Source organism: Phyllobates terribilis, unplaced genomic scaffold, assembly GCF_046119375.1.
Source record: "Phyllobates terribilis strain yellow unplaced genomic scaffold, ASM4611937v1 Scaffold_7__3_contigs__length_470593459, whole genome shotgun sequence".
NCBI lineage: Eukaryota > Metazoa > Chordata > Amphibia > Anura > Dendrobatidae > Phyllobates > Phyllobates terribilis.
This window is the reverse complement of record NW_027362767.1, coordinates 361,703,502-361,991,859: the sequence shown is the minus strand read 5'-3', so window position 1 is coordinate 361,991,859 and position 288,358 is coordinate 361,703,502. Positions and strand designations below refer to the sequence as shown.

Below are 288,358 nucleotides of genomic sequence, written 5' to 3'. Positions count from 1 at the left end.
TTTAATCTGACTATCCCTGAAAGAAAGGCCTTGGAGGAGTATGTGTCACCCTGGCCTGGATGCCACAAATATAATAAAGCTGTGTCTGAGAGCAAGGGGGAGGTTCTCTAGTCAGGGGAACATTAGCATGCAATACCTCCTGTCTCGGGCCAGTAGGGGGAGCAGGCTGCCCCTATAAAAGCTGGAACTGGGGGCAGGGTTAGGGAGAACTGGACGACCTGTCTCTGGACTGAGACGTGTCCCAGAGCAGAGAGGGACAGTTGTATTGCACCCTAAGAGGAAGTGTGGCAGTAGAAGAGCCACAAGCCAGAGACAAGAGGCGAAGTGAGCCTGTCTTGGCAGACAAAGAACTCCATTTACCAGACTTTGGTGTCAGAGGCTGTGAGGATTCCACGTCCTGCAGCAGATAACCAGTTCGCAGGGGACTGTATGTTCCTTGGCCTAAGAAGCCCGGAGGCTCTGCCACACAGAAGGGACCAGCAAAGCCGTACCAGGCCGGGAGCAGAAAGGAACCCACGTTGCAGGCCATACAGGCGAGAATACACGGAGAGCTCGGGACCGTGAGCTGTTACCCTACCAGGAGGAGATAGCCAGAAGGAGCGCAGAGAGCACAGTAGGCCTACACCCTCACCCTGACCAGGGCCAATTTCCCAATTGCTCTCAGACATCCAGGTCCCCTCCTAGCCGGGACTGTTTGTGGGTCAGTTCACCTGTTCTAGTAAAGACCCTGGACTGCAATCTGTTGTCTGTGTGCTCCATGCTCCTCCAGCACTAACGGTACTGGGACGCCCTACACCATCACCCCCATCTTCCATTATACTGCCCTGGGGCCGCACTCTTCCCGTGGGGAGTCACACTATCCCAGCTACATACATTATCAGCCCCTGCGGTCTACCTGGCAGCGGCGGTCCGCGCTGACCACAATCCACGGGTGGCGTAGTCGGACATCACTTAAAACTTATAAAGGGACTACCACTGGCCTGACCACCCTGAGCCACGGAACCGGGTTGCCACTACTACCCCCATCGTTACCCTATTGCCCGGATCCGAGTGCCCCACGGCCCAGGGGGCGAGTCAAGTACATACAGACGAGCTTGGCTGCTGGTCACATTCGACCTTCTAAGTCGCCTGTGGCAGTTGGATTTTTCTTTGTTAAAAAAAAGACGGGGGTTTACGTCCATGTCTGGATTTTCGTGAAATTAATAAGATTACCGTACGCAATTCCTACCCATTGCCGTTAATTCCTGACTTGTTTAACCAGTTAGTAGGAGCCAAGTGGTTCTCCAAAACTGATCTCCGGGGGCATACAATTTGTTACGAGTGAAGGAGGGTGATGAATGAAAAACTGCTTTTAACACTCCGGTAGGTCATTTTGAGAATCTGGTCTTACCAATGCACCTGCATTTTTTCAGAACCTTATTAATGACATCTTGAGACCTTTGATTTGTAAGAATGTGGTTGTGTATTTGGATGACATTTTGATTTATTCACCAGATCTGGAGTCCCATTGGCAGAGTGTACGTGAAGTTTTGCAGTTATTGAGTGATAATTCCCTTTTTGCTAAGCTGGAGAAATGTGAGTTCGCTGTGCAGAAAATTAGTTTTTTGGGCTACATTGTCTCCAGCGAGGGCTTTGAGATGGACCCTGTGAAGGTTCAGACTGTGCAGGAATGGCCTAGGCCTATTGGTTTGAAATCTATACAGAGATTTTTGGGTTTTGCCAATTATTACAGGAAATTCATTAAGAATTTTTCTGTAATTGTTAAACCTCTAACCGATCTCACCAAGAAAGGTGCGAATACGGCCCAGTGGACTACTGAGGCCATTGAAGCGTTTGAGTATCTCAAAGAGAGGTTCAGTTCTGCCGCTATCCTTATGCGGCCTGATGAGACCACGCCTTTTTTGGTCAAGGTCGATGCTTCATCGGTGGGGGTCGGAGTAGTTTTGTCTCAGATGAACAAGGGTGGAGTACATCCTTGTGCCTTCTTTTCGAAAAAAATGTCGGAAACCGAACTGAATTATGATGTTGGAAATCGGGAGTTGCTGGCTATTAAACTCGTGTTTGGGGGGGGGTACTGTAACATCCCTGGCGGCGTGCTGGCATGGCTTACCATCTCCCACCATGCAAGACCGCCAACTTACCTATCATTCCAGGCTCCACACTTTGCTCCATTACTTGCTGTGTGCATGTCTCTTGTCTGATTGCTTAGGGCAGCGGCGCTGTTACTTCCTGATTCTTAAAGTTAGTGTGCGTGTGGCACCCCAGGAGTCCGGTTGCCACAGTGGCATTGCCTCCCTCACAAGGGGGTGATGCCATGCCTGGAAGCAAGGAGGGGTCCCCTAATCAGGTTTTGCTAGCATGCAACACTTTCCTGGCTCCAGACCAGCAAGGGGAGCTCCTCCCCTTAGCAACTGGATCTGGAGGTGGGGTTAGTTAGTGTGAGGAGAACAGACAGGAGTTGAAGTCAGGACATTGACGAGGAAAGACCCAAGGAGTGGAGCTGCACGGCAGTTCACCCCAGAGGAAAGCGCAGAAGAACCGGACACCGGAGTCCGAGGTTGTGGGGCACCGAAAGCCCAACAGCAGAAACCGGAGGGCAGGAGACTGCAGGTCTCCTGGCCCCATCAGACGCCCGAGGGCTCAGCAGCACGATAGGGCCCAGCACCGCCACGTGGGAGCGACACTCCAGGAAGGCCCGAGCTGCCTGCCTGAGCACAAAGACGTTTTACTCAGGGACGAGGGCCGCAGCATAGCTATACGCAGCAGGACCAAAGAGGTAGCGCAAAGGGAAGGCCTACAACTCCACCTGGCTAGGTGGATCCTCCAACTTGCTTCCAGGCCACCCGGACCTCTACTACCAGCTAAGAGGAAACCGCCATTAAGTTGTGGACTAATTATTAACTGCGCCATCCTCTGCACTACACTGCACCACGAGTGCTACTTCCATAACAGCATCATCTACACTGCCCTGGAGCTTAGCTCTACCTGTGGAGAGCTAAACCAACTCTGCTGCGTTAACAACAGCTCCAGAGGATCTGCTCCGCAGCGGCGGCTCCTTTTGACCACATACCACAGGTGGCGTCACGAACTGTACATAAGAACTTTAATTCCCCTGTAAATATCCCCTTTTTACTGACCGCCCTGGGTCACGGACCGGGTCACCGCCACTGTGACATCTCCTCTAGCAACGACCGGCCCGGCACCGAGTACCCCAAGGCCCAGGGGGCGCATCAACTTGGCGTCACGAACAGGATTCACGAAGCCTGATATAACCGGGTCCTGTGTGCCATAGACTGTACTGAACTGTGTTATCACGTCATTTGCCATCAGCCGAGGGGACGCAGGAGGCCCAGATCCGGAACCGCCGGATAAGAGATTATTCCGCCTGCAGATGCCCAGGACCTGGCTGAGGTTCACTAGGGGGGAGGAGGATGCCCAACCGAGGAGAGGAATCAGCCGCGGCCGCCGCCACTGTAATGCCGTTATCGATGCTGTATATACCAGGGGCGGCGTGGTTGCCCCAGTACTCAGGGGAGTCGCACACCCTGAACGACTTTGAGGAGAGACTGCGCAGTTTGTTTAAAGTGTACCCCCTGTCTGAGGAGCAAAAAGTCAGCATCCTCATAGGCCAGCTAATCGGTGCAGCCCCGAGAGAGGTAAAGTCCTGGCCGGGCAGGGACAAAGGGACTGTCAAGAAAATACTGGCCGGGTTGAAGGATACCTTTGACACCCGCACCGCAACAGAAATTAAAATGAAGTTCTACGGCTGCAAACAAAGGGCGCAGGACAGTGTATGGGACTATGCTCTAAACCTGCAGGAGGCGCTGCGGGCCATTAAACAGGTGGACCCCGACAGTGTGCGAGACAAGGACAGATTGCTAACTGAGCAGTTTATTGAGGGGCTCCTGTCTAACGCTCACCGGACACAGCTGCGCATTATGGCTCTGCAAAACCCTGATCTGGACTTTGCGCAATTTAAAGACCGAGCCATCCGGGTGCTGTGAGAACCAACCCCAGGCGGCACTGCATCCCTCCGGCGTCCAGCTATCACATACCACCAGGAGGTGGCGTCCTTTCCCCCAGCACCTGTGGAGGTTGACGCGCAGACTCTAGACAATGACCCATCTGCAGACCTACGCCTTCAGGTCCAGGAACTGACCAAAAGTGTGGCTACACTAACTAAAACCGTGCAGGCCATGCAAGTGTCTCCAAAGGAAAAGATCCAGCTGGCTTCCAGTCCAGATGATGTCCCGTGGCGATGAGAAGAATTCCACCGACCAGAGGTAGGAACAGCGATCGCTACGACCAGGACGGACAACCCATCTGCCGCCGCTGTCAAAAGGCGGGGCACTACGCAAGATTCTGTAATTTAAACGAGCAACCCCTGGGGCAGAGGGCCAACCCCCAGGAGTAAGACCATCAGGCCCACAAAGCTGGGGAGACAAGTACGTGGGAGGACGGCCGGTCCTACCTGTCGTGCTTGATGGAATCCCGATGAACGCACTGTTGGACACTGGGTCCCAGGTGACAACGATGCCATATATCCTTTATAAACAATACTGGACTGATTCAGACATTACCCGCCGTCCAGATGAGCATCTTAGTATCTATGCCAACAATGGTCAACCCTTGCCTCAGGTGGGGTATAAAGAGGTGACCATAAAAGTTGGCCGAGTAGAACTGCCATCACAAGGAATGATTATTGTTGATATTGATCACCGAGAAAGCCATCCTATGATAACTATAGGCACCAATGTGATAGAGAATTGTCTTGGGGAAATTATTCTTTTGTTGCAGCAGGTCGCAGAGACTGCCAGTTCCAGTCAGCAGCGAGTTCTGCAGAAGGAGATCAGAGACCTGATGAAAAGACAACAGGTAGAGCTGTCTGGTGGAGAAGTCGACAGCGTCAGGATGAGTGATCCATTCCCCATTGCAATGCCCCCTAGGAGTGAAATATTAATATGGTGTCGGGCAGCAATAGGTCTCAGGGGTCAAGATTATCAGGCCCTGGTAGAACCTGTGTACTCTGATAGTAGGCCCACCATCTTGACAGCCAGGGGAGTAGTCGATGTCCGCAGGGGGAGAGTACCGATAGGCATCCTGAATTGTGGGGAGAAAGAGGTCCATTTACCCGGTATGCTACCCTTGCTAAGCTGTTCACTGTCAGTAACAATGCAATAAAGGCAGTGGAACCCTTGCCTCCATCCAAACCGGCGTAGGATAACGGCTCCAAGGGGCAGATGGAAGATTGGTGTCAAAAGCTACAAGTAGGCACTGACTCCACCCCTTTGCACCAAAAGCATGGAGTATACCGGGTGGTTCGGGAATATGAGCAAGTCTTCAGCAAACACCGACTAGACTTTGGGCAGGTGAAAGGGGTCCAACATCATATCCCCACAGGAGATCATCCGCCCATTAAAGAGAGGTACCGGCCTGTACCCCCAGCTCACTATCAATGTGCCAAAGGAATGTTACGGAAGATGAAGGAGGCTGGGGTGATCAGAGATAGTTGTAGCCCCTGGGCAGCTCCATTAGTTCTCATTAGAAAGAAAGATGGTACAATGAGGATGTGTGTTGATTACAGGCAGATTAACAGCATTACACATAAGGACGCCTACCCATTACCCAGAATTGAGGAATCATTAGCATCATTGAAATCAGCTAACTATTTCTCCACTTTGGATCTCACCAGTGGGTACTGGCAGGTTCCTGTGGCAGAGGCGGACAGAGAAAAGACTGCGTTTACAACACCAAAGGGCCTCAGCGAGTTCAACTTCATGCCATTTGGGCTCTGCAACGCCCCAGGAACCTTCCAGCGGTTAATGGAGTGTTGCCTAGAACACAAAAACTTCAAAACCGTTCTGCTGTACCTAGATGACGTAATCGTTTACTCCAAGACGTACGAAGACCACCTGGAGCACCTGGCCGAGGTGTTCGAAGCCCTATCTGGTTTTGGCCTGAAGGTAAAGCCGTCCAAGTGCCACCTGTTGAAGCCCAAGGTGCAGTACCTAGGTCATGTGGTAAGCGCCGAAGGTGTAGCACCAGACCCTGAAAAAGTCACCGTGATCAAGGACTGGCCAAGACCCTCCACTATCAAGGAAGTGCGGCAGTTCCTCGGGCTGGTAGGCTACTACAGGAGATTCATCAAGGGTTTCACCAAGATAGTGGTACCCATGCAGGACCTCTTAGTGGGCCAGTCCAAGAAGGCCAAGAACCCGAAACCTCCGTTCAAATGGGGTAAACCAGAAGACGAATCTTTCACTCGACTGAAAATGGCTCTTACTGGAGACGAAGTCCTGGCCTACCCCGACTATGGCCAACCCTTTATACTTCATACGGATGCCTGCAATGTGGGATTTGGAGCGGTGCTGTCCCAGGTACAGCAGGGCAGAGAGAGAGTGATTGCCTACGCCAGCAGGAGGCTCCGTCCTACGGAAAAGAACCTTGACAACTATAGTTCCTTCAAGTTGGAGTTTTTAGCCATAGTCTGGGCTGTAACAGAGCGCTTCAAACACTACCTCACCTCCTCCAGATTTACAGTCTTCACGGACAACAACCCACTGACACACCTGGAGACTGCGAAGCTTGGTGCCCTAGAGCAACGATGGATGGCCCGACTGTCTAACTATTTACCAACAAGTATCGGGCGGGGCATAAAAACACAAATGCTGATGCGCTGTCCAGAATGCCCAACTTGCCAGATGGGGGAGAAGACCCGGAAGAGCTCGAGGAGATAGAGCTACCCGCTTTCCATCGTCATGGGGTGACCCAGTGCTCCCATTGTGTGAGGGACAAGCGCTGCACCAACAGAGAGGCCACGTTCAACCCATTGCCCCACCACGGATGGGCAGAAACACAGGATAGCGACCCAGCTGTCTGCCTTGTAAAGGAGTTGCTGACACAAGCTGATTCGCACCCTGATCCAGATGCTCCACAGGAGGACCAACAGTTGTGGAAAGAGAAGGGCAAACTGTTCATCTACGAGGGAAAGCTGTGTTGAAGAAGTATAAACTCCCGAACACACGAACTGATCTGGCGGGTGGTAGTCCCGAGGCGGAATGCGCCAATGGTCTTAGAAGCATACCACGATGGAGCGGGACACTTCGGGTGGAAGAAGTTGGAAGTCCTGATACGTGAACGATTCTACTGGGTTGGCATGAGGAAAGCAATGGAGAGATGGTGTCGAGAATGTGGTCCATGCAACCTGAGACGAAAAAAACGTGATAGCCAAAGGGCTCCCCTGCTGCCCATAATCACCAAACAACCACTTGAACTGGTAGCCTTGGATCACGTGAAGCTAGCCCCAAGCCGGTCAGGCTATGTCTATGCTCTAACCATAGTAGACCACTACTCCCGGTTCTTGGTAGTAGTGCCAGTGAAAGACCAGACGGCTCAGACGGCAGCCAAAGCGTTCCAACAACACTTTTGTCACCCGCACGGTTACCCTGAATGAGTGCTTACCGACCAAGGTCCAGCCTTTGAAGCCGAGGTGTTCCAGGAATTCTGTAACTTGTATGGCTGCAAGAAAATCAGGACGACGCCGTATCATCCCCAGACCAACGGGTTGTGTGAGAAGATGAACCAGGTGGTAATAGACCTGTTGAAGACGTTGCCCCTTGAAGAACTTAGCCTGTGGCCAGAGAAGTTTACCAGATTTGGTGGACCTATATAACCACATCCCGGTGAACTCCACCAACTGTACACCCGCTTACCTGATGAGAGCAAGACCTAGTAAGCTACCCATCGACTTAGACATGGGAGTCTTAACACCAGAGACAACATCACCAGATGCAGATTGGGATACAAAGCGGCAGCAACAATACTGCAAGGTGCAAGAATGTGTGGAGAGAAGTTTGTCCCAGGCGAGACAGAAGCAAGAGAAAACTTATAATCAGCATGCACCTGCCGTTCCCTTATCACCTGGAGAACAGGTACTTAAGAGGAAAAGACGAGTCCACAAGTTAGATGACCAGTGGGAGGTTGAGCCATACACCGTTCTACACTCAAGTTACGATAACACCAAGGTGTGCTCATCAGCAAGATGGAGTGGAAACTTCAGCGGCAGTCTCAAGAGACCAATTGAAGATATGTCCTGAACAGTTGAAACACAAAGAAGAAGACCAAGACAGCCCTCAGCCCACAGAAGAGGTGGAAGAAACGGTCCAGACAGTCCTTGGAGCATTTCCCCTGTCTTGGACGCAGGTGAACAGAGCAATTGTGGTACCGGTCCTGACCTTTCTCCAAGCGGCCTCACCGGAAGCTGCAGTGGCTCCAGAACATCTGTAAGACCAGTCGGCCCCAGAGACAGATGCTTCAGCAGCAGCTGATCAGGAGAATCTACCCTCTGCTAGCAGTGAACCTGTCGTACTCAGGGTGAGTCAAAGAATTCTTAGGAGATTACTGTTATGATCTGCTACAGGGACTAAGGAAAGACAGGAGAACTGTCCCTACAATAGAACTAAACTAGATCCCTACGATGTAACGGGGAACCTGATCCTGCGATCAGACCCGCTAAAGTCCTCGGCTAGTCTGAACGAAGACCTATAGATGTGAGGGAGGGATCCCTACAAGAACTAGGGACTGGGATAAGTTTGGACACCTCCTAGCAGAAATAGTAGCAGTCAAAGACAAACACACAACAAAAAGCATAGAGGTCAGAAGACCTAGCAAAACTAACAGAGAACGGCAACAGAGCACCAAGCTAGCTCAAGAGTAGTAAATACAATGAAGTCCAGCAAGACCAGGAGGGCGGAGCCGGATTAAATAGGCAAAAATGGTCATGTGACCAGCAAACTAAAAAAAAACTAACAGGAGAGTTCTAACAGTACCCCCTCTTCTAAGAGGATCCTCCGGATCCCCTAGGCCCAGGCTTACCAGGAAACCTCCTGTGAAACGCTCTGACAAGTCTGGAAGCAGAAACATCATCCGCCCTCACCCATGAGTTATCCTCAGGTCCGAAACCCTTCCAAGCGACGAGATACTGCAAACTCCCTCTATACCGTCTAGAATTTAGGATGCGGGAAATTTCATATTCCCTGTCCTCCACCACCGGAGGAACAGTGGCAGAGGCGTCACCATCAGACACATCAGCTTTTTTCAACAGAGAAACATGAAACACTGGGTTAATCTTCCAGGACGTAGGAACCTCCAACCTAACAGCAGATTGGTTAGCTATCTGAAGCACCTTAAAGGGCCCTACGAACTTGGGACCCAATTTTTTAGAAGGAATCCTCAATCGCAGATTCTTAGAGGACAACCAAACCATGTCACCAACAGCAAACAAAACCTCTTGCTGTTTCCTATCAAAGTACCTCTTAGATTTTTTGTTAGCCTCCTGAAGATTACCACGCACATCCGTCCAAACTCTCTCCAAATCACCGGAAAAACTCTCCTCCTCAGGCACAGCCGAAACCAATTTGGAGAATGACCCAAAACACGGATGTCTCCCAGAACAACAAAAAAAAGGCGAACACCCAGCAGAAGAGGATGTATGGTTGTTAAGAGCAAATTCAGCAAGTGGCAGAAACTCAGACCACCCCTCTTGATTGTCTGCCACAAAACAACGCAAGAACTGCTCAACATCCTGGTTCTTCCTTTCTGTCTGGCCATTAGACTCAGGATGATATCCAGATGAAAACGACAAATGAACTCCCAACCTGTCACAAAAGGCACGCCAAAAATGAGCCACGAACTGAGGTCCCCTATCCGAAACAATGTCAGTAGGAACACCATGTAGTCTGACAATTTCCTTGACAAAGGCCTTAGCGAGTGTCTTAGCGCAAGGCAGTTTGATGAAGGGAACCAAGTGACACATCTTGCTAAAACGGTCCACGACCACCCAGATGACCGTGAAACCTTCAGAGGGGGGAAGGTCAGTAATAAAGTCCATAGCCAGATGTGTCCAAGGTGCACTAGGAACCTCCAGAGGGCAAAGCAACCCCGCAGCAGGAGCATGCGAAGACTTGGATCTAGCACACACAGTACATTGGCGCACCCACTTAATGACTTCCTTCTGCCATCCAGGCCACCAAAAACTGCGACCCACAAGTCTCTTGGTCTCAGAAATTCCTGGATGACCTGCCAACCGAGACTCATGACACTCAACAAACAAATCTCTCCTAAAGGTCCTAGGCACAAACAACCTCCCATGGGGAGTGTTAGATGGGGCATTCTCCTGAGCTTTAAGAATCTCATCCTCCAAAACGGAGTCCAAAGCAGCAATCACAACACCTTCTTGTAAAATGCTCTCCTCTTCCTCCTCAACACCGACCATGGGAGAAAAGCTGCGAGACAAAGCATCCGCTTTAACATTCTTGGTACCCGGGATGTAAGTAACGGAAAAATTAAACCGCGAGAAAAAAAGTGCCCACCTAGCCTGACGGGCATTCAAGCGCTTGGCAGCATCAAGATAGATCAGATTTTTATGATCAGTGAAAACCTGAATGGGAAATTCAGCACCTTCCAAGAGGTGACGCCAGTGTTCAAATGCGAGTTTAATCGCCAGCAATTCCCGATTACCAATATCGTAATTAAGTTCAGTCTCAGAAAATTTTTTTGAAAAAAAGGCACAGGGATGTACTCCATCCTTGTTTTCCTGAGACAACACCGCACCGACCCCCACCGAAGAAGCATCAACCTCAACCAAAAACGGCTTAGTCACATCAGGCTGCATAAGGATGGGAGCAGAGGTGAACCTCTCCTTTAGAAACACAAAAGCTTCAATGGCCTCAGAAGTCCACTGAACAGCATTAGCACCTTTCCTGGTGAGATCGGTCAGCGGTTTGACAATAATAGAACATTTTTTTATGAATTTTCTGTAATAATTGGCGAAACCCAAAAACCTCTGTATCGATTTCAAACCAATAGGCCTAGGCCATTCCTGCACAGCTTGAACTTTAACCGGGTCCATCTCAAAACCTTCACTGGAGATAATGTAGCCCAAAAAACTAATTCTCTGTACAGCGAACTCACATTTCTCCAGCTTAGCAAAAAGCGAATTGTCCATTAATAACTGTAATACCTCACGTACGCTCCGCCAATGAGACTCCAGATCAGGCGAATAAATCAGAATGTCATCCAAATACACAACCACATTTTTGCCGATTAAAGGTCTAAGGATGTCATTAATAAGATTCTGAAAAAATGCTGGAGCATTGGTAAAACCAAAAGGCATAACCAGATTCTCAAAATGACCAACAGGAGTGTTAAAAGCAGTCTTCCATTCATCACCCTCCTTCATGCGCAAGAAATTGTATGCCCCCCGGAGATCAATTTTAGAGAACCACTTGGCCCCCACTAACTGGTTAAATAAATCAGGAATCAATGGCAGTGGGTAAGGATTGCGTACTGTAATTTTATTAATCTCACGAAAGTCCAGACAAGGACGTAAACCGCCATCTTTTTTTTTTACAAAAAAAAATCCAACAGCCACAGGAGACTTGGAAGGCCTAATGTGACCGGCGGCCAAGCTTGTCTGTATGTATTCCTCCAAAGCCTTTCTCTCAGGAATAGTAAGATTAAATAAACGACTTTTAGGAAGAGTCGCTCCAGGGACAAATTCAATGGTACAATCATAGTCTCTATGGGGAGGCAAAATTTGTGACTCCTCCTCAGAAAAAACTCTCCAAAAATCCTGAATAGGTACAGGCAATTCCCCTTTATCCACAACAGCAATACGTCCGTTACAACACTTGTCATAACACTTAGGGCTCCAGGACTTAATTTCATTGGTAGACCAATCCAGTACAGGATTGTGCAATTTTAACCAGGGTAACCCCAGTATTACTGGAGAAGGCAAATTATCCAATACCACCAAATCCAAATTTTCTTGGTGAATACCATTAATAGTGAGGGGAAATTCACAGACCTTATGAGTAACACTCTTCAAGGGAGAGCCATCAACAGAAACCACAGCAATAGGGGATGACAAAGTTTTAGGTTCTAATCTAAGTTTTTCCAAGAATCCCCCATCAATCACATTCAGAGTAGAACCACAATCCACAAATACCCGAAATTCAATTAATTCATCCTGAGCAGCAGTAGTGGCAGATAGGAATACTCCCTTAGAATTTAAACAGGCAATACGGGCATAACTGACCATTTTTTTTTCTTTCTTCAAACGAAGCACACAGTTCTTAATAAAATGACCAGAATTTCCGCAATAGAAGCACAAGCCTTCAGAAAGCCTGCGATCTTTTTCCTGAGAGCGGGGTGCCATCGCCCCAATCTCCATCGGCTCTCCATTGTCAGCACAGACCCTCTCAAGACTCGGAGCTGACATAGCAGAGGATTTGCTCTCATTAACCCTTGCACGCAGTCTCCTGTCCACCCGTATAGCTAATTGCATTGCCTCCTGCAAGTTTCCAGGTGTGGGATAAGCAATCAGTAAATCCTTAACCCTTTCACCTAGCCCTGCAAGAAACAAGCTTTTCAAAGCTGAATCGTTCCACCCCACCTGGGCAGACCACCGACGGAAGTGAGAACAATATTTTTCCACATTACCTGATCCCTGCCTCAAACGTCTCAATTCAGACTCAGCAGATGAGACACGATCAGGATCATCGTACAACAAACCCAAAGCAGAAAAAAAACTATCCACTGATCTAAAGCACGGATCACTAGGTTGGAGAGAGAAGGCCCATCCCTGAGGATCTTTGCGCAAAAGTGACATTATGAACCCTATGCGCTGTGATTCATCACCAGAGGATCCGGGTCTCAAACGAAAATACAATAAGCAAGCATTTTTAAAAGAAAAAAAATCTTGTTGTCCGCCAAAAAATAAATCAGGCAGACGTACCTTTGGTTCCACAAAATGTGCTCCAGAACAGCTACTCACGTGTTTTTGGAGCTTGGCCACCTCCAGAGAGAGTCCCTGCAAGCGTTGAGCCAAATCTTGAACCGAGACCATGATGGAAAACTGGAGGTCTTTCCTTAGAGAAAATTTTTTTTTTTTTCTTTTAGTGCTGGACTTACTGTTATGATCTGCTACAGGGACTAAGGAAAGACAGGAGAACTGTACCTACAATAGAACTAAACTAGATCCCTACGATGTAACGGGGAACCTGATCCTGCGATCAGACCCGCTAAAGTCCTCGGCTAGTCTGAACGAAGACCTATAGATGTGAGGGAGGGATCCCTACAAGAACTAGGGACTGGGATAAGTTTGGACACCTCCTAGCAGAAATAGTAGCAGTCAAAGACAAGCACACAACAAAAAGCATAGAGGTCAGAAGACCTAGCAAAACTAACAGAGAACGGCAACAGAGCACCAAGCTAGCTCAAGAGTAGTAAATACAATGAAGTCCAGCAAGACCAGGAGGGCGGAGCCGGATTAAATAGGCAAAAATGGTCATGTGACCAGCAAACTAAAAAAAACCTAACAGGAGAGTTCTAACAATTACCCAGCCTACCGGTGTTACCTCAGACTACCCGTAGTGTAGTTCACACTGAACTCACCACACCAGGGGTAGACACTAGGGACCCGAGTAGGTCAGTGACAACAAAGGTACTACGTAGATCGACCCGGAGTACTAAAGGTCAGCTCCCTGCCCGCTGGAGGAACTAAAGTGTAAGAGAACTAAAGAGTATGTTATAAAAAGTTGTAACCGTTAAATAATCTTGGATATACAGTATAGACCAAAAGTTTGGACACACCTTCTCATTTAAAGATTTTTCTGTATTTTCATGACTATGAAAATTGTACATTCACACTGAAGGCATCAAAATTATGAATTAACACATGTGGAATTATATACTTAACAAAAAAGTGTGAAACAACTGAAAATATGTCTTATATTCTAGGTTCTTCAAAGTAGCCACCTTTTGCTTTGATGACTGCTTTGCACACTCTTGGCATTCTCTTGATGAGCTTCAAGAGGTAGTCACCGGAAATGGTCTTCCAACAATCTTGAAGGAGTTCCCAGAGATACTTAGCACTTGTTGGCCCTTTTGCCTTCACTCTGCAGTCCAGCTCACCCCAAACCATTTCGATTGGGTTCAGGTCTGGTGACTGTGGAGGCCAGGTCATCTGGCGTAGCACCCCATTACTCTCCTTCTTGGTCAAATAGCACTTACACAGCCTGGAGGTGTGTTTGGGGTCATGGTCCTGTTGAAAAATAAATGATGGTCCAACTAAACGCAAACCGGATGGAATAGCATGCCGCTGCAAGATGCTGTGGTAGCCACGCTGGTTCAGTATGCCTTCAATTTTGAATAAATTCCCAACAGTGTCACCAGCAAAGTACCCCCACACCATCACACCTCCTCCTCCATGCTTCACGGTGGGAACCAGGCATGTAGAGTCCATCCGTTCACCTTTTCTGCATCGCACAAAGACACGGTGGTTGGAACCAAAGATCTCAAATTTGGACTCATCAGACCAAAGCACAGATTTCCACTGGTCTAATGTCCATTCCTTGTGTTCTTTAGCGCAAACAAGTCTCTTCTGCTTGTTGCATGTCCTTAGCAGTGGTTTCCTAGCAGCTATTTTAGCAAGAAGGCCTGCTTCACAAAGTCTCCTCTTAACAGTTGTTGTAGAGATGTGTCTGCTGCTAGAACTCTGTGTGGCATTGACCTGGTCTCTAATCTGAGATGCTGCTAACCTGCGATTTCTGAGACGGGTGACTCGGATAAACTTATCCTCAGAAGTAGAGGTGACTCTTGGTCTTCCTTTCCTGGGGTGGTCCTCATGTGAGCCAGTTTCTGTGTAGCGCTTGATGGTTTTTGCAACTGCACTTGGGGGCACTTTCAAAGTTTGCCCAATTTTTCGGACTAACTGACCTTCATTTCTTAAAGTAATGATGGCCACTCTTTTTTCTTTACTTAGCTGCTTTTTTCTTGCCATAATACAAATTCTAACAGTCTATTCAGTAGGACTATCAGCTGTGTATCCACCTAACTTCTGCACAACACAACTGATGGTCCCAACCCCATTTATAAGGCAAGAAATCCCACTTATTAAACCTCAAAGGGGACACCTGTAAAGTGAAAATCATTTCCGGTGACTACCTCTTGAAGCTCATCAAGAGAATGCCAAGAGTGTGCAAAGCAGTCATCAAAGAAAAAGGTGGCTACTTTGAAGAACCTAAAATATAAGACATATTTTCAGTTGTTTCACACTTTTTTGTTAAGTATATAATTCCACATGTGTTAATTCATAGTTTTGATGCCTTCAGTGTGAATGTACAATTTTCATAGTCATGAAAATACAGAAAAATCTTTAAATGAAAAGGTGTGTCCAAACTTTTGGTCTGTACTGTATATAGTTGTTAAATTTATGGACAATTGGACCATAGGACTAGGTGTGGTCAGGACAATGTTGGATATAGTTACTAATTGGCCTAGAAAATAAACCGCAGGTGTGGCTGAAGACAAGGCCCACCGAAAGAGTGCCCTGAAGCCACGCCCAGGGACGATACACAAAGTGGGTTGATGCGGTTCTCACCAGCCAAATTTAAGTTACCCGGATTGTGGCGTAAAGACTAAGCGCCGCAGTGACTGCTGTACGTTTTTGCTTGGGTTTTTGTAGTTTTTTCTTTTTGAGATTTTGTAAACAGTTTGTAATGTGAATTGTTATTTTTAATTGTTAATTTTAAAAGGTATCCTCAGTCCAGGAGTACTGAAGTTAACTAGGGGGGATGTGGCACCCCAGGAGTCCGGTTGCCACAGTGGCATTGCCTCCCTCACAAGGGGGTGATGCCATGCCTGGAAGCAAGGAGGGGTCCCCTAATCAGGTTTTGCTAGCATGCAACACTTCCTGGCTCCTGACCAGCAAGGGGAGCTCCTCCCCTTAGCAACTGGATCTGGAGGCGGGGTTAGTTAGTGTGAGGAGAACAGACAGGAGTTGAAGTCAGGACGTCAACGAGGAAAGACCTAGGGAGTGGAGCTGCACGGCAGTTCACCCTAGAGGAAAGCGCAGAAGAACCGGACACCGGAGTCCGAGGTTGTGGGGCATCGAAAGCCTAGCAGCAGAAACCGGAGGGCAGGAGACTGCAGGTCTCCTGGCCCCATCAGACGCCCGGGGGCTCAGCAGCACGATAGGGCCCAGCACCGCCACGTGGGAGCGACACTCCAGGAAGGCCCGAGCTGCCTGCCATACGGGTGAGCACAAAGACGTTTTACTCAGGGACGAGGGCCGCAGCATAGCTATACACAGCAGGGCCAAAGAGGTAGCGCAAAGGGAAGGCTTACAACTCCTCCTGGCTAGGTGGATCCTCCAACTTGCTTCCAGGCTGCCCGGACCTCTACTACCAGCTAGTACTCTTGCTCCGGTCTGCCTAACCACCGCAAGTAAAGATAAGAGGAAACCGCCATTAAGTTGTGGACTAATTATTAACTGCGCCATCCTCTGCACTACACTGCACCACGAGTGGTACTTCCATAACAGCAACATCTACACTGCCCTGGAGCTTAGCTCTACCTGTGGAGAAGTAAACCAACTCTGCTGCGTTAACAACAGCTCCAGAGGATCTTCTCCGCAGCGGCGGCTCCCTTTAACCACATACCACAGGTGGCATCACGAACTGTATATAAAAACTTTAATTCCCCTGTAAATATCCCCTTTTTACTGACTGCCCTGGGTCACGGACCGGGTCACCGCCACTGTGACATCTCCCCTAGCAACGACCGGCTCGGCACCGAATACCCCGAGGCGCTGGGGGCGCATCATGCGCAGTCCTAATGCGTCCCCAGCCTATTGCTGTGAGTCACTGGATACTTAAACCCCCTCCACCCAGTAGAAGGTGCCTGTGCAACACTTTCTTTCAGTGTGTTCTTTGCAACTGAGTTGCCAGGTCCTGTCCTGTATCTTGTCTGTTTCCGCCACCCTGGGGGCTGAGTACCCATGCCTGTTACCCAGTCTCTGTGACTTCTAGCCTGTTTCCGCCACCCTGGGGGCTGAGTACCCAGGTCCGTTACCTGTGTCTGTGACTTTTAGTCTGTTTCTGCTACCCTGGGGGCTGAGTACCCAGGCTCGTTCCTGTAGCTTGTCCCAGGTTCAGTTCCTGTCTGAACTGTGTCCTTGCACATTACCTGTCAGTCTCTGTGTTCGATTCTTCCCCTTTCCTGCAGTGTCTGAACCTGCACCTAACTCCAACTCGTTGTCTCTGTACTTCTGTTTGTGAGTTTTGTGTCCACTCGCTACTTCATTGTAAGCACCTTGTGTGTATCTGGTTCTGCTTGTCCCATTTCCTTGCCTCCGTATCTAGCTCCTGTGTTCTAGCTATCTTCCTGTGTTTCCCAGTCTGTTCCATGTGAACAGAGCCCTGCCTTGTCTACCTGCACCTGCGGCTCTGCTCCGCTCTGCTCCTTTTTCCCTCTGCATCTGCAGCTTAACTCTGCTCTGCTCCGCTTGTCCTCCGTGCCTACGGTTCTGCTCTGCTCCGCTTGTCCTCCGCGTATGTGGTTCCGCTCTGCTCTGCTCCGCTTGGACTCCGCATCTGCAGTTCTGCTCTGCTCCGCTTGTCCTCCACGTCTGCCATTCCGCTCTGCTCTGCTCCGCTTGTCCTCCGCATCTGCGGTTCTGCTCTGCTCCACTTGTCCTCCGCGTCTGCGGTTCTGCTCTGCTCCGCTTGTCTTCCGCGTCTGTAGTTCTGCTCTGCTCTGCTCCGCTTGTCCTCCGCGTCTACAGTACTGCTCTGCTTTGCTCTGCTTGTCCACCGCTCCTGCGGCTCTGTTTCAGTATCCCAATCTGTACTGGTCAATATCCAGCCTGTTTCCCTACCTGCCAGTACCCGCCTGTCTGCATTATCAGCCTGCCTGCATACCAGCCGTGCCTGCCAGTACCCGCTTGCCTGCATACCAGCCGTGCCTGCCGGTACCCACCTGCCTGCATACCAGCCGTGCCTGCCAGTACCCACCTGTCTGCATACCAGTCGTGTCTGCCAGCACCCGTCTGTCTGCATACCAGCCAAACCTGCCCGTTACTGCATTCCCCGGTGTGGGTCAACAGCTGTGACCGGGGTCTGACCTGGAGTAGCACCTGGGCCACCTCCTATGTCCCTCCTTGGACCACGGAGTCGATTAAGCCGCCGTGTGTTCGTGATCGGATCTGGCGAGGCCCCTAGTCACGCCCCTCCAGGCACTCATCGGTTCGTGGCCCAGTGGGACCACTATCCATGCTCACGCCAGTCAGTCGGGGCGTGAGCGTAACACCATATAAATGTAGGCTTCAGCCTAGGAGAGGATTCACATTAGAATAGGTTCCCAGCAATAGGTGATCGCATTGTTGTGGCTGCTGGGCATGCATGAATTGGCCAAATTATGTGCTAAGTGTCTCCATTTTTTCCTATTATCTAGAGCAGTAATGCAATTCATATATCATATACTGTATATACTCGAGCATAAGCCGACTTTTTAAGCACATTTTTTATGCTGAAAAAGCCGTTCTCGGCTTATACTCGGGTACATACTTATAAATACTTCGATATATAGTATATACCTATGAGGTGGTGGCAGGTTGCGGCGGTGGAGGAACGGGCACAGGCACTAGCCGCTGCTGCAGCTACCACGTGTGCCCGCTGCTAAAGAAAATTAATATTCACCCCTCTCCACGCCCATGGCAGTGGAGAAGGGGGAATATTCATTCTCCTTAATAGCGCAGTGTAAGTCGCGGCTGCCGCTTCCTGCTGCGGCTCAGCGATCCTCTGTGCCCGCTATTAGAGAGAATGAATATTCATTCTTCTCCATTCCCATGGGCGTGGAGAGGGGTGAATATTAATACTCTTTAGTAGCAGGCACATGTGATTGCAGAGCCACCGCAGGAAGCAGCAGCTGCGACTTACACTGCACCATTAAGGAGAATGAATGACTATTTTCTCCTCTCCACGCGCATAGTCCCGGCGTGGAGAGGAGTGAATATTCCCGCAGCTCACCTCGGCATCTGAGGGATCATGGCAGTGATGTCAAGCTCTGCTCAGATGCTGAGGTGAGATGCTGCCAGAACAGGACGCAGAGCTGGAGCAGAGGAGAGGAAGGTGAGTAGGGGGTGTTTATTATTTTCATGTGTACAGTGATGGGGGGCCATGTATACCAGGATAGTGGGGCCATGCTTACCAGGATTGGGGGATGAGGAGTGCCATACATACAAGGATTGGGGATGAGGGGGCCATGCATATCAGGATTGGGGATGAGGGGGCCATACATACCTCGATTGGGGATGAGGGGTGCCATGCATACCAGGATTGGGGATGAGGGGGCCATGCATACCAGGATTGGGGATGAGGGGCCATGCATACCAGGATTGGCGATGAGAAGTGCCATGCATACCAGGATTGGGGATGAGGGGGCCATGCATACCAGGATTGGGGAAGAGGGGGCCATACACGCCAGGATTGGGTATGAGGGGTACCATGCATACCAGGATTGGGGATGAGAGGGCCATGCATACCAGGATTGGGGATGAGGGGGGCCATGCATACCAGGATTGGGGATGAAGGGGGCCAGACATACCAGAATTGGGGAACGAGGAAGCCATGCATACCAGGATTGGGGATGAGGGGGCCATACATACCAGGATTATGGATGAGGGGGCCATACATACCAGGATTGGAGATGAGGGGGCCTTGCATATCAGGATTAAAGATGAGGGGGCCATACATACCAGGATTGGGGATGAGGGGGCCATGCATACCAGGATTGGGATAAGGGGGCCAGGCATACCAGGATTGGGGATGAAGGGGGCATGCATACCAGGATTGGGTATGAGGGGGCCAGACATACCAGAATTGGGGAATGAGGAAGCCATGCATACCAGGATTGGGGATGAGGGGGCCATACATACCATGATTGGGGATGAGGGGTGCCATGCATACCAGGATTGGGGATGAGAGGGCCATGTATACCAGGATTGGGGATGAGGGGGCCATACATACCAGGATTGGCGATGAGGGGTGCCATGCATACCAGGATTGGGATGAGGGGGCCATGCATACCAGGATTGGGATGAGGGGGGCCATGCATACCAGGATTGGGGATGAAGGGGGCATGCATACCAGGATTGGGTATGAGGGGGCCAGACATACCAGAATTGGGGAATGAGGAAGCCATGCATACCAGGATTGGGGATGAGGGGGCCATACATACCACGATTGGGGATGAGGGGGCCATGCATACCAGGATTGAGGATGAGGGAGCAATGCGTACCAGGATTGGGGATGGAGGGGCCATACATACCAGGATTGGGGATGAGGGGTGCCATGCATACCAGGATTGAGGATGAGGGGGCCATGCATACCAGGATTGGGGATGAGGGTGCCATGCATACCAGGATTGGGATGAGGGGGGCCATGCATGCCGGGATTGGGGATGAAGGGGACATGCATACCAGGATTGGGTATGAGGGGGCCAGACATACCAGAATTGGGGAATTAGGAAGCCATGCATATCAGGATTGGGGATGAGGGGGCCATACATACCACGATTGGGGATGAGGGGTGCCATGCATATCAGGATTGTGGATGAGGGGGCCATACATACCAGGATTATGGATGAGGGGGCCATACATACCAGGATTGGGGATGAGGGGGCCTTGCAGGTCAGGATTAAGGATGAGGGGGCCATACATACCAGGATTGGGGATGAGGGGGCCATGCATACCAGGATTGGGATAAGAGGGCCATGCATACCAGGAATGGGGAAGAAGGGGGCATGCATACCAGGATTGGGTATGAGGGGGCCATACATACCATGATTGGGGATGAGGGGGCCATGCATACCAGGATTGAGGATGAGGGAGCAATGCGTACCAGGATGGGGAAATTTACCAGTAGCTGCTGCATTTCCCACCTTAGGCTTATTCTCAAGTCAATAAGTTTTCCCATTTTTTTGTGGTAAAATTAGGGGCCTCGGCTTATACTTGGGTCAGCGTATACTCGAGTATATACGGTATTTCATGTTTACAGTGTGCTACTTTACTTGTTAGTTATTGAGGATGATGGTCTTAGGTCATTAGCAGAACGGAGGGCATGGGTAGAGTGGTAGACTGAGACGAGGGAGGAAATGTAGGGTGATGCTGAAGCATGGAGCGCTTTGTGGGTGAGGGTGATAAGTTTATATTGAACTCTGTAGTGGATGGGCAACCAGTGCAACAACTGGCACAGGGTAGAGGCATCAGTGTAGTGGTTGGAAAATAATATGATCCTGTCTGCTGCATTCAGGACAGATTAGAGAGGGGAGAGTTTAGTAAGAGTCAGACTGATTAGTAGAGAGTTGCAATAGTCCAGAGAAGAATGAATAAGAGCGACAGTAAGAGTTTTTGCCGAGTCAAACATAAGAAAAGGTCTAATTCTAGAGATGTTTTTGAGGTGTAGGTGAAATGAGCGAGCGAGTGATCAGATGTAGGGAGTATGGGAAAGATCTACATAAAATATGACCTCATACAGCTGCCATGTTGCAAGGAGGAATGGTGGAGCCACACACGGAAATGGTAATATCGGCATAGGTAGGTTTGTGGAGGGAGGAAACACGAGGAGTTCAGTTTTTGACAGATTTAGTTTTAGATAGAGGGAGGACATGATGTTAGAGGCAATGGAAAAAAATCCCTGGTATTTTGTAGTAATGCAGAGGTGATGTCAGGATACGATGTGTATAATTGGGTGTCATCAGCATATAGATGGTACTGAAAACCGGATCTACGGATGGTTTATCCAATAGGGGCAGTATACAAAGAGAAGAGGAGGGGACCTAGAACTGAACCCTGAGGAACCCCGACAGTAAGGGGAAGAGGAGAGGAAGAGGATCCAGCAAAAGATACAGTGAAGGAGCGGTCAGAGAGTTAGGAGGAGAACCAGTAAAGACCAGTGTCCTTGAGGCCAATAGAGGGGAGCATAGTGAGATATTAGATGAGAGAGCGATTAAATATTTTAGTTAGGTGAGTGGTGACAGCCGGGGATAAGTGCTGAAGGAGATATGAGGGAATAGGGTCACTGGTGCAGGTAGTAAGGCGAGAAGACGCGAGGAGCCTTGTAACTTCTTCTTCCATGACCAATTCAAAGACAGAGAGTGAGCTAGATGAAGTTCAGGAGGGAAGAGAATGCAGGAAATCAGGGGATTGGGAGAAATTTTTCTGTCAGATATGTTCAATTTTTTCTTTGAAATAATTTACCAGATTGTCAGTGCTGAGGTCAGTGGTGGGGGCCTGCACTCTTGGATTGAGGAGGGAATGAAAAGTGTCAAACAGTCATTTAGGATTGTTGGATAGTGAGGTAATGAGTGCGGTGAAGTAGGCTTATTTGGAGACGGGAAGGGCAGAGCTCTATGTTTTAAGCATAATCTTATAATGGATTAAATCTTTGGCCAGATTGGATCTTCTCCTGGACGTTCAGCACACCTTGAGCTCCACTGTAGAAGACATGTTTGCAGAGTGTCCCAGGGTTGTCGCCGTCTGTGCCGAGTTGTTCTATGTGTAGGAGGTGCAGCTTCATCCAGGGCACTTTGCAGTGATCTAAAAACAATAAAAAATAGAAACATTTGGTATTGCAGCATCGATAAAAGTCTGATCTATCAAAATATAAAAATGAAACTGTACGTTTAATCGCCGTAAAGAGAAAAAAACCCTCAGAAATGTGGATTTTCGGTCACCGCTCAGGCTCACTAATTTTTAGTGTTTTCTGGCCAATGCAAATCAAACTGCAGTGAGCTGGGCTGTGAGCACAGGTCCCGATAAAAGATGTTGGGCCCTGGAGCCTGTGTATGACACATCAGGAGCCCAGGGGAGGTCACTTTGTAGGGCTCTGGCTCCTCCTGTTCCTCCTGTCACAGATCCCTTCCTGCTGTTGGGTTGATGCGCTTCTAGGGCCCTGTCCAGCTCTTCTTGTGTAATGGTTCATGTCCTGGTATCTGCTCCATGTTCTTGAGACTGTGGCAGGAGATACAGATTTACCTTGTAATGAGCCATCCTGAAGGAGCGGGACAACCTGTACAATCTTAATGGCTGCTGGTATCGCCACATGCTACCAGTAGCGACAAGTTCGTGAGCAAAACGCAAAACTAGAGAAGAACTGGAAGAATAAGGAGAGTGAGTGATTGTCTGATTGTCTGCATCTTTGGGAATTGTCTTGCAGTTGACACTTTCATTTGCACCAAATAAATTGATTCACAATCACTTCTGCTTCCTGAATGGATAGACTGAGATACCTGATGTTTCATTGACGTGCGGATCACACTGTGATGATAACGCGTTCAATACATTTTTTTGGGCAGTGAAGAATGGAAATACCGGTTGTGACTGACAGAGGCAACAAAGTGCAGCGCCTGACTGTTTCCATCACATTCATAGCTATGGAATGGAGTGGCTGATCGTAGGTTCTACCACCAGTAAGCTCAGACTTGGAATCCCTATCCTAATGATTGTGGGGGTCCCTTCAATCAGTCATTTGTCATATTATACATAGAGCATATATTAATCCTCACTTAAAGTAACATCCCCTCTGAGCTATAGACATACAGTGCCTACAAGTAGTATTCAACCCCCTGCAGATTTAGCTGGTTGACACATGCGGAATTAACTTGGCATTGTGACATTTGTACTGTAGATCAGCCTGGAAGTGGGAAATGCACTGCAGCAAATTTTTTTTTTTTTTTGTAAAACGTTTAAAGTTAATTCAGAGTGTCATTTATTATTCAACCCCTCAAACCACAAGAATTCTGTTTGGTCCCCCTAAAGTATTAAGAAGTAGTTCAGGCACCAAGAATAATGAGCTTCACATGTGTGGATTAAAGATCTCTTTTGGCAGCCTTTTCTGACTATTTAAGACCCTCCCCAAACTTGTGAACAGCACTCAGACATGGTCAACATGGGAAAGACAAAGGAGCATTCCAAGGCCATCAGAGACAAGATCGTGGAGGGTCACAAGGCTGGCAAGGGGTACAAAACCCTTTCTAAGGAGTTGGGCCTACCTGTCTCCACTGTTGGGAGCATCATCCGTAAATGGAAGGCTTATGGAACTACTGTTAGCCTTCCACAGCCTGGACAGCCTTTGAAAGTGTCCTCCCGTGCCGAGGCCAGGCTTGTCCGAAGAGTCAAGGCTAACCCAAGGACAACAAGGAAGGAGCTCCGGGAAGATCTCATGGCAGTGGGGACATTGGTTTCAGTCAATACCATAAGTAACGTACTCCACCGCAATGGTTTCCGTTCCAGACGAGCCCATAAGGTACCTTTACTATCAAAGCGTCATGTCAAGGCTCGTCTACAGTTTGCTCATGATCACTTGGAGGACTCTGAGACAGACTGGTTCAAGGTTCTATGGTCTGATGAGACCAAGATCGAGATCTTTGGTGCCAACCACACACGTGACGTTTGGAGACTGGATGGCACTGCATACGACCCCAAGACTACCAACCCTACAGTCAAGCATGGTGGTGGCAGCATCATGCTGTGGGGCTGTTTCTCAGCCAAGGGGCCTGGCCATCTCGTCCGCATCCATGGGAAGATGGATAGCACGGCCTAACTGGAGATTTTGGCCAAGAACCTCCACTCCTCCATCAAGGATCTTAAGATGGGTCGTAATTTCATCTTCCAACAAGACAACGACCCAAAGCACACAGCCAAGAAAACCAAGGCCTGGTTCAAGAGGGAAAAAGTCAAGGTGTTGGAGTGGCCTAGTCAGTCTCCTGACCTTAACCCAATTGAAAACTTGTGGAAGGAGCTCAAGAATAAAGTCCACATGAGACACCCAAAGAACCTAGATAACTTGGAGAAGATCTGCATGGAGGAGTGGGCCAAGATAACTCCACAGACCTGTGCCGGCCTGATCAGGTCTTATAAAAGACGATTATTAGCTGTAATTGCAAACAAGGGTTATTCCACAAAATATTAAACATAGGGGTTGTATAATAATTGACCCACACTTTTATGTTTAAAATTTATTAAAATTCAACTGAGCAACATAACTTTTTGGTTTATAAGATTTATGCTTCTGTTCATAAAACCTACTCTCGTTTGCAGTTTGAAGGCTCTAACTTATTTGCATCTTATCAAACCAGCTAAATCTGCAGGGGGTTGAATACTACTTGTAGGCACTGTAAAACCCACTGTGTACATATTCACAAATCATCTCCTGATAGGGAGAGATACCCATATGTAGCACCAATAAGTTGACATCATGACGAAGCCGCACTGGTGGGCGGTGAAACGCGCGTCAAGGCACTCTTTTTTGCGTGGCCCTGCTCTCCTGGACCTCTAACCCGTGACCCTGCAAGGAAGACAACAGGTATCATAACCATGTCACTATACACTCCCCTTGAGAAAGCACTGGGTGTGCAAAACGCCCGTCGGGGCGTTATTTGTGGTGCGAGACCGGACCTAGTGATATCCCTAATGGGTAAGTCGAATGGTTTAACCTGGTGCTCCCATTTGGGAAAGCATCAGCTTACCTTTTTCTCTATATAGGCTTATTTTGAGAGCTATACTGTGATATTTAATATTAAGGCTCTTATTGAAGCTGTGACTGACTTATGAGTCTCTCTGTATAGTCACATCTTATGCATTGGGTGGTACGGAAGGTTTTACCATTATTATTATATTTAATTTCCCTTCTATAAAATACTAACCCATAGGAATGAGAATTTAAGTTTGGGAATTATCCTGGTCCATGTGTGCCCATTTTCTCTTGACACATCCTTTTCCTCTTGAATCTTTGAATTTGGCGATTATAAAATGAATTTTTAACTAATATTTTTCAATAAAGAATGTTATTATAAATATTTGCATGTGGTATTTGGATTTATTCCAAGTTTAGTTTGCATCATAACCATGTCTGTCTGTCACCATTGGTGACCCTTGTGTTTCTCGATATCATATTGAGGGACAGCTGTATCAAACTATATGTATAATATTTATTAGGCACTTAGGACTCAGGTCTAATGTAGAAATTTATAAACATTTGGATATCAGTGCCTGGTGCAGTGTATGTCAACTCATTGGTGCTACATACGGGTATCTCTCCCTATTTGTAAATATGTACACAGTGGTCCATAATTTTTTCCTGGTAGCCCTGTAGCTGTGGGAGCCACATAGTGTTATTCTGTTTCTGTATATTTATATAATTTTATACTATTCTGGCTATATTATGGTCTGTGATAGACGTTTTACTAATTATATGGTCAATAAAATCGTGCAGTTTTTATCCTAAAACACTCTGAATTTGTTCTTTATGGGTCATATTATACACTCTGCAACATTGAGCTGAGTTCCTGGGCACAATTGTTAACCAATTAAATGAAGCTACAGTTGGTGAATGCATGTCCGGTTCCCCCCACCTTCTCACCCCTGTAATGCAATGACAGCTGGGGGTCTGCTGAAGGCACATGTTGCAGTGATAGTTGATTTTGTGGAACTTTCTCTTATCTCCCTACTGCATCTCTGGAGCTCAGCCACAGTGATCTTGGGGTTCTTCTTTACCTCTCTCACCAAGACTCTTCTCCCACGATTGCTCAGTTTGGCTGGACGGCCAGGTCTAGGAAGACTTTTGGTGATCTCAAACTTCTTCCATTTAAGGATTATGGAGGCCACTGTGCTCTTAGGAACCTTGAGTAATGCAGAAATTATTTTGTAACCTTGGCCAGATCTGTGCCTTGCCACAATTCTGTCTCTGAGCTCCTTGGGCAGTTCTTTTGAGCTCATGATTCTCATTTGGTCTGACATGCACTGTGAGCTGTGAGGTCTTATATAGACAGGTGTGTGCCTTTCCAAATCAAGTCCTATCAGTTTACTTAAACACAGCTGGACTCCAATGAAGGAGTAGAACCATCTCAAGGAGGATCACAAGGAAATGGACAGCATGTGACTTAAATATGAGTGTATGAGCAAAGGGTCTGAATACTTATGACCATGTGATATTTCAGTTTTTCTTTTTTAATAAATTTGCAAAAAATTCTACATTTCTGTTTTTTTTCAGTCAAGATGGGGTGCAGAGTGTACTTTAATGAGAAAAAAAAGATGAGCTTTTTAGAATTTACCAAATGGCTGCAATGAAACAAAGAGTGAAAAATTTAAAGGGGTCTGAATACTTTCCGTACCCACTGTATATAAAAATTTGAATCACCCCCTTTCCTCCTTCCATTAAAAATAAAAAAAATAAACGCTGCTGTGCTTATCAGCTGAAGAAGGCAGCACTCCAAAGCATCATCAGGATCCATGCAGAAGAGGAGACCTGTTCAGAATTGCTGCCTACCTGAGCATTCCAAGGACTCTGAAAGGTGAAGGGTGCAAGGTGGCCTTTAAAAATCAAATGGTTGTGGATCATACCCTGTTGACTAACTGTGGACCCACCCAATTAATAAGAGTAACGCCCTGGCCAAAAGATAGACCTTGAGTTAATAGACCGTAAAATGACCTGAAGCGATTGACTGCACTAGCCTGCCTGCCCTTAGATCGGCTGTGATGAGGGCAGAAAGAAAATCTGTGTTCTGAATGCCGAGTAGTGCTGTGTCTGCTGGAGACGAGTTTTATCTTGTCTGAGAGCATGAGGTACATTGGGAAACTTGAGGAAGCAATCGAGTGTCTCCAGAACAAGTAGTGCTTTGGAGACGGAGGTAATGGCCGGTATCACAGAGTAACCGATCTGAATATCTGATCAGTGAGGAGCACTTGCTGTTATGAGACTGCCCCTGTTAACATGCAACCACCAAGTTCTGAGCCTCTCAGTATTATAACTGCCAAGCTCTAAGCAACCAAATAGTCTAAGTGGCAAGCTCTGAATAACCAAGTAGTGTAACTGCCAAGCTCTGAACAACTAAGTAGTGTAACTGCCAAGACCTAAAGAACCAAGTTGTGTAACTGCCAAGTTCTAAGCATCCAAGTAGTGTGACTGCCAAGACCTGAAGAACCAAGTAGTGTAACTGCCAAGCTCTAAGCAACCAAGTAGTATAACTGCCAAGCTCTGAACAACCAAGTAGTGTAACTGCCAAGCTCTAAGCAGCCAAGTAGTGTAACTGCCAAGACCTGAAGAACCAAATTGTGTAACTGCCAAGCTCTAAGCAACCAAGTAGTGTAACTGCCAAGCTCTAAGCAACCAAGTAGTGTAACTTTTAAACTATGAACAACCAAGTGGTGTAACTGCCAAGCTCTGAACAACCAAGTAGTGTAACTGCCAAGCTCTAAGCAACAAAGTTGTGTAACTGCCAAGACCTGAAGAACCAAGTAGTGTAACTGCCAAGATCTAAAGAACCAAGTTGCGTAACTGCCAAGCTCTAAGCAACCAAGTTGTGTAACTGCCAAGCTCCAAGCAACCAAGTAGTGTAACTGCCAAACTTATAAACTCTTCCTTTTATTGTGCATTTGCCAAGCTCAGTGCCAGCTGTACAATGTAACCAATGAGAATTTTGCCTTTGTATTGCTGTGTAATCAATATGCTTTGTCCTCATTAAAAGACTGCTCTGATTTTTTTTTAAGTTAACCTTTACGTGTCTGCATTATCGAGCTGGTAGCAATGTTCAGAGTCGTAAGGCCACACTCAAGTTCTGACCTGTTTACCCATTGTCGTCACATGCATGATTGACGGAGACCAGCATGCATGTTTATTTCAATAAATATCTGCAGTCAGGATGTCCCCATATACATTACATTGTTGGCCAATCCCACAACAAAAATATCTGGCCCGTCTGATGACCAGAGAATACAGATGTTTTGCAAAAAGAAAAAACAAAAACAAATGTGCATTCAGCAGTAAGAATACAGAAGAAGTGTTTGCATGAAATCAGGAGAGACAAGACACTGGCAGGAATAATCATGCAGCGCTCTGCTAGTACATGAATGTGGCACGATTTATGATCCCTAATGCACCGTCACTTGGCTAATGGTAATGAATATTTAATTTGCTAATTGACTGCTTAGAATCAATCGCAGTTAATTCTCTTTTTTTTTGCTAAGGATTTCTGTAACAATGTGCAGCAAATAACATATTGATCTCCGTCACTGGGCGGCTTCTCCTCCATCATTCAGTAAGGATAGAGCAATCTACACCGGCCTGAGAGGGCTTGTCCACAGAGCTGGGGTATTTAATTAAGACTGTAGTAAAACTGAGAAATTGTTAGAAGTGCAAAGTGGGAGCGCTAGACGGTATCACATCTTGTCAGCAGATGTCAGTGTAGGATGTGTAATAGACACAACTCCTCGAAATCCTCCACATGGGGTCAGATCGCAGCCATGATTTATGTTTGTTTCACAGCAGCAAATATTCTCTCAAAATCTTTCTCACATTGCTGGTTAACCGTTTCTAAACCACGAGTTGTCATTGTTGCATATGAAATTAGTGATTCCTATTTTTCACCTTTTTTTTTGTGCAAAACTGAAATCAGCCCGTGACTAGAGATGCGTGTAAAATAATTGGTTTTAAAGGGATTGAGCTATTTGAATAGCCTCTTTTCATTGGCCCTATTAGGTCATATGATTGTTATAGAGGGGAACATCACAACAAATAAAAACTCCCAATCTGCCGCACTCAACATGACCAATTATTTCATGATCATCCATTGTAAGTCAATGGGGTTCATCGAGCTGTCATACAATCGACCTGACACAACACCATGGTCGTTATAGAGGGGAACATTGCCAGACACCCGTCCATGAACCACAGCAAATAAAAACTCCCACTCTTCTACTCTCAACATGCATATTTATTCCATGGTCATCCATCATAAGTCTATGGGGTCCATCGAACTGTCATACAATCGACCTGACACATCACCATGGTTTCCCTTGTGAACAGCAACCTCAATGAGAATGTGAGTATAGCCTTAAAAACTGAGACGCAACCAATGGTAAGGAAGAATTGGTCACACTAGTCTTGTATCTAATAGCTGATACGTTTAAAGTAGTTGTCCCACGAACAAAAGACTTTTTAATTAATAGATCTTAGAATAAAAATTATTTCCACAATTGAATGTACATTTACGTCATATGTCGTGTCCCTGACTTTGATGTCTCTTTCCCGGCAGATGATGGCTGTGTTATTCAGCCATCATCTACCTCTAACAGACGAGAGTGGAGCGAAGCTCCGCCAGTGGCTGATAATCTGTTAAATGCTGCTGTCAATCTCTGACAGCAGCATTTAACACGAGCTGACAGGGAATCGTGTCATTCTATGCACCCATCAGCACGCCCATTAAGTGATTGTGACACCGGGAGTCAGCAATTGCAAAAGGAGCTGCCAGCAGTCGATCACTATGATTTGTATACCCAATTCAATGTCACAGAATAGCCCTCCGATAGTAGCATCAGTAAATAATATTTCTGCGTGTGGTACTCATATTCAATAATGGAAAAATAAATGCTTGAAAATTTTCCTTCCATTTTTCTATCACTTGCATTTCATTAACATGCCTATTCATCTTGTGATCTCTATAATTCCACGACTTTTCCTTTTTGCTGTTGCAATTTCATTGTTAATAAGATTAGCCCGTGGCTATTGGCATCATGCATTTTTCTAAATTCAGTTTTCAAAATGCATGATGCCTACAGTGAAACATGGTGGTGGTAGAGTCCTTATGTGGGGCTGCATGAGCACTGCTGGTGTCGGAGAGCTACATGTCATTGATGGTATCATAAATTCACAGATGTGCTGCTCTATCTTGAAAGAGATGATTCTACCATTACTTTGACCCCTTGATAGACATACATTTTTTCTAAATGCATGGTGCCTACAGTGAAACACGGTGGTGGCAGTGTCATTATGTCAGGCTTCATAAGTGCAGCTGGCCTAGAAGACTTGGTGCTGTCCTTAAAAATTGTGGAAGTCATACAAAATACTAGATAAGTTAGTTTTCGATGTGGGGTAATGCTGCTTCCAAATATATCTTTTCAATAAATGTTTTAAAGAGTAACATAGGCATAACCAACATGTCTCATCAAAGAAAAATACTGCCAGCAAATCAAGCAGGAATTTGAGTACAAGGTTGGCAGAGAACTTTTCCAAAGCATTTTCTGACTTTACTATACTGACTCACAAGTAAGGGAAAGTTTATGGCTGTGGAAAGTACTTATTGCATTTAAATAAAAACTTGAGTCAAAAAGCTAAATTCAGAAAGTAGTTCTTGATGGAGCACACTGGAAATTGTATAATATATATGGCATGTCATATTATACATTGTATGTCTGTCCTTCAATTATACCCATGTAAGCAGCATAGGACTGTCACGGATGTATCAAGTGTGACAGATCATTGCAGATGCCTTCTTGATCTTTTCATCTCTGTAGTGTAATGATATCCTTCTTCCTTTGGACACAGCAGCGACCTCCACCTTCTGCTGCTAATTGACACACCCTTGCTTGGTTGTTAAAAACTCTCAGTGTCTCCAAAAAGTTGCCGGTGATAGTTCTATGTTCCTCTGTCAATGCCTGGAGTACTAGTAGTCGGCTAGATTCTTCTTGGACTTCCCTTGGAGGACAGTTGGCGTTATCTCTCTGGTGTCTTCTCAAGCTAAGTGTATCCCCTTTGTTTGTTTACCTTGTTGTCTTTAGTTACTGACTAGTGTTCACCCCGTCCCCTCCCTACATATGGCCAAGCTCTAAGGATTCAGGGATTAGGTTTCCTGCTCGGCGATAGGTGCGGAACCTATATAGGGACGATAGGGTAGTCAGGGTGATATTAGATCTGCCTAGGGGTCTCCACTCCCCCTTTCCCTAGTTGTTGGGCTCCCTTCCCCCTCTTACTGTCGTTGTACACTTGTTCCTTCCCTCACCTTGTGTGACATTATCACCAGCCGTTCATAAAAAAAACCTGACACTTTTTTTTTGTGTGTTTTTTTTTTGGTGTATTTTTTTCCCTCTCCCTTGGTTCATGGATCCTGCTGCAATACTGGCAGAGTAGCTGCACAGGCTGTCACTGGAGGTGACTGACCTTCGCTCCTAGGTACAGCAGCAACGTCACCGGCTGCAGACTCCTAATGTTGGGGACTCTGCAGGTAGGCCGGTCCAGCCTGAACCCAAAATTGCCCTTCCGGAAAGGTTTTCAGGAGGTAAGGACAAGTCTTTTTGTATTCAAAGAAGCTTGCAAATTATATTTTAAGAATCGTCCTTACTACTCTGGAGATGAGGAGCGGTGAGTGGGGATTGTGATCTCACTGTTGCAACGAGATCCTCAATCCTGGGCTCTTTGCCACAGGGTTCTGTTTTTCTCCAGTCAGTAGAGGTTTTTTTTGAGGGTCTAGCCCTCATCTATGATGATCCGGACCAATTCTCCTTGGCTGAGTCCAGGCTGCGTCGCCTTCAGCAGGGGAATCGGTCAGTGGAGACTCCTTCAGGATAGGTGGGTGAGACCACCTTCTCCGGAGCCCTCTTTTCGGGTTAATGCCCCTTTGCCTGAGGGACGGTCGGAGGGCGAAACAGTAGTTGTGGAGTTGGATGAACCCATGCAGTTAGGGGGTGCCTCTGTGTCGTATGTTTCCCCTGAGATCAGCAAGAAAAAGGGCGTGTGTTTTTTTGTGGAAAAAAGGGACATTTTATTGGAGCCTGACTCTCGATTCCTAAGCAAAAAGAAACTCGATTAACTCTTGGTAGTCTGGAGTTGGATAATCAGGGGGTGTGTTTGTCGTCAACATGCAGTTCTCGCTTTGTCCTGACAGCAGAGGTGGCGCTAGAGAGCAAGACTGAGAAAATTTCTGTGTTTGTAGACAGCGGAGCTGGAATAATCATGGTTGATGAGTTTTTGAGAACTCATGAGCTTGCTTGCTGTACTTTAGCTAAGCCCATTCCTATTTATGCCATCGACTCAGCACCACTTGCACAGAAAGCTCTGACTCAGATTGTACATGATGTGAGACTGAGGGTGGGGTCTTTTCATTATGAGATAATTCCTTGTTATGTCCTGAAGGGTCTTCCCACTCCAATTGTACTGGGTCTACCCTGGTTGGTGAAACAAAATCCGATAGTGGATTGGCAATCCAGAGAGATTGTTGAATGGGGAGATTACTGCCATGAGAACTGCTTAAACATTTCCCTTTCTGCGGTCTCTACGGAGACCTTACCTACATTTTTGTCTGGTTTTGATGACGTATTTTCTGAGAAGGGGTGTCAGGATTTGCCTCCTCATCGTGCATATGACTGTCCTATTAACCTGACACCCATAGCTAAACTACCAAACTCCAGACTGTATAATCTTTCTGGCCCTGAGAGACAAGCCGTGAAGGATTTAATTGTGGAGAGTCTGGAGAAGGGACATATTAGACCCTCATCTTCGACTGTGGCGGCAGGGTTCTTCTTTGTGAAGAAGAAAGATGGCGGTCTCCGTCCCTGTTTAGATTTCCAGGAATTTAATCAAATTACCATCCAAGATCCATACCTTCTTCCTATGATTCCAGATTTGTTCAGCCAGGTTGTGGGAGCTAAGGTTTTCTCCAAGTTGGATTTAAGGGGAGCCTACAATCTGATTAGAGTCAGAGAAGGGGATGAATGGAAAACAGCGTTCAATACCCCTGAGGGGCATTTCGAGAGTGTGGTTATGCCTTTCGGTCTGACCAATGCACCCCAGCATTTCATAAATTATATTTTCCATCATTTGGTGGGCAGGTTTGCGGTGGTCTATCTGGATGATATTTTGGTTTACTCACCTGATTTTGAGACACATCGGGGGCATGTTAAACAGGTACTTCAGATATTAAGGGATAACAAACTATATGCCAAACTAAAGAAATGTGTTTTCGCCTTTCGGGAGGTGCAGTTTATGGGGTACCTGTTGCCATCTTCGGGTTTTCGGATGGATCCGGAGAAGATCCGTACTGTCCTTCATTGGGACCATCCCGAGAACCCGAAGGTTTTACTAATTTTTACCGGAAATTCATCCAAAAGTATTCGGTAATTGTGAAACCCCTCATTGACCTGACAAGGAAGGGGTCTGATTTTTCTAGATGGTCGAATGCCACTCAACAGGCTTTTTCCTCCCTAAAGAGTTTTTTTGCGACAGCACTTATACTCAGTCAACCAGATGTTTCTCAATCTTTTATTTGTTGAGGTTATCTTCGGCTGAGAGAAATTATGACATGGGTAATATGGAGCTTTTGGCGATTAAATTGGCATTCGCAGAATGGCGACATTGGTTGCAGGGGGCTGTCCATCCTATTACTGTTATCACAGACCATAAGAACCTGTCATATCTTCAATCTGCTAAACATTTCAACCCTAGGCAATCTAGCTTGTCCCTGTTTTTTACTAGGTTCAATTTTGTTGTCACTTTCCGTCCAGGGGTCAAAAGCATCAAGGCTGATGCTTTGTCCTGGAGCTTCCCTGGTGGTGGTGACCATGAGAACCCTGCCCCTACTTTGCAAAACGGGGTAGTCATTTTGGCATTGTGCCCTGACCTAGAGGGTGAGGTGTTGGAGGCTCAGGGAGACTCTCCTGCCTCCTGCCCTTCGGGGAGGTTATTTGTACCATCTAATCTGCGCCGTAAAGTAATTAGGGAACATCATAACTCGGTGCTTGCTGGTCATCCAGGTGGTAAGGCAACTGCGGACCTCCTTTCTTGTCATTTTTGGTGGCCGAGGTTACATCAGGATGTGGCTGAACATGTGTCTGCTTGTAGTATGTGCGCACATTCTAAAGTATCGCATACCCGTCCGTCTGGTCCTCTTCTTCCACTACCTATTCCTAGCAGGCCATGGACACACTTGTCTATGGATTTTATTACTGACCTACCGGTATCTGCAGGCAAGACTGTGGTCCTGGTGGTTGTAGATAGGTTCAGTAAAATGGTTCAGTAAAATGGTTCACTTTGTTGCATTACCGGCACTACCGAACTCTGCCTCTGGTATTTAAATGAGATTGTGAAGCTTCACGGGGTTCCATCCGACGTGCTGTCAGATTGGGGAACCCAGTTTGTTTTTAAGTTCTGGAAAGCTTTCTGTACTTGACTGGGGGTGCAGCTGTCCTTTTCCACTGCCTTCCATCCTCAGTCGAATGGACAGACCGAGCGCATTAATCAGAATTTAGAGATTTACCTCAGGTGTTTTGTCTCTGAGAACCAGGAGGATTGGGCAACTTACCTACCGTTGGCCGAGTTTGCTATGAATAATCATTGCCAGGAGTCTACCGGCAGGTCACCGTTCTTTGGTGCGTAATATTTCCATCCACAGTTTGGTACTTTAAGTGAGGGAGGGGCTTCTGGAGGTCCTGAGGAGGAACGTTTTGCTTCGTTGCGCTCTTCTGTGTGGCGGGGGGTTCAGAGTAATTTTAAGATCATGGGAGACAGGTACAAACGTATGGCTGACAGGAAACGCTTGTCAAGTTTGGACCTAAGTGTGAATGACTTTTTGTGGTTGTCTACTAGGAATATCAAGTTGAAGGTTCCTTCCTGGAAGCTGGGACCTACATTTATTGGTCCCTATAAAATAACCGCCGTTATTAATTCATGAGCGTTTCGTCTTCAGCTACCTCAGGCCCTTAAGATCCACAATGTGTTTCACAGGTCTCTGCTCAAGAAGTATGTGGAACATCTTGAGTCCTCATCCCTGCAGCCACACCCAATCATGGTTGATGGTAATTTGGAGTTTCAAATTTTGAGAATTGTGGATTCTCATCTCCAGCGTCATTCCCTACAGTACTTGGTGCACTGGAGGGGTTATGGTCCAGAGGAAAGGATGTGGGTTTCGGCATCAGAGGTGAATGCCCCTAGGCTGGTTAGTTCATTCCACACCTCTCATCCTGAGAAACCTGGTCCTGAGTGTCTGGAGGCGACTCATAGAAGGGTGGGGGGTACTGTCAAGGGTGTATCAAGTGTGACACACAGTCGCTCTCGATCCGACTGTATAAGGCCACTGCACTTGGCATTGCAGACACCTTCTTGATCCTCTCATCTCTGTAGTGTAGTGATATCCTTCTTCCTTTAGGACCCAGCAGTGACCTCCACCTTCTGCTGCTAATTGGCACACCCTTGCTTGGTTGTTAAAAACGCTCAGTGTCTTCAGAGAGTTGCCGGTGATAGTTCTATGTTCCTCTTTCCATGCCTGTAGTACTAGTAGTCGAGTAGATTCTTCATGGACTTCTCTTGGAGGACAGTCACCATTATCTCTCTGGTGTCTTCTCAAGCTAAGTGTATCCCCTTTGTTTGTTTACCTTGTTGTCTTTAGTTACAGTGGGGCCTGACTAGTGTTCACCCCATCCCCTCCCTACGTAGGGCCAAGCTCTAGGGACATTCAGATATTAGGTTTCCTGCTCGGCGATAGGTGCGGAACCTATATAGGGACGATAGGGTAGTCAGGGTGATATTAGATCTGCCTAGGGGTCTCCACTCTCCCTTTGCCTAGTTGTTGGGCTCCCTTCCCCCTCTTACCGTCGTTGTACACTTGTTCCTTCCCTCACCTTGTGTGACAAGGACTGAGATTGTTTTATTATTTCCTGCAAATATTGTAGTTTCTACATGTTCTACATATGAAGCTTCCTTTCCATTGATACAATGGTTTGAGATGGGGACCTTTTCCAAAATAGGCGAGGTGGGTTGTTGGGCTATCATCTATCAGACATTAATAAAACACATCCTGTGAATATGTCATAAATGTCTCAGATCGGAATACCCCTTTCTTTTTCATCAATCCATCACATACTCCTCTTTTACTTCCAACCCTCTGCAAATGTGCAGGTCTCACTGCTGGGCTGGCTGATCTTTTTACCACTCAGGGGATGATAATAATGAGGGCGATCTGGGCTACCATATGGGGTCCAATGCCAGGTTGCCCTCATTTTAATTTAATTCTTCTTCACTAGCGCAGCACCAGGCAGGAGTGTAAAGGGGATCTTGCCACTGGTGATGAGCGAGCACTAAAATGCTCGGGTACTCGTTGCTCGGGTCGAGCAAATTGGAATACTCGGGTGCTCTACCCGAGCAACAAGCCCAATGTAAGTCTATGGGAAACACGAGCATTTTTGAGGCGGCTCCCCCCGGCGGTCTGCAGAGGGCCTAAAAATTGCCCAAATCGATGGGAACAGTGCTCAAATGACATGGGAACAGCATGGGGAAGACCCCTGGAAGCATCTCTGACTCCCAGATCACTGCTGTCAACAACGTTGTCAGAGTATTATGTCACTTTTACAGACTCACATTAAAACATACAGAAACAAAATGGATTTTCCTGGGAAATATGTTAAGGAACATCCTTTCCAGGGTAATGACTTGTATATAAGTCAAAATAAATAACCAAAAACAAAAATACTCCTCCACACCTTGGGCTATGTTCACATGTAGCGTTTTTGATGCGTTTTTGCACTTTTGCATTGCTTTCAACCAAGACAAATGCATTCACCAGGAAATGTCATTTTAACATTTTACAACCTTATCTGGCCATGTGGTGTGTGACACATCATCAGACACATGCATACAGTGATGAAAAGACATGGGAACAGCATGGGGAAGACCTCTGGAAGCATCTCTGACTCCCAGGTCACTGCCTAAAAGTGTGCCCATAATAAGTGATCCTTGGCGCATGCGAAGATGCCTCCCGCCATGCACCTGTCATTGCAGACTTGCAACAATCACCGTCCACGTCCTTGTCCCAGTGCAGAGTTCAGTTGTCCCTACCCCATTCCTTGGAATGCAAGCGCAAGTATGCAGGCAGCCACCCACCCACCCACAGGCTGCAATACTATACTGCCAAATTTTTGACAGCTGCTTGCACTTGAAATGTGGCCTTTTAGGCTCGTGGAGGCGGAAGCTTTTCATAACCTCATGCCGGTGGCGGCCGGGTGTCCATACTTGGTCCCCAGCCGCCACTATATTTCCCGGTATCGCCTCCACCTTCCACAAGCACGGGTCCCACAACATTACCCGTGCCCTCCCCAGTTCACTTACTGGGAAGGACCGCCTAACCACAAACACGTGGACAGGTGAATGTGGCCAGGGACGGTACGGAGGCAGTCCACAACTTTTTTTTGCTAAGAGTTGTATTTAGCTCGGTGAAAGGATTGGCATAGAGGGAAACCGTATGTACCCTGCGTGTCATTTCTCCCAGGAAGTCCTCTAAAGCAGCTTGCACTTGAAATGTGGCCTGAACATTACTGCTGGTACTTTTCTGTGGGAATTTGCTTGCCTCCTACCAGCCTGGAATATTTCCAGCAAACTATGGTACGAATCCATGGTACTAGCACTGCCACCAGTACCAATAGTGAAGCCATCCCCAATTTCCTTCTCAGGAGACTGAGTGGCTGCCCAAATACATTTTCTCACAAAGGAGCTGAAGATAGAGTGGCAGTAGGTGCAAGTTTCTCCAGCCTGTTAGATATTAGAGGGTGAATGGACATTGATCTAACCACATTGGATCAGTGGTTAGCACTGAAGCCTTGCAGCGCTGGAATCCTGGGTTCAAATCCCAGCAAGGAAAACATCTGCAAGGACTTTGTATGTTCTCCCCGTGTTTGCGTGTGCTTCCTCCTCAGTTAAAAAGCAGCCATAGAGTGTCCGGGAACCTTCCCACACATTTTTCTTAGCCAGGACTGCTTCTCAGCAGGGTTGGACGGTCCCAACAGAGAATCCTCTGGTGTGCCTTGGCTTCTACCTCAGGAGAGTTCATGATAGCGCTAACTTTGCAGCAGCTATGGAGCTCTTGAGCGGGTGAGAAAGGTTAGCCCTCAGAATCAAATCCTCTGGTGGGCACAATGTTTTTCAATCTGAAACTGCTTCTCAGTGGGAGTTGTATTTCACCACAGCCATATTCTTTAGCTCGGTGAAAGGAATGGCATAGAGGGAAACCATATCTACCCCGGCTGTCATTTCTCCATCACCAGGTTCCGCCCATTGTCACACACGACCATGCCTGGCTGTATGTTCAGCTTTGAGAGCCACAGATCAGGCTGCTGTGTTACAGCTTTCAACAACTCTGCAGCGCTGGGCGGTTTGTCAATTAAGCAGTAAGCATGTTATCTTCAGCACAGCCTGTTGCCGCTTGGCCAAGGCAGTGCTGCAGTGCTGTCAGCTTGTGACTGATGTTGTCATTTCGGAGATGGAGGAGGAGGTGCATGAGCTGAACAATGTGATTACATTGAGGTTAAATTGGTGACGGTGTTTTTTATACTAAAGAAAGATCCTATTGTCTTGTTTTTTTTACTTTATTTTTTAAGACAAATGCATTCACCAGGAAATGCCATTTTAACATTTTACAACCTTATCTGACAATGTGGTGTGTGACACATCATCAGACACATCCTTTTTATTTATGATGGAGGGACTATGAAAGTCATAAAGCCTATTTTTATAGGGACATCAGACGGCCCTTACTATTCTTAAAAGGCCAAAACCTGAAGGTGTGAACTGGAACATAAATTGATGTGCATGCAAAATGTAAATGCATGTTCACACAAGGCCATTAGACAAAGAGAAACCAAAGACAAGAAAAATACCCAAATGATTAAAAGTAAATGTATAAATCGCACAGTGCAAAAATAATAATAAATAATAAAGGGTATTTACTTAACATAATTTTGATCAAAATAATGTAAAAGCTGTCCCGCCACGTCACGGCATCCCTTGTGGGACAGTCCTAACTCTAATATTAACAAACTTACCATTTGTCAAGTGACATACATATGGACAAGGACAGAGAGACTAGATATTCTTAAAAGGCCAGCAGTCGGCCCTAGCTATTGTTAGAGAGCCATCAGCTGGCTATGCTTTGTTGTTCCCATTATTAACAAGTGGGTCTTCTATACTGTTATTGCGTATCCAGTGACTGCAAGGGCTGCCAAAAATTTGGACGCAACCCAATACCCCTTTGAAGAGACATAGAGGAGAGTCTCAGTTAAAAAAATGTTCCCATTATAAAGGAGCAGGTCTCCTATAGTGGTAATGCCCATGCTGTGACTGCAAGGGCTGCCAAAATTTGGGAAAAACCCCACTAAGAATTTAAAGACACATGGAGCAGGGCCACAGTAACAAGGTACGACATGTTCTCATTATAATGGAGAGGGTCTGCTATACAGTTATAGGGTATGCAGTGAGTCCAACGGCTGACAATTTTAGTAAAAACACCACTAAGAATTTAAAGACACATGAAGCAGGGCCACAGTAACAAGGTACGACATGTTCCCATTAGAAAGGAGAGAGTCTGCTATACAGTTATAGGGTATGCAGTGAGTCCAACAGCTGACCAATTTTAGGAAAAACCCCACTAAGAATTTAAAGACACATGGAGCAGGGCCACAGTAACAAGGTACGACATGTTCCCATTAGAAAGGAGAGAGTCTGCTATACAGTTATAGAATATGCAGTGAGTCCAACGGCTGACCAATTTTAGTAAAAACACCACTAAGAATTTAAAGACACATAGAGCAAGGCCACAGTAACAAGATACGACATGTTCCCATTAGAAAGGAGAGGGTCTGCTATACAGTTATAGGGTATGCAGTGAGTCCAACGGCTGACAATTTTAGGAAAAATCCCACTAAGAATTTAAAGGCACATGGAGCAGGGCCACAGTAACAAGGTACGACATGTTCCCATTAGAAAGGAGAGGGTCTGCTATACAGTAATAGGGTATGCAGTGAGTCCAACGGCTGACCAATTTTAGGAAAAAACCCACTAAGAATTTAAAGACACACGGACCAGGGCCACAGTAACAAGGTACGACAAGTTCCCATTAGAAAGCAGAGGGTCTGCTATACAGTTATAGGATATGCAGTGAGTCCAACGGCTGACCAATTTTAGGAAAAACCCCACTAAGAATTTAAAGACACATAGAGCAGTAACGACAAATTCCCATTAGAAAGGAGAGTCTCCCTTAGTGTTGGCGTATGTAGTGAATGTAAAGGCTGCCAAAAATTTGGAGGCACTTCAATGCCCCTTGGAAGAGACGTGGAGGTAGGGCTCATAAAAAAATGTTCCCATTAGAAAGGAGCGGGCCTCCTATACTTGTAATGCCCATGCATTAAGTGTATGGGCTGACAAACATTTACCCCTGGGGGGTATACATAAACATACTGTATAAAAAATTTTTTTTACGGGCATCATAAACACCCTTTAAAAAAGTTATGTGGGTGTTGCATCACGGATCACGGTCACCCTGGTGATATGGTGGTGGAGGATGAGGAGAAGGAGAAGGACAAGAGCAAATAGACAAAATCAGGAAGCGTATACCCATGTGTGGGTGTGAAAAGGTGCATGGGAATACACCTCCCAAGAAAAGACACTGGATTTGAGTTTATGTTACGCTGCTATCATTCGGTGGTGTTGAGAAGTCTGGCCCAATCCAGCCCTTGTTCATTTTTATAAGAGTCAGCCTGTCAGCATTTTCAGCTGACAGGCGGATGCGCTTATCAGTTATAATTCCACCAGCGGCACTAAAAACCCGCTCTGATAAAACGCTGGCGGCAGGGCAGGCCAGGACCTCCAAGGCATAGAGAGCCAGTTCATTCCACGTATCCTGCTTGGATACCCAATAATTATAAGGCACAGAGGAATCACGGAGGACGTTGGTATGGTCGGCAAGGTACTCCCTCAGCATCTTCCCAAACTTTGCACTCCTTGTGAGAGTACCCCACGCCTCAGGGCCTGTGCGATGGGAGAGTCTGAGAAAACTCTCCCAGAACTTTGACAGTGTTCCCCTGCCTCGGCTGGATTGAAGTTGTGTCTCTCTCGCCTGTACTCCTTGGTTGTCCAACGAAGTGTGCCCTCTGCCGCCAGTGTTTTCAGATGGGAATTTTTTTAATAGTTCTGCAACAAGGGCCTTCTGGTACTGCCCCATTTTTGTACACCTGTCCGCCTCAGGAATAAGAGATATAAAGTTCTCCTTGTAGCGTGGGTCTAGAAGTGTCACCAACCAGTAATGACTGTCACCCAAAATTTTGAGAACGCGAGGGTCATGGGAAAGGCAGCGTAACATAAATTCAGCCATGCGTGCCAGACTACTAACAGGCAAGACTTCCGTGTCCTCACCAAGAGGATGACTGACCATGCTCTCCTCCTCCTCCTCTCTGTCCTCTGGCCATCCACGCTGAACAGACGGTATGACAGCTGTGCAGGTAGTACCGTCTATAGTGCATGAAACTAGCTCCTGTCCTCCCTCCTCCTCCTCCTCTTCCTCATTGTCACCCAATCCACATTGGGATGAGATGAGGCTTGGCTGTGTGTAATCACCCTGTATGGTTCCTTGCTCCATCTCATCGTGCTCCGCCTGCAATGCATCCTCTTTGATTGTGAGCAGAGAGCGTTTCAGAAGACAGAGAAGCGGGATGGTGACGCTAATTATGGCGTCATCGCCGTTCACCATCTTGGTGGAGTCCTCAAAGTTTTGGAGGATGGTACATATGTCTGACATCCATGTCCACTCCTGAGGTCTTATGTGTGGAGTCTGAACTGAATACCAACAGCCTTGTTGATGCTGGTACTCAACAACTGCCCTCTTCTGCTCACAAATCCTTCCCAACATCTGCAGTGTAGAGTTCCAACGCGTGGGGACATCACACACCAGTCTGTGAGCCGGAAGCTGCAAACGCTGTTGAAACACTGAAAGGGCAGGCGGAAGTTGTAGCTGACTTCCTAAAATGGGCACACAGGCGGCGTAATTTAACAAGCAGATCCGGCAGCTCCGGATAGGATTTGAAAAACCGCTGAACCACGAGGTTAAGCACATGGGCCAGGCATGGTACGTGTGTGAGCTCGCTTCGCCTTAGAGCCGCCACCAGGTTCCGACCATTGTCACACACGACCATGCCTGGCTGTAGGTTCAGCGGTGTGAGCCACAGATCTGCCTGCTCTTTCAGAGCTGTCCACAACGCTTCAGCATTGTTCGGTTTTTCACCTAAGCATATTAGCTTCAGCACAGCCTGTTGCCGCTTGGCCGAGGCAGTGCTGCAGTGCTTCCAGCTTTTGACTGATGTGGTCATTTCGGAGATGGAGGCTGAAGAGGAGGAGGAGGCTGGGGTGGATGAGGTGCAGGAGCTGTAGACCGTGGGGGCAACCCTAATTGACCTAGGGCCCGCAATCCTTGGCGTCGACTGGGTCCCGGCTTCCACTATGTTAATCCAGTGTGCCGTCAGCGAGATGTACCGTCCCTGCCCACAAGCACGTGTGCATGTGTCCGTGGTTAGGTGGACTTTACCGGTAACTGCGTTGTTGAGAGCACGGCTAATGTTTTGGGACACGTGCTTGTGTAATGCGGGGACGGCACACCAGGAGAAATAGTGACGGCTGGGACCGAGCACCGATGGACATCTGCCGCCATCAGCTTGTGGAATGCTTCCGTCTCCACGAGCCTAAAAGGCAACATTTGGAGCACAAGCAGTCGTGAAATGTGAGAATTTAGTAGTGTGGCCTGTGGGGCGTTGGCTGCATATTTGCGCTTGCGTTCCAAGGACTGGGGTATGGACAACTGAATGCTGCGCTGGGACACGAACATGGACGTGCTTCCTGATGATGCTACTTGAGAATGTGCAACGACAGGTGCAGGGCAGGAGGCGTCTTCGCATGCACCATGGACAGGGGATTGGCTTGCATGCACAACAGTGGAAGAAGCAATGGTGCCACCCGCAGACACTGTTCCTGGACCCTGGGGTTCAGCCCACAAAGTCGGGTGCTTTGTTGCCATGTGCCTGATCATGCTGGAGGTGGTCAGGCTGGTCGTTTTGCCACCCCTGCTGATGCTGGCCTGGCAGGTGGTGCAAATGGCCTTTTTGGTGTTATCGGCAGAGTCTTTAAAAAACAACCAGACTCGGGAAGACCTAACAGTTGTACTGGCAACTTCCTTCGTGTTGGTGTTACGGGGAACGGTTGCCTGCCTTCTGTCTGCGGCCACCACACTGCTTCTTCCTGCCTGTTGGGGTGCTCTGCCTCCCTCCCCCTGTGTGCTGCTGTCCACGCTCTGCATGCCCTCCTGCCAGGTTGGGTCAGTTACTATATCATCCACCACCTCGTCTTCCTCCTGAGTTTCTGGCAATTGTGTATCATCATTTTCCACCTCTTGTGACACTTTCCCACCGTCGCCTTCGTGTGATCGTGGCTGATCAAATATTTGGGCATCGCTACACGCGATCTCCTTTTGCCCCACTTCAAGTGGACCGGGCGAGAGGCCCGAATCTATAAATGGAAAAGTGAACAGCTCTTCAGAGTGTCCAAGTGTGGTATCAGTTGTCTCTGGTACTCGGCATGGTGGGAGGAAGGAGGATCAGGGTGAGGAATATGCGGTCCCGACTCACGGCTACTGAGACTTGACCGTGTGGAAGACAGGGTGGTGGTGGTGGTGGCTAAGTGACTGGAAGCATTATCCGCTATCCAACCAACAACCTTTTGACACTGCTCTGGGTTCAATAGTGGTGTGCTGCGTTCCCCTAGAAATTGGGACAGGAAGGTCGAGCGAGAAGATGTGGGTGTTTGTTGTGGCACAATTTCGGCTTTCCCACAGCCTTGTCCTCGGCCTCTGCATGCACCATTAGCATCACGTCCAGTTCCCCGTCCCTTGCCACGTGCCTTGCCCATTTTAAATGGATGACAGTATCTTCCACGCTCACTACAACTGACTGAGTTTGGAGCGAACTTATATGAGATCCGTGTGATGGAGAAAACACAGTTTTAAATACCTGGCCTGTAGGTAAGTAGTTTGAACTGCAAACTGCTGTGAATTGATTCACTGACACACTAAAGGGAATTTTTAATGGAGGCCAGAAATGGCAGTATTTTCAGACAACGTATACAGTGCATTGTGAAAGTATTTGTCCCCCTTGAACTATTCTACCTTTTGCCACATTTCTGGCTTCAAACATAAAGATTTAAAATTCTAATTTTTTGTGGAAGAATCAACAAGTGGGACACAATCATGAACTGGAACGAAATTTATTGGATATTTTAAACTTTTATAACAAATTAAAAACTGAAAAGTGGGGCGTGTAATATTATTCTACACCCTTGAGTTAATACTTTGTAGCGCCACCTTTTGCTGCGATAACAGCTGCAAGTCTCTTGGGGTATGTCTCTATCTGTTTTGCACATCGAGAGGCTGAAATTCTTGCCCATTCTTCCTTGCAAAGCAGCTCGAGCTCATTGAGGTTGGATGGAGGGCGTTTGTGAACAGCAGTTTTCAGCTCTTTCCACAGATTCTCGATTGGATTCAGGTCTGGACTTTGACTTGGCCATTCTAACACCTGGATACGTTTATTTTTGAACCATTTCATTGTAGATTTTGCTTTATGTTTGGAATCATTGTCTTGTTGGAAGATAAATCTCCGTCCCAGTCTCAGTTCGTTTGCAGACTCCAACAGGTTTTCTTCCAGAATGGTCCTGTATTTGGCTCCGTCCATCTTCCCATCAATTTTAACCATCTTCCCTGTCCCTGCTGAAGAAAAGCAGGCCCAAACCATGATGCTGCCATCACCATGTTTGACAGTGGGGATGGTGTTTTGAGGGTGATGAGCTGTGTTGCTTTTCCGCCAAACATATCGTTTTGCATTGTGGCCAAAATGTTCGATTTTGGTTTCATCTGACCAGAGCACCTTATTCCACATGTTTGGTGGGTCTCCCAGGTGGCTTGTGGCAAACTTCAAACGAGACTTTTTATGGATATCTTTGAGAAATAGCTTTCTTCTTGCCACTCTTCCATAAAGGCCAGATTTGTGCAGTGTACGACTGATTGTTGTCCTATGGACAGACTCTCCCACTTTCAGCTGTAGATCTCTGCAGTTCATCCAGAGTGATCATGGGCCTTTTGGCTGCATCTCTGATCAGTCTTCTCCTTGTTCGAGATGAAAGTTTAGAGGGATGGCCGGGTCTTGGTAGATTTGCAGTGGTCTGATACTCCTTCCATTTCAATATGATCGCTTGCACAGTGCTCCTTGAGATGTTTAAAACTTGGGAAATCTTTTTGTATCCAAATCCAGCTTTAAACTTCGCCACAACAGTATCTCGGACCTGCCTGGTGTGTTCCTTGGTCTTCATGATGCTCTCTCAACTTGAAACAGAACCCTGAGACTATCACAGAGCAGGTGCATTTATACGGAGACTTGATTACTGTAATGGGTCTGGGAGGTGGAACCTCTGAGCAACTATACAACGGGGCAGTCCTTGTAAGAAAGCGGGTGGCTCTCAGGGAAGGCGGGCAGGTAGTCACGGCAAGTGACAGGGACAGTCTCTGAGTAGAAGGGCAGGAAGTCACGGCAAGTGACGGGGACAGTCTCTTGACAGGCGGGTGGTTACGGCAAGTGACAGCAGGGTAAGAGTCTCTAGACGGGCAGGTAGTCACGGCAAGACAGCAGGTTAAGAGTCTCTAGACGGGGCTAGCAGGCAGGTAGCAGGTGAGCGCTCCCAGGTGAGCGGGCAAGAGTCTCTGGACAGGCAGGTGGTCACGGCAAGTGACGGCAGAGCCTCCAGGTAGGCTAGCAGGCAGGTAGCAGGTGAGCGCTCCCAGGTGAGCGAGCAAGAGTCTCTGAACAAGCAGGTGGTCACAGCAAGTGACGGCAGAGCCTCCAGGTAGGCTAGCAGGCAGGTAGCAGGTGAGCGCTCCCAGGTGAGCGGGCAAGAGTCTCTGGACAAGCAGGTGGTCACAGCAAGTGACGGCAGAGCCTCCAGGTAGGCTAGCAGGCAGGTAGCAGGTGAGCGCTCCCAGGTGAGCAGGCAAGAGTCTATGGACAAGCAGGTGGTCACAGCAAGTGACGGCAGAGCCTCCAGGTAGGCTAGCGGGCAGGTATCAGGCAGGTACTTCCTGGTCCGCAGGCGGACTGATCCATAGACAGACTGGCAGGAGCTGGTAGGCAGACTGTCGGACCACAGGATAGCAAGCAGGTAAGCAGATATCAGGCAGGTATCAGGCAGGTATCAAGCAGGAATCTGGCAGGTTACTGGCAGGTAACTGGTAACGGGACCTGAGGGCTGAAGCAGAGTTGAAAGGCTTTGTAACAACATTGCTCGGGCACCTCCATTTTGGAGGAGGTGCCTTATATATGGTGAGGTCCTCCGGCCATTGGCCGGGGACTCCTTAGGACGGCGCGCGGCCCCTTTGAGAGAGGGGGAGCGCGCGCGCGCCCTAAGCACAGAGGCCGGGAAGCAGCACGCGCTGCCAGCAGAGCGGGAGGAAGACGCTGGGCACGGAGCGGAGAGGTGAGGGGAACGGCGTCCCTGCCTAGCAGGAGGCAGGGACGCCGATGCTACAATTACACACAGGTGGATTCTATTCACCATTACCAGTCATTTAGGACAACATTGGATCATTCAGAGATCCTCACTGAACTTTTGGAGTGAGTTTGCGGCACTGAAAGTAAAGAGGCCGAATAATATTGCACGCCCCACTTTTCAGTTTTTAATTTGTTAAAAAAATTTTAAATATCCAATAAATTTTGTTCCACTTCACGATTGTGTCCCACTTGTTGTTGATTCTTCTCAAAAAAATTAGAATTTTATATCTTTATGTTTGAAGCCAGAAATGTGGCAAAAGGTAGAAAAGTTCAAAGGGGCCAAATTTCACAATGCACTGTATGTGATCCGTTTGACGGAGAAAACACAGTTTTAAATAGCTGGATTTCTAGCGCTCTAATATGGAAAGGACCTGGCTGTATTCTGCAGTGCCAACAAGCGAATGGCAAAGAAAAACGGTGTTCTCTGGATTGCTTTTTAAGCAAATAATGAGGATTAAGATCCAAAGAAAAGTATTCCTGGCCCCTGAGACCTGGGCCTTTGTATAGAAATTTCTAACAGCAGCAGAAGGCAGAATTGGAATGTATGCAGTCTGCTATATACACTGCCTGCCTGATATCTCTGCAGATGGATTAGTCCTCAGAAGGACTGTTTGTTAAGATGGATATGTGTAATGTATGGTTTTTCTCCCTACACTACCTAATACACGATCAAATCTCACCCTGACACAGCAGCAGCTCTCCCTACAGTGTCTGATCCGGAGTGACTGTGACGAGCATGGCGGCGCCAGGTCTGATATAGACCTGATGACGCTGTGCGGCCAGCCAATCACTGTAATGCCCACAACCAACATGGCTGCGGCATTACAGTGCATGGCAGGCAATCCCTGCATGTTCATTGGTTCTCTAAAGAGCGCCAAACATGCAGGGAGGGGACCTGAGTTCCCGCCCAAGCAACCCCGGAAATACTCGGCGAGCACCGAGCATCTCGAGCAGTGAGGTGCTCGGGCGAGCACCGAGCAGTAGCAATGAGGGGATAGCTCAGTAGAAGGAGACTACAATGAGGGGAGAGTACACAGAAAGGCATAACTCAATAAGAAGGAGAGCACAAAAAGGTGCATATCACAATGGGGTGAGAGCACAGTAAGAGTGGAAGGGGGTACAATTAGGGGTAAAAATCACTTTAGCATGGAGCACAACTGAAGGGACAAAGAGGGGAACACAAGAGTAAAGCACAGTGGAGGGGGAGAACAATGAGGGGCAGAGTACATTGGGGAGAGCACAATGGGAGAAAAGGGCACAGTGGAAAGGAGCTCAGTTGGAGGAAAGCACAGTGAAGAAAAGCACAATTGGGGGACATCACAGTGAAGGGATAGGCACAATAAGGGAGAGAGCACAGTGAAGGGATAGGCACAATAAGAGAGAGAGAGCACAAAGAGGGACATAACACTATGGGAGGAGAGCACAGTGTGAGGAGAGAGCACATTGGAGGGGAGCACAGTTAAGGAAGCAGCTAGGATGAGTGGGTTGGAGACTCCCACTTTAGTCATCTTTAGGGGTCCTAGCAATGGGGCCACCAGGAATCAGATATTCATCATCTACACTAAGGCTCATTGGTAAAGGAGATAGCACAGTGGAGAGTAGCACAGTTGGGGAGAGCATAATGGGGGTGAGCACAATGGAGGAGAAAGAAGAATGGACAGAGGCACCGTTGGGAGAGAGCAAATTAAAGGTGAAGAAGGTGAAGAGCACAATAAAGGGGTGCACATTTAGGCAGAGAGCACAATGAAGGATAGAGAGCACGTAGAGGCCCATAGTGCAATGAGGGATGAGAACAGTCGGAGAAAAGAGCACAATGAGGGAAGAGCACAGTGGAGGGGAGCATAATTGAGGGCAAGCACAGTGGAGAGGATCACAATTGGGGGAGAAACACAAGATACATGATAAGGGGCAGAGCACGATGAGTGAGAAAGCACAGTATAGGGATGCATAGTTGGGGGGTTGAAATTGGGAGATTTAACAGTTGAGGCAAGCACAATTATGGGATAGCACAGTGGAGGGAAAAAACATAGCGAAGAAGAGCACAGTTGGGGAAGAGCACATTGAAGGAATGCATAATTGGGCCTAGAGCACAAAGCTGGGCTAAGTTCAAAGGGTGAGAGAGCACAAAGAGGACCGTAGCACAAAGAGAGCACATTTGGGGGAGAGCACTGTGGATGGAGCCTAGGATGCAGAATTGGGGGGACAGCACAGTGGTGGGAGTGTACAGTGGAGGAAAGCTAATTTGGGGGAGAACACAGTGTAGGTAAAGAGCATAATGGAGAGCAGCACAATGGAGGGAGATCACAGTGAAGAGAAGCACATTTGGGGGAGAGCACAATTTAGGGGAGACACTTGTTAGAAAGCAAATTGGAGGGGAACAAAATTGAGGAGAGAGCACAGTTGGGGGGAGCACAACTGGGGAAAGCAATGTGCAAAAAATCTAAGTAGATGGAGAGAACAGTGAAGGTATAACAAAGTGGAGGTCAGAATAATTAGGAGAGAACAGTGGGGGGAGGGGAACACAGTAAAAGGGAGAACTCAAGGAGGGAGAGCACAGTAGAGGAGAGCACAATTGAAGAGGTGTGTGGAAAAATAGAAAGGGCAGTGACTTAGTGAATTGGTGGGGAATAGTAGCACAGATGGGGGGGGACACAGAAGACTGAGGCTGGCATTGAGTTAAGGGGGATAGAGGACACAGAATAGAAGGTAATGAATTAAAGTGAAGAGAGGCAAAGTTGCTAATTTATATTTTTATTTGGTGGGTTTATTAATTTATATTTTCAATGGGAGGTTATTAGTGGCTAATTATATATTATTGCCATATGCATTGCATATTTATATATAGGGATGCAGCATAGCACATTTTGTATTCCGGAGGCAAATATGTATGACCTACACAGAAAACACTGCAGTGACCTGTCATGACTGGAAGATGTTGACATGAAGGTTTGACCAGAAATTGAAGAGGTGAAGGAAAACAACAGATGAGACATCAATGGTAAGTCACTGGATGTGATATGGCGTGCACGGACATGGTGGGAGTAACAGTCTCGTTTGTAAAACAACCTCTTTTATTATGTACGGTCAGGGCCAAAAGTTTTGAGCCGACACAAATTTTGGTTTCCACTTCAGTGTTTTTAGATCTTTTATTAAGATGTTTCTATGGTTACTGAAGTACAATTCTAAACATTTCATAAACTTTTATTGACAAGTCAAGTTTATGCAAAAAACTCAATACTTACAGGGTTGACCTTTATTTTTCTAGACTTCTGCAATTCGCCCTGGCAGCTGGATATCAGCTTCTGGGCCAAATCCTGACTGATGACCCATTCTTTTGTAATCAGTTCTTGAGTTTGTCACAATTTCTGTGTTTTTGTTTGTTCACCCGTTTTTTTGAGGATTGACCACAGGTTCTCAATGGGGTTGAGATCTGGGGAATTTTCTTGACTATGGACTTAAAATGTCAACGTTTTGTTCACCGAGCCCCTTATTGATCACTTTTGCCTTGTGATATCGTCTTCATCATGCTGGAAGAAGCATTGTTCATTACCAAATTGCTCCTGGATCGTTGGGAGAAGTTGCTCTTGGAGGAGGTTTAGATCCCATTCTATATTCATGGCAGTGTTTTTAGGCAAAATTGTGAATGAACCTACACCATTTGATGAAAAAAATCAACTCATGAATGGTCTCATAATCCTTTACTGTTGGTATGACACAGGACTCATGGTACCTCTCACCTTATCTTCTTTGGCCAATGATTCTTCTAAATGTCCTAAACAGTCTGAAGGGGGCTTCATCAGAGAAAATAACTTTGCAGAAAGTACAGGAAATTAACTGCAGAGGACTGGGGTAAAGTTATTGTCTCTATAGCACCATCCCTTGTTACAGTGTCTTTTCTTAATATGTAAAGAGCGTCTCTTATTACACCGCGTCCTCATGTATAACCTAAAAATGCCATGCATACATGATAAATGGGACCCATGTGAGCTGACACTGCATGTCTATGGGATTGATGTAAATAGCCGAATACAGCACTCACATGTTTCCACCAGTTCCATAGACAATGAATGGAGCAGAAGTGTGCATATATTCTGCCTGCAGCCAGGAGGAGTGGGTTGGAGACTCCCACTTTAGTCATCTTTGGGGGTCCCAGCAATGGAGCCACCAGGAATCAGATATTCATCGCCTACCCTAAGGCTGAGTGATAAAGTAATTTGTGGACAAAACCCTTAAAAGGTGGTCAGGATGGTATAATACTAAGCAGCCACCTCTTTATGAATGTTAGGTATTGTGCACCCTCCCACATACTTTATAGCAGTATGGCTTCTGCATGCTGCTGGGAATTGGTGTGCAATTCTGCCCGTGTGTTAGTAAGCCAATATGAAGTCTTTCTGTCAATTTATATTAATTTGTACAATTTGTTGTGATTTGAAGTGAGATCTTTACACCAGGCACAGTAATCTGATGTAGGAAAACTTAGTGTCCTTCTCCTTAAAGAGGTTATCCACTACTTTTACATTGATGCCCTATCTTTAGGATAGGTCATCAATGTCTGATCGGCCGGGGTCCGACACCCCCGCCGATCAGCTGTTATCGGTGTCGGCGGCTGCCGGCCGGAGGTACTTGCGGAACTGGCATTCTACTTTGTATTCAAATGAATAGGAAGCGGATATGTAGTTCCCTGCGGCAGCCACTACAAGTAGATGGCCAGCTCCGCAAGTGATTACTTTCGGCCGGCGGTCGCCACCACCGATGGCAGCTGATCGGCAGGGCTGCAGGGTGCAGGGCCCTGGCTAGTCAGATATTGATGACTTATCCAAAAGATAGGTCATCAATGAAAAAGTAGTGGACAACCTCTTAAAATGAGATATATGGACTTTGCTAACTTTTTTTTGTATTGAGAAAAGAACTTACTGGCAGGTGGTTGCTAACCCACCTGCCTGTTTTTCCCAGCGACAATGTCTCTTGCCTCAGGCGGCTATTCTCTGGTTTCATTTGACCTCACGTCAACAGAGCAGCTCTTCCTTTTTCTGCTCCGCTCCATCGATGGCGCTTCATGACTGACATTATGCTTATTGACAGCTGGCTCCTGGCAGTTAGGCAGCTGAGAGCCGGCTGTCAATTATCATGATGTTAGCAGTGACGCCCCATCCACAGAGCAGAGCGGAAGAGCAGAAGCTGCTTTGTTGACGTGACGTCAGCAGAAGTATGAGAATTGCTGGCAGGAACGATCCGTGACCGCTCTGAGCTTGAACAGATCATTGCAGGGCAGAACATGCAGGTAGTTACTAACATCCTGCCAGTAAGTACTTAGCCCCATACAAAAAAAACTAAGTTCTAGATAACCCCTTTAACAGTAGCTTAGCAAAACGAAGCCAAGGCATATGTCCGTAAACAGTAGAATTATGAATGCAGCTCTAGGCTTTATCCCTGATTTTTTTATTTTATTTTGTAGATTAGAAAATGTTGCTGAAAGGTGATCATGTGCTTTAATTAAGTTACATCTTAAAGGGGTTGTCCACTTCCTGGACAACCCCTTCACAATCCCAATGTTTGGCCGGCGCCGTTCCAGTGGTGTTGGCATTGGTTCTCCCAGAGATCACGTAACATTGTTATGTCACGCAATCCCTGCGGGCAATCAACTTGAATCACATACATCAGAAGGAAGCGAGAGCAGCAGCTCAGACTTCCTCCGGATGTATGTGACTTGTCCGAAGGTGAGGAGAGTGAAGCCAGCGCTGATTGCCCACAGGGATAGCGTGACATAACAATGTCACATGATCTCCGGGAGATCCAGTGCCATCAAGTCTGGAATAGTACTGGTACTAGAGATGAGTATAGGTGTTTTACAAGAAGAAACATAGTAATGGAGAAGGTGTTGTCCCGAATAGTGTACAACCCCATTAAGGTACTGGGGTGACATTTGCTGAAATGCAAGAATCCTCAGCATGAAACCTTGTAACAAGCCACCCCTAATAGTACTATAGTCAAGTTGCAAGCAGAGAACTTTTTTTTGCAAGTAAATTAAAAGATTAAAAACACAACATCAGAAATGTAACCAAGAATTTTATATACTTTATTAAAAGATCAAAAAATAAACAACAATATAGAAGTAACATACTAAAATGAGTAGCATTATGCACGGTTCTAAAGCACATACAAAGCACTACAGCGATATAATCTTGCTAAAAAATAAAAGAAAAAGAAAAAAAAAGTACATCCTGTTGGTAACAGTTGAGGGAATGATCTTTATTACATTCTAGAGCTGAGAAACAGATCTGAGCTGTCTGAATCCAAGGCTGAGTGTCAGTAGTAAGGTAGTAGTAGCCGGTTCTGCTATACACAGTGGACGCCAAAGCAGGTACAGTACACAGTATTACACCGTCCGCTATTACAACATCTAGACCCAACCGTATAGAATAGCAGGCTGTGTACCTGTGGTCTACGATTGGTACCCACAGTCTGGGCAGCTTCTCAAAGGCTTTTTAAAGGGTCCAAGAGTTTTTATATTTGTATATTACTTAAAAGATATCTGCCTGTGTTACATTTGCCCATCTTTGATGTGGAATTATGTCCATATATATCCATGTTGGTATTTTGTCTAAAATTGGATAATGAAAACAATTTGATCTAACGTTGGCCACAAATATGAAATATGATGCTCCTAAAAATGCTCATTTGCAACCATCTGCCTTTGGAATAAAGGATCAGGCATATTGAAATCCAACATGCCTGTTTTTTAATTTTTATTTTAACGCAACATTTACCATCCGGTGACAGATGGGATATCAAATTGATGGTTAATTTTGCTGCAAGTTCAGCCAATTATTTTGCCATTGTAAAGGGAACCTGTCACGTTTTTCACGCAGTCCTGTCTGTGGACAGCATGGTATAGAGAAGCTGAGCAGAATGAAATATAGGTTTACTGGAAAAGTGTCTAGTGATTGACAGCTCTCTCTGCATGCAGTTATACAAAGAAGACTGTCACTCACTGATAGGACTCCTATGCATACACCAGGGATTCTAATGAATGTAATGCAAGTTTTACTGAAACCTATCCCATAAGAACTGTGTATCAATCTGATCAGCTCCTCCTGCTCTATAACGTCCTGCCTACAGGTCAGAGACCATTTTCAACACGACAGGTTCCCTTTAAAGGGGTTATCTAGGACTATATTATTTTTTTTTACTATGGGCCAAAGAACTAATAGGCAGGTAGATGCTAACTACTGGCCAGCGCAGATTTCTGCCGGCACAGAGCGATCACTGACTGCTCCTGCTAGCAATTCTGCGTCTTCCGCTGATGTCACATCGACAGAGCAGCGCCTTCTCTTCTGCTCTGTTGACGGGGCGTGACTGCTGATGTCATGCTGATTGACAGCCAGCTCCCTGCTGCATAACTGCAGTAAGCTGGCTGTCATTCACCATGATTTTGGCAGTCATGCCCTGTCGACAGAGCAGCCCGGAAGAAGAAGATCTGCTCTGTTGACTTGAATCGCCGATAGGAGCAGTCAGTGACCGTTCAGAGCCGACACTGAGCAGAACAGGCAGGTAATTGCTAACTAGTTAGTAACTATCTGCCTGTTAGTTTTTTGGCTCATAGTGAAAAAAACAATTTAACCCTAGATAACCCCTTTAAAGATCAGAAATTAAAGGGCAAATTCCAACACCAGGTAATGCAACACAATATGTACGTACTTAAAACTTTGGGACCCCCATCTCCATAGACATTGATCGCTCAGACAAAATGTTATTTTCCTCTATGAATTCGGATGCAAGCCAAACATAGTGATGGCCACTATCACACGTCCAGACCTTACCACCTGTCTAACGTAATAGAGCGTAGCTATCATGATGTTCTGCAATAAGCTTCCACTGGACAAAAAAGCGGGTGTCGGTGGTTTGTATGTAAGTACTGTACTTTATAGCATCTCCGGCAGGTTTGGAACTAGAGTATTAGACTACTTACAATATGGTTTCAACAGTTGCTCATTTTACAGATGCAATTATACAATTTAGTAGAGTCTCATCACTACATGTCGTCTCATGCGATTAATTGTTGCGGAACGCTCCCGATAACAATAGGTTTAGTCATCCCCTCATCTGCTAAAATACAAAGAGCCGTGGCAACAAATGGCTCCGATCTCTACATTAGAGCCGTTTCCCAGGTACAGTAGAACTTGTGTCAGGTTATTTCATTCTGTTGTGTGTTGACAGTAAGAAATTAAAAAAATTAAAAAAAAATAATAATTGAAGCTGAATTTTCACGTACATGAGGTTTTCCGCAACTTCCGAAGCAGAAATAGACATCATTTCAAGATTTGGAGAGAAGCACAGTGAAGACCGCTAGGAAAGGAGAAAGGGGGCTGCTTTTCAATGCATACAATACTAATAGTGCAAAACGATTGTCATATGGTTGGGGTGGGGGTGGGAAGGGGGCAATGCAATTCATCCCAACTGCAATATATCTATCAGGCTAATAAGGAAAATACTTGCCTGGATGTAAATCTAGATCTTGGTATTAAGTGCCAGATCATATCCAAATGTAGAGTCAAAAATATTTGGAAAATGAAAACTTGTTTTTTTTGCATAGATTTCAGTTGCACATGACAAATACTGACAGCCATGTTTGGGTGATCTGAGAAATGTCTTACTGGGCTATTTACCCACGTATGCTGCGGGGGCTGCCATTTTTTAGGGTGAAGTAATATTGATAAGAAAGCCGCTTACACGTGATTTTTGAGGTCTGAAGCAATAGTCACCAAGAGTTTCAAGAAATGCATGAAAAATATGTACTGCCGAGTCTTACAAGGTTAAAGGCTCCATCTCTGGGAATGCCAGAATGAGCCATTTTCAAGCATATATATTAGCTGCTTCACTACTTTTATATTAATGACCTATCCTAAGGATCAGATCAGTGAGAGTCCAACAACCAGCACCCCTGTTGATCAGCTGTTGGCAGTGCCGGCAGCGGCCGGATGCTAGAAGTTACGGAGCTGAATAACACAGATCCATCAACTGTAGTGGTCACTGCCAGGTACTGAAGATTCAGCCCTATCATTAGGATATTAGCTTATCCACTACTTTTATATTGATGATCTATTCTAAACATCAGACTGGTGGAGGTCCGACAACCAGCACCCCCCACTGATTAGTTGTTCGCAGTGCCGCCAGCTAACAGATTCTACCAATTGCGGAGCTGAATAGCACAGCTTCATCAACTGTAGTGGTCACTGCCAGGTACTGAAGATTCGCCCCTATCATTAGGATATTAGCTTATCCACTACTTTTATATTGATGATCTACTCTAAGGATAAGGTCGGTGGGGCTCAGACAACCAGTGCCTCCACTGATTAGCTGTTCACATTGCCATCAGCTGCTGAATGCTAGCAGTTACGGAGCTGAATAACACAGCTACATCAACTGTAGTTGTCACTGCCAGGTACTGAAGATTCAGCCCTATCATTAGGATATTAGCTTATCCACTACTTTTATATTAATGATCTACTCTAAGCATCAGACTGGTGGAGGTCCGACAAACAGCACCTCCACTGATTAGCTGTTTGCAATGCCAGAAGGCACCAGATTTTAGCAGCTGCAGAGCTGAATAGCACAGGTCTATCAACTGTAGTGGCCAGTGTCGAGTACTGCAGAACAGTCTTTTCTTTATGATATTAGCTACTCCACTACTTTTATGATAATGGTTTATTCAAAGGATCAGATTGGTGGGGGTCCAACAACCAGCGCCTCCACTGATTAGCTGTTCACAGTGCCAGAAGAAGCCAGATTTTAGCAGTTGCACAGCTCTATCAACTGCAGTGGCCACTGTTGAGTACTGAAGAGTACTGAAGAACAGTCCTATCTTTAGGATATTAGCTACTCCATTATTTTTATATCGATAATCTATTCTAAGGATCAGATTGGTGGGGATCCGACAACCAGCATCTCTGCTGTTTAGCAATTTGCAGTACCGGCAGCTGCCGGATGTTAGCAGTTGCGGAAATGAATAGCGCAGTTCGGTTAACTGTAGTGGAAACTGCCGAGGACTGCAGGTCCAGCCCTATCTTTAGGATAGGTAATAAAAGTAGTGAAGCGACGCTTTAATATATTAGGTAATTATTCATAATGGAGTTCCCTTATATAGTTAAAATCTGCTGTGTGATTGCCCGGTCACACCGTGCTGATTTTCAAGGCTCTTACAATTGTCCAGCTAGAAAGGGGGTGGGGAGGGCGATACCGGCAGCCTAGATAAAAGCACAAAAAGGAAAATAAATTTTGAATGAAAAATAATATCTGGTAGATTTACAATGTACAGGCAAATTCTATTTTCCTTGATAGGACAGCAGCATTGATTAAAAGGCTGGTAACGGTCTTCACGTGTCTGCTCTGCCATCTTCTACATCAAGGCATCTGTAGAACAAGGACCTTATTTTGGAGAAGAGTTCTAAGTGCTTCCATTTATTACATGCCAAAAAGGAGCCATGTTACTCAATGTGTGCAGTCGGACATGGATAGATAAAGTTGTCTGGAAGTCATTTACACATTTTACTTTTTTTTTCACCCATGGAAATATCCATTGGCCAACTGCTGCCACCATCTTTCTATGGGTGCATTTCTTTATAGTTATTGGGTCTCAATGTTTGCTCTAGATCTTCAGTATGGCCATGAAGCCAAATCATAAAATTCTTTGCTTGAAGGTACCAATAAGGGGAGCAGGAGCTTATGACGTGCTGTTTATACACTGTTCTCAATAAATCAGTATGTAGTAAGCTCTCCTAGTGGTACCTGCAGGTGGTCATATATTTTAGCTGTAGGATATAAAGGCTAAGTTTTAGTAGTGTTACCATACTATTGGTTTAGCAAATTGCACAACTGATTTCATAACATTTAAGCTTCTGGACCGCACTGCAACATCTATAAAAGGAGCCCCCCTCAACTGTGTGACTTTGTGTGTTTGCCTCTGTGGCAAATGGGACGTTGGCGAAAATATGTTCAAATTAATATGAAAAAGGCAACATTGATGCTTGAAACAGGTGACCATTTTCGCTCTGGTGTTTTCTCCTGATGAAGCACATACTAGCGCGAAACGGCTGTTGCCTGCGTCATGTACGTAGTATGTATGTATGTATGTATGTATGTAGTGTTGCCTCCCATAAGCTTTGTTTTTGCATATTAAATAAAGCATTTCTGGTGAGTGTCACCTTTTTTCTAAAGCTTTTGTGTTGGCTGGACATTACTATAAAGGAGTTATATGCACAGAGGTTGCGTTGCACAAACTGTGCACAAACTGTGTTCTGTTGCATGAACTTTGCATAGTGCCTTTGAAAAAAGAAGAAGCTTACTTATGTAAGCCCATAGAAGCCCATATGTTGTATTTGTTTAATATGGAACTTTGGACCCCCTTAGGCAGCAGTGTAGAAACCAAAACACCAACGAAAAGGCAAATGTGAACTGAGCCTTATAGAGGAGTACTATGGATCAATAAATCACAAGTCATAAAAAGTACAAAAATCAACCCTCGGGAAGTGCATATTTCATGTGTAACCCTAATGATGGCTCTACCTTGAGGTCTTCTCCAGAATGAGGATACTCATTTCACAGAATGCTCTATGCTGCAAATTGGAGTTTACCAGTGCTGAATATTAGGCTATGGCAACCTACAAAGCTTTTGCAACAGCAAAGCAACATCATGCTTTTTGGATTTTTTTTTAAATTTTTATAGCAAAATGCCGTCTCTTCAAAGCCTTATTTATACCTATCTCTTTTACAAACTTTTCCTGTGTTTTTTTATGGACTTTTTATATTCAAAATATGTTCCAAGTATTTTTTTGTGTTTTTTTTTTTTTACATTTTATCTTATTTTTTCCATTCTTGGACTATGTACATAAGTGCAAAAAAGGTCTGTCTCACACATTCGTACACTAACTGAATCAGTTTAACTGCAGCATATTTGTATCTTCAACACTGTTGAAGCAGCATATCATGCTTAGAGAGGAGAAAGAAGAAACATAAGAAAGACCATCACTTCCCCCATAGCCTGTGAGCATGGACATAATGAACGCATTACACTTCTACCATATCATCTTCAAACCAACTATAGACAGAAAATGATCTTTGACCCCAGAAAAAAACAGAGATACTGGAACTAGGATTGAGATGTTAACATCTCCCTGTCTTGACTACATCTTCAATATACCAACCATAGGTATTATTGGAAGTGCAGTTCATCGACAATAAGAGATTCAGAGCTTGGTAGGAGGGGTAAGGTATCATCCCTGTTCTCCAGCTGTTCTTAAGTCCCTGGTAAAACAATGGTTTGAATCACCAAATTCCTCACTCACAACTTTTCAAAGATACTTGACATTAGTTTCTGAAAAGCCAACTTGGTTCCTCAATGTTTTCGTTCTTCTGGACCTCCTGAACATATTCTATGAAATCTAACATCAATATATCAGCTTATCAAGCTTCCTTTTGGCATTTCATACCATCATGCCACTGGTCAAATATCAGTTCACTAAATTTGACAACCAAGATGACATACAGTATCTTCCATCTTCAAAACCTTACATTTCATAAACACTAGATGAGTAGAAGCCAACAAATGGTCCTCTAACAGGTTTGATGCTTCAAGTACATGCATGATGGGACCTGTAATTCTGTAGAAGTTGGGAAGCCACAAGTTGCCTTATCCTACTTTAGACCATGAAATGAACCATAGAAAGTCATATTGGGATTACTTAGGAATACATCATACTGCAGCATATGTTGTGTAGGGCTGGGGAAAGAGATTTGTAACATGAAATGCAGCTTGGAGGTCATTCCACACTATTTTTTTTACAGACTTTGCTTATATAAATTAGTATTAAAATATCCCAGCAGTTTATATTTCCTTTTATTTTTTTATTTTTATTTTTTAAACATTTTGTAGGCAGAACTCTTTTTTTGAAAGTGAGTGTGCGTGCTGTAGACATGAAATGGATTTAAGGCCTGTTAAAAATATGCCTCACTCTCTTCTCTCGAAATACTGTGGAGGGGGAAACCAGAAGCACCCAACAGTTCCTCACTTGGTTCTTATACAGTACAGTATGAAATAGCTTCACTGGGAAAGAACATAAAACCGAGACCTCTACATATATTATGAAGGTACAGCTTATGACAAAGATAGTGTTCAACAGTGAACAATTGAGGTCTAATTGAAATCTAGAACACTTGATGAAAAATCTTCATCAATATTGGTCAACTCTCCTACTGGTCAAAATAAATTAAAGGAATCATCCACCGTGAGACCGTATAGTTGTATATCCAGTGTTCTATAAGAGAACTTCCAACTTCAGCCCAAATGTTTTACTACATCCTGCAAGTCAATGGTAGGGGCAAACACTGCCAAGACTTGCTATTAACCATGTTACTTTACATGACCAAGTTGACCTCAGATGTTCCATGATATATAATGTCTTGGCCTCTGCTAGTCGAAAAGTACCATATGCTGGAATTCTATATTTAGGGTCAATTTGTTTCTAGAGCATGCTTGGAAATAATGGTCGACTAGTTGAATATAGATGTTCTTGAAAATTTTGTCCACAGTCTTTATTGGCTTAAAAACAAAAAAATGTATTTACTTACCCTTCCTAGGTCCAGGTTTGTGTCTCCGACACACTGCCCCATCCTGATTGACTGCATTGGTGACATCCTGTTGACAATGCTGTAGCCAGTCACTGAGCTCAGCGGCTCAGGCCGTCTACATCAGCAGAGCTGCTGAGCTCAGTGATTGGCTGCAGCACTGTCTAAATGATGTCACAGCTGCAGCCAAGACAGAGATGGTACAGTGATGGTGACACAGAGCTGGACTTGAGTATGGTAAGATAAAGCACTTTTTTTTTCTAAAGGCTAATTAGGCCTGTGGGCAAAAGTTTTCTAAAAAGGGACAACCCCTTTAATTCAGCAACACGGTATATCAAATATTCAGCATTAGCTGATAATTTAGATTCCTAAACCTACAGTGGTTTGGATGGACCCAAAATGTAGAAACTTGAAATAGTTATTGGAATCTTAAAGAAGTGTTCTCCAGTTTACAAGTTCTACGCTATCCACTGAGATAGAGGGATAACTTTCCGATCGCTGGGGGGTCTGACCACTATGGCCCCCACCAATCCCAACAATAGGGAATAGAGGTTGATCAAGCGCACTGCCTCTCTATTCATTCATAGGGTTTGTGCATATGACCGTATTTTTGGTCTGAATGCGATCTGACAAAACATTAGATCTCACTCGGACCAATGTTATACTATTGGGCCATGCAGATGCTCAATTTTTTCCTAGGACCGAGCTGGTCCAAGGAAAAAAAAAATATTAAAGGATGCCCGAGTTGGATCCAATTATTGGATCACACTTGGCCATGTAAGTCAATGAGTCCATGGAAAACATCAGACTGCACTCGTATGATATTTTCACGGATTAACAGAATGGAGAAGATGGATAATTTTTTTTTTCATCTTCTCCTCACCTGAGAAAATCAGATCACACTATGGTGACACCCTGATCAGAGTTTGATCAGAATGTGATTTGCATAATAGACCCAATTCTCTCGGATGAGAGAAATTCACTAGTGTGACCCCAGCCTTAAAGGGCATGCTGGAGAGTGCAGCGCTTGGTGGATCTTCGACGCTCCTACTAGAATGAATGGAGAGGTACTGCGCCTGATCGACCTCCGCGGTTCTTGGGATCGCTAGGGTCCACGGAGGTCGGACCCCCATCCTTTGGTTAGGGTATAACTTTCAAACATCCCAATAAAGTAACTTCTAACTTCGATGATTAGAAACTGTATGGTTATCCACCTCATACTGATTCTCTGTCCGTATTATACATGTGAAAATTTAGCAATGTGTTCAAAAGGTAGGCATGTTGTAGTCTCTTGTTGCCATTGCAACTTAATATTATAACGCAACAATGAATCTATCATTGTAGGCATTTACATCCAAATATTCTTGTATTCTGTATATGATGCTGTAAAGCAATTATAATCTTCATCATGCTTCATTGTGGAGACCGTTAGTACTAAACTAAGTAAATTATGGCATGTATGTCTGAAAATGTCCGACAAATTCATTAGTTACTAAAATATCTGAAACTGATGATGAAATAGATTTTTTTTCACAATGTATGTGCTATGATTTATCATGTTAATGACCAACAGTAATGTAGCTGTATACTTAATATAGTTTGTATATTTACACTGAAATCATAAAAGGTTTACGGATGACGCGGCCGCCACATTCTGCGCTGACGCAGAGGTACAGCTTATTTGTGGATTAGCGCAGATTGTAGCAACGAGGTCTTCAAATCTGATAAACCGACTATATAAATAGATTTCTCTCCCATACGTCATGCTGGATGTCACGGGCTTCTGTTTTTAGTGTTTTTAAAATATTTCTTTTGGTTTTCTTTAGGATCTGTGTATTATTCTTGAGGAATACTGACTTGTCCAGCTTTTTTGGCGGGGGTTTGAGGTGTATGTATCTTTATCTGCTTGTAAGGCTTCCTAGTGACTGGCACATCAGTTCATTGTTCAGCTCTTGAGTACTAATCAAAAGACCAAAAATATTCCACAAAATTCAGTTTAGTATTGCACAATTGAAAGGACCATTGAAAGCAGATTAGATTCATATGGGGAAGATCCAAAAGTCATTTGGGTATAAAATTATTAATGGGCGATAGAGTTGGTGGAAATCAATTCGCATGTCCCATTCTTATCGGCCACAGACCACTGTAGTCGGAGAGGGAATACCGCCTCTTACCTGATGGAGTCCACGGCTCTTCTTTTAATTAGCCGGCTGGGCGCGACGTCACCACTCAATAATGACATCCCGCTTATTCGGCTTATCAAAACAAGAGCCGCGGATGTCAGCAGGTTAAAAGTCGGTGCTCCTATTCCAGCAGCCACAGACCACTATTGTGGCCAACGAATCGGGACATGTGAAATAAATTTACACTTACTGTGATGGGCATCAATAAAAACACTAAATTTGTGCATTTAAAGTGAACCTGACAGCCATTACATGCTGCCCATCCACGAGCAGAAGGCATCATGCACTAGTTGTGTTAACTCAGTCAGGTACGTTTGACTCTAAAGCACTGAGGAGTTTCAGAGAAAAACATACTTTAAAAGCCGCCCGGGACCAAGCCACGCTGGAGACTCTTTGGACAGACCTGTGAATCCCTGCCTATTGCCCTGGATTTACAGGTGTCTGCCAATGAGCACGTATAAGTAGAGACCTGTCAATCCAGGACAGAAGGTGGGGAGAAGTCTCCGTGACCCGCCTGTCCGACTAGTCTACATTGTGGCTCAATTCTTGGTGGCTTCTCCCAACCTTCTGCCCTGGATTGACAGGTCTCTGCCTATACGCTCACGTTGACATACACCTGTCAATCCAGCGCAGAAGGTTGGGAGAAGCCTCCAAGAACTGAGCCACAATGTAGACACCTGTCAATCCAGGGCATTGGGCAGGGAAGCTGCCAGGAACCCACCTGTCTGACTAGTCTCCAGCATGACTTGGCCCTCGGCGGCTTTTAAAGTATGTTTTTCTCTGAAATGCCGCAGTGTTTCAGAGTCGAACATTCCTGGCTGAGATCATACAGTCAGTGTCCGATACATATTGCCCGATCCAGCTGTCAGGTTCTCTTTAAATAATTTTCATCTCTCCTACTTTCTCTTGAACTATGGCACTCCGGTTACTTTTATGTTCTTGTTTTGTCCCATTTTAAGTGGTCCATACATTGGCCAATTTGTATTTGACCATTGGCTATGTCTCCCAACATCACCATAAACATGCATGATCAGCTTGGCCAAACATGCATGCTTTTGTTTTTTTACGGCGCAGAAGAGAATAAGCTGCCGACATATTCTTTGGAAAAAAAGGATCAAGCATATTGAAATTCGATATGCCCGATCCTTCACTTGACATTTGTGATTGGAGGTCAGTGCAAAGTCCTGTACAAATTAGGTCATTGACTGATCTTGCTAACAATTAATCACGGGGAGTTGGACTGGACTTAGTTGTTAGACTAAACCCATCTCGAACATCCGGATAAGCAGTGCTAAGAATTCCACTTCCATAGAATTTAGGGGGTTGTGTATCAGGGGGATTAAATGTCAATCAAAAGTTCTGGTGAAAGTGTTTGGCCATATAGATTAAAATATTGATCTATTGGCATCCAATGGGCAGGAGGTAATGCTGGAAATTTGACATTAGAATTATTATTTCGGAGGCGAATTGTTGCTCAAATGCAACGTTGGGGTTATATCTGAGCACCACTTATAAAGGTGAATGAAACAAATACCTTTAAAAAATGAGTAGGATACATCTATAGATACAAGTCATTCCTGTGATCCGTTAAGACATCACATGATTAAGACAGAAAAGTCAGTCATTTATATTTGTAACAAAATGCAGAAAACCAAAATATATCTCGTAGAACACTTCAAAAACAAAAAGCGCAGAACACGCTTAAAACCCCTTCAGAAAGAAGAAAACTGAAATTATCCCACAAGTTTACTATTAACATTTTATAAATTCTAGAAAAAAGAAATTAGTAAGGATTTTTTTTTAAAGACTCCAGTTTTTTTAATTTGTCTTTACACTAGTATGTTTTATTTATTTTTTTTCTTAAAGTCTATACTAAAATATTGGTGCAAGTAAAAATCAATTTACAAAAACAAAAAAAACAAAAACAAAGTATAACATGGCTGATTATGAAATCATATTTCACAAGTGAAAAAAAAACACTGTACTTATTTTTTTTTTTATTTTCTATTTTTTTTTTTCATTCACTCCCTTACACCTACCTACATTATCATTCGAAAGAAAATAATCTAAGCGTCTTGGATCCTAACACGTTAAGCGTATAAAACTTTCCCTCCTATAGACCCGTTACATCCAAGTTTCAGCGTCGTTGCATATTATTTGCATAAGGCTGATTGAAATGGACTAACAGAAATAGCTTTGGATAAATAAAAGGAAAAATTGCGGAAAAAAAAAAAGTTTTTTCTTCTTTTATAGAGAACCCAGTCATCCGCAGAGGAGGCCATTTTGAAGCCAACATTCACTAAAAAAGCACATCACGTCACTAGGAACGGGTGACAACACTGAGAAATAAGGCACTCCAGTGATGTTACTTGTTCTTAATGAACTCATACACTTAACTCTTCAAAATTATATTTTTTTAGATGCACAGAATGGCTTCCTCTGGTTTTTGGAGATGATGGGACACTTTGAGATTTTTTGTTTTTCGTCTTTGAGTATTAAAACCTATGAGTTTGTTTAGAGTCACTAATAGTGTGACTGTAAAAAAAGAGGAAATAAAATATTTTTCTTTCTAAGAACACAAAAAAGTTTGAGCCATTGCACAACACAAAATATAGTGCTACCGCATTTAGACTTTTTTTTTCTTTAATTTGGAGAGATATATAGAACTATTTATATTTTGGAGGAATTGTCTGGTTTCAAAATTCCATTTTCTTAATCCCAACTAATAGATTGAGTTTATGGATTGAAAATTACCCAACAAGGAAAGACACTATACACTATACCCAACAAGGAAAGACACTACACCTCTCACCCGCAAAAAACGTGTGCTACACAGACAGCACACTGATATAATTGGGAAGTGTGTAATGCCTCATTTCCCCAGTAGAGGTGCTGCTGGAGAATCAAAAAGTTGTCCCCAGAGGACATCTGATCACTAATGATCTGCATGAAGTCAAGGACTGATTTAGCAAAAAAAAAAAAGAAAAGAATATTCCAAATCAGACAATCCCTTTAAGGATTAATCAAGTAAAATATTTTAGCTTTGCATGAAATGAGAAAAATTGCATTTTTTCTTTTTTTTTAACATCTGAGGGTTTAAAAAAAAATTACAATTTTCTTCATATTCTTCTAAGTTCTAAAATTGATATAACGTTGCATAAAAGAAGCTGCCGTTTATATATTTTGAAATCGTAGAAATAGATACATTTTTAGGATTAAAACACAAGAAGGTGGCCATAGATGTAAAGATATTTTGACTAATCTGACCAGGATTAGGCTTCTGGAGCAACAATCTTCATGTCTTTGGTGATAATGTGATTGTGTTGGGCAATGGAATTCTGTAAAATTGTAAATTTAATAATAAAAAAAAGAAAAAAAGTCTCCAAATTTCTCATGTAGATTACTGCTAAAAAAATACGACTGAGTGCAAGCGTAGCAGAAAGTTTTGGTATGTTGGGTGGAAGGATGAGAACTTCTAAGGTCAATGACTAATCTTTACATCTATGCCTACCATTACCCATCAGTTGTGTTCTAGTACAATAATGTGACCCTACAATAAAACATCAATTTAATCAAATTGTTATCTATAGATTGCTAGATTTGGGATAGACCATGTGTTCCATGATCATATTCCGGTCACTTGACCAATGCTGGCAAACCGGTCTACCTTGGATGTATTCTCCACAGGCAAGTTTGGATCTTCGCAAGTTATATAAAAATCCCTATGGAAATCCAGAGATCCCTGTACAGGACAGATCCAAGGAAGTTCCATGCATAGAACAGAAGACCCAATTAAGGTGCTGGGTTTTTGCCAATCAGGTCTATGGTTTGTTTCTCCCTCTATTCCTTTTCAATGAATCTTTGGCCAATTTCCCACCCCTTTAGGGAGGAGAGTCCACAGGTTACTTTGTCCCAATGGGGAAGAAAAACGAATACTGAACCTCCTCCGTGAGAGGCTTGATTGCAGTGACATGGTCTATTTCTATGGTATGTTGGCCTTTGTTCCATAGAAGACCTGGTCAAAAGTACGTAAGCTCCTTTTAGTTAGAAGGAGTGTCAAAATAGTCATGATTGTGCATCAGGGAGCCGAAAAAAAAGGGACACTAAGTATTTGGAAACATGGTGCTATCTGCAATAAGGTTTTATTATTAAGGCAGACCCATGATATATGTTGGCGGCTATGCAATAATGGGGGTCCATATATCAATAGTGTCAGTAGATGAGTTAAAATAAAAGTGTTGTACAATGAATGGGCTACTGAATTGATACATTTGCTCGATAAATTGATATTTGGGTTAATGGAGCAATATGTTGGTAATTATGGCATATACTCTAAGAAATGTTACAAATATATTCATCAACATGGTTAGAGTAGATAAAGTGATATATAATCTAAAAAATGATTTTTAACTGGACATGATCACTTAAAGGGAATCTATCACCAGGTTTTTGCTCATCACATCTAAGAGAACCATAATATAGGGGCAGAGTCCCCGATTCCAGTGATATGTCACTTACTGAGCTGCTTCCTGTCATTTTGATAAAATCACTGTTTTCTCTGCTAAAGATCTAGCAGTTCTCTTAATGCTGAGCTGTGTATAACCCCGCCCACATCCCTCATTGGCAGCTTTCTGTGTACACTGCCAATCAGCGGTGGGGGCGTGGTTTACAGAGCTCATGAATATGGAGGACTACATGGCAGCAGGTGTACTAGTCCTCTAGTGATAATCTCCTGCTGATAAAACTGTGATTTTATCAAAACTGCAGTAAATACCCTAGTGAGTGACAAATCATTGGCATCAGGGATCTCTGTCTCTACATTATACTACTGTCAGATTAGGTGGCAAAAACCTAGTGACGGATTCCCTTTAAATCAATGGCAATTGGCCGAGATACAAGGCTAAATATTTTTCAATTGGCCATAGCTGGAAAAATTAGAAACCGAATGTTGATGTCAGTTTTGGGAAGGTACATTTACTACTAAAAAAGGGGGGAATGCTGATTAATAATATTAGCAGTCAAAGTTGTTTTTTTCACTAAGCAGAAAGATCAATGTATTTTTTTTTTAACAATCAAAATCTACCATTCACTGCAGGTGGTTAAAAGGACCCTCGAAAGGATTTTAAGAATAAACCCCCTATATGTTTACATTCTATATACATCTCTCAGATGTTTAAAAATATATGTATATATTTATACATAAAAAAAGGATTACAATAAGGTGTCAGAATATACAAAATCAAAAAAAAAAAAGAAACTATTTAGCACTGAAAGTTCCATCATTACTTCTATATCCATAAAGCCATAGACCATGTGAATGTATCAGATCTGCTTCAGTCACATATCTCAACCAATGAGGCACTGGCACGCTCTGTGCAAAATTCATTCAGGTAACGCAAATAGTTTTTAACAAAAAAGATAAAATAAAATTTAAAAAAATTAAAAGCACTCTTGTTAGTCCACATATTACATTAAGTGTGGCAGTATTCTGGAAAACAGGAACCAAAGTGGTTAGAGATCCACTGCTCAAAATCAAGTGCAACTTGTTTGTGTCTATGTAACGACCATTTCTTAAAGCTATATCATCTACCATTGTTCTTTTAATCCTTCATAGACGAAGGTTATTTTGTCAGCTGGACCTCTGGCTTGCAGGTATGGTTGGACCAAGACGCTGCCTATATGTACCAGAGCCAAAATGCCTCCATTAATCTATAAGTCATTGATAAAAATTCACTTTGATAGGACCACCCCGTACAAGGGGTGTGTATAAATAATAAGTGCTAAACAGACCATGCCGGTGGGCTATGACACAGTCATCAAAACATTACAAAATTGACATAATTTAGGTATGGAATCAATGTGTACAGAGGGGTAACATCTCCACAATTAGCCGCCATTATTAACCTTGTTCCAAAAGTTCTATTTCTTTAAATTTATTGATCTAACCCTACTGCTATTGTTCCTTAACACGTCATTTTCCATTTTTTTGGCTTCATTTTAATCTCAGTTCTTAATTTGTTTTGTCAGATTTTTGTCTTAAATGTATTATTTTTAAACATTGGTCATTTTTTTTTCCATATGATCTGTATGACAAAAAAATGTGAAAATGTTCACGTTGGCCACTGGAGCAATTCTAAACTCATACTTTCTCTTCTTTCAAGAAATTCACATGTACATTAGCAGCAACAGAATAACAAACCTATCTTTTGTATTGAAGCGCCTAATGAGCGTGTGCAAAGGTCTTTGTGAACGTAAAGAGCAGGATCAGCTGTAACATCACTTTTTATGAATGGTGGATCCTGTCTTATAAGCTGTGTATAGGGGTGTTACCCGTGATTGTAATCCTGCCTCTGATGACAATGAGACTTTTGAAAAGTTTTTCCTAAAGAACAGGAAATATGAGTCTTAAATGGCTCCAGGGGCCATGTAAAAATCACAAGATTTAATTTTTTTTTAAATTACAGAAATTAAAAAAAAAACATTTAGAAACACAAAAACCTGATTTAGACATTTAGACAATAGGTCAATTTCTGATTGAAAATTACCTTTAAGGCATTTTCTACAGTTAAAATCCTTATTTTAAATACAGTAATTTTAAATAAGTGGAAATATTTACTTTCAGATGTTGCTGTACATGTATATATTTTCATATATATATATATATACATATATATATACATATATATATATATATACGCACACCATATATATATGAAAATATATATATACGCACCGTATATATATTTAGATTTTTTTTTTTTAAGTGAATCATTTTTGTGTTATTTTTGGATATAATGATGAGAAACAAAAATTTTATAAAATTATTGTTTTACAATTTTGGAAACAAAATATATATTTTGAGCCCATTTCATAAGGACCTTGTTTAAGAACCACTTTGTCCCTGTTTGGCATAATACTAAGAATATGACAAAACAACAACAATGCATGTAATAATTAATCACAATGCAAAAAAAAAAAAGATGGTCTTGAGTATACTTCTCATAATGATACACGCATAAAAATGAAAAATCGACTACAATGTAAACAAAACAGTTAAGATAACACTTTAAAAATGTGAATCCACCAATAATATGCAGCAAAACAAGCTTCCGCAGGGTGCACTCATCTAACATGGTGCACGCAGAATGATTACATGTGTTAAAAGTAAATGTGTTACGAAAGTCTAGTATAGTATCCTACGTGTATAACCGCTTTCAGAGAGCAATGTTGACTTTAATGAATTTATTTTGTTTTCATAGTGCCGTTTTCAGACATTCCCATTATTTTTTTATTCTCTTTTTGGTTAACATGTAGACTGCAGCAGGCTTACGGTCGAGGTGGTAGAGGACGCCAGTAATGGATATTTACAGAAAGGCCATGTGTAACTTCCCACCGATAAATTCTGGTACTCCACAATTCTGCTGTTCAGAATTTCAACATGGCCTACTAGAGACGGAAGAAAAAACAAAGACAGGGAGTTATAACAGTGAGGAACCCACGGCTCGGACTTATCAAACGCTAATACAACATCTAGGCAAATGTAAAAGAATAATTAAAAATTAAGAACCTACATTTAAAAAAATCCCAGCTAACTAGTATATATTGCCAATAAGGACGATAGCCTTGGGGGAAATTAAATTCCACAAAGCCATCCTCCTTTTACTATTAGCAGATTATAAACTACCATTTACGGCAGCATGAATAGAGCGAGGTGAGTGAAGGGTGTCACCATGGCCGTGATCACATCAAGACAGGCCTTCTATTCAAAAGGAATTGTGTTGGCACTGGGAGGGCAGCCCTACTTGGAATATTACCAATAATGTAGTATCTAATACCAGGATTGCATGTCCACAATACAAGTAATAAAGTTGAGGTTCTCCTTAGAGAGAGAGGCCAGTAATAGGTTCTTTTAGTAACCTAGTGTAAATGCCACTGTTCTCCTGAATCCGGTGTTATTTTTTGTTCTTGCACCTCTTTGTTCCCGAGATATCCCTCCCTCTTCACTTTACATAAATGTAGTCTTGTTAGCCAAGAGGGTGTGGTCCTCACGGAGATGCCTACAGAAAAGTTGATGAACATGCCCACCTGGCTAACAAGTAAAAAATTAGCATCCTTGTTTATCACCATCGAGTGCCAAATTCTTACGTATCACCTGGATAACAAGTCTACATATTTTACACAGGGAAGAGGGGGGCACATCTCAGGACTAAAGAGACGCAGGAACAAAAGACAAGTAATGTCAGATTCAGGAGAACAGAGGCTATTAGATTAGGAAAAAATGCCATGTTACGGGTCCTCTTTTAAAAAAAGTCAATGTTATTGTATGTGAACAGTGGAATTAGGTTTGGAAGCAACGGATTCTCTCAACAACAATTTAAAGTCTATTTTAAAGTTTTACTTTTTTGTACTTTGATTGGTTTTAAGACTGCTGTTCTGAATATGTTTTTAACATTTAAAAGTAGGGATTACTGTATTAAAATAGAAACTTATCACTGTATACTCAATAAAGGTTATATTTTTATGAAAAAAAAATCACAACTAATATCATTACTATTGTTGCCATCTTCCCCTTTCCCTTTTGTCACTATTCAATCCTTTACCCTTCCTATTATCTTTATTGCTGTTTTCTTATCTCCTATGTAAATAGCTATATCTTGCCATTAATAGAGCTAATCATGGCTGATCAGTATGGTGTCAGGTGTATCGGACCCCCACGATAAGATTGTGATGACCTAACCTAAGCAAAACCCCTTTAAGTGATTAAGTTCATCCACATTATTTTTATTGTTATATAGGGGACCAATATCGCCTGATATCTGTAGATACAAAGTATTTGCCCAGTTCTTAAAAATGAAGTTAAATGTGTTTAAATTAGCAACTTACTAATATAGTTCAAGTCTGAAAGTTGCATTTATTTTCAGCTACAACTTGTGATTTTAGGTCCAGGTAGGTCTTCTTCCAGGTCTGTATTTGCCACTGAGCAACTGAGGACCAGTGCCTGGGGCGGCGGATTGTGAGGGGTGGGGAGAGCAAAAGAAGGGCATTACTCTGATTGGTGGAACAGTAACCCACTGACTGCTAGTTCACCAATCACATAACAGAATGCAGGCAGCACTGCTGAGGTGTAGGGAAGAACGCTACAACTTCTTGGTACTTTGCGTGTTCACCATCCATTTATGATTAAATCTCTTTCCACTGTCTGTTTACCAGGGTCAGGAGAGTGAGCACTCTGCACTGGTTGGTGCTCCACAATCACAGTGGCTCAGTGGTTAGCACTCAAGCCTTGCAGCGCTGGGATCCTGGGTTGAAATCAGCAGGTCTGTGGAGTCGGTAAGCCAAACCTCCAACTCCGACTCCCTCATACATGGCTCATGTTTAAGTGATAAATTTACTGTAGCGCAGATTCATCTCAGCTAAAAGTCTAGACCCTTAGATCAGGAATAGGACAGACATTTATAGGACATTTCATAACTTTACCAAATTCTTATGAAAAAAATATTCCCCACAAACTGCATTGAACTACTGTACCCAATTTATTATATATTTTAGGAGTTGGAGTCAGTCCATTTTATACCAACTCCGACTCCACCAAAATGGACACCGACTCCGACTCCACGACTCTGACTCTACAGCCCTGGTTGTGGGTGTGTATGATGATAGGGGCAGGGGTATTTCCCACCATTAAAAAGGCAATTGTGTGATTTTTGGTTCAGTTTCTCTAGTGAAATGTGGAAAAAAAAAACATAAAACCATCACACGACTTACAGGGAGGTACCAATACGACAATACTAAATAAGCTAAGAGGTTGTCTGGGCAAAATAAAACCTTGCCCGGGAACTAAATATTTAAATAAAAATGGCAAATTTATCATCCACCGACACTCACCTACAATATATCCAGCCTTGGCCGCTCGAGGATTTGCGATGGCACAGGAAGTGGAGACATCACCGTACAACCACTGTGGTCTGGTGGTGCGGTGAGGTCTTCACCCTCTTTGCCAGTAGGTGTGTTTAATGAGTTTGGTATATTTTACAAATCCAATTCCCGGGCAAGGTTTTATTTTTCCTGAAAACCGCTTAGTGCTTTTTTTCAATTGCATGATGAAGTGTAAAAAAATTACAGGTCTTTTGCATCCTTGGGGATCGGGGTACCTTTCAGACTTGAAGTATTGTAATAAGTTGCATAACTTATGAAGTGAAACACACATCTCACCTTTTTTTTAGCTGTGGGTTAATGTATTGAATTTTTAATTTTATTTTGGTCATCTATTTTCCTGGCTGGGCTGGGCTGTCCTGTCTTTAGAGAGGCTACATAAAGTGAAGGGGAAGCTTCAATGGTGAAATGAAGTCACTTTTGGAAGTGGCTATTCTCCAGGTGGAGAAAGGATCCGGCATGTTGCAATCCATGGTCACTTTCCCCAATGTCTGCCATTTGGTGACTGTATGGCTGTCTTACACAGATTAGCTCATCCATTGTTGTCAAAATCAATACATTCACCCAACATTTGTTTAATGTGTATGGCCAGGGAACCTATCAGATCCGATAACGCTATTGACAAGTAGGTAAAGAGTTAATCTTCTAATTAATGTAGATGCCCGGGCACAGTGCTGAAAGTGCGGCACATCAACTTTATTTTTCCTCGGAGCCGGCGGCTTTCAGTCATGCAGGTGTACCGGTGGGACTGCAGTCATCAGTCACCAAGCAGCTGCTGTAAGCACGCCCCAGCACTGACTGACAGCCGGCTCTGCACTGATGTACTGTAGAGCCGGCTGTGTGGCCAGTGATTACGGTAATCGCGCTGGTAGGCTTGCATGACTGAAAGCCGGCGGCTCCCAAGAGGAATAAAGCACATTTTCTCCTGGGTGCCGCACTTTCAATGCTGTGGAGAGGCACCTACCTAACACTAATAACCTGCAGATTAACCCTACATCTGCAGGTTAATAGCATTATCGAACCTGACAGGTTCCCTTTAAGACAATCAGTACTCTGTGTACTAAAAGTCACATATGATATTGGCCCAGATGTAGAGTTTCCCTTTAACAAAGTTACTGAGAAATGTTCCAAAGTGTAATAACATATCTCAGTTTTGTAACATTTCAATTTTTTGAAGAGCCTAGTGCGCATCTATCTACATGTTACCGTCCCTTTAACTCCATTAGAAATGGAACCTTACGTCTATAACACATTATATCTATGCTCGAGTTCTAGGAGATGCATGAAATTCCTTTACTAATATAAATCTCTCTAGCTCCTAATCTTGTAATAATACACTTTCTTAGTAGAATATACAAAAAAAGACCGTTCAGACCAAACATGGGCTAAAAATCTCTTGATAAACACATCTACACGGTCGCATAGTTTGCATTCCGGAATATCGAACTCTAGAAATAAAACCTTGGATTTCACATATAACAAATTAGGTTTTAAAAAAGAAAAAAAAAAAAAAAATGAAACAAAAAAATTCTGGAATCTAGAAAACAGGTCCATCTTTAACATGGAAAGCAACACAAAGCAACATATTATGGAAGCAACGTTCTGACATATATTAAAAAAAAAGCATAAAAACCTGTTGCAACCTTCAAGCCAATCATTGCAATGGTAAGAGCAGTGCAGAATAAACCCCTAGAAGCTGCATTATCTGATCTTTACTAAGAAATCAAAGCCTGACCTCAAATGATCCATAAAATCAGATATAATTAGAATAAAAGCTCCATACCGGAGCGCTATGTCATTAATTGTATGAGTAGTCCCATAAAATGCTTTCATATATAAGAAATCAGTTAATACGTTAATGTTAAGATGAAAACAAACTTACTGTTCTATTGGTAAGATCTGTGATACATACATGCTGTTATTCAGTTCATCTAGTGAAAATTGGGACATCTACAGTGGAAAAGATTTCAAATTAAAAGTTTTTTCCTGGAGAGAATGCTATTTATGATTGCCGTAAATGGTGGTGAATGGAAAACTGGGTCTGTGATCAACAAGTCACAGCCGCATGTTTCCTGCGGGACGGGATCTAGGTAATGGAACCAGGCAAGCATTTATTTGACTTGTGCATGAGTTATAGTCAACCCTGCGTAGATCTGTAGGTTAAGTCGGGTCTATTTGCTAAGGCAGTACTTGGTATGTACAATGCATGTCCCATCTGCTGGTACTTTGCTCCATACCTGGTCCATTATCTGACATCTGACAGTATTCTATAAAAAACAAGGGCCATATCATTTTGCTTTATATACATGAGGAGGAATACCATAAGTTATATGTATACAATTTTCAGAGCAATAAAAGACATTTAGACCAGGGTTGCAGAATAGATAGATTTACTACATCAGCATGATGGGCAATTTATAAAATTCCTATATACATATTAGCTATAGACCTTGTTCAAACAGTGCAGGTTTCAGTGCATTTTCAGCCTGTACAGGGTGGGCCATGTACACCTAAATTAAATGGGAATGGTTGGTGATATCAACTTCCTGTTTGTGGCACATTAGTATATGGGAGGGGGAAAACTTTTCCAGATGGGTGGTGACCATGGTGGCCATTTTGAAGTTGGCCATTTTGGATCCAACTTTATTTTTTTCAATGGGAAGAGGGTCATTTGACACATCAAACTTATTGAGAATTTCATAAGAAAAACAATGGTGTGCTTGGTATTAACGTAACTTTATTCTTTCATGAGGTTTTTACAAGTTTATGACCACTTATAAAATGTGTTCCAAGTGCTGCCCATTGTGTTGGATTGTCAATGCAACCCTCTTCTCCCACTCTTGACACACTGATAGCAACACCGCAGAAGAAATGCTAGCACAGGCTTCCAGTATTCATTGTTTCAGATGCTGCACATCTCGTATCTTGATGGTATGGTGTAACATAGTAACATAGTTTGTAAAGCCGAATAAAGACTTGCGTCCATCAAGTTCGACCTGTTAGTTCTGTAATTGCTAAAGTTGATCCAGAGGAGGGCAAAAACCCTAAATGATTTAGCCAATCTTCACCTGAGGAAAAATTCCCTCCCGACTCTGAAACCAGCAGTCAGAATAAATCCCTGTATCAACCTACTATTTTATTTTTAAGTATATGCTGAAATCTGCCTGGTATCTAGAAATGCATCCAGTCCCCGCTTGAACTGGTTTAGTGAATCCGACATTACCGTCTCCTCACTCAGTGAATTCCATATTCTCACTGCTCTTACCGTAAAGAACCCCTTCCTATGCTGGTGCTGAAACCTTTTCTCTTCCAGTCTTAGTGAATGCCCTCTTGTTACCGTAATATCCCTCCTTTTGAACAAATCCCGGGCAAGATCTCTATACTGTCCCCTAACATATTTGTACACATTTATTATGTCCCCCCTCAACCTTCTCTTTTCCAGGCTGAATAGTCCTAGTTTTGCCAACCTCTCTGAGTATTGCAGTCCCTCCATTCCCTTTATTAATTTTGTTGCCCTCCTTTGTACCTTTTCAAGCTCATTTATATCCTTTCTATATATTGGGGCCCATAACTGAGCACAGTATTCCAAGTGTGGTCTGACCAGTGCTTTGTACAGTGGGAGAACAATGTTCTCCTCCTTTGCAGCTATACCTCTTCTGATACATCCCATTACCCTGTTTGCCCTTACAGCAGCGGCCTGACTTTGGGCACTCCAATTTAGTTTGCTATCAATCAAGATGCCCAAGTCCTTCTCCATCTCTGAATTCCCCAATGATTTCCCATTCAGTGAGTACTGGTGACTTCCATTTTTCCTTCCCATATGTATGACCTTACATTTCTCCTCGTTAAACCTCATTTGCCATTTAATGCTCCACCTACCCAGCTTATCCAAATCCCTCTGTAGGTCTGCACTGTCCTCTTTTGTATTAATTATTTTACATAACTTTGTGTCATCTGCAAATATTGATATTTTACTATTTATCCCGTTGACTATGTCAACGGTATAAGTGTGGTATATGTGGTACAAAGATAGTGGGGCCATTCTTCATCAATGGAAACCTCAATGCCTCTGGATATATGATGATGTATTGCCCTCTTTATGCACTGAAGATGGCACGTTCCCTGAGTTTTTCCAACAAGATGGTGCACCACCACATTATGGGTGTCAGGTCCGAGCATTCCTACATGAACAGTTTCCTCAAAAGTGGATTGGTCATCGTGGGCCAGTTGAATGGCCACCAAGGTCTCCCGATCTGACCCCCTTAGACTTTTATCTTTGGGGTCATCTGAAGGCAATTGTCTATGCTGTGAAGATACGAGATGTGCAGCATCTGAAACAACGGATACTGGAAGCCTGTGCTAGCATTTCTTCTGCGGTGTTGCTATCAGTGTGTCAAGAGTGGGAGAAGAGGGTTGCATTGACAATCCAACACAATGGGCAGCACTTTGAACACATTTTATAAGTGGTCATAAACTTGTAAAAAACTCATGAAAGAATAAAGTTACGCTAAAACCAAGCCACCATTGTTTTCCTTATGAAATTCTCATTGTGTCACATGACCCTCTTCCCATTGAAAAACATAAAGTTGGATCCAAAATGGCCAACTTCAAAATGGCCACCTTCAAAATGGCCGCCATGGTCGCCACCAATCTGGAAAAGTTTTCCTCCTCCCATATACTAATGTGCAGCAAACAGGAAGTTGATATCACCAACCATTCCCATTTAATTTAGGCGTATTCATATAAATGGCCACCCTGTATATTGTTTTTGGCTTTCTAAAGAAAATGTCTGCAATAATTAGCAAAATAACATAGAATATGGCATAAATGGAGGAGTTGTGTTGCATAGAATATGGCATAAATGGAGGAGTTGCGTTATATAGAATATGACATAAGTAGGAGGGGTTGTGTTATATAGAATATGGCATAAATGGAGGAGTTGCGATATATAGAATATGGTATAAATGGAGGAGTTGCATTATATAGAATGTGGCATTAATGGAGGAGTTGTGTTATATAGAATGTGGCATAAATGGAGGAGTTGCGTTGCATAGAATATGGCATAAATGGAGGGGTTGTGTTATATAGAATATGGCATAAATGGAGGAATTGCGATATATAGAATATGGCATAAATGGAGGAGTTGCATTATATAGAATGTGGCATAAATGGAGGAGTTGTGTTATATAGAATGTGGCATAAATGGAGGAGTTGCATTACATAGAATATGGCATAAATGGAGGAGTTGCGTTGCCTAACACTTGCCCAGCAATTTCATAGATATGAATGGAGAGAGCTGACCATGAATAGTAGCTTCACCTTTGACAGTGGTGCCCTACAAAACCCCATAATTAGCAAAATAACACAGAATATGGCATAAATGGAGGAGTTGCGTTACATAGAATATGGCATAAATGGAGGAGTTGCGTTACATAGAATATGGCATAAATGGAGGAGTTGCGTTACATAGAATATGGCATAAATGGAGGAGTTGCGTTGCCTAACACTTGCCCAGCAATCTCATAGATATGAATGGAGAGAGCTGCCCATGAATAGTAGCTTCACCTTTGACAGTGGTGCCCTACGAAACCCCATACTCTAGGTCAGACCTGGGCAAAGTGCGGCCGAAGGGCTGAAATAGTGGCCCACGGACTGCACATTGCCCACCTGCCAGTTGTCACCGCTGCTCTTCATCCGCGCTGAGCCAATGATTGCATTGGTAGAGGAGGGGTCTCCAGACCTTTCCTCCACCAAACAGCGTGTGAAGCAGCTGACGCAATGACGTTGTTTCATCGCATCAGCGCATCAGAGACAGCCAGGATCAGAGGCACAGCGCCGGGGGAACAGGAGCGAAGTGAATATGTGTTTTTTTTTTTTCCATGTGTATTGGATGTTTGGCTGGACATGGGGAGGCTGTGGGGGTCTGTTACAGGATATTGGGAGGCTGTGTGGGGCTCTCATGCTGGACATGGGGAGGCTGTGTGCGGCTCTCATGCTGGACATGGGGAGGCTGTGTGGGGCTCTCATGCTGGACATGGGGAGGCTGTGTGGGGCTCTCATGCTGGACATGGGGAGGCTGTGTGGGGCTCTCATGCTGGACATGGGGAGGCTGTGTGGGGCTCTCATGCTGGACATGGGGAGGCTGTGTGGGGCTCTCATGCTGGACATGGGGAGGCTGTGTGGGGCTCTCATGCTGGACATGGGGAGGCTGTGTGGGGCTCTCATGCTGGACACGGGGAGGCTGTGTGGGGCTCTCATGCTGGACACGGGGAGGCTGTGTGGGGCTCTCATGCTGGACATGGGGAGGCTGTGTGGGGCTCTCATGCTGGACATGGGGAGGCTGTGTGGGGCTCTCATGCTGGACATGGGGAGGCTGTGTGGGGCTCTCTTGCTGGACATGGGGAGGCTGTGTGGGGCTCTCATGCTGGACATGGGGAGGCTGTGTGGGGCTCTCATGCTGGACATGGGGAGGCTGTGTGGGGCTCTCATGCTGGACATGGGGAGGCTGTGTGGGGCTCTCATGCTGGACATGGGGAGGCTGTGGGGTTCTCTTGCTGGACATGGGGAGGCTGTGTGGTGCTCTCCTGCTGGAAATGGGGAGGCTGTGTGGGGCTCTCATGCTGGACATGAGGAGGCGGTGGGGCTCTCTTGCTGGACATGGGGAGGCTGTGTGGGGCTCTCCTGCTGGAAATGGGGAGGCTGTGTGGGGCTCTCCTGCTGGACATGGGGAGGCTGTGTGGGTCTCTCTTGCTGGACATGGGGAGGCTGTGGGGCTCTCTTGCTGAACATGGGGAGGCTGTGTGGGCTCTCCTGCTGGACATGGGGAGGCTGTGTGGGGCTCTCCTGCTGGACATGGGGAGGCTGTGTGGGGGTCTATTACAGGATATTGGGAGGCTGTGTGGTGCTCTCATGCTGGACATGGGGAGGCTGTGTGGGGCTCTCATGCTGGACATGGGGAGGCTGTGTGGGGCTCTCATGCTGGACATGGGGAGGCTGTGTGGGGCTCTCATGCTGGACATGGGGAGGCTGTGTGGGGCTCTCATGCTGGACATGGGGAGGCTGTGTGGGGCTCTCATGCTGGACATGGGGAGGCTGTGTGGGGCTCTCATGCTGGACATGGGGAGGCTGTGTGGGGCTCTCATGCTGGACATGGGGAGGCTGTGTTGGGGCTCTCATGCTGGACATGGGGAGGCTGTGTGGGGCTCTCATGGTGGACATGGGGAGGCTGTGGGGCTCTCTTGCCGGACATGGGGAGGCTGTGTGGTGCTCTCCTGCTGGAAATGGGGAGGCTGTGTGGGGCTCTCATGCTGGACATGAGGAGGCTGTGGGGCTCTCTTGCTGGACATGGGGAGGCTGTGTGGGGCTCTCCTGCTGGAAATGGGGAGGCTGTGTGGGGCTCTCATGCTGGACATGGGGAGGCTGTGTGGGGCTCTCTTGCTGGACATGGGGAAGCTGTGTGGGGCTCTCCTGCTGGACATGGGGAGGCTGTGTGGGGCTCATACGGTATATAAAAGGGGATGTATTTGGGTTCAAATGCTATATAGGGGGATGTGAGCATACTTAATTCTGCTCAACATTAAGTCATATAATTAATATTAATATAATAATAATTAATATGTTGATATTAATATTGAGCAGAATTAATTGGTTTGGCTCTCCACAACTGTCACTGTCTCTCATGTGGCCACTCTGGAAAATGAATTGCTCACCCCTGCTCTAGGTAGATGAAGGTTCAGATATTGAAATCAGCATCTATCATATATATCATACATGAGATATAAAGATGGAAATAGCCCTTTAGTCCATGTCCATAATAAGGCCCCCGAGTCATCAAGACATTTGGTAAGCCAGTCTTGATGAAGAGTGCACTGGACAAACCCTCCTTATACATGTGAGATAGCTGTCAACTGAACGATGGTTTGGCTGACCGATCGGTCGGCAGCTATTGCCCCCTAGTGTCCCATACACAGGAGTGCTCGGCTGACTACTCTCCTTAAGTGAGAGCTGCTGCCAGACATTTCTGGCCAAGAACAAAAAAATTAGAAGTCCTAAACTGTAGGGCTGTGGAGTTGGAGTCGGAGCCCATTTTGGTGGAGTTGGAGTCGGTATAAAATGGACCGACTTCGACTCCTAAAATATATAATAAATTGGGTATAGTAGTTCAATGCAGTTTGTGGGGAATAATTTTCATAAGAATTTGGGAAAGTTATGAAATGTCCTATAAATGTCTGTCCTATTCCTGATCTAAGGGTCTAGACTTGTAGCTAGAAAAATGTGTCCTACAGTAAGTTTATCACTTAAACATGAGCCATTTATGAGGGAGTCCATGTCGGAATCGTGGAGTCGGAGTTGGTGTCATGGAAATTGAGGAGTCGGAGTCAGAGGTTTGGCTTGCCGACTCCACAGCCCTGCTAAATTGGACATGCAGGGTCCTTCTGTCAGTCGGCCTCAACTGCAGTGGGAACAGTATGAAGGCCCCCATACATATCAGACGTTCAGCCGAACGAGTCGATATTGGCCAATGTTAGCCTACTGTGTTTAGGAATCTGAGGGCAGGTGCAGATGACCGCTTGATCTCCATCCGAGACAGACAGTCCGATTATGCTAACCACACTCTGACTAGACTCTGATCAGATGCTGATCAGAGTGGGATCTATTTTTCTCAGGTATGGAGAACTAAAGGGGTTATCCGATCCAAAATGATAAGTCTGCAGCCACTCTGTGTGACTGCAGACTTATGAATCCCCTCAGTGCACACACTGTGTGCTGCGAGGATTCACTGGATTCTGAGATGGGAACTGCAGGTACTTATGCGTTATACATACCCCCAGTGGGAGCGGCCTCGCTCAATACACTTGTATAGAGCGAGGCCGCGCCTCACCTAGTGATGCGGCCGTCTAGTGGGTGTTGCCAACTAGTGGGTGCGGCTTCACTCAATACAAGTATATTGAGCGAGGTCACGCCCACTAATCAGATTTTGGCCAGGAGTATGCATACCGCATGCATCTCCACCGTTCCTGGCTCAGAAACCGGTGAATCCTTGAAGCACACAGTGCCTGCGCTGGGGGGTTTCATAAGTCTGCAGTCACACAGAGTGACTGCAGACTTATCATTTTGGACCAGACAACCCCTTTAAAGGAAAAAAAGTTTTCCCATCTCCTCCAGTCTGTCAGTCCGTGAAAATCGGACCATACTCGGATGTCATCCTAGTGCGGCCCGATGTTTTCCACGGATCCATAGACAATGAATGGGTAAGTGCCATCCAATTATTGGAGACACATTGTGCATGCTGTGATTTTTTTTCCTCAGACCACTGGGTCCGAGGAAAAAATTCGGACATGTGCACGGCCCCATAGAATAATATGGGTATGGACAGTACTCACCCGATTAAATCGGCCGTCTGTCCTTAAGATGCCGTGCACCACCACATGAAGTGTACTCCAGTAACGGACTGTCATACATTTCGGTCATAATTTCCATCACTTTGTGACGTAAATTATGATGAACTTGTCTGCTGCACATGGCCATGCCCCGGGCAAAGCCTTGCCCAGTTTTCAAAAAGTTGCCAGGACTGGCATTTGTCTTTTACAGACTTCCAAGAAAATTTATTTTTTACTTGTTTCTGTGGATTGGAATAATTTAGTTTTTATACTATTACACAACTTTTTTTTGGTCTATTGAAATATACCGGACCAACATTGGCCTATATCTGGCAATAGCACCCAACGATTACTGGGAATGTCAGGAACCATGTGACCATTTGAACTGGGCTAAATTAGGGAGCATTGTACAGACTGGATACCCTTCTTAGCTGAGACCAGGACTGCGTATGGAGGGGTGTGCAGCCTCTAAATGTGTCATCATTCACTGACAGCAAAAATAGTGAGAATTTGAACCGAAATATAGTAGAATTTTTCCTTTATAGAAATATTTATCTTGCAGGACTAGAAAAATCCACTACAATTCTTTTCATACTTTCCTTCTGTTTAAAATAAAAAAAAAACTGCACCAAAACTGCGCTGTGTGAACAAGGTCTATCAGGAGTTTTAGATTTTTTTGTTTTCTTTTCAGATCATAGCACATACAAATTCTAGAAGCATTTATAATAACTTGTCATGCGATCCTCTCCTACATTTTTGGGTGTGATTCTCAATTCCAAACTATAGCTTACTTGCAAACATTCGAGTTCTTATAGGATTACATATCTCAGCAAATAGACGCCTACCGAAAAACATGCAAGCCTCACATGAATTACATCAAGATGTTCTGCAGCAGCAGGGCACGTTATCCTATGTTAGTTATTGTTTTGTTGGGTTTTTTTTGCTAAAACCATGGAACTTTTGAACTAATTAGTGATATTAATGAACTTAAATGATGACTATCTTACAAGATTTATAGAGGGTTTGATTAGTTCGTCATAAGGAGGACTCGGCAAATAACAGATCAGATCCTGAGCCTGTGATGGAAGACTAATGTTATAGTATATGAGAGCTGCTTCTCTTACTTTAGCTATTGTACTCGGCAGGAAGAACTGTCATAGTCATCAGATATATATATACACCTCAGGACAAGCTCCAGAAGCATTAACCATTAGAAAGTGGTATTTTCAAGTACAGATATATAGAAATCCATCAACCATAGATCAGTAAATATCTACAAAATGACGAAAATCATGCATTTCTGCAGCTGCCTATCCGCAAGGTGCATATATCACGCTATTTGCACATTATGCCAGGCTTCTACATGTGAAATAAAGCTATTTAAAGGGCCAAACCTGATTGGCTGTAGCTGTTGCAGCGAAGGGCACGCTGGTGGCAGGTGTTGTTGCTGCAGACACAGTGGTGGGCGTAGCACTGTGCATCATGGATACTTTTCAGGAGGGAACCATGGAAGCGACATACAGGAGGAGGGTGGAGGGTTAATGGTAACCATAGCAGCACATGGTGGATTTTGGAGGAGTGTGGTAGGGTATCACAGCAGCAAGCCATGTGACATCACCATGAAGGTTACACCGGGAGCGGCATGCAATCACAGTGCAAAGCAAGACAGCGTTATAAAAGAAAAAAAAAAAAGAGAAAAAAGGGAAAAGCCAATTATAATTAAGGAAACTAAACACATTTCAAAACACAATACAAGTATAAGCACATATATGATATGTGTCAATGCTAACTGAAAGGGGACCTGTCACCAGGTCAGAAGAGGCCAGTTTTTGCTTTAATCGTCTTCCCGCTGCTCCCCCGAGTATTCCCTCTTTTTTTTTTTTCTTAAATCCGCCATACGGTTCCAGAGATACGGGCCTTGTTATTTAGTGTTACTTTAAAAAAAACAAAAAAACACAAAGGGCGTGGCTCACAAGATCCCCGGGGGCATGGCTCACAAGATCCTCAGGGGCGTGGCTCACAAGATCCTCAGGGGCGGGCCCCAAGATCCTCAGGGGCGTGGCTCACAAGATCCTCAGGGGCGTGGCCCACAAGATCCGTGGGGGAGTGTCTTTAGACTACGCCGCATTATTACCCTGTAAGCAACGACCACTTGGTAAAGACCTTAAAAATTTGCACTAGAAAAAAAGGTCTCTGGGAGTCGTAAAAAAAGGAATACTCAGGGGAGCAGCGGGAATACACTAAAAGCAAAAACTGACCCCTTTTGACCTGGTGACACGACCTCTAAGGCAAGATACACATGACTATCCTGATCACACAGCATTGTAATAACATGGATGAGTAGTATCTGCAACCTGAGATGTAGAGTCCTTAGTGTCAGGACTGGAAATCATGGGCATTGCAGTTATTATTAAAGAAAAATATTGCCAATTGCTTATTAAAAAAGTTATTGCCAGACTACAATTCCCAGAATAACCTGCAAACTGGTCTGTGCAATGAAGGTGAAAAGCAGAAAAATGGCTGTACTGAAGCCACCACTACCAAATATAAATTTCCTCACACTGGCACTTACATCTGGTCTGGGACACCTAGAGGTGAATCTGCAGCTTTACCCTGTGAATAACCATATACTGACCGATGTTTAACAAGCTTGTTGCTTCCCCTTAGCTGGCCAATATGGAAACCACTGGGTTGGGTCTCATTCAGACATTGGTGTTTCACATACAAGTTTTATCCGTATTTTTCACAGACTTAACGCATACCCATTGTAGACATTGGGACTGTTCACGTATCATGTTTTTGCAGACAAAAAAATTGATAAAAAAAGGGAGACATACAATCATGATCGGAGTCACTGATCAAAAATCACACTTTATGGATCCATGAAAAAAACAAAGAAAACACAACACACACCTCGGAGAGCACACTGATTGCACCCTAGTTGCATCCTAATGCTGTCCATTGCCGTTAGAAGGAGGAAAGGCCAAAATTGAGGTTTCAGCTTCCAACTGGACGGTGATTTTTTTTTAATTAATAAAAATGTATCTTCTAGGGTCAACTGTGATATTAGAGCTTTTATTTCTTTCACTCTGGTCCTCAAAATGTACATTTTCAGGAGCTCAGTAGACTATAGCTCCATAAAGGGAATCAGTCATCAAGTTTTTGACACCTGAGAGTGGTATGATGTAGAGACATAGACCAAGATTCCTGTGATAGCCACTTACTGGGCTGCTTGCTGTAGTTTTGATAAAAACACAATTTTATCAGAAGGAGATTATCACTAGAAAGCTAGTAAATCTGCTGTTGTGTAGTCTTCCATATTCATGAGCCCTGTATAACCCCACCCCCACCACTGATTGGCAACTTTCTGCCTATGCACAGTGTACACAGAAAGCAGCCAATCAGTGGTTTAGGAGGGGATATACAGAGCTCAGCATTCAGAGCACAGGGAGTTCTGCAGCAAATAAAAATTACTGCAAGACGCCCAGTAAGTCACACATCACTGGTATCAAGATCTCTGCCCTTACATCATGCTGCTGTCACATGACAACAGAACTATACAGCAGAAGCTGCTAAAATACTGCCCTCTTCTCTGACATCACTTCATGATCTGCAACTATTGGCTAAAGCAGTACCTGCATTTAGGTGTTAGGCAGAGTTGGGACTCATTAGCTGCTGGGTGCTGATTGAGATCAAACAGAGGTAGTACAGTGTAGCAAAGCCAGATAGGATTGGGTTAAATCATAGCACTGCAGGTCTTAATTAGAAGCCCCTGGCTAGCTTTGAATAAGAACCAGAGAATGGTTTCACCTTGGGTCAGTTTGCTGGATGTTGAACAGAGTGGATGGAGTATGTTGAAGCTGGTGAGTGAGCAGCCAAAATGTGAGCTGTAGCTGGGAGAGAGACAAGCCAGGGTTTCTCTCTGAATGGAGACTGCACGGGTCAGCTAGGAAAGCTGAGCAGTCTGTGTGTTGGAGCTGCAGAGTAACGTGTGGAAGCCGCAGCCTGTTCAGTGTGAACTGTGCACGGAGTTGAACACTTCTGTTTGGTGCTGGAACTCAGGATGAAGGGAATACCGAGGCTAATAGGACGGCACCTCTTCTGTGTATACAGTTTGCACAGGGAGAAAGGATTGTAATCTGTTGGGGTGAGCCTGAACTGACATATATCCCTACAACAGCCATTTTATTATTTCCTGTGTTAATAAAAGGGTTGTCTAGGATTTGAAAAATGTGTCAGCTTTCACTCAAAAACAGCTCATCCATAATCAGGGTTGGCAAAGTTTCTGAAAGAAATCAGCCATGATTTTTCCAATCCTGGATATCCCATTTAAAATGGCCTACAGTGTACAGAGAAACTTCAAAACTTTTATTAGAAGGACCAGAACTAATGGATCCTCTGAGTTGCCGGACTTTAGGAAAATACAAATAATTAATATAGTGAAGAACCAGCGTTATACTTTAATAATTTTTATATAGAGCATTTATTCCATCTTGTATAAAAGAAAAAAAAGGATTAGGGAATGTAAGGTGATTCTGAGCGTAACTGCAAAGAATCCCTTCTTTAATGCAGCTAAGCTTTTCTCAGGTGGATACTTCTAGGAACAAAGTGTGTATGGAGGTTTGCCACATTAATGCATTGCAGTTCTCTACATTATCTGCAGATCATCATATCACTTTTTACACTTCACAGCTGAATGCATTCAACTTGGGATAGTGGAAGATACCATGGTCTCTAGAGTCTTTTGTTGGGAAATGATAACTATTGTAATACTACGCAAAAAAAACTACAGGAGTTAGAGGGGTTATCAGGATTAATAAAAAAGCTTTACTTTTTTTTCTCAAAAACAGCATCATGCCAATCTATGGAGCGCATCTGGTATTGCACCTCATTTTTGAATGTGCTAAGGCTTTCCTTATTGTCCAGTTTTCATCCGTTTGTAATGAATTAACTATTTAAAAAAGAAAAAAAAAAACAGATATGTAAAAAAAGTAATCAGCTAAAATAAGCACTCCCATCAACATTTTTATCCTCTTAATATATTGCAGTCATCATATTATACAGAACTGTGTACTTACAATTGCTCATTTTGCCTTTCTACACAGTTAATTCTTCTCCTTTCCATTAGGTCTATGACATCACTTGATAAAACTGACTAGCTGAATCCTTCTAAGCTCTATGTAGAAACAGGAGGTCTCTTTTATAGTGATGACTCATACAAGGAAAAGTCTCTGGCAGGGGGAGGAGAAGAGCAGCTGGGTCAGGAGTTGAAGAGGGGAATTATAAATGCAGGGAAAATTGACCTCCTGTTTCTACCAAGAGATTAGAAAGATTCAGCTAGTCGTCTTTTAATCACGTGATGTCATAGATCTAATGGAAAAGAGAAGAATTAACTGGGTAGAAAGGTAAAATGAGCAATTGTAAGTGCACAGTGCTGTATAATATGATGACTGCAATATATTAAGAGGATAAAAACTTTGATGGGAGGAGGAGGAGGAGTGCTTAATTTAGCTGATTAACTTTGGTTTTCCTTTTTGTATCTGTTAAACAGTTGACAACGAATGATCATTTCCCATAACAACATTTTTTTGGGTGGGGAAAAAAAAAAGTTGCGCAGACGGATAAATGGAAAGAATGCAAATGGAGGACACTTCAGGATCCATTCATTAGACTGGCACATTTTATGATTCTCAAACATCTAAAAATGGAAATAAAAGCGGACATGTGAACAGAGCCTAAGCAGTAGTAGCAGGCAAAGTACATAGACAAGCATGGTGCAGTTTCAGGTATATGGCAGATCCTTTCTTAAGTCTGGACAATCCCATTGAAGGAACTAAATGCAACTTTTATTCAATTCAACCATCCTCGGGTATCATGGAATTAGACATTTCTAAGACGTTATAGCTAAACATTATATAAGTAGTTATCGACTATTAATCTTCACATTTCTTTGCCCGAATAGTTCCATTTTGCTCGTTTGGATGAGAGAATGCATTGTATCTAGATGTGCTACATGTGCTAGAAGTGCGTCCCCTCTAGTTCGAACATGTATGATAATTTACAGCAAGAACCCTAAGGAAGATTACTTAAAGAAAAAGTGTCATCAGACAGTGACCTCAGGTTTTTGTGTTACATATATTTTTTAAATTGTTTTTTATATTCTGATTTTCATAACAAAATAAAAATCTTACAATTTTCACACTGACCACTAAGGATATTTTAATCTTGCATACGCAGCTGATAACACAGGATTCACAATAAGTGAGGTCACGTATCCGCATGATCCTCCTCCCTTCAAAATCAACTTTGCACACGCTCATTAGATGCTTAAATACAAAAGTAAGAGTCTGAGTGAGGCTAATGTACATGTGCATTTCCTAAAAGAACAGGATAAAGAGCCTAGAACAGCCCCAGTAATCAGTATGAAAATTTCAATATTTTTGTTTAATACAGATGGCGGTGAAAAAAAAATGTAACCAAAATTCTAAAAAAATATTTAACATAAAAAATCTGATTTTAACAATAGGATATTTTCTGATAAAACTATCATTTTAACAAAGCCTGAGGTATATAGTATGTATGTAATACAAATGGATACACTACCAATTAAACACATAATGAAAATCAGCAGGTGATCAACACTAGCTTGATGTCATCTTCTGTTTTTTATATACATAAAAGCTACATATAATTAGATTTATCCCACTAAATATTGACATGACTTCGGATATATTCAGTCGGGAATAAAACATATACCTATGTGTGGATAAGGAGATATTGGATGGAATCCATCAGCATGTTTTTTCTGTGTAATCTGAGAGCAGCATGATGTAGGGACAGAGAGCTTGATTCCAGCAATGTATAACTTACTGGGCTGCTTGGTGCAGTTTTAATATAATCCCTGTTTTCTCTGTTATAGATCTGAATGATGAGCTGTGCATAACCCCGCCCACACCACTGATTGGCCGCTCACTGTGTACACTTGAATAGGTAGCAAGCTGCCAATCAGTGGTGGGGGCGGGTTTACACAGATTAGCTGGACTGCTTTGCACGTGACACCTAGTCCTCTAGTGATAATCTCTTGCTAATAAAACACTGATTGTATTGAAACTACACAGCTTAGTAAGTGACACATCCCTGGAATCATGCTCACTTGTCCTACATTTTGCTGCTCTCAGATTAACTAGCAAAACCCTGCTGACAGATTCCCTTTAAACCCCATTAATTATCACATTGGTGAATTTAGATTTGATACAGAAATTCCTGTAAGTAATATTCCCTCTGATACATCTGAATGGGGTTGTGTATGTAGCACATGCATGGATTTATGCAAGACTCATTCAGGTCAATAGGACAGTGTGTGACCATGCCCTTTACACTTCTCCTCATTAATGACGCAGATTCTTAAAGGGGTATTCCCACCATAGATATTTATTGCATATCTGCAAGGGGTCAGCAGAACCTTGTTCTGCCAAGTGCGGGGCGGGACCTGACTGATTGAATAGAGAAATGGCCATGGATGTGCTCATTTCTCCATTCAATTTGAATGGATCCAGTTCGTACAGTCATATTGTTCACAGCTGAGAGCTTGCTACAATTTTATGCTGTTGAGGTAATCTCTGTGTGATCCCTAAACTGGGTTTTCTCAGGATTTTAAATAAAAACCTATCCTTAGCATATACCTTCAATATATGATTGGTGGGTTTTTACCATCTAGATTCCCACTGATCAGCTGGATAAAGGGGTCACAGCGATTGTTGGACCCTTCATTACTGATTAGGTTAAATGGCGTGCATGACTATGGCTGCGATCATGGAGGTCTGACACACACACGCTATATTTTATTGGTCCATCCTAAGAGCTCAGGCAGATGGCCATATAAATCGGACGGAGATCGGAACGCAATGCTCGGACTGGCCGGCGACTCTCCCAAACCAAGAGAGACAGCATGTACTTCTATGCAGATGTCACACTTTGGTAGGGAAAGCTGCCAGCCAGTCCATGCAATGTGTTCCGAACTCAGTCCTATTTGTACAGTTGTCTGATTGTGCCCTAAGCTAAAGCCATCTATTAAAAATCTTAGAAAGTCCCTTTATTATGTATCCCTTTATTAAAAGTTAGAAACACTAATGTTTTTCCAATGAAAAAAATCCAGATTCTTGGTATCAAAAAATAGTCTCCTACTTACGACAGCATTTAAAATACTCTTACCTATACACTAACGTAGACAAGTCAAACAATTGGTTGGCCAAACTGGAGAAGATTTAGTCATATTATGATAGGCCAGAATATGGTTAATGAATAAAAGCCATTTTGGGGTGAAACATATTGAAATTAGTGGTAATTCTCTTGGAATACCAACAACCACCCCAAAGTGACCGTGTTTTGCCCTGAAAGATGTACAACTACTTGCATATCCACAGGTCAACCAAGACTTGCACATAGCTGTAGTTCTGGAAATGAATCTTACCTGTCGGGATGAATGCAGGCTGCTGTAACTGCATATTTGCTAGAGCCTGTTGGTAGTGGAAAACACTGGGGTTAAACAGCGTGGTAGCCCCATTGCTTTTTTCAAGTGCTGGCCTCTTTGGTAAAGGTTGAAGTGCTCCAGGCTGCAGTGCCTATAAATTAGGAAGGATTTATTTGCAAAAGAAATCCAAAGACCAGAATAAATAAGACATATTCTGCATGCTTGAAATACAATCCAGTATACATAATCACCTGCAAATGTATCAATTCTCAAAGACAGAAAATATAATTATTTAAAGGGCATCACCAAAGAATTAAAACAAAAATCACAAAATGTTGGAAGGAAAACCAGGGACCTTAGTCAGGAAACATATAGGGGATTTTACAAAGCTGACTACAGATCAGAAGGGGTTATCTTGTGTGACATGCATTTGTGGACAACAGGATATCGGATTGTCCCTTTTATACACCCTCCCCCAAAAAACCCTATAGATTGCAGGCTCGGGTGCAACATTGCTTACTAATAATAAAACAGACAGGTTATTCTGACCAGAGTCTGATCAGAGTGGTATCAGTTTTTCTCGGACGTGGAGGAAAAAAAAAAAGATTCTCCATTCTGACAGTCCATGAAAATCAGACCGGTCCGATATTTTTCACAAACTCATAGACTTGTATTGCCGATTTCAATCCAACACCTGACTCAAAATTCGGACATGCCTACAATTTTTTCCGCTCAGTCTAAGGAAAAAATTGGACATGTGCAAAGCCCCGTACAATATCATAGGTGAAAACCATGGATAGCACTCGTCCGAGAAAATTAGTTGTGTGCTCGAGCCCTAAAACAAAGACTTGTACAGCTACGTCAATGGAAAAAAAAAAAAGAGTATGGCTGCTGCAAAGAGGGGAGTCTATAAGGGGTTAATCGTCAGGAAGTCTATGCCATACCTACATATTTGGGAATAGAAGAAATTATTCCCCATGGAAAGATGTTCTGCATTCACTGAGATAACATTTTAAATTCTCTCTAAAATGCTAATTTTGCATTTCAATCTTTACGATAAGACACTGTAAGCCGGGGTAAATGGCGGCCGTGTAGGTGATGAGGCCATTCAGTACTTGCCCTTCAGATTTGAGGTTGTATGGGCATCTCGCGTCACCTGGCTTTTGCCAATCTATTCCCTGGCTCTTCTGTTCTTTCCTATGTAAACAAGTTTAATGGAAACACGAATAATGGGCGTAGGCGGAATACAGTGTTTTCACTAAACATTAGTCTGACCTTGAGGAAAGCTGGAAGCGAATGGGAAATATTGAATAGAAGTTTTATTTAAAAAATGAAGTTTATTTCTGTGCTTTTAGATTACACTACATTTTTTCAGCCTGTCTTTATGTAAAACAAATGATCCTTTTTAGTATATTATAATTTCCTGAGCCACCCACTGGGTTCACTATGTAAGGACTTTTTGGGTGTACGTGGTCCCTAAGGTTTGAGATCACCCCTTTGTTCATTTTTCAGTAATTCATAAAACCATAAAACCCATTTGCCTATTACTTGATTTTAAGAACCCAAATAAGGAACTAAAATAGATAGGATAGGGGATAACTTTCTTATTACTGGTGGTCCGACCACTGGGACCCCCAGCGATTCAAAGTAAAGGGTCTTGAATGGAGAGTACGTGTGCATGCTCAATCTCTGCTCCATTCATTGTGTTATGGACTGACGGAAATAGCAGTGCACTGAGCGGCACTTTCTCTGAATGGTGCAGAAATCGAGCATGCCCTCCTCCGCGTCATATATATACACTGTGTTCCAAATTATTATGCAAATAATATTTTCTCAGATTTTCCCAAATTACCTATATGAATTGCAGTCATTGTAATTTTCCAGTCAAATAACTATTAGAGTACAATTGAAAGGTTTTTGTACAAACTGCCTATGATAACAGTATATTTTTTAAAAAATAAAAAACTCAAACTGCACTCAAAATGCATGTTCCGAATTATTATGCACAGCAGAGTTTTCAACCTTTTCATTTTAATAAAGAACAAAAAAATGGTCATTTTTGAAATTATAAGCATTAGCAGGTTATTACAAACTGAAATCAAACAGTTTTCAACTCAAAACTTTATTCTAGGTGATGTTACATTTGCACATATGACCCCTTGTTCCAAAGGAGCTTCTGAACTCTCTCGTCCATTGAATTTGTCAGGTTTTGGATGGTTTCTGCTTTAATTGTTTTGCATGAGGACAGAATACCCTCCCAGAGCTGATGCTTAGATGTGAACTGCCTCCCGCCTTCATAGACACTCCTTTTGATGATGCTCCAGAGGTTCTCAATGGGGTTGAGGTCAGGGGAGCATGGGGGTCACACCATAAGTTTGTCCCCTTTTATGCCCATAGCAGCCAGAGATGCAGATGTGTTATGTGCAGCATGAGACGGGACATTATCATGCATGAAATGATCTCGATGGTCCAGATGGATGGAGTGGAGGATGGCTGGTTGATGGACACCCCATGCAAACACGGCTACGGCACTAACAAGCATGAGGTGGAGTAATGTTTTGGGCTGGAATCATGGGGAGAGAGATTGTCGGCCCTTTTAGGATCCCTGAAGGGGTAAAGATGAACTCCTTAATGTATGTTGAGTTTCTCAAACAGCACTTCCTTCCATGGTCCAAGAAGAAGAACCGTGCATTCCGCAGCAAGATCATTTTCTTGCATGATAATGCACCGTCTCATGCTGCACATAACACATCTGCATCTCTGGCTGTTATGGGCATAAAAGGGGACAAACTTATTGTGTGACCCCCATGCTCCCCTGACCTCAAGCCCATTGAGAACCTCTGGAGCATCATCAAAAGGAGTGTCTATGATGGCGGGAGGCAGTTCACATCTAAGCAACAGCTCTGGGAGGGTATTCTGTCCTCATGCAAAACAATTAAAGCAGAAACCATCCAAAACCTGACAAAGTCGATGGATGAGAGAGTTCAAAAGCTCCTTTGGAACAAGGGGTCCTATGTGCAAATGTAACATCACCTAGAATAAAGTTTTGATTTGAAAACTGTTTGATTTCAGTTTGTAATAACCTGCTAATGCTTATAATTTCAAAAATGACCATTTTTTTGTTCTTTATTAAAATGAAAAGGTTGAAAACTCTGCTGTGCATAATAATTTGGAACATGCATTTTGAGTGCAGTTTGAGTTTTTTATTTTTTTTTAAATATACTGTTATCATAGGCAGTTTGTACAAAAACCTTTCAGTTGTACTCTAATAGTTATTTGACTGGAAAATTACAATGACTGCAATTCATATAGGTAATTTGGGAAAATCTGAGAAAATATTATTTGCATAATAATTTGGAACACAGTGTACTGAGTAGAGCTCCGTCCCTATATTACAGAGCCCCTTCTTGGGATCACTAAGGGTCCAAGTGGTTGGATCCCCAACTGAAAGTAAGTTAGCTTACCAATTTGGGAATAACCCTTTATAAAGTCCTTTTCTGATGTTCCTCTGATTTTCCTACTTCCTTAGTGTCTAGGTGGATTGGCGATTAGAGATGACCGAACCCGAACTCAAAAGGTTGGGTTCGTACCGGAGAGTCGGGGTTCATACCGGACAGTCAGTGTCCTGTGCTAATCGCTGAACACAGACTTCTCCCAAAAGCCCGCTACAATGTTCGGAGTACCAAGTGAAGAAGAGAGAGAGAGAATTTTAAAGCTCAAAAGTTCGGATCCCCATTGTTTTCAATGGAGTTCAGGTTCTGGTTCAAGTTTGGGGACAATTCTGGTACCCGAATAGAACTTTGGAATGAAGTTTGTCTCTGGTACCAGAACCCAAACTTACACAGGTCCGCCTATCCCTAGTGGTGATAACAATTCCTACTCCTTAAAAAAAAATTGTATTTATTTTATTTATATATTTCGAGGACATTATCCATGTTTGGAAAAAAATCAAAATATCCAAGGAGAGTTAAAATTAGAGGGCTGCATTCCCTTTATCTAGGAGGGCGGCTCAATGGTAACATAATCACAGTTTAGATTAACTGTAATCTGTTAGGAAACCAAGCAAAAAGCTTTAATCTCCCTGCAGCGCCTCCGCAGGAGAAATCAAGCATTGTGTCGTTTTCAAAATCAAATCAATTTGTAATTTTTGCAATAGATGCTATGTGTAGCTGTATAACATGGTAGTTTCATGGAAAATAATCAAACCTTGCCCTGTGAAAAGCCTTTTATTACGTAGATATCCTGTGGCCCACAAACATATGTTTATTAGATTAACAACTCTATTGGTCATGCACTAAGTTTGACATCGCTGCATTTTACAAAGGTGGGGTGGGGGGGTGTTATTAATATAAAACACAGATCAATGAGCTGGTGGGGTTGGGCAGCACATTTTAGCAGCATTATGTTTACGCAGATATCAGATCATTAGATCATGGGCAAAGATAATCTCTAGTAAAAAAAAAATGATTGGTGCAAAAAGACACACAACCAAGCAGCAAAATGAAGCCCATCACTTGGTGCAGGACCAATAGATAGAAAGTAAGTGAGTCTAATACACAAAGAGACAATATGAAATGAAGAAAGGAATGGGCAATGTAAACCTCTGGGCACTGCTTGTGAATGGTGAAACGCCTGGTTTGCAGTCAAATGTATGGCAGATACAGAGCTAGCTACAGAAGATTTAGCTAAGGTAGACAGATGAGACAGATACTGTAGATGGATATGAGATACAGTAGATAGATATAAGAGAAACAGATACATTACATTTCTAATTCTTTGGTTATTATTTAAAACAAGATGTAAAGAAAGATAGGAGATACAGTAGATAGCTAGAATATGAAATCGGTAGGTATTAGATGTCAGATACTTAGCTAAATCGATAGTCATCAGATAGTAAGCTATATAAGTATAGAAAGGTCAAGATTATATATATATATATATATTTATATTCTATATAAGTACATAGTTATAGTGGATAAAAAAATCTACACACCCCTAAAATGCCAGATTTTCTCGCATAAAAAAAAAATACCAAAAAGAATCATTTCAGAAATTTTTATACCTCTAATGTCATGATCTATACAAGTCCATTGAGAAACAAACTGAAGTCATGTTGAGGAGGAAAATAAAAATAGCAAAACTAAAATATTTTGGTTGCATAAGTGGTAACACCCTCTTATAATTAGAGATGTGCATTAGTTCAGAATTAGCCACATTTATACTCATGGTAAATAGTAGTCAGTACACAGGTGCCATCAATTACAGTGATTCAGATTAACTCCATATTAAGGTTCGCTGTTCTAGTAGGATTTTCCTGACACTTTCTTAGTTGCATCTTACAGCATAAGCCATGGTCTGTAAACAGCTGACAACACAGCAAAAGGATCTCATTCTTGAAAGTTATCAGTCAGGGGAAGGGTACAATTTTTTTTCCAAGGCATTAGATATACCATGGAACATTGTGAAAACAGTGATCAAGAAGTGGCTTAAATTTGGCATAACAGTGACATTATCCAAAAACAGGATGTCCCTCAAAAATTGATGAAAAGAGAAGAAAATTGTTCCAGTAGGTTACCAAGAGGCATACAATAACATTAAATGAACTATAGGTATACCTGTCAAGTACTGGTTGTGTACTGCATGTGACAATCAATCATATTCTTCATATATCTGGCCTGTGGGGTAGGGTGGCAAGATGGAAGCCTTTTCTTACAAAGAAAAATATCGAAGCCTGGCTATGTTTTGCCAAAACCTACATCAAGTCTGACATAAGCATGGGAAAAATGTGTTATGGTCTGATGAGACCAAGGCTGAACTTTTTGCCCATAATTCCAGAAGGTATGTTTGGCGCAAAGCCAATACTGCACATCATCAAAATAACACCATACCAAAAGTGAAGCATGATTAAGGCAGCATTATGCTTTGGGGCTGATAAAAATCTGAAGATGAGGAGGAATTTAATCTTTTAGCACAACAACAAACCTAAGCATACCTTCAAGTCAACAAAAAGATGGCTTCACTAAAGCAAGGAAGAATGGGCAAAGATTGGTGGTAGACCCAAAAGGCTTGAATGCTGTCATAAATTCAAAGGGTGCTTCAACAAAGTATTAGTGCAAGGGTGTACATATTTAGACAACCATGTTATTTTAGTTCTTTATTTCTCTTTTTCCAGCTGGAAAAATTTCAGTTTGTTTTTCAATTGAGTTTAAAAAATTACAAGTAACGTTAAAAGGTGCAAAAAGTTTTGAAAGTATTCTTCTTGGTTGGATTTTTTTTTTCACATGACAAAAACCTAGTATTAAATAAGGGTGTGTAGACTTTTTATATTCACTATAAATAGATAGGTAAATAGTTAACGGATATGTGAAAATTACAAGATAAGTCAGAGAGAGATAAATATATATATGTGTGTGCGGATAAAATAATGATGGGACATTACAATCATATACCATTATGGACTATGAAATGAAAACAAACAAGCTGCAAACCAGGAGACATTATCAAATGTATATAATCATGTAGATAAGGCAAACATGTAAGTTAAGGGATTTCCATGCACTTAAAGATGGTCACATGCAAAGCAAGAAGGTCATAGGTCCAAGTACCAGGTCAAGGGTGGCCTTGAGGGGTCGCTTCAGTGATGTAACAGCTGGCTGAGTCTTAATTAGCAGGCAGGGAGCACATGATGGCAATGGCCAAAAGGGGTCAAGCACAACAACATAAACAGCAAGCAGAGGTGCGTCATAAGAAGAGCGACATGGTGGACAGGTGAAAAGAAAAAAAAAAAAGAATGCATTATATATTGTATCATAACTACACATGCACGTGATGACGACTATTGTTAATGCATTAGAATAAAATACAACAGGCTTTATTATAGTTTTATGAAAAGCAGCAACCCAAGATATAAAGTATATGCCATAGTATAGATTTCAAAAAGGACAAAACTACGCTGAAGAATATGTCCATTTTAAGAAAAATAAAAAACCTTTCCAGTTTGTCTATGAATATAATCTACAAAAAATTTGAGCAGCTTTGTAACTACACCGTCAACTTATTTTGATCTGATTTAGAGTTACAGCTTTTATTATAGTTCAGAGCTGTATTCATAGTTCTGCTGGATGCTATTGAACAAGCTTGTTATCACATACATCCCTTAGCTGAGCTCTTAGGCCTGGTTCCCACTTGTAAGAATGCTGTTTTTTTCTTGCAGGTGTCCGCACCTAAATACACAATAGCAATCGGTAACAATTATTGAATTTTTGTTTCTTTCTTAACGAGTTTCTTTTTTTTGATGCATGTTGTAGATTTAAGGCTACGATCAGACGGCCATAGATTCTCTCATCCAAGAGAATCGGGCTGAGTATGCAAATGACACTGTGATCCGAGTGTCAGCATAGTGTGATACGATTCTCTTGTATGAGAGAATCCGAGCACACCGAGGAGAAGATGGAGAACAAAATTTCTCCATCTTCTTCATTGTGAGTCTGAGAAAATCAGACTGGACTCAGAGGTCATCCAAGTGTTTTCCTCGCACACATATACTTGAATGGGTGAGTGTCTTCTGATTTCAAAGTGAAAGATTCTGTCAGTGGAAAAATTGTGCATCAGCACTACCCCACTGAATAACATTGGTCCGAGTACTATCCGATAAATCATCAGATAGCACTCGTCTGATATATGCGTTCATGTTTCATGTGAGCAAGCCCTAAAGCAGATGTAATTCATTGATTTAGTAATGTTGCAGAAATGTTGTGATTCTGCATTTAAAACACAATTGTGATTTTATATGCAATTTTTTCCAGGCTCCCCATAGAAGTTTATGGGAAAAAAAAGCAAAAAAAACCCGCAAAGTTCTACAATTCATGAGTTTTCATGAAACAATTTTGCTTGAAATATTAAATGCAGCGGATTTTCAGCACAGAAAAAATATGCAGCGTTCTCTGCTGTGGGAACATGGCTTTATAATGCAGTGGAATTTTTTTTTTTTTTGCTTCTTACATCAAATACCGTGCCTGGTGTGTAAAATCTATACTCTACAGGAAGCCGTGTGCTTTTTGGAAGAGTTCAGCCCTGAAGCCTGTGGAATTGTTAATGCAGCTCTGGACTAGAATACAAACTGTAACAAGATAAATAATGTATTTTTTTTTAAACAAAGTTACTCAAGTTTTTATTTAGATTAATTCTATAAATCGCCTGAAAAAAAAAAATGATGTTCAAAAGATGGAAATACCCTTTAGTAGTGTTGTCCAACATGGATTCCAAAAGCACAACATTTTAACTCTCTGTAAATTCAGTCCCCCATTACTGATCTAAAAGAGCACAGCAAAGAATGAGGAGTTCAACTCCCATAGCCACTATATTGACCTCTATATTATACTGAGCACCACTGTCCATGCTTGTGATGAGGATATGGAGCATGAAGATCCAAGATCTCCCCAGTGCAAAACACACAAAGACGTACAGTGTCATATTGAGTCTGAGAGGCCGGTAGGAGCCGAGTGTGGTCATCAGATGCTCTGTGAATAGTGTAATATCTACTAGAAGTCACAGCTCTACAGAAGAACATTTCTGTAGAAGTAGATTATTCAATGGAGCAAGTCACACACAATTTTTTTTTTGTCGATTCTCACGAGATCCATAAAAAAAGTTGAGGTATGGTAAAATCTTCTATGGGCATCATATCACAAATCTGTACCCCACTGATTAGTAGTATGTCTATGTGACTGAGCAGGTAAGTACATTTTTGGTTATAAAATCCTCAGTCAAATTACAGCAGCAACAATTTAAAGAATATCCGCAACATGTCAGTTGTTCTAGAAGAGGTTACAGCAGATTTAAAGAAGCACCCCTCCTCCCATCAAAGTTTTTATCCTCTTAATACATTGCAGTCACCAACTGTGTGCTTGCAATTGCTCATTTTACCTTTCTACCCAGCTAATTCTTCTGTTTTCCATTAGGTCTATGACATCACGTGATTAAAAACTGACTAGCTGAACCCTTCTAAGCTCTATGGAGGAACAGGAGGTCAATTTTCTCTGTATGAGCCATTGCAAATATCTATGGCAGGGGGAGGAGGGAGCAGCTGGGTCAGGAGTTGAAGAAAGGAATGATTCTGCAGGGACAAGAGATTTCCTGTTTCTACACAGAGCAGAGAAAAGAGAAGAATTATCTGGTAGAAAGGCAAAATAAGCAATTGTAAGTACACAGTGCTGTATAATATGACGACTGCAATATATTAAGAGGATAAAAACTTTGATGGGAGGAGTGCTTCTTTAATCTCACCCTTTACAATGGAAGGGGTAAATTGTGTGGCTTAACCACACCCAATTTTTCAAAAATATCAGCAGCAATATTTACCGTGAGTTCTGGAACAAAAATGCCTTGTGGTAACATACCCTTAAAAGATACACAAAACTTTTGAAAAGTCAGAGACATATCACAGAAGTTCTGATCATTGCTGCCTTATGGCGAGACCCCCACCATTCGCTAAATCAAAGAGACAAAAGTTCTTAATCTAAATCCATTTTTCCCAGATTGAACACTTGAGAATTATAGTCTATGGGGCTGATCACATATCTGTTTATTGGGCAGAGTGTCTGGAAAAAAAAAAACGTCACCGATCAAACTCGCCCAATTCAATTCAAGTCCATGAAAAAAAAATCAACTGGATTCCATCCATGTGTCATCTGAGTGTTGTCCATTTTTTACTTTTTAATGGAGCAGTTTGGAATTTCTTTTTTTCATAAGAGAAAAACGGATGCCACACTAATGGTAAAAATGGACACTCGAACCAAGAATGGGAAAAAAATTGTATCCAGCATACTGATGAAAAACAGTTTTCTTCCTCATACAAAACAAAAATAATAATGATGTCTTAATAAGGCCTAAGGGCTCATTCAGAAGTCCGTTTTTTGTCGATAGAAGACATACATAGTATTGTGAAGTCTATGGGGGCATTTACATGTCCAATTTTTTTGTGGACCGTGAAAAATCATGGAGACGACCCATATGGAGCCAAAAGACAGATCAAAATCAACAATGCAAGTCTGTGAGTCCGTGGAGAAAAAAAAATCAGAAAATTAGACAGCACTCAGAGGCCAAGGACGAGGTAGAGAATTTTTTTTCTTTGTTTTTCATCCGGGGAAAAATTCTGAACAAAGTAATTGATGAAACAATGAAGACAGTTTTTTCTCGAATGTGAAAAAAAATGGACGTCTTAATGAGCCCTTATTCAGAAACTAAAGACTCAGCCGAACTCTACAAACCCAAAATCGGAGATCTTTTGCCCCATCATATTAGTGATCGGTGGAGGTCAAATACAAAACCTAGCCATATGCCCCATTAGGGAATATGAAGGCCATACACAGTGTCCTCTGCTAAGAACCCCACTCCATGAGCCAAAACAGGGGACTAGTATGTCACAGTATCTTCTGGTCTGATAGACATGTCTTATTAATGTATGAGATAGTAATTATTCAGCTCCCTTCAAGGAAAATGAAGCATCGCCTAACAAGTGAAATCTAACATTATTAGTACCCCCGCACCCGCGGCAATCGTCCCATAACCGGGATGGCTACACTCATTGATTGTCGCTTCTTATTACGGCTCCTCAAATTCAGTGATCGGGGACTGAATATTACCATAATGTATAACTCCAGCTACGGATAACATTAGGGGCTGCTGCTGTATGTTGCATGAAAAGCAATTTATGCTGATAAATAGCTACAAAAAAAGTGCAGACGACATTCCATGTGAATGATGTTGAACACAGAATAAATGTCACTTCACATGATCTCTACATTTTATAAACCAAAGTAATGTATGGAGAAATAATATAAAACCTTCTTAATAAGGGTATTCTAAACATTTCTAGGAAATACATTGAGCCTAAGAGACAATTTTTCCCTAGCAGTTAAGTACTCTGGTAGATTAAATAAAGCACCATAATGGAGATAGCACACCCTTTAGCATATGAGAAATCTAAAATTCCTCCCAAATTAGAGGGGTCTCAACTTTTTTTTTTATTAAACTGTTAAGATTTTGGGTACAATGTTACTTCTTTAATATTTCTAATGTAACCATCATTTTCCACTGGGTTTCCAGGGTTATGTGTGAAAAACTGTATATATAGTCTTCATTTGTGATGTATACTATTATTTTACATCTGTGAAGTTTAGTATAATAGACATGTTCCTAGAAGTAGACATGGAATATCCACTGCCTGCATTGCCAGCTGCATGGAAAGATGGTGCAGAGTAGAAACAATGGATTATATTGCATCTGTTTTTGGTACTATATTTATAAAAATTCACATTCACTCTGATGAGACTTTAATCTTAAATGTACAGTCATTTAGTAAGGAGACCAAAGCTCCATTGATATTATTTAATCAATAAAGTACAGCTGTGAAGGGGTTGGTCAAGCACTACTGTGAGCAAAGGGAAGAGACAATGGTTTGACTACTAGGAGCCCTGCTATGATTGTGTGGAGTGGGTCTATAACTTGCTATGACTGCTAACAGGACCCTGTCATAATTGCTGGGGAATTGCTGGGGGTCCTAATAAGACCATTAGGGGAAAATAAAGGACTTGTGATTATATGATATTCACATTTCCATAAATTCTCCTCTGAAAGGACACCTATGGGAATTTTTAGCTTTTAGTACTTTTTTTAGCTAATAAAGATGCTATAAGCGTAGACCATAAACAGATAAGAGCAAATCTCAACATGTTTCACCACTGTATTTTTAGATCTTTGTCACCTAGCATCTTGTGGTGTATAGCTGAGTTGTCCTCTTTTATGTAATATTTTTAAGGTTCTGTTAGGGTGTTTTACGGGTGATCGATCCATTGTTGCATTTTTTTTGGACAACAAAAAATGCAACAATTTATAAAAAAAAAAAACACGTTCCCTAGACCCAAGACTTGACTAGTTATCAGCAATATACAGGCAGGTGATGCATCACTACATAACTAGGCACGCTTGGTCCTCAGACACCTGGGCGAAAACCCCAGGGGAAGCCTTATGGGCAGCCACTATTAAAAAATAAGGAAGATCTTAAAATGCACTGTATTAATAATGACATGATGGATATATAAGTGAGACATGTTTTAGGAAGACAAATACATACATGAACATACTGCAAGAGTTACGTATGTTTTAATTAGCCCCATGGCACCCAGACTCCGGAGAGACAGGGAGACAGGGTAAGCCCTTACCATCGCAGCTGCGGCTGTTTGGTTCACCTGGTGCTGAGCTGCCTTTATTTTGGCTTGCAGGTGTGCAGGGGGGTGAAAGTACTTGCATTTCTCCCTAGAGCATCGGCCTTTGATGTAATCCATGCAAACAGTTACAGTGTTCTCATTGGTGTCAATCATGGCAATATCTATCGGATGCGCATAGCGGCAGTCATTCTCACCACGGGTGCAGTTCCCACGCTGGAATTCTCTACAAACCTGGAGGACACATGATTTACAATTAGAGAACTACTTACACTTGGGTTGCAGGATAGATCACAGCATGCAGTGTGCTGCCAATTTGTTCCCATTTATCGAACAACAGAGCAGATTTTTTATGTGGATCGTTAAATGGATCCATGCAACATCCTTGTCACAAAACTCTACGTAAATGTCGCCTGGAAATTTAATTTTTGTTATATGTGATCACCCACATGTCAATGTTTATTGGTGGTACATTATAGTTCCAATTTGAAATAAGTGTAGGACAAAAGCAGTAAACCACAGGTGAAGCATACATGTGAAACGCGTCTTGTAATGGGTGGCAGCCTGATTTTATGAGCTCTCATGGTAATATATGCTTGATTATTTTTGTCTAAAGAAGGTTATTGACTATTTACTTATTTATACTCAGTTGCTATATTGGTTGATATAGTCTCAAGCCTACTATGGATAATCTGAATATTTGTGTCATGTATTCTATGCTCTGATCAGGCTGTCTCCCATTTTTCCATTACCCTTTCCCCCATTTTTCATTAATTTTGTTAGTATTAAGATATCAGAATATTCTATATTAGATTTTTTTCCCAGATTTATTTCATATTGGTACTTTTAAGTCTAAATTATAGTGGACATTATTATTTGTAGAGAGATGGAGGTACAGTATGTACAAGATTAAAGGGGTGCTACACATTTTTTTTTAATTAAAGAGATTTTCCTATAAATGATATCTATCATCTAACCATAGGATTACTGTAGTCAAACTGAATGGGGGTCCCGATCCCCCATTTCTTTCCATGAAGGTCAGAAGTGAATGAAACAGCATGGTTACAAATGATCACTGCTGCTCCATTCATTGTCTATGATGGAGATAACTGAGCAGTGACGAGTAGGAGAGATCAGGACCCTTGTTCTATTGATCAGTAAGGGTTCCAGTAATCAGACATTTATCTCATGGATGGGGAGATACATTTTTTTTTATTTGAAATCCCCTCTAAATGGAACCTGTTAAGTGATTCATGCTGCCCAAACAATAGGCAGCACGAATCAGAACCTGGCTGCACAGTTAGAAAATCCAGCCAGGAACCATAGCTGGAGACAATACTCCGGCGCTACCCAGCGCTGCTATGATAGGAACGGTACTAACAAAAGATCTTCTAACTATATTTTCTATATATCTGGCGGCAATGCTGCCCATGGTTTGGGCAGCATGAATCAGCTGACAGGTTCCCTTTAACTGTTTCTCTGTAATTCAGCACCCATAGTCTTCCATGGGCCCATATCATATTACCGTATACAGGTTTTATTTCTCATAGACTCAAATAGGATATGTGGCCGGCCCCATGGCGAGCCGAATAATACAAATATTCTCTGAGGAGTGCGGATTCTGTGACGGAATGGGATTTGGTGCCTAATGGTGGCACCGTACAGAGGCACATGCCCTGCCTATGGGTCTGCACTCTTAAAAGTCTTTTTTGCTTAGTTATTCTTAAATCCATCATCTCATAATCTTTTTTATCATCTGATGATACAGAATGTTTGATAACATGACGCGTTATTTTACAAGTTGCTCTAGTTGTCAAATAGAAAAGGATTCAGATCAGCTCATCAGAAGAAAGGGTTTTTTTCCCATAGGACAGTTTTCCCGTTGCTTCTTGCAGTTCACTCCAAAAAAAAAAAAATGTGCTGCTGAATATCATGATAAAACCATGTTCTCTTCTTTATTTTAGCATTTTAAAATCCACAAACGGTGAGAAAAAATTATAATAATAGTAATAATAATAATAACAATATACACGTATATATATACTCATACATACACAGAAAGCACAGGATAATTATGCATTTTGAACAAGCATAACATTCTGAGTCCTTGTACCAGGATGAGGAACGTTATGTTTGCTCAAAATGCATAATTATCCTGTGCCTCCTGTGTATATAATAATAGTTATATATATATATATATATATTTTTTTTTATTATTATTATTATTATTTATTTATAAAAATAATGTGTACACATATATTTATCATTATACACATGGGAGGTACTCATACACACACACATATACAGTGGGGAAAAAAGTATTTAGTCAGCCACCAATTGTGCAAGTTCTCCCACTTAAAAAGATGAGCGAGGCCTGTAATTGACATCATAGTTAGACCTCAACTATGAGAGACAAAATGAGAAAACAAATCCTGAAAATCACATTGTCTGATTTGGAAAGAAATTTTTTTCAAATGTTGGTGGAAAATAAGTATTTGGTCAATTACAAAAGTTCATCTCAATACTTTGTTATATATCCTTTGTTGGCAATGGCAGAGGTCAAACGTTTTCTGTAAGTCTTCACAAGGTTGGCACACACTATTGCTGGTATGTTGGCCCATTCCTCCATGCAGATCTCCTCTAGAGCAGTGATGTTTTGGGGCTGTCGCCGGGCAACACAGACTTTCAACTCCCTCCAAAGGTTTTCTATAGGGTTTAGATCTGGAGACTGGCTAGGCCACTCCAGGATCTTGAAATGCTTCTTACGAAGCCACTCCTTCGTTGCCCTGGCGGTGTGCTTGGGATCATTGTCATGCTGAAAGACCCAGCCACGTTTCATCTTCAATGCCCTTGCTGATGTAAGGATGTTTGCACTCAAAATCTCACGATACATAGCCCCATTCATTCTTTCATGTACACGGATCAGTTGTCCTGGTCCCTTGGTAGAGAAACAGCCCCAAAGCATGATGTTGCCACCCCCATGCTTCACAGTAGGTATAGTGTTCTTTGGATGCAACTCAGCATTCTTTCTCCTCCAAACACAACAAGTTGTGTTTCTACCAAACAGTTCTACTTTGGTTTCATCTGACCATATGACATTCTCCCAATACTCTTCTGGATCATCCAGATGCTCTCTAGTAAACTTCAGATGGGCCTGGATATGTAATGGCTGAAGCAGCGGGACACGTCTGGCACTGCAGGACCTGAGTCCCTGGCGGAGTAGTGTGTTACTGATGGTAGCCTGTGTAACGTTGGTCCCAGCTCTCTGCAGGTGATTCACTAGGCCCCCCCGTGTGGTTCTGGGATTTTTGCTCACCATTCTTGAGATCATTTTGACCCCATGGGGTGAGATCTTGTGTAGAGCCCCAGATCAAGGGAGATTATCAGTGGTCTTGTATGTCTTCCATTTTCTAGTTATTACTCCCACAGTTGATTTCTTCACACCAAGATGCTTGCCTATTGCAGATTCAGTCTTCCCAGCCTGGTGCAGGGCTACAATTTTGTTTCTGGTGTCCTTCGACAGCTCTTTGGTCTTCACCATAGTGGAGTTTGGAGTGTGACTGTTTGAGGTTGTGGACAGGTGTCTTTTATACTGATAACAAGTTCAAACAGGAGCCAGTACTACAGGTAATGAGTGGAGGACAGAGGAGCCTCTTAAAGAAGAAGTTACAGGTCTGTGAGAGCCAGAAATCTTGCTTGTTTGTAATTGACCAAATACTTATTTTCCACCAAAATTTGAAAAAAATTTCTGTTCAAATCAGACAATGTGATTTTCAGGATTTGTTTTCTCATTTTGTCTCTCATAGTTGAGGTCTACCTATGATGTCAATTACAGGCCTCGCTCATCTTTTTAAGTGGGAGAACTTGCACAATTGGTGGCTGACTAAAGACTTTTTTTTTTAGTTTTTTTTTGGGGCTGGAGATTCTTTTCTCTTTGGACTAGCTGGTAAATGCCTTCGTACAGATGGTTTCAAATAGTAGCTGCAACTAGAATATCTGATAATTTGACAGCGGTCACTTCCTGTTTGTGTCTGATTAAAGAAATGTTTCCTATACTTTCATATACTGTATATACCCAAAAAGTTAATAAAACAACACGATTCATATGTTTTTATATTGGGAAGCAAAGTTCACATGTATGAATGACCATTGGTGCATATCAGAACATAGAGGCTGTGACAGACAGGACACAAAACGTACATTTATGTCCATAACTATATTATCTGTCTTTATACCCCATCATTTCCTACAAGCCAGCTATTATCTATTATTATAATTACATTAAGCCTCCACTAATAATGTATGCCTAACATTAATGCTGTGATTACAGGAAAATAACAGATTTACAGTAAATATTAACAGTACTGCTCATTGTTGTTTATGATTAATAAGAAAAAGAGGATTAGAGTGTTTTCCCTGTGTTGTATGCAGAAAGAAAAATTATTTGTTCACCTTAGGGGATAATTTTTTTCCTTAAATGCATGCATGGAAACTGTTTACAAACTTTTTCTGAGATCCTCTTAGCTCAGAGCTGGGCAAAATGCGGGCCTGTGGGCCACATCCAGCACATTGGCTGTTCCTGTCTGGCCCGCAGACCGAGACAGCCAATGGGATGAAAACAGTGGCCCACGGGCTGTACCATGCCCTTGCACGCTGCCAGTCTGCTGCCGCTGCCACTTCCCGATGTCACCACTATCTGTATCCTCAGGATGCAGAGAGCAGTGAATACGTGATTGGTGGAGGACAGAGCCTGCTAGACAGAGAGTCAGTGCATCGGAGACAGGAGTAGAGCACTGGGAGAACCAAGTGAGGGGAGTATGTTTTTTTTCTGTATGGGGTGTTTGCATGTATAGGAGGCTATGTGAGGGCTCATACTGTATATAGGAGGCTATGTGGGAGCCCATGCTGTTTATGGGAGTCTATTTGAGGGCTCATACTGTATATAAGGCTATGTGGGGGCTCATGCTGTATATAGGAGGCTGTGTGGGGCTCATGCTGTATATAGGAGGCTATGTGGGGGCTCATAGTGTATTTAGGAGGCTATGTGGGGGCTCATGCTATATATGGGAGGCTATGTGGGGGATCATGCTGTGTATGGGAGGCTATGTGGGGCTAATATTGTATAAAGAAGGCTATGTGGGGGCTCATACTGTATATAGGAGGATATGTGTGGGCTCATATTGTATAATATAGGGGCTATGTGGGGGCTAATACTGTATATAGGAGGCTATGTGGGGGTCATACTGTATAATATAGGGAGCTAATTCTTTATATACGAGGCTATGTGGGGGCTCATACTGTATATAGGGGGCTATGTGGGGGCTTATACTGTATAATGGGGATTATGTGGGGGCTCATACTGTATTTTGGGGGCTCTGTGGGCTTATACGACATACAGAAGAATTTTCATTCTGCCTCAGGTCTATGCTTCTACTAGGGGGTCAGTCTCTCTGCCCTTATCCATACGTATGTCACTTGACAAATGGTAAGGTTTTAATATTAGAGTTAGGACTGTCCCATAAGGGTTGCCGTGATGTGGCGGGATAGCTTTTACATTATTTTGATCAAAATTATGTTAACTAAATACCCTTCATTATTTATTATTATTTTTGCACTGTGCGATTTACCCATTTACTTCCAGTTACTTGGGTATTTTGCTTGTCTTTGGTTTTTCTTTGTCTAGTGGCCTTGTGTGAACATGCATTTACATTTTGCATGCACATCAATTTATGTTTCAGTTCAGACTTCTAGGTTTTTTTTAGGTTTTTTTTTTACATACAGAAGAATGTCAGCATACTTAATCCTGAATAATATTAAGTGATAATATGGATATAAAATAATTATAAGTGTAATTAATATGTTAATATTAATATTGAGCAGTATTAATTTCAGCCTATTCGTTTGGCCCTCCACAGCACTCACGGTCTCTCATGTGGCCCCTCGGGAAAATTAATTGTCCACCCCTGACTAAGCTGATTTGTGACTACGGACCACATCAAAGTTAAATGGTTCAATATTTTTAATAAGACCTAAATGCAAAAAAAGATTTTTTTTATCCCCAAATACAAGTATTTAGATGAAAAATGCCCTATATGCTAAACATTCACATCAATTATTGTATAATGAAATGTTCTGCAACTATATTTCAATTACTTGGTTTTTCCAAATGAGTGAATATTAAAAAGAGTAGGTCCCAGCTGAGACATTTATGATGTATCCATAGGATATGTCTAATTTCTGATGTTTTTTTTTGCAAATTGCAAAAATGTATATATGCCTTAAAAGCCTCTGGGAACACTCCTGCATGTCAGTATGCATCAGCATTGTATGGTAGTATAATTCACCGTATGGCCATATTTTAGCTTGGCATGAACAAATATTTATGCACTATATAGTAGTACTATTTAGACACTTTACATATTTATAGCATGCAACAGTTCCCTTATTTTTTTTACCTGGTGTAAATGCTGCCTTTCCCCAGAATTGACATGGTTTTCCTTTTGTTCCTGCTCCTTTCCATTCTTGAGATATGGCCCCCTCTTCCCTGCATATAAATCTACTCTTGTTACCAAATGGGTGTGATCAACTCTTCTCCATTGGAGTCTTCTTGAGAACCACTCCCAGTTGGCTGACCATACTAGATTTATATCCAGGGAAGAGGGGGCCATTTCTCAGGAAGAACAAAAGAAAAACAGCGCCGGATTCAGGAGAACACCAGGTCTAAAATGACATACTCCTGGCGAGTGACAGGTCCTCATTAAAGTGTATTCCCATCTTAAAGGGGTCGTCCAGCCTTAGGCTACAAGTCTGAAGTGACTTTATGTGAAAAATCCTCATTCATCACACGTGGACTGTGCGCTGTGAGGATTCTCTGGCTCCTGGAGCGGACGGTCATTCAGGCCACATTCCAACTAGACTGTGTTCGACACACACTAGCACTGAGTGAGGCCAGATACGTCTAGTCTGCACGTGACCACATGTATACAAATTACATTCTTGTGGTCACGCGCTTGCCACTCCCAGTGTGCATGCGATGCAAGGATTCACAAGTCTGCAGTCACAGAGAGACTTGTAGCCTAAGGCCGGATGACCCCTTTAAGCATTGGCATGATTCTCATCCATTAGGCATTGTGCTTTCAATTACTTTTATTTGTCCCTCAAATTGTCTTCTCACATAAATATCTGATCGTACAAGTAATAATTCTATATATTACATACTCACTATGAAACCACTTATGTGCTACAGTTTTTCAAAGGCTGAGTATAGAGTGTGGGACCCGTCATGTAATAATATAATGCATTCACGGCACATTGGATGCTCATGCCTTCCGTTGACTAATAGTTACATTAAGCCAGTAATCTATTCAGCCTCCGCAAAGAATTCTGTAACCTGATGCATAGGATTCTGCTTTGCCATAGTCAGCGACTTACCTCCAGTTTGTCTGTGCGCACCAGTTTCTGACCAGCAGAGCCACCAGGTACTGTAACTGCTGGATTTCCAGAAACCAGGACAGGTGTATTTGGTAGAAGCTCTGCGGGAACAAGACCCATGCCTGGAGAGACATGACTCAAGTAGGGACTAAAAGCCATGGATGGGCTTGTTGCAAGTGATGGAGTCACAGGGAATGTGGTCTGCAAAGAAGGAACAAAAGGAGATTAGGGCCCTTTCATGATCCTAGTGAAGACCCAACATTACTTTCACAATTATGCCTTTTTGTGTGTGGGTTGAGTGGAGGTAGAAGGAACTGTGTCATCCTTGTCCATTGGTTGTGTGAGCTATATACAGATAACGAAATTCTAGAAATTCACAGCATCCCAAAATAATATTGTGTAGCAAGAGAGCTTATCTGAAGTACTACATTACTAGACTGACAAATTGGGACAATAGTTTAGTTGACTTTTGTTATCCAATATGATGGGAAATGGGAAAACTGATTTAATTTGGTTGCATGTAGAATGATTTAATATTAGCATATACGGTAGTCTACAATATAAAGGGTTTTTAAAGGGTGCACTCATGTCTGCTGTTCAGGAGCTCGATGCTCCAGTGCTTTCTGCTTGCTGAGACGTGGTGCGCTCTTGGATGATTGACTGTAGTAGCAGCATTGTCGTGCTACTGTCCCAAACTGTGCGCTCTCCCATGCTGCAAGGAGAAGCAAATCTGCCTCTGCGGCAGGAGAGGAGCTCAGCGGCACTTATGCTGGTCAAATCCAGCAGAACGGCCAGCGTCAGAACAGTGCTTACATTTTGCCTAAGAGACTGGCCACTTCTGATATCTGCAGAAGTGGCCGGTAACCTAGGAAATAAGTAGTACACAAAAGAATTAAAAATCCCTTCGCTCTTGAGAACAGAGAGAATATTTAGCAATAGGTAAATTACAAAAGTTGGTTGTTTTAACAAGCACTTTGAAATTTTACTAGAGAAGGTATGAATGTAATCGCAGGACCCCGTCCAGCCACCAGGTCAGCGGACTTGAGCCCTTTGGACTGCCTCTTACCTGACAGCTTCTTTTGATTGGCCAGCCTAGCACGACATCATCATTGTGGCATGACGCCCATTAGGCTGGCTAACCAAGAAAAGCGTTGCGGATGCCGGGAGGTGCAATGCGGGTCTCAGGGCACCCATCTGAATACTGACCTAGCGGCTGGACTGGGTCCTGCGAATCAATCTCTAAGCTTCATTAAGTTATGAGAATGTGAATAACCCTTCAAACATTGTGATGTTATACAGTGATCAATTAACCAGCACTACTATTATAAATGTATACACTAGATCTGAAAAATCCCAGAGAAATCCTTCCAGATCACATGAGGATGTCTAAAGAACCTGGCGGCATTTCTGCATAGGAGAAAAACAGCATCAGCTGATGGTGGAAACCGGGATCGGGATTGTGAGAGCACTCCGCATGTTTTTCAAAAGTTTTGTTTACAAATGAGAAAGGTCAATAAAAAGTATCACAAGCATCACATGTGGTGGACTATCCTGCTCCAGTATAAAGTACTCAGTAAGAGTAATATTAAAGGGAACTTAACAGCTGAGGCATGCTGCCCGACCCACCAGCAACATGTACCAGATACTGGCTGTAAGATGTCGGCCAGGTATGTTTTACTATAAAATGCCAAAACTCTGGAAAACATAATTTAAAAGTTGCTTGGAACTGCGCCACACTGGAGACTAATCGGACAAGCAAGTCCCCAGCAGCTTCTCCCCGGTCACTGCCCTGGAGTGATAGCTCTGTCCCTATACACATAGGTAGGGAGAGACCTGTCAATCCAGGGCAGTGACCGGGGAGAAGTCATTGGGGACCCGCCTGTCCGACTAGTCTCCCGGCTCATTCCCCGGCGCCTTTTAAACTATGTTTTTCAGAGTTTTGGCATAGTGCCAGTAATATACATGATGTTTTCTATTTATTTTCCTATATTAGTCAACTTTGAGTACCACTGACAATGTTGGGGGGACACTGAGACACCCCCTTTCTCGGTAGGGAAGATAAGTGCACCCCCACTTTTTGTCTTGGCCCTGACTATTTATACATTTCTATCCTATAGCCAACATAATAACAAAATCTAAATGTAATACTCTTTCTGCTATGCAGCAATCATCATTTACAGCAGGTGGAAAGCGGAGCTGGGAATACTTCTTGTAGTTTGACTGCAAGTTGTGTTTTTTTTCTGTCCGTCAGCAATTACGCTCCTGACCCCCTTCCCTCTACTACCTGGCTCTAGAAGGTATTCGCAGCAGCCAATTGTAGCAGCTATAGAACAGGGTCACAGGTTCACATACAGTTCATTACAGTCTATGCTTCCACTGTGTGAGGTTTTATTACAAATCATTAAAATGCCTGATCCATGGCAGCCTTAGGGTAAAAAAAAAGAAAGATCAAGTCAAAATGTTCTGTTTTATTATATCCAAGGGGAGATCTAGAATGATGTGAGTTTTTATGATAGTGGTTACGTTAATAATAATCTTCATTCTGAAACCTAATAGCACTAAAATCCCATTAGTCCAGCCTCTGAGGAGCCAGTGTGATGTGAAATAAATGCCTGATCCTTCATAGGTCATGCCATGCTCATCCTATCTACTGTCAGCACTTTTACATCCACTTTGAACCTGAAAAGCCTTTGTGCAGTTGGTTTTTTACACTAATCAGCAAGATTCCTGAGCCTCTGAAATACTACCGCATTTACAGGGGATCTACCACCAGAGTTCACAAAACGGATGGCACATCCATTCTGACATGGATTTTTAAAGTAACCAGCTGTATGAGGTTCATACTTTTTTCCCTCATCTACACCCATCATTTTTGGTTAATAAAACTGCAGTTTCTTTGGCGAGTGGAGTCCTACAAATTGTATCATTGTCAACATGATGCCGAAACATTAGGATTCTGTGATACAGTAGGGGGGGGCAATAGGATTCTTGCCCCACCATTCTCCACCCTGTAGGCAGCAAGCCTACAAGACGTTAGCAATCCTGCAAAAGTATCGCAATGACACTGCATTGTGCTGCCTGTACTGGCCCGCTCTGGGTGCAGGGGAGAGATGGACTCAGCAAGTATAAACTATTTTTTTACGAGTGGTGGAATCAATACTTCTTAAACCAGGGGAGGAGTCCTGAGGAGATAATTTGCATATTCCCACTGCATTTTGGGGTAAGTGAAGAGTCTCCGCGAGCTCAAAGAACACTGGATTTTGGCTGTTGGAGCTGAAAAGAGGACATCGGCAAACCAGGGGAGGAGTCCTGAGGAGATAATTTGCATATTCCCACTGCATTTTGGGGTAAGTGAAGAGTCTCCGCTAGCTCAAAGAACACTGGATTTTGGCTGTTGGAGCTGAAAAGAGGACATCGGCAAACCAGGGGAGGAGTCCTGAGGAGATAATTTGCATATTCCCACTGCATTTTGGGGTAAGTGAAGAGTCTCCGCGAGCTCAAAGAACACTGGATTTTGGCTGTTGGAGCTGAAAAGAGGACATCGGCAAACCAGGGGAGGAGTCCTGAGGAGATAATTTGCATATTCCCACTGCATTTTGGGGTAAGTGAAGAGTCTCCGCGAGCTCAAAGAACACTGGATTTTGGCTGTTGGAGCTGAAAAGAGGACATCGGCAAACCAGGGGAGGAGTCCTGAGGAGATAATTTGCATATTCCCACTGCATTTTGGGGTAAGTGAAGAGTCTCCGCGAGCTCAAAGAACACTGGATTTTGGCTGTTGGAGCTGAAAAGAGGACATCGGCAAACCAGGGGAGGAGTCCTGAGGAGATAATTTGCATATTCCCACTGCATTTTGGGGTAAGTGAAGAGTCTCCGCGAGCTCAAAGAACACTGGATTTTGGCTGTTGGAGCTGAAAAGAGGACATCGGCAAACCAGGGGAGGAGTCCTGAGGAGATAATTTGCATATTCCCACTGCATTTTGGGGTAAGTGAAGAGTCTCCGCGAGCTCAAAGAACACTGGATTTTGGCTGTTGGGCATGAAAAGAGGACATCGGTAAACCGCGCGCCGGTAGGCATTTTGAAGCTTTTTTTTTAAGCTTTTTTCACTGTTTTCAGAACATTAACAATAAGAACATGGAAGAGTCCAGGAGCCATTTGGTGAGCTGCATATCCTGCTACATGTTCACAGACTTGCCAGTGGAAAAGCCAAACTTCACATGCCAGAAATGCAAGCTTGTGTCCCTGTTGGAGGAAAAGTTGCGAAATCTAGAAGAGAGGTTAACTACCTTGAAAATCATTAAAGAAGGTGAAGAGTTCTTAGACAGAGCAGAATTATCTCTTCATGATTCAGAAAGAGAAGAAATTCGAACTGCACCTGACGAAACAGAGGAATGGAAGCATGTGACCCACAGAAGCAGGAGGATCGAGAGGCAGTCAGCACCCATACTGCTCAGGAACCAGTACCAGGCTCTCACGCAGGAGAACCATGAAGAAATACAGCAAAATAAGACTTTGCCAGCAATGAATAACCTTGTAAGCCCTCAGAATCCTCCTGGATGGAGAAAGAAGAATGTTGTGAAGAAAAAACGGAGAGTGGTGGTCATGGGGGATTCCCTGTTAAGAGGAACAGAGGCCGCTATCTGCAGACCAGACATAACCACAAGAGAAATGTGCTGTCTTCCAGGAGCAAAAATTAAAGATGTGTCTGACAGGATATCAAGACTCTTCAGACCTACAGATCACTACCCATTCCTGCTAATACATGTGGGGACAAATGACACCGCAAGAAAGGACCTGGAAACCATCTGCAGTGACTTTGAAGACTTAGGCAAGAAAGTGAAAGAATTGGGAGCGCAGGTGGTCTTCTCATCCATCCTCCCAGTGGATGGCCATGGAACAATGAGGTGGAATAAGATTCTACAGGTGAACAACTGGCTACGTCGATGGTGCCGTCACCAAGGATTTGGATTTCTGGATCACGGAATGAATTACCTATACGATGGACTACTTGCTAGAGATGGGGTGCACCTTACGAAGACTGGAAAACATGTATTTGGAAGTCGCCTTGCTACACTCATCAGAAAAGCTTTAAACTAGAACAATGTGGGAAGGGAAGCAAAAGGCCAGAAAAAGCCATACAGCTGACAAATACTATTGAGATCTCTGCTACTGGAAGTGGAAAGGAAGAACAAAGACAAAACAATTTAAATAATAAAAATATGGGAGGAAGAGAAACCAATCACAAACTAAAATGTTTTTATACAAATGCACAAAGCATGGGCAACAAACAAGGAGAATTGGAACTACTAATGCAGGAAAAGGAATATGATGTCATTGGAATCACTGAAACTTGGTGGGACGATACACATGATTGGAATAAAAGGCTAAAAGGATACAACTTATTTGCAAGAAACAGACTTGATAAACGAGGAGGAGGTGTTGCATTGTATGTTAGAAAAGTGTATATCTGCACAGAGATTGAAGCTTCAGAGACTGGGAGTTCTGTGGAAACTGTTTGGGTAAGAATACAAGGAGAGAACAACGGAAAGGACACCATTGTAGGCATTTACTACAGGCCACCTGGGCAAGCTGAAGATATGGATGAACTCTTTATGTATCAAATGACCAAGTTCTCCAAAAAATATGACGTAGTGGTCATGGGAGATTTCAACTATCCAGACATTTGTTGGGAATCTCTCTCAAGTAAAACTAACAGGTCAAGCAAATTCTTATCCTCTCTTGCTGACAACTTTATCTTCCAAAAGGTAGGGGAGAAAACAAGGGGATCTGCTACTTTGGATCTAATCCTTATAAACAGGGAGGAAATGGTTGAGGAGGTAAAGGTGGCTGGGACCCTAGGAGGCAGCGATCATGCTATTATAGAATTTTGGATAACTAGAGGAGGAAGACATGTGAAGACTCAAACTTCAAGGTTAGATTTTAGAAAGGCAGATTTTAAGAGACTCAGAAAGAGAATAGGAGGGATCCAATGGCTGGATGTCCTTAAGGACAAAAATGTCCAGGAAGGATGGGAAATTTTTAAAAATGAGATTCTCAAAGCACAATCGTTAACAATCCCGAAAAGTAGGAAGAATGGGAAGCATTTAAGGAAACCAGGATGGATGAACACAGAACTTAAACACATGCTAAAAAGAAAGAAAGAAATGTTTATTAAATGGAAAGAGGGAGGCATATCTAAGGAAGATTATAATGCAGTCTGCAGATCCTGCAGGGCACGTATCAGGTTAGCTAAAGCTGACAATGAATTAAGGCTTGCAAGAGATGTCAAAAGCAATAAAAAAGGATTTTGGGGGTATGTCAAAAGTAAAAGAAAAGTCAATGATGCTATAGGATTTTTACAGGATGAAAATGGAGAAATGGTAAGAGAGGATGTTGAGAAGGCCGAACTTTTTAATTCCTATTTTGCATCTGTTTTCTCTCAGAAAGAAAATGTAACATCAACTGATCTTCACTGTCCTTTTAAAGGAATAGAGGAATCCAAGTTATCTGTAAACAGAAAGATTGTGAGGGAATATTTAGCTAACATAAATGAGTTCAAGTCTCCAGGTCCAGATGAATTACACCCCAGAGTACTGAAGGAGATCGTAGAAGAAATTTTAGAACCACTCTCCATAATCTTTGAAAATTCTTGAAGAACAGGAGAAGTCCCAGAAGACTGGAGAAGAGCAAATGTTGTTCCTATCTTCAAAAAGGGGAAGAAGGTGGACCCAGGGAACTATAGGCCGGTGAGTCTGACTTCTATACCAGGAAAGATCTTTGAACAAATTATTAAACAACATGTATGTAAGTACATGGATAAGAATGAAGTGATTAACCAGAGTCAGCATGGGTTTGTAACTAACAAGTCATGTCAGACTAACTTAATTTCCTTCTATGACAGAATCACTGACTGGGTGGATCAGGGAAATGCTGTAGATATAGTATATCTTGACTTCAGCAAAGCATTTGACAAAGTATCTCACACCATCCTTATTGAAAAAATGACCAAGTATGCAATGGACCAGGCAACTGTTAGGTGGATTCATAACTGGCTTAGTGATCGGACTCAAAGGGTGGTTGTAAATGGCTTCACATCCAGCTGGATGAATGTCTCAAGTGGGGTACCACAGGGCTCCGTCCTGGGACCTGTATTGTTCAACATCTTTATCAATGATTTAGATGAAGGAATTGAGGGTAAACTGATTAAATTTGCTGATGACACAAAGCTAGGAGGGATAGCTAATACTAGAGAAGAGAGAGAGAGGATTCAAAAAGACCTAAATAAACTGGAGCAGTGGGCAGCAACCAACAGAATGGTTTTTAACAGGGAAAAATGCAAAGTACTACATCTGGGCAATAAAAATGAAAAAAGCATATACAGAATGGGAGGAATAGAGCTAAGCAACAGTACATGTGAAAAAGACTTAGGTATACTAATAGATCATAGACTGAACATGAGTCAACAGTGTGATGCAGCAGCAAAAAAGGCAAATACAATTCTGGGATGTATTAACAGAAGCATACAGTCTAGATCACGTGAAGTCATTATCGGTCTTTACTCCTCTTTGGTCAGACCTCATCTGGAATACTGTGTACAGTTTTGGGCACCACATTTTAAAAAAGACATAGACAAACTGGAGCAAGTTCAGAGAAGAGCGACCAGAATGGTGACTGGTCTGCAAACCATGTCCTATGAGAAACGGTTGCAGGATTTGGGAATGTTTAGCTTGCAAAAAAGAAGACTGAGAGGAGACTTAATAGCTGTCTACAAATATGTCAAGGGCTGTCACATTGTAGAAGGATCATCTTTATTCTCATTTGCACAAGGAAAGACTAGAAGCAATGGGATGAAACTAAATGGGAGGAGACACAGATTAGATATTAGAAAAAACTTTTTGACAGTTAGGGTGATTAATGAGTGGAACAGGCTGCCACGAGAGGTGGTGAGTTCCCCTTCAATGGACGTCTTCAAACAGAGGCTGGACAGACATCTGTCTGAGATGATCTAGTGAATCCTGCTTTGAGCAGGGGGTTGGACCAGATGACCCAGGAGGTCCCTTCCAACTCTACCATTCTATGATTCTATTCTATGATTCTATGATTCTAAGGTGGCACTAATGGGACATTAAAAGTAATCTGTCAGCAGGTTTTTGCTATGTAAGCTGAGTACAGAATGCTGTAGGGGTTAAAACAAAGATTTCAGCGATGCCTCTCTTATCAAGCTCCTGTGGTTTTGTTTGCTTGCAATGATTGCAACTCCACCCCCTTCTGAGATAAGCACCTCACTGCCTATGGACATTGTATATACAGACCCTGATGGGGCGGGGTTAGCTGTGGTGTGGGCGGGGTTAGCTTTCTCAGCTCTGCTTCATTGCTAAATCTAAAAGCTCTGATTGTGTCAGAACTGCTGTACCTGGTAATCTAAGTGATATGTGTCACGCTGTCTCAGCGTACAGGGGGGTCAGGGGCCTGAGCTGACCCTAGACGGGGGCCCTGACTAATCCTTCAACCTGGAGGTACTGTTAATGGTACAGAGGTCCAGGCCACCAGCGTAACCCTAAACTCCTGAATATCCCTGAACCTAAGTAATCTAGTCCCGAGAAGGACCCCGATCACAACAATGGGGAACAGGATAGAAAATGCCCAAAACACAGTACTAGATAAACGAGACAGTACAAGGGGAAAACCAAAAACCACCTTGCATACAAAAACTAACACCACAATTACAGAGGGAACAACAACAGGTTAGGAGATAAATGATAAAGGGAGGAAGGGAACAAACCACACCGCATACTCCTCGCTCCGAACTCCACCAAACAACGATCCACTCTGAAGGTCTGCAAGAAATGCTTTCACCAACAACTTCCCTATCAGACCAGCAGGTATTTGAAGGAATCCCAATACTGCAGCATTAACTGCAGCTGGGCGAGCCTGAGCCTCGTCAAGCACAGAGAGAGAGAGAATTAACTCCCTCACAACCAAAAAACACAAAGCACCAAAAACTCAGCTGTGAGAAGTCAGGCTGTGTAGTCGCGACGATCTTCGTGGCGACACACCCATGACAGTACCCCCCCTTCTACGAGGGGCCTCCGGACCCTCAGGGCCAGGTTTATCCAGGTGAGTCGTGTGGAAGGCCCGAATTAACTGGTCTGCATTAATATCTGACGCAGGAACCCATATTCTCTCCTCAGGACCATACCCTTTCCAATGAACCAGGTACTGAAGGGACCGGCGACTAAAACGTGAATCGATGACTTTAGATACCTGAAACTCCAAATTTCCATTGACCACCACTGGAGGAGGAGGAGGTAAAGGTGACGGTATCACCGGCGCCACATACCTCTTAAGCAAAGATCTGTGGAACACGTTATGAATTTTAAACGTAGGGGGGGAGGTCAAGACGGAATGCCACCGGATTAATTATAGAACTGATCCTGTACGGCCCGATGAACCTGGGACCCAGTTTCCAGGAGGGAACCTTGAGTTTAATATTCTTGGTAGACAACCATAATCGATCGTTCACACTTAGGTCCGAACCAGACACTCTCCTCCTATCAGCCATACGTTTGTATCGGTTCCCCATAGTACTCAGATTATTCAGTACCCCTCTCCATACTGAAGCGAGTGATGACGAAAATCGTTCCTCCTCAGGAACCCCCGAAGAGCCCCCTCTACTGAAAGTACAAAACTGGGGGTGAAAACCATATGCCCCAAAAAACGGGGACTTACCAGTGGATTCGCTCCGCCTATTATTAAGAGCAAACTCCGCCAGAGGTAAGAAAGAAGCCCAGTCCTCCTGGTTCTCTGACACAAAACACCGGAGATATGTCTCCAAACTCTGGTTCAGACGTTCCGTCTGACCATTGGTCTGAGGATGAAAAGCCGATGAGAACGATAAATGCATCCCCCGCCGAGTACAAAAAGCCTTCCAGAATTTGGACACAAACTGAGACCCCCGATCCGACACCACATCGGAGGGTACCCCGTGAAGCCTCACAATCTCTCCAATGAACACCTGCGCAAGAGTTTTAGCATTAGGAAGAGCAGGAAGAGCGATAAAATGTGCCATCTTGCTGAACCTGTCTACTACAACGAGTATGACCGTTTTACCCGAGGACGGCGGGAGGTCCGTAATAAAGTCCATAGACAGATGAGTCCAAGGACGCTCCGGGATCTTCAAAGGTAAGAGAGCCCCAGACGGACGGGTATGTGGGTTCTTAGAGCGCGCACAAACCCCACAGGACGCAACAAAAGTTACCACCTCCTTATGTAAGTTAGGCCACCAAAATCGACGCGAGAGGAGATCCACAGTTGCTTTACTCCCTGGGTGTCCTGCCAAAGCTGAGTTATGGTGTGCCTCGATCACCTTTTGTCGTAGCTGATCTGGAACAAACAGTCTCCCTGGAGGTCCAACAGGGGCGTCCCCCTGAGCCTCCAATACCTCCTCCTCAAGCTCAGAGCATACTGCCGACACCACCACCCCCTCTTGAAGGATAGGAACCGAATCATCCGTATTCCCGGCCCAGGGAAACTACGAGATAAGGCATCCGCCTTCACATTTTTTGACCCAGGACGATATGTAACGACAAAATTAAACCTGGTAAAAAACAACGACCACCTGGCTTGTCTGGGATTCAGACGTTTTGCGGACTCCAGATAAAGCAGGTTCTTGTGATCAGTGATGACGGTGACCGGATGGACTGCCCCCTCCAAAAAATGGCGCCACTCCTCAAAAGCTAACTTAATAGCCAAGAGTTCCCTATTGCCGACATCGTAATTCCTCTCAGCGGACGACAATTTTTTGGAGAAAAAAGCGCACGGACGCCACTTACCAGGGGACGAACCTTGTGACAAAACTGCTCCCACCCCTACCTCAGAAGCGTCTACCTCTACAATGAACGGCTGTGACGCATCAGGTTGAATGAGTATGGGTGCTGAGGCAAAACATTTTTTCAAGGAGGAGAATGCTTGACAAGCCTTGTCAGACCACCTAGAAAAATCCGTCCCCTTTTTTGTCATGTCTGTGTGAGGTTTAACCATGGATGAGAAATTACGAATGAATTTCCGGTAATAATTAGCAAACCCCAGGAAACGTTGTAGTGCCTTAAGATTCTCTGGCCGATCCCACTCAAGAACTGCCCGCACTTTCCCTGGGTCCATACGAAAACCGGACGCTGACACCAGGAAACCTAAAAACTGGAGTTCCTGTACGGCGAACACACACTTCTCCCATTTGGCGTACAGTTTATTATCCCGCAAGATCTGTAACACCTGCCTAACATGCTCCTGATGAGACACAAGATCAGGCGAGTAAATTAAGATGTCATCCAGATATATGACCACAAACTGACCCACCAGGCGGCGAAAAATGTCATTAACAAAGTGTTGGAACACCGCCGGGGCATTAGTCAGACCGAATGGTATGACAAGGTTCTCATAATGCCCCTCCGGAGTGTTAAACGCCGTCTTCCACTCATCCCCCTCCTTTATCCTAATCAGATTGTACGCCCCCCTGAGATCCAACTTAAAGAACCATTTGGCGCCCACGATCTGATTAAAGAGATCGGGGATAAGTGGGAGTGGATACGGATCTCGGACCGTAATCCGATTAAGTTCACGGAAATCCAGGCAAGGGCGTAGGCCTCCATCTTTCTTCTTCACAAAGAAGAACCCCGCGGCCACCGGGGAAGATGAAGGTCTAATATGCCCCTTAGCCAGACTCTCAGAAATATAATCCTTCATGGCCTGCCTCTCCGGACCAGATAGGTTATACAACCTAGATTTAGGTAACTTGGCCCCAGGGAGCAATTTTACAGAACAGTCATACACGCAATGAGGAGGTAGTTCCTGACACCCTTTCTCCGAGAATACATCCTCAAAGTCCGCCAGAAATGGAGGCAAGACCCTAGGAGTGACAGCACCGATGACCGCATTCATGCAGTTTTTATTACAGAATTCACTCCATTGGCTTATCTCCCTGGATTGCCAATTAATAACCGGATTATGCTTAGTTAACCAAGGAAGGTCCAACACAATAGGAGTGGGAAGACCCTCCAACACGTAACAAGACAACAGTTCTTTATGTATCGCCCCCACTTGAAGATTTACGTTATGCACCACTTGCAAAAAACTTCCCTGACCGAGAGGCCTGGCGTCGATCGAAAATATGGGGATGGGTTTAGCCAACATATTCAATAGCATACCTTGAACCCGGGCAAACCGAAAGTCCACCAGATTAGCCCCGGCCCCACTATCTAGAAGAACAGCTATCCTCTCAGTTCTCGTACCCACCACCACCTCCGCCGGTACGAGAAACTGAGACGAACTTAGGGACGAAATACCTACTCCCAGATTGCCGTCCACCACACAACCTGGGATCAATAGTTTTCCGACGACTCTTTATTCTGCAAAGGACGGGATGGACACCCCCTAATAAAATGTCCCTTTCTCCCGCAGAAGAAGCACCTTCCAGTCTTGTGGTGCACCGCCGGTCCCCTCCCCCGGAAAGATGTCCCTCCTAACTGCATAGGCTCCTCTGGACTGACCAGGGGAACCTCCATATGAGGAGACCTTGTAGGAGGTGGAGTCATCCCAGGGGGCGGAGTTATCCCGCACCTCTCCCGAAGCCGTCTGTCAGTGCGAATAGCAAGGGCCATAGCGGCTTCCAGTGAGGCGGGAGGGTCATACTGTGCCAACACATCCTTTAATTTGTCAGATAACCCTTGACAAAACTGGCTCCTAAGAGCCGGGTCATTCCACTGGGTGTCCGTGGCCCACCTACGGAACTCCGAACAGAATTCCTCCGCCGGACGATCTCCCTGGTGGATCCTATGTAACTTAGATTCAGCAAGGGAGATCCGATCTGGGTCATCATATACGAGTCCCAGAGCAGCGAAAAACCTATCCACTGACTGGAGAGCCGGGGAGCCCGGGGAAAGAGAGAACGCCCAAGATTGTGGGTCCCCTTGTAGGAGCGAGATGACAATTCCCACCCTTTGCTCCTCACTCCCCGATGACCGAGGCCGCAGCTGAAAGTAAAACTTGCATGCCTCCCGGAAAACAAAAAACTTGTCCCGCCCCCCAGTGAACCTGTCAGGGAGAGCTAGTTTAGGTTCTGGTCCGGCTTGCTCCAGAGGACACAAAACCTTGGAACCTTGGACTTAACATCCGCCAACTCCATGGACAAACTCTGCAACTGCCGAGCTAGACTGGCTACTGGATCCATGGTGGTTGGAAAAAAAAATTATTATTATTTTTTTTTTTTGTCGGTCGGTGAAAATGTCACGCTGTCTCAGCGTACAGGGGGGTCAGGGGCCTGAGCTCACCCTAGACGGGGGCCCTGACTAATCCCTCAACCTGGAGGTACTGTTAATGGTACAGAAGTCCAGGCCGCCAGCGTAACCCTAAACTACTGAATATCCCTGAACCTAAGTAATCTAGTCCTGAGAAGGACCCCGATCACAATAATGGGGAACAGGATAGAAAATGCCCAAAACACAGTACTAGACAAACGAGACAGTACAAGGGGAAAACCAAAAACCACCTTGCATACAAAAACTAACACCACAATTACAGAGGGAACAACAACAGGTTAGGAGATAAATGATAAAGGGAGGAAGGGAACAAACCACACCGCATACTCCTCGCTCCGAACTCCACCAAACAACGATCCACTCTGAAGGTCTGCAAGAAATGCTTTCACCGACAACTTCCCTATCAGACCAGCAGGTATTTGAAGGAATCCCAATACTGCAGCATTAACTGCAGCTGGGCGAGGCTGAGCCTCGTCAAGCACAGAGAGAGAGAGAATTAACTCCCTCACAACCAAAAAACACAAAGCACCAAAAACTCAGCTGTGAGAAGTCAGGCTGTGTAGTCGCGACGATCTTCGTGGCTACATACCCATGACAATATGTTGTTGGATTCAGCTTCTCTTTGCCTACATCAGGCTGCTCTCAGATGAGGTAGTAACAACCCGCTGACAGATTCCCTTTAAGAGGGTGGTCACTACTACTTTTTTTTTACTGATGGCTTATCCCCAGGATAGGACAACTACATTTGATCGGTGAGGATGCTACACCCATCACTCTTGCCGATCAACTGTTACTGCTAGGATGCCACCGGACCACAGCAGCTCCATCAAGAATATAGTGGGTACTGGGTACTGCAGGTCCACCACCTACTCATTTGAATAAGGGGTGGATCTGCAGTACTCGGCCACTGCCTCTATGGAAATGACAGCTGCCGTCTTGCAGCAGCATCAGAAAACTTCAGACCATCGCCAGTAACAGCTGATTGGCAGGCGTGCCCCCACCAGCCAGATAATGATGGCCAATTCTAAGGGCTCATGCGCATGATCTTATTTCCGGCCTGAGTGTGATCTGACAAAACATCGGATCACAATCGGACTAATGTTATTCTAGCGGGCGGTGCACATGTCGGATTTTTTTCTCCGACCGGTTCTGCCCGCATAAAAAAATCGCAGCATGTTTGATTCAATATTCGGATCGTGCTCACCACTCGGCCATGCAAGCCAATGAGTCCGTGGGAAACATCAGGCTGCACTCAGATGACATCTGAGTGCAGTCCGATTTCCACGGACTGACAGAATGGAGAAGATGGAGACATCAGATTAAACTATGATTAGTGATGAGCGAGCATGCTTGTTACTCGAGATTTACGAGCAGGCTCGGGTGTTTTCCGAGTATCTTCAGCATGCTCGGGTGTTATGTTTCAGTCACTCCGTGCTCATGATTTGCGACTGTTTGACAGCTTTAATAAATCTGAGGAATGCCTGTTTCTTAGGCATTTCTCACAGAGTGACTGAAACATAACACCCGAGCATACTGAAGATACTCAGCGAGCACCCGAGCATGATCAGTTTGATCAGAGTATAATTTGCATAATTGACCCGATTCTCTTGGATGAGAGAATATACGCTGCTGTGACCCTAGCATAAGGATGAGCCATCAATAAAAAAAAGTTGTGGCCAACCCCTTTAACACATTAAGGGGGCACTAACACCTTCTAAAGAGGGCACTGCGGGCATCAGTGAGTATACTGTAATCACAGCTTCCAGTAATGCACACTTCACCATTTATTGTCCGATCATGCAGGAAACGTGCTCCCATTTCATTAGATACTAAATGCACATCCAGCAAAATATTTAAAGGGGTAAAGCTGAGTCAAGTATATAGAGTTAAATGGTCTTCATAGACGCACATTACTTAAGCGATGTGAATCTCATAGATGCAAAGTGGAGCTTTGCTGGTTCATGTTAAATTAATCCAGCATCTGTTAATTACGGCGGCTCCGTACATGTAACTTATCACTTAGTGACATTATTTGCAATTGCTGATGCTTTTCACGAGGCCTCGCCCGATGCTTGAGTGCAAGTCTTTAAAAGTAATAGACAGCTTGCAGATGAGTTGCGAGGTTAAGTGGGATCCATGCGCATGATTATTCATGGTAAGTACGGCGGTGGCAGACAAAACATTTCCCATTAACTTTCATTTATAAAGCTGTGCTTTATGGCCGTGCTTCACCTCCCCGCTCTACAGATTAGTTGGAGCCACTGTATACAGCCCAGTGTCCTACATTTAGGTTTCCTTCTTGGCAAGTTAAATTAATTCCACAATGTTGGATTCTCCTGTAATTGTGAATTCCCACATGTAGCGCAGGTTGGCTCTTGTTAGCCCATATTTAACCACTGTCTTTAAGTGCCCAACGCTGCCCTATTTAAAGGAACGCTATGTCCCTTGACATACCAAGATATGGCACAACATCCCCATGTCTTTTTCTAGACCAACTAGTGCTGTGTGATTCATATTTTACTTATTTTACAGACATTATCACCTCAGTCCCCATTGGGGCTCACAATCTAGATTCCCTATCAGCATGTCTTTGGAGTGTGGGAGGAAACCGTAGAACCCGGAGGAAACCCATACAAACACCGGAAGAACATACAAACTCCTGGCAGATGTTGTCCTTAGTGGGATTTGAACCCAGGACCCCAGTGCTGCAAAGCTCAGAATAGCAATAGCATTGTGACGTTCAAGTCTTCCAAGAGCCACAATCCTCAGCAAAGGTCTAGAAGACCCTCAACATTTTTTGTTTTTCTTGGTCTCGTTTAGCATACATGGAAAAGGCCTCCAAGATATATGTTAAACACAAGCTGTGATGGATACCTAATAGTCACCCATAAATTATATTGGTCCACTTAACTGATGCGTCATGAGCTTTTCAATAGTTCTTCATGACGTAGCCATTGAATGGATGATATAGTGCTTTGTAGGTGATGGATGCTACTATATGGCATCTATCACCAGTGGCGTAATGTGGATGGGAAGCACATGGGTGATAGACCTGGGCGCAAAATATCAAAAAGCAAAAGGTGACAAAGATCCAGGGTTGTACACATTCTCTGGACTTCTGGCTGGGTTCCTCTGATTTCCATCCGAGCACCCTTTTGAACTATGTCAACATCAATATGATGACAATGCAATTGGATCCTGTGGTAGAGCACAGATCGACTCCCTGCCCTACCATTATCCATCATATAGACCGCAGATAACAGTAGGCCTACACGATAACAGCACAGACACGCACAGTGGCGTAACTATTACACCTCCTGTGCCGACCTTCTCTGAACATGCAAGAAGTTGTCTCTGTCTCTCTGATTAGACGAGTATCCATTTTCTTGTGCGGGAAGGTGGCATCAAGGTGCCGTTATTACTTCGGGAAAGGGCACTCAGTGCTCCTTTAAAAAATAAAAATGCTCCCACTACTTGCCTTGCCACAGGCGCTGGCAACCCACACTACACCACTGTCTTCATCCATAGGCTGTTACAGCATATGTGTAATGGATGCATGCAATGAAAAATCCATTTGATGAACAGTATACCAACGTATCCATCATCCAAATGCTAACATGTTAAAAAAAAAAACTATATTGTACAGTACCATTTCTTTTATCGGACTCGGTAGGATGATATGGAGTAACCTATTATGGTACTCCGCCATGGTCATACTTAACACATATGGAAGTTACGGTCAGTCTTTTGATATTTGTATATATAAGCTCTCTGATGGAGCCCTCCACCACTCAGTCTCAGGCAGTGTTAATTACAGCAGGTTTCTACCTTTCCAAATACATGTAGACTTTAGTCTCTAAGACAGGATACACATTAGGTAGGTTCCTGGCAACGAGAGTCGCCTTACCACGGCTGCTAGGTACACATGAATTGGCCAATTTTTGCGCTAAGATTTATCAGTTATTTCTATTTTCTAGAGCTGTAATGCAATTCAAATTTCATATATTTCATGTTTGCATAATATAGAGCTTCAGAGTGCTACTTTATTAGGTATCTATACGCATATGTCAGGAGCTTTCGTGGCATGTACGCTAAATGAAGACCTCAAACGTGAGCCGGATGGGCCTAATTAAGTCTGTCTTAAGGATTAAAGTGGGTTTAGACTAAGATGGGGCATTAATGTTTGATCGGTGGAGGGCTCGTAAGGAAGTGACCAAGGTGCCGGCATTATCAATTAAGGCCAAGCTGTAGTACCAGTCATCACCATCTCAACAGACAAGCTATTTGGCCTGGATAGAAATTAAGGAGCTTCACCCATTTGTTCTAAAGATCAGCAAGTGGACCAGGGGGTAAGACCCCTAACTATCAAACACTTATACACTCAATCTGTTTGTATGTATGAAGCCACCATTGCACCCTTCTTTGGGAGCTCCTTCCTTCTTCGGTAGAACAGAGAAGTATGAAGGACGACAATTTTTGCTCTTGTTTAGGGATCTTCAAGGTTCTCAGTTTTATGTTGTTTCTACAACGACTCGTTAACATGTTGTAGATTTTGGGAAATTCTGCTTCTGATAACTACAATAATATGCTGAAGCTACATCTCTGTGTACTTCTAATTTCTGTAATCAGGAATACAAAGGGTGCATAGAATATATCTGCACAGAAGTTAGATCGAATCCACAAAACCCAGTAGATCTGCCCTATTTCCATATTAAACAGGAGGGGGAATACTTGTGAAACGCGTGGTCTTTTGTCATTGTCTAAGATAAAAGTTGATCTAAAAAACAGCTCGACACATTGTAGAAGCCTTAAAATGTAGCACAAATATTGGGTTATACAAATTCACAAACATAAGTCAGAATATTAGAAAAGTTCAAGACATACAAGAAGGAATTGGATCTAGCTCACTGATTAAAATCTATTTTTCTTTTTGAATAGGATAAAAAAAAAGACGTGTAATCAGTCTAACTTTAAAGGATATGGACACCTGGGACATGTGTACATGTAAGGATTTGGGGTTAAAAAAATAATTTTTGCCATTGGGTTTATATAAAAATTCTGCAGTTTGCCTTTTTGTAGCCTCTGTAGCTGGATGCAGAATAAGTTATCTAAGAATCTATCAGCGAGCTCCTTCTGATGGGAACGTTTATAACGATTGTCTTTTTCTCCTCTTCTTCTCCTCCAGCAATCTCCTCTTTGCTGATTTATGACCACAGATCACTTTCAAAGATGAGCAGAACTTTGTGGTCATAAATCAGCTGAGAAGAACTCAGAAAAAGTCAGCTAAAATAGTTACAAACTCACTGAACTAACTGCATGGCGGATTCTCAGTTAAAGGGGTTGCCCACCTTTCAGGACATTTGTTTTATTACTTAAATGCATTAAAAAGTTTGCACCGTTTGCTTTCTATAGCCTCTGTGTTGCACTGTCTATTGCTGGCTGCAGAATGAGTTAACTGAGAATTTGTCAGCCAGCTATGACGTTCTGATGGACAGATTGTAACCCTTATCTATCTTTTTGTGACTTCTACTTGGCTTATTTATGTCCGCACAAAGTTGAATGTGCAGGGAAACAAACAGCCTGTAAAAGCGAACCTCAAAATACATGCATTTAAGTTATTAAACTATATGGACACCTCAGACAACTTTGAGAACTTTTTTATTAATTTATGTATTATTTTAAGTTCTTTGGAAAAAGAAAAAAAAAAACAGGGAGTATTGCACAAACCACAAGATTAGCACAGACTATATACTTACGATTGGCTGTAGCTGGGTGCCGGGGAGCATGAACTGCATCTGCTGTGCGAGCATTGCGGCTGCTGTCTTCTGCTGTATAAGGTTATTCCGTCCATTAATTTCTAGCTGGGTTTTTAAGTGCGGAGGAGGATGCAGATATTTACAATTTTCTCTCGTGCACCGGCCCTACGGAACGACAGACAGTAAGAATAAGAATAAAAATATAGGAAATCTAAAGACGATACAAACTTACTTATTATATCACAGAGAAAGATAGAGCAAGTTCAAGCATTCTCTATAGAGCCATATTCACATAGCGTTTTTTTCCAACGCACTTTCCTATACAGTGGGACTCTGTATACTGCATGGTATATTATTTTTTTAACAGTGAGATATATTGGCATTATTATACATTAGCATAGAAGGAGTCTGTTCTTTGAATATACACTGCTCAAAAAAATAAAGGGAACACTTAAACAACAGAATATAACTCCAAGTAAATCAAACTTCTGTGAAATCAAACTGTCCACTTAGGAAGCAACACTGATTGACAATCAATTTCACATGCTGTTGTGCAAATGGAATAGACAATAGATGGAAATTATTGGCAATTATCAAGACACCCTCAATAAAGGAGCAGTTCTGCAGGTGGGGACCACAGACCACATCTCAGTACCAATGCTTTCTGGCTGATGTTTTGGTCACTATTGAATGTTGGTTGTTCTTTCACACTAGTGGTAGCATGAGACGGACTCTACAACCCACAGAAGTTGCTCAGGTAGTGCAGCTCATCCAGAATGGCACATCAATGCGAGCTGTGGCAAGAAGGTTTGCTGTGTCTGTCAGCATAGTGTCAAGAGGCTGGAGGCGCTACCAGGAGACAGGCCAGTACACGAGAAGACATGGAGGGGGCCATAGAAAGGCAAAAACCCAGCAGCAGGACCGCTACCTCCTCCTTTGTGCAAGGAGGAACAGGAGGAGCACTGCCAGAGCCCTGCAAAATGACCTCCAGCAGGCCACAAATGTGCATGTGTCTGCCCAAACGGTTAGAAACCGACTCCGTGAGGGTGGTATGAGGGCCCGACGTCCACAGATGGGGGTTACGCTCACAGCCCAACACCGTGCAGGACGCTTGGCATTTGCCACAGAACACCAGGATTGGCAAAGTTGCCACTGGCGCCCTGTGCTCTTCACAGATGAAAGCAGGTTCACACTGAGCACATGTGACAGACGTGACAGAGTCTGGAGACGCCGTGGAGAGTGATCTGCTGCCTGCAACATCCTTCAGCATGACCGGTTTGGCAGTGGGTCAGTAATGGTGTGGGATGGCATTTCTTTGGAGGGCCGCACAGCCCTCCATGTGCTCGCCAGAGGTAGCCTGACTGCCATTAGGTACCGAGATGAGATCCTCAGACCCCTTGTGAGACCATATGCTGGTGCGGTTGGCCCTGGGTTCCTCCTAATGCAGGACAATGCCAGACCTCATGTGGCTGGAGTGTGTCAGCAGTTCCTGCAAGATGAAGGCATTGAAGCTATGGACTGGCGCGCCCGTTCCCCAGACCTGAATCCGATTGAGCACATTTTGGACATCATGTCTCGCTCCATCCTCCATCCGCCAACTCCTGGACCACAGACTGTCCAGGAGTTGGCGGATGCTTTAGTCCAGGTCTGGGAGGAGATCCCACAGGAGACCATCCACAACCTCATCAGGAGCATGCCCAGGCGTTGTAGGGAGGTCATACAGGCATGTGGAGGCCGCACACAATACTGAGCCTCATTTTGACTTGTTTTAAGGACATTACATCAAAGTTGGATCAGCCTGTAGTGTGTTTTTCCACTTCAATTTTGGGGGCGACTCCAAATCCAGGCCTCCATTAGTTAATAAATTTGATTTCCATTGATGATTTTTGTGTGATTTTGTTGTCAGCACATTCAACTTTGTACACAACAAAGTATTCAATGAGAATATTTCATTCATTCAGATCTAGGATGTGCTATTTGAGTGTTCCCTTTATTTTTTTGAGCAGTGTATTACCAATCAGTAACCCAGAATGTACAACCTCAGATACATGGATTAATATATCCTCGCAATCAAAGATTCACAATGGCCAAACTTAGGGTAGGTCACCCACTAGGAGCCACACAGCAATATAATTGCACCCTCCATTACGATGCAAAAGTTTGGTCACCCAGAATAGAAGGACTTGGTGATGGTTTCCTCCTCTGTGCTTTGTACCTGACTTTTTGAAACTTTTTGAAAACTTTTTGAAAACCTCCCCACTTTTTTGCTTGCCACTTAATAGCAAAGCAGCTAGGATCAAATCAGGACTGTGCCACCTCTCCCTGATGGCATCATAGCGGCGGACTGAGCTGCCTCTACGATACGTATGCCCTCGCCAGCTGGAATCCAATTATCCACATGTCACCATCACAGGCCATGAGTGCTGATGTCTATTGTAAAGTGATTTCTTCATACTGTGTAGGACCAACCTGATCATGTTACTTACTGTGTTTCCAGATGAACAACATTTACTCAGACAGGTGTGTTCATGATCAAACTGCTTAAAAAGGACACATTTAAGGGGTTAAAGGACACATTTGGGGGTCACACCCCCATCTATGTGCTGGAAAGGTAGAGACCATCAGCAAGCAGCTGCTGGCATTTTGCAGATGGATTTGAATCAACAAGTACATAAATTATTATCCTTGCTGGGCCGACGGGAGAACTAAGAGACCCAACTGTTTTTCTCCCCTCCACATAACTAAAAGGTTTGAAAGAGTAAAAACATATCTGGAAACTGCTTTTCATATTAGATGAATGTCGGCCTAACGAAGCCAGATCACACAACCATCTATTGTATAGGGTTGTCCTGATTCTCCCAAAATCAGATGTTGGGTGAAAGAATGATTGGGCATGTTGGATTTCAACATGCCCAATTCTTTGTCGTCATGGGAAATCTAGTAGCGAATTATTTCACTCCACATGCACACTCGGTAGAGCTGAGTATACATGTGTATTGGGGAGGGGGGAGGCAGATCGAATAATGGTCATCTAAACTTGCATTCTGCTGACAACTATCTAAGGTATAAAGCCACCTTTAGACATTGAGGACATGATAGACCAGATCTGTTGAAAATAATCTTTTAATTGAACAATTTTTGTGAATGACTTGTCATTTACAACTGGTCTGTAAGAGGTAAAAAAAAATAAAGTCACAGTTTAAAGACAAAAATGTGATTTATTTCCAGCTGGATTTGTGATCTAGGCTGTTCTATTAAAGAAGTCACGATTGATGGCTCCAAAAGTAAGAAAATATACGGTTAATAATGTGCTAAAACTGGAGGAATTCCAAATCTTGATCCTAAAAGATCCAGAAGGAGGAGCGGAATCAGATGACTAAGGAATACTAATAGAATAATTCATCAGAATATTGGACTTATTATCACTCACAACCTAAAGGGGTTATGCTCTTGAGTGCATTCACACTAAAAATAAAAAACAGATATGCAGGAATCCAGTAGGAGGCGCCACTGAATAATAGATCAGAAAAACCAACGAAATAGAATGTACAAGGTACAATGTTCTAATCTTATTGCATTGTACATGCTGGACAAAAATAACAAAATTATTTAAAAAAACCCAAATATATTTATATACAGGTATGTATTATAAAGCCCCCAAATATTATATTATATATATATATATTAGCTAAAAAATGGCAGCTCCCCTCCAATAAGTGAAAAAAAAAATAGCCATTATTAGTTCTGTTGGATATGCACTAACAAAGACATTTTTTTTTTTCACTTATGGGAGGAGCGCAGCTGTTTTTTGGATATTATTTCTTATATACCTGACTGAGGTCACATTTGGATGGTGGTGCTATATAGGATGCAAAAACCCCACACTTTTGTATACGTGTTCTCTGTATAACAGATCCCCTGAATACAATTCAGCTAAATGATAAAGTGCAGATTAGGGAGAAGGTCTGGCTTCATTACAACTGTTTGACAAAAGCTCCTTCCTACGGCTTTGTCTCCACATCTATAACTGCATTAAGTCGCAGGATCCTGGCTGGCATTAATTCAATAATACCTAAATGGATGTGATTATCATTATTTCACGCTCAGACACTGACACGGGGAGACATGAAATGACAGGCTTCCTACAGGCAATATACCTGGCTTGATTATAGCCTGTGCCAGGTATATGTTCCAGAAATAAAAGGTTACTCGATGAATGGCACGAAATCCAGCCTTCACGTCGCCTCCCCCTCCCCAACACCAGGACTTGGCTATGCATTTTCGTGTAGTCTGAGATGTCGCGTACAATGCGATAATTGGTTTGCATCAGAAGTTGGCCTGGAAGAAGAATCCAGCACTTGGCCACACAATGACACTTCTGTTTTCTATGTCCATGTCCTGGAAAAGATGGAAAGAGGAGCAACTGTGTCACCCCTCAGATATCTGATCCTTTATAGCCAGTCATTGCAAAATGGTCACTAGTAATTTATAAGGAAACAGGAGCAAGAGATAATGGGTGACTTATGGTTCTTGTGAATCAAACGAAAGGCCCTATACAGTTATATGTAAATTTATAGGGAACCTGTCAGATAAAAAAAAGCTATTAACCTGCCTATATGGGGTTAATCTGCAGGTTAATAGCGTTCTGAACCTGCCCGGCGCCTGCACTTAGACCCCGCTGCCAGGAGGAAATTAACTTCATTCCCCCAGGCAGTGTTCTGGTTTCAGTCTCAGGGGTGGTGCCGGCGCTGGTCCAGTCACTGCTCTATGTATAGAGAGTAGCGGCTGCAACTGTGCCTCCAACACTGACTGACAGCTGCCACAAATGCGTATCCTGCTGTCAGTCAGTGCCAGGGGCTCGGTTACAGCCTCTGTTCTCTATACATAGAGCAGTGACTGGACCCGCGCCAGTGCCTCCCCCGTGACTGAAACCCATATGCTATCAGAAGGAATAAAGTTAATTTCCTCCCAGCAGCGGAGGTCTAAGTGCAGGCGCCGGGCAGGTTCAAAACGCTATTATTCTGTAGCAGTGTGTGGTAGGTTTTTGAAACATAACTTTTAATCTAACATAAGTTAAAATATACACATTGATAAAAATGAGTCCAGACAGACATAAAGTGCAAATATCAAAATCACCCACACATCATAGTCCAAATACCAGTGCCAAGTCCCTTCAACTGACCAACATATAGGAAGGAGTATTAATATGGTGACGATGAACAAACACTTTCCTACCATGAACAAAAATGATTTCTGTAGATCGATGGTACAATATCAATTATTAGAGTACTACTGTCATAGGTGGAGAATTCACCAAAGCTGTGGCACAGTGGTCTAGAGGGAGCGACCAGCGGTGGTATGGTGTGGGACGGTGGGACGAATTCCCACTTACCAAATAAGACTCCCCTGAAGAATCTTTTCCAGAGGAAACACGTTGGGAGCAGTGCACCTCTCAATTGATGATACCTTGGGCATGACATGGTGGGAATAGGGCCATGACAGACCTGGGTATCGGACACCTGAGTTTCACTTTGGGTGAGACTGTTCCAATGTTCTATATAATTGTAAGCTATGATGAATTCTCGCCCTACGACAGGAGTACTGTAATAATTGATATTGTACCAGTGACCTACAGTAATCCCTTTTTTCATGATAGGAAAGTGGGTTTGTTCATCACCATATTAAAACTGCCAGGAAGGACTCCTTGTATATGTCGGTCACCATTTATTGGTACTACTATAGTGTTTACAGATTGAGATCTAGGATTAGATTAGAGTCAAGAAAATAGATTTGTGCGTCCCTGGTCCAGTGGCCATGTTAGTAGTCCGTGGCCAATCAAACAGAGCCCTGTGAAGCTCCTTTGACCTGCGGCATCCCCGACACCTCTTCTGATTAGTAGTTCCATGCGATGTTATGGTGCATCAGGCTGTCACGTAATATAATTACAGGGTCTACTAATCAGAAGAGGTGCTGAGAACGACAGGGGTCGTAGGGTGTTTGCAACACTTTGGATCAGAGGCAACAGACTAGACACGATCATTGGACCAGGGCCCTCCAACTCTTTTTGCTCAACTCTCAATTAGATAGATAGAATAAATTGGGTAGCCAAGCCCCTCTGGGCGTTTCTCCTGTTGCCTCAGGGTGCAGTGGACTAGTGGTAATCCTGAACAGCTTTGAGAACTCTTTCCCGAACAGCTGCCGCCTGTCTGATTCACCCTGAACTTATTACAGAGACAACTTTCACCATCCACCCTTGGGAACTACAGCAGGACATGGAGTACGTCTAGGTCACAGAACAGAAAGTCACACCGCATCGCCTCTAGACTTAACACCAGGGTTACATCAGTCTAATGAGTGACATTTTACAATGTGTCTGCCATCTCTCTATGTCCCGGCCGCTCTTGCACCACAACAACATGACAAGACCAAACACAGTCATCCTGTCCCATAAATTGAATTTAATGAGTGTTCGTAAAAGAAGAAAATAAAAATTATTAATGAAGACGCAAAGCATATATAATGATTCTTTAGGGTGTGAATCCATCTATGTGCGATGAAAAAGACAGTCCAGACTGCAAATAAAATAATTTCGTTGTCCATTACTTAGAAGGTACAAGTCATCTCTATGAGAACTCTAATATTAACTATATAGGAAAGTGCAGCGGACTGTGATTTTACACACAAAAAATGTGTGCACGGAGGTATATCACAGATATTCAAGTACGCATCCAGACTGTGGATACCCTCAGATGTATACACTCAGTGGTGGCAACAAGCACAGTCAGCACCCAGCCTAACTGGCACACCATACAGAGCTCCGGTCTGCTAAAGGGGGGTTTTCTGTCATAGAAACCAATATGTTTTCACTATCTGATTGGTGACGGTCTGACAGCCTCGACACCCACCCCCCATGATTTTGAAGATGACGGGACCAGATTAATGATTTAGGGATTTCCAATAACACTAGATGTACAAGCAACTGCAGCATGGCACCATTGGGTCCACTGACACGCGGTGGTTTGACATGAATTTCAGTATGAATTCCAAGGCAAAAATATGTACCGTATTTTTCGGACTATAAGACGCACATTTTTCCCCCAAATTTGGGAGGAAAATGGGGGCTGAGATCTCAATCTGTGCATGCACCGCCTACGGCAGCCATTTTCCTGAAGCCCACCTCCAGGAAATCAATGGGAAGAGTGGGGTCTCCACTCCTGCACCTCTAGCCTTAATGCTCAGCCAAGTGTTCAAAGGGTGTCATTTTCAAGCCATTTTTTATGGGGTGGTGGCCAAAATGTGCTTGAAAATAATCTAGCGCTACTGTCATTTATGAATTGGCCAAGAAGGTAATTCCCTTAGGGCCGGCCTTGTTGTAGTGGATAATATCCATCTCCATCATTTCAAGAGCTTCAGCAACTGGTAAAGATGATTGACCAGGCAAGTGGCCAGAAACCACTGTATGATAAATGCCCGTAATATCAATGTCAATGTTCCTTACCATGAGTGAGTATATACAGTACACACCAATCAACAAGGTGACTTCATAAAGGAAATGTGTACATAATATATCTTCTTATTTAAGCATTTGCCAAGTAATGCACAGAGTACGAGCTCTTCATACATGACATGATCAAGTGAATATTACATGGTGGATTGGATTTACATCTCCAGAGCCTCAAGACGCAATTCCATGCAATGCAGATACAGTACTTCTATGTACTCCTGATTTTCGATATCCAAGCACTATTTTTTTTACCCTTTGGATTTACATGTAAGAAAAATGATTTATGCTTTATTACCCTGTAGACTGTAAGCCTGCAAGAGCAGGGCCCTCTCCTTTCTGGACAAGTCTGTCATTGTTAGTTTGTTCATCGTGTTTTATATTTGAATTTTGTATGTAACCCCTTCTCATGTACAGCACCATGGAATTAATGGTGCTCTAGAAATTAATAATAATAATAATATTACATTGCACATTATACACATATTTGCAGTGAACATCATATGGCGGAGCACAATGTCTATGGGTCTATAATACAGACAAATATGTACTCATGCATAATCCGAGGATATATCTTTCAAGTTTCATAAAGCTAAGTCTCATAATACAATATTAAACAAATGATATTATATATATATATATATATATACACACACACACACATATATATATAAATAAATATGTATATATATACAGTACAGACCAAAAGTTTAGACACACCTCATTTAAAGATTTTTCTGTATTTTCATGACTATGAAAATTGTACATTCACACTGAAGGCATCAAAACTATGAATTAACACATGTGGAATTATATACTTAACAAAAAAGTGTGAAACAACCGAAAATATGTCTTATATTCTAGGTTCTTCAAAGTAGCCACCTTTTGCTTTGATGACTGCTTTGCACACTCTTGGCATTCTCTTGATGAGCTTCAAGAGGTAGTCACCGGAAATGGTCTTCTAACAATCTTGAAGGAGTTCCCAGAGATTCTTAGCACTTGTTGGCCCTTTTGCCTTCACTCTGCGGTCCAGCTCACCCCAAACCATCTCGATTGGGTTCAGGTCTGGTGACTGCGGACGCCAGGTCATCTGGTATAGCTCCCCATCACTCTCCTTCTTGGTCAAATAGCCCTTACACAGCCTGGAAGTGTGTTTGGGGTCATTGTCCTGTTGAAAAATAAATGATGGTCCAACTAAAAGCAAACCGGATGGAATAGCATGCCGCTGCAAGATGCTGTGGTAGCCATGCTGGTTCAGTATGCCTTCAATTTTGAATAAATCCCCAACAGTGTCAACAGCAAAGCACCCCCACACCATCACACCTCCTCCTCCATGCTTCACGGTGGGAACCAGGCATGTAGAGTCCATCCGTTCACCTTTTCTGCGTCGCACAAAGGCATGGTGGTTGGAACCAAAGATCTCAAATTTGGACTCATCAGACCAAAGCACAGATTTCCACTGGTCTAATGACCATTCCTTGTGTTCTTTAGCCCAAACAAGTCTCTTCGGCTTGTTGCCTGTCCTTAGCAGTGGTTTCCTAGCAGCTATTTTACTATGAAAGCCTGCTGCACAAAGTCTCCTCTTAACAGTTGTTGTAGAGATGTGTCTGCTACTAGAACTCTGTGTGGCATTGACCAGGTCTCTAATCTGAGCTGCTGTTAACCTGCGATTTCTGAGGCTGGTGACTCAGATAAACTTATCCTCAGAAGCAGAGGTGACTCTTGGTCTTCCTTTCTTGGGGCGGTCCTCATGTGAGACAGTTTCTTTGTAGCGCTTGATGGTTTTTGCAACTGCACTTGGGGACACTTTCAAAGTTTTCCCAATTTTTTGGACTGACTGACCTTCATTTCTTAAAGTAATGATGGCCACTCGTTTTTCTTTACTTAGCTGCTTTTTTCTTGCCATAATACAAATTCTAACATTCAATTCAGTGGGACTATCAGCTGTGTATCCACCAGACTTCTTCACAACACAACTGATGGTCCCAACCCGATTTATAAGGCAAGAAATCCCACTTATTAAACCTGACACGGCACACCTGTGAAGTGAAAACCATTTCCGGTGACTACCCCTTGAAGCTCATCAAGAGAATGCCAAGAGTGTGCAAAGCAGTCATCAAAGCAAAAGGTGGCTACTTTGAAGAACCTAGAATATAAGACATATTTTCTGTTGTTTCACACTTTTTTGTTAAGTATATAATTCCATATGTGTTAATTCATAGTTTTGATGCCTTCAGTGTGAATGTACAAATCTTTAAATGAGAAGGTGTGTCCAAACTTTTGGTCTGTACTGTATATATACAGTACAGACCAAAAGTTTGGACACACCTTCTCATTTAAAGATTTTTCTGTATTTTCATGACTATGAAAATTGTACATTCACACTGAAGGCATCAAAACTATGAATTAACACATGTGGAATTATATACTTAACAAAAAAGTGTGAAACAACTGAAAATATGTCTTATATTCTAGGTTCTTCAAAGTGGCCACCTTTTGCTTTGATGACTGCTTTGCACACTCTTGGCATTCTCTTGATGAGCTTCAAGAGGTAGTCACCGGAAATGGTCTTCACTTCACAGGTGTGCCCTGTCAGGTTTAATAAGTGGGATTTCTTGCCTTATAAATGGGGTTGGGACCATCAGTTGTGTTGTGCAGAAGTCTGGTGGATACACAGCTGATAGTCCTACTGAATAGACTGTTAGAATTTGTATTATGGCAAGAAAAAAGCAGCTAAGTAAAGAAAAACGAGTGGCCATCATTACTTTAAGGAATGAAGGTCAGTCAGTGCGAAAAATTGGGCAAACTTTGAAAGTGTCCCCAAGTGCAGTTGCAAAAACCATCAAGCGCTACAAAGAAACTGGCTCACATGAGGACCGCCCCAGGAAAGGAAGACCAAGAGTCACCTCTGCTTCTGAGGATAAGTTTATCCGAGTCACCAGCCTCAGAAATCGCAGGTTAACAGCAGCTCAGATTAGAGACCAGGTCAATGCCACACAGAGTTCTAGCAGCAGACACATCTCTACAACAACTGTTAAGAGGAGACTTTGTGCAGCAGCCTTCATGGTAAAATAGCTGCTAGGAAACCACTGCTAAGGACAGGCAACAAGCAGAAGAGACTTGTTTGGTCTAAAGAACACAAGGAATGGACATTAGACCAGTGGAAATCTGAGCTTTGGTCTGATGAGTCCAAATTTGAGATCTTTGGTTCCAACCACCGTGTCTTTGTGTGACGGAGAAAAGGTGAACGGATGGACTCTACATGCCTGGTTCCCACCGTGAAGCATGGAGGGGGAGGTGTGATGGTGTGGGGGGGCTTTGCTGGTGACACTGTTGGGGATTTATTCAAAATTGAAGGCATACTGAACCAGCATGGCTACCACAGCATCTTGCAGTGGCATGCTATTCCATCCGGTTTGCGTTTAGTTGGACCATCATTTATTTTTCAACAGGACAATGACCCCAAACACACCTCCAGGCTGTGTAAGGGCTATTTGACCAAGAAGGAGAGTGACGGGGGGCTACGCCAGATGACCTGGCCTCCACAGTCACCAGACCTGAACCCAATCGAGATGGTTTGGGGTGAGCTGGACCGCAGAGTGAAGGCAAAAGGGCCAACAAGTGCTAAGAATCTCTGGGAACTCCTTCAAGATTGTTGGAAGACCATTTCCGGTGACTACCTCTTGAAGCTCATCAAGAGAATGCCAAGAGTGTGCAAAGCAGTCATCAAAGCAAAAGGTGGCTACTGTGAAGAACCTAGAATATAAGACATATTTTCAGTTGTTTCACACTTTTTGTTAAGTATATAATTCCACATGTGTTAATTCATAGTTTTGATGCCTTCAGTGTGAATGTACAATTTTCATAGCCATGAAAATACAGAAAAATCTTTAAATGAGAAGGTGTGTCCAAACTTTTGGTCTGTACTGTATATATATATATATGCACACTTTTTGGGGGGGGGGGGTGGAGAGCTCCATCCTCATGTACTAGGCTCCAAAACATACTTGAACTTTACTCACTATACAGTAACTCTGGAGACAATTATTTTATATTTGATAAATATACCTCAATGACTGGATTTTCAGATTTAGAGCTCTTCTTTTTATATGGCTTCATTAAAGGGAATCTGTCACCAAATTTTTGCTACCTTATCTGAGAGCAACATAATGTAGAGACAAAGACCCTGATTCCAGCAATGTGTCACTTATTTGGCTGCTTGCTGTAGTTTTGATATAAACCACAGTTTTATCAGCAGGAGATTATCTTTAGAGGACTAGTAAAGCTGCTGCCTGGCAGTCTTCCATATTCATTAGCTCAGTATAACCACGCCCCCACCACTGGTTGGCTTACTGCCTACACACAGTGTATACAGAAAGCTGCCAATCAGTGGTGTGGGCGGGGTTATACAGAGCTCAGCATTCAGAGAACTGCTAGACCTGCAGCAGATAAAACGGTGATTTTCTCAAACACTGCAGCAAGTAGCCCAGTAAGTTACACATCGCTGGAATCAGGGTTTCTGTCCCTATATCATGCAGCTCTCAGAAGGGGTAGCAAAAACCTGATGACTGATTCCCTTTAACTACTGAGGAAAGCACAACCATTGCCTTGTTTAAAAGTAATGTGAATAAAACATCTGTATCTTCCAAGGTTTTTCCCTGATATTAGAGCAGATGTCCTGCTTACATTGCTAGTTATTAATAGACAGACTATTAGTTCTAATAAGGTCATACAGAGTTTAATATATACACTCGCGTCTGAGGAATAATGGCAAGAAATATTTCTGCAGGATAAATGGCAAGGAAAAAAACTCCCTCAAACAGCAAGTTTATACAACTTTCTACATACCACTGAATACTGTACATATTTATAAAAGGTATCTAAATATGTATAAACTGTATCACATATGATATAAATATCAATGATACAATTTATATATTTGTATAAATGGTGGATTATAGAAAGTTTTATCAGCTCTCTTTACCACCTGTATGAAAGGGAATCTGTCAGCAGGTTTTTGCTATTTAATCTGAGAGCAGCATAATATAGGGTGATAGAGCCTGATTATAGTGATGGGTCACTTATTAGGCTGTGTTCTGTAGTTTCAATACAATCACTGTTTTATAAGGAGGAGATTATCACTACAGGACTAGGTCTCTTGTGCAACAAGTCAGGCAAATCTGTGTAACCCCACCCTCAACACTTATTGGAAGCTTGCTGACAATGCACAGTGTACACAGGAAACTGCCAGCCAGGGATGAGGGCGGGATTACATCTACAGCAGAGAAAACAGGGATTCTATCAAAACCACACGAGGCAGTCCAGTAAGTGACAAATAGCTGGAATCAGGGTTTATGACACAACATTACACTGCTCTCACATTTCAAAGCAAAATCTACTGACAGATTCCCTTTACAGATACTCTCTATAAATAATTTATTTGGTAAACCCATTCTACTCCAAAAATAAAGATATACTGAATTTATTTTTCTTTGTAGGACACACTGCACACGTATATACAAACACACTGCATATACATACACACACTGCAGATATGGTACATACCGGCCTATCTACTCTTCACTTCAATTCCTTTAGACTCCCACAGTTAAAGGACCTTTGGTGTAATCGTGGTCAGTTGACTGTGATGTCACCAAAAGTCCTTGACATGGCTCGGTTTGGGGATTCAATCTGGTGACCTGTTGCTTCGCTGTCAGTTCTTCTGCCCATTGAGCTATTGCTCTGTTCCTTCCCTGTGCTAATGCTTATTATTCCTTTGTCCTTATTCTCCCTTCTTGGTTTGCTCCCTTCCAGGTGTTTTCAATTTTCCCATTTTGGTTTTGCCCTATCACTTTCTGGGTATATAGTATCCCTTCTCTGCACTTCCTTGCTGGCTATATTTCCTGTTGGATGTACATTTAGGAGGTCCAGCTCTTTATCTTGGGGGTTTACCTTTCTAGGTAAATTCCAGTTGTATTCTTGCATTAAGTTGATTTGCTTTTCCTCCCAGAACCTTTTCCTTTTACCAGTTAGGTTCTTGGGAGGTCTTACTTGTTCCTTTTATTTTTGATACTTAACCCTCACCCCTCCACCTTATTTGAATGTGCCTTAGTTTCTCACCTTGGCTTTGCATATCTCTCCTCACACTTTTCTTTCCCCATGTTAGTAGTGTGTTTCAACCTCCCCTCTAGTTCCTCAGGAGGTATGAGAAAGCCCTTGACGATCTTTTAGGGAGCCAGGTCTGAGGTTTTGTTTTTTGGTTGTGTGGCTAGGGCCTTTCTAGTCTGTACAGAAACCAGTTGGGAGTAGGTGCAGCTTTTCCCTGGTTTGAATGTGTACACGTTCATAACAGTCCTTATGCAGTCTTAACCTCAGAATAGAAATGCTGGGGGGCCCTAGGATTGTGGGGGCCCATAGAAATTACCCAGTTTCTCCCCCTTAACACCGGCCCTGACTGTAACTAGGGCTTATTTTTGGAGTAGGGCTAATATTTCAAGCATACTCCAAAAATCCTGGAAAATCATGCTAGGGCTTATTTTCGGGGTAGGTCTAATTTTTGGGGAAACATGGTACATAGCATAAAAAATCTTTCAAATAATGACAGCTATAAGACCATCATTAAGGCTGAATGTATAGTCACTATACATTTGGCACATTCCTATTGATAGTCCTACAGGAAAGGATAGCTTCTTCTAGAGGAAGGTTCCCCCAAACAGAGTAGAAAACATTTTGCAGCAAAAGCTTTGGAACTTTCCATTTGCTAAGGGCTTTATAAAGGAATTTGGATAATTGTGTGATTTGAATTATATTATATTGCTATAAATCTAAGGATTTTTCCATATTTTGAGTCAAGAAGAAAAAATTCTCCCTGCAGCCACCCCTAATGGGAGCACATTGTTAATACAAAACTAGTGAGCTCCTCATCTCCCCTAACACAGCCAGAATTTGGATCGCTATACAAATTGGGGGGCACCAAACGTTATACAGATATATTAAGAAATAAATTAGCAAAGATTTCCTCACTTTCTTCGAATATATAAACACTTGAAAGTGATTTTTACTTCCTCTGGATTAAAGATAATTAGTTTGAATCTGATGGATTTCACTATTGAACATTAGTGAGGTCATTCGTTCCTGTGCAACATTTTCTCACATCAGACCAAAAGGTCTAACAAATAGTCAAAATATTCCATGTTATATCAGCAGTGGGTGGAAAATACCAACTTCTACAGCTACAATTTTGATGTTACATAAAAGGGGGGAAAGTAAAAGAAGAATAAAATATTTAGCAGCTTCAATTCCTTGTAAAGTGAGATTTTGCAGTCTCATTGCTTACTCAATGACGTTCAGAAGAAAGATCACTTAAAATGGTCACAAGGGAAAACGCTCTCTCAGCTGCTATCTGACTCACTCCAGAAGTATGGAATCATTCAAGTAGATGCACGTCCATAGGAAGCATGCAATCTGTGCTGAGATAAATATACGGTATATATATATATATATATATATATATATATCAACCTGGAGCCTATGGAGCACTCCAAGTAGGCATTACCTGTCCTTTTCCACTACATCAATAGAACAAGCGTCAGAAGAAAGGAGACAGGGTGGACAATGCACGCTGCCGCATACACACTTGTAGCATTTAGACCGTGATCGCTCTGGGAAGTGAGCAGTGTCAATCTGAAGCAGAGAGAGGGCCCCAATACACAACTAAGGCCAGACCAAAGGTGGATAGAAGCCTCCTCATTTGCATATTAATTAACTTATTTTCTCAGACACTGTACCAGTAACAAGTACAGTGCTAGTATGTTTCTTTTAGGGGCCAGAAGCTGATGGGCCCCGGTGCAAAATTTTTACCTAGGCCCCCACCTGCATGTTGGTCAGATGTATGGGCCCTTGTAGCTTTCTAGATCCTATAAAAGACATATGTGTTTACACCCCATATAATGATGTCCCTCATCCTGGGCCCCTTCCTCCTATAATGTTCCGCATCCTGAGCCCTTTCCTGGTATAATGTCCACCATCCTGAGCCACTTCCTATAATAATGTCCCTCATCCCGGCCCCTTCCTAAATTAATGTTCCCCATTATGGGCCCCTTCCTGCTATAATGTTCCCCATCCTGAGCCCTTTCCTGGTATAATGTCCCCCATCCTGAGCCCTTTCCTGGTATAATGTCCACCATCCTGAGCCACTTCCTATAATAATGCCCCCCATCCTGGCCCCTTCCTATATTAATGTTCCCCATTATGGACCCCTTCCTGCTATAATGTTCCCCATCCTGAGCCCTTTCCTGGTATAATGTCCCCCATCCTGAGCCCTTTCCTGGTATAATGTCCACCATCCTGAGCCACTTCCTATAATAATGCCCCCCATCCTGGCCCCTTCCTATATTAATGTTCCCCATTATGGACCCCTTCCTGGCATAATGTTCCCCATCCTGAGCCCTTTCCTGGTATAATGTTCCCTATCCTGGGCCCTTCCTATAGTAATGTCCACCATCCTGAGCCACTTCCTATAACAATGTCCTCCATCCTTGCCCCTTCCTATAATAATGTCCCCCATTATGGGTTCCTTCCTGGTATAATGCCCCCATCCTGGGCCCATTCCTATAAAAATGTCCCCCATCCATTATAGGCTCCGTCCTGATAAAATGTTTTCCATTGTGAGCCCCTTCCTGGTATGATATCCTCCATCCTGGGCCCCTTACTGATATAATGTCCCCCATCTCCCCTTTTCCATCTGTGAGGTAAAAACCTATGCAAAATTTCCTTCTCCTAAGTAAAACTGCATTTTTTAGCAATGAGTAGTGGAGAATTGGCTTTTTGGGGATTGTACCAAGCAGTCCCACAATGAATTGAGTGTTTGTCACACATGCTCGACTATACTGATCTATTCAGAAGGGGCACTGCAGAGCACCGTTCATGGGGTCAAGTACAAGTACTCTTTTAATACAGAATATTTGATCTGCTCATATGAAGGACAGAGAAGGATGGAGTAAATGTATGCTGCATAGGTTTGTCCCAGATGGCTTGCAACCAAGCAGGGAAGGAGGTGGTGCAATGCAGGGAGACAAGCTACTGCCAGTCCCTGTAGACATTGCTCAATCATGCTAGGATTCCTCCTCCTTACCTAGCATCTGCTTCCTAGGTGAGCAGTCCTTAGAGATTCGTCCTGCTCGGAGAGCTTCTCTCTCCCAGAGGACGTAAAGTAGCAACCAGGCACCATTCCCGGTGCCAGATCAGAGCGCAGTCGCAGTGCCAGGTAACCATAGCTCCTTGAGTTTACTGCTTGTGTCTACCTGTTCATTCAGACCTCAATAAACATACACGCCTTCCGTGAACTTTGTACTACTACTTTCAGTGTGGTTGAAACATTTTTTTCTATACTGCCAAGAAGGAATTACTGTGTATCCATCAGGGAAAAAAAAAGAAATAGTAATGGTATCTTTGCCCCCAATACCAACATATTGCACTTTTCTGGAGTTTTTCACAAAATTCCAAGAAAATGAGCATGAATTTTTTTTAAAGGATTATTCCTACGAATGATATTTATGTCACCCACATATCCATAGGACATCAAAACTGATCACAAGAAATGTGGTCTCTTGACCCTCCACACCTCACTCTATTAAAAGCCGTAAAAAGCATAGGAAAAGCTAGTAGGGTGCGGACCAGCACCCTTCATTACAATCTTTGGGGAATAAGCACGCTCAGCTAGTTCTTCATCTCTTAAACAAGTGTATGGGAAGTATGGGAGTTCTGTACAGGAAACTGTTGGTCAGACAACTTAAAATGAGACCAGGTATGATTGAGGGAAGCTGCAACTTCACATTTACTCCATTACTGAAGATCCTAATATGATGGGAGAACAATGACTGAGCAGACCTGTCATCTGACTATGTAGTCCTATGTAATAACCATATAATTTGGGGACAGACCCACTCTAAGATTCATAATTCACGTAATCCACTAGTAATGGCAATCTAAAAACAAAGCCAACAAAATCGATCAACTTTATTGACTTTTTAATGGATGCACTTACAGTACTGTGACATATACAGATCTATTATTCCGGGGAGGGCAATATAAGTGTACAATACAACATCTAAGACGACTATGGCATTTCTAAAATCACATTAATACACTAATGTTTATACCATAATATCCAAGATATACAGTCATGACTGAACGTGTTGACACTCTTGAAATTGATCTAGAAATTTTGCCCATTTTTGGGGTTTTGTGTAATATTATGTCCAATTTGCCTTTTTTTCTCTGTTTTTGTGTTGTTCCAATACACAAAGGAAATAAACATGTGTATAACAAAACGTGTAATTGCAATAATTTTCCAGGAGAAATATTTCATTTTCTGGAACAATTTCAAGGGTGCCAACAGTTTCAGTGACGTGCCCCCTGGGCAGTGGGGTACTCGGTAGCCGTGCCGGTCGATGCTCGGAGATGTCACAGTGGTAGTGACCCGGTCCGTGACCCAGGGCGGTCAATAAAAGGGGAAGAGTAAAAGGGGAATGAAGTTTTTATAGAGATAATGTTTGTGACGCCACCTGTGGTATGCGGCTATATGGGGCCACCGCTGTGGTGCAGATCCTCTGGAGCTGGTGGTGACGCAGCAGAGTTGGTTCAGCTCTCCACAGGCAGAGCTTAGCTCCAGGGCAGGATATAGTGATGCTATGAGGTGGATGTTGTTGGTGCGGTGTAGTGCAGGGGATGGCACAGATAATGACCAGTCCACAACTTAATGGCGGTTTCCTCTCATCTTTACTTGCGGTTGTTAAGCAGACCGGGGCACGGGTACTAGCTGGTAGTAGAGGTCCGGGCGGCCTGGAAGCAAGTTGGGTATCCACCCCGCCAGTTAGAGTTGCAAGCCTTCCCTCTGCGCTATTCTCTTTGGCCCTGCTGCTTGAAGCTATGCTGCAGCGCTCATCCCTGAGTAAAACGTCTGTTCCTCACCCGTATGGCAGGCAGCTCGGGCCTTTTTTATGTGTCGCTCCCACGTGGCGGTGCTGGGCCCTATGGTGCTGCTGTGTCACTGGGCATCTATGGGGCCAGGAGACCTGCAGTTTCCTGCCCTCCGGTTTCTGCTGCTGGGCCTTCAGTGCCCCACAACCTCGGACTCCGGTGTCCGGTTCTTCTTCCTATCAACTCACTCCAGATTCCAGTTGTTAAGGGGAGGAGCTCCCCTTTCTGGTCTGGAGCCAGGAAAGTGTGGTATACTGGTATACCTGATTAGGGGACCCCTGCTTGCTTCCAGGCATGGCATCACTTCTTGTGAGGGAGGCAATGCCACTGTGGCAACCGGACCCCTGGTGTGCCACATCAGCCATGACTGTAAATAATATTACTTAGAAGTCTAATATTCTCTTGAAATTAGGAGAATTTTCAGCATTACAATGTGTTAGCCCTATGCACATCAAATTAAAGGGGTTTTCTGCGCCCTACACTCGTATGTTTTCTAGTAAAGCATAATACAATTCTAAAATCAAAGTTTTGCTACTTTCTAATATGTTTTCGATTTAAATGTTTTGTCATTTTTTAAGAACTGTGCTTGCAGTCAGTGAGTGCAAAGAATTCTTCTTTATGTCCAGAAACCTGAAAACCCGTTCTGACCTAGTACTGCTACAATTGTATTCAGCACGCTCGGCAATTGTACACAAACTAAACAGCCATACACATTGCATGCATTTGGACTGACGCCGATTACTGTGTGGCTCAGTGGTTAACATCTGCAAGGAGTTTGTATGTTCTCCCCGTGTTTGCGTGGGTTTCCTCCGGGTTCTCCGGTTTTCTCCCACACTCCAAAGACATACTGATAGGGAATCTAGATTGCTATCACAGGGAGAACATACAAACTCCTTGCAGATGTTGTCCTTGTTGGGATTTGAACCCAGGACACCAGTGCTGCAAAGCAACAGTGCTAACCACTGAGCCACCATGCTGTTCTTTTTACCTTTGATGAATATTTTCTCATAATATATTTTTTTATTTTGGTTTTTTTGTTACTTTGAGATGTATACTACGCAACTTTCATCTTATTATACAACGTAAACTCAATCTTTGAAACTAAATTGGCTTCTGAGATGAAAATATTTAACATTAATAATATTTTTTTCTTCTGCAAATGCTTAGTACTGTCACAAGGTTTACAAAATATGCAAGTTAGCTTACTTCCAAAAGAAACAAAGTTGCCACCCATTGTAGACAGGAACTCTGTAAGTCATGTCACATAGGTTGGATATTGACTTACGTTAGTGAGAAGGTTGGACAATGGGATGCACTAAAGAGCCGCTTTCTTCCTCTTGGAGGAGAGCTAATTTGCATACCCTTTCCATTGGAGAATCTCCTGGCCAATAAGTCTTCCATCACAAGAAGAAGAGTTATCCAAGACCATGGTTTTCACAGAATATCAACCACAATTCACAGCCAATGTCTTATGACCCCCCTTCCCCCCTTGTTTTTATCATGTTCCTTAGAAATAAGCTATTTTTTGCTCCAGGATTACATGTCTCACAGGCTCTACTGTCTATAAATTATTGGTAAAGTCTTAAGTAAACACATTGGTCCCTTCGCTGGAAATTTTTGAGTTTGTGCAGATCCGAGTCTCCAGAGCAGAGCATCCAGTCGTCAGCAATGTTTTGCAATCATATTGCTGGCAGGACACCATGTTTGCTCAAACAACAAGGGAATTAATCTTGTATAAAAGCATTGTGTACTATTAGCGGCTTAGGAAAAAGGTGTTAGGTGGGCAATCTCTTTCTTGATTATATTTTTGGTAGGCGTTGTATTGTTATCCACATCACCATAAACAATGAGGTCTCGGGATGAAAGACAAAAAGGAGGATCTAAATATTTGTACTCATCCTGGTTGTATATTATTATGTTCATTCTGTAGAACAGAGACAAGGAGAATTGAACTAAAAATGGTTACAATGTGATGAATGTGCAGTATTCCTATGTTTGTACATGATAGGACAGTGATGCAGGACATATGTGCAGTTTTATAATAAAGAATAAAGTCTATATAGTATGCATTCTAAAAAGTTGGTTGATAATCTGGTAGCTCAAATATGGTCCATGTAGACAAAGTCTTTTCGATCCAAGAGCCTTCATTGAACCAGCAGTGCATGCAAAAGTCTCTTCCTCTAAAAATTCAACTCCATCCATTCCTACTCATAGTCATTCCGATAATCAGATGGACCATGGTTTGTCTATCAGAAAACGTAGGGTCCTTTTACACAGGGAGATAAATTGCACATAACAAGCCCCGATCAACAATATAGGAAATCAATTGGAGGTAGTTACTAGTGATGATCAAACGTGCTCGGTTAAGGGGTTAACCGAGCACGCTCGGGTGCTTACCGAGTATCTTCGGCGTGCTCGAAAACTATGTACGAGTCGCTGTGGCAGCATGTCTTGTAGCTGTTTACAGCCGCAACATATTGTCACGGGTGTGTCGCCACGAAGATCGTCACGATTACACAGCCTGACTTCTCGCAGCTGAGTTTTTGGTGTTTGTGTTTTTCGGCAGTGAGGGAGTTAACTCTCTCTCTCTGTGCTAGACGAGATCCAGCCTCGCCCAGCTGCAATCAATGCTGCAGTAGTGGGACTCCTTCAAATGCCTGCCGGTCTGTTAGGGAAGTGTCGGTGAAAGCATTTCATACAGACAAACAGAGCGGATCGTGGTATTTTGGAGTTCTGAGCTAAGTGTATTTGGTGTGGTTTTTCCCTTCCTTGCTTTATCATTTATCTCCTTTCCCGTTGGTGTTCCCTCTGTAGTTGTGGTGTAGTTTTTGTATGCAAGGTGGTTTTTGGTTTGACCCTTGTACTGTCTCGTTTGTCTAAGTACTGAGTGTTGGCATATTATTTCCTGTCCCCTATTGTTGTGATCGGGGTCCTTCTCAGGACTAGATTACTGAGGTGCAGGGATCCTCAGGAGGTAGGGGTTACGCTGGCGGCCTGGACCTCTGTACCTTTAACAGTACCTCCAGGTAGAGGGATTAGTTAGGGCCCCAGCTTAGGGTCAGCTTAGGCCCCTGACCTCCTGTACGCAGAGTCAGTGTGACACATATTCAAGGATTGCCTAACAAACAGGCAAGCCCTGCATGTGTCGAGGCTGTCTAACAGAAGCGAGACACGCAGCCGCAGCGACTCGAACATAGTTTTCGACCACGTTGAAGATACTCGGTAAGCACCCGAGCGTGCTCAGTTAACCCCTTAACTGAGCACTTTCGATTATCACTACTAGTTACCTACAAGTTACAACCGTCATGAGGGCTTTATACGGATCATCATTTGTGCAATAATTCTAAGAAGTTTGCTTGATGCCATGAGGAGAAGTGCTACTGAAAAACTATTATTCGTATTTCTGCCTAAAAGATCAAAGACAAAGAAGCAAATTATCATTTGTCAGTTGATATTTGGATATGGGTTTAAAGTGTGGAAATGGAGTGTCTGGATTGGCTTCTTATCCCAAGTCATGTGACAAGACTTGTTAAAGAGTAGATATTGACTTTTAGAATTGCTACCCCAATAGGTCGCACTAGATTTCAAGTCCCTTTCCTCTTTGAAGTGGCTATATGCACATTTAAAATTTTCAGAGGAGCATTGCATGACCTGTAAGTCTTCTTACTCTGGCTTAACACTCACCTCAAGGAGAAAATATTCCCCCCTTAGACACCCTGTCAGAGATCTCTCACCCAGCCAAATCAGAATTCCTGATTTTCACTGATGAAGGCAAACACCCCGAAACATGTATGTGCAAATGTAGTGTCTGGTTTGGCTTCTTATCCAAAGTCATGTGACAAAGCTTGTTAAAGAGTTGATATTGACTTTTAGGATTGTTACATCCAATAGGTGGCACTAAAGTTGAAGTCTTTTATCTCCCTGACTAGGCTATATGCATCATGGGCATTAGAATTGCTTTTAAAAGAGGACCTCTCTATATATAATGCTAGTCTTTTTTAGCTAACTGGGCAAGATCCTCAAGACTCCCAGAGGAGAGTGGAGGGCCATGCTCTCATAGCTAAAAAGACATACAATTCTATGCAAAACTTTTAGACAGGTGTAGAAAAAAGCTGCAAAGTAAGAATGCTTTAAAAAGCCGAAGTGAATGAACAAAAGAGAAATCTAAAGCAAACCAATAATAGGTGTGACCGCCCTTTGCCTTCAAAACAGATTCGATTGTTCTAGGTACACTTGCAAATACTTAGGGATTTTGTAAGATTATAGACATGTGTACGAGTTACCATTTATAACAAACTGGTGATAATGATCATTATTTCATATGTAGGATGAGACAATGTCATTAATTTAAGCAGAAAAGGTTGCAAAAGCTTTAAACTGGGTGAGGTTTAAAACATTCCTAAAACATTCCTTGAGAGAAGGCCTGACAGGAAGTGGGAGGAGGCCTGACAGGAAGTGGTGGAGGCGGAGCCTGCCGTGTGCTGCAAGAGTTGTGCTGTGTGTGGAGAGAGCTCCTGGGAAGGGAGGAGAGCCAGGCGGAGGTGACCGAGCGGACCGGGAGGACCAGTAGGAGGCGACCGGAGGGACGAGCGCAAGAGAGCGCTGTGGCAGCGTGCAGTGCCGGCCAGCGGAGGGTGCCAGGTGGTGGTGACCAGGAGGTGATCAGGAGGTGAGGTGATCAGGAGGACCGGTAAGAGGCGACCGGAGGGACAAGCGCGCTGTGATAGCGTGCAGCGTCCCTAGAGGAGGTGAGTGAGGGGCAGGAGGCCGCGATAAGCGGCCCTACTGAACCCAAGTGTGTACTGTACTGTATTGTATTTGTATCTGTATTGTAATTGTATTGTATTCCCTAGTCCATATTTAATTGATTACCCCCCATCCATATTTAATTGATCACCCCGTCCATATTTAAATTGATTCCCCTGAACACCCCTGTCCATATTTAACTGATCCCTCTGACCACATTAAATTGACCCCCCTGTCCTCATTTAATTGATCCCCGACCACCCCCCGTCCATATTAAAGTGATCCCCCTGACCACATTTAAATGATTGACCCCCCAGCCCATAATTGATTGATCCCCCTTGTCCTATTTAATAGATTCCCCTTGTCCACTTTTACTCATCCCCAGTCCCTATCTATTTGCCTTATCCCCCACCATATTTAATTAACCCCTGTCCATAATTAATTGATTGATTTCCCAGACCACAATTATTTCCCCAGTCCATATTTATTGATATTATTGATACTTATTGATCCCCCGTCCATACTTAACTGATCCCGCGCCGATATCTAATCGATACACTTGCACATCCCTAATTGATCCCCGTCCATACACCTATATATAAATAATTGTGTTTTGTACTTGTACATATATACTGACTGTATCCCCATACTTAGAATGACGTCCATGTTGGCCGGAGCCGTGCAGTGTACATCTTGCGCAATGTATGCATTCCCTGAGCTACCGCTCAGGGATCCATACTGCTGCGAGAGATGTGAGCATATCGTGCACTTGGAAGCCCAAATCCTGGATCTAAGTGCTCAGATAGCGGTACTGAGGAGCATCGACAACATGGAACGGAGTTTGCTGCTCACCGAGCAGACACTCAATGGGTCAACACTGGGGGTGGAGCTTAGTGGGGAAGCGCAGGCTGAACAGGCAGGGAGCTGGGTAACAGTTAGAAGGGATAGAGGGAAGAAGTATAGGAAGGCTGGTTCAGAACCGGCATTATTGGAGCACGACAGATCCTCTGACCGCCGGGGGAGTGTATGCTCCAGTAATGAGGGGGAGGGGGGAAGTGTAGGGCAGGCTAGACAGGTCCTGGTAGTGGGTGACTCTATTATTAGGGGGACAGACAGGGCAATCTGTCACAAAGACCGGGATCGCCGAACGGTGTGCTGCCTCCCTGGCGCTCGAGTCCGGCACATCGCGGATCGGGTTGACAGGTTACTGGGTGGGGCTGGCGAAGACCCAGCGGTCATGGTCCACATTGGCACCAATGACAAAGTGAGTGGTAGATGGAGGGTCCTTAAAAATGATTTCAGGGATCTAGGTAGGAAGCTTAGGGCAAGGACCTCCAAGGTAGTTTTCTCAGAAATACTACCAATCCCGCGAGCCACACAGGAGCGCCAACGGGAGGTTAGGGAGGTGAATAAGTGGCTAAAGAGTTGGTGCAAGGCAGAAGGGTTTGGGTTCATGGAGAACTGGGCCGACTTCGCTGTCGGCTACAGGCTCTACCGTAGGGACGGGCTGCACCTCAATGGGGAGGGTGCAGCGGTGCTGGGGAAGAAGATGGCTAATAGGTTGGGGGAGTTTTTAAACTAGAGACGGGGGGGGGAAACCAAGGAAATAGGTGGGATGTGAGGCAAGCAAGGGGGAAGGGGAGAAGTGAATATAATGAGGGTGGAGAGGGGGGTGGGGATAGTACAGTTAGATCGTTAGAGAAGAATAGGATGCTAAATAACCCCAAAGTTTTATCTTGCATGCTGACCAACGCAAGAAGCCTGACCAATAAGGCGGATGAGCTGCAGGCGCTTATATCGGAGGAGAGGTATGACATCGTAGGTATAACAGAGACTTGGCTAGACGATAGCTACGACTGGGCGGTAAATTTAACAGATTATAGTTTATTTAGAAGGGACCGGAAACAGGGGAAAGGCGGAGGAGTCTGCTTATATGTAAAGTCATGTCTAAAACCCAGACTAAGGGAAGATATAGGAGAGGGAGAAGAGGGGGTCGAGTCCATGTGGGTAGAGATAGAGGGGGCAAAAAATAATAATAAAATATTACTGGGGGTCTGCTATAAGCCACCAAATATAACAGAGGAGAATGAGAATCTGCTATTAGGACAAATAGACAAAGTAGCAAAACATAATGAAGTGATTGTTATGGGGGACTTCAACTACCCGGATATTGACTGGGAAACAGAAACCTGTAGATCTCAGAAAGGAAAAAGGTTCTTGACAAATATTAAGGATAATTATCTCTCCCAACTAGTGCAGGAACCAACGAGAGGGAAGGCCGTGTTGGACTTAATATTGACTAATAGGCCTGATAGAATAACTGAGGTACAGATAGGGGGGCACCTAGGTAATAGCGACCATAATATTATCAATTTCAAAATGCCCTTCAGTAGGGTTATCAATAAGGGAACAACTAAAACATTAAACTTTAGGAGGGCGAAGTTTGATCAGCTGAAAGAAAACCTTCAACTTATAGACTGGGACAAAGTACTTAATCAATGGAATACGAATAGTAAATGGGAAACCTTCAAAAGAATTCTGAATACTCAGTGCGAGAGGTATATACCGTATGGGAATAAAAGGGCCCGAAATAAGAGGAAACCAATATGGTTGAACAAGAACGTAAAAGGGGCGTTAAATAGCAAAAAAGAGGCATTCAAGAGATTAAAACAGGAAAACAGTAAGGAGGCACTAATGTGTTACAAGGAAAAAACGAGAACCTGTAAAAAACAAATAAAAATAGCGAAGGAGGAAACAGAGAGACGTATTGCTAGGGAAAGTAGATCAAATCCCAAACTGTTCTTTACGTATATAAATAGTAAAAGGATTAAATCGGATAATATTGGACCGATAAAAAGTGATGAAGGTAAAATCATAGAGAAAGATGAGGATAAAGCTAATCTATTAAATACATTTTTTTCGTCAACTTTCACAAAGGAAAAAGAACTAACAGGCGAAATGAGAAGTGACAAGCTTAATCCTCCACTAAGTATGACAAATCTAACCCAAGCTGGGGTACAGAAACGCCTCAGTAACATTAAAATAACCAAATCACCAGGACCTGATGGCATACACCCACGGGTACTAAGGGAACTAAGTCATGTGATAGACAGACCATTATATCTTATATTTAAGGACTCTGTTGAGACTGGGTCTGTACCACTTGATTGGCGACAGGCGAATGTAGTGCCAATATTCAAAAAGGGAGCGAAAAGTGACGCCGGAAACTATCGGCCGGTGAGTCTGACGTCCGTTGTGGGCAAAATTTTTGAAAGCTTCATTAAAGAGGCAATTACGGAGCATCTTGATGCTAATAATCTATTAACCCCGAACCAACATGGATTCATGAGGAATCGCTCCTGCCAAACAAACCTGATTGACTTCTACGAGGAGGTTAGCTCTCGAGTAGATCAGGGGGAACCAGTGGATGTCGTGTATCTCGACTTCTCAAAAGCGTTCGATAGCGTGCCACATAATAGGTTGGTATACAAAATGAGAATGATGGGGCTGGGGGAAAATGTCTGCAAGTGGGTAGCTAACTGGCTAAAGGATAGAAGGCAGAGGGTGGTTATAAATGGAATATACTCAGATTGGGTAAGCGTCACTAGTGGGGTACCACAGGGGTCTGTACTAGGCCCAATGTTATTTAATATCTTTATTAACGACATAGTCAACGGGATAAATAGTAAAATATCAATATTTGCAGATGACACAAAGTTATGTAAAACAATTAATACAAAAGAGGATAGTGAAGACCTACAGAGGGATTTGGATAAGCTGGGTAGGTGGAGCATTAAATGGCAAATGAGGTTTAACGAGGAGAAATGTAAGGTCATACATATGGGAAGGAAAAATGGAAGTCACCAGTACTCACTGAATGGGAAATCATTGGGGAATTCAGAGATGGAGAAGGACTTGGGCATCTTGATTGATAGCAAACTAAATTGGAGTGCCCAAAGTCAGGCGGCTGCTGTAAGGGCAAACAGGGTAATGGGATGTATCAGAAGAGGTATAGCTGCAAAGGAGGAGAACATTGTTCTTCCACTGTACAAAGCACTGGTCAGACCACACTTGGAATACTGTGCTCAGTTATGGGCCCCAATATATAGAAAGGATATAAATGAGCTTGAAAAGGTACAAAGGAGGGCAACAAAATTAATAAGGGGAATGGAGGGACTGCAATACCCAGAGAGGTTGGCAAAACTAGGACTATTCAGCCTGGAAAAGAGAAGGTTGAGGGGGGACATAATAAATGTGTACAAATATGTTAGGGGACAGTATAGAGACCTTGCCCGGGATTTGTTCAAAAGGAGGGATATTACGGTAACAAGAGGGCATTCACTAAGACTGGAAGAGAAAAGGTTTCAGCACCAGCATAGGAAGGGGTTCTTTACGGTAAGAGCAGTGAGAATATGGAATTCACTGAGTGAGGAGACGGTAATGTCGGATTCACTACACCAGTTCAAGCGGGGACTGGATGCATTTCTAGATACCAGGCAGATTTCAGCGTATACTTAAAAATAGAATAAAATAGTAGGTTGATACAGGGATTTATTCTGACTGCTGGTTTCAGAGTCGGGAGGGAATTTTTCCTCAGGTGAAGATTGGCCAAATCATTTGGGGTTTTTGCCCTCCTCTGGATCAACTTTAGCAATTACAGAACTAACAGGTCGAACTTGATGGACGCAAGTCTTTACTCGGCTTTACTAACTATGTAACTATGTAACAGCCAAACTCTGCCATAAAGGTGAGATTAGGAAAGAGAGTTTCAGGTCACAGGTCATACACCATGGTAAGACTGAGCACAGCAACAAGACACAAAGTGGATACATTATATCAGCGAGTTCGCTCCCAGGTAAAGATTTAAAAGCAGACTGAGGTTTCAAGATGTGCTGTTCAAGCTCTTTTGAAGAAGCACCAAGAAATTGTCAATGGTGAGGACCATAGATGCAGTTGTCGGCAAGAAACTTAGTGCAGCAGATGAGAAACATCAAGCTCACTTCCTTTCTAAAGTAAATGTCCAGCAGTGCCATCAGCTCAGAACCGACAGCAACCAGTGGGAGTAAGCTACACAGATCTACTGTTTAAAGAAATTCTGCTAGAAGTGGTCTTTTTAGGTATGGCATTTTTGCAGCCATTCTTCTGTGACTTGAAAACAAGGGCAAGCTACTCTACTATGCACAAAAATATAGAAAATTGGGTACAGGAAATTGACAGCATGTGCTCTGGACTGATGATTCATAATTTAAAATATTTGACTGTAACAGAAGGCAGGGTGATCACTGAAGGGCTGGAGAGCGGTACAATAATGAGTGTCTGCAGGAAACAGTGAAGCACAGTCTAGGGGTCTTGCAAGATTGGGGCTATATTTCAACAAATAGAGTTGGGAACGTGGTCAGGATTAATGATGTCTAGTGATCAGAGAATCTCAATATCAAGTCTGTCTGGGATTGCATGAAGAGACAGAAGGGTTGGTGCAAGCCTACATCCACAGAAGATCTGTGGTTAGTTGTCCGAGATGTTTGGAGCAACCTCTCTGCCAAGTTCCTTGACAAACTGTGTGCAAATGTACCTAGAAGAATTGAGGCTTTGATGCTCTTAAAGAGGACCAGCCAACTGCCAATATTAAATATGGTATAAAAGCCGCTGTTCTGAATCTGATTGAGGTGTTTTTTTTTTCATTTTGTTCCTGCCCCTCACCATTCTTTATATATGGCCCCCTCTCATCGGTCTATAAATCCGGTCTTGTTAGCCATGTTGCTGTGATCCTGAGAAACCCACAGGATGAGAGTTGAGGACCATACCCCTTATCTAATAAGTCTAGATTTATATCTAGGGAAGAGGATCTTAGGTATGTAGAGGCGCAGGAAGAAAAAAACAAAAAAAACAACATATATTAAGGAGAGCGCTGGCATTTACACCAGATAAACAATTACATACTTATGGCAAATGACAGGTCCTCTTTAAAGTGACCACACACATTAGACATCTGTCGGCTCTTAACTATTCCTCATGATCCCCAAATACACATGCATGTATGCTCATCTTGTCTGAGCAACCATGTGTCCTCAATAAGAAGTGGGAAGCAAGTTGCACCATATTATTTGGATGTAGCTAATCTCCTGTAAAAACAAAGAATTACACATATTGACATCCAACATGTCTGACCCTTGTTTTTCCCAAACATCTGCCATCGGGGAAGAGTTGGGAGTCGGGTTTGGACAGCATTCACCTACTGTTTTCTTTTGGGCAGCTTTAGAAGAACATCAATTCTTTTGCATTTAAACATGACTGGGGGAGGAGGGGGTCATCATCATATCCATGAACAGTCTGGATAGACAGAGAAAATAAAAAGCCTGTGCATCTGTCTGATTCAATAATTATGAGTCTTCCCATCCTTCCTGCCCTTTCAAGCGACTCATAAGATTTTGTAGGACAACACGTCTCAGCCTGACCCGACTCAAGCAATGGATAATTCTGCAACTTTTTCAGAAGTTCAAGTCAAGCAGGTCCAGCCAGCCTCCGACTGTCATGGCATGACGGAACCTGCACAGAAGCTGTGCAATACTGATGCCAGACTCTTATTCTATTACATGGCGGTCTAGATTAGAGGTTTCCTTGTATTGTGGTCCATACATAGATCAACTTTTCTTTCAACATGAAACAAATGTAATTCGTCAAACAGGGGTTGTCCAGTTTGGAAAAACCCATTTTCAAATACCCATTTAAGGCAATCTGAACTGAGGACATCCCTAGTTTGGGACCACCTTCAGTTACAGTAGAGAATGAATTAGAGGGCCTCTTTCTGGAGAACCCTAGACTTTTTTACATTATAGGATAGCTAGTGGATTTCAGTGTGAAGCACCCATTGACTGATGATCATGCTAATACATCCATTAGACTGTAAGAGAGAGGCAGTACAGGAAATCATTGACAGATATGGAGGAAATTCCAGCAGAGCATGAAGAAGGGAAGTTCAGAGGAGAAAATTAACAGAAGTATCAAAACAAACAATGCAGTCCGTATGCATCACAAAGATATATTATAAGTAGAGCTGTTGTAGCTTAGTTTTCATTAAAATTACAAAACCCCATTAAAATACAGCATTTATTTCAGCACAGACACACAATGCCCTGGCACAGCTCTAACTGGATTAGTAATAATAATTGCTATATGTAGCCTTGTACCTATAAAGTGGAGCCTTGGGAGCTTCTTATGCTGCCTTATTGGTCCTCTAAATCTCATCATATTATGGAGATATTCTCACCTAGAAGAATATCTCCGGGATATGACACTGGACAGAGCATGGCACATTTCATTCAAATCCAACAGATATAACACTCATATGCCTCCATGTGGAATCAAATGCCTATACATTGATTTCTATAGCCAGGAGTCATGGGGGAGGTGCCTGCAAGGTAGAGAGTCAGTGTCCTAGCTCTAATCACAAGCCCATTCCCCCTTAATGGACATCAACGCAAGCTATTCTGAAATACCACCCAGGGGGATGTCAGTCAAGGAAGAACAGGCAGGATAACAGCCAGGACACCATGACTCGCCACCTCTCCAGCACTGCCTCAACAACTCACGGTATGTTTTTTTCATATTTTATATCTGCCTTGATCTAAAGCTTCTTCTGCCTGGGTATAAAATGGGTAATATTAACAAGGCAATGAATAAAATCCTGGTAATAAGTACCAGGAGTAGTATAGTCACATGCCATCAGTTTAGTCACCAGAAAATCTTGGGACAGGTTAATTTTAAGGAATGTGAAAGGTTATGGATTACTGGAAAGTCCCATAAAAGTATAAAAAAAAGATTACACACACTCCTTTTTTTGTTAGGGGCTGAAATCGCCTGAAAATCGAGTTTATATGTGTATATATATATATATATATATATATATATATATATATACACACACATACGTACATCCATATATACAATGTATAACTGAACGACCTTTCATATATCAATGCAATATTGTACTTCTAAATTGAAATCTTCACAACAGCTTACATGGTGACTAGTTATCCACCAAGTAATTAGAAGTAACTCCAATGTAGAATATAAAAATTACTGTTTCTATTTAGACATAATTAAAATACAATTAAAAACGAACAAGGTACCAACAAAATGGAAGACTATTGGAAACCTATTTTGGGCATAGAGCGTGACTAATGTATCAGAAAACACTATAAGTAGGTCATAATAATCAATCAATTGTTGTCTAGGATATCTTTATCCAAAAAACACCAAGGTTACTTACCGGTAGCAAGTTTTTCCAGAACCCATGACAGTACACCTGAGATGGGATCCGCCCTTCAAGGACAGGAAACCATCTGAAATAAAAGGGCTGCACCTCTCCTCCGCTTCAGTTGGTTACAGAGCATTGAGAGGACCGCCATAAAAATAGTTATATACAAAATCCAACACCACATCAAATAACACCCAACAAACGTGCACACCCATAAGGTGAGAAAGAAGGGGGGGAATATACGGGTGCTGTCATGTGTTCTGGAAAAACTGGCAACCAGTAAGTAACCTTGGTGTTTTCCCTTCACCCATGACAGCACACCTGAGAGAATTTTGGAGAAAGAAACACCTTAGGGAGGGACCACCACTTGCAGCACCCTTCTACCAAAGGTTAAGTCAGATAGGCAGGATAGATCCCAACAGTAGTGTTTGAAAAACGCAGATGGTGATGACCATTTAGCGGCCTTACTGATCTGATCTATCGATTCCTCTGCCTTCTCTGACCAGGAGGTAGCCACGGCCCTGGTGGAGTGAGCCTTGATGCCGTCAGGGATTGGGGTGTTACTAGTCTAGTAGGCTAAGCAAATGACCTCCCTAATCCATCTGGCTATAGTTGCTTTTGTCACCCCATAACACTTCCTACTCCCCTGGAAGGCTACGAACAGGGATAGGCTACATCTCCACTGACTAGTTACTTTTATGTACTGTAATAGAGCCCTTCTGACGTCAAGGTTATGAAACTTTTGCTCCCCTGGGGTCTTTGGGCTGTTACAAAAGGAGGGCAGAATAAATTTCCTGAGATCTATGAAACTTGAGCGCAACCTTAGGAAGGTAGGCTGGATCAGGCCTCAATACTATTCTGTCCTCAAATATTTGTGTATATGGAGGATTTATGGATAGGGCCTGAAAATCACTTACTCTACGGGCCGATGTTAAAGCTACCAAAATAATTGTTTTGAGAGTTATGTATTTTGCAGACAACTCCTGAACTGGTTCAAAGGGTTTCATAGTTAGGGCGTCAAATACTAAATTTAGGTTCCATGGAGGAACTTTGGGTATTGAGACTGGCCTAGATCTACAACAAGATTTAATGAACCTTGTAATAAATTTATTGGCTGCGATGTTATGGTTATATAGCGCACCCAAGGCAGAAACCTGGACCTTAAGTGTACTGGTAGCCAGACCTAACTCAAACCCTTTCTGTAAGAACTCCAAGATGGAATTAATTGGAGTTTTTTGGCTTAATGGCTTTCCTAGGAAATCTAAAAATTTTCTCCATGTTCTACCATACATTTTGGTGGTAATGGGCTTTCTACTTTTTAATAGAGTAGACACTAAACCTGATGAAAACCCTTTGCCCCTCAAAATTGCAGTCTCAAATTCCACGCTTATAGGTGGAAACCCTTCACTTGAGAGTGGAACATTGGTCCCTGAGCTAGAAGGTCCGGGGTCTCTGGTAGGATCCATGGGTCTGATCGTGACATCATCCTCAAAAGGGAGAACCATGGTCTCTCTGGCCAGAAGGGGGCTATGAGAATCACTCTAGCTTGATCCTTCCTGATCTTCCTCACTACCAGAGGCATCATAGTTATTGGAGGGAAGGCATAGGCAACTTGAAGTTCTAAGGGATCTGGACAGCATCTATTGCCAATGGGTTTCCCCTTGGGTCTAGTGAGCAGAACTTCTCCACTTTCCTGTTGTTTTTGTCAGAGAACAAATCTATCTCGGGTACACCCCACAGCTGTACTATCTGATGGAATATTCTAGGATTCAGGGCGCATTGCCCTTGTCCCAACTTGTTGCGGATTAGGAAGTCTGCTCTCGTGTTTTCTATGCCTCAAATATTTAACATCAATAATTGGCTATATATATATAGAGAATGGCTCTTCAAACAAGTCCATAAATCACCACATCTACACTACATCATGTGCAGAAAAACAAAGAGATCCATTAGTATATAGACAAAATTTTATTAATCAATCAATTAAAATCATGACAAACCAGACGAAGTAATAAATAATTAAAAAACAGAGTGCCCAGTATAAGGGGAATAGCTCCTGCCCAAAATATAATAATTGTATAGCATCTAATAGGCTCAAAAATAAGTTAACCTAATTGGTCATAATTATCATGGGTACATTAACCCCTTTAGAGCCCATGCCGCATTAGTACGCACATTTGCGTACTGCCCGTTCAGTGAGGGCTGCTGCGCTGAGCCCTCACTGAACGGAGCACATGTCAGCTGATTCTTACAGCTGACATGTGCCCGCAACAGCCGCGGGTGGAATCGCGATCCACCCGTGGCTGTTAAACTGTTAAATGCCGCTGTCAATCTCCGACAGCGGCATTTAACGCGCGCTTCCTGGAAGCGCGACCTAAGCCCCGCCCACCGGCAACCCCGTCACGTGATCGCGGGTCGCCGATGGGCGTGCATGACAACCCAGGGTCTGCAGCAGACGCCTGTGGTTGTCATGATCTGGTCGCTATGAGCGCCACCTAGTGGTCGGCGCTCATAGCACAGGACCAATTCTGCTATATGCAGGGGATCTGCTGGTCCCCTGTATGTAGCAGAGCCGATCAGACAACTGCTGCTTCTAGTCTCCTATGGAGACTATTGAAGCATGCAGTAATTCACTGTTGAAGCATGCCCCATTCAAAATAAAATAATAAAAAATACCCCACATACACATATTTGGTATCGCCGCGTTCAGAATCGCCCGATCTATCAATATAAAAAAAGAATTAATCCGATCGGTAAACGGCGTAACGAGAAAAAAATTCTAAACGCCAGAATTACGTTTTTTACTCGCCGCAAAATTGCAACAAAATGCAATAACGGGCGATCAAAACATCGGATCTACACCAAAATGTTATCAATAAAAACGTCAGCCCGGCGCGCAAAAAATAAGCCCTCACCCAGCTCCAGATCACGAAAAATGGAGGAGATGCTACAGGTCTCGGAAAATGGCGCTACTTTTTTTTTTTTTTACCAAATTTTGGATTTTTTTTCACCACTTAAATATAAAAGAACCTATACATGTTTGGTGTCTATGAACTCGTAATGACCTGTAGAATAAGAATGGCAAGTCAGTTTTAGCATTCAGTGAACGTGTTAAAAAAAATAAATAAAAAACAACTGTGGTATTGCACTTTTTTTGCAATTTTACCGCACTTGGAATTTTTTTCCCGTTTTCCCGTACATGATATGGTAAAACTAGTAATGGCGTTGAAAAGTACAACTCGTCCCGCAAAAAAATAAGCCCTCACATGGCCATATTGACCAAACAATAAAAATGCTATGGCTCTGGGAACAAGGGGAGCAAAAAACGAAAAAGCAAAAACGACAAAACCCAAGGTTGCGAAAGGGTTAATAAAGCAATCACATCTGCCAGAAATTTATAATATAGCATGGCTATGAAAACATATCAAGGGTGTAAATTGATGAGGGGACACAAACCTCTTCCTAAGATCAAGTAATTCCCAATATTATAAGAAAAGCCAAATATATATTATAATTTAATTTATGTAGATATATTAACCATCTAAAACAGCATGATTTTAATTAATTTTAACAGATCAACATGATATATCAATATAGAAAGAGATGTGATCATAATTCATATAGAGTAAATCATGTACCTGATCCAGGTTAAGCTAGTAGGTGAGCCGTGATATAGAATACTCCAAGGACCGGGCAGGTCGCTGTCCCCCTTCACCCCGACGCGCGTTTCGCCCACTTGCTTCTTCCGGGGGCGTTAATTATGTATTACTTGGTCTGGTTTGTCATGATTTTAATTTATTGATTAATAAAATTTTGTCTATATACTAATGGATCTCTTTGTTTTTCTGCACATGATGTAGTGTAGATGTGGTGATTTATGCCTCATATATGTAGCGCCGTAAGAGATAGAAGATTTTGCTCCGCTATTTGAAAAAGCCTGCCTACTGCTTCCAGAAGAGAATGAGATCTTGTTCCCCCCTGGTGGTTTATGTAGGCCACAGTGGTTCTGTTGTTCGACATAACCCGAACATGACGACCCAGGAGTAAAGGGAGGAAGCCTTCTATAGCGTTCCTCACTGCCCATAGCTCTTTTATATTTGACGACCCTTTTTTCTCTAGGAATGACCAAGAGCCTTGAATTATGTGATTTTCTATGTGTGCGCCCCACCCTGAATTGCTTGCGTCGGTCGTGATGATGTTTTGTACTGGTGTGTCCCACTGGACCCCCAAAGATAAATTTGACATGTCTGTCCACCACAAGAGGGCGTTCCTGGTTCGTAAGGAGAGATGTACCTTTCCTTCTAAATACCCTTTTAACAATCTTTCTCCTGACAAGATTTCCCACTGGAGGTTTCTTGTGTGAAATTGGGCCCACTTGACCACCAGAATGCATGATGTTAGAGTACCTAGCAGGGACATAGCCTTCCTTAAGGACATGTATGGGGTGTGTATGGCTGCTGAGACCAAATTTGTGAATTTGTCTATTTTGCTTTCGGGTAGAAGACAAGTCTGACACTCGGAGTTTAAAGTAAACCCCAGAAAGGCCTGGACCCTTGCGGGTTCTAGTCTTGATTTTTGGGTATTGACCATCCAACCCAAGCTCTGCAAAACAGTCATGACTTGATTCAGTTGTGAAATACAGTTCTCTCGGCTCTCTGAATTCCCCACTATAAGGAAGTCGTCCAGATATGGTATTATAACTGTATTTTGAATACGAAGAAAGGCTGTCACCTCGGCTACAAGCTTGGTGAATACCCTTGGAGCAATCGACAACCCGAAGGGAAGAGCTTGGAACTGGAAGTGTCTGCAACTTCCTTGGATGTAAAGAGCAACCCTTAGATACTTTTTGATGATCTGGGTGAATTGGGACGTAATAATATGCGTCTTTTGAGATCTATCACTGCCATAAAGCAATTGTGAAAAAGAAGCTTTTTTGTTGAATTTACTGATTCCATTTTGAATGTATGGTTGTCTACAAATCGGTTGATGCCTTTTAGATTTATAATAGTTCTGAACGAACCGTCCGTTTTTTTTTATTAGAAAGAGAGGGGAATAAAATCCCCTTCCTTTTTGACTGACCGGAACTTCGCATAGCACTCGTTTGTTCAACAGGCTCAAGATCTCTGATTCTAGGGCCAGCTGTTCGTCTGGGGATTTTCTTACAGGAGTGATCACTAATGAGTGTCGTGACTGCTGAACGAACTGAATCCTTAGTCCATCTCTTACTATGTTGAGGACCCAGGGACTGGAGGAAATGTTTTCCCAGGCCTGAAGAAAATGAGAAAGTCTCCCTCCAACTTGTGGCCTGGCGTCATTGTGGAGGTTTTTTGGAGGCGGTGGAGGGACCCCCAAACATATATCTGGACTCTTTCTTGTTCTTAAAATCACACTTTCTTTTTTTTCCTGGTGGGCGACCTCTACTAAATTTCCGCTTCCGAAAATAGGTCTTCCTGGCGTCCACCAAAAACCCAGGGAACCTTCCTTTTTTGTCGCTCGCTTTCTCAAGGACATAGTCCAATTTTTTGCCAAAGAGAAATTGGCCGTCACAGGGGACTTCTATATATGTCTTCTATAGGGAAGCATGGTCTCCCCCCTCTATCACTGTCTGAAGAGGATGAGGATGAGGCCCCACTACAACACTGTCCATCTGATAACACAGAGGAGTCAGTCAGAAGAAGGATCAGATATGATTTTTCTTCTTTTTCTCAAAATAGTTTTAAGGGATCCCATGACAGACCTGAGGCTAGCTGCAAAATCCGGGGTACCCTCACAAATAGTTTTCTGAATGCAGTCCGAGCAGAGCTCCTTCTGACAGTCTATCGCTAGTGGGCATTTGCATATCACACATTCCCTGTTCCGCTTCTTGGCGGTAACTTTCCTGGGTTCCTCCTGGTGATTTAAACACACAATAGTAGTCCCATTAGCAAATATATCTAGTGACATTCATGAAGATCATTCACCTCGCCACTGCGGATACTGGAATTGAAGACTGTTTCAGGATACGCGAGGCATCCATCCTGGAGACGGTGGAGTCCTGAGAAGCTTTACCCTTCTGACTGGGACGACTGGTGCTCCTTACGCTGGACCCTCTAGACCGGCAAGCAGACGGAGGTGGTGATAAGGGTGGTAGCGACTGTGGCCGTGGCGACAGCTGCTGCTGCTCCATGTCAGACATTATGTCAGGTCTTTGAGCAGCGTCTTGACCTCAGGTGCTCCTTAATATTGGGAGATGGGCAGAGTCAGCCACCTCCAGGTCCCTGTGGTCTCCTTCCGTTTTTTTTTTTAATTAGCACCCCCCCCCGGGCTGCTGTATCCCCAGCGCAAACGCCACCAGCGTTTTGCCATGACGGCCGGCATTATACAGGGCGCCGGCGCCGCCCCTGACATCATCGAGGCATGCCCTACCCAGCGTGCCCCGCACCATGATGTCAGAGGCACGTGACCGCGCGTCACTTCCGGTCACAAGGGGGCAGGGGGAGGGCGGCGCGGCGGTATACAGAAGCCTAGGACCTCCGCACCGCCTGCACCCGCACGTGCAACAGGTCCCCGTGGAACCTGCGGACGGCGCTACCAGCACCTGAAGGCTGGCGCCACGGACAAAAGCCCGCCCTTCCAGCGCCGAGACAGGCCTGGGTAAGTCTCTTCAGCATGACATACGCCTGATTTCTTCACGAGGATTCCCATCAAGGACAGGAAACCAACTGAAGCAGGGGAGAGGTGCCGCCCTTTTATTTCAAATGGTTTCCTGTCCTTGAAGGGCGGATCCTCTCTCAGGTGTGCTGTCATGGGTGAAGGGAAAATATTGTTCTTTTAGTGCTAAAGGCATATCAAACAGACATTGCCAATAAACAAAAGGGCTGTTATAAACACCCCAACATTAATTATAAGGGCTATCTACGAATGCACAAGTCACTAAACAGGGCTAGAAAATATACAGACAAATGGCCAATTGAGACAATGTAAAATTAATGGAGGTGCAAAGCTGACAACATGATATGCAGATATCAGAAAAGTGCATCAGTGCATTTAGACTAACATAAGGTATAGCATGCAACTTTATCTATATGTACTATAGCTTTATGTATCATTGGCACACCACATTAGGGATAGTGACAACCTAAATATAAGACCAAAACATGAATAGTGTCTGATAATCACCTAGTTTATGCAGCACGCACAAAATTTAGTAAGGAGGTTCCTGCTTCCTGCCCCGACGCGCACGTTTCGCCTAGCTTCTTTGGGAGGCGTCACTGCGGCATCTAGGCGTTTCGAGACAAGGCGAGGTCTGTGGGTTCTTCATGGCAGCTGGGGACCTACTTAAAGCCTTTGTGTCCACCATCTTTGCTCTCCTATGAAACTATGTCCTCCTAATACATTTGTTGCATCATTTAGGCCAGAGTTCTAAATCTTCTCCAGCTATGAACAAGTGTAGATTTCAACTAAAATTGATACGAATGCCTATATCACCCTCATACTAGACCTGCCCATTCTTTTTTTTTTACAAAATTGACCAAAACGGTTCATAAATACTATAACAGTTGCAAGATACTGAACCTTTCATATGCCAGCTTTGTCGTGTAAAAGTTTAAAAATTTTCCCCATACCTTTAAGCCAACAGGTCCTTTATCTTTACACGTGAGTTTTATATATTTTCTATATCTGTCCGAGAATTCAAGATATGTTTTTACACAGGCTGTTTTCTATAAATTGGCAGCTAGAATTTTTTTCTAGGCTATTGGTAGACTTTGATGCCTCGCACAGTACGATAAGTTGGATTAATTTCAAATTCAGCAAAAGATCAAAGTATTCTCCTACCTTTAATGAATCAAAGCAGGCAATAACTCTCCCGTTTTCCACGTGGCAACTCCGTGACGGATGCGCAAACTTGCACTCTGCATCAGACCTTGAACAAGTGCCTCTCTGGAATTCACGGCATACTTCCAACGTCAACCATTTTGTGTCACGCACCAAGGAGACGTTAACGGCCATGTTAAAAACAGGATTTCCCCGGCCTAAGCAGACACCTTTGTCGTACTACAATCGTTTTCTTCTTATCACAATGGGACGGGGGAAAGTGGACTTCAAGTTTAAATGAATAAAAGAACTATTTTAATCACTTTGGTTAAAAAAAATTGTCAGCACTTAAGGTTTTTTTTTTTCTTATTTTTTTTCTTTTTTTTTTTTTTTTAAAGTCAATTTATATCTGTTTTAGAGACACAAATAAAACATAAAAATCCAACCATAAAATAGAAGTTTTATCAGATAAATTGAAAATAAAAATAAAATCTAACCAGAGGCCAGCTCTTTAAAAAGTGCAAATGTCAAAGTCTGAACGTGTCGGCTTTACGCCACTTCTGGACTTGTAGGTGGGGAAAGGGGTAAGTAGCCAATGCAAACCGTGAAAGCAATTTCGTGCTCTGAACTTAATGATGGTCGTGAAAAGGCTTCAGCAATTGCAAAAGTTTCCTATTTTTTTTTTTCGTCGTTCTGATGAATAAAATGATGAAGATGGGCACAGGCGTGACGGGTTAATGAAATTTTGATGAATATACTTTTTTTTTGTGTTTTCTTTCTTGAGAGCCGAAATTAAAAAACTAAAATTGACATACGCGTTTGGCCTGCGAGCTACGACAAATAAAAGGGAAAAAGAAAAAAAAAAAAAGGAAAAAAATAATAAAGAAAAATAAAGGAAAAAAAAAAGAGGGAGGCAGCACTAGACAGAAATCCAAGCAGCGTTAGCTTCGGGAAAAAAGGCACGTTTCAGCAACCTGCAAAAAGAGGAAATAAAACATAAAATCAGAAAAGTAATTCAGGAGCACACACTTATCACAAGCTGATTATGAAACACGAAGAAAGTTTTAGCATTCGGAAAACCTAGATACTGACACTACGGCAAAGTGCAGTCAGCCATTGTAGAGTGAAACAGGGAATTTCCTCCCCAAATCTGCGCATGGTGGAGAAAGCGAGGATCCAATGAGATTCTATGTAACTCCGAGGTCTGGGCTTCCGCCCAATAGCAGCGTCCAGTTCATTATCATTTATTTGGCAGGAGAACGGTTTTATTACGAGAATGCCTTGTGTCTAACATGTGCTCGGGTTGTTTTTTCACAGATTGATTAAAATAAATGAGTACGAAAAAGGAGCGATACTCTGCTATAAATGGAAGACGGGCAAAGGCTACGACAATGCAGAAGCGATGCCTGGGCAAAGTCTAGTTTTCAGCTGGTGGCCGAGTGCTATAGGATAGAGAAACCAGACAAGCGCACGGCGGCCCTGGACAGACATTAACCCCATTTCATCCAGTAGAGGAAATTCATAGTTGTGTCACTGGCTGAAAGGGGCTTGTATAGGAATAAAACCTGCACAGGCCGTTCTTTTGATATTATAGGTCAGCTCCATAGGAGTGAATGGAGCAGGGTTGCAATACCAGACACAACCTGAGAACATTAGTGGAGCAGTTTTAGGAAAAAAATTACCTTTTTTTCTACTCAGATAAACCCCTTTCATGATTAAGTTTAGATTAAAAGATGTCCATCCTGACTGTCATGTGCTTCCATATGTGTGTCTGTATAGATGAATTGCATACAAAGATGCCTATTACATAACTGACAGAAGACAAAAGTACAATACATGAGAACAGTCCCAATTTTGTTGACATCGATTATCCCTCGTACAGCAAGTGGGCCAGGATTATGCACATTTTCACATAAAATGGCGGTTTTGTGGGCATTCCAGAGTATGAGGGTTAAATGTCTTAATTCTGGGGTTTATAGAGGATATGTCACTTGCCATAAATATTTGATTTCTCATATCTGATGTAAATGCTCCTCTTTTCCAGAATCCGGCGTTGTTTTTCTTTTGTTTCTACGCCACTCCGTTCCCGAGATATAAACCCTCCTTTTTTTAATGTAAATCTAATATTTTTAGCTAAGTGGGTGTGTTCTTCAATAAGACTCCCACAAAGAAGAGTTGTGGCCACGACCCCTTGCTATGAAGAGTAGATTTACATGCAGGAAAGAGAGGGTCATATCTCTGGAATGGAGAGGTGCAGGAGCAAAAAAGAAACATCACCAGATTCAGGAAAACAGCCGAATTTACACTAGGTGAAAACATTACATATTAATTACAAGTAATAGATCCCCTTTAAGAGTTATATACTGAATATATCATTCCCGTTACTGGGAGTCACTTAATGCATTGAGTGATAGGCAAGTATTATCATCTCAATCTGAAATTACTGGTATATATATATTGTGTAACCCGTATTATTTGTATAGATAATGAATACATATCTTTGATCGAAGGTAGAGATATATATATATATATATATATATATATATATATATATATATATATATATATATATATATACACACACAGCATTGCACCTTTAAGTTTCTCCCTGGCTGCATTCACACATTCCATTTAGCAGAGCTACATTTCAGAATAATATTCTTATAAGGAAAAGCAGAAGTTGCCAGGGCTCGTCACAACTTAACTAATACATCCCCAGGACTCCCCGATGCCAAGAGGGCTGGCAATATATTGTGAAGATCTCTGGCAGAGAATGTGCTTTGCTTGTTGTTTGAGACTGATGTGTTTTATGCAAGGTTACACAATTCTGTACGGCGGATTCATGGGCTCTTGGCACCAGCCGCACCAATGTGTCAGTGGGAAGCTGTACTTCTGTTAACACTGCGAGTCCTAAGAACACTGGAGGAAAGTTTCAAGTTCACCGACTAATGTGCTTGTCTCTAGGGATTAGACGCCGTCGGGAAAAAGTACAACTATCACAAATGTATAATGAGTCCTGACTTCTCCGACAAGGTCTGAAAATAACAGGGACAAGCCCCACGTCCATGAAGCAAGGGCAAACAACGCCATGTTGGGGTGTGTCTACAGCACGACGGACTACCCAACCCACTATTGAGACCATGCTTATCCTGAGATTTGACATGTGCATCTCTGAAGTATTTCTGATACAATTTATTGTTTTCTCTGTGTCCAAATAGAACATTTTTTTATATGCCTGGCAGCTAGCGTAGAATGCTGGCACTTGCAGTCCTATAGACGCATTTTGCTACTTAGAACATTAAAGTGCTAGGTTTGTGACATCAAAAGATCATAAAAGTTTAATCGTATTGAAGTTTTGCTATAATTAACTATTAATTGTATATGACTTTTAAAGTAGAAGTTTTTTGTTTCAGTGACTTTCCATCTGAAAAATAGAAGTTTTAAAAAAATACTTGAGTTGATTGTAAATTACAACCCCCACAGGGGTTGTAATTTAGCTTTCTATAGCCCCTGAATGTAACTGAGTAGAGATGAGCAAACTCGAATTTAAAAGTCCAAGGTTTGTACCGGACAGTTATTGTCAGGTGCTAAATGCCGAGCACAAACTTCTCCTGGAAGTTTGTTGCAATGTTTGGATTTCTAGGGAAAGTCCGTTGCAGAGAGAGAGAGAGAGAGAAAATTATTTTCCAGCTCAAGTCTGGGTCCCTATTTTTTGAATGGGGTTTGGGTTCTGGTTCAACTTTGGGTACACTCCTGGAACCCGAACCAAACTCTGGAATAAATTTCGGGTCAAGTACCAGAACCTGAACTTTCACGGCTCCGGTCATCCCTAACCGTGAGTTATTGTGTGCACCGTCATATGAATATGATCTGGGTTACAGAGGAAAAAAAAATCAGAAACACTCTGATGTACAGTATGGACTCACAGCAGGCTACCAATGCCATAAAGACACTCAAGACAGATCCATGTACATCTTACAAAATCTGAACTGTAATGCAAAATTTTGTTTGCCCCCTTCTAATGTCTATGCGTTTTTCAATGTGATTGCGATTTTGTGGATTCGGACACTGTTTTTATCAACCAGAAAACACAGGGTGAATTAGCAATATAAATTTGGAATAGGAAATCAAATCTGAATTTTCGGAAAACACAGTAAAGGGAGAACTGTAATAAAGGAGTTGGAATAATCTCACTATACAGTATATACATAAACTCTGAAAGCAGGACAGTTTCCTATGGATGATGGGTTCAAGACTGCAGGCATCTAACAAAGAAAAAAGTCACTAAACAGTAAAAATAATATATTTGTTGTGGTTATCTCAAAAGGTGGAGGTAGACAACTGAGAGTTCTGCAATTCACATTTCACCTATTCAAAACGGAATAAAATTTCTCTCCAAAATAGTTTGATCGCCATAACATTCCTGGTAGTCTAAGGTAGTAAATGGGTTCATGACAACATTCCTGGTGATCTGGGGTATTGAAGGGATTGATGGCGTTGTTATCTGGAGCAGTGGAGGGTTCATTGTAACAGTCCTGGTGATCTAGAGTAATAATTAAATGGACTTTGACAATACAGTGTTATCTTCCCTTAGGCCCCTGTACAGCTGATCAGGCGGCACACATGGGCTTTATCTCTACCCTTGGGTTAACAGTTACACAATCCCATACACCATTTTTAGCAATTTTAGCTGACTGTACTTTGTTAAGGGCAGGATTAAACAAACACCTGGACCGATATAACGTTATTCCGCTGAAATGCTTGGAATGGAGCTCCCACACGTTATGAGGAGCTCCAAGGAAATGTTTCATCTAGTCTCTCATTGTCGATTGAGCTGCATTTCTTATTTTCTTGTTATTTCCTAACATTCTAAAATGTTTATACTGTATAGACTGCGATATCTGCAAAATGTTATATTTGATAAAGTCTTTAGCGCAATACAAAACTAATCTAATCCCGATGATAGCGTCTAACATTCACCAGATCCATTAGTGAAATGCAAAATGAGCAACTTGCATATGTCATAAATTAGTGATCTATAAAAACACATACACAGAAGCAAAACTAAAGAATCCTAATGTGACATGTCTCCATATCAGGACAGTAAATAAAAACTAGGAAAAAAGAAAAAGAGGAGCAAAAGGGAGAAAAAAAGTTGGGGCTGGTGCAAAGATTGTTTGGCACCTCTCACACTCTCACTGAAGTAAAGTGACATGTATACAGTGATCTGATCATTAATATGTGCGGCCAAACTAAACTAGCAATACATCAGGCAAGCCAAGTCAGTCTAGATCCCGAATAGTATGTATCCCCTTTCGCTGCTACTTCCGCTGGAGCCCCCATACCCAGGACACATGGTCTGTCAGCTCACCCCTCGTTATATTCCCATGTCTAACAAGCACTTAGATTCTTCACGGTAAATTAATTCTCACTATACTTGACTTGCAATTGTCATACAATGCTAAATACACAGAAAATCCCAGTGCAGTGCAAAATCACACCGGAAGCATGAACGGGCCACAACTGGTTATCCTCTGTCAGTATCGGACTGGTCTGGCAAGGGCCCTCCAGTAACATTACATCTAGAGGCCCACTGTTCAGCTACTTGCAAAGATAACCTAATCTTATTTCAGAAATTTACTTCTGCTTCATTATATTAAATTGGGTTGTTTATGTAATCATAGAATCATAGAATGGTAGAGTTGGAAGGGACCTCCTGGGTCATCTGGTCCAACCCCCTGCTCAAAGCAGGATTCACTAGATCATCTCAGACAGATGTCTGTCCAGCCTCTGTTTGAAGACGTCCATTGAAGGGGAACTCACCACCTCTCGTGGCAGCCTGTTCCACTCATTAATCACCCTAACTGTCAAAAAGTTTTTTCTAATATCTAATCTGTGTCTCCTCCCATTTAGTTTCATCCCATTGCTTCTAGTCTTTCCTTGTGCAAATGAGAATAAAGATGATCCTTCTACAATGTGACAGCCCTTGACATATTTGCAGACAGCTATTAAATCTCCTCTCAGTCTTCTTTTTTGCAAGCTAAACATTCCCAAATCCTGCAACCGTTCCTCATAGGACATGGTTTGCAGACCAGTCACCATTCTGGTCGCTCTTCTCTGAACTTGCTCCAGTTTGTCTATGTCTTTTTTAAAATGTGGTGCCCAAAACTGTACACAGTATTCCAGATGAGGTCTGACCAAAGAGGAGTAAAGACCGATAATGACTTCACGTGATCTAGACTGTATGCTTCTGTTAATACATCCCAGAATTGTATTTGCCTTTTTTGCTGCTGCATCACACTGTTGACTCATGTTCAGTCTATGATCTATTAGTATACCTAAGTCTTTTTCACATGTACTGTTGCTTAGCTCTATTCCTCCCATTCTGTATATGCTTTTTTCATTTTTATTGCCCAGATGTAGTACTTTGCATTTTTCCCTGTTAAAAACCATTCTGTTGGTTGCTGCCCACTGCTCCAGTTTATTTAGGTCTTTTTGAATCCTCTCTCTCTCTCTTCTCTAGTATTAGCTATCCCTCCTAGCTTTGTGTCATCAGCAAATTTAATCAGTTTACCCTCAATTCCTTCATCTAAATCATTGATAAAGATGTTGAACAATACAGGTCCCAGGACGGAGCCCTGTGGTACCCCACTTGAAACATTCATCCAGCTGGATGTGAAGCCATTTACAACCACCCTTTGAGTCCGATCACTAAGCCAGTTATGAATCCACCTAACAGTTGCCTGGTCCATTGCATACTTGGTCATTTTTTCAATAAGGATGGTGTGAGATACTTTGTCAAATGCTTTGCTGAAGTCAAGATATACTATATCTACAGCATTTCCCTGATCCACCCAGTCAGTGATTCTGTCATAGAAGGAAATTAAGTTAGTCTGACATGACTTGTTAGTTACAAACCCATGCTGACTCTGGTTAATCACTTCATTCTTATCCATGTACTTACATACATGTTGTTTAATAATTTGTTCAAAGATCTTTCCTGGTATAGAAGTCAGACTCACCGGCCTATAGTTCCCTGGGTCCACCTTCTTCCCCTTTTTGAAGATAGGAACAACATTTGCTCTTCTCCAGTCTTCTGGGACTTCTCCTGTTCTTCAAGAATTTTCAAAGATTATGGAGAGTGGTTCTAAAATTTCTTCTACGATCTCCTTCAGTACTCTGGGGTGTAATTCATCTGGACCTGGAGACTTGAACTCATTTATGTTAGCTAAATATTCCCTCACAATCTTTCTGTTTACAGATAACTTGGATTCCTCTATTCCTTTAAAAGGACAGTGAAGATCAGTTGATGTTACATTTTCTTTCTGAGAGAAAACAGATGCAAAATAGGAATTAAAAAGTTCGGCCTTCTCAACATCCTCTCTTACCATTTCTCCATTTTCATCCTGTAAAAATCCTATAGCATCTTTGACTTTTCTTTTACTTTTGACATACCCCCAAAATCCTTTTTTATTGCTTTTGACATCTCTTGCAAGCCTTAATTCATTGTCAGCTTTAGCTAACCTGATACGTGCCCTGCAGGATCTGCAGACTGCATTATAATCTTCCTTAGATATGCCTCCCTCTTTCCATTTAATAAACATTTCTTTCTTTCTTTTTAGCATGTGTTTAAGTTCTGTGTTCATCCATCCTGGTTTCCTTAAATGCTTCCCATTCTTCCTACTTTTCGGGATTGTTAACGATTGTGCTTTGAGAATCTCATTTTTAAAAATTTCCCATCCTTCCTGGACATTTTTGTCCTTAAGGACATCCAGCCATTGGATCCCTCCTATTCTCTTTCTGAGTCTCTTAAAATCTGCCTTTCTAAAATCTAACCTTGAAGTTTGAGTCTTCACATGTCTTCCTCCTCTAGTTATCCAAAATTCTATAATAGCATGATCGCTGCCTCCTAGGGTCCCAGCCACCTTTACCTCCTCAACCATTTCCTCCCTGTTTATAAGGATTAGATCCAAAGTAGCAGATCCCCTTGTTTTCTCCCCTACCTTTTGGAAGATAAAGTTGTCAGCAAGAGAGGATAAGAATTTGCTTGACCTGTTAGTTTTACTTGAGAGAGATTCCCAACAAATGTCTGGATAGTTGAAATCTCCCATGACCACTACGTCATATTTTTTGGAGAACTTGGTCATTTGATACATAAAGAGTTCATCCATATCTTCAGCTTGCCCAGGTGGCCTGTAGTAAATGCCTACAATGGTGTCCTTTCCGTTGTTCTCTCCTTGTATTCTTACCCAAACAGTTTCCACAGAACTCCCAGTCTCTGAAGCTTCAATCTCTGTGCAGATATACGCTTTTCTAACATACAATGCAACACCTCCTCCTCGTTTATCAAGTCTGTTTCTTGCAAATAAGTTGTATCCTTTTAGCCTTTTATTCCAATCATGTGTATCGTCCCACCAAGTTTCAGTGATTCCAATGACATCATATTCCTTTTCCTGCATTAGTAGTTCCAATTCTCCTTGTTTGTTGCCCATGCTTTGTGCATTTGTATAAAAACATTTTAGTTTGTGATTGGTTTCTCTTCCTCCCATATTTTTATTATATAAATTGTTTTGTCTTTGTTCTTCCTTTCCACTTCCAGTAGCAGAGATCTCAATAGTATTTGTCAGCTGTATGGCTTTTTCTGGCCTTTTGCTTCCCTTCCCACATTGTTCTAGTTTAAAGCTTTTCTGATGAGTGTAGCAAGGCGACTTCCAAATACATGTTTTCCAGTCTTCGTAAGGTGCACCCCATCTCTAGCAAGTAGTCCATCGTATAGGTAATTCATTCCGTGATCCAGAAATCCAAATCCTTGTTGACGGCACCATCGACGTAACCAGTTGTTCACCTGTAGAATCTTATTCCACCTCATTGTTCCATGGCCATCCACTGGGAGGATGGATGAGAAGACCACCTGCGCTCCCAATTCTTTCACTTTCTTGCCTAAGTCTTCAAAGTCACTGCAGATGGTTTCCAGGTCCTTTCTTGCGGTGTCATTTGTCCCCACATGTATTAGCAGGAATGGGTAGTGATCTGTAGGTCTGAAGAGTCTTGATATCCTGTCAGACACATCTTTAATTTTTGCTCCTGGAAGACAGCACATTTCTCTTGAGGTTATGTCTGGTCTGCAGATAGCGGCCTCTGTTCCTCTTAACAGGGAATCCCCCATGACCACCACTCTCCGTTTTTTCTTCACAACATTCTTCTTTCTCCATCCAGGAGGATTCTGAGGGCTTACAAGGTTATTCATTGCTGGCAAAGTCTTATTTTGCGGTATTTCTTCATGGTTCTCCTGCGTGAGAGCCTGGTACTGGTTCCTGAGCAGTATGGGTGCTGACTGCCTCTCGATCCTCCTGCTTCTGTGGGTCACATGCTTCCATTCCTCTGTTTCGTTAGGTGCAGTTCGAATTTTTTCTCTTTCTGAATCATGAAGAGATAATTCTGCTCTAAGAACTCTTCACCTTCCTTAATGATTTTCAAGGTAGTTAACCTCTCTTCTAGATTTCGCAACTTTTCCTCCAACAGGGACACAAGCTTGCATTTCTGGCATGTGAAGTTTGGCTTTTCCACTGGCAAGTCTGTGAACATGTAGCAGGATATGCAGCTCACCAAATGGCTCCTGGACTCTTCCATGTTCTTACTGTTAATGTTCTGAAAACAGTGAAAAAAGCTTAAAAAAAAAGCTTCCGGCGCGCGGTTTACCGATGTCCTCTTTTCAGCTCCAACAGCCAAAATCCAGTGTTCTTTGAGCTCGCGGATGAATGATTAGATGATGGTTTTCTCTGTAAATATTGAATCAAGTGTTTTTGCACTGCTCATTCGCACTCCTTCACAGGGGCCCACCTGGGAATTCACCTGCTTCCCTGTGGGCCAGTCTGAACCTGTCTTCAGTCTAGATCTGCTCTTAAGCCCCCGTCTCACATAGCGAGATCGCTAGTGAGATCGCTGCTGTGTCACGGTTTTGGTGACGCAACAGCGACCTCACCAGCGATGTCGCTATGTGTGACACTTTGCAGCGATCAGGCCCCTGCTGTGAGGTCGCTGATCGCTGCAAAGTGTCCTGGACCATTTTTTGGTCGTTGCCCTCCCGCTGGTCAGCACACATCGCTGTATGTGACCAGCGGGAGCAGCGATCAGGCTGGTAACCATGATAAACATCGGGTTACTAGGGGCACATGCGCACCTAGTAACCCATTGTTTATCATGGTTATGAGCCTGCTAAAGTGAGCGGTAACCTCCCGCTCACTGTAGCAGAGTGGTAACCATGATAAACAACGGGTTACTAGGTGCGCGTGTGCCCCTAGTAACCCGATGTTTACCATGGTTACCAGCCTGCTCCTGCTTCAGCAGCAGGCTGGTAACCAGGAGCAGGCCATCGTGGAAAGATTCTTTCCACGATGTCGCTGCTCCCCTGATCGCTGGTGAGCCTGCCTGTTTGACAGCTCACCAGCGACCACATAGCGACGCAGCAACGATCCCTGACTGGTCATATTGTTGTCGGGATCGCTGCAGCGTCGCTAAGTGTGACGGGGCCTTTAGTCTTGGTCCACCAGTAGCATAAACCCCAAAAAACGTACTAGAGCCAAGTCTGTTAAAATAATTATTTCACCTATTCCTCTGCAAAGGAAACCATTAAACTGGAGCCTAGAATTTTCTCAAAAAGGAAAAAAAATAAAAAAAACTCCATTTGTCGACAGCTGTTTCAGGGTTCTTGACCCTCATCAGTGCAAATTAAAAGACTGCTTGGCTGGGTGAAAAACCCTTAATGGGCAAAGTTTATCTTTATGGAAACTGCCATTCTGACGGGAGAATTGTAGGACATGCAATACTCCCTGGGAAATAAAAAGTATGAAATTAGCCTCTTCATAGAGGAAGAGAGCAGGGTTTGTATTGGAGGTAACAGTCCTAGAAGTCAATATTGACTTGAGATGGTGTGAATTGATTCGCAGGTCTTGGGATAGCAGCCAAGTCAGTAATCTGTGGCAGGTGGACTGGAGGCATGTGAACTGCCCTCTTACCAGCTCTTCTTTTGACTATTCGGTTTGGTACAACGTCATCGACATATGATGTCGCGCCAGGCTAGCTAATCAAAAGAAGAACCACAGATACTGAGAGGTAAGAGGTAGAGATGAGCGAACCCAAACTTTAAAGTTCGGGGATCATACCGGAAGTCTGTTTTAATGTTCAGAAGTCTGAGAAAGAGAGAGAGATTCCAGCTCCAAAGTTCGGGTCCCCATACATATCAATGGGGTTTGGGTTCAGGATCAAGTTGGGGTAATGTACTGGTACCCGAACCAAACTTTGGACTAAAGTTCGGTAGTTCGGGTTGGATACAAGAACCCAAAATTCCATGAGTCCGCTCATCCCTAGTAAGAGGTGGTTTTCAGGGCTGCCATCAAACAACCACAGATTACTAATGTGGCTGATGGAAAGGGTCTTGCGAATTGACTCACACCCTCTCTTATATGGACCTTTTAAAAGTGCCATGCCACATAACTTGGTACATGAATCAAAACCATACCAATTCATACTTTTCACTCAGAAATCACTGAAAAATATGCAACATAAAAGTCACTAACTTGAGATGTCTCCATGTATGAATTAAATATATTATATACTGTATGTGGCATTAAGTCATTGTATGCAAATTATTCATCAGACTGCAAGTCAACATATGATTCCATAATCCAATGTGTGGTGGCGCTGAGCCATCATGCAAATATATATTTTTTTAAATTACAAAAGGCCTTTCGCAGACCGAAGACAAAATAGGGAGAGAGAGTAGTTTCCATATGAAGATCAAAAAGTTGTCATCTCTGAAAGTCTAGTAGAAAACATCTGCTTTGCAGACTTTAAAGTGAGGAGAATTTGCTTATTTTGCAGACATCAGAAGTTTAAATGTCAAAATAACTCAATGGCTCCCAGTACCTCCAAATAAGCTATAGCTTTACTGGTCAAGATCCTAACTGGAAAGAAAAACAAATGCACTGGTATATTCAGAGCTGAAGGGTAGTGTTAGGCTGTGTGCCTACTATGCGTTTTTTAAGCGTTTCTGCAGCGGCAATTCCGCTGCAGAAACGCTTAAACAACGCTTGGTAGAAGGTCTGCCATGTTCCCTAATGATAATCCGCATGTGCTGTGCACATGCTGCGGAAATTTCCGCTACAGATTATCATTGCGGAAAAAAAAGCAGCACTACCAATTATTTTGCGTAAACGCGGCGTTTTCACCGCCATTGAGGCTATGTGCCTACGATGCAGAAATGCTCCGGATTTATCCTGAGATTTTCTGCTTCTCCCTGGCAGAAAAAAACGCATGCGGATTGTACATGCGGATTGTACATGCGTTTTTCCTGCCAGGGACAAGCGGATGTGAAGCGTTCTTCACATGCATTTCCGATTTTAGCATCACTTGGAAAGTGCTTGACAACTTTGTCACACTATATAAATCCAAGCAAACGGCATGGATTTATATAGTGTGACCGAAAGAATGGTAAAAAATAAAAAAATAAATATATACTTACCTTCTGATGGCCCCCGGTGTCTTTATTCCATGCGTCCTGGCTTGCCGGCAGCTCGTGGTACACTAAAGGACCTGCCGACGTCAGCGGTCGCGTGACCTGTCACATGACTAAATGACGTCATGGCAGGTCCTTTTCAGACCATCGCGAGTTGTCGGCAAGCCAGGCAGCATCACTAAGGATACCGGGGGCCATCAGAAGGCAAGTATAATATTTATTTTTTGTTTTATTCTTTTTTTTACCGGTTCTACGGTACCCGGGTCCGGTGTCCTTGTCTCGGCTTGCCGGCAACTCGCTATGGTCTGAAAAGGACCTGCCATGACGTCATTTAGTCATGTGATGGGTCACGCGACCGCTGACGTCGGCAGGTCCTTTAGTGTACCGTGAGCTGCCGGCAAGCCAGGACACATCGAATAAAGACACCAGGGGCCATCGGAAGGTAAGTATATATTTTTTTTTTTATTTTTTGCCATTCTTTACGGTCACACTATATAAATCCATGCCGTTCGCATGAATTTATATAGTGTGACCAAGTTGTCAAGCACTTTCCAAGTGATGCTAAAATCGATGGAAAGCGCTTGTCAACCCGCATGTGGATATGCATGTGAAGAACACTTCACATCCGCATGTCCCTGGCAGGAAAAATGTATGTACAATCCGCATGCGTTTTTTCTGCCAGGGAGATGCAGAAACGCTCAGGAAAAAATCCGGAGCATTTCTGCATCGTGGGCACATAGCCTTATTAGGAAAACCTTTTTTTTTAAACCAAGTAGTATCCACAGATTTGGTGATAAATGTATGATTGTTGGCAGCCCCACTGCTGAGAATCCAACTAATCACCAGATCAAGGGTCGCAAATCCTGTTAATTCAGACTGCGGTCATGAGGACTTTGATGGAAACAGCCAAAAGCATCAAAGCAATCAGTCCAAAGGACTTTGGGTATGGATCATGGAGGTGCACTGCTGCTACATTCATTCAATCTAGGAAGTGTTGGACTCAGAAGTCCCTGTTCTAGAATCTGGTTGAGGTCCCAGTAGTGACGCAACACCAGTCATATATTTATCACCTACCTTCGGAATCAGTGAAGTGTGTTCTTAGCAGGAAAACCTCTTTAGGAGAGGTTGTCCAAAACGAAAAAAGTTGTTATCGCTAATATTCCATCTTGGCTAAACAAGTGCTTTGGAATAAGCAGATCAGTACATGCTCAGTGTAACTCTGAGCACCTCCTAAATTTAATTCCATTCCGTTTGGGCTGACATGAAGCATGATCCGGAGAGAAACATTAGTGGTAGATGCCGGATGGCCTATGAGAGCAGAATATTTATAAAAAATAAAATAAAAGGAGGAATTAGGAAATGTTTGTTTAGCCAAGATGGGATATTATGGATAACTTTTGTATTGGACAGTCCGACATTTTTTTTAAGTATATGACAAAAAAGTTACATTTTTGCACACATTTTGCCAGTATATGTCAGTTAGTATACGATTTATGCAATTTTGCAGTTATTTAGACATATGACAGGTGCGTAATGGTCCGAGCGAATGTGATCCCCAAATGTGATATAGACCTAGCATACAAGGAATCCATTTCAATATTACAGATATTTTATTCAGAAAATGCCATTAGGACATTGGCAGCATTAGACTAACATACTGTAGACCCATTTTTTTGTATAGAAGTGTTCTGAGCTTCTAATCTGACCATGCCTCTAGAAGAGGAGAGCAGAGATGTCGCCCATTGAGAATGGTGGATCCTCTGTTATGTACCTTTCACTGTAATCCTGTCTGTGATGATAATAAGACTGCTGAAAAGTCATCTGTACAGAACAGTAAGTGTGATTAACTAGTATAAAGACCTAGAAGCCAGTGTCAAAAAAAAAAATATTTATTTCGTGATGTTGAAAATTAAAAATTTTAAATACATTTAACATAAACGCTTGACTTAAACATTATATCATTTTCTAATTACCCGTTTGTTAAGAGTCTAGTGACTCCATTAGACTGCGTACTATTGTGCGGTACTACGGTATTTTCTCTCCATTTCCTTTGTTTAAAAAGATATATTTAACAGGCTACCCAAACTTTTTTTTTAATCCCAGGATACCAACAACAAGTATATCATACATTATTTTATAATATATTTATGGAATAACTCAAGGTGTAAAATGCAGACAATGGATTTACAGAAAGGAAATAAGACTTTACTGGAAGGATGTGCAGATTCTATAGAGCAAAATTCTCCGCAAATCCCAAGTCATTTTTATATGTGTGAACGTGATAATCTTCCAAGCCGTTCCACCTATTACGCTATAAAGCGCCATGATATCCACACTCGAAAATGAATACAGCTACTGAAACAAGTCTCTGCAAGCTGCAGTAGGTGGGGTGCCTTCTTCTGAAACAATACCGGGACCTCGCACCTCATGTAGGAAGTATGAAACCAACATTAAATTAAAATGCTGATCCATTCTTGACAAGCAGTTCGAACATCACGCACCATACAGTATCGGTCTCTAGATTCCCTTCATTACACTGATGGAGATCTGCTCACACTTTGCATCTGTCCTCTTCTATTCCATTGCATTGAAATTGTGCAAAATTATGAATATAACCGCAGGCTCCCCGCAATACCTTTCTTTGCGGCTCCCTGCCATCATTGGTGCCACATACTGACCATTCTATATACATTTATTACTACAGAAAGGAAGATTTGGTTGTACATAAAAATAGCCAGGCATTTCACATCCTGGTTAGCCACATTAATAAAACTACAAGGCAGTGGCACAAGTGCATCAAAACCTTGACTCCTTTTATCTGTAGTGACAAATGGGGGAGCAGGGGACCCCATTCTTTGGATAAGGGCTCGCTTACACCAGCGTATACATCGAACGAGTGCTATCCGATTTTTATCGGCTACTAATAGGACCAATGATATTCAATGGGGCAGTGCTGATGCCCGATTGTTTCATTGACAGAATCTGTCAGTGAAGAAATATCGCAGCACGCTGTCAGTGAAAAAATATCGCAGCATGCTGTCAGTGAAAAAATATCGCAGCATGCTGTCAGTGAAAAAAATATCGCAGCATGCTGTCAGTGAAAAAAATATCGCAGCATGCTGTCAGTGACAAAACTATCGCAGCACGCTGTCAGTGACAAAACTATCGCAGCACGCTGTCAGTGACAAAACTATCGCAGCACGCTGTCAGTGACAAAACTATCGCAGCACGCTGTCAGTGACAAAACTATCGCAGCATGCTGTCAGTGAAAAAAATATCGCAGCATGCTGTCAGTGACAAAACTATCGCAGCACGCTGTCAGTGACAAAACTATCGCAGCATGCTGTCAGTGAAAAAAATATCGCAGCATGCTGTCAGTGACAAAACTATCGCAGCATGCTGTCAGTGACAAAACTATCGCAGCACGCTGTCAGTGACAAAACTATCGCAGCACGCTGTCAGTGACAAAAATATCGCAGCACGCTGTCAGTGAAAAAATATCGCAGCATGCTGTCAGTGAAAAAATATCGCAGCATGCTGTCAGTGAAAAAATATCGCAGCATGCTGTCAGTGACAAAACTATCGCAGCATGCTGTCAGTGACAAAACTATCGCAGCATGCTGTCAGTGACAAAACTATCGCAGCACGCTGTCAGTGACAAAACTATCGCAGCACGCTGTCAGTGACAAAGCTATCGCAGCACGCTGTCAGTGACAAAACTATCGCAGCACGCTGTCAGTGACAAAACTATCGCAGCACGCTGTCAGTGACAAAACTATCGCAGCACGCTGTCAGTGACAAAACTATCGCAGCACGCTGTCAGTGACAAAACTATCGCAGCATGCTGTCAGTGACAAAACTATTGCAGCACGCTGTCAGTGACAAAACTATCGCAGCATGCTGTCAGTGACAAAACTATCGCAGCACGCTGTCAATGACAAAACTATCGCAGCATGCTGTCAGTGACAAAACTATCGCAGCACGCTGTCAGTGACAAAACTATCGCAGCACGCTGTCAGTGACAAAACTATCGCAGCACGCTGTCAGTGACAAAACTATCGCAGCACGCTGTCAGTGACAAAACTATCGCAGCACGCTGTCAGTGACAAAACTATCGCAGCACGCTGTCAATGACAAAACTATCGCAGCATGCTGTCAGTGACAAAACTATCGCAGCACGCTGTCAGTGACAAAACTATCGCAGCACGCTGTCAGTGACAAAACTATCGCAGCACGCTGTCAGTGACTAAACTATCGCAGCACGCTGTCAGTGACAAAACTATCGCAGCACGCTGTCAGTGACAAAACTATCGCAGCACGCTGTCAGTGACAAAACTATCGCAGCACGCTGTCAGTGACAAAACTATCACAGCACGCTGTCAGTGACAAAACTATCGCAGCACGCTGTCAGTGACAAAACTATCGCAGCATGCTGTCAGTGAAAAAATATGTGATTTCATTTTGAAATCTGATGAAATCTGATGCCACTCACCCAAGTCCATGGGTGAATGGAAAACATCGACTGCACGCTGGTGACATCCGCAAACTCACAGAATGGAGAAGATGGAGAAATTTTGTTCTCCATCTTCTCCTCATGCAAAAGAATTGGATCACACTATGCTGACACTTGGATCAAACTCTGATCAGAGTTTGTAATGGTAGTTCCCTTTGCACCACTTCACAAGTTCGGTGATTCCCTGGGGCAACTTCCCACCAGGTTACCAGCAAATCCATACACAAATTGTTTCCAAGGCACCAGAGAGAGGGTATGTGCACACGATGCAGAAATGAAGCAGAAAATTTCTGCATCATTTCTGCATCTCCCTGGCAGAAAAAACGCATGCAGATTGTGCATGCGTTTTTCCTGCGGAATACATGCGGATTCACATGTGTTTCCGCATGTGGATTGACAAGCGCTTACCAGGCGATTTTATCATCACCTGGAAAGTGCTTGACAACTAGGTCACACTATATAAATCCATGCAACCGGCATGGATTTATATAGTGTGACCCGAGAGCGTGGTAAAAATAAAAAAATAAATGTATACTTTACCCTCTGATGGCCCCCGATGTCCGGCTCAATCCGTTCTCCCTCGCCGGCAACTTTGAATTGAAAGACCTGCCGACGTCAGCGTCACGTGACCCGTCACATGACTCTGACGTCAGCGCAGGTCCTTCAACTCACTGCAAAGTGCCGGGAACCAAGCAGGAGCGCTGCGCGGGCCGACAGAAGGTAAGTATACATTTATTTTTTATTTTATTCTTTTTTTACAGCTTTTTTAATGGTACCTGGGTGTGGAGGAGACTCTCCTCTCCTCCACACTCGGGTACCATCCGCACATTAGAACGCGCCAATAACGCAAGTACAGATGCAGTCTTGCGGAATTGGCGCGTTCTAATGCAAGTTAATGGCGGCGAAAACGCAGCGTTTACGCAAAATTAAATGACATGCGGCGGATCTTTGAGCGCAGCGTTTACGCTGCGGAAAAATCCTCATCATGGGCACAGCACATGCGGATTTCAATTGGGGAACATTGCTGCCCTTCTACCATGCGTTTTTAATGCGTTTCCGCGGCGTTTACGCAACTGCAAAAACGCCGCGGAAACGCATTAAAAATGCATCGTGTGAACTCAGCCAGATAGTGGAATGACATTATTTATCCAAAATGCATCATCACGGCAACGTTTTGGACAGCAGGCCCCCTTTTTCAGATAAAAAAACCTAAGTTTTATCTGCCATTCTACAAATGCTTGAAAAAGGCCGCCTGCTGGCCGAAAACATTGCCTGGATGATGCATTATGGATAAATAAGGAATGGAATGATCTCTCTGGAGCCTTGGAAGCAATTTGACTCTGATCAGTTTGACCAAAGTGTCATTAGCATAAATCAACCAGATCCTTTTGGATGAGAAAATCTACGGTCGTGTGAGCGAGCCCTAAATAGACGTTCCAGAAATCTAACCCACTCACTTATCGGTTATTCATATCATATAGTGTTAATAGCAAAAACTCCAAAAAATGGAGCAAATTGTCCATAAAAAATATAACAATCTTTATTGAAATAGCCCAATATATAGGCAAAACATATATATGAACCATAGTTAGACATGATCAGTGATACAAATCAGGTGTTAAAAAATGACAACCACCACACATAACAGTCTGGGAAGGGAAGAGCAGATGTTCACATAAACTGTGCATAAAGTTCTAGTGCTCAAAGTATTAACTCACACTGAGTACTATGTCTGCAATATACAAAGTCCCTCCCAGTTGTAGTAACAACAGGTACCAGGTAAATATATCAGACAGTGACTACTTGTGCATATACAGACAACAAAACATAAGCTCATACCCATAGTTAGCCTATGTGGGATGTCACCGCAGCAGCCCCAACGCGCGTTTTGCGTTGGCTTCCTCGGAGGGCTGTGTCTAATGTTTGGGAGCGTTCATCATTTATATTATTGGCCCTGATACTGAGAGGCATTGGGCCTTATCAATTTAGTGATACTATTATATATGCTGCTCTATGGATATTGGTTTAATATAGTGTTAAGTCTCAAATGGGAAAACCCATTTCAGACCTATTAAGCTTTAAGTTTCATCTCAGCCCTTGGGACTGTTCTTCAAGCCCCCGCCCCCCAAAAAAAAAAAAATCACACAAGTCATGTAACCCTGGTCTGAAGAGAAGAGGGTTAACAGAAGTGGTGTCACAAGGAGCCTGAGGGCAAATGCCAAATTTCCAACAGGTCCGCTAACTATCACGAGTCATGACCATATTACTCATGGACCAAAAGAGACCTGTTCATTTCCACTGGTGATAAATGGGATAAAACAGATCCTGCGTTGATGGTGGAGGGTGGTGAAGTCTGCCTGTGCTGCATAAACATTACTATTGAGATGCAGACATTTTAGCAGCATGTCTGCTGTGTAATAATATATTTTACGCTTAGGTGAGAAGTATGTATGTATATGCCCACAAACAGCGAAGAAAACCAAGGAACACATTGAAATAATATTTACCCCGTGTAAATAACATCTTGGCAGAATTCTTTTTATTTCTGCACCTGGGGCACTAGGGAAAACAGATCTTCTGCTCTCACAGCTTCAAGACGATCATTTGTGAGGGTTACTATTGGTCTCACTGTAAATAATTATGAGGGTGTCCTTCTGATTCTTTAATGAATAACTTTGTAATTCATCATGTCGGCCAGGCAGTGCCAAAAATGTTAGGGTAAGGTCACATGGGACTAAGAAGCTGCTCCATACGGTTCCAGAGATATGAACCTTTTTAGTTAGCAATAGTTTGTATGGTTTCTCCAAGGGGGTGTGGCTCACAGGGTAATTTTGCAAAGCAGTCTATAGACATGCCCCCAGAGACTTTTGTGAGCCACGCCCCCCTGGTATAGACCAGAAAAAGTAAAAAGATCATGAGGTCAATTCAAAGCTTTTATACCTGGAAACTGTTGGAAAAGCTTTGAAAAGTTGTAACATTTTCATGCAACGGGAAGTTGCCCATAAATTTCCCAACTTTTGGCGCTTTCACGTCAGTTTGAGTCAGCTCTGATGAAATTGATGAGGCTAGGGCAGGATGGGGGTCGTAGCCACATATTCCAATCACATTCATAAAAAATCCTGACATTTTGCATGCCAGAAATGCTACTCTAGTCGCTGACTGGAGTACAATTTCTGGTGCAGCGCACGCCACAAAGGAGAAGCACATAATTCATTAAGAAGCATTTGCTACTTAATGAATTTAGCACCGTGTACTCCAGCAAGACCGGTGTAGCTCAGGATACAGGGGTGTATCTCTGGAACCATTGGTGGATTTAGAAAAAAAAACCCACAGTGTATAAGTCCACATACTTGGTTACTTCTACAGGTGCGAACACGTGCCCATCCTGCTCCATTCACACGGGGGACATGGGACCCCTGCTCTAGGGATTAGTGTGGGTCCGGTGGATAAATGATAAACATGTAATACTCAGAGCAATAGATCATACAACCATGAAACCCCTTTAATCTATTGAGTCGTTTTCCATTATTAATTATTTCAGACGAGTCAGACTCCACCGACATTTTGGCCAGACATATCAAATTAGAAAAAAAAGATGCAAAATCATTGCTGACATATGGAAGGCATGTTTCCTCTCAAATCAGTTATGATAATTATCTAAGACATGTAATTGTGGCTTGAGCTGCACTTTATCTAAGAAACAAGTCCTGCATGCAATTTATTCTCATTTAATTCACAATAATAGCATCACAGCTTCCGCCTTTCATCCTCCTGCTCCCATAGGAGGTTAGATGCCTATACAATGCAGAATGCAGATATAACATGCAGTGGAGGGCCGGGGTCAGTATGATTGGTCTTCACTGGATGATTTACGGTTATTTGACCTTTTTGTTTCTTTATTGTTTCATAGGGGTGCAAAAATTACTTTACTCCTTTTAAGCTTTACATTGACATTAAGCAAGTACAATCAATTTCAATTGGAGGTGATGGATTGCAGCACTTGCTCCTCCATCAGAGGCCATATGCAGGATGTAAGAGGCAGTTTGTACTTTTTTCATCAATCCTAAGGCTGCGTTCACATGTTGCTTTTTTTTTGGTCACGATCTCAGTAAACCACATGATTTTTGCTGTTAATTTTAAAAACTGCTGCAAGACGCTATTGCACCACGGCCGCATAAGTGTGAATCCATCCTTAGTCTCATTATTTAACAAAATAGCCAGGATGGAGGATATTATTATAGGAAGGGGCCCAGGATGTGGGACATTATTAGATAAAGGGGTCAGAAAGGAGGATATTATTATTACAGTTGGGGGCCATTATTATAGGAAGGAGCCAGGATGGGGCACATTACAGGAAGAGGCCCATGATGGGGCACATTATTACAGGAAGGGGCAATGGATGGGGGAAATTATTAGATAAAAGGGCCAGAATGGAGGATATATTATAGAAAGGGGCAGGGTGGGGACATTATTACAGGAAAGGGCCCAGGATGGGGGACATTATTAGATAAAGGGGCCAGAAAGGGGCAATGGATGGGGGAAATTATTAGATAAAAGGGCCAGGATGGAGGATTTTATTATGGGTGGGACATTATTACAGGAAGGGGCCCAGGATGGGGGACATTATTAGATAAAGGGGCCAAGAGGGAGGGCATTATTACAGGATGGGCAATGGATGGGGGAAATTACTAGATAAAAGGGCCAGGATTGAGGATATTATTGTAGAAAGGGGCCAGGATGGGGCATTATTGCAGGAAGGGGCCCAGGATGGGGGGCATTATTAAAGGGGCCAGGATGGAGTATATTATTATTACAGATGGGGCAATTATTAAAGAGGGACCCGGGATGGTAGACATTATAAAATAAAGAGGCCAGCATTGAGGGCATTATTACAGGAAGATGCCCATGGTGGGGCACATTATTACGGGAAGGAGCAATGGATGGGGGACATTATTAAAGTGGTCAGGATGGAGGATATTGTTATAGAAAGGTGCCTGGATGGGGATATTATTACATTGAGGGCAAACACATATGGATCTAGAATGTCACAAGTGCCCAATATGCAGCTGGGGGGGCCCAGGTCCAAATTTTTGGACCTGGACCCATCAGACTCTAGTTACACCACTGGTATTACTCGCTTTTTTAAATCATCTGTCAACAGCAAAGGCAAATCTCAAAAAAAGGCTTGGGCTACTGACAAGTAACTAGTAAAAATGTTGACTTTACATGGGCTAGTGTAGATTCAGTCCTGTCGCAGGAAGCGTTCTACCGGAGAAGAAAGATGGCACCAGCGTCAATGGTGTCTACGTTGCTTACACTTTACACAGAGTATCTAACACCTCAGTACATGTCAACTGCAATCGATCTCGGCCAGAATCGAGGACATGGGCAACGTTAAATATGCTGGCACTTGGACAAAACAAGACAAAAAGCACTAAAAGCCCAGAAAAAAAGGACTGAAGGCTAAATGGTGCGATCTGAGAACAGTAACATTAGATTAGATAGTGATAACATTGTGGCATCAGGATGGATGTCTCCAAGATGGACATATCTGATATCTACCATGACTTGTGCTGAAGCCAGGTCTGAAAAAGGACAATCAGTTCCTATTGTCCTCACTTAGATGTTGAAGACTGATAACATAATGGGTAATTGAACAACCTCTTGACGGTATTAGTAAAATGTGCTCAATAGGGTTTTCTAGCGTTTTGGAACAGGAAAAAGAAATCTACATTTGGATGTGTAAAAATTGTCTGGGGTGCGGTGTTAAAATGTGGCCATATTGTGGCTGGTTTGTCTCACGCCAGAGTAAATCGCTGACGAATAAAAGAATAAATCTGCCCACGATATGAATACAGGCCTCAGTCTACAGTTATTAGTAATACAGAGGCATTCAGCCATCACAATCAGTGATCCCAATCCTTGCACAATATTTCCCGCAGAGCGTTCACTTTCATCAGCTCCATCCATCTCCTCTCAAGTTTGGTTTTTTAAGAAGAAAAAAAAAAATACAACCGTCCTAATGAAGAAACTGAAAATAATCCATATGGATTTAGTGCTGTGTATGAGCGAATTTCCTTGCTTTAAAAGAAAGGCCAAAATATCTCCAAAATCAAAGGTTTGGCAAGAGATAAAAACGAAGCTCAAGAGCAGATGATAGCGCATCTGAATCTTATTGGAAGGTACTGAACTCTTTCTAAAAGAAAATACTCATCACCCTTCGTGAAAAGCATCGAAGTGGTCACCTTGTTCAAGAAACTCATCATCCTTCCTTAGTGCTCGTCCAGACGACCGTATAACTCGGACAAGTGCTACCAGTGGTTTTGACAGATAGCACTCGTACATATGCAAGATTTGCCTCTGAGAATCAAATGGCACACGTCCAAAAAATCTGACTGCACTTGGATTACATCAGAGTGTATTCCGATTTTATAGAGAAGGTGGAGACATTTTTTTTCTTTCCACATCTGAGAAAATCAGATCACACTCTGATCAGTGTGTGATAGTGTGATTAGCATAATCGGCACAATTTTCTTGGATGTGGAGAAAACGGTCATCGGCACGATCCTGTCACGGGTGTGTCAGGTGTGACAGACACTCGCTCTGGATCCGGCTGTAGAAGGTCACTGTGCTTGGCATTGCAGGCACCTTCTTGATCCTCTCATCTCTGTAGTATAGTTACATCCTTCTTCCTTTAGGACCCAGCAGTGACCTCCACCTTCTGCTGCTGATTGACACACCCTTGCTTCATAGTTAAAAACTCTCAGTTTCTCTAGAGAGTCGCTAGGCATAGCTCTATGTACCTTTGTGCAGGCTTGGAGCACTAGCAGTTGGCTAGTCTCATCTTTGGTGCCCTTGAAGGACAGTTGGCATGTTCTCTCTGGTGTCTGCTCATGCTAAGTGTATCCCCTTTGTTTGTCTATGTTGTTGTCTTTAGTTTCTAGTGGGGCCTCACTAGCGCTCACCCCATCCCCTTCCTATCTAGGGCCTAGCTCTAGGGACATTCAGGGTTTAGGTTCCTGCTCGGCGATAGGTGCAGAACCTATATAGGGACGATAAGTAGATCTAATATCATCCTGCCTACCCTAGAGGTCTCCACTCCCCCTCTCCCTAGTTGTTGGGCTCCCTTCCCCCTCTTCCCGTCTTTGTACACTTATTCCTTCCCACACCTTGCGTGACAGATCCCTTGATGAAAAGCATTAAGGGCTTATGCAGACATCTGTGAAACTCGGTCTGAAGATGGACCACAAGGCAAGGACTGTCTGCATGTCTCCAGACCAGAACTCTACAGGCTCATATGAAGCCATTGAGTTCAGGTCTGGAGACTTGTGGACAGTCCGTGCATCCGGGTCCATGCTTGGACCGAGTTTCACAGACATCTGTATAAGCCGTAAGGTTGTGATACATCTTGTTCGGTCTATCCCCTTTAAATACATGGACGCTTGGCCGAGCATGTTACTTCACAATGGATCAAGCATCTTGAAATCCAACTGCCCAATCCTTCTTCCCCCTGCATTTGCCTTCAAGAGTTGGCGAAACCCACTACACATTAGATAGTTGGCTGGCCCATCCGAAAATGGCAGGTTTGGACGTTAATGAAACTTTTACAACTCTGGTCATCACAGCACTTTCTCCAAATATTGCAATTTCCATCACTCAGGTATAAACCTGAATTATGGTTTGTGAGTCACTTGCCATTTGACTCTGTGTGGTGCATTTGCTTATCCAAATAAAACCTGAGTCAGAAGCATTATGACAAACTAGAGACTAAACACATGAGCCACGCCAACTCCCCTCAGGTGTACTGCAGTCACAAGCTAGCATTCATTATGCTGCGTCCTAACCGAGCTGTCACACACAATTCAGTGCGCTCCGACATAGACACAGCACAGGATATACAGCAATGGTTTACTTGAAGATCAGACTGATTTTTTCCTGCACTGGTGAAATAATAAAAAAAGGACGACATGGCTTTAAATAAATAATGTATTTTGTTGCACCTATCCTGAATTACAGAGTGTAGTAGTACAAATGCTGCAGGCTTCAGAGCCGAAATCTCTGTACCGACCTTACATAAGCGATATCCTCTCTGTAAAAAGTAATTCAGCCCAACTGACTACAACATTCCAACAACGCTATAGAAGTTCAGCTACAACAAGTCTGATAAGTTTGGTAGCTGTTTCAAGTAAAAATCAGCAGAATTGTGAATGCAGCTCTGGACTATAATACAGGCTCTAATGCAGGATCTGTGCATAATAAGTCATGCAATATATTTAAAGAGGATCTATCTCTGACTATAAATGTGTCAGTTTTTTTACTTGATGTAAATGTTGCTGTTCTCCTGAATCTGGTATTTTACTTTTGCTTATTCTTGCAACTCTCCATTTCTGAGATATCGTCCCCCTTCTTCCCTACATGTAAATCTAGTATTTTTATCAAGTGAGAGTGGTCTTTTCAACTCATCTGTGGGAGTCATGAGGGCAATACCAAAATTTGCTGAAATGACTGGAGGCCCCCCATCGTTCATCAGTTGCTTTTTGTTTTAAAGTCACTTTTGTCTTTTAGTATTCGTTGACTAAAAAGTTAAAAAACTCCAGCTTCTTAAAAAAAAAAGGCGCACGTGGTTCCTTAATAGTGCGCAAAATCAAAAATGCTCTTTATTTTTGCCGTTTTAAGCTTTCTTGTCACTTTTCAGTGCAAAAAAATTTCAGGGGAGGGAGAAAAAAAAAACAAACAAAAAAAATGCAAATTAAAAGAAGTATATGGTATAAATGAAAAACAGACAAAAACACCAAGAATTAAACATATCACACATGAAATAATCCCTAGATTTGTAGATTTGTATACAGAGAAGCCAGGAAAGATCAGTACCAAAAAAGTAAAAAAAAGCGGAAACGCTTGTAAAACGCTAGGTAATCCGCACCCCATGGTCCCCAATGGGATTCCGCAAGTTCTATGCACATGCTGCGGATTTTTCCGCAGCGTTTATGCTGCGTTCAAAAATCCGCAGCATGTCAATTAATTTTGCGTTTCCCCAAGCGGAATTGCCTTTGTCCAATTCATAAAAAACGCAAGGCAATTCCGCATGTGGAAAACGCGCGATAAACGCGAGAAAAATGCGCGATAAACGCGTGCGGAATTCCGCATGCGTTTTTCCGGGAGAGGACTTGCATTTATGCAGCAGAAATTTTCTGCTTCATTTCTGCAACGTGGGCACATAGCCAAATAATGGGTTGTAGAAAGTTGTCCAGAGATGTAAAGAGTGAAAGATAAGGGTAATAAATTGTGGATAGTTGGTTAATTGAGTAATGGACTCTTTATATCCCACAAAAAATGAGTATTGAGAGTCTACTGTGGAGGCTCCCTATTAGTATAAAGCCTTGATGATTCCTTTGTGCTTGGCAGTGCGCTTAAAAGGGGTTTTCTGTTGAAAACAAGTATCACCTATCCATAAAGGCTCGGACTGGTCCACAGGAAAACAGGATAATCCTCCGGTAGGCCGCCCCTGTGAAGGAGTACTAATGAGTAGTGCTATTACACTTGATTCACAATTTGCAGAAAAAGATATAATCTAATCATTCATTAAATAAGCTAGCCAAGTTAAAGGGGTTGTCCAGTCCAAATCGATAAGTCTGCAGTCACACTGTGTAACTGCAGACTTATGAATCCCCCCAGCGCACAGTGGTTTTCTGACCCGGGAACGGAGGGTAAGTATGAGTTATACATTCCCCGGCCAGTGGGCGCGGCCTGGCTGCATACATTTGTATGGAGCGAGGCCGCACCCTCTAATCAGCCATGCCCACTAGACGGCCGCATCACTAGACGGGAAGCAGCCTTGGCTCAATACAAGAGTATGGAAAGCGAGGTCCCGCCCACTAGCCGGAGGATGTATAACTCATACTTACCCTCCATTCCGGGGTCTGAGGCCGGCGAATCCCTGCAGCGCACAGTGCCTGCGTTGGGGGGATTCATAAGTCTGCAGTCACACGGAGTGACTGCAGACTTATTGGTTTGGCACGGAGAACCCCTTTCACTTGCAGCACAAGCCAAAAGGAAGAATTTATGCAAAATTCTTTATCTCCATGATTTGCCTATGAAAATATTGTATTTGGACGTAACGTGACCATGCAGCCTGATGTCTATTATTATTCTCAAATGCATTTTAACCATGTATTGAAATAAAAGCACAAATTAGTCTTGTACAACTGGTAAGAACGCCAGTTCCTCCCACACCTCAGGGTAGGATGCAAGGAGTTTCTTGACTTACTAGATTTCTTTAAAATGATATTTTAGAGCCGAGTCTTTTATCTTCATTATTTACGCCAAGGGCAAATCATTTAGTAATGATTATATGGAGGAGGAGTTTATCAATATTTAAATGTACCTAGACAGAAAAATGTCAAATACCTGATGTATGTGTGTGATCAGTATACAGCAGTGATATTGGGATACGTTCTGTAATATACTATATATTTAGCACAAACAAGTAGTATGCCAACTTTTTAATACCAGCAGTATGTGCCCCACATTATGTGTATCTGTGATGTTTAGGGTGATTATTACATATGTGGAGTCCTTCATCAGGCTGGAACTGAGAACTTCATTGACTCCATGTCTTGATTTCTTATACTGTAGACTATGAACCTTCATACTTGTGTTCTTATGCAACGGTCTAACTTCTAATATAAATCAGTATTGACCGGTGAGCCTTCAAGATCACACTAGTCATAAACTAAAGTTTTGTCATTCAGCAAGACTCGAACGATCGCTTCATACTCAATCGATAAACTCTAGAAAGGTTCAGGTCACAGCTGATAAAGCCAAACAAAATGCATAAAGTATTATATGGGTTGTCCAGGATTTGGATATTGGTATATCCGTTTGGTAGGTATCAAAATCAGATGATCGGTGGAGGTCCAAAATCCAGCACAGCCGTTTGCAGGTCCCATGTTGGATGGAGGTAAAGAGTGCATCAAGTTGGGACCCCACAGCTCTGTACATGGTGTAGTGGCCATTTTTCGAGTACTGCAGCTCAGGTTTCATTCAAGTGAATAGGTCAATTTTTAAGTCCTTAAAGAGACCAATAGTACACTATAACAGCATAAAAAAGGGCTTCCCAAAAACTTTCTATGTAAAGAAAAAGACAGACCTAACTTTTTTCCTTTAAATAAGATTCTAAATATTGTTAAAGAAGCACTCCTCCCATCAATATTGCAGTCATCATATTATATAGCACTGTGTACTTATAATTGCTCATTTTGCCTTTCTACCCAGATAATTCTTCTCTTTTCTCTGCTCTATGTAAGAACAGGAAGTCGCTCATTTATCATTACCCTCTTCAACTCCTGACTCAGCTGCTCCGCTCCTCCCCCCTGCCACAGACTTTTTCATTGACTTATGACTTGTGCAGAGAAAATTGACCTCCTGTTTCTACATAGAGCTTAGAAGGATTCAGCTAGTTAATTTTTAATCACGTGATGTCATAGACCTAATGGAAAAGAGAAGAATTATCTGGGTAGAAAGGTAAAATGAGCAATTGTAAGTACACAGTGCTATATAATATGATGACTGAAATATATTAAGAGGATAAAAACTTTGATGGGAGTGCTTCTTTAAAAATATATATATATTTTTCAAGGAGTAGCCATATTTTACCTTTTTCCCCAGCTATCCCCCAGGCCCCTGTATTGATTGACCTCCTTTGGATCAAATCCCAAGATCTGAGAAAGATTGGAAAAAATAAATTTTTCAACTTTATGATGAGTTCAGATGAGTGAATTTTTGGTCATTGTGCGGTCTCTGTGTAAAATGGATAGCACACGGACCAATGTAAGTGAATGGAGTAACTCCGATGGGAGTTTTTCCACACGGACCAAGCGTTCATGTGAAAAAAATAAGTATGTAGAATGCAATAGTTTTAAACTTTTTTTTTTTTTTTTTTAAACAAAACTCGTCCATAAAACTCAATGGATGTGCAAAAAAATAAGGAAGCTACACTGACAATCAATGGATCCATAGCAAAGATTACATACATTGAATTTGGCCATTTTTCCTCCCCCATTAAAAAAAGTCATACATCCAAAACGAACAAAGTTGATATATGGACATAAAAGTCGGACATATGGATAAAAAAATTTTTTTTCATACTTCTAAACCCAGACTTAGTAACTATGTAATGTAGGCAATACTGTAGCTGTAGTAAAGTAAAAGCCCAGAAATAGAAGGAGATTGTATGTAAGGGTCTCTGTTGATTGTAGAGGAACTCTCATAAAGGATTAGGAAGTGCCTAGATACGGCCCTACTTGCACTGCCGGATTCCGTGTTCAATTGTCACAATTCCGACTGCATTCCTTCTGTGCATGCCTTACATTCCTTCATACACAACCACAGCTATTAGGGATCTATATACAGAGTATTTACAATGGGTTTTCTCATGTTCTGTACTGTACTACCCCAAATATTTCAATCTGATCGACAAATTAAAAATTTCTTGAGTTTGTCCTTAGGAAAGTAGTTTTTTTTTTTTTATCCCTAGTTTTTTTCTGGCCATTTGTCTAACAAACCAAATACAACTCCCCGCTGAAGTGTAACAATCGGGCTATTCACTTTTATCATGAGAGTCTTGCCCAACCCGTAACACTTGACTCAATCCCTGTGTGGTGGTCAGAAACTGGATCTCATCTGTAAGATCTTGAGAGGTGTATTTCATTTTCATTTTAAGAAATCAACAGAACTTGTGAAAATAAGATATGTAATATGTTGTGTTAGAAAAATCTGCTTCTTTCTTCTCCCGGACTCATCATTTCTTCTCATAGTTCACAGGTAAAATCTGTATTTAGAGAAGAATTGCTGAAATAGGAGATGGCAGTTGGTGCTGATAAGATTCTACGTAGAAGAAATGAGGAGCTGGAATCAGACCTTCTCCTCCTTCCCTCTACATAGAATCTTATAAAAATCAACTGCCATCTCCTATCTCAGTAATGTAAAAATCTGTCTTCAATGAATACAGATTTTACCTGTGAATTGTGAGAATATATGATCAGTCCAGAAAGAAGCAGATTTCTCTGATAATACATATTAGAAAGTTTCTTATTTTCACGAGTACTATTGATTTATGAAGAAAAAATTACGGGCGTTACGGTTTAAGGGCGTTCATTAGCTGATGTTCTCACTCAGCACTTTTGTTATACTGCATGCTTCCTTCATGCATACGCTTTATAATTGTTTCCCACTTGCTGACACTTGTATTGCTTTTTGCCAGTACATATTTCAACATGCCACTCTAGGCACTTCACATATAGCACAAGAAACCATTATTAGTGATAAGACTTCTTTAATTTACATTGTAATTGCACTAAGAAAGTATGGTTTCCTTTTATAAGATTAGCATCCAGAGGACATTTTTAGGGAATCCCCATCACACATGGACAATCTGTTTTTTTACATGTATTATTTTTAACAAAAAAAAACACTAAAAAGAGGTTATAATTTTAGGGCAAATTCACGCAGGGTTATAATGCTACACTAAACCCAGCCTCGGACTGGCCCACAGGTGAGCAGGTAAATCCCCTGGTGGGCCCCTGTGCAGAAGTAAGCCAATATAAGCATCAGTTGACCCAATACATTTAATTTATTATGTAGACAAAAGCAGCATCTCATCATTCATCTAACAAACTACCCAGTTTATTAATATTTAGAAGCAGAGGTAGATTTGAATAATGTGATATTTACCTGTAGCTGAACAGTGGGCCCTCAGAGTCAAGGTTACTGGTGGGCCCTTGTCACCCCAGTCCAATACTGATTTCACACTATACATATTTGTATTTTATACTGCGGTTTTCCATAATTACATGCAGTTTTAAGGCAATGATGTGGCTCTCAGTTGCATCATATCTTCCCCATGTGAAGAACCGTTACCTATTCACTTTTTATTAATTATTATTGACAACTATCCTAGTTATCATACAAATGAGTGACATCTTATAATAACCTCCGGTACTAAAATCCCTAGAGTATAGGAATATTTGTACAGTAATTACGCCCAAAATAAGGTCTCTAAAGCCTGGTTAATACCGTGCAGCAGTCACCAGGGGTTGGAGGTTGCTTGGTTCCCAAGGTCCCTTGAAATGAGCACAATCAGAAAAGGTCTTAACCAAAAGGCGTTAAGACATTTCATTATAGCTGATCAAGAGAAAATCTTTAGTGGAACTGATTTTAGAATAAAATATATATAAAAAATGGACGTACTGGATCCTCGTGGAATTGAGAAACCAAAAAGTCAACAAAACCCAGGTAGAAGAGCAACAAGGCTGAAAGGTTTGATGGCATGACATCCGAGACTGCACTGATAAAGGAATTAGAAAGACCGCTCAAGCCTATTCAGTTTTCCAATTTTCTCTTACATCTTTTCCCGGAGGAAAAACCCATCTATTCTTTTACCTGTAGGCCGGCTAGCTGATGTTTTTTGGATTTCTAAAAATATTTTCTGGCTCAACACAAGTTGACTCTGACTTGATTTCCAGAGGCACCAATTTTACATATCCTTCCCCCATGATCCAGCAATACGATCCACATTACTAAGGTGATTATTTCCCCGCACATAATATTGAGGATTACAGGAATGTTAGATGTCTAGAACCTCACAGTGACCTGCTGTAATGTTCAGTACCATCTTTTATTTTATGTATGCATCATCTATTATAAAACCACATACTAAAACATATTCCGTTTAGAAGTATTTTTCTTCATTTTGTTGACTGTGCATTTTTTTTAAATTCTATATTCCAGGATTGTTTGTGGGGGCAGCCATCTTGCCTAAACTGATGTTATCAGCATTTGGCAAACCGGAAGCCAGGAGGGAGATGAGGAGAGGTGTGCTCCTGAAGACAGGAGGACAAGGAGAGGTGTGCTCCTGAAGACAGGAGGACGAGGAGAGGCGTGCTCCTGAAGACAGGAGGACGAGGAGAGGCATGCTCCTGAAGACAGGAGGACGAGGAGAGGTGTGCTCCTGAAGACAGGAGGACGAGGAGAGGCGTGCTCCTGAAGACAGGAGGACGAGGAGAGGTGTGCTCCTGAAGACAGGAGGACGAGGAGAGGTGTGCTCCTGAAGACAGGAGGACGAGGAGAGGTGTGCTCCTGAAGACAGGAGGACGAGGAGAGGTGTGCTCCTGAAGACAGGAGGATGAGGAGAGGTGTGCTCCTGAAGACAGGAGGACGAGGAGAGGCATGCTCCTGAAGACAGGAGGACGAGGGGAGGCGTGCTCCTGAAGACAGGAGGACGAGGAGAGGCGTGCTCCTGAAGACAGGAGGACGAGGAGAGGCGTGCTCCTGAAGACAGGAGGACGAGGAGAGGCGTGCTCCTGAAGACAGGAGGACGAGGAGAGGCGTGCTCCTGAAGACAGGAGGACGAGGAGAGGCGTGTTCCTGAAAACAGGAGGACGAGGAGAGGCGTGTTCCTGAAAACAGGAGGACGAGGAAAGGCGTGTTCCTGAAAACAGGAGGACGAAAAGAGGCGTGCTCCTGAAAACAGGAGGACGAGGAGAGGCGTGCTCCTGAAAACAGGAGGACGAGGCAAGGTGTGCTCCTGAAGACAGGGGGACGAGGAGAGGTGTGCTCCTGAAGACAGAACAAGGGACAAATGAAAAATTTCAGAAATCCATTTTACCGCTCCCCCCCCTAAAAAAAAGACAATTTTTAGGCTATGTTCACACATCATTTTTTTGGGGGCGTCAATTTTCTGCAGTAAAACCTGATCTTCAAGGGCAGTTTATTCAGGATTTTTCTTGCAGTTTTGGTGCTTTTTAGATGTGTTTTGGGGCGTTTTTTCAGCATTTTTTCACTGTCCTTCTGTCTCTTTTTATGCATGTACATAAAGTTCTGTGAAAAAAAAGAACCCTATTCTATTTTGGCATCAAAAACGCTGAAACAAATTTTGGTGTGTTTTTTATGCGTTTAGTCAGCTTTTTTTCACTGCCCATTACTTCCTGTGGGTGAAAAAACTGAAAAAAGTGAAAAAAGTGGCATGCTCTATTTTCCAAAAAAACACGCAAGGAACAAAATCATGACAAAAAGAAAAAACACCATGATGTGTGAACAGAGACTTCTGGGTTCTCATAGACTTTTGCTGGTACTACAAAGGGCTGCTGAAAATGTGCATAAAAACTGCAGCAAACAAAGCTAAAAAAACCCATGATGTGTGAACATAGCCTTAGCGTTAGAATGGAGAATTCTCACAAATAACTACTGTAAGTTGCTACAGACAGCTTTTTGCCATAATTTCCTCTGCAAAGAGGAAATAGGATGAGGAAGGTTAATAAGATTTGACCCACACATGTCAGACTCATTACAGCCAAGATACAAGATGCCACATTTGTTATATTACTGCAGAGGAAACATAGCCGGCTGCAATCAGCCGTCTATACCTTGATCTAAACATGACCGCTCAAAGTCTCTACCTCAAGGGCACCATAGTAATACAGACACCTGGCACGGGCTGGACTATAATCTGTCTCTGCTTAATCTCAGAATAAGAAAATCATGATAACCAAATCTTTCCGGTTGCACATTGAGATCAGAAATCTAGACACAAGATGACGTTATTTTCTGCAATGTACAATTACGTCTTGCCTGACCATTCCCAGGAGAACGTGGATTTATGCTTCACAACCTGTCTGGAATTACATTCCCCAGCAGAATCGGCCATTGTGCAGGTTACACATGAGGGTCTCCCATGTTATTGATGTTAGCAGTGGTCAAACCTGTTCACAATATGGGGGAGATCTCGTAACACTATGTAATATGCACCACAAAGCTGCTAATGAATTCACCAGAAACTAAGGCTTTTTCTGTCAAATCAAGCAGACTGCGGGCCTCTACTGACAGTATAAACTTTCCTTTGCCCTTGTTTGCCCTTTCCATGATACTGGTGATGCGTTCTTGCTTGATAACACCATGTCTGTCCCCACTGTCGGGCACAGACACTCAGGAGGTGTGCGCCCCCATAGTGGCCAGAGTCAGCATGGATACTTGTCCACCATTAGTACCTAATGTATATTAAAATTGAAAATAAATATATAGCATAAACATTTGATGGTTGTTGGCCAAACGATGCTTCAGTCGATCCTTAGCCCGACAGCCATCTTAGCCAACTCTACCTTACACAAGGAGCGCTCCTGTGTTCTGTGAGATAGTCGCGGATTGACATGTCGACCAGTGACTTATCTCAAGGAGTACAATGAAATTATCAGTCCGAGATCGGACACGCGCGATCAACATCTCTCCCGACCGTCAATCGTCCAGCGCCCCCATACACATTAGGCCGTCTGTGAAATCCGTTGATATTGGCGGGTTCAGCCAACATTTGTCTAATGTATATGGGGGCCGTAACACTGTAAGGTTTATGGAAAAATAAATATTTCACAGGTAATTACCAACCAGTAGCAAAATGGTCAACCGTGACTTTCTCTACAGGGATCCCCCTGAAGTTTCTACGGTATATGTATGCCAGCAGTACAAAGACCTACAGGTGGCCCTATATAGTTTTACGGGGCTGAGGTGCAGGGAGTCTGCCCAGCAGGTGTCCGGGAGGCCACTATGCAGGGGAAAACTACGAAGCCCATTCTCAGTGAGGGAATCAATGTCTCGGCATATATGGGAAACACTCATCATAATGGGATAGGAATAATCCTTTATCAGTCCTAATGTTGGAACAGAGAACGATGCCATCCTCAATAAAATTAAATTATGTTAATATTTGGAAATCTGGTACACAGTACGGTTATAAGACATCACAGATGTGTTCAAGTTTTGCTCACGCCAGAATTTATTATTTCATTGTCCTTCTACGTCACTTGACAGACCCTATTGGCAATAATAGGGTCAGTGTACCACACGTACCATATGCGGCTAACAATACTGGTGTCTGTCTGGCAAAATGGGATTTGATCCACCTCCTAATGCAAGATCTGCTCCCACGATTCTTGCATCAGTTAAGTTTATAGATGGCGTAAGAGCAGTGATACCACATGCAACCAGTAAGTATCGGAAATCACCTGCCCAGGGCATGGATTTGTGCCCGAGTATTATTAACCCATTTATAGTGCTCTGCCCTGTGCCTTCATAGGGATCCGATTGTCAATGTATTTGCAATAGAGGATACATTATGGTTACTATGGATCACGCAGAACATACTCTATAAGACCTTTATATTCCAGTAGCAGAAATTACAGTCAGTAACAATTTAAAAAACTGTCATCCAAAAGTAAGTTGTTGAATCCATTGAGGTCTATAAAAGCAAATGAATCTGCATGAATCACCGGATGACTCACGGTCTCGCCCAGTGGAGTGGTCACAATATTTCGTCTTGTCCAGTCTAGCTGGAACGTTTTACAGGAGCTCAATTTAATACGACAGGAGAAATTTGTGAAAAATGGGCACAACTCTATAGAATACTGGTAATAACGAGCGGCTTAAAAATGGTATATTTTCTATTGTGTGGTAGCTGATTGCATGTGTAGAACTATGGGTCATCTTTGCCAAATGCAGGTCCTCTAGCTTTCAGACCTGTAGGCATACCTAGTCTATCATCATAATTTAACAAAGCTACAGCCAAATTGTAATGTAAGCAAAGATAGGGAAAACTACATCTGTACTGAGGTGCACAGGGTCCCTACAGTCCGGAATATGCCATCAATGTGTGATCCCAAAAAGGAGGCCCTTTTTTTCCATCTAGAACAGTGCAAAGAATTGCAATACAATCCTTTGAGGTCAGGTTGTAATTCCTACACAACGCCTGGTCAAGATTGCTTGTGGCATCATTTCATGAAAAAACAATGGCGCCATTCTTCTCTGCAACCAACATTTTATAGATGGAGGGTTCCAGCACTTGAAATGCAATGATGGTGTATACACTACGGGAATATCATCAGTCTTACTACTAGATGTGAGGAACAGAGTGCATAATAGGGTGAGGGATAGTGGGTAAGTGCTGGTGACGCTCACCTGGTGGAGTTGTGACAGGAAAAACTGCTATGAAGGTGTAAGGGTGGTGGACTGACTGTCGCGATTCTACCCCTGAAGACCCCAATCGCGTCATGTGAATTATGTCCTGCGTCTTTGTATATATATATTGTGATGTAATGTGCCATGTGTAATGTATAGTGTTATAAGCAATGTTAGTAATGCACAGTGTAGGATAAGCATAGTGACTGTAGTTTAGGTTGGGTAAGATAGGATAGTGTTAATGTTTGAGACTAGCCCATAGTGGGAAGGGCTTAGTGTTAGGGATAGAGACTACTTCCTGTAGTTAGGCAGTTCAAGTTCAAGTGGGAGTAGGAAGTGCATTGTGAGCAGAGCTGCCTTAAGGGTGATCCGGAGTGAGTGGAAACTAAGGACAGGGAAATAGCGATATCCTGAAGTAACTGATGAGACAGAGTGGCATTCCGGAATAGGGTCCATGGTTACGACGTCGAGTCACAAAAAATCCCGAGCTTACAAACACCAAAGGTAACGGACCTAAACAGGACTGAGTTTGTGGGATTAGTGAGGGTCTTGTGCAGTAGATCCAGCGCCAGTAGTGGGAGAAATAGGATGCTGAACCACTGAGTGAGTAGAAAGACCTACTGATCAAGACTGTGGCATAAAAGCTGGGTTGTGACGAAGTAGGGTGAAACGGTGTGCTTCACCGGCCCTGGAGTAGACTGCAGTGGAAGAATACTGTGAGACTGAAAATACTTCTTACTGTAAAGGAAATGTCCATAAGACTTTGTATCCGCTATCCCTTGTTTATAACCCTTACCAAGTTACCATTTAGTCTTTAAAAGACTTTATTTTTGAATGGGAGTCTCCTTTATTGAAGTGTGAAGCCTATGGTCGTGGCCAGCCAACACAAAGGCTACAGGTGGCCTGCAAAGGCGTGATGCCCTTACAGTATGAGTACAAACACCCAGCCAGGACCTACACTTTCATGTAGTGCGCCGGGGCGTAAAAAGAGGAGACGAGTGCCTCGGCCCTGGCTACCACCTCGTGACGCGCTACATATGCATGCAGAAAAACAGCTGCTGCTGCCCTGTGGCTGGTGGATAAATCCTCCAGGAAATATTGGATGCAGTTGGATTATACACGTAAGGTGGGCTGCGCTGCTGGAGTAAATCGATTCCTTACGATAGGTCATCAATGTCTGATCGGTTGGGGTCCTACACTCAGCACCTCCACCGATCAACTGTTACCATCAGCCGGAAATACTCACTTGCGGAGCTGGCCATCTTCTTGATTGTGGCCGCCGCAGGGTTTTACACATCCGCCTCCTATCGATTTGAATAGGAGGTGGATGTGCAGTACCCTGCACTGGCCACTGACAGAAGACAGCCAGCTCCGCAAGTGAGTATCTCTGGCCGGCGCCACCAATAACAGATGATCGGAGGGGGTGTCAGATGTCGGACCCAGACTGATCAGACATTGATGACCTATCCTAAGGAAAGGTCATCAATGCTAAAGATGTGGACAACCTCTTTAAATATGGACAAACAGAATGCTAATTAACGTTACCATGGCCGGAAGGCGACTCTTCTATGACAGATCAGATGCGATACATTGTTGCGTCTTCAAATCTAGTCCAAATGATGCCAGTGCGAGCAGGACATTAGCTGCAATACAATACGTAATTTTTTTTTTTTCAACCCTTTTACTTTACTGGGTGTAAAATGCTGCAAAAACGCTGAAAGATCCTACACGCTGCGTCTTGGCAAAAGCGTACCAGCAGGACTGAAAATATGCACGATAAAAACAACGCAGCATGGGCAAGAGATTTCAGAAGTCTATTTTACGAGCCAAATACGAGGCGCAAAATACGCAGCAAAAATGCCAGGGGTGAACATACCCTAAATCTCTTCAGCTCCCTTTTTAATAATGCATTTTAGTGTACAGGATTATGGGATGAACAATCCTATATTTTACATGTGTTTGTTTATTATAAAGTGTTTACAATAAGTATAGAGAGTGCATGGAAAGATACATTTTGCAAATCTATATCATTCGTGAGAGTATAATAGATAGATCATACTTTTATATACCTGGTACACTACTTATTTTTTTTTTTTTTACACCTATACTTTTAGCACAAAGAAAAAAAAAAAGGAGCAAGAAACAACCTCCCAGCGCAGGCCTCCGAGACAAGCTACCAGAGTGAACTCACACACACTAGTGCTTCCGCTCACGCTGGACCCCAGCACTTCCTCCTGCAGACCCCTCTTCTACAGCTTCTCCCAGCACCTCTCCCTTGTACCCAGCAGCACATTCTGATTAACCCCATCTTGCCCTGCCCTGCGTGCACACAATACCCTAATTCTTCTTGCAGCGAACAGGTTAACCCTACCTAGTTGCAGCGCACACACGTTTGCACAGCTGCACTGAAACACCCTGCACAAGGCGCGCACAATGCTACTGTTGTGGCAGCAGCACTCACACCGCTACTAAAAATAGTAGAAGCACATATTTCAGCGCGCCATTCACCAAAAATGACATGAGATGTATTTGTGCCAACTTCCATGACTTTATCCTTTTTTTTTTTTTTTTTTTGTCGTTAATTGTAGCCGAAACATTGCAGCATATGTTTTAAAGTCAAGCGCCATATTGTACGAATAAAAAAAAAAAAAAAAAAGCGTCCACAATTAAAGTGACATTATAATTCAGTAGTAGTATCAGTACCAATGACTTAGTGTGTAGGGGCTGTTATTGTATACAACATAATATGGAACAAACTACACGGGTGCACAATTGTGCTCAATTACAAGTTCTCATTTTCTACCCGAATATACCATATACAACAACGTGCAGGATATATAGGTTTTATATTACTCTGGTCTGTGTTACTAAGGGGTTGGCTCAGTGGTTAGTACTGTTTCTTTGCAGCACTGGGGTCCTGGGTTCAAATCCCACCAAGGGCAACATCTGCAAGCAGTTTGTATGTTCTCTCTGAGTTTGCATGGATTTCCTCTCAGTTCTCCGGTTTCCTCCCACACTCCAAAGACATACTGATAGGGAATGTAGATTGTGAGCCCCAATGGGCACAGCAATGATGATAATGTTTGTAGCGCTACAGACTATGATGGCGCTATATAAGCAAAGCATAATAACCTGTAGATCTGATATAGCTACTAACCAGCACTTTGGGTGATAAATACAGAAGTGGTGACGTGTTTCTATTATACTTTTCCTCTGATTGCTCCACTCCTGGTTTTGGCTTACAAATACTGATGTAAAATACTGACCAAATACTGAACGTGTGAACGTGGCCATGAACATGTGTAGTAAAGGTGAGGTGTGAGCAGTGTGCAGTACAAGGCGCTCACACCCACAGACACATCTAATCTCTCCATAACTAATATCCTTCCCCACACGCCGCACTTACAGCCCTTTGCCCCTCTTGGCGCCTACACAATCCGGGCAACTGGACGCGTAATAGAGCCTGTACCTCATTCTCTTCTCCGACTGGAAATCTCTCATTAGCCAAAGCAGCATTTTCCGAGGGGGGAAGAAGGAGGATTAACATGAACAGAAAGCAACCACCATCTTCTGCAAACTCCAACCGCGCCGTATTCCCAGCGATCGCCCACTAAAGCGAGGAATAGAAGCGTGCACAAAGTCTCCCAGTCCGAGAAGGCGAAAATAAGTAAGCAGTCAGGAAATCAGTCAGAAGTGCCGCCAAAATGTGAGCTCTTTCTAAAGAAAGGCCCTCCCTTAGACAGGCTGCCAATCACACACGGGTCACGAGGCTGTTTGCTCAGACTGAATAGAGTTCCTATTGACACAGCTTATGTCTGCAGCATGCTACCCTCAGCAAAGCTTTCAAGAACAGATCAAATTACACCCTCTCTCCCTTTCTGCATTTTAGGGGCGGCCATAAAATACAATCTTTTCCCAGAATACATTTTTTTTTTTTTTAGGCGGCCATGAAATATATCTCCACAAGCGAGCAATGTTTGTGCAGTGCACACAGACCCCCTAGAATACAGTAACGCGTGGGAGACGACAAAAGAAAAGTGCGAAAAAGTAATAAAGTGCAGGGCCGTTAAAGTATTTTATTTGGGGTAGACCTCCGTACGAATTAAAGACACATCTTTACAAAAGTATTAAATTCTCTTCATTCTGCATTTGATAATCCAGAAATTCTGATAATCCGACACTGAATTCAAGTTTACCAGGACCGGAAATGAGTAGCCTATTTTGTACTAGTTTTCCTATTTACTTTCTTCCTATACAAGTACATTGTATATTATTTTTTAAATAACAAGTGGTATTTCTTTCCATCGCAGTCCATTAATCCGAAATATAATAATCTGGTGGTTAATTATGAATTATAAAAAGTCATGCATCAATTATGTAGCTAGCCAAATGGGTTGCGCTGGTTTCTTTTATTCTGGAAGAGAACCAATTTGCATATATTTTCCTGTGGGGCATTGGGAAAAAGACGATACAGTGCTGGTGTCATTATGGAGAGCAAGGACCCACCTCCTCCAAATTTTACTCATAACTGGGTTATCTCTGATCAGACTTTTGTATCTGTTCTTGGGAGATGTGAAAAAGTAGTGGACGACTCATTTAAGAGGTTATCCAGAATCAGAAAACATGGCGGCTTTCAGAAACAGCCCCCGCCACAATGACCATGGATTGTGAAAGTTTAAGAAAACTTTTCTTCATAGACTCCAGTAGTTTTAAAACATAAATTAAATTAAAAAAAAAACAACAACAGAGTATCACTTAGGTCACTTAAGTTGGATTCACACATCAGTTTGTCACAGTCTGAGCAAAACCCACGATGTACGGAGAGGCCTCGGGTCTGCTGACCCAAACTCATCATCCTCAAAGGCATATGTCATGCTGCTGAGTTTGGGTGTTCTGTGGCCATTCCTTGGGCCGTGCTTAGAGCATGACAAACGGATGTTAGAGTCTAGCCCAGGAATGTCAAACTCAAACACACAGAGGGCCAAAATTAAAAACGTGGACAAAGTTGGGGGCCAACCAGTATACAGTATAATGAGCCCCACATAGTCCTCCATACAGTATAATGGGCACCACACAGTCCTCCATACAGAATAATGGACCCCACATAATCCTCCATACAGAATAATGGGTCCCACATAGTCCTCCATACAGAATAATGGGCCCCACATAGTCCTCCATACAGAATAATGGGCCCCACATAGTCCTCCATATGGAATATTGGGTCACACATAGTCCTCCATACAGAATAATGGGCCCCACATAGTCCTCCATACAGAATATTGGGTCCCACATAGTCCCCCATACAGTATAATGGACCCCACATAATCATCCATACAGAATAATGGGCCCCACATAATCCTGCATACAGTATAATGGGCCCCACATAGTCCTCCATACAGAATAATGGCCCCACATAGGGTTGGAGGTTCTGGTTTCGTGGGCCAAATAAAACCACCCTTCGAGCCAGAGTTTGCCATCTATGGTCTAGCCTTACCCTCTCTGGTGCTCCACAGCTGCTCCAATCTTTAGCTGTAGCAATGTCAGTGTGCTGTCAGCGCTGCAGCCAATCAATGAACTCAGCGCACATAGAGAGAATATTGACTATCACAGAATAGCATACTTTCCTGATAACCCAAGCCCATAATAAAATGGAAATAATAAATTAGAAGTCTTATCGGAACAGATTTTTGTGTTAATCTCAAATAAAAAAATAAAAAATAAACGTTCACTTCAACATGGGACCCATGTAAAGGCAGTGACCCCTCCACAAGAGGATAATTCATTGTACAATGGCAAAATGACAATCCAATAAGTGATAAGGACGAGGGTCGGAGCTCGTCAGGTGAGACTCTCCTGAAAAAGAGGTAACCTTAGAAATTGCCAATATCGGTGCAACTACATTTCTAGTATTATATGCAAGTAATGAGCAATGTAAAACAGGTATGTTAAGAGATACACTAGTATACAGGGAGCAGATAATCAACTACTTCCAAGACTCTACAGGTAAGGTAGAGATAATACGACTATGACAACGAAACATCAAAGGTGGTAGGGCAAAAGTTATTGTGGGTCATTGTTTATGGTGAAGCTTTCACCTGTCCTATAATCTTCTATGGCCTTAAACATGATTGATGGGGAGTGAAAACATTTGTTCTATTGATGCTGCTATTCATAAATGACCTTGACAATTATCAGCACAAGCAAACGTAAAATAATCCTGCCTTATCTATAGATCAGGAAGGCAATACAGTGCCAGAATGGAAATTAACTAGTCACTTTGTAACCATATGTTTCCCACATTAATTTTATATGAACATTTTGTATATGGACTTTCCTATAAGTATTGGAGATCATTTAAAGTCAGTGGGATTGACAGAGACAGACCAGTTCAGTGCTGTACTGGTTTATGTCCGGAAATCCCACAGACTTGCATAGGGTTAGACTGGCCCACCAGAGAACCGGAGAATCCTCCGGTGGGCCCTGGCTTCTCCTTCAGGAGAGTTTATAATGCAGACCTTGCAGATGCTATGGGGCTCTTGAGTGGAGGAGAACCCGGTGCCACCATCTGGATTTCAACACTATCTGAGCAATCACGTGATAACCAATCGAATCAGCAAGCAGAGCCAAATCCTACCATTGTGCCTGATGAAAATTATCCCAGGTCTGAAAAACCCCTTTCATGATAATGCATTGGTTTTGTATAGACGAAAGGTGAGCCCTCAAAATCAAGTCCTCTGGTGGGCCCAATGTTCCTCAGTCTAGCACTGGCCTTGCACCATCCATTAAGAAAAGGAGACTAGCGAGCTCTATTCTCATGCCTGGTTGGGGTTCCCACGATTACAAAGTTATTTCAGCTCTCACATCTTAGCAAGGTAATATTTTTCTAAAGAAGGAAGATTAGCAAACTTCAGTGGCCCAATATACAAGACAATGGCTTCAATTCTTTAAACAGTTTGCAACAGAATTCTGGGATAAAACTGTTTGAAATGTGTCAAAAATTTTAGTGTAACTTTTAGCTGGGCAAATAGTTTTTACAACTTTTGGCATTTTTATGTCAGTTCTGGCCAGCTCCAACCAGAGCTTAACAATGAAGATCTGGCCTAAATAACTGAAGCGAGGGAGCACCTCAAATATGCAGAACATGACTGCAAGGTCTGTGTACATGATCAGGAATTTTCCTGAGTGGATTTCATGTGCGGAAAAAAAATGAAGCATGTCCATTCTTTGTGCATTTCCACATGCGTTTTTGCCTATATAATGCATTGGAAAAAAAGCATGGCAAATCCGCAGGCAAAAACGCACAAAAAAACGCTTCAAAAGCACGCGGATTTTCCGCAGCATTTTTCCTGCCAAGGAGATGCAGAAACGCTGTGGAAATTTCTGCTTCAAATCCTGAACGTGTGCACATACCCTAAAGGGGATTTCCATCTCAAACAGTAAAAGCAACTAGGATGTGCAATCACTTTCTTATTATTAAGGAACCCCGTGATCCTGAGAATAAGAGGCTGTGCCAAGTCAGTGCCATCTTGATAGCACCATTATTAAAAACATTCCTAAAATTCCAATGCTGTGTAAGTGTCCAATAAGAAATACAATGAAGTTAACAACTGAAAATAAAACCTTTTGTTTTGTGAAATAATGAAAGAATTAAGCAGAATTCCTTTCTGACTCATTCTCCTTACAGCAGGTTTCTTGTATAGGACTTCTCTTTTCCATTAACGTTTGCTACATCTGAAACGCATTTCTTTGTCAACTATGAATACATTTATCCTAATAATCGGAAGCTCGCCAAGACAATCTGCTAACAATATCATAAAATAGCAAATGTGAATTCAGAGAAGTGATTTCCGAAGAGCTATAATGGGGCGCCCCACATATCACTGTCCGCCCAGCCGGCTGTATCACTGGGAAATCTACTTGTGGAATCCACTATGGCGCTCCATAGTTGAGAGTCATAATGGAGGATGTTCTCAGATCCTGCGGTGGTGGATTGTGGGACTCCCTCTGTTGGCTTGACATGACTTAATACAGCTGTCAGGGCGAGACAAATCCTTTAACAATATCTTTTTAAGCATAATGAAATTACTGGCTTTGGGATTATTTATTGGTAAATGCTCATCGTAAATGGTCATTATGTGATGTGAGCAAACAATTCTGGATTGGACAAAAGCCAAAGGCCAAGTCAATCTGATGATCATTATGAAACAAAAGCAGCGTAATCTCTGTATTTGTGCTGGCAAACCTAGCTGGCCAGTTTTTAGAAATCCAGGTACCAGTGGGCTTCTCTTAAAACAGCCAAGAAGTGAGATCTGATGAACAGCTATAAAATGTGAACATCATATGAAGTTTGTATGTTCTCCCCGTGTTTGCGTGGGTTTCCTCCGGGTTCTCTGGTTTCCTCCCACACTCCAAAGACATACTGATAGGAAATGTAGATTGTAAGCCCCAATGGGGACAGTGATGATTACTGATGTCCGTAAAGAGCTGTGGAACTAATGGTGCTATATAAGTGAGTAAAATAAATATGTTATGGATTTAATCAAAACGACTATACACTCCATTCAAACTGCAGAGACTATCTCATTATTTGTGGGTGTCCCATCGACTAGACCCTCAGTGACCAGGTATATCATATATTCTGCGAATTGGTGATAGATTTTTATTGTGGAACATCTCCTTTAATAAACCACTTCTTAGAATAAATATTTAGGAATATGGAATATCCACAAAAAAAAAAAAACATTCTGCTGTACTCCCCCCTGATAAACATCTCTCAAGTCCATAAGATAACTTTGATGTTTTCAATCCGTTGTCAAATGAATACTGCGTTTCAAGATACAGAACCCCTATAATGAGCCAGTTATCCTCTGTAATATGAATTATTACTGATGAAACTCAGCGACATTGGCAGGAATTACTTGAAGGCATTTGATTATTTGAAATATGTATCTGTGACTGTGAATTAATGAGACCTTTTTGAAAATGGATCGTCCATTGGGATCTGAAGAGTGTTCTGTACCTTGAAATGCATTATCCTTTTGACGAATATAAAGGATTGAAGGCATCAAAAGGAACCATTTGGTCTTGCTAAATGTTATCAGTAAAGAGCAGCATCCTGGGTGTTTTCCTTGTATATTCCATACTCCCAAGTACCTTTTCACTACGGTTTCAAAAGATCTACGATGATTGTTCCAGTGTAGGTAGCACCTCCGGATTAAATAGCGCATGAGTTGTTGTGTCTCTATCCAACACAATATAAAGAGCACTTCCAAAAATGGGAACCAGAAAGGGTTATTCCCAGTCTTCTAATAGCTGGGGTCTGACTGCTGGGCCCCGCTCCCCTGGGATCCGGAGATTGAGGCTGTGTAAAGTCTCATCTTGAATGGAGCGAGTTGCTCCAAGGATAGGTGATAAAGGCTTATTCCTAAAACAGCAAGACGCAGGATGGAATATGAACAGTAAGGGTACGCACATTGCATCTTTTCCTGGTGGGTCCATTCCGAAACCTGCCTGAAAAAGCTCTAACTAAACCATAAAAAAGAATGAACATACGGTATCTATGTAAAAATGACTTGCTGTTGATATGTTCAATCTTTTGAGCCTCTTTTTACCTCTTCAATCTTCCAAAGACGTCAAGTGGGTAAAAGAAGTGAACTGACCATTGTTCAAAAGTTTTTCGCTCTAAGACGCTCCATACTTTACAATACAAGTCAATGGGAAAGTTCAAAAGACGCCTGGAAAATGTCCGGGGGTCTTTTTGCTTGTAAAATTACTAGCGGTTTCTTCATTACTAAATGGCAGTAAAAATAGAAAACCCCAGAAATTCTTAAAACAAAACACATCAACGTTTCCTGAAGCGGTTTCCCCTTGAAAAACTCTCTGTTTTGTCTTTTGAGCATTTTTTCCCCCTCGCATCAAGTTTTGAAAAATGCCTGGTGGAAAAAAAGAAAGTGCAAGTAATTTCTTGCATGTGGCTCCCAACTAGACGCCATCCAATCAAAAAGCTTAAAAAAAATGCCTCAGGGGGAGAAAAAAAAAGTTTACAAAACTTTTCAAAATTGCTTCAGGAGATGAAAACTTTGCAAAAGAAGGAGCGTTTCCTGAAGTGTTTTAAACTAGTAAACTAGTCTCATTTCTGACCTCTTCAAAACAAAACTCCGTGTGCACAGACTTTTAGGGAATGTGACCATTACAGAAGACAGGTTGGATTTAGTTGTTGGCTCTGCAGTAAGAAATTTTATTGGCACAAACAGCAAATAAAGTAATAAGTTAGTTGTCAAAAGGTACACTGGTTATCTCGCCATGGGGGTGCTCCAGCCCTGGGTAAGACAATCAGAATAAAAAATGCTTCTTTGCAAAAAAAAAAAAAAAAAATCATATATAAGCCTGAATTTGATGTTTAACAGTTTAATTAACATATTGCAGTAGATTTGCCTGTAGACCTGTAATTGAACATTGCTATGCTTGATGCATCTTGATCTATAGATCATTTAGAGCAGCCTTGTCAAACTCAAACACACTGAGGGCCAAAATGAAAACTTGGACAAAGTCGGGGGCCAACCAGTATACAGTATAATGGGCCTCACATCGTCCTCCATGCAGAATAATGGCCCCCCACATAATCCTCCATACAGAATAATGGGCCCTATATAGTCCTCCATACAGAATAATGGGCCCTATATAGTCCTCCATACAGAATAATGGCCCCACATAGTCCTCCATACAATATAATCTCCCCACATAGTCCCTCCATACAGAATAATGGGCCCCACATAGTCCATCCATACAGAATAATGGGCCCCGCATAGTCCTCAATACAGAATAATGGGCCCCACATAGTTCTCCATACAGAATAATGGGCCCCACATAGTCCTCCATACAGAATAATGGGCCCCACATAGTCCTCCATACGGAATAATGGCCCCACATAGTCCCCCATACAGAATAATGGACCCCACATAATCCTCCATACAGAATAATGGGTCCCACATAGTCCTCCATACAGTATAATGGGCCCCATATAGTCCTCCATACAGAATAATGGGCCCCACATAGTCCTCCATACAGTATAATGGGCCTCACATAGTCCTCCATACAGAATAATGGCCCCACATAGTCCTCCATACAGAATAATGGCCCTACATAGTCCTCCATACAGTATAATGGCCCCACATAGGGGGGGTGGGTCTGATGTCGCAGGCCAAATAAAACCACCCTGCGGGCCAGAGTTTGACATGTATGATTTAGAGGCTTCCTGTGGTCTTAGATTCTGGACATAACCTACTAGTTATTGTAATCACATTTTTATATGACATAATAATATGACATCTCGGGCCAGCGGTACTAACATGACACTGTATGAAGACCTGGCATTCATCAGCTTCAAGAGCAACTTCTCCTTCCTAAAACCAATAGACAAACAATGTGTCTTTCTTCAGCCCATGACGTCACTAATCAAATGACATACTTGACAACAAACAGAGAAATTCTTTATTACGCGGGGTCCGCAGAGGTATCCGCTTTGATAAGTAGAAATCGTAGTCATGGAAACCATGTCGAGTACTAGAGAGTCTGTCAGGCATGTACACACTACTGTAATACTAAGACACAAACCGAAACATGACGCTTCACAGCCAGATCCATAGACAAGGGGGGTTTTGATTTTTGCCCGGCCTGCCAGCCTCCCGTCGCCGTTCAGTAGAGGCACGAGAGCTGCTAATTTTTAGGCCTGTTTTCTAGACTCATTCAGATGAAGTCACTGAAATATGTATGGGCACAGGCAGCCGTGATCAAAGCGGCATCGCAGAGATCCTCGTACTGCTCGGCACACGCACATCCCGTCACTAAATGACTACAAAACGTATCCTCATCTGCTATGCAAAGATATGTCACCATTAAAAAAGAAAGAGAGCTGAGGATAATTTGCAGAGTTTCAGAGGCTGCCATCAGTTCACACGGTATGAAAGGTCCTGTGCTCTTCAGCGATGAACATTACGTCTCGTAGCTGAAATATTCAGCATCTGCACAGTAAAAGAACACAAAGCGTGTACGGGCTTATTCACATGTCAGCGATCTGTCACGTCCGCAAAAAAATAAAAATGCATTTTTCATCAGTCCACTCAATCAGATATTCATCTGTTTTGCACCATACTATCACCTGTTTTTCTCATATGAAAAAAGGAAATGGAGGTTTTCCAAGCTTTAGTCAGTGAGAAATGGAAAGCACTAGGATGCCACATGGCTAGCATGTGTGATGTTCTTTTTATCATGGATAGAGATGAGCGAACCCAAACTTAAAAGTTCCGGGTCTGTACAGGACATTCAGTGTCCGGTGCAAAACTCTGAACACTGACTTCTCCTGCAAGTCCATTTTAATGTTCAAAGCACAAGCGAAAGAGAGAGTTTTCCAGTTCCAAAGTCCGGGTCCCTATTGTTTTTAATGGGGTTCGGGTTCTGGTTCAAGTTCGGGTACCCAAACCGACCTTTAGAGTAAAGTTCAGGTCGGGTACCAAAACCCAAACTTCCACTAGTCCGCTCATCCCTAATCATGGACACATTAACTTGAATGGGTAAGTTTGATCCACAAATTGGACAGAGATGGACAATTAGATTTGTGCTGCCCTGGTCCGTTGTCCAGTCCTCTATGGCGGCTGATTCCCACTTCTACGCCTGAGACCCTCAGCCCGCTGTGACACTTACTAAGCCCCTCAACGTCATGATGGTGAGTGAGGTCTAGCAACTAGGACTCACGAGACAGCAGGACATCGCGAGGAATAGTAAACTCCAGAGGAACAAAGAGAAGACCAGCTGCCACGGAGGACCAGACTGGATACTGAACCTCAATTAGAAATGTTCCTCTCTAGTCATTGCCTCTGTTGTGCTTCCCTGCAAAAAGACAATTTAAATGGGATTTAGACTATAATGTATACTTACTTACACCATCAATTAAAAAACGGAAAACAAACATACGTGATAGTCAGACGTGTGAATGGGACCTAAGTGGGCATTCTACTCATATCAGGGCGCTGGCATATTCTAGAGACTATCGAGGCCACTGTCTACATTCAGAGACTCAATATGATGTATCATGCACCATTAGACGTTACTCCGATGTCACCGACATATTCATATCCTTCTCTAGTCCATTTGGTGGACAGAACTTGATTGTCAAAGAGAAAAGGTCAGAGAAGAAAATGCATGTTCTGTCTGATTTATTTCTATGACCGATAGCTAGGAGAAGCATGAGAAATCGCTCTCTCTCTCTTTTTGACCGACACTGACCAAAAACAGAAGAAAATCTGATTGGAAAAAAAACATAAAAAGCTAATTTTGTGGGCAAAAAGAAAATTACTGACGTGTGAAGAAGATTAGGCCTTATTCAGATGTTTTGAAAAAAAAAAGGATCCAATTTTCATCCATGTGTTTGCTTTTACTATTTGTGCAACATCCATTTACTGTGAAAAGAAATTTTTAAAATATCATCCATGTTTTTTTTTCACTGACCCATATGTCTGGATTACATACTTCAAGCTCAGATATCTAAATGAGATCACACAGCCATCTTGTCCAGAACACAGGCCACGAAGCCACAAGATCATATTCTGTAGATGTCGTATCGCATCATAATCAATGTGACCCTGGTTTCGTTGCGATCTTCAAGTTGCAGCGACTTTGATGTGCAAGTTGATAGAGGTTCAGCAGATTTGGATTTCCATCACCTTATAAGTTACTGTTGTGGCAAATTGCGGATCACAAGACCACATTCATTTCATTATGTTCGATAGAGCGTCACCATACCAATGTTCTTGTGTAGCCTTAGTCAAATTCACTTATGTAGATATTTTGGAATAGCCACCATTGTTCCTACGAGTGATCTACTATATGGGACATCAGATTTACTGATTATATGAAGGTAACTGTAAGGCTACATGCCCACGATGAGTTTTTGACACTGCATATTTTTGAAGAAATGAAAGTAGCCTATATTAATTAATGGGTGCAGAAAATCTGCAACATCAAAAACTCACCAAAAAGCTCATTGTAGGAACACAGCCTAACACACCAGACCTGTGAAGAATTTAGGGCGAGGCTTTGGGCTGGCAAGGCATGTTCTACATGTAGAGTAGGGCAGTCTTTGCATGTTAGAGGAGAAAGAGGCCTCCGCTCATCAGCAGAAGTTCCAGTACAAAACGAGCCAATGACTGCATCACCCAACTATAAATCTACATCAATATACAGTACAGTACTTTGTGGAAGATGGGTACCAGACTAATTCTTTGCCAGATATCAATGAATAGCCCATATTGAGCCGCTGACCTGTGAGGAATAGCCAGTTATTACCACCCCAGCTGTAGCAGATATCTATATCCATGGAATTTAAATGATAACGACACCAACTCTGGTGCTTTGATTCGTTTGCACAATATGCAAATATATATGCAAATAATCTTAAGAATTTTTTTCCACAAAGCCTTGCAAGAAACACATGAATGATTCCTACAATTACAGTAGAGAAAAGCCAGTGATAGTAGTAAGATCAGTAAATGAGACAACTGTCCAGATTAGTCTAGGTGCACATTACATTTGTGTCCGTTGTTAGACCCATACGCTCAGGAGTTACGTGCCCAACAGTGGCCACACTCAGGATAGATGTTGAGGCATTCATACACCACAGGGGCCCATTGTAAAGAAATGTATACCGCATGGTATATACTTCTTAGTAGCAGCTCTCTGTAGTAGGAAGCACAGTCTTCATATGGCAATGTTACACTAGATGTTGGGGGAAGCTCCTGATGTATACTGTAGGGTAAGTGCTCAGGTGCAATGTGCCCAAAGAGGTCCCAGAGATTGGGTGGTCCTTATGTAAAATTGTCCTGGTTTCTGCCCTCGATGGTGGGGGCTAAAGGCTAGTGCAGAGTTTGCTTCTTAAACAGAAGTTATTATACAACACTAAATAGAAATAATTTACATGTTCCAAGTTTTGTTCTAAATTGAAGGATAAATGTCTTCTTTTACAGATTTGAGGGGGTAGTGACTTGCAAATATCCAGGACTTCATAAAAAATACTGACCCATGTCAGCAGATAACAGAGGTATACCTTGAAGCTCTTAGAACTTACTGCAAATTGTCTCTTTAGAGAGGAAGAGGACCAGAAATCTAGTGTCACCTACAGGAAGTAGCAATCCTAAAAGTCAACAGTGACCCTTTAACGAGCCTTTAAAACATGACACACAAAACTAGACAAAAATGCCTTGTCCTAAATGCAATGAAAAAACTCAAGCAACCTAATTTATATTATAGGTACAGAAAATCTGCAACATCAAAAACTAACCAAAAGCTCATTAGCTAAGGCTCTAATTGTGCCCACATAGAAATAGTGTTAGTAAAAAAAAAAAAAAGTGATGACCCTGAGGCTGTGTGCCCACGATGCGTTTTTCAAGCGTTTATGCTGCGGAATTTCCACAGCGTAAACGCTTGGGAAACGCTTGGTAAACCTTCCCCCATGGTCTCCAATGCAAATCCGCACTTTCAATGCCCATGCTGCGTATTTTTCCGCAGCGTTTATGCTGCGCTCAAAAATCCGCAGCATGTTCATTAATTTTGCGGACACGCAGCGTAATCGCCGCCATTGACTTGCATTAGAACGCGCCAATTCCGCAAGACTGCATTTGTACTTGCATAATTGGCGCGTTCTAATGTGCGGATGGTACCCGGGTGTGGAGGACAGGAGACTCTGCTCCAGATTCGGGTACCATAGAATCTGTAAATAAAAGAATTTAAAATAAAAAATAAAGTTTATACTCATCTTCCGGTGTCCTCCCGTTGTTTTGTCCACGCCGTCCGGTCTCTTGCAATGCTCGCGCTGTTGTGAAGGACCTGCCATGACGTCACTGAGTCATGTGACCCATCACATGACTCAATGACGTCACCGCAGGTCCTTCACAACAGCGCGAGCATTGCAAGAGACCGGACGCAGCAGAGATGACACTGGGAAGACATTGGAAGGTGAGTATAATCTTTTTTTTTTTTTTTTTACCATTCTTATTCTTTTTTTTAACTATTACTTGGTCACACTATATAAATCCATGCCAGTTGCATGGATTTATATAGTGTGACCAACTTGTCAAGCACTTTTCCAAGTGATGCTCAAAATCGCTTGGAAAACTGCTTGAAAAAACGCATGCGAAAACGCATGTAAAAACGCTGAATAAACGCTTCTCTCTGGCAGAAAAAACGCATGTAAATCTGCATGCGTTTTTTTCTGCCAGAGAGAGGCAAAAACGCTCTGCATCAAATCTGCTACGTGGGCACATAGCCTGATACTGAAGGATACCCCACTGTGTCCACCCCACACATATGACGTCCACCTTTTACCCCCCTAGTGCCTGTGCAGCATGTACAATGAAGTCATTGCGCCTCCAGCGCTGAACCTCAGGTGCAGGTGAAGTCGGGAGCTGATAGTCTAAAAGGTGCAAATACTGTTGAAAGCAGGACAGCTCCCCAAATCTGGGATGGTCCCGTTGGATCTGGGAGGCATCCTATAGGATCTGGGAGGCATCCTATAGGTAGAGGCTCCTGAAGGTAAAGACTATGTACTCAGTCATCTGTCTTTTCCTGCTTCCCTAGTCTCCCATTTCTCTCTTGACATCATCTACAGCAGGGGTGGGGAATCATTTTTCTGCCAAGGGCCATTTGGATATTTATACCATTGTTCGGGGGCCGTACAAATTGCAATAACTCTACCCACAAGGTACGTCCTGACGTTGACACTAGTGTCGGGATGTGATCTTTCATTGCACATGTCTTAGCGTTCAGTAGAGAACAAGGCGTGTGCTCACAGAGCAAGAAGAAATGAATGGGCTGGCGGCCATCAAAATACAGCTGCTGGCCCAAGTACTGCGATCCCCGAGGGGCCTGATAAAAGGTCATCAAGGCTCGCAGGCCCCCTTATCTACAGTAATGAGTGGAAAGGGGCCCTCTTAGCTGCTGGCCCCCTTACAGCCGCTGTACCCGCCACCCTGGTAGTTTTACCCGTGTCTGAAGCTCTGATGCCGTTATAAATATCCCAAATTCTAGACATGTCATTTAATGAAACTTTATAATCCAGGTGGAAAATCACTCATCTTTCCTCTCCGTCAGACATTGCGACAGTGGACTAAGTGACGTGATGTGCCGCCATAGATCTTGCCATAACCGATCCAAAGCCTTTTAGCTGTAGACAAGCAGCATGTGAGACAGGAACCAGGCTGTCTACATAGATAATAAGGGGCAGGAAGAAGCAGAGACGGGGAGATAAAGGTTTTTAATTAGCTATTCTAAAAATAATATTTTATGAAAGTAATAGGATATAATTACTCAGTATAGTAGTGAAACCCTGCTGCCATATTAATGTCCCCATGTTGCGCGTATCGGGCCGGTCTAAGCAAACTCTGCCAAGCTCTGGAAGACATTCAGTGGTGTGAATACGACTCGGTGACGGGTTCCCTCTAATTACAGGATCAAATAACAGGTTCAACATGTCGTGTAATTGACTCCTGCTCGATATGTAAGCTGATCCTTAACCATTACTCAACTACTTAAACATCATCATCATCATCGGAGGAAGAGGAGGAGGAGGATTAACAAAGAAAAATCAAGCAGAGTGCACAACCATTACAGAAAAATAAGGGATAATTCTATATTGGAGCCCAATCAATGTCGGAGGAAGCAAATATCATGTGAAGGTCATTACAGACAGATTCAAAGATCAGACCATGAATTGCTTAATCCATACATTGACTTTATCCTAAGTGATGCTCTATTATCAGCAGTATACTTAGGGGTGAGAGCAATTCAGGGAATAGAGAACGTCTGCTTCAGGGAATCCAGATTCCTCATGGCAGCTCTCTAAGCCCCCATTCAGATGTCAGGTTTTCACTGGTAGACTAAAATAGGTACAAATTCTATGGGGCTGTTCACACATTTATGCAGGCTTGGACTGGCCCACAGGAGAACAGGAGAATCCGTCGGTGGGCCACCACCCTCTTATATGAGCAGTACTTGGCACAATAATTCATATAGCGCCAACATATTCCGCAGCGCTTTACAATTCAGACAATATCGGCACTGTCCCCATTGGGGCTCACAATCTAGATTCCCTATCAGTATATCTTTGGAATGTGGGAGAAAACCAACGCAAAAACAAGGAGAACATACAAACTCCTTGCAGATGTTGTCCTTGGTGGGATTTGTGTAACACAGGTACTTTAGATGCAGTGGCACAGAAACACAGAGCAGCCAGTACAGGGTTAATAAACAAGGGGGATTTACTGTAACAGGGTCAATCTCCATGCAGGGAGTAACAGGGGAAATATGGGGACAACAAAGGGAGTAGCAGGTAACAGACTATAAACGACAATTCACAGTTTGGCTAGATGTAGCATAGTCGACACGGTTGTAATCGGCAGTTTTACATTTAGATGACTCTTGTTCCCAACAAGGCAGATGCCGGCTGATGCCGGTGTTGTTTTCTTCTGGCTTCTCCGCCTAAACAATGCTTCGTCTTCTGGCGGCAGCGGGCGATCTCCGGTTTGACCCGCTGAGCCCATAGTCCATAACACTGCACCTCACTTGCTCGGCTCCACGGACCCTGTGTCTCTTCTCCCTCTAGTCGGGCTTGACTCCCACTGTCAACTGCCTGCTTTCCCGCGCAAAACTCCTTTTTCTCCCTCTTCCTAGACACGCTTCCAGCTCTCCGGACACCTGACCCCTGACTCTCGACACGCCCCCAGCTTCCTGGTCACCTGACTCCTGTGCTCGCAGACTGTCTTCCCCCTGCAACCAGAGGCACGGCCCCGGCAGTTCCAGATCCCTTATTCTGAAAGTACTTACATCCCGGTCTTCCCCCTTACATTTGAACCCAGGACCCCAGTACTGCAAGGCTGCAGTGCTAACCAGTGAGCCACCGTGCTGCCCCACAATACACTTGAATCACTATGTACAGACAAAGGCGGCATCTTATTCATCTAACAATCTACGCACTTCATTGTTATATAAATTTGTGTTTGAGGATAATGTCACATTTGCAAGTAGCAGAAAAGTGGGGCCCTGGAGTTGGTTCCTGAAGGGCCCTTGGCACCACAGTCTGACACTGCATTTATGTATTTTTGTGTGGTCCACACATGTCCGATTTTGAGCCAAGTCACTAATCAAACTTGCCAACAGAAGTCTATGGAGAGGGGGCACAGACAGCAGTTAGATACCATCCGTGTGCCGTCCACTTCTTTTGCTGTCTATTTGATAGAAGCTTGAGAAACCTCCTCTTTTTTTGCATGCGTTAAAAACTGATAAAAGTCTAACCAACCAGTGATGAAAATTGGTCAGTTTTTTTGCACATGAGAAAAATTGCAGATGTCTGACTGAGCCCTTAAACTTTTTGAACATCACTAAAACGTGAACAAACGACAATTTTTTAAAGGGGAAACCGTTATAGAAAACCTTTTTTTTTTTCTCCTTCAGGGGAGGGGGTTAGTTTCCTGAAGTTGTTTTGAAAGAGTTTTATTTTTCCTGAACTTTTTATCTTTAAAGCCTTTTAATCTGAAAGTGTAGTTTGGAGCAGATTCCATCAGGATCGTTTTTTTTATATTTTATTATTCCGCACTAGCCAATTTTCCAAACCTCTGTAGCGTCTCTGCTACAAACAGTACATTCCTTTTTGGACAATGATGGAACCACAGTGCGTGCTTTGTTCTTTGATTTCTCTAGTGCGTTCAACACATTACAGCCACTCTTACTGTGAGGAAAGTTGATTAAAATGGCGGTGGATGAGGGACTTGTGAATTGGATAATTGACTACCTGTCGGATAGGCCACAGTTTGTTAGGTGGGGGACGGCTACATCAGATAGTGTACTGAGCAGTGTCGGAGCCCCGCAGGGAACAGTGCTGTCGCCATTCCTCTTTACATTGTACACAGCTGACTTTCAGTATAAATCAGACCGTTGTCACCTCCAGAAGTACTCGGATGACTCTGTGATAGTTGGCGGTATTGGGAAGGACCAGGACGAAGAGGAATATAGAAGGGTGGTTGCGGACTTTGTAGTATGGTGCCAGGCTAACCATCTAGAACTAAATGTTAAGAAAACCAGGGAGTTGGTGATGAGCTATGGAAGGTGCAAGAAGGTATGCCTACCTGTTACCATTGACGGTCAGGATGTGGAGATGGTGGACAGTTTCAAATATTTGGGGGTTTACCTGGATAGCAAGCTAGACTGGAAGTGCCACATGGAGAAGGTCTACAAGAAGGGGATGAGTAGATTGTACTTCCTAAGGAAGTTAAGGTCTTTTAATGTGTGTGGCAAAATGCTTGAGGTGTTCTACCAATCCATTGTGGCTAGTGCCACCTTTGCGGCAATAATTTGCTGGGGTAACAGTGTGCGTGTTGCTGACGCCAACAAGCTCAACAAACTTATAAAGAAGGCTAGCGCGACGGTGGGCCTACAGCTTGGGACTTTTGAAGAGGTGGTAGAGGATAGGATTAAGAAGAAGTGCAGAGCTATAATGGGCAACAACACACACCCGCTTTATGAACTGTTTGCGAAACAGAAGAGCACATTCAGCAATCGCCTAATACAACTAAGGTGTAAAAAGGAAAAATACAGGAGATCGTTTGTTCCAACAGCTATGGGGGTGTTTAACAAATGTCTGAAAAGCAATGTCTAAAGCATTCCAAATGTTTTGTTATTATATGTGTCATGTTCGAGATCTGTGTTCTGCTGCTGTGATACCGCAATTTCCTCCGGGATAAAATAAAGTATATCTTATCTTATCTTATCTTATCTGTAGGAAAAAAAAATATCTCTCTGTGAAGAGGAAAGTATGTTTCCTATGGAAAGACATAGAAAGAGTTTTCCCGAATCATATTTTAATGAGGATTTTGAAGCGGATTTATTTCAAAGAACTAAAAAAAAAAAAATTCATATAAACATAGCCTAGCGCACAGTTCACATCTGCTTGGATCCTCCACTACAGATCTGGTCATAAATACTACAGTGATAGTCAATGAGTTGTGTCTGGCTCTGTAGTGTCTGGTGTCTGGCAGGCGGGGAAGGGGTCCAACACTTCCACTCGTATAATGTCAGTGAATGGAGTAAAAAGTTGGCAACTTGCGCTTTAGTCTTATAGGATAGCTAATACTGCGTGGTTTATATATTATAGCTGTTGCAAGTTGTACTTTTTTTTTACTTTGTACATAATCACATTTCGATACTGTTATAATAAAGAAAAATAAGATAAAAAAATTGCTATATAACTAGATATCTGGTTTAGTTAGGGGCTCACATTATCCTGCCTCTCTGCACATCATAGCTCTGCAATGGACAAGGGTCAGCATTAGATGGGCTGTGAACATGCTGCTAAACACCAAGGGATTTCACAGAATGCCAGGAGAAAATCACTGTGTATCAAATGGATTAAACCAGAGCCCATGTTAGAAGTCAAGTGTTGCAGGTGTCAAACACTTGTCATGTATTGGCGTGCCTGCGGGTTTTCCTGGGCAATGAGATGAACGATACAGTGAATGAGAAGAAGACCAACTAAAAATATATACAATTTTACCGGAAAACTGAATAATGTGAACATAACCCAAAGCTGGAGATGAGCGTTATAAGGTCTCATTCTCAGGGGATATAGCGGTACATGAAGTCCCTATGGTGCAGTATGGGACAACACCTGGCTGTATCCAGAATTCTTCCTCTAATATATGCTTGTGACATCTTGAAGATCTGGTTGTCAGTCACCGGATGAAAGTGCTTGTCTACCATAATGCACGTAAGTACAAAGGCCAATGAAAATCAATGGAGCTAGGAATGGAAACCATTTTTTTTTGCGCATTTTTGTCTATTGCAAAAACTATGTCAGAAAAAAAAGTGGAAGAAACTCCCAAGATTACCAAGGTCTAAAATAAAGAAGTGAAAATGAAATAATTACAAAAAAGCAAGATGAGAAAAGTGGAAGGAAGTGAAGTGAAATCAAGTGCCAGGAATGGGTTTTATACAGTCTACTTTTCTGTAATACTGCAGTACAGCAATGTTCCTACAGATGACCACCCCAGAAACCTATCAGAATGTATAGTCCGTAAGAAAGTAGCTAATTTAAAAGTTATGGTCTAAGACCATGTTCACACATTGTAACACAAATGCTTTCTTCGCTTTGATTTCTCTGAAATTGGGGTAAAAAGTGCAGAAAAAAAAATCAGCAAAACAAACAGCAGACTTGCATTATGTGAATAGAGCCTAAAAGGTTTAGTCAAAGAGCAAGCACTGAACAATGGCAAAATAACTCTGTTAAAGGGACGCAGAGAGCAGAGTTTGTGTCACTGTATATGTAAGAAGATGTTGGATTAATTACCGAATGCCACAATAAATGATTAGTGATGCCAGATTCAGTTTGAAAGATGGATAAAAAAAGAAAATAAAATCAGTAGACTCTTTTTCCTAAGGAGGTTGTCCAGGACTAGGTTAAAGAGGACCTACCCTTAGAATAGGTCATTAGTATCAGATCAGTGTGGGTGCAGGGTGTTGGACCACAGCTGTTAGCTGGTCCCATGGCCGCTGGAAGTACACAGTGTCTGGAGCACCATAGCGCCATACACTGTAGTGGTGGTTCTTGGGTACTGCAGCTCAGTAGCCATTGAAATGAATAGGTATCCTAATGATAGGTCATCAATATCAGAATCCAGAACAGACGCTTTTATCTTCAAAAATCCTACAATTAATATCCCTGCTGATATTGCATGAATTCTGATGCTAGTTATGAATCATGATCTTCTGTATGCCTCCTTATGAAATCAGTGGTGCAGTATATGCAGAGTACCATGTGTGGATCCAATCACATAGGATCCGGAATACAGCTTAGATGACATGGCACATTTCAGTGACGAGAAAAAAAATAAAAAGAATTACAATTGGTCCTAATTTGTATGTAACACGTCAGAAAAAGTAGCAATATGAGCAGCATCTACACTAACAAAGAGCCGAGAAATTCATAGAAATCTATGGGTGCATGCTTTACCTCTGGGGGCCACCAATTTGTTACAGAAGTATTTCACATAGAAAAATTGTTCCCAGCTTTTGCCTAAAGAATCCCCACGCCCGAGTGAACATTTACATACAGAACCCCTTAGTGCCATGGCGTTCTTTTCGTAGTGGCCGTACCTGGTGTTGCAGCTGCCCCCATTCTCATAAATAAGACTGAGCAGCAATGAGCTGCAATACCAGACATAGCCACTGAAGAATGGTGGCGCTGTGCCTGGTAAACTATGGGGGCGGACACAGACAGAAGAGGCCCCTGTGCAAGAACAAAATATGGGCCCTTGATTGTCCAATAGCTCATCAGAATGCACAATTCCATCAGCTCTGGAGGTGGATGTGGCCCCCTTACCTTTTGGGCCCCTGTACTGCTGCACAGGTTGCACCAATTGTATGTCCGTCCCTGAATGGAGGAAAGCAGCAATTGGTGATGGAACGAGAAGTTGGAATTCCACTGATCTGATACTTTGCACTGACAAGGGGCAATAGCCCGAAACACCGTGTCTGCAGATTGAGATTCTGATTTGGCTTTTATCCTAAGGCTGTGTGCCCACGTAGCGTTTTTCAAGCGTTTATGCTGCGGAATTTCCGCAGCGGAAACGCTTGTGAAACGCTAGGTAATCCGCACCCCATGGTCCCCAAGGGGATTCCGCATGTTCTATGCACATGCTGCGGATTTTCCGCAGCGTTTATGCTGCATACAAAAATCCGCAGCATGTCATTTAATTTTGCGGAAGCGCAGCGGAACTCCCGCCATTGACTTGCATTGAGACGCATAGAAACCGCGACTGTACATTTGTACAAGCGGCTTCTATGCGTCTCTATGTGCGGATGGTACCCAGTTCTGGAGGAGAGGAGACTCTCATCCAGACCTGGGTACCATTGTACCTGTAAAAAAAGAGTAAAATAACAAATAAAGTTTATACTCACCTTTCCGAAGGCTTCTCTCTGAATGCCGGCATCGCTGAAGGACCTGCGGTGACGTCACAGTCATGTGACCGCAGGCCCTTCACCGCTCTGTCTCGCGATATGCCGGCAGCCGGAAACCAGACAGGAACGAGCGCTGCAGCACACACCGGGGCCTCGGGGGTGAGTATAGATTTATTTGTTTTAATTTTTACAGTTCACACTGTATAAATCCATGCCGTTTGCATGGATTTATACAGTGTGACCTAGTTGTCAAGCACTTTCCAAGTGAAGCTATCGCCTGGAAAGCGCTTGTCAATCTGCATGCGTTTTTTCTGCCAGGGAGATGCAGAAATTTTCTGCTTCATTTCTGCATCGTGGGCACATAGCCTAAGTCATATCGCACGACTCATTAAAGGGTCAATTGTGACTTGCAGGATTGCTGCTTCCAATAGGTGGCGCTATAGAGTTCAAGCCCTCTTTTTCTCTGAAGAGGCAATTTGCATACTGATCTGATATTAATGGCCTGTTGTAAGACTTAGGCCACGGCGCCACTATCAGTATTTGGTCAGTATTTTTTCTCAGGAGTGGGAGCCAAAACCAGGAGTGGGTGATGAATGCAGAATTGGTGACTTGTTTTTATTATACCTTTACTCTGATTGTTCCTCACCTGGTTTTTGCTCCCACTCCTGAGAAATAATACTGACCGAATACTGACCAAATACTGATAATGGGGTTGTGGCCTAAGACTAGGGCTACACAGCGACATGTACCACAGGACCTTGCAATTGCAGCGCCACATTGCAATACTGGGTGTAAATACTTCCTATGTTGGTGCGTTGTGACCTGTGATTTCCTGTAACTGTGAAACAAAAGTTGCAAATGTCTCCAAATGTGATTTTTTTTCTGCCGCTGGTCGCAAGTTGCAAGTGATAAACTTGCCATAATGCAAGTTGCAACAATGCGACTAATCTGCATGTCGGCTGTTTTATTTAAGGCAAAATCCAAGCTGTGAAATAGCAGCAAGTCGCAGTGAAATTCCACGACTTTTAGGAGAATTGCCCTAGGTTGGGGCCGCAAGGTGACACCTGTCGGGCGCCAGCAATTCTTAGACAAATCGCGCAGCCAGAAACATCTATGTAACTTGGCTGTGAATTACTGCTATTTTATAGCTGTGATTTTTCATAAAAAAACCTAGCCAAATAGCAGATAAGTCGCAAGTTGCAGTGCGCTGAAGTCTACTGCAAGCGAGTCGTGAGCAACTAGTGACCGGCGACTGAAAATTCAACACATTTGCAACTTTTAGGTCGCAGATCACAACCAGGCAATTGAAGCCAAAAACATAATCTGTCCTAAAAAGATTATAAACACATGAACTCCGCAAATCAGTTCCTGTCGTAACCTGAAAAAGCATAGAACCATCAAATCTTAAAGTCATTATCAGAGTGCATCCTGGTATTTCTGGAGCAGAAAGTTCACTTTTAAAGAACATTTGTCAACCAGACCAGATTTTACAATCCAAACTGTACACATTATTAACTAGACCTCACAGATCTGATGAGGCTGGTGTCCTTACTTTGAAAATCCATACAAAAAAATGTTGATAATTGAGAAGGAAAATTTTAGGAGTTTAGTTAGAGATGGACTAATAAAATGCCAATTTTAATACCTGAAAAAACTGAAACCGTACTACAGCGCAATTTTAATACCTGGCAGGGAAAATTGCCCCCCAAAAAAAGGATTATAAAACTATTCTAATGTGGATTTTTCAAAGTAAGTACATCAGCCTCATCTGGTCAAATGATCAATTTAATAATATATGCAGTTTGTATTGTGAAATCTGGTGACAGATCAGCTTTAAACTTCTTGTCAACCTGCTATTACACTGACGTGTTATCATTTACATAGCTAAGTATAGGCTGGGATAATGCTGTGCATTCATAGTCCATATATATATATATATGTATATATGTATATATTCCCTGTATATTCTTGCAATAGGCAAAAAGCATTGGATTCACAAAGCTAAAAGGACCGATTTTCAGGGATGGTGCCCGATTTGGAAACATGTCCTTGAAGTTTAATACGTCCTTTCGTTCTGAATGCATGTAGCAATGCTACTGTAATAAATCATGAAATATCCATTTTTTCTGCTCAGTAACTGTTCTAGCTGTAAATCTTGTGACGTTCATGCATGTGCCCTCCCCTTTAAAGTCTATTAAAGTCTATGCTAATCTGTGGCTCAAAATTAGAGAAGATGATTCATGAATAACTAGTGCACCAAAACTGCACATATAGCAGAGCTGTGTTTGCCACTGCAGAAGAGCTCAGTCTGTATTCTGGTAATTGGATCAGAAATAGAACAAGAAAAAAAAAAATCAAAAATCAGTTGAATGACGAATTCAGCTCTGCTACATCTGTAATAATAACACAATAAATGAACAATATAATACAGCCAACACACAAGGGTGCGGCCCCTCTTTGAGCTCCCCTGGTTCCATGTGAAGGGTTGGCTGGATTCAGGAGAAGCGCCTCTGTCCTCTGCTCTTCTTCACTGCAGTAGCATTTTTAGGAGGAGTCACAAACATAAAATGCTAACTTTCAAGCTGAGACTTGATGTCTACCGAGAGAAAAACGTCTATCCTGGGAAAGGTTTAGTTATATGGGAAAAGATCTGAACTAATGAATGGTCATGAGTATTTTATGATTTGTGCATGCATACAGCGTAGCGCTGGAGAGCAGACAGCATAACCTTCAGCGATGAAGAGCTGTGATCAGGAGGAGAGCGAAGGTCTCACCTTGAGCAAGTCACGCCACATTGTGCGGCCATACATACATTCACAGCTGCCATCATAGGTCGCTGCGCTACTGGAGATGCTTCTTATAGACAAGGATGTAAATATATCTCAATCATTATATCCCCATATCTTTTCAGGTCTCTTTTTTTTTTTCTTAAAGGGGTTGTCCACTACTTTTACATTGATGCCCTAGGGCATCAATGTATGATCGGCCGGGGTCCTGCATACGTCACCCCAGCTGATACGCTGCTATCGGTGCCGACGGCGGCCGGCGGCTGTAAGTGCTCACTTGCGGGGCTCCGCCGTCAAGTGGTAGTGGCCGCTGCGGTGTACTGCACATCCGCCTCCTATTCAATTGAATGCCGCCGCCGGCACCGATAACAGCTGATTGGCGGGGGTGCCGTGTGCGTTACCCTGGCCAATCATACGGATAGGGCATCAATGTAAAAGTAGTGGACAACTTCTTTAAATGCATGTATTTGGAGACACATAGAAAGTTATTAAAAATATTTCATTTTTTTTAGGGTCTCTGTTTCCCTGCACATTCATTCTTGATGTGGTCTGTGGTCATAAATCAGCTGAGAAGAGCTCAGAAAAAGATGGATTAAAGGAGTTAAGAACTCTCCCATTAGGCTGTCAGAATGAGCTCACTGATAGATTCTCAGTTAGCTCCTTCAACAGCGAGCAATAGGCAGTGCAACACAGATGCTATAAAAGGCAAATGGTGCAAAATTTCTAACTTTTAATGAATTCAATGGACCCCAAGCGAGTTTGTTTTAGTTATATTTCTGCAAGTATGGGAGGTAGGTAACTATCCGTTTCGGTAGCTTCCTAGCTTGGGTGTGCTTCCCTACCCGGTGCATCGCGAGACGCGGCGTCGACTACACGTGCCACAGCGAGGTGCTTGTGACTCTTAGGGCTTGCTCACACTAGCGTATATATGGGACTAGTGCAATCCGATAAAAAAAGGGATTTCATTCGGACCAATGTTATTCAATGAGGCAGTGCAGATAGTCGTATTTTTTCTCGACTGTATTCGAAATCCAATTACCAAAATAATTAAAAGCCAAAAATACATTCACTTAAATAATTAAAGAAAAAAAGTCCCCAAAATGGACACCCCCTTTAAGAAGCATCTGCAGCACTGCAGTGACATAATTCTCTGATAGTATGGTCTCCCATTATAAAGTATGATATTACTTGGCTACAACGGTTACAAAAATGATACAGCATAAGGAAATAAAGCTGACTATGATTGCATGGCTAGTGGTTAATGATGTAGTAGTAGCTCACTGGGTTTTTAAGGAATAATGGGAGCCATGTAGGGATGAGTTATACCAATGACAAACTCAGCTCTGCTACATCTGCACACACTTTTCTGATCCATTGTTGAACAAGCTGCTAAAAAGAGGTGTGGCGTGTCTGCAATTTTAGAGTGTATATGATTCCTGTATCTTTGCCTAAAAGGAACTATACATATACTAAATGCACACTATATAATATAAAATGATGAGCATCTGCAGTATATAGTGTAGTGACGGTGCTTATTATACTACTGTACTTATATAGCTCAGTCCCAAGAGTAATATGATGCCATCTGCTTTCATTCACGACATATAGAGATCTTGAGAAAACATTTTATACTGAGATAAACATATGTTTTCCTTTTAAAACCAGTATATACTGGACAGAAGAAACACGATAGAACAAGAAGAGATAGAAATCATCGTCTGCAGCCTGACCGCCGTGATGCAACATATCAGATACAGAGAGAGATAGATCATCAGGACAAACTGGGCACCGGCACAAGCTCACAATGATTCAGCAATGTTTAGGAAACACCAAACATTTCATTAAAAAAAAAAAAAGAACAGAGATTAAAAAATAAAACATGTAGAACAAAGAGGAAGCAGTTCTATGCTGGGCAATGCGCTGTCAAGTTTGACTCTACCCATGCTTTGCAAGTTTAGCCAAAGAAATATATATATATATATATATATATATATATATATATATATATATGTGTGTGTGTGTGTGTATGTAAATATATATGCGCAATCATCATTAGAAGTACTGATGAAGTCTTGAAGGACTCTGTCTCGTTACCTTGTGAACTACAAGTTGCAGGGAGGCGTTTGTGCCTCTACATGCGACTTGGTAAATCAACATTTAATTTTTGCAAAGCTAATCATTCTTTATTCCCACAAACATTTTATTTTCTCATACGTAAAACTTTACAATAAAGGGCCATAATGCCACATCGATCTTTATACTGTGCAATAAAGAAGACCATATGCTAAGCATGACCATCTTCAGCAGACGTAGATTCTAAGACTTCATGAAGGGTCACTTGACACATTTTTCATAAACCCAAATCGAATGAACATTGACATGTATCCTCCACACCTGCAGAGGTCCGCATCGGCAAACACTCTTGCAATACACAGCCAAGCAACTGCAAGGGTTAAAATCAATGTAAGCTTCACCTTAGTCAGGATCCCAGTCTTTGTTTCCAGGCAGAATACAGTGCAGATGTGAGACCTAACCACCACACTGTGCATGCACACTGAAACTATGCATAAAATTCACAGGAGAAAAAAAATAAATAAAAAATTCCCCCAAAAAGTAATCAGTTATGTAGTTTCTGCAGATCATCTCGGAGTCAAGGTGAAAGCTGTATTAACACTCCGGTGAGAATGCAGAAAAGGATTTGTTATGGGAGGCAGTGAAGAACTTTTCAATGTTGCAATAAGAAGATACTCTGTACAGATGAATAAGAATGTATCAATGTTTATAAATAGACATCAATAATATTTACATATACACTGTAAACACATATGATACACACTTACTACAGACAAAGTATGTGTGTAACGTATGTATATGTTAGAAAATACTATAAAAAAAAACAAGATATGACGGAATGAACAAACTGGTATAAGATTCAAAGGTCATGAAAAGGATAATTAGAGGAATAAAAGAAACTATGAGTAATAATACAATAATACAAGTAGTAAGATGAACGTCGTATACTTTTTTTTTTTTTTAATTCCATATGATTATTGTTATACCTGCTGTAATGTGAACCATATGGAGCGTATTTGCAGAATCGCTTGCAGCAAACCATAGTTTACAGACAAACAGTATTACTGCAGTTAACCTGTGGGTTAGGAGTGAAAGACAAGATAAGCCACTTTCCAAATTATGCAGAGAGGATGAGGGTGAAATCCATACTGGTGGCTATCAGCATATTACTCTGCCAGCCAGGCAGACTAGACCCTGCTGCCACATGCTGCTCTCACACCCTGGGTAAAATCACTGACGTGCCCAAACTTGCAAGTCAGGAGTGATGCCCCCTCTGAAGGGTTCTGAAGCTTAGTATCACGCCGATGCTACAGAATGACAGCCTGGCTTACCTTAGGCTTATATGCTGATCCAGCAACCCCAGAAGACCCAATCCTCAGCTGCAGAATGCCATATGGAAAAAAGCAGAAGCAGCACTAAGCGAGACAGACAGAGTGCTGGGGTGAGGCTTTAGCATGGGTGTATAATGAATGCCGCCATTTTAAAGCCTGGCTCTTGAAATCACTAGGCATAACGAAATTAAAGCACGCCCCACGTACATAACTTCATTGCTGGGACGTGCATCTGGGATGAAACTATGCAGCTGTGGGGTGGGAAATGTCAAGCAGGCAGAGAGAGGAAAAAAAAATCTCATGTGAAAAAACAGTCCAGGGAAAGAATGGGGTTAAACGCAGTCGTTAAAGCGGGGACTAACGATACCAGCTTTCGAAACCGTTAAAGGCGCACCGCGGGGAGGTCCGAAACATTTACTTTGCTGCTGCAAAATCAGTAGCGTAGTTGTTATAAGCCATTTCCTGTCTCCCTCTGCTGAAGCCACTTGGTACGTTCTGCAAAACAGAGCACCTAATGGCCTTTGGGAGCTGTGTCGTATTCTGTAGCTCAGGCTGGCTGCTACCATAGCAACATAGCTAAAACCTACACTAGATCCGCACAATAAATCCGCCAGTACAATAAAAGGTGACTCAAAGCAATTAGTGCAAGCAAATTCGGTAGTTAATCTAAAAAGCTGCAGGTTGCACGTGCTGCGCTCTGAAAAATGACCCTGGTAACAGATTGAGGCATTTCTAAGGAAAGGAAATGCCTCAATGTAACAATGTAACAAAAAAAAACAAAAACAATAAATACAATTGTTGCTTCATCCACATAATATCCTTGGGATACAGGAAGGGGCACACAGTCACGCTGTGTCACCGTGTCCTCACGTCACCCACCCCCCACCGCAATCGTTCCTAATCTGCAGTAGGGAAAAGCATGACCCTCACATAACGCCTGCATATTAGGAAACATGGCGGCAGCAGGGTGACCGTGAAGGGGCTTCCAGATTTGCATAAATAAAGTTTAATAATTTTATCAGGAAAAGTTCTGCAACTTTTGTAATACACTTTGTAATTTGCTTCTTTCCTATTTTCAAGATCACTGCTTGCTGGCAGGACATGTTTCTTGGGTGCTAAGTGACATGAGGTGCTAACAAGCCCGGATAATTATTAATAAACTGAATGTTTGCTCTGGGTATAGGAAAAGCCAGTAATGAATCCACACAAGCAGAAAACTATTACTGATTTGCATCCAGACATGGAGAAAGAAAATACCAAGAGCTGGAATTTATACATGAAGGCTCTATTTACATGTTGCCTCGGTGCTCTTTTGCTGCAATCGCGGTAAAAGCAATTTTCAGAAAGCGCGAGAAGCAGCACATTTTTTGCCGCAATAGCAGAATAAAAAGCAACATGTGAACGCAGCATAAGGACGGGTTCACACAAGCTCATTTCATGCCCCATATAGGGAGTGCAATCTCTCGACCTAAGTTTACATCCTCATAGACACATATGAGAGTGTGAGTTTGGCTTCAGGAGACCCATAGTCACTTCGATCATTGCAATCCGTATAAAGACCTGTGTGACATGCAGAAGTAGTGCTGTTGCTTCAAAAGCATCCAGCAACTATAAGAGTTAACACAATCACAGGAGACAGGAAGTGTTGTGCTTCAGAAGCATCCAGAAACTTGAGGGGTTAACACAGTCACATGAGACAGGGAGTGGTTAGCAGAGCCCCAGGGGGATTGTGGGGGGGTTGTTTACTGTTCTGGCTGGAGCTGTAGAGAAAGGTGGTGTGTGATCTGTATCTCACAGAAGACAAGGGGACAGAATTCAGGTCAAGAGGGAAGCTAAACACAGGTCAGATTGACTCCCTGAGCTAACAGTGTGGAGTATTATCAGGCAGAAAGATAAGGACTGGAAAGAATCATGTTATAGGGATCATCTCCCTCATCAAACCCTCCCCCACTGCATCTCCATGCAGGATAAAGAATGTTGTGTACTAGTGAGTCATTGTGAAAGAAAAGCCTGTTGGTTATGCATAGAAGTGTGCTGCTAAGAGATCTAATCTGTGCTGAATTATGCTACTGAAGAAACTGACGTTACTGTTCCTGCTTTATGAGACTGTACTGTAATGAAGATTGTTGCTGTAATATCCCTGGTCGCCCTGAGTAATGGTTCCCCCAGGATTCCATCAAATTCACAAAACCCGTCTAGCCCTATCTGAACCTAGCGGCGTGCGTTTAACATTGGTGGTCCGTACGGGGAGTCCAGAGCGGGAATTAGTGTGTAGAGGGAGAAGAGGAAACGTGTCTGGAAAAACACAGCAGCACCAGCCCTAAAGAAAACTCACTAGCAGCAATGGATGTAGAAATACAAATGGGCAGAATTAGTGAGCTGTTTCTTCAGTTAACCAATGAAGAATGGAGAAGGCGCTATCTGCCACATAGTTTCCTTCGGTCGCTAAAAGAACTCTTAGGACCAGTGGAGCTCCACGGCAAAGCCATCAACCAGACCGAAATCCCTTTCTTAGGCTGGGTGGAAGTGACTTTCCAACTGAGGGCCACGAAGAACAGAAACACCATTGAGCTTTTGGTACCTTTTCTAGTGACCAGTGATCAGAGCGTGGCAGAGGATCCTATCCTGGGTTATAATGTAATCAGTGTGGTCATCACGAAACACAAGTCAGGGACCCTGGTGGTGGATGCAATTGCCACATCGCTTGCCATACCCAACGCCGTGGTGGAAAATGTGATTCATAGAGTAAAGAAAGCACAGAATACAATAGACCTAAAAGAAGTCAAGGTAGGCTGGCGCCCAACCATCATCCCTGCAAGCCAAATGGTGGGGGTGAGGCGTGGAGTCCTGGTAGAACCGGGAAGAAAAGTCCAGAAAAGACTGTTCGTGCCAAAAGACTCCTCAGAAGTTCCGGAAAGGCCTAGTTCAAGGTGAGACTGTGCTTATGATTCCTACTGGTGGGTTTGCTCGAGTGACAATACCGGTGATGAATACTGCGAGACACAAAATTAGACTGGATCCAAAGACTGTGTTGGGTTGCATCGAAACCGTTAAAATGGTATATCCAGCCAGTGTGAGACCGGCCCAGGGGTCTACAGTGAATTCAGTCTCCCCACCAAGGAACAGGGGTTGCCCAGGGGAAGAAATTGCACGACCCACCTCGGAGTCCTGGGATCCTCCAGTACCCCTGGAACACTTGCGTGCTGAAGATCTAGCGGTAGCAAAACAGATGCTGAGAGAAGAGTGTCATGCGCTCGCCAAAGATGACTCTGATATAGGCTGTATCCCATCATTGCAGTTGAAAATCAATTTGAAAGAAGTACCTGGTTCTCTGTCCTCGATCAGGATAAAGCATACCATCAAGGGTTTGTTGAAGAATCCAGTAGACCTTTGACAGCATTCATCACAACGTGGGGGTTATACGAGTGGATCCACATACCATTTGGGCTCAGTTCAGCTCCAGCAGAATTCCAGAGGAGCATGGAGACATTTTTAGAAGGATTGAGGGACGATATCTGCCAGCCGTACTTGGATGACAATGTGGTACACAGCAAAACCTGGGAGCATGTTGAACACGTGAGGACCGTATTACAGCGGTATCAAGAACATGGAGTTAAGTTGACCCCAAAGAAATGTGAGCTGTTCAAAAGGCAAGTCTGATTTCTAGTGAAAATTGTGTCCGGAGAAGGATATACCATGGACCCAGCAGGAATCGCTCTGGTACTGGCCTTAAAAGACAAGCGGCCCTCTACTGTTGGGGAGTTGAGGCAGGTATTAGGATTCCTCTCCTACTATTGTACTTAGGTTCAGAACTTCTCCAGGATTGCCGCCCCACTATACCTCCTATTGGGGGGGGGGGTGACAGAGTCAACAACACCCATGGAGAAAAAGAAGAACGCGGGTAGGACCGGGCTTAAAAGAAACAACGCCGTTTCGTTCCAACAGCCCATTCTCTGGACAGCAGACCACCAGGAGGTATTTGAAGAACTATTAGACTACCTGATAAAGCCACTCATCTTGGGATATCCTGATTTCAACTTACCATTTGTTCTTCATTGTGACGTTTCTCAAGTTGGACTGGAAGCTGCCCTGTATCAGCATCAAGATGGAAAATTGAGAGTCATCGGTTTCGGTTCTAGAACGTTGACAGACGCCGAAAAGAATTGCCTTCTGCGTTCCGGAAAATTGGAGTTCCTGCCATTGAAATGGGCTATCTGTGAACGATTTAGAGATTATCTCTACTACAGCAAAGAGTTTGAGGTATACACTGACAACAACCCTTCGACCTATGTCCTCACTACAGCCAAACTGAATGCAACAGGTGGGTTGCTGAACTAGCTGACTTCAATTTCAGCATCAAATACAGGCCAGGAAAATGCAATGCGGATGCTGACGGTTTGTCGAGAATGCCACTAGAGCCTATGGAGTTCATGCAAGAATGCGCAGAGGAAGTCAGTCTGGAAGCAATTGAGAGCACTACCCAAGCAGTATAAGCTTATCAATAGGAAGACACACCATTGTGGTGTCCGTTGACGGTGGAAACCACCATAAAAGCGAGAGAACAAGATCACCCCCTGTCTATTCAACGACTACCAAAAAGAAAAATCTGTAGAGCACAACGGGAAGATCAGATAATTGGTAGAATACTACTTTATGTGGACCAAAATCATTTTCCAAGTAAACGGGAGAGAGATAATGAGTCACCAGCAGTATCTGTTTTAGTTAAAGAATGGACGAAGCTCTACCTCAGTGAAGACGGTATCGTAAAGGAGGTCAAAACCGGCAGTTGGTACTACCCAGAGTATTCCGTAGGTTGGTCTTCAAAGAACTCCATGAAAACATGGGATACCAGGGAGTGGAAAGGACAACAAACTTTATCCGTGAACGTTTCTTCTGGCCGTACATGCAGCGAGATATTGAGAGGTACGAGACAAGGGAGTGTGGGTGTCTGAAAGATAAAAGTCCCAACACATCAACCCCGGCACCTATGGGCAACATCCAAACTACGTATCCATTTGAGATGGTCTCAATAGACTTTCTACATCTCGAGACATGTAAGGGTGTTTACGAATACATCTTGGTGGTTATGGACCATTTTACTCTATTTGCTCAAGCATATGCCACCACCACTAAAGCGGGTCGAACAGCGGAAGAGAAGATCTTCAATGATTTTGCTTTGAGGTTTGGGTTCCCTACGAGGTTACACCACGACCAAGGAACAGAATTTGAGAACCAGCTCTTTGCCAAGCTAGGAAAGTACTGTAGGATTCAGAGATCCCACACAACGCCCTATCACCCAGAGGGTAATGGACAAGTGGAACGGTTTAACCTGACATTATTGCCGATGTTGCGCACTTTAACAGTGAACAAGAAGAAGACTGGAAGAGTTCTCTGTCAAAAGTGGTACATGCCTATAACTGTACAAAGAGCGATGCAATGGGTTACTCACCCTTCTTCCTATTGTATGGATGATCACCAAGACTGCCAATCAACATCATGTTCGATACTCCGGTGTCAGAGACTTACAGAACGTATCCTGAGTACGTTCGGAAATGGAAGGAACGGATGGCAGAGGCAAACAACATAGCGTTCAAAGTGGTTACGCAAAGACAAAGCAAGAGCAAGGAGTACTATGATCGAAAATGTTATGGAGCAGAATTGGCACCGGGAAGCCGGGTACTAGTTAAGAACGTACGTTAGAAAGGCGGTCCAGGAAAACTTTGTTCGTACTGGGAAGACAAGGTATATGGGGTCGTAAGGAGGAAAGCTGATGACAGCCCAGTGTATGAAATCCGATTGGAAACAGGAGACAAGAAAACCAGAATAGTTCATCGGAATTTACTACTACCCTGTGATTATCTCAGACCACAACAATAAGACTTCCCAGAAGTAGACCGACATCGTCCGAGATCGACTAAGGGACCACCACAGACTGAAGCTCCAAAGGTGGATAGTGACCTTGAAAGTTCAGATGAAGAAGAACACACCGTTGTATTTCTTGGACCGGCAATGAGAGGGATGTACCATCCTCAGGAGAGTGAACTAAGTCCTGAGGCTCCAGAGTTTGTACCAATGAGTACAGATGAAGTCCAATTCAGATCTGATGATCGAACACCGGTCCCTAAAGAGACCGATCGACACTTAGGAGAAGCAGAATTACCAGACCAGGTGGAAACAAACGATTCAAGAGAAGTACAGGAACTTACAAAGGCAGGTACAAGATCATCTGAGGAAGTACGAGAAATCAGTGCAGCAGAAGAAACTCCTGCAACCGAAGAACCCGTGATATCTGAGGAACAACCTACCAGGAGGATGTCGACTCGAGAAGTGAGGAGGCCTGTGATGCTGACGTATGAGACACTTGGTGAACCGAGCCAAGTGCCAAGGACTGTCAATTGGAAACAGGTATCTCTGCCTACGGACCAGGTAAGCTCATTTGAGTGGCATTCACCACCGAGAGACAGTATGGACAGTGTTACCTGGTGGAGAGACTTGTTTTGGCCTGGTGAGAGAAAGATGGTTGAAGACGTACGAATTGCTCCAGCAGAAGAGATGCTGATTGTTTTAATTGTGCATTTCTTACAGGAGTTCTACAAGCATAAGGTCATAAGAATAGGTTGTTGTTATTGATGTTTGTAAATGTCATGCCAATTTGACAATGGCAATTTGTATATAAAGTTATTCAACTTTTACTACTGTCTCAAAATTAGTCAGATTGACAAATTAAGATGAATGTCAAGGACGACATTCAAAAAGGAGGGTAAAGTGTGACATGCAGAAGTAGTGCTGTTGCTTCAAAAGCATCCAGCAGCTTTAAGAGTTAACACAATCACAGGAGACAGGAAGTGTTGTGCTTCAGAAGCATCCAGCAACTAGAGGGTTTAACACAGTCACAGGAGACAGGGAGCGGTTAGCAGAGCCCCAGGGGGATTGTGGGGGAGTTGTGTACTGTTCTGGCTGGAGCCGTAGAGAAAGGTGGTGTATGATCTGTATCTCACAGAAGACAAGGGAACAGTATTCAGGTCAGGAGGGAAGCTAAACACAGGTCTGATAGACTCCCTGAGCTAACAGTGTGGAGTATTATTGGGCAGAAAGATAAGTACTGGAAGGAATCGTGTCATAGGGATCATCTCCCTCATCAAACCCTCCCCCACTCCATCTCCATACAGGATAAAGAATGCTGTGTACTCGTGAGTCCTTGTGAAGGAAAAGCCTGCTGTCTATGCATAGAAGTGTGCTGCCAAGAGATCTAATCTGTGCTGAATTATGCTACTGAAGAGACTGACGTTGCTGTACCTGCTTTATGAGACTGTACTGTAATGAAGATTGTTGCTGTAATATCCCTGAATTGCACTGGCCATGCTTCAGAATAAAATCCACTGTTAAACTGTTGAAAAAGACTCTTGTCAGATGTGTCTGGTCAGCAACTGAGTCTATTGTGTGCCTGAGAGAAGCTGCAGCCTATGGTCAACCTGAGTAACGGTTCCCCCAGGATTCCAAAGAATTCATGAAACCCATCTCGCCCTAACTGAACCTAGCGGCGTGCGTGTAACACCTGGCCTAAGGGATGGTTTTCACTCTTAGGCTGCGGCCCCACTATCAGTATTTGCACAGTATTCAGTCAGGAGTGGGTGATAAATGCAGAATTGGTGCACTTGTTTCTATTATACCTTTTCTCTGATTGTTCCTCACCTGGTTTTGGCTCCCACTCCTGAGAAAAAATACTGACTGAATACTGATCAAATATTGATAGTGGGGCCGTGGCCTTACTCAAATATATTGTAAAGTCGAAACATTTGAGCAATTAGTGAAATAGAATGTGAGAAATATTGTGAATTGTACCAGTAGATTTGGTGGTGACTAATAAACAGGCATGAACAGTTGGCAATAAAAGATGATAATCTAACTCAAGCATAAAATGGAGCCTGATGATAGCAGTTGATATGGATAATAGCACTACAGAGAAATTAACTGTCAATTAACAGACGGGGGGGACATGTGTAAAATGAAGGAAGTGACTGTTTTCAATGAAAGAGAAAGTGACAGGTGCTTATTTAGCAAATTAAACAATAGATGAAACAATGGCAGCTTTGTTAACAAATAATAGCTCCATTACACTGGTGCTTTATAAACTCCCTAAAACACACAAAACATTCCATCAGCCTTCTAGATGGCTCATAGTTTCATCCACTGATTCAGTTTTGTTTTCCCAGCTCTTGAGAAAACACTGACCACTTGAAATTCCTGGAATAAATTTCTGATGAGGGTTAGTTGGTCACAGTAGATTTCAGAGTAGGCTGTCATGCGTATACATGAGGAATACCTCTGTTTCGGAGCATTACATGACTTATATCCAGGATTTTCATACAGTGGGTAGAGACTAGCCGCTATGATGTCACCTATACACAGCACACACTTCTTTCGCTGTACAACACTGACAAAAGCAACAGCAGCATGGAATATATTATACAGTAGTATTGAGTTGTGTTGCTGTGATTCCAGCACTGAAGCACAATCTGCCTGTGTCTACCTGGTTTATCTTTGTGTTGTCATTTACATCTTCATCTCGACCTGTTCCTGCAATGTCTGCTTCTGTCACTAGGCAATGCTGTATATATTATGTGGGTGGCACTGATGATTAAGGAGACGTCAGTACTAGGAGCTCTGGGCAGTGCAGTCTATGTCCAGGCACAAAGGCTAGTGTGGCTGAGACTTGTAGTGCCATCTGATCTGGCTGTGTGTGCTGTCAAGCAGGAGTGATTAACTCTCTGCTGTAGACAATGGGACAGCACACTCCAGGCTGGGATTAAGACGCCAGGCTTACTGCTAGGATTTGCCATTAATAGTTTTACTCACTCTGGTTCACTTTCCGTACTAAAAATTCCAGTTTACTGCTGGGATTGGCCAGTTATAGTTTTTCTCACTCTGGTTCACTTCTGTCGTTCATCTTCTGTTTAGCTTTTCAGTTTCATTCTCATTGTGGGCTCAGTCCATTTACTGAATTCTTCTGATTTATGCTTGTGTCCCTTGTCTTCCCTCCTGGTCATATCCCTGTGCAGGGGTAAAATGGTGAAGGCCAGTGCTCCTCTTGGACCTGATAATCAGAGTAGCTAGCACATAGCTTGTTTGTGAAAGCCTATTTAGAGATGCCAGGTGACCAGGAAAGAGACTGCTGACTGCACCTCACTCCTCTTCTCTCCTCCTCTTCCCAACAAATTTAAAGAGGACTTTCACCAATGTGAGCATGTTAAACACTGGTCACCTCATAAAATAAAGGCTGCTGAGTTGGATAAAACATATTTTTTATTTTTTAATTTCTCCTTTCCGTTACAGAGATATTACCTTCTAAAGTTTAGGTTGTTAATTTATGTTAATTCCAAGGGGCATCAGCAGAGATTTTTCAGTGGGGGCATTTACTTCTCCTGTATGAAGTTGACCATTCATAAGCAGACAGCAACACACAGGGGAAAAAAGAACACTTTACCACAATGGCTTACAACATATTTCTCAATGTGAGACATGTAATGACAGATAGTCTGCTCTATTTACTAGTCTCACTGCAGAAATAGATTACAAAGTGCTAAAAGTAGAGCACAAATTACTAACACATTCAACTTTCATCTCACAGCAGTCAGTGTGGCCAAGATCGGTTTTAGACAAAGTGGGGTCCTGAGCAAAATTTTAAAGTGGGGCCCTAAATGCTCACATATTGCACCATTGTGAGAGTGTGAAATGTGATAACAGCATGAGAGCACTAGGACCCTGTGACTTTTGCCTGGCTGAGCTCAGAGGAGGGGCAATGCAAGAAACTCTGTGTGTTCTAAGAGTGTCTGAGGTGTGAGAGGCCATACAGGAAGTCTGTGAGAATGGAGCTGCAAGAAGATGCTGTCTTTACACGCTTCCCTGTGGAGTTTGTTTACCCCTTTCTCTGTTTAAGAACAAGTGCTGAGCTGGGGAAAGCTGTGTGGCTCTGTGGAGTTTTGTGGAAGTCTATGCTGAGTGGATTAGAGACTTTGTGCTGAAGGAGTCACGTGTCGAGTGATAAAGGAAGGGACTGAAGAATCCATTTCTGTGACGGAGCACATGGTTGGTGTACTGGATAAGAGTGAGAGACTTCAGGAGGAAAGAAGATTTCTGGTGCCATTTCTACTGAGAGGATATTGACAAGCCTTTGTGAAGAGATCTTCCCAGACCTTAATCTGAGGCTACAAGACTAAAGTCCCCGGCGTGTGGGCTCGGCATCGGCTGACAAGACAAGGAATTTTTGCAAACTTTGTTTTTGTTTTGGCGCCAACGTTTTCCGGGACTAGCTGCAGCCACCGTGATTCACAGGCCTGTGATAGACTGCATCTGAGGTTAACGGTACCATAACTTTAAGATACCCGGGTATCCTGATAATAAGGGTATAAGAGCAATTGATATTGTTTCATGCATTATTATTGTTAATAGTGGTAGGATTGTATTCAGTGTGCCATCTCAGGGGGTCCCCATATACCGCCCTCACTAGACTGACTTTGTGTTTAGGTAAAATTGTTCTGGATCACTGGAATAATTCACATAAGCTGGAAACCTTGAGATTGGCACATTAACTTCAGCTTTTGCTGATTGTGTGTATTTAGTAGAGACAGTGTCCCAGGCAGAACCTGAGACTGATTCATTCAATACTGAATTTTAGTCTAATCCCTGTTTTAGTAAAGAAAGTGTTGTTTATTTCTGTCTCTGTCTCGGTTTGTGACTCACTGGATCTCTTTCGGTACCCCGGTCATTACATTTTTGGCGTAGTCGGCAGGATCGAGTGCTTGTCATGGACGGAGACGAGGGAAGAAATGACTCTTCCGCACTATCAGCCCCCCCGCTGGTAGCAGAACCCCTGGCAGCCACGACGACTGTGGGAGGATATGTGCCGGTAGGAGCTTTACTCCAGCACATGCTGAAATACGAGGGACGTAACATGCCGTTGCAGGATTGGGCTGAGTGTTATGATCTGCTACAAGCACTAAGGAAAGACAGGAGATCTGTCCCTACAAAAGAACTAAACTGGATCCCTACGATGTAACGGGGGACCTGATCCTGCGATCAGACCCGCTAAAGTCCTCGGCTAGTCTGTACGAAGACCTATAGATGTAAGGGAGGGTTCCCTACAAGAACTAGGGACTGGGATAAAGTTGGACACCTCCTAGCAGAAATTGTAGCAGTCAAAGACAAACACACAACAAAGAACATAGAGGTCCGAAGACCTAGCAAAACTAACAGAGAACGGTAACAGAGCACCAAGCTAGCTCAAGAGTAGTAATACAATGAAGTCCAGCAAGGCCAGGAGGGCGGAGCCGGATTAAATAGGCAAAAATGGTCATGTGACCAGCAAACTAGAAAAAACCTAACAGGAGAGTTCTAACAGTACCCCCTCTTCTAAGAGGATCCTCCGGATCCCCTAGGACCGGGCTTATCAGGAATCCTCCTGTGAAACGCTCTGACAAGTCTGGAAGCAGAAACATTATCCGCCCTCACCCGTGAGTTATCCTCGGGTCCGAAACCCTTCCAAGCGACGAGATACTGCAAACTCCCTCTATACCGTCTAGAATTTAGGATGCGGGAAATTTCATATTCCCCGTCCTCTACCACTGGAGGAACAGTGGCAGAGGCGTCTCCATCCGACACATAAGCTCTTTTCAACAGAGAAACATGAAACACCGGATTAATCTTCCAGGAGGTAGGAACCTCCAAACTAACAGCAGATTGGTTAACTATCTGAAGCACCTTAAAGGGCCCTACAAACTTGGGACCCAATTTTTTCGAAGGAATCCTCAATCGCAGATTCTTAGAGGACAACCAAACCATGTCACCAATAGCAAACGAAACCTCTTGCCGTTTCCTATCAAAGTACCTCTTAGATTTTTTTTTAGCCTCATGAAGATTATCACGCACATCCGTCCAAACTCTCTCCAAATCACCGAAAAACTCTCCTCCTCCGGCACAGCCGATACCAATTTGGAGAATGACCCAAAAGACGGATGTCTCCCAGTACAACAAAAAAAAGGCGAACACCCAGCAGAAGAGGATGTATGGTTGTTAAGAGCAAATTCAGCAAGTGGCAGAAACTCAGACCACCCCTCTTGATTGTCTGCCACAAAGCAACGCAAGAACTGCTCAACATCCTGGTTCTTTCTTTCTGTCTGGCCATTAGACTCAGGATGATATCCGGATGAAAACGACAAATGAACTCCCAACCTGTCACAAAAGGCACGCCAAAAACGAGCCACGAACTGAGGTCCCCTATCAGAAACAATGTCAGTAGGAACGCCATGTAGTCTGACAATTTCCTTGACAAAGGCCTTAGCGAGTGTCTTAGCGCAAGGCAGTTTGATGAAGGGAACCAAGTGACACATCTTGCTAAAACGGTCCACGACCACCCAGATGACCGTGAAACCTTCAGAGGGGGGAAGGTCAGTAATAAAGTCCATAGCTAGATGTGTACAAGGTGCACTAGGAACCTCCAGAGGGCAAAGCAACCCCGCAGCAGGAGCATGCGAAGACTTAGATCTAGCACACACAGTACATTGACGCACCCACTTAATGACTTCCTTCTGCCATCCAGGCCACCAAAAACTGCGACCCACAAGTCTCTTGGTCTCAGAAATTCCTGGATGTCCTTCCAACCGAGACTCATGACACTCAACAAACAAATCTCTCCAAAAGGTCCTAGGCACAAACAACCTCCCATGGGGAGTGTTAGATGGGGCATTCTCCTGAGCTTTAAGAATCTCATCCTCCAAAACGGAGTCCAAAGCAGCAATCACAACACCTTCTTGTAAAATGCTCTCCTCCTCCTCCTCAGCACTGACCATGGGAGAAAAGCTGCGAGACAAAGCATCCGCTTTAACATTCTTGGTACCCGGGATGTAAGTAACGGAAAAATTAAACCGCGAGAAAAAAAGTGCCCACCTAGCCTGACGGGCATTCAAGCGCTTGGCAGCATCAAGATAGATCAGATTTTTATGATCAGTGAAAACCTGAATGGGAAATTCAGCACCTTCCAAGAGATGACGCCAGTGTTCAAATGCGAGTTTAATAGCCAGCAATTCCCGATTACCAATATCGTAATTAAGTTCAGTCTCAGAAAATTTTTTTGAAAAAAAGGCACAGGGATGTACTCCATCCTTGCTTTCCTGAGACAACACTGCACCAACCCCGACAGAAGAAGCATCAACCTCAACCAAAAACGGCTTAGTCACATCAGGCTGCATAAGGATGGGAGCAGAGGTGAACCTCTCCTTTAGAAACACAAAAGCTTCAATGGCCTCAGAAGTCCACTGAACCGCATTAGCACCTTTCCTAGTGAGATCGGTCAGCGGTTTCACAATAATAGAAATTTTTTTTATGAATTTTCTGTAATAATTGGCGAAACCCAAAACCTCTGTATCGATTTCAAACCAATAGGCCTAGGCCATTCCTGCACAGCTTGAACTTTAACCGGGTCCATCTCAAAACCTTCACTGGAGATAATGTAGCCCAAAAAACTAATTCTCTGTACAGCGAACTCTCATTTCTCTAGCTTAGCAAAAAGCGAATTGTCCATCAATAACTGTAAAACCTCACGTACGCTCCGCCAATGAGACTCCAGATCAGGCGAATAAATCAGAATGTCATCCAAATACACAACCACATTTTTGCCGATCAAAGGTCTAAGGATGTCATTAATAAGATTCTGAAAAAATGCTGGAGCATTGGTAAGACCAATAGGGATAACCAGATTCTCAAAATGACCCACAGGAGTGTTAAAAGCAGTCTTCCATTCATCACCCTCCTTCATGCGCAACAAATTGTATGCCCCCCGGAGATCAATTTTAGAGAACCACTTGGCCCCCACTAACTGGTTAAACAAATCAGGAATCAGTGGCAGTGGGTAAGGATTGCGTACAGTAATTTTATTAATCTCACGAAAGTCCAGACAAGGACGTAAACCGCCATCTTTTTTTTTAGCAAAAAAAAATCCAACAACCACAGGAGACTTGGAAGGCCTAATGTGACCAGCGGCCAAGCTTGTCTGTATGTATTCCTCCAAAGCCTTTCTCTCAGGAATAGTAAGATTAAATAAACGACTTTTAGGAAGAGTCGCTCCAGGGACAAATTCAATGGTACAATCATAGTCTCTATGGGCAGGCAAAATTTGTGACTCCTCCTCAGAAAAAACTCTCCAAAAATCCTGAATAGGTACAGGTAATTCCCCTTTTTCCACCGCAGCAATACATCCGTTACAACACTTGTCATAACATTTAGGGCTCCAGGACTTAATTTCATTGGTAGACCAATCCAGTACAGGATTATGCAATTTTAACCAGGGCAACCCTAATATTACTGGAGAAGGCAAATTATTCAATACTACCAAATCCAAATTCTCTTGATGAACACCATTAATAGTGAGGGGAAACTCACAGACCTTGTGAGTAACACTCTTCAAGGGAGAGCCATCAACAGAAACCACAGCAATAGGGGATGACAAAGGTTTAGGTTTTAATGTAAGTTTTTCCAAGAATCCCCCATCAATCACATTCAGAGTAGAACCACAATCCACAAATACCCGAAATTCAATTAATTCTTCCTGAGCAGCGGTAGTAGCAGATAGGAATACTCTCTTTGTATTTAAACAGGCTATACGTGCATAACTGACCATTTTTTTTTCTTTGTTCATGCGAAGCACACAGTTCTTAATAAAATGACCAGAATTTCCGCAATAGAAGCACAAACCTTCAGAAAGCCTGCGGTCTTTTTCCTGAGAGCGGGGTGTCATCGCCCCAATCTCCATCGGCTCTCCTTTGTCAGCACAGACCCTCTCAAGACTCGGAGCTGACATAGCAGAGGATTTGCTCTCATTAACCCTTGCACACAGTCTCCTGTCCACCCGTATAGCTAATTGCATAGCCTCCTGCAAGTTTCCAGGTGTGGGATAAGCAATCAGCAAATCTTTAACCCTTTCACCTAGCCCTGCAAGAAACAAACTTTTCAAAGCTGAATCGTTCCACCCCACCTGGGCAGACGACCGACGGAAGTGAGAACAATACTTTTCCACATTACCTGATCCCTGCCTCAAACGTCTCAATTCAGACTCAGCAGATGAGACACGATCAGGATCATCGTACAACAAACCCAAAGCAGAAAAAAAACTATCCACTGATCTAAAGCACGGATCACTAGGTTGGAGAGAAAAAGCCCATCCCTGAGGATCCTTGCGCAGAAGTGACATTATGAACCCTATGCGCTGTGATTCATCACCAGAGGATCCGGGTCTTAAGCGAAAATACAATAAACAAGCATTTTTAAAAGAAAAAAAATCTTGTTGTTCACCAAAAAATAGATCAGGCAGACGTACCTTTGGCTCTACCAAATGTGCTCCAGAACAGCTACTGACGTGATGTTGGAGCTCGGCCACCTCCAGAGAGAGTCCCTGCAAGCGTTGAGCCAAATCTTGAACCGAGACCATGATGGAAACTGGAGGTCTTTCCTTAGAGACATTTTTTGGGCTGGACTTACTGTTATGATCTGCTACAAGCACTAAGGAAAGACAGGAGATCTGTCCCTACAAAAGAACTAAACTGGATCCCTACGATGTAACGGGGGACCTGATCCTGCGATCAGACCCGCTAAAGTCCTCGGCTAGTCTGTACGAAGACCTATAGATGCAAGGGAGGGATCCCTACAAGAACTAGGGACTGGGATAAAGTTGGACACCTCCTAGCAAGAAATTGTAGCAGTCAAAGACAAACACACAACAAAGAACATAGAGGTCCGAAGACCTAGCAAAACTAACAGAGAACGGTAACAGAGCACCAAGCTAGCTCAAGAGTAGTAATACAGTGAAGTCCAGCAAGGCCAGGAGGGCGGAGCCGGATTAAATAGGCAAAAATAGTCATGTGACCAGCAAACTAGAAAAAACCTAACAGGAGAGTTCTAACACTGAGAGGGTCCAGAGAGTTCTGCGGATGTGCAATCTGGCTCCCGCATTACGAGCAGAGTTGGCATTAAATGCTCTGTAGGGCGATGCTAGGCGGATGGTGATGGTACGTCCAGAGTCAGAGAGGAGCACGTTAGAGAAAATCTTGGAGCTGTTAGAGGGGAGTTCAGGAGGCCGGGCTCGCGTGGCCCAGCTTCGGTCCTTGTTTTTCAATCAGCCCCAAAGGGAATGTGAGACTTTGATGCAGTACTCAAAAACTTTACAGGAAACCTTGAATGAGGTGCAGCGTCTAGACCCAGGGGCCATGGGGGCATTCCGAGAGGTAGATCGCTTGCTCCGGGACCAATTCATAATGGGGTTAGCCAATAGACTCCTTCGAGACAAACTGATGGAGATGTCCTGAGCTACCCCGGAATTATCCTTCTGGCAGATTTATCAGGCTGCGGTGGAAAGGGAGGAGGAGTCTACTCTGGTGGCCGAGGGGGCAGTTGACAGTGCACAGCTGGAGGGAGGTCCGGCGCCAGTTTCAGGAGGGGGAGAACTGGTAAACGTTGTACAGGCTCTACGTGCTGAACTGAAGGAGTTAAAGCTGGAGGTGTCTAAACTCAGAGCTGGGCCGGTCCCTACTCCTATGGAAGGGCCACCCGCCCCGTCCTCTGGAATGGTGGTTCCACAGTCTGCCAGGTCACTCTCCTCGAATGATCCAAGTTCTCGTCCACGAGGAGCGGTCACCTGCTGGAGGTGTGGGCGTCTGGGACACATCTCCCGGTACTGCCGGATGTCTGCAGCCCCGGAGCCTCCTTCGCTGGCGTTAAACTCCCAGCCACTGCCATGAGAGGGCGACCAGCAGCGGCCCACCCCCACAAAGCCCTCGACGGGAAGAACAAGATTTGTTCGCATGCAGTCCAGTGCTGAAAGTAGGGTTTGAAGGGCGGAAGATGAGATATTTGGTTGACACAGATTCCGAATGTACCATAATGCCCTTAGAGGTGTACGAAAGACACTTCAGTCAACTCATGGTTCCCGAGGACGGCCGAGTGATAAGGCTTACAGCCGCTAACAATGGGCAACTGACGGTGAAGGAGATCGTGTGGATGCAACTGAAAATGCTTGGTCAAGAGCTGGGTCAGAAAGGGATAGTGCTGGTGGACCACCCTCCTAGAAGAGGGATGCAGGTGACGCTCGGAATGAACGTTCTGCGAGATTTAAATCATCAGATGTATGCCAGTGAGGGACCCCGATACTGGGCGCGTGCTACCCACCATAGACCCACCAAGAGAATGTTACACCGTCTGGTGCTGAGTTGCGATCTCCTGAAGAGTGCGGTCCCTGGGGGTCGGGTGGGCTTGGTCCGAGTGCCATCGCGGACCATGATCTCGCTAGCACCCCGTCATGAAGAATTCTTCATGCTACTGGTGGGGGCTGCACAGAGACTGAATGGGCTTGAAGTACTCATCGAGCCAGCCCCAGAGAAGTCCTCGTTCGCCTAGGCGCATGTGGCCCGGTCTTTGGCGATTGTGAAGAATGGATTGGTGCCAGTCAGATGTATCAACGTTTTAGATGAGGCTGTTACAATTCCTGCTGGGACCATTCTGGCTGAACTGTTCGTGCCAGCAGAAAAGGTGCCTGACAAGACAGTGTTCGAACTTCGTCCAGATGAACAGTCTTCCTGGACATTTGCGGTCGAAGTAGGCCAGACCGAATCTCCTACCGAAGAATGGAATGGTCGTGTGATCATAGACCAGATGGGAGTGGATCAGGAGGAACTGACCCCGGTGCAATTGGAGCAGCTGGAGAAGGTCTTGTGGGAACATCAAGAGACCTTTTCGCGACATGCGGAGGATTTCGGTTGTTCCCGGGCGATTGAGCATGAGATTCCCACAGGGGATACTCCTCCTATTAGGGAACGTTATCGTCAAATTCCCCCAACGCTCTATCAAGAGGTGAAGCGCATGGTGGCCAGTATGCTTGACAACCAAGTGATCCGAGAAAGCCAGAGCTCCTGGGCAGCCCCTGTGGTCTTGGTGCGGAAGAAGGATGGGACCCTTCGGTTTTGTGTGGGCTATCGCAAATTGAATGCTCACACGGTGAGGGACGTATATCCATTACCTCGCATAGAAGAGTCTCTGTCGGCATTGGGTCGGGCCAAATATTTCTCGACGTTGGATTTAGCAAGTGGCTATTGGCAGGTACCAATGGGCGAAAAAGATCGAGCCAAAACGGCGTTTGTCCTACCACTGGGGCTCTTTGAATTCAACCGGATGCCCTTCGGGCTCACTAACGCACTGGGAACTTTTCAACGCCTGATGGAACATTGCTTAGGCGATCTGAATTTTGAATCAGTCCTGATATACCTAGATGACATTGTGGTGTTCGGGACCTCATTTGAAGACTATCTTGAGAAGTTACGTCAAGTTCTCCGGCGGCTCAGTTGTTATGGCCTAAAAATAAAACCAAAGAAGTGCCAACTGTTACAGAGTCAGATTGAGTATTTAGGTCACGTGGTGACTCCGGACGGGGTTCTGCCCGTGACCAGTAAGGTCATGGTTGTGCAGGAGTGGCCACCCCCCCGTACCCTGCGAGAGGTTCGGGCCTTCTTAGGTTTAGCGGGGTACTATCGGCGATTTGTACCTAAGTTTTCACAAGTAGTGAGTCCCCTGAATGAGCTCTTAAGAGGGACAGCACAAGACCCCCAAAATCGCCCCATCCCATGGGGACCCCAGCAGCAAAAGGCATTTGAGGAGGTGAAGGCCGCCCTAACGAGTGCTCCGTTGTTAGCGTATGCCCGGTTCGATTCCCCTTTCCTGTTATATACCGATGGCAGTCTGCATGGGCTGGGGGCGGTACTAGCACAAGTGCAGGATGGTCAGGAGCGAGTAATCGCCTATGGCAGCAGGTCTTTAAGAGACACTGAATGCAACCCAGCTAACTACAGTTCGTTTCGCCTAGAGCTACGGGCCCTGGTGTGGGCGATGACCGAACGCTTTGCCGAGTATTTAACGGGAGCTGAGGTGCTGGTCATGACTGATAATAACCCTCTGGCTCACCTAGAAAACGCAAAGCTGGGAGCGTTGGAGCAGCGGTGGGTCGCTCGCCTTGCTAAGTTTAACTATCGAATTAAGTTTCGATCTGGGCGGGAAAACGGAAATGCGGATGCACTCTCAAGGGTGCCCCTTGGGTCCTCGGGGGAAAATGATGATGACCAGCTTGAGGACACTGAAACCCCTGACTTGGGGCAGGTACCTATCTTCCGAAGTGCGGTACATTCAAGTGGGGTGGCGTCAGGGATGCCGTGTGTTCTGGGAAAAACACCCTCGGATTGGGCGAAGGACCAGAACAATTGCCCTGACATTGCACTAGTGCGCAATTGGGTACAAAAAGGGGTCTGGCCGCGTGCAGAGGAAAAGGCCCAGCTGTCCGTGGAAGGAGTGAAACTACTGCGACAGTAGGATAAGTTGTGCGTGGAACAGGGCCTCTTGTACCATAAGGTGTACCTGCCATCTGAGCTGCAGCACCGGTACCAGCTAGTAATCCCTATGGGGATGGGTCCGGTGGTCGCTCACGAGGCGCATGAGAAGGGGGCCCACTTTGGGAGTGAAAAGACACTACAGTGGCTACAGCGAGTCCTCTATTGTCCTGAATTGGGGGAGATGGTGACAGAGGTGTGTCGGCAGTGTCGGGTCTGTGGGCTCAGTAAGAGCCCTGAGCAGCGGGCGCCCACGAAATCTATTAAGACTTCCGCTCCTTTAGAGCTGCTCATGATTGACTATGTCCTGATAGGATACTCAACGTCTGGGTATTCCTATTGCTTGGTAATGACAGACCACTTCACCAAGTATGCTGTAGCAGTGCAGACTAGAGATCAGACGGCGGAGTCGGCAGCTGAAGCCGTGTGTCGATATTTCATTCAGGTGTTTGGGTGTCCGCAAAGAATAAACTCGGATCAAGGGGCATGTTTTCAGGGGGCATTGATGAAGGAGCCGTACCAGCTGTATGGTGTCGCACAGTCGAGAACGACACCTTACCATCCCCAAGGTAACGGAGCTTGTGAGCGCTTTAATCGGACTCTGTTGCAGATGTTGAGGATGTTGGAGGGTAAACAACAGGTACACTGGCCTGAGTATCTTCCCGAATTGATGTGGGCCTGCAATAATAGAGTGCACAGCAATACTGGTTACTCACCACACATGTTGATGTTCGGGAGGCAAGGGCAGGACATTGAGAATTTGAGCATGCCAGATCCCTCCTCCAATCCCCCTCGGACCGCATCAGAATGGGTTCGGGAACACCGGCGGCGATTGAGGGTGGTGTATCAGGTGGTGGGTGATCGACTCAGTCAGGTGACCCATAGGGACACGCGCCCCGTGCAAACCGAGCCTTTCTCCCCGGGGGATAGAGTGTTGGTGAGAATCAAACGACGATTCGGAAAGCTGAGTGAACGGTGGGAGGCGACTCCGTACCTGGTCAAAAAACGGCTGAGCCCTGAGATTCCAGTCTACGAGGTCGAACCGGTGGGGACAGGGGGACCATCCCGTAATCTTCATCGTAACATGCTACAACGGTGCTGGTTTAAAGATGCCGTCCCCGTTTCCCCGGAACCACAGGCCGTGTCCCGAGGGGTGGGCATCCCTAATGCTCTTGAATTTGATGGTGGATCTGCCTCCGCCCCTGCTTACTTGCCCCCTGCGATCGATCTGTCCCCGTGTGGAGAGAGTATTGAGAATGTGGTATGTCCTTCAGAGAACTGGGAATCAGGTCAGTTACCTGATCCGTATGATGTGGCACAGGGCGCCACACCTCAGGAGGGAGCAGCCTCATTGGCTCCCGTTGAAGAGACTTCTGCTCCCTCGGGAGCCGAGCCTGTTGGGGTGGGTCTCAGGAAAACTACTCGGGCTACGGCGGGTATACCTCCACAGCGCTATGCACAAAACAACTTTGAGTGGGGAGGTGTGTCGAGGACGCCAACCTCTAGTGGGGTGGCATGTGAGAGTGTGAAATGTGATAACAGCAGGAGAGCACTAGGACCCTGTGACTTTTGCCTGGCTGAGCTCAGAGGAGGGGCAATGCAAGAAACTCTGCGTGTTCTAAGAGTGTCTGAGGTGTGAGAGGCCATACAGGAAGTCTGTGAGAACGGAGCTGCAAGAAGACGCTGTCTTTACAAGCTTCCCTGTGGAGTTTGTTTACCCCTTTCTCTGTTTAAGAACAAGTGCTGAGCTGGGGAAAGCTGTGTGGCTCTGTGGAGTTTTGTGGAAGTCTATGCTGAGTGGATTAGAGACTTTATGCTGAAGGAGTCACGTGTCGAGTGATAAAGGAAGGGACTGAAGAATCCATTTCTGTGACGGAGAACATGGTTGGTGTACTGGATAAGAGTGAGAGACTTCGGGAGGAAAGAAGATTTCTGGTGCCATTTCTACAGAGAGGATATTGACAAGCCTTTGTGAAGAGATCTTCCCAGACCTTAATCTGAGGCTAGAGGACGAAAGTCCCCGGCGTGTGAGCTCGGCATCGGCCGACAAGACAAGGAATTTTTGCTGTTTTTGTGAACTTTGTTTTTGTTTTGGCGCCAAAGTTTTCCAGGACTAGCTGCAGCCACCGTGATTCACAGGCCTGTGATAGACTGCATCTGAGGTTAACGGTACCATAACTTTAAGATACCCGGGTATCCTGATAATAAGGGTATAAGAGCAATTGATATTGTTTCATGCATTATTATTGTTAATAGTGGTAGGATTGTATTCAGTGTGCCATCTCAGGGGGTCCCCATATACCGCCCTCACTAGACTGACTTTGTGTTTAGGTAAAATTGTTCCAGATCACTAGAATAATTCACATAAGCTGGAAACCTTGAGACTGGCACATTGACTTCAGCATTTGCTGATTGCGTGTATTTAGTAGAGACAGTGTCCCAGGCAGAACCTGAGACTGATTCATTCAATACTGAATTTTAGTCTAATCCCTGTTTTAGTAAAGAAAGTGTTGTTTATTTCTGTCTCTGTCTCGGTTTCTGACTCACTGGATCTCTTTCGGTCCCCCGGTTATTACACCATCACACTCAAATATTTCGGATGCATTTACATGCGCTGAGTTCAGACTGCTAAATGAACGTGATCGACAATATTGAAGTCATTCGGCACTTGTTTCCCGTCCTCTTTACACTGGTTGACGAAGAATGATGGGGACAGAACAATCACTAATAGATCAATCTGTCCCCATACAGTATCATGTTATCAGCAGCATACCTGCAGTATACACTGGGTGATGTGCTCCACCATAAACAATACAATCACCCGATGAATGAGCAGCATTTTGCTCGTTCGTTGGGCGATTGCCGACATGTTTACACCTATGAACTCTTGTCTGCACTGCCAGTATTTATAAATGTGGATGCTACAAACATACACTATATGTGACACACATTGTATGTTACACACACACTTAGCACACACGCATGTATACACCACCGAGCACATACACACATGTATACAGAGCACATACACATGTATACAGAGCACATACATACACATATGTCCTCACTAATATATACCACCAAGAGTCCATACATTCTAGGCTCAACCAGACACACAGAGGCACACAGACAGACACATACATCCATTTTTATTTACCATGTTCATAATATGGTAAAACTGAACTAGCAATATGATTCTCCAGGTCACTACGAGTATGCAGATACCAAACATGTATAGTTTTTTATTTACATTGTTAAAAAAATTCAGAAATTTGTAAAAAAAAATGTTGATTTTGGCGCCATTTTCCGAGACCTGTAAGTTTTCAATTTTCGTGATCTGAGGCTGGATGAGGGCTTATTTTTTGCACCCTGAGCTGATGTCCTTAACTGATATATGTGTATTTTTTATATATTTTTTTTTCATTTTTATTTTTAATGGGGAAAAAGGGGGGGGGGGGTGATTTTAATTTTTTTCACTTTTTACTATATTTAATAGTCCCTTTCGGGAACTTGAAGCTGCGATCATCCGATTGTTTGTGCTATACATAGCAGGGCGTCAGCACTGTTATGTATAGCACAAACCATGATCTCCTATGACTGCCGACCACAGGCCAGTGTTCACATGAGGGTCATCAGCAGACCCCCAACTGTCATGACACCCCACGAACAAGTCACAGATGCGCTGATGGACGGGTGGAATGAAATGCTTCCTGCTGGCGTGTGTTAAATGCTGCTGTCAGAAATTGACAGTGGCATTTAACAGGTTATCAGCTGCAGGCAGAGCTCCAATCCACCCGAGACTGTTAGAGGCACATGATGGCTGATTAAATCAGCTGTCATGTGCGGGGAAAGATGTGGGCTCAGCGTGTGAGCCTGCATCAAAGGCAGGGACACGACATATGACGTATATGTACGTCAAAAGTCGTCAAGAGGTTAACTTTAGGACTTGAAGAACATCCATCCACAGGTATCCATTTATATGGGCTGCAGAGAGGCACTACTAGGAGCCCACACAGTCTAGGCTCAACCCCACACACACAGAGACACACTGAGACACATACACATACAGAGACACACTGAGCCACACACAGAGACAAACACACACACAGACACACTGAGAAACACACACACACAGATACAGATTTACCACAAGTCCATCTTCTTATCAGTTCTTCTGACTCCTGCAGAGTTCAGGGTCTGTGGTGACATCACGGTCACATGATCATGATGTCATCAAAGGTCCTGAAGGCTCACAGAGTACAAGACCTGAGGTGACATCATGGTCCTGAATCAGTCTGCACATGGCAAGTTTCACTGATAATGCCATTATCAGTGAAACTCCTGCTGTGTGGATTCTGAAAATTGGGAACATTATGTAGATGGTTATTCCTTTGGTGCCACTACATTATTTTTCTCCTTAAAGAGGACCTGTCACTTTCCACAAATGCATATTTTTTTCAGCTATAAATTCCTTCATTCTCCTGAACCTGGCATTGTTTTTCTTTTGTTCCTGTGCCTCTCCATTCCTGAGATATGACCCCATATCCCCTGTATGTAAATCAAGTCTTGTTACCAAGTGGGCGTGATTCAAATTTTTTATCTTTGGATGTGTTTTATTGTGGACGCCCACTTGGCTTAAAAGATTATATTTATAGACATGGAAAAGGGGGCCATATCTCATGAAAAGATGCAGGAACAAAGGAAAAAACAGCGGCATTTACACAAGTTAAAAAATTACATATTTATAAGAAGTGGTTGGTCCTCTTGAGGCAGGCTCGAACTGGCCGATAGGAGAACTGGTGAATTCCCTGTTGGGCCCCCATGCAGGAGTAATCCACTATATGAGCAGTAGTTGGTTTAATACATTTGATTCAAAGACATACTGATAGGGAATCTAGATTGTGAGCCCCGATGGGGACAGCGACGATAATGTCTGTAAAGTGCTGTGAAATTAATGGCGCTATATAAAAATAAAGATTATTATTATTATTATATGCAGACAAAAGCAGCATCTCATCATTCAGTCAACAAACTACCCAGATTATTATTATATAGAAGCGTATGTAAATTTGTGAAAGAGGGTAATGTAATATTTGCATGTAGCTGAATTGTTGGCCCCCAAAGTCAATGTTATTGATGGGCCCCTGGCACCCCAGTCTGACACTACCTTGAAATGCCAGTGCAGTTTCCTGTACATTGGATAAATGATCTAGCAAGTCCACAATAAGATGAAATAGACTGGTGATATCGTGGCATTTTACCTCCATGAGAAACAATACAATAAGCTTTAATTAAAATATAAAGTGGTTGACCACATAGCAATTACTGGAATTGCTGGAGACAGAAAGCTACTATTGTGTAAAGGGCAAAGTTATTGGATCCACACATGGGGAGCAGCAGGCTGGCTTAGTGGTCTATATAAAAATGTATCCACTTTGTAAGTTCTCCCTATGTTTGCTTGGTCATTTAGCTTCTTATGAAACTGATCCTGGTGTGTGCATCTAAAGTAAATTGTGACTGAGCACCATTAGGGACAAGGACTCACAAATTTGTAAGATTTTTTTTTTTTTCTTTTTTTTTTAATTAGTGTTTTTAAAAAAATCTGAACTTTTTTTAAAAAAATAATAAAAATGTGCCATTCTCTGAGATCGATAACTTTTTATGTTTTGATAAATAGAGCGATGTAATGTGTTTTTTGTTTTTCATAGCGTGCTGAAGTTATTATTGAGACTAATTTGTGTTACACAAGATGTTTTGATTGATTTTTATTCCATTTTTAGGGGGGATGGAAACTAACAAAAAAACAATCATTTTTTTTTCTTTACGGCATTGACCTTATTGGTTAATCAATTTTTATATTTTCTCTTTTATGGATGCTGTGACACCAAAAATATTTATTTATTCATTTATTTATTTTTGGACTGAGAAAAGTAAGGTGACTAAAAATTTTTTATTTTTAATATTTTATTATTTTTATTAACTTTTTATTTTTTCACTTATTTTTTTATTCCTTAAGAGGAATTGAACTGGCGGGCAGTTGATTACTTGTACTGTATGCTGCAGTAATATAGCAAAAATGGCAATCTCCAATGAAGCCTCACTCCCAGAGACAAGGTTTCATTGAAGTACAAAAATGGAGGTAATGGGGACCTTCAATAGGCTATTGATTTCCATGACAAATCAAAAATAAAAAGGAAACTCACTGGTAATGCAGGAGACATGATTACTGTGGAACAAAAAAACACGCCACTGTCCAAGCATCATATGAAGCCATCGAACAGGAGGATCGATTCATCACATGGAATCCTTGTAAAATCCAGTGTTTATTAGAACCTCTTTATAAGCATTACAGCAGGATAGATATCGGCAACTCCAATAATCCGTTCCTGACAAAATTCCCGATTGCTGGGGGTCCGACTGCTGGGACCCCCACCGATCCCGAGAACTAGGGTTCTGAAGAGTTCCGGCTGAATGGATCTGAGGTCAATCATGCGCATGATCGATCGCTGCTACATTCACTCGGGGCTTTTCATTTCTCAAGATCGTAGGGTTCCAATGATTGGGAAGTTATCCCCTATCCAATTGTTAGTACAGCAGGATAGATATCGGCACCTCCAATAATGAGTTTCTGACAAACTTCTTGATCGTTGGGGGTTCGACTGCTGGGGCCCCCACCAATCCCGAGAACCAGGGTTCTGAAGAGTTCTGGCTGAATGGAGCGGTGGTCAATCATGTGCATGATCGATCACTTCTCCATTTACTCGGGGCTCTTCAGTTCTCAGGATTGTTGTGCTCCCAATGATTGGGAAGTTATCCCCTATCCAATCGTTAGTACAGCAGTATAGATATTGGCAACTCCAACAATGCGTTTCTGACAAACATGCCGATCGCTGGGGGTCTGACTGCTGGGACCCCCAATGATCCCAAGAACCAGGGATCTGATGAGTTCTGGCTGAATGGAGCAGTGGTCAATCATGTGCATGATCGATCACTTCTCCATTCACTCGGGCTCTTCAGTTCTCAGGATTGTTGTGCTCCCAATGATTGGGAAGTTATCCCCTATCCAATCGTTAGTACAGCAGTATAGATGTTGGCAACTCCAACAATGCGTTTCTGACAAATATGCCGATCGCTGGGGGTCTGACTGCTGGGAACCCCAACGATCCCAAGAACCAGGGCTCTGATGAGTTCCGACTGAATGGAACTGAGGTCAATCATGCACATGATCGATCACTGCTTCCCTCACTCGGGGCTCTTCAGTTCTCAGGATTGTTGGGATCCCAGCGATTGGAAAGTTATCCATTATCCAATTGTTAGGGGATAACTTCCAAACTCGAGAACACCCCTTTAAATGTTGATGTGTACATAATATGTGTAAAAAAATTCAACTTGTTTGGCAAAAAAGACATAGGCTCTTAAAATCTGTTTAAGCAAATGACTTAAAAAAATCACATTATCCTAAAAAACAGAACAAAATAGGCTGCATCGTTGAAGGGTTATCAATAATGTCCTGAGTGGCAGTAATTACAGGACTCTTCCACGCCTTTCGCCATTGGTTAATTTGCCCCCTTTGCTCTTGGTCATATTTGTTTGTTCAGTTTAACAAGGTCACACTTCTTAACACGAGAATGACGTCTTCTGTAGAGATTCATATAACTTAGAAGGGTATGACTCAGGACTAAGAATAATCATCAGCTCTTATGTGGATGATTTTGTTGCTTTTTACGATCAATATCTAACCTCCATAGTCAGTTTTATTTATTCTTTTGGCCATATTGCTCTTTTATCCTACTCTCAGTTATGATTACAGTGATTTGTTACGAAATGATCCACACACAGGTACATAACATATCCAAACTAAAATCACGGAAGTGTAATTCTCCTACTCTGCCCTTTTGTGTTACCAGCCCATTTTAAGCATAGGATTTGTGAACCTTCTGCGGTGGAACCCGGCTCAGGTTTTTGAAAGGGTCAGTCAAGAGTCTACAGCTTCCATCATGTACCTTTTGAACTACTTACATATTCATAGACCACTTTTGGTTTTGGTGAAAAGAACCCTACCTTTCATTACAGAAAATAATATTTGGATTTATCATTGAGGAAGTTGGGGTCCCCTGCAGAGGGTTTTTGCAACATGCTTACTGATAAATGACTTCTTCCCCTTGCCTTGGTCTTCTGTTAATTTATCTTCTTTTTGTTTATTTTTACCCTTTTCTATCTTTGTGGTTTATACATTATCTATCACTCCTATTCATTTCTCCTTTGTTTGAACCAAGTGCAGCTCCTGACAGTCTGATAGACAACAAAGGTGTGCAGGTTTGATCTCCGCTCCTTTAAGACTGGACTTTGCTGATCCAATAAGATAGTGTTTAAACAAAACATTTGTGACAACCTATTTTTCCCCTTTCCAACAAGGCAATTTTTTATTTTTGCACTCAGTTTTTTTAATGACCCTTTTCTTCCTCCAAGAGCTTTGTCTTGTTTTTTTTTTTTTTTTTGCATCAACATAGCTATATGAGGGCTTATGTTATTTTGGGTTTTGTATCTATAACATTTATTGCATGGTAAAAATGGCAATATGACTCTCCAATTCAGTACAATTACTGCGATAACACATACTTGAAGTTCAGTCAAGCCAAAAAATGACTTTCAGCTTGCAATTACATTGTAGCAGATAAGGGAGGCAATGGGTGCTGGAACTGACATCCCACTAGATATATAAATCAATAGTAAATGTGATTATAAGAAATTTTGTAATGTAATTTATCTGCTTTTTTCTCGACTAATGAGCCAGTTTATCCCTCCACCCTGTCTTCTGAACTTATACAACCTGAAAACAGCTCCACTCCTTCTTACTCAAGACAAGATGGACTGCCAGCATAGTTAAGTGTCAGGATACACCTCTTAGTATACTCTATGGAGAGGGGAGAGAGAAGGAAGAGAGAGAGAAAACAAGCAGAGGGAGACATAGAAAAATCATGCCGAGCTTTCTAACAAGTCTTTTACTTCACCCAGAGTTGGAGTCACATCAACGAAGCTCAGTACTCCTGTGTAATTTCCATTATGCTGTTGCTGCCTATCTCTATGTGCTAACTAAAGAATGAAGTGCAGGAATCCCTATGCATGCTGTGCTTTGTATATGAGACATCATAGCATCTAGTCAATTGCAATTTAAGAGATAGAGCCAGCAAGGGGGAAAATAGAGAAAATGCAGGATACAAGTCTTACTATGGCCAGATATAGCATTATTCCTTATGTACAGTTTCAGGACAGCTTATACAGAAAACTTACTCAAAAGTAGTTACCCTTTAAGTGCTTAAACAAAAGCAACAGAGCTAGCACTGGCGACTGCTGTTATAATAAGGTGCTGACTGTGTAATACAGCTGGTACCTACTGTGTATTGAGCAGGCTCAGCTCCTGAGCCTGCTCCATACACCCATACCCAACATATTTTTGTATATGTATGCCAGTATGCCAATCAGCACATTTCTATATGTTTTATACAGGGAATTTGGAGCCTTGTGTAAGGAAAATTGATCGTTTTATATGCACACGGTGTCTTTTTCAGGTGGGTCTGCTCAGTAGCTTTCCTGAAGAAGCGCTGCAAAAATGCTTGTCGTGATTCCACCACTCACTGTGTCCTGGACACAGTGAGTGAGAGCTCAGCCACCCATTAAATTGTTCTGAGCTGTTAGTGACGCGCCCCTGGGCCTGTGTCGCGCTGCGTTGCGCACGCGGGAGCTTACCCGGAGCCGGATCTCTTGAGGGTTGTAGTCTCGTGGCGGTAATCCGGTCCGTGCCCAGGGAGTCAGACTAAGTGGCGCTGTATTAGCGGTAGATGTTGGACGACTACGCCACCCGTTGAGTACAGCTAAGGAGCTGCTGCTGCAGGGCAGACTGCTGAGGCCGGTGGTAGGATTGTGCAGCGTGATGGTATAACCCCCAACGGGAGGGGTATGGCCTCAGGGCAACCGACGTGGATGATGGGGGTAGCAGGAACCACTCGGAGACGGTACGGTGTAGTTCAGGGTCTTTACTGGTGACAAAGATAGACCCTCCCGGAGTACTGGCTAGCGATTGGGGCCTGGTCAGTCCTTGAGCAGATGGGATCTCCCCTGGCCAGGCGGAGTTGTAGGCCTCCCAAACTAACGATACTCTTCCGGCTACCTTGCTAGAGGCGGGTATAAGTAGCCCACGTCCCTGAGTGTACCGTGTGGTGCTCACCCGTATGGCCGGTGACTCGGGGCCTTCTAGTAGCTTCCGCTCCACGACGGCGGTGCTGGTCCCACGCGTGTGACCGTGCCTTCGGGTTTCTGGGCCAGAGGACCTGCAATCCCCTGCCGGTCGGTTTCTGCTGCTGGATAGGAGTTAGTCCCCACAGCCTCGGACTCCGGGTCCGGTGATAACTTCTCAGTCAGGGCGAGCTCTGCAGCTGCCAGCCCCTGACTCCTTGTAGCACTGCTCCCACAGAGCTCCTGATGTTCTTCTCCTATATCTGCTGCTCTTCTCTGTCTCTACTTCTTCTCTACTCACTAACCCTGCCTCAGCCCTAGGTTTATATAGGGGAAGTTCTTCCCCTCCCAGGACTGGGCAGGAGGTGTGGCATGCACAGGATCCCTGACCAAGAGACCTCCCACCTGCTCTCAGACATAACATTGCCGTTACTGTGGAAACCAGACCCCTGGGGTGCCACATTCCCCCCTAGTGAAATTTAGTACTCCGGGACTAAACATATTTTTAGAAAAACATAACAAGGTATAAACAATAATAATACAATAAGAAAAACACATAAAGATGGTTACGGCGTGTCCGCAACCGGGTGCAGTCTTTGAAGAAAAGCAAGGTGTCCATTTCACCAAAACAGGGAGACGTAACCAGGTAGGGGTCTGTCCTGCCCCGAGTCCTTAACAGTCTTTAGTCCGTCCTGGGTTACGCTCCAACTAATTGTACAAGGATTCCCGGTAAATCCACCAAGGACTCCTAAAAATAACTAGAAACACATAATTATTTACAAGTAACAGACAGGTGACCACAAATAAAACAATTTAAACACTTCAAATCCTCCAACGTGCGGGTAACTGGCCTCTAGTGGCCCTAGTGGACCTACGGAGCTGACTGTCTGGCCCTGAACTACAGGGTGTAGGAGCTGTCAAGGGTAAACTGGGCAGCTGTCCACGGGCCCTTTGGCTCACTAGAGGCATGGCAGGTTCACTATAAGCAGAGGGTTGATCCTCCTGGTCTGCTGGTGTGGGGTCTTCTGCCTCCTGGACCGGCTGTTCTTCCAGCTCTACCTGTTGCTCCGTAGGTGCTTGGGATGCTGGTTGGAGGAAGGTGAGTACGGGTACCACAACTGCGCCATTGACTTGAGTCCAAGACCGAGGGAAGTCTCCGAGCACAGTACTAACCATATCTTCCCTTTCCTCTACGGGTCGAGGGTCTTCTTGTTCCTCTTCAGGGTTCCGTAGCTGTTCGGGACACTTCTTCAGGTGATCCCGGGATACAATGGTTGTGGTTTCCCCTCCGTCTTTACTGATGGTACAGACCTTCGGGTTGTCGTGGCTTGAGGGCAGTACGATGTACGGGTCCTTCTCCCACTGGTCGTCCAATTTGTGGAGCCGCCTTTTTCTCTTCAAGACCTGCTCTCCGGGTACCAGGGGAACAGCGGGAGCATACTGGTTGTAAGTTTTCTCTTGTCTTTCCCTAGCTTGACAGAGACTTCGCTCCACGCTCTCCTGTACTTTCCGGTACTGCTGCTGCCTCTCTGTGTCCCAGTCTGCTTCTGGTGAAGTGTCCTCGGGTGTCAGGACTCCCATCTCCAGGTCAACAGGTAGCTTACCAGGTCTTGCCCTCATCAGGTAAGCCGGGGTACAGTTGGTGGAACCTACCGGGATGTGGTTGTATAGGTCCACTAGGTCGGGCAGCCTCTCAGGCCACAGACTGCGTTCTTCCAGGGGCAATGTTTTCAGAAGATCTATCACCACCTGGTTCATTTTCTCACAAAGTCCATTAGTTTGCGGATGATAGGGTGTCGTCCTTATCTTCCGGCAGCCATACAGAGTGCAGAATTCTTGGAAGACCTCCGCTTCAAAGGCAGGTCCCTGGTCTGTCAACACTTGGTCCGGGTACCCGTGTGGACGGCAGAAATGCTGCTGGAAGGCTCTAGCTGCTGTTCGAGCTGTTAAGTCCTTGACGGGGACGACAACCAAGAACCGGGAGTAGTGATCCACGATGGTTAGTGCGTAGACGTAGCCACTTCTGCTTGGGGTCAGTTTTACATGATCCAAGGCTACCAGTTCCAACGGCTGCCGGGTGACGATGGACTGCAGGGGAGTCTTCTGGCTGGCACGGTCCTTCCTTCTTAGGTTGCACGGGCCACAGTCTCTGCACCACCTCTCGATGGTTCCCCTCATGCCTACCTAGTGGAACCCAGGAACTCCAGCTTCTTCCATCCGAAGTGTCCAGCCCCGTCGTGGTATGCCTCCATCACCACGGCTGCGTCTCTTCGTGGCACCACTACTTGCCAGATTAGTTCATGCGTCCGGGAGTTAACCATTCGGCAGGCACAACTTCCCCTTATAAAGGAACAGTCGACTCTTCTCAGCCCACAGTTGCTTGGCTTCCTCCGGAGCGTCTGGGTCAAGGTGAGCCTCTGGCCGAGTCAGCATCTCCTTCACCAGTCGGACGGCAGGGTCACTGTCTTGCGTTTCCGCCCAGTTGTAGTGAGGCAAGGGATTAAACGAAGCAGCTTGCTCACTCCTTACCCGGTGGGAATACTGGATAGTCCCATGACGGTGGAACGCGGGGAGTTCGACTTCTTCCAGTCCCTCTGGATCTTCTCCTACGTCCGGTAGGTTTGGCATCCTGGACAGGGCGTCCGCGTTGGTATTGGAGCGTCCTGCCCGGTATTTGATTGTGAACTCGTAGTTGGACAGACGGGCCATCCATCTCTGCTCTAGGGCACCGAGTCTTGCTGTGTCCAGGTGTGTCAACGGGTTGTTATCCGTGTACACGATGAACCGGGAGGAAGCGAGGTAGTGCTTAAAGCGTTCGGTGACTGCCCACACCACTGCCAGGAACTCTAGCTTAAATGAGCTGTAATTCTCAGGGTTTCTCTCGGTGGGTCGCAGTTTTCGGCTGGCGTAAGCGATTACTCGTTCTTTCCCCTGCTGGATCTGGGACAGCACGGCTCCTAGCCCGATGTTACTTGCGTCGGTGTAGAGGATAAAGGGCTGGCTGTAATCAGGGTACGCCAGGATTTCATCCCCCGTGAGGGCCATCTTCAGCTGGCGGAAGGACTCTTCTTCTAACTTCTCCCATCTGAAGGGTGGCTTCTGGTTCTTGGCCTTCCGGGACTGGCCTATCAGGAGGTCCTGCATAGGAGCTGCCTTTTTGGTGAAACCGGGGATGAATCTGCGGTAATAGCCTACCAACCCGAGGAACTGCCGCACTTCCTTTACACTGGAGGGACTTGGCCATTCCTTAATTGCGGTGATCTTATCAGGGTCGGGAGCCACTCCATCAGTGCTCACCACGTGTCCCAGGTACTGCACCTTTGGTTTCAGGAGGTGACACTTGGAGGGTTTCACCTTTAGGCCGTAGCTTGCCAGAGCTTCGAACACTTCCGCCAGGTGTTTCAGGTGGTCCTCATACATCTTGGAATATACGATGACATCGTCCAGGTACAGCAGGACCGTCTCGAAGTTTCTGTGGCCCAGACAGCACTCCATTAATCGTTGGAAGGTTCCTGGTGCGTTGCAGAGTCCGAACGGCATGCAGGTAAACTCGCTAAGTCCCATCGGGGTGGTGAATGCGGTCTTCTCCCGGTCCGCCTCTGCTATAGGAACCTGCCAGTACCCACTAGTGAGATCCAAGGTAGAGAAGAAGTTAGCAGATCTTAAAGCAGCCAAAGACTCCTCTATCCTTGGTAAGGGGTACGCATCCTTGTGTGTGATACGGTTGATTTTCCGGTAATCTACACACATCCTCATGGTGTTGTCTTTCTTTTTGACTAAGACTAGTGGAGCTGCCCAGGGGCTACAGCTATCCCTGATCACCCCAGCCTCCTTCATGTCTCTAAGCATCCCCTTGGCGTGTTGGTAGTGTGCAGGGGGTACGGGTCGATACCTCTCTTTTATGGGAGGATGGTCTCCCGTAGGGATGTGGTGTTCTACCCCCTTGACTCGCCCGAAGTCTAACGGGTGTTTACTAAACACTCTCTCGTACTCTTGAACCACCCGATAGACTCCCTGTTTCTGGTGTGAGGGAGTGGAGTCAGTACCCAAATGTAGTTGCTGACACCAGTCCTCCATTGTTTTCTGAGAGCCGTTACCTTCCTCCGGGGAAGATGGAGGCAAGGGTTCTACGTATGGAATCTTGATTGATGGTATACAATTTGGCTAGCATGGCATACCGGGGCAGGTACACTTCCCTCTTCCCGATATTTATTATGCGAACGGGCACCCTCCCATGGCGTACATTGACCACCCCCCGTGCTGTCAAAATGGTGGGCCTACTGTCTGAGTAAACTGGTTCTACCATTGCCTGGTAATCTCTACCTCTCAGACCAATAGCTGCCCGGCACCAAATCATCATTTCACTTTTCGGGGGCATGGCAATAGGGAAAGGGTCATACATTCGCATGCTACCAATCTCACCACCGGAGAGTTCTAGCTATTGCCGTCGCATCAGTGCCCGGATCTCTTTCTGGAGCACTCGCTGTTGGCCGGAGCTGGCGTTCTTGGCAACCTGCTGTAAAAGGAAAATCACCTCTGCAAGACAATTTTCAATTACATTAGTTCCTAGAGTTATCTTTGGGTGACTCTCGTGTTTGTCAATGTCTACAATGATCAGTCCCTGTGCTGCCAGTTCGACTCTACCGATTTTAATGGTCACCTCTTTAAATCCAATCTGTGGCACGGGCTGACCATTGCTGGCGATGATACTCAAGTCGTCGTCAGGGTAGCGGGTGATATCCGAGTCATTCCAGTACTGCTTGAAGAGCACGTACGGGATGGTGGTGACCTGTGACCCGGTGTCCAGTAGGGCACTCATATGAATGCCATCCAGTACCACGGGTAAGACTGGACGTCCTCCCACATATTTGTCGCGCCAGTTCGATGGGCCTGGTGATCTTTTTCCTGGGGGTTGGCCCTCTACCCCAGGTTGTGCCAGTTTAAAGAGAAGTACCTTGCCATATGTCCGGGTTGATTGCAGCGGCGGCAGATGGGTCGTCCGTCCTCGTTGTATCGGTCGCTGGGTCTTCCTCTGGCCGGTGGGGTCCTCCTTGGTCGACGCCACGGGATGTCCTTCGGTCTGGATGCCAGCTGGATCTTCCCTGGAGTGGAAACCTGTAAAGACTGCACAGTTCGGGTTAGCGCGGCAACGCTTTTAGCTAGCTCTTGGACCTGATGGTGCAGGTCTGGAGCCGGGTCATTGTTCAAAGCCTGCGCATCAGCTCCCACAGGCCCTGCCGACAAGGGTGCCGCCTCCTGGTGGTAAGTGGTAGTGGGGCGTCTGTGGGTCACAACGCCACCTGGTGCCGGTTCTCGGAGCACCCGGATGGCTCTGTCCTTGAACTGTGCAAATCCCAGATGAGGATCCTGTAAGGCCATTGCCCGCAACTGGGTTCGGTGGGCATTGCAATATAAACCCTCTATAAATTGTTCAGTCAACAGCCTGTCCTCGTCTCCCACGCCGTCAGGGTCGGTCTGCTTAATGGCTCTCAGGGCCTCTTGTAGGTTCAGGGCAAAGTCCCTTATACTCTCATGTGCCCGCTGTTTGCACCCGTAGAATCTAAGCTTGATCTTGGCTGAGGTGCGGGTATCAAAGGTGTCCCTCAGCCGGGTTAGTATCCCTGCGACAGTCCTCCCCCCAGGTGGCCAGGACTTTACCTCCCTTTGGGCTGCCCCGGTTAATTGGGCCACCAGGATGCTCACTTTTTGCTCCTCTGTGAGGGGGTACACCTGGAAGAGACTATCCAGCTTTTCTCTAAAGTCATGCAGGGTATGTGACTCCCCTGAGTACTGGGGTAGCCAGGCTGCCCCCGGGATATAGGGCATGGTGAAAGGCATGACCGCAACAGCGGTGGCGCTGGCGGGGGTTGAAGCGGTGAAGCTTTCCTCCGTATCCGACATCCTTCTCCCCCCTAGTGGACCGTGGCCTACCTTGCGATGATCCTCTTCCGTAGGCCGCGGCTCCGCAGTGGATCGTCAGGGTTGAGGACCTTCCGTCGCGCTCCTGTGACGTCGGCGTCTGCTGGGCTCCTTCCAGGACCTTACGCAACGTCCGGACGTGAGGCGGGGCTTCAGTTCTCGCGCGCTTTCGGAGTCCACGCCCCTCTTATTCCCGCGCGGCGTCCTCAAGATGGCGTCCAATGGCGGGAAAACTCCACGTATGGCGGGAAGAAGGCCGAAGATGGCGCCGGATGGCGGGAAAACTCCACCGATGGCGGGAAGGAAGCGGAAGATGGCGCCGGATGGCGGGAATCTTCACCACAGGTAAGTTTGAACAGTATTTTTCAGGCACGCAGTACCCGGTGGTTGCGGGCACGAAATCCTGCCGACTACGCCAAAAGTTGACGCGCCCCTGGGCCTGTGTCGCGCTGCGTTGCGCACGCGGGAGCTTACCCGGAGCCGGATCTCTTGAGGGTTGTAGTCTCGTGGCGGTGATCCGGTCCGTGCCCAGGGAGTCAGACTAAGTGGCGCTGTATTAGCGGTAGATGTTGGACGACTACGCCACCCGTTGAGTACAGCTAAGGAGCTGCTGCTGCAGGGCAGACTGCTGAGGCCGGTGGTAGGATTGTGCAGCGTGATGGTATAACCCCCAACGGGAGGGGTATGGCCTCAGGGCAACCGACGTGGATGATGGGGGTAGCAGGAACCACTCGGAGACGGTACGGTGTAGTTCAGGGTCTTTACTGGTGACAAAGATAGACCCTCCCGGAGTACTGGCTAGCGATTGGGGCCTGGTCAGTCCTTGAGCAGATGGGATCTCCCCTGGCCAGGCGGAGTTGTAGGCCTCCCAAACTAACGATACTCTTCCGGCTACCTTGCTAGAGGCGGGTATAAGTAGCCCACGTCCCTGAGTGTACCGTGTGGTGCTCACCCGTATGGCCAGTGACTCGGGGCCTTCTAGTAGCTTCCGCTCCACGACGGCGGTGCTGGTCCCACGCGTGTGACCGTGCCTTCGGGTTTCTGGGCCAGAGGACCTGCAATCCCCTGCTGGTCGGTTTCTGCTGCTGGATAGGAGTTAGTCCCCACAGCCTCGGACTCCGGGTCCGGTGATAACTTCTCAGTCAGGGCGAGCTCTGCAGCTGCCAGCCCCTGACTCCTTGTAGCACTGCTCCCACAGAGCTCCTGATGTTCTTCTCCTATATCTGCTGCTCTTCTCTGTCTCTACTTCTTCTCTACTCACTAACCCTGCCTCAGCCCTAGGTTTATATAGGGGAAGTTCTTCCCCTCCCAGGACTGGGCAGGAGGTGTGGCATGCACAGGATCCCTGACCAAGAGACCTCCCACCTGCTCTCAGACATAACATTGCCGTTACTGTGGAAACCAGACCCCTGGGGTGCCACATTAGTATTGTGAGTGACAGCTCAGCCTTCTAATCTGGGACATGGGCGTGCTGAGCTGTTAGTATTGTGAGTGACAGCTCAGCAGTTCAATCTGAGTCAGTGGCATGCTGAGCTGACTGTATTGTGAGTGACAGTTCAACTGCCAATCAGGGCAGGGGTGTGCTGGGTTTCTTCCAGATGTCTCACATTCTCGGTAATTACCTGGCTTTTTAGCTGGCTGTCAGTGTCTGATTACTGCCAGTCATAGCTTCAGCTCGGTGGTGTGTGTGTGCTTGTTTTCCTGTGCTCTGTTTCTGATCTGTTGCTGGCCCACCTTAGACATTGCCTTTGACCATCCGTTTGCCTAGCCCCTTTGTCTTGATCCGTTACCTTCCTGGAATTTTGACCTCGGACAGTTGTAAGGTGCCCAGTGCGGTGAGCTGCTGCTTTTCCACACCCTGGCACCCCACAAATAAGCAGTGTCCCAATCTCTTAGTGTCAGGCTGTATGCACTGCAGTGTACTCACATTCAGGCCGGAGGCCTCTGCTGCATCCACATCCCTTTGCTTACTGGCATCTCTGGTCCCTGGGATACTCAGCTTGGCTTTGCAGTTTCCATAATACCTATCACATTTTGCTCACACATTTTCCCGTTCAGCTTCCCCTTGTGGGAAGAGAATAAGGCTCAATCCTCAGTACCTAGTTTGGTCGTAGTCCCTGGACGTTACAGTAATGTCTGCTGAAGAAAGTTGCTGACGTTCTCATACTGCCAAACAGTCAGTACTTCTGGTGCCCTCCAGCCATCTGGCCTAGAACTCTTCATATCACTTTATCTATCTGGAATCTAATCTCCAACTTCCACTAACCAGGAAGTGCCTCCTTTTTATGTGACCTTGACCACTCCCATGTTGGTCTGGTCCCAAACACTTTAACCGCATACTAACCTGTAAACCCACTGTCATGGGTTTGCTGCCATAGAGAGGTGCCAGAAGACAGCGTTGTCTCATTTCTTCTACTCCTTTACTGACTAGAAGCACTTCACCTTCATATTAAGCAGTGCAGATTTCTTCAAGCAGTGCAGGGGTTAATTTGTTCAGTTGAGAGCTCCTGAAAGCTTACCTGCCTTTTCTCTCAGCTGTTCAGTGTTGGCCACTCCCCTCTCCTATATATGCTCACCTCTGGCAAGCAGTCATTGCCAGAGTTAGCTTCATGCTGCATGGTTTTAGTTGTTGATGGAGTTTTGTTGTTTGAGGAGGCGTTTGGTGGATTTATCTCAAGATTGTTGCTTGGTTTTGGTTGTGTGCAAATCCTCTCCTTCTCCTACTTTTGTTTTATCCCTTCCTTCACTCTCCAGTGTTCCCCTCTGTTGTTTGTGAGAGCATATTTGTATGATTGGTATTTTCCTTTATCCCTGTATGTATTGCCTTGTTAGTCTAGTGGATGTATTGCCATACACTACTACTTTCCTTTCCCTGGGTGAGGAGAGGGAACAGACTGAGTGCGGATTCAGGAGCTCAGCAAGGCACGTGGCCCCATTGTCTTCACCATTAGAAGTAATTCAGGGAACAGAGATAGCTAGGGCGCCCCTAGCATTAGGGACAGGGAAGGAGCCCCTGGCCCAAGAATACCTGACAAAAGAGTCGTGACACCCACTTCCTCAATCTAATATGCCCCCAACTGCATCTTTCCCAAACCTAATCTAAACTATAAGCCCTATCCTATACCTGATGTTCTAAACCTAACCCTAGACTTTCCCTTTCCTTTATATTATACATCAATCACAATACATTAATGCTCATAGAACTCTATGCTGTTCCACATATTAATACTGTCACGAAAATACAATAAAATCACACCCTTTGTACCCTTTCTCTGTTTTCAGGGGGAGAGGCATATGACCGTCCCTGTCACACCCTTACACTGTGACCTGACTACGCCTTTGTCTCACCCCTCTGTTTATGACGAGCTATCTTGGTATCTAACACCAGACCTCTTGACTACCCAGCCTCATGGCTTGTCCGTGAGTGATTCAGCATCACAATGATAAAAGGAATGAATATATGCACAATAATATCAAAAACGACTCACTGTGCAAATTTCCTGTCTTTTTAAGCTTCTTTTAGTGGCTGAAAGAAGTGACATGACCATACTTCAGGCGGCTTCGGAAGCCACTCACTAGTTTATATATACAGATAAAAAAAGAAGACGAAGGAGCCAAGAAAGCGTCCAAGTAGATGCCAAAGAGGACATTATGTGCCCATAATCTAAATATGCACAAAACAACATGATTGTTACGCTCGCGCCCGGACTGACTGGCGTGAGTGTGATTAGTGATGCCACTGTACCATGAACCGAGGCGTGCCTGGAGGGGCGTAACTAAGTATCAACCCAATCCGACCAAGGTCGCACGGTGACTCAGTCGACTCCGTGAACCAAGGAGGAACCGAGCAGAGGGACCAGGTGCTACTCCAGGTCAGACCCCGGTCACAGCTGTTGACCCACACCGGGGAATGCAGGAACAGGCAGGTTAGACTGGCATACAGACAGGTGGGTATTGGCAGGCACAGCAGGTATGCAGACAGGTGGATACTGGTAAGCACGGCTGGTATGCAGACAGATGGGTACTGGCAAGCACGGCTAGTATGCAGACAGGTGGGCACTAGCAAGCACGGCTGGTATGCAGACAGGTGGGCACTGGCAAGCACGGCTGGTATGCAGACAGGTGGGTACTGGCAAGCAAGGCTGGAGTGCAGACAGGGAGATACTGGAAAGCAAGGCTGGGGAGCAGACAGGGAGGTACTAGCAGGTTGGAGCGTAGGCTGGATAGGGTCCAGTACAGACTGGGAGACAGGAACAGAGCTGCAGATGCGGTAGACAAGCAGAGTAAAGCGAAACCGCCGGAGCGGAGGACAAGGCAGAGCAGAGCAGAACCGCCGGAGCGGTGGACAAGGCAGAGCAGAGAGGAACCGCCGGTGCGGTGAGCAAGCAGAGCAGAGCGAAACCGCAGGTGCGGTGGACAAGGCAGAGCAGAGCGAAACCGCCGGAGCGGTGAACAAGGCAGAGCCGAGAGGAACCGCTAGTGCGGTGAGCAAGACAGAGCAGAGGGAAACCGCTGACGCGGTGAGCAAGCAGATCGGAGCGAAACCGCAGGTGCGGTGGACAAGGCAGAGCAGAGAGGAACCGCGGGAGCAGTGGGCAAGACAGAGCAGAGGGAAACCGCTGACGCGGTGAGCAAGCAGAGCGGGGCAAAACCACAGGTGTGGTGGACAAGGCAGAGCAGAACAGGGCTGAAGGTGCAGGCAGAGAGAACTGGGCTCTGTTCACATGGAACAGACTGGAAAATGCAGGAAGATGGCTAGAACACAGGAAGTAGATACGGAGGAAGGGAAAAGGGACAAGCAGAACCAGATACACACAAGGTACTTACTATGAAGTAGCGAGTGGACACAAAACTCACAAACAGAAGTACTGAGACCACGAGTAGGAGTTAGGTGTAGGTTCAGATACTGCAGGAAAAGGGAAGGTACGGACATAGAGACAAACAGGTAACAGGCTAGGATACAGTTCAGACAGGAACTGCTACTGCAACGAGATGCAAGAACGAGCCTGGGTATACAGCCCCCAGAGTGGCGGAAACAGACTAGAAGTCAGAGATAACAGGCCTGGGTATACAACCCCCAGAGTGGCGGAACAGACTAAAAGTCAGAGATAACAGGCCTGGGTATGCAGCCCCCAGAGTGGCGGAACAGACTAGAAGTCAGAGATAACAGGCCTGGGTATGCAGCCCCCAGAGTGGTGGAGCAGACTAGAAGTCAGAGATAACAGGCCTGGGTATGCAGCCCCCAGAGTGGCAGAACAGACTAGAAGTCAGAGATAACAGGCCTGGGTATGCAGCTCCCAGAGTGGCGGAAACAGACTAGAAGTCAGAAATAACAGGCCTGGATATGCAGCCCCCAGGGTGGCAGAAACAGACAAGATAACAGGCCTGGGTATGCAGCCCCCAGGGTGGCAGAAACAGACAAGATACAAGACAAGACCTGGAAACTCAGATGCAAGGAGCACACTGATAGATAGTGTTGCTCAGGCACCTCCTTCTGGGTGGAGGGGGTTTAAATATCCAGTGACTCACAGCAATAGGCTGGGGACGCATTAGGAGTGTGCCCACAGCAGCTATAAGAATCAGGAAGTAACCGGGCCGCCGCCCTAAGCAATCAGACAAGAGACATGCACACAGCATGAACTGGAGCAAGGTTTGCAGGCTGGACTGACAGGTAAGATTGCGGTCTTGCATAGTGGGAGGTGGTGCACTATACAAGCACGCCGCCATGGATGTTACAGTACCCCCCCCTTTACGCCCCCTCTTCTTCAAGCCTGCAAGGGTCTTCTGCAGAGAATTTGGAGGCCAATCCTTCTCTTCAAGAGGATTACCTCTTCTGTCCACTAGAGAAAACGAAACTGGTCTCATCATCTTGGGGACTAGGATGCTTCCTCCTATCAAGCCATCCTCAGCAACAGATGAAGTGGGTGAAGTACCAGGAACAGCACACAGAAAAGTCTCTCTCCATTTGTTATCAGGTAGCACCCTGGTGGATTCAGGAGACAACTGGAGGTCCTCCGCCTGGTTGGAGGGGTGCAGAGACTCGGGGGTAACCACCGCCTTGACGTACACTTTGCCAAGCTTACTGGATGAAGTGGGCGGCGTACCAGGTACCGGGTGTAGGAAAGTCTCTCTCCGTTTATCAGGTAGCACCCCAGGGAATTCAGGAGACAACAGGAGGTCCTCCACCGGGTTGGAGGGGTGCAGAGACTCGGGGGTAATCACTGCTTCGAAGTACACTTTGCCAAGCTTACTGGATGAAGTGGGCGAAGTACCAGGTACAGTGTGTAGGAAAGTCTCTCTCCATTTGTTATCAGGTAGCACCCCGGAGGATTCAGGAGACAACAGGAGGTCCTCCGCCTGGTTGGAGGGGTGCAGAGACTTGGGGGTAATCACTGCTTCGAAGTACACTTTGCCAAGCTTACTGGATGAAGTGGGTGAAGTTCCAGGTACAGGGTGTAGGAAAGTCTCTCTCCCTTTGTTATCAGGTAGCACCCCAGAGGATTCAGGAGACAACTGGAGGTACTACGCCTGGTTGGAGGGGTGCAGAGACTCGGGGGTAAACACTGCCTTGATGGACGTAGGAACAGATTTATTAGAGACGGAGGGTCCTTGCTTTAGGACCATCTTCAGACTGTTTTCAGAGATGACATGTCTGTAAGGCGGGACGGTACATGAAGCCAGATCATTGGTACAATCATCGAGACTGCGTGGGGACATCGCCTCCGCTTCTCTTCCTTCGGAAACTTCAGCGTACAGCAAGTCAGCGACTAGCAGATCTGGTGAAGAAGAAGAAGAAACTGCTGACTGTCCATAAGATATGGGGACTGGACACCCCTTGTACCTTAGCAGTCCCCCAGGATACACCATACAGGATCTCCAGACCTGAGCGGGCACTAGATCTCTCGGCTCTGGACGACCTGTGGGTAAGCCAGTCAGCACCTGGAATGTGAACTTCTTCATATGTAATGCTCCAATCTGGAGTTTAATTTCTACAGACATATTTTGACTGTTTCTGAGTAGGGCTTGTCCTTCTGCTGACAATGCCCAAACCGGCTTCTGGAGTTGTCGGACGGGAATCAGACACCGACTCTTCAAGGCTTTAAGCCTGAAACTTCCGGTTAATCCGAGGCCTTCACTTGCCACGGAGACAGTCACGGTCATCTGTGGAGAGGAAACACTAACGTCAAGGGCAGCATCTCCTACAGGCCTAATGTCTTGGGATTCTTCAACCTTCGCTGGCCAAAGAAAGTCAGGGGGTCCCAAACCACCGCAGTGGGACCGCAATCCGATTTTGTGACTGAGTTCTGGCCTCTGCTTTGCCTGACGAACATACTGTAGTCATCCTTCATAGATTCTGTGCAGAAAGCTGCCTCTACAGGCTGGGGAACAGGAGGTCTTTGGGAGGACAGAACCTGGCGTGACGGTTTACCTCTACGCCTTGCACGTCTGGACTGCCTCTTGAGGTTGGGAAAAGAAGTATTCTATGGAGCATAGTCATCCTGTGTGGATTCTGGGTGGGCAGCAGTCTCTTCGGGCTGGAGAACTGGTAGGCTACCTACACACATTACCCATCGGGGCTGCTCCGGGATATTGGGAAGGGAAGCTTTAGCAGAGTCTTCAGGAATAGGGTCATCGAACCCCATTAGAAAGGCAGCCAGGAAGGCCTGCAGGTCAAAGACGATAGGATCCCATGCGTCCCATAGGGGGTGATCCATTTCAAGGCGTCACCCGCTAAGTAGGACATCATAAATGCCACTTTAACCCGATCGGTAGGAAAATAGTGAGCATAGAACTTGAAATGCAGCATGCATTGCTCCACAAACGCCGACTTCGTTTTGGATCCCCATAGTACCGTGGCGGATCCGCAGGAACGAGTGCTGATAGATCCATTTGGGCAGGTGCATAAATCGCCGGGGCCTCGGCTAGTGAATTTTTTTTTTCATGGTGCACGTATTCGTCAGACAAGGATTCAAAATGTTTCTGAGAGCAAAAGGCCGTGGGGCTCAACGGGAACCATGGCCTGAGCAAACTGTTACGCTCGCGCCCGGACTGACTGGCGTGAGCGTGATTAGTGATCCCACTGTACCGTGAACCGAGGAGTGCCTGGAGGGGCGTAACTAAGCATCAACCCGATCCGACCAAGGTCGCACGGCGGCTCAGTCGTCTCCGTGAACCAAGGAGGAACCGAGCAGAGGGACCAGGTGCTACTCCAGGTCAGATCCCGGTCACAGCTGTTGACCCACACCGGGGAATGCAGGAACAGGCAGGTTAGACTGGCATACAGACAGGTGGGTATTGGCAGGCACGGCTGGTATGCAGACAGGTGGATACTGGTAAGCACGACTGGTATGCAGACAGATGGGTACTGGCAAGCACGGCTGGTATGCAGACAGGTGGGCACTAGTAAGCACGGCTGGTATGCAGATAGGTGGGCACTGGCAAGCACAGCTGGTATGCAGACAGGTGGGTACTGGCAAGCACGGCTGGAGTGCAGACAGGGAGATACTGGCAAGCAAGGCTGGGGAGCAGACAGGGAGGTACTAGCAGGTTGGAGCATAGGCTGGACAGGGTCCAGTACAGACTGTGAGACAGGAACAGAGCCGCAGATGTGGTAGACAGGCAGAGCAAAGCTTAACCGCCGGAGCGGAGGACAAGGCAGAGCAGAGAAGAACCGCCGGAGCGGTGGACAAGGCAGAGCAGAGAGGAACTGCCAGTGCGGTGAGCAAGCAGAGCAGAGCGAAACCGCAGGTGAGGTGGAAAAGGCAGAGCAGAGCGAAACCGCCGGAGCGGTGAACAAGGCAGAGCCGAGAGGAACCACTGGTGCGGTGAGCAAGACAGAGCAGAAGGAAACCACTGACGCGGTAAGCAAGCAGAGCGGAGCGAAACCGCAGGTGTGGTGGACAAGGCAGAGCAGAGAGGAACCGCTGGAGCGGTAGGCAAGACAGAGCAGAGGGAAACCGCTGACGCGGTGAGCAAGCACAGCGGAGCGAAACCGCAGGTGCGGTGGACAAGGCAGAGCAGAGAGGAACCCCGGAGCGGTGGGCAAGACAGAGCAGAGGGAAACGGCTGACGCGGTGAGCAAGCAGAGCGGGGCAAAACCGCAGGTGCGGTGGACAAGGCAGAGCAGAACAGGTCTGAAGGTGCAGGCAGAGAGGACAGGGCTCTGTTCACATGGAACAGACTGGAAAATGCAGGAAGATGGCTAGAACACAGGAAGTAGATACGGAGGAAGGGAAAAGGGACAAGCAGAACCAGATACACACAAGGTACTTACTATGAAGTAGCGAGTGGACACAAAACTCACAAACAGAAGTACAGAGACCACGAGTAGGAGTTAGGTGCAGGTTCAGATACTGCAGGAAAAGGGAAGGTACGGACATAGAGACAAACAGGTAACAGGCTAGGATACAGTTCAGACAGGAACTGCTACTGCAACGAGATACAAGAACGAGCCTGGGTATACAGCCCCCAGAGTGACGGAACAGGCTTGAAGTCAGAGATAACAGGCCTGGGTATGCAGCCCCCAGAGTGGCGGAACAGACTAGAAGTCAGAGATAACAAAACTGGGTATACAGCCCCCAGAGTGGCGGAACAGACTTGAAGTCAGAGATAAAAGGCCTGGGTAAGCAGCCCCCAGAGTGGCGGAACAGACTAGAAGTCAGAGATAAAAGGCCTGGGTATGCAGCCCCCAGAGTGGCAGAACAGACTAGAAGTCAGAGATAACAGGCCTGGGTATGCAGCCCCCAGAGTGGCAGAACAGACTAGAAATCAGAGATAACAGGCCTGGGTATGCAGCCCCCAGAATGGCGGAACAGACTAGAAGTCAGAGATAACAGGCCTGGGTATGCAGCCCCCAGGGTGGCAGAAACAGACAAGATACAAGACAAGACCTGGCAACTCAGATGCAAGGAGCACACTGATAAATAGTGTTGCTCAGGCACCTCCTTCTGGGTGGAGGGGGTTTAAATATCCAGTGACTCACAGCAAGAGGCTGGGGACTCATTAGGAGTGCGCCCACAGCAGCTATAAGAATCAGGAAGTAAACGGGCCGCCGCCTAAGCAATCAGACAAGAGACATGCACACAGCATGAACTGGAGCAAGGTTTGCAGGCCGGACTGACAGGTAAGATTGCGGTCTTGCATAGTGGAAGGTGGTGCACTATGCAAGCACGCCGCCAGGAATGTTACAATGATGTTAATAGGTGGAGACTCATTTAAATGATCATTTTCAATACTAAAAAAGCAAAGTATGTGTGAGATCCTAATTCAGCAGGAAATATTTCATTACACCTACCTGACTGAACAGAAAGTGGTGGCGTCATATACAATGCCACGTGAAATCTGAATACAATATGAAAAATCTGACGGTATATATGGACTTGGCATTTGGTGAATGCTATGTATAAAATCTGATTTATTATTTAACGGCCTTCAACTCAATCTCGAGTCATGGAGATTTGATGGATGAACACTCTATAGAGAGATCAATCTTGAGCGAGTCTAGATAAGTTCACCAAGGTCTTCTCCACCATTACCTTGATAGTATCAAGCCATCGGGATGCTGGTCTACCTCTTCGCCATGTTCCTTCCATTCTTCTGACTAGTGTTGAGCCACCCCCGTAGTGTTCGAGTTCGGTTCGGTTCGTCGAACACCCGCGTGTTCGCCGAACTGTTCGTCGAACTGTTCGTCGAACACCTTCGAACACCGTTAAAACCAATGGCAGGCAAACAAAAACACATAGAAGCACATAGAAAACACCTTCAAAGGTGTCCAAAAGCTGACAAACTGCTCAGAAGACACAACTAACACATGGAAAAGTGACAAGTACATATAGTCATGCGAAAAGAAAAGAGGTGGAGGAGTAAAAGGAGGGGGAGACACAAATATAGGCATGTCATGCCCTTCTAAAATCCAAAAAGTGAGAAGCCGACACGTTCAGTCCGCTCCTGCCCGTGCCACCTCCGTGTCACCGGGTTTGTGCCAGAGCCGCGGTGAACCCTGATGGCCAGCCCCCCTCTCCCAATACTGGTGCCTGTCCGCTGGTGGGTCGAGCGAGCCCCCCTGTGGTGGAGGCAGCTCTAAGCTTTTTAATTTAAATTGTCTCTCTAATTTGAATGAATACACTTTAAATCCATTTACAAGGATCTATTGGAGGGCAAGTCTCATGCCAGCAGCCGCGTAATTCCAGCTCCAGTAGCGTCCACTAAAGCTGCTGCAGTTAAAAAGCTTTTATAAGGATCGAGCTCGGCTGTCCACCGCAAGGCATCCTACTGCCAGTCCCAGCCCCTATGCCTTGGGGTGCCTCCTGATGCTCTTCACTAAGTATCCCATGGTCCCGAAGCATTTCCTTTGAAAAAATTAAGTGTCTAAACTACAGGTGGTGTAGCTTGCTTAACAGCCGGGATAATCCGCTGACTAGCAGACACTGCTACTAGGCACAAAGTATTTCCTGGGCTAGATGCAGTTAAAAATTTGTAATTAGATATTCTCGTTGGATGCTGAGAAAGCATTCCATAGAGTCTCCTGGCACGCCATATATGATTCTCTTAAAAAGCTTGGGGTAGGGGTCTAGGGGACCCTTTTATAGCCAAAATCACGGCCCTGTATCGCAATACGTCACCTAGGCTGAAGATAAATGGAACTGTAGCACCCTGAGGGCTCGGTTGCTACAGACGTATTGCACCTCACCCAGAGGTGTGATATCTCACTCTCAGGTAAGGATGGAGTGTGGATCAGGACCCGACACCTGCATGCATTACACCACATTGCCGTGGGGCAGGGCGACCAATATGCCCCTGAGATGGGCACGACAGTCCCTGTCCCTGGCTGGAGTGGGGGGAGGGAACACTGAGGAAGGGGAACCCGGTAGTGCAGGAGCAGGGAGGAAGCAGTTCCTGGGTGCATTGAGAAGGGAGTATAAAAGGTGGGCACCATCTTAGTTCAGTGCAGAGAAGTCTGAGCAGAAGTGGCAGGGAGCAGGGGCTCTGCATGAGCTCTGCTCCGGAGGCGGGCCTAGTAACAGAGGCCCAGGCCTGGAAGAGGGAGAAGGAAGGAAGAGGAGCGGAGAAGGCTCCAGGAACGAGGAATGAAGGGATCCCAGGGGTGCGGACGGGCGAGTCGCCACCGCACGCACGAATCCACCTGCGTGGAGGGGTCAGGCCAAAGGGGGAGACCGGTCCCCGAACTAGTGGAGGCAGGAAACGACCCTCAGCTAGAAACCGGAGGCTCTGACATTTTATGTGGCGCAGCCCCTCGCTACACCCGCTAGGAAGGCACCACATAGGGTCAGGGAAACTGGCGCCAAGTTTACCAAGAGGAGGCCCGAGGCAGCCGGACAGAAGTGTTGGTAAGAAAGGCCAGACAAAGGACACACAAAGGGGGTCCTGTGAAGTGCTCCAAAGTTATCTGGGAGTTGTCTGAGCCCCTCACCTGGTGAGCACAGTACGACGTGGGCAGCCGTTACCTGCAGACGTGGTCTGGATAATAAGAACTGTGAGTAAAGGCCCTGAACTGCATCACTGACTCCGTGTCGTTACTGCTGCTGCCCTGCACCATCACCCCCATCCTCCGCATACACTGCCCTGAGGCTATACTCCTCCCGTGGGGAGTTATGCTACGCTCTGCTGCACCCACAACACCAGCCTCAGCGGTCTGCCCTGTAGCGGCGGTTCACTCTGACCGCAATCCACGGGTGGCGTAGTCGTACATTTAAACATCAAAACCACATAAATAGTTCCGCCACTGGTTTGACCGCCCTGAGCCACGGAACCAGGTCGCCGCCACGAAGACTACAACCACCAGCATCCACCAAAAAGGGTCCGGCTCCGGGTGTCCCAAGGCCCAGGGGGTGCGTCAGAACATTTTCATCACCTTTCACAATCACCAATGGGACAAGGCAGGGATGTCCTCTGTCCCCTCTCTTATACATCCTAGTGACGGAGCACCTGCTCTCATCAATTCGCCATAACCCCAATATTAGGTGGATTGAGGTGGGAGGCACCGAGTACAAGTGCTCTCTATTTGCTGATGATGTCCTAGTATATATCACTCAATCACATATATCCATCCATGCTGTTATGGCTGAAATTGATCACTTTGTTACATGGTCAAATTTTAAAATCAATGCAGCGAAGTCTGAGGCCCTCGATGTCTCCCTCCCCAAATCCATATAGGATTCCATCCAGTCCAACTTTCCCTTTGCCTGTCCCTCACAGGGTATCAAATACTTAGGAATTCCTATTCATAGAGACCTCTCCCATCTATGTTATCTTAATTTTGGGCCCTTTATTGAACAACTCCATACAGACCACGGTTGGCAAGTTAGAACTGTAAGATTCACTACGTGAACCGCTGGTGTTTTGTGGAAAAGCACATGTACACTGCGTTCCAAATTATTATGCAAAAAGTGTTTAGGAGTGATAAGGGAAGAATTTGTTTGTTTGTCAGTTAAACTCATTGATGGTGATGTGTGTCAGGGCTCTTTATATCACTGTAAGCAATTGCAGACACCTGTGCTAATTAGTTTGGCAGGTGTGTCCAATGAAAGGCAAGACTACTTAAGAAGGCTCTCTCACATTATTAAGCAGCCTACATTTTCTGCCAAAATGGGAAAGAAAAAGGATGTGTCGGCTGCTGAGAAGCAACAAATTGTGGAGTGTTTAGGTCAAGGCATGACTACAATCAACATTGTGCGATGATCAGGATGAAGTGTCTTGGCAATCAAGAAGTATGTAGCTGATTCACAGTACACACGTGTGCGTGCTGATAAGGGCAAATTGAGGACTCTTTCCTACAGGCAATTACGTCAGGTTGAAAGAGCAGCGGCAAAAAAGCCTTGTCATAGCAGCAGACAAGTTTTTGAAGCTGCTTGTGCCTCCAACGTCCCCCGAACAACAAGATGCAGGGTCCTTCAGAGGTTTGCAGCTGTGCATACGCCATCCTGTCGACCTCCTCTATCCACTTCACACAAGCAGAAACGGCTCCAGTGGGCCAAACATTACATGAAGACTGATTTCAAAACTGTTTTGTTCACGGATGAGTGCCGTGCAGCGCTCGATGGTCCAGATGGATGGAGTGGAGGATGGCTGGTTGATGGACACCCCACGCAAACACGGCTACAGCGCCAACAAGGAGGAGGTGGAGTAATGTTTTGGGCTGGAATCATGGGGAGAGAGATTGTCAGCCCCTTTAGGATCCCTGAAGGCGCTAAAGATGAACTCCATAATGTATGTGGATTTTCTCAAACAGCACTTCCTGCCATGGTTCAAGAAGAAGAACCGTGTATTTCACAGCAAGATCATTTTTCTGCATGATAATGCACCATCTCATGCTGCACATAAAACATCTGCATCTCTGGCTGATATGGGCATAAAAGGGGACAAACTTATGGTGTGACCCCCATGCTCCCCTGACCTCTACCCCATTCAGAACCTTTGGAGCATCATTAAAAGGAGTGTCTATGATGGCGGGAGGCAGTTCACATCTAAGCAACAGCTCTGGGAGGGTATTCTGTCCTCATGCAAAACAATTGAAGCAGAAACCATCCAAAACCTGACAAATTCAATGGACGAGAGAGTTCAGAAGCTCCTTTCGAACAAGGGGTCCTATGTGAAAATGTAACATCACCTAGAATAAAGTTTTGAGTTGAAAACTGTTTGATTTCAGTTTCTAACAACCTGCTAATGCTTATAATTTCAAAAATGACCATTTTTTTGGTCTTTATTAAAATGAAAAGGTTGATCGAAAAGTTTGGGGGACCTAAGAGTGTGGCAACCCAGTAGTCATGATTACTTCGAATTCTGACAATATGAGGGTCATGCTGCAGGTAGTGCAGCAAGAAGGCACTTATGTGTCTTGCGCATCTCGGAGCCCCAAAATTATTTTCCGGGCTAGATGCAGCTAAAAATTATTTTTAATTTTAAATCTGGTGGAGCTTATTATAGATGGCCTAATAGGATCAGTGCTGCACACTGCTACAAAGCCCAAATTATTTTCCAGTCAAGATACAGATAAACATGATTAGTAATTTGAAAGCTTAAAACGGTTGGTAGGGTGATTTTAACCAATCATCAAGCTTTTACTCTCCCCAGGATGACACAGGGGTAGAAAAGTCGTTTCGGATCCATGATTTGTTCATCTTTATGAACGTGAGTCTGTCTACATTATCAGTGGAGAGCCGCGTGCGCTTATCTGTCAGCACACCACCAGCAGCGCTGAACACAGGCTGCGGGGCATGACAAGATCTCCAAGGCGTAAGTGGCTAGCTCCGGCCATTTATCCAGATTGTAAGCCCAAAAAGAGCAAGGGTCCAGTGACACAGTCGTGGCTTCAATGTTTACTTGGAGATACTCCTGTACCATCGTCTCTAGGCGTTGACTATGTGTCAGACTTCTTGTCTCCTGTGGTCTTGCAAAGGATGGGCTAAAAAAGTGGTGAAATGATTCCGCAAAATTGATGTTACCAGCAGATACTGTGGTTCTGTTACGGTTTGAGTGCTGAACACTTGACGGTCCCACGGTTGGCAAGTTGGAACTGTGAGATTCACTACGTGCACCACTGGTGTTTTGTGGAAAAGCACATGTAAGATTCTGCAACAGTCTCTGCTGATACTCCTGCATGCGTGCATCCCTTTCTATGGCAGGAATAATTTCGGCAAATTTACTTTTGTACCGGGGATCTAACAGTGTGGCAACCCAGTAGTCAGGATTATTTCTAATTCTCACAATTCGAGGGTCATGTTGCAGGTAGTGCAGCAAGAAGGCACTCATGTGTGTTGCGCATCCAGGAGCACCAAGTCCCTGTTGTGTTGGTGGCGAGGTAACAATCATGCTTCCTTCCTCTGTCCTCTCCCCCCAACCTCGCACAACAGAAATGTGATCAAGGTCTCCCTCATCTGATGAGTCTTCCATCAGTTCGTCCTCCACTTCTTCCTGGGCTCCTGCACCTTCCTCACTAGTTTGGCTGCTACCATGCGCCCTGGTAAAACCATCTCCCCCACCCTCACATGCCTGCCGCCTTGGTGCTGCCGACCGTCTGGACCTTGCAGATGTTAGCCCTTCCGCATACAACTCCTCCTCCTCTACTTCCTCCACCTCCTCTTGTGCCACCACCTGACTCCGAATTCTGTTTAACATGTGCTCCAGCATGTAAATCAGCGGAATAGTCATGCTGATAATGGCATCATCAGCACTAAACATCTTCGTCGCCATTTCAAAACTGTGCAGAAGGGTGCATAGGTCCCTGATCTGAGACCACTCCTCCAGCGTGATTTGCCCCACCTCTGGATCTCGTTGGCCCAGGCTATACGTCAGAATGTATTGCACCAGGGCTTGTCGGTGCTGCCACAGTCGCTGCAACATGTGCAGAGTTGAATTCCACCGGGTAGGCACATCACATTTTAGCCGGTGAAGTGGCAGGCCCAACGACTTCTGTAGAGATGTAAGTCGCTGAGCTGCGGGATGCGAACGGCGGAAGTGAGCACACAGCGACCGTGCCCTCTGCAGAAGGCCATCTAGTCTGGGATAGTGGGCTAAAAATTGCTGGACAACCAGGTTCAACACGTGAGCCATACAAGGCACGTGTGTGACATTGCCCTGGCGAAGGGCCGCACCCAGGTTTGCAGCATTGTCGCACACGGCCTTCCCTGGTTTAAGGTCCAGTGGAGACAGCCATTCATGAAATTGGTTCTCCAGAGCTGACCACAACTCCTCAGCTGTGTGACTCACATTTCCCAGACATTTCAAAGTAAAAACCGCCTGATGACGTTGAGCCCTACTGCCAGCATAGTAAGGAGGTGTGCAGGATCCCTTCTGCGCAGTTAGAAAGCTTGTGGCATGACCAGACAGGCTTTGGGTGCAGGTGGAAGACCGAGAGGAGGTTGAGGAGGCAGAAGCAGTGGAGGAACTTTGACATAAAGAGGATTGACGCACAACTCGTGGGGATGGCAAGACTTGGACAGCAGCCCCTTGTCCTGCTGTCACCATAGTTACCCAGTGCCCAGTCAGCGACATGTAACGCCCCTGTCCATGCCTACTCGTCCAAGTGTCTGTGGTGAAATGCACCCTGTCACACACAGAGTTTCTCAAAGAAGCGGTGATGTTGTGTGCGACATGCTGGTGGAGCGCAGGCACACCTTTCTTTGAGAAGTAGTGCCGACTGGGCATCTGGTACTGGGGCACTGCGACGGACATAAGGTCTCGAAAATCCTCTGTGTCCACCAGGCGGAAAGGCAGCATTTCTGTAGCCAAGAGCTTGCAGATGGTGAAATTCAACCTCTTAGCTTTCTCATGGCTAGGAGGAAATGGTCTTTTACTTGTCCACATCTGAGGGACCGAGGGCTGGCTATTGTGCTTAGACGGGGTTGATAAGGGTGTCCCCGGCAAACTGCCGGTCTGTGAGGAAGATGCAGGCGGACATGTTAGGTTGCCTTGATCCAAAGGTGGTGCTATCGATGTCGGACAGCGCTCAACACCAGCTGGTGTTACCACCTCCAAAGAAAATGATGACCTGCCAATCACGCTGGCTGTTGCGGGTAAAGAGGTGGCAGGTCTGCGCCCCAAAACAGGTGTGACTGCTGTCCCCCCAGTCACAGAGGATGAAGAGGCCGCGGATGCACAAGATATGGCAGACGGTGGTTGGCCCGGCCGGCTAGGCCGCATTGTAGCACACTGAGCTTCCCACTGCAACTTATGCTTCATGTCCATGTGCCGGTTCATGCATGAAGTACTCAAACTATGTATTTTTTGGCCTCTACTTAGCTTTTGCTGACAAATGTTACAGATAACACGAGTTGGGTCATCTTTATCGATCTGAAAAAATGCCCAGGCTATGCAAGGCTTAGCACCCATGCGACCTGAAGAGCCACCACGACTTGTGGTGAGAGGCAGAGTTGTGTTTGAGGATGCAGTTGTTGACGTGCTTCCAGTACTACGTC

The 288,358-nt window shown here is 43.9% G+C and overlaps 1 protein-coding gene across 8 annotated transcripts; it reads right to left on the bottom strand.

The window, feature by feature from the left end:
• Positions 1–66,369: 66,369 nt before the first annotated feature.
• Positions 66,370–235,372, bottom strand: MBNL3 (muscleblind like splicing regulator 3). 8 transcript variants are annotated; one of them, XM_073641326.1, is made up of 10 exons: positions 234,859–235,370; positions 168,670–169,622; positions 129,371–129,535; positions 110,304–110,504; positions 102,870–103,106; positions 97,254–97,307; positions 90,649–90,799; positions 83,573–83,667; positions 74,681–74,748; positions 70,093–70,308 (listed from the first exon to the last, which is right to left on the bottom strand). In XM_073641326.1, exons 2-10 carry the CDS (start codon positions 168,841–168,843, stop codon positions 70,299–70,301), a joined length of 1,155 nt encoding a protein of 384 aa, XP_073497427.1. In that variant the 5' UTR covers positions 168,844–169,622; positions 234,859–235,370; the 3' UTR covers positions 70,093–70,298. The 8 variants fall into 8 exon arrangements, with proteins under 8 accessions (XP_073497428.1, XP_073497427.1, XP_073497423.1 ...); XM_073641322.1 differs by having other exon boundaries at positions 70,093–70,311; positions 234,859–235,369; XM_073641324.1 differs by lacking the exon at positions 234,859–235,370 and adding an exon at positions 233,929–234,016 and having other exon boundaries at positions 70,093–70,311.
• Between the last annotated feature and the right edge of the window lie 52,986 nt (positions 235,373–288,358).

Bases quoted from the DNA above. Each gene is read 5' to 3' on its own strand.
- MBNL3 (XM_073641322.1), bottom strand. From the start codon at position 168,843: ATGGCCGTTAACGTCTCCTTGGTGCGTGACACAAAATGGTTGACGTTG. The intron at 110,505-129,370 runs GTAAGTATATAG...CCTTCTTTGCAG, and splicing joins GCACCCAGCTACAGCCAATC to ACCACATTCCCTGTGACTCC. The intron at 83,668-90,648 runs GTAAGATTCATT...CCTCCTGAAAAG, and splicing joins GCCTGCATTCATCCCGACAG to TATCCATGATGCACAGTGCT.